General features: G+C 56.9%; 9 protein-coding genes, 4 long non-coding RNA genes and 1 pseudogene across 17 annotated transcripts; 5 read left to right on the forward strand and 9 right to left on the reverse strand.

The window, feature by feature from the left end:
• Nucleotides 1-12,254: 12,254 nt before the first annotated feature.
• Nucleotides 12,255-31,469, reverse strand: LOC125625660 (sialic acid-binding Ig-like lectin 14). 2 transcript variants are annotated; one of them, XM_075122935.1, is made up of 12 exons: nt 31,318-31,469; nt 22,055-22,216; nt 21,306-21,710; nt 20,849-21,169; nt 17,815-17,868; nt 16,426-16,689; nt 16,129-16,194; nt 15,733-15,999; nt 14,849-15,154; nt 14,619-14,712; nt 14,276-14,369; nt 12,255-13,210 (listed from the first exon to the last, which is right to left on the reverse strand). In XM_075122935.1, the coding sequence occupies exons 2-12, from the start codon at nt 22,188-22,190 to the stop codon at nt 13,019-13,021; spliced, it is 2,199 nt and encodes a 732-aa protein (XP_074979036.1). In that variant the 5' UTR covers nt 22,191-22,216; nt 31,318-31,469; the 3' UTR covers nt 12,255-13,018. The 2 variants fall into 2 exon arrangements, with proteins under 2 accessions (XP_074979036.1, XP_074979037.1); XM_075122936.1 differs by lacking the exon at nt 14,276-14,369 and having other exon boundaries at nt 13,052-13,210.
• On the forward strand, nt 31,420-45,199 carry LOC142070022 (uncharacterized). The gene is made up of 3 exons (XR_012665990.1): nt 31,420-31,495; nt 31,875-32,004; nt 45,127-45,199. It is a non-coding gene; the product is annotated as an uncharacterized LOC142070022 (long non-coding RNA).
• Nucleotides 38,773-45,429, reverse strand: LOC142070019 (sialic acid-binding Ig-like lectin 13). 2 transcript variants are annotated; one of them, XM_075122938.1, is made up of 6 exons: nt 45,042-45,429; nt 44,585-44,905; nt 41,606-41,659; nt 40,931-41,194; nt 39,295-39,403; nt 38,773-38,861 (listed from the first exon to the last, which is right to left on the reverse strand). In XM_075122938.1, exons 1-6 carry the CDS (start codon nt 45,385-45,387, stop codon nt 38,780-38,782), a joined length of 1,176 nt encoding a protein of 391 aa, XP_074979039.1. In that variant the 5' UTR covers nt 45,388-45,429; the 3' UTR covers nt 38,773-38,779. The 2 variants fall into 2 exon arrangements, with proteins under 2 accessions (XP_074979039.1, XP_074979038.1); XM_075122937.1 differs by lacking the exons at nt 38,773-38,861; nt 39,295-39,403 and adding exons at nt 39,872-40,505; nt 40,635-40,700.
• A 16,714-nt stretch (nt 45,430-62,143) lies between these two features.
• Nucleotides 62,144-66,409, reverse strand: LOC142070020 (uncharacterized). Its single transcript, XR_012665988.1, has 2 exons — nt 63,876-66,409; nt 62,144-63,484 (listed from the first exon to the last, which is right to left on the reverse strand). It is a non-coding gene; the product is annotated as an uncharacterized LOC142070020 (long non-coding RNA).
• A 1,243-nt stretch (nt 66,410-67,652) lies between these two features.
• On the reverse strand, nt 67,653-119,798 carry LOC125629817 (sialic acid-binding Ig-like lectin 13). Its single transcript, XM_075123049.1, is given in 12 exon segments — nt 67,653-67,765; nt 68,601-68,867; nt 68,997-69,087; nt 70,034-70,290; nt 75,480-75,533; nt 102,871-103,134; nt 104,259-104,312; nt 106,557-106,647; nt 106,649-106,878; nt 107,015-107,419; nt 107,764-107,925; nt 119,656-119,798. Coding segments are annotated over 11 exon segments (1,962 nt in total). The 5' UTR covers nt 107,900-107,925; nt 119,656-119,798.
• On the forward strand, nt 90,056-93,980 carry LOC142070036 (uncharacterized). Its single transcript, XM_075122999.1, has 2 exons — nt 90,056-93,288; nt 93,928-93,980. The coding sequence occupies exons 1-2, from the start codon at nt 90,057-90,059 to the stop codon at nt 93,978-93,980; spliced, it is 3,285 nt and encodes a 1,094-aa protein (XP_074979100.1). The 5' UTR covers nt 90,056.
• On the reverse strand, nt 95,988-100,253 carry LOC142070021 (uncharacterized). The gene is made up of 2 exons (XR_012665989.1): nt 97,720-100,253; nt 95,988-97,328 (listed from the first exon to the last, which is right to left on the reverse strand). It is a non-coding gene; the product is annotated as an uncharacterized LOC142070021 (long non-coding RNA).
• An 11,216-nt stretch (nt 119,799-131,014) lies between the features above and the next one.
• Nucleotides 131,015-143,660, reverse strand: LOC125625658 (sialic acid-binding Ig-like lectin 14). Of its 3 annotated transcripts, XM_048827999.2 has the most exons (12): nt 143,581-143,660; nt 139,710-139,871; nt 138,961-139,365; nt 138,505-138,825; nt 135,525-135,578; nt 134,854-135,117; nt 134,557-134,622; nt 134,161-134,427; nt 133,375-133,680; nt 133,145-133,238; nt 132,774-132,897; nt 131,015-132,035 (listed from the first exon to the last, which is right to left on the reverse strand). In XM_048827999.2, the coding sequence occupies exons 2-12, from the start codon at nt 139,843-139,845 to the stop codon at nt 131,844-131,846; spliced, it is 2,229 nt and encodes a 742-aa protein (XP_048683956.2). In that variant the 5' UTR covers nt 139,846-139,871; nt 143,581-143,660; the 3' UTR covers nt 131,015-131,843. The 3 variants fall into 3 exon arrangements, with proteins under 3 accessions (XP_048683956.2, XP_074979040.1, XP_074979041.1); XM_075122939.1 differs by lacking the exon at nt 139,710-139,871 and having other exon boundaries at nt 143,581-143,655; XM_075122940.1 differs by lacking the exon at nt 133,145-133,238 and having other exon boundaries at nt 131,853-132,035.
• A 78-nt stretch (nt 143,661-143,738) lies between these two features.
• Nucleotides 143,739-155,066, forward strand: LOC142070023 (uncharacterized). The gene is made up of 3 exons (XR_012665991.1): nt 143,739-144,127; nt 151,272-151,460; nt 153,243-155,066. It is a non-coding gene; the product is annotated as an uncharacterized LOC142070023 (long non-coding RNA).
• Nucleotides 155,067-155,667: 601 nt separating this feature from the next.
• Nucleotides 155,668-177,277, reverse strand: LOC125625659 (sialic acid-binding Ig-like lectin 16). Its single transcript, XM_048828000.2, has 12 exons — nt 177,040-177,277; nt 163,813-163,974; nt 162,395-162,793; nt 161,938-162,258; nt 160,557-160,610; nt 159,141-159,404; nt 158,844-158,909; nt 158,448-158,714; nt 157,646-157,951; nt 157,371-157,464; nt 157,008-157,125; nt 155,668-155,922 (listed from the first exon to the last, which is right to left on the reverse strand). Exons 2-12 carry the CDS (start codon nt 163,946-163,948, stop codon nt 155,731-155,733), a joined length of 2,217 nt encoding a protein of 738 aa, XP_048683957.2. The 5' UTR covers nt 163,949-163,974; nt 177,040-177,277; the 3' UTR covers nt 155,668-155,730.
• An 11,620-nt stretch (nt 177,278-188,897) lies between these two features.
• PPP2R1A (protein phosphatase 2 scaffold subunit Aalpha) lies at nt 188,898-203,766 on the forward strand. The gene is made up of 15 exons (XM_048828007.2): nt 188,898-189,042; nt 194,022-194,112; nt 194,572-194,672; nt 194,944-195,176; nt 195,559-195,706; nt 195,818-195,973; nt 196,283-196,397; nt 196,983-197,053; nt 197,443-197,577; nt 198,134-198,307; nt 198,728-198,788; nt 200,685-200,839; nt 201,082-201,224; nt 201,536-201,627; nt 202,123-203,766. The coding sequence occupies exons 1-15, from the start codon at nt 188,965-188,967 to the stop codon at nt 202,137-202,139; spliced, it is 1,770 nt and encodes a 589-aa protein (XP_048683964.1). The 5' UTR covers nt 188,898-188,964; the 3' UTR covers nt 202,140-203,766.
• Nucleotides 203,767-205,432: 1,666 nt separating this feature from the next.
• LOC125625671 (chemerin-like receptor 1) lies at nt 205,433-206,451 on the reverse strand. The gene has a single exon (XM_048828020.2). The coding sequence runs from the start codon at nt 206,449-206,451 to the stop codon at nt 205,513-205,515; it is 939 nt and encodes a 312-aa protein (XP_048683977.1). The 3' UTR covers nt 205,433-205,512.
• Nucleotides 206,452-215,256: 8,805 nt separating this feature from the next.
• LOC125625683 (putative G-protein coupled receptor 33) lies at nt 215,257-216,309 on the reverse strand. Its single transcript, XM_048828033.2, has one exon. It carries the CDS (start codon nt 216,304-216,306, stop codon nt 215,257-215,259), a length of 1,050 nt encoding a protein of 349 aa, XP_048683990.2. The 5' UTR covers nt 216,307-216,309.
• Nucleotides 216,310-218,358: 2,049 nt separating this feature from the next.
• Nucleotides 218,359-220,961, forward strand: LOC142070071 (putative G-protein coupled receptor 33; annotated as a pseudogene).
• Nucleotides 220,962-230,648: the final 9,687 nt, after the last annotated feature.

Below are 230,648 nucleotides of genomic sequence, written 5' to 3' on the forward strand. Positions count from 1 at the left end.
TTCAGCCATTCGGGGCCAATAGAACCTACTACGAATAAGTTCCAGGGTCCTCTCCATCCCTAAATGCCCAAAGTCATCATGCAGGGCCCTCATGGCCAGGGCTCTGTACTTTTTTGGCAGCACTAGTTGTGCTCGTTGTTTTTGTAAAGGGTCAGTGGTCATTCGGTGTAGCACTCCCTGAATCAGTTTTAGTTTGGTCCATTCTCTCAATAGTAGTTTACCCTCCGGGTTAGGTGGGACAACCGCAGCTGGGCTTCGCCCCTCCCTTTTGGCAAGTAGTGTATCACGAATGTCAATATCTTGCCGCTGGGCTTCTTGCCAGTCAGCCGCATTGAGCATGGGCAAAGGAGATTGGTCTAATGCAATATAGTTCACTGAAGCAGAAGGCATGCATTCAGGGGGCAGGCCCAAAGCTTCTCCAACACATCCCTGAAGGCCCTCACGGGCCTTTGGCTCTCAGCGACTCACACTGCAAATAGCTCTCACTCCATCTGTGGGTATCACAGCAACTTCTGGAGCCTGCGGACGCCTGGACAATGCATCTGCATCTACATTGCTTCTCCCTGATCGGTACTGAATGCTGAACTCATAGCTAGCCAAGGCAGCCACCCATCTCTGCCCTGTAGCATCCAGCTTAGCACTTGTTAACACATAAGTCAGTGGATTGTTGTCCGTCCACACCTGGAACTGAGCACCATACAAGTAGTCTCGAAATTTCTCAGTGATGGCCCATTTCAAGGCCAAAAATTCCAGCTGGTGGGTGGGATAGCAAGTTTCACTATCAGACAATCCTCGGCTGGCAAAGGCTACAGGTTTACATTTGCCTTCCACCTCCTGGTACAGGACTGCTCCCAGACCCTCCAACTGGCATCAGTATGCAGGATAAATGGTTTGCTTGGGTCAGCAAAAACTAGGACTGGAGCATGAGTTAGGCAAGTAATGATTTCTCGAAAAGCCCTTTCACATCTCTCATCCCACCGTGGCCCAAATGGTGCAAAGGGGCCATTGTGTCTCTGCACAGGAGGCTTTGGGGACCTCCCCTTATTCTTGGACTTAGCTTTGTTCTTGCTGGACTGATGTCCCCTGGGAAGATCAGTCAGAGGCTTTACAATCGTAGCATAGTTTTTCACAAATCTGCGGTAGTAGCCACTAAATCCAAGAAAGGTCTTGAGTTCTCTGTAGTTACTTGGACGTGGCCATGTAGTGAGTGCTTCTATTTTATCAGGATCAGTACTCACACCTTCTTGGGACACAATGTGACCCACATACTTCACTGAGGTTCTGCAGAACTGGCATTTGTCAATTGAAAGCTTCAGACCATAATCCTCCAATCTATCAAGCACTTTAAGAAGTCTTTCTTCATGCTCCTCTAAGGTTCTTCCAAACACAATCAGGTCATCCAAATAAACTAACACTTGCAGTAAATTCATGTCTCCCACAACTTTCTCCATGAGACGTTGAAAGGTGGCAGGTGCTCCAGAAATCCCTTGGGGCATGCGTTCGAACTGATAAAACCCTAATGGGCAGATAAAGGCTGTCTTCTCCTTATCTTCTTCTCCCAGAGGGATCTGGTAGTATCCACTTCGAAGATCCAACACAGAGAACCACTGGCTTCCCAGCAAACAGTCTAAGGCATCTTGCACTCGAGGCATAGTGTACTGGTCGACCACAGTATGGCTGTTTAGGGTGCGGTAGTCAATACACATCCGGATTTTCCCATTCTTTTTGCGGACTACCACAATGGGTGAGGCGTATGGGCTGCGGGACTCTGTAATGCCATTCGCAGCCAGCTCCTGAAGATGATGTCGCACATCTTCCATCTCAGAGAGAGCAATCTTCCTAGATCTCTCCCTGAAAGGTCGAGAGTCATGTAGTCTGATATTGTGTTCTACTCCTTTTGCACATCCCACATCCCACTCATGCAGTGAGAACACCTTGGATCTTTTACAAAGTTTCTTCCTCAGGCGATCTTTCCAGTCCTCGGACACTGGTGAATCTCCAAAGTCAAACTTTGCTGGGTCTATTGTCGGAACTTGAGTTTCACACTGGGGTTTTACAATCGACTCAGGCTCAAAGAGGTCTGCTATCTTTTGTCCTTGCTTCACAACAACATCACGACTCGTTTCATTAGCAATCAGTATAGTCACCCTTTCCTGGGCTTCAGCAGGTAGGGTTATGACTCCACTGGGGACCAGCACTCCTTCAGGGAGCTCTCCTCCCATCGGCTGCTCTATCCTTGCTAACGTCCCTTTACTGCCTTTCAGACAGGTACTCATGACAAGCACTTCTTGCTCCGTCCTTGCAGGCACTACTAAGGGGGTTGTGCCCGCGTACTTCAGTGCCCCAAGCGGTAGCTCAGATGTGTCCCTTTTAGCGCTCTCAATTTTCCTATAGACTTCAGCACAAAGCGTATGGATCATCAGGGTATTCAGGTATTGGTCCCCAGCCCGCCTTCTGCAGTAATCCGCCAGTACCTTGAAGAGACTGGAGTTGGTCCCTATCAGCACAGACACATCAGAAGTCCCTTTAGGGTCAGGGCATATTAAGGCAGCTGTGTCTACCTCTTCTCTTACCCCAGCAACCTCCTCTGGGAATTCCAGGTGCACTATGACATACCCTTGGTAGGGGTATTCATCCATGCTGAGGCCACACAGGCCAAGGCCAGTCAGTGGCTGTATAGGCAGGTGCCTAAGCATCTGTTGGTAGAATGACTGAAATATAATAGTCACTTGAGATCCAGTGTCAAGCCCTGCTTTACACTCCACCCCTTCGATCCTCACCGTGACCTCTGCTCGAGGCCCTATCAGTCCTGCAGGGATCCCAGCTGGACAGTCTTTTCTGGGGGAATCTTCAAATCCTGTAGACCTGGGGGGTCCCCGTCCCCAGACCCTCTGGCAGCTACCGGATCTCTCCCAACTGATCCTCAGCTTTCCATACACTAAGGAGGGGTTTTCTTCATTATGGCACTTGGCAGCACTGTGTCCATCCTGACCACATCGGTAGCAGAAGAATTGACCTTTCCCCCTTCGCCCGGGTGGGATGGTGGCTCTAAGTGCGGGCTTCTCAATCACCACAGTTTGAGGCTTCTTATTCCTGGAAGTCTTAACTCGGTCAACGGTACTTTGCAGCTCAGCTATCCGTTCCGTCAGGACCTGCATTTGCTGGGCAAGTTCCTCTCTGGTGCTCACCATCAGTACACTGGCCGTTTGCAGTGGTGTTGTGCTGGCTGGCTCCGATGTTTGGGCTTCCCAAAACTCACTGGCAGCCTGCCTTTCTTCCTCCTCTCGGACCTCTTTTATCAGCTGGGAGTAACTTGGGGGATGTTCCCGTCGTTCTCTTAGCTGGAGATGAAGTAGAATCGGGTTCTGATACTGAGTTCCTCTTACAATTTGAGCCAGTCTGGTCTGATCCATCTGCTCAGCAGTCACTGCTCCCCTCATGACAGCTCTCTGAAGCAGTCTCTCCAGTCTCTGTATGTAGGCTGAAGCCTTCTCGCCCTTTTGTTGTCGGGAATTAAGGAACTTACAGTAGCTGTCTTCAGGGCCCTCTACGCTCCCAAAGTTGTGTTCAAGGGCCTCTAGGCAGTCCTTCACACTGACCCCAGGGTCAATGAGCTTCAGGGTGCGAATCACATCTAATGCTGGGCCGCCAAGGCTCTCTATAAGGCATCTTCGCTTTTCTGCATCTGGTACGGCCCACTCTTGCAGCATTTCAGTGGTATGCTCTAACCAGGGTTCAAACTCCTCCTCCCCAGCAAATAATCTTAACTTACGACAAGAGTCTGACTCAGCATGGGGCAGCACAACCTTTTCCAATGTTTGCCCCAGAGCTTTTGTCCAATCATCAGCCGAGGCTGCAGCCTCTGAGCTAGAAGCTGCTGAGCCAGGGCCCAACAAACCTGACATATTAGCCATTATACAAACAGTAATTTCCTCAAAATATAAGCACAAACAAAAAAATATAAATTGTTTCCCAATGTAGTGGATCACTCAACAGGTGCTTGCGAGGGGTACTGACCCAGGCGATCCCGGACAAGCCCCCAACTGCTCCACAATATATCTTCCGGCTCCCCCACTACTTAACACAACACTCAGTGATTTCAGCTCTTAGGTGAATTCAGCTTGTAGTAGGGGAGCCCCAGGGCTGGTGCACTGTCAGCCCAAAGTGAGCTCAGCAACCTATAACTAGACTTCTAATGAAATCAAAATTAACTCTGATATTCCACAGTGGAGAGAGGAGGAAGTGCAATTAGCATGTAAGGCCCTCACCAAGGGGCCCATGCCACCAAGTATTAGTACTTGTCCCCAGCCTCTCTCCATTCACACAGTTTTGGAACCCATGACCCTTGCCTAGCGAGTGCTACTTAGTTGATGGTGAATCCCTCCTTCATAACAAAAGGCCACGTACAGTTCCAAGCACAGTTCCCATAATCAGGGTAATAACAATTTATTCTTCCTGCCCCAATAACAGAGACACTGGGGATCCCACAGCAGCCAAAGTGACCATTTGGGCAGCTATGATCTCATTCTAGGAGTGGTGGGTGTGCCTATGCAAATGAGATCGGCCCCTGAAGTTCTTTTCCACAACTTGCCACACCTCACCACCAGATGTCAGGGTGGAGCTCATCCTGGCTCTGCTTACATATAGGCAAATGCAGAGATTGCATTGCGGAGCCTGGCGCATGAATTCTACGTACAAATATAACTTGTCCATTGAAGAGCCGGGTGGCTGCTTTCTATATGCAGATGTGTCATTCGCATTTCAGGCACCAGGCTTGCATTCTGTAGGCCAGTGTGTGAGGTTCCCCTGGTGCTACCTGGACTGGTGATCTGCTAGATCACTCCCCTCCTCGACTGTGGGAGCCAGCCTCACCCTGCTCTGCTGTGAGAACCCCACTCCCGGGTTGTTCCCCCACGGCCTCTAGCATGTAAACTGCTCCCAGCGCATAAGGGAACACTTGTCGCCAGCCCGCTGCTTGGATTGTGCAACCAAATGACACTAGCCAATATCTCCAGTCCCAGACACAACCCTAGGAACCTCCTGTCACGGAGTCCCCGGGCGATGCTCTGGACCTGCTCCCCATGAAGCCAGGCAGGACTCTGGGGAGTCTGTCTGGGAGCAGCCTGTCTGCAGGACACACAGCTCACACGGCTTCCCCCTTCCTGGGTCTGACCTTGCAGCAGTCAGCCTCTCCGTGCGCTTCCCACAGCGAGTCCGCTCAGGCTGGGCTCCTGGGGAAGCCAGAGGGTCCTGCACCCCAACTCCACAGTCAGACGTGACTCTCAGCCAGCCAGGAAAACAGAAGGTTTACTAGACGACAGGAACATGGACTAAAAGAGAGCTTGCAGGTGCAGAGAACAGGACCCCTGAGCTGGGTCCATTTTGGGGGGCAGTGAGCCAGACAACCACGTCTGCACTTCACTCCATGTCTCCAACCACCCCAAACTGAAACTCTCTCCAGCCCCTCCTCCTCTGGGCTTTGTCCCTGTCCCGGGCCAGGAGGTCACTTGATTCCTTTGTTCTCCAACCCTTTAGCTCTCACCTTGCAGGGGGAAAGGGCCCAGGCCATCAGTGGCCAGGAAACAGGGTGTCGGCCATTCTCTGTGTCCAGACTCCTGCACACACCTGCCCTCTAGGGCTCTGCAATGATCATACACCCTTACCCCACCACCTAGATACTTAAGAACTGCCTAGGGGAAACTGAGGCAACCCCACACTATTCAGAGGACACATTAAGAACAGTCCCACTTGGTCACACCTCTGTCTTGCAGTGTCAAGTTATGCCCGCTCGACGCTGCAAGTTTATATGAGTTCGTCAATGTAACAAAGAAATTGGTATGTACCAGGCTTGTTATCCCAAGGCAAGATGGTTATCCCAAGCCAAGACCACAGGCTAGCTGGTTGCCCTTCAGCCAGGCTCTTCCCTTTGATCAGCGTTTCAGTCACTTGGTTGTGATCTCTGTAGAGGGAGGTGGAAGAGAGAGAGAGCATGGTGAAAGTCTCTCCATTTTATCATGTCCTTTCTTCCCTCTTGGCTTTGCCCCCTCCCCACCCTTCAGAGTCAGGGGAGCATTACCTCATCGCAGTCCCCAACTGTCCAGAGGAAGGGGGGTGACTCACTGGAGAGTCCAACAGATCCTTTGTTGCTGCCTAGGCCAGCGTCCTTTGTTCCTGTGAGGCTGGGCTGGGTTTGTCCCATACATGCCGGGATGAGGTGTGAACTGCCCCTCTGCTCCTGGAGAGTTTTGGCTGGGCCTGTTTTAAGCCCTGAGGACACATTTTCAGCCTTATATCTATATACATGAAATTACAACCGATAACATCACTATAACAACAATGCTCAGTGCATCATGAGCCTTCCGAAGACACCCGACCTGACAAACTGCATTGGACACCACACAATCATATTATAAGGATGAACATGGGGGTGCAGGGTGTTCCCCTGAGGTACAGAGTGTCACAAAATGCATGGGGTGCAGTTCAGAGCCTGCTGCATGCATGTTATAGGCAAATGCATGGGGTGCATTACAGAGCCCAGCACATGCATTTGATATACACATATATCTTGTGCATTGCTGGGGTCTGCTTTCTATGCGCAGATGCATCATTTGCACCTCAGGTGCCAGGCATGCATTCGAGAGGCAAATGCTTTTGCATGCATTGAAGAGCCTGCTGTGTGCACTCTGAAGACAAACGCCTCGTATGCACAGCAGATCTTGCACTTCCCGTTGTAGGCATTAGCTTCCCTACCATCGCAAGAGCATGGACTCCAAACTTCAATGCCGACACTTAGGCAGGGGAGGCAAGAGCTAGAAACACCCCCCACGCATTGCAAGGCCCCTGTCCGTCCCATGCACCTCCCGGAGGGCTGCATTTCATGCTCTGCAGGGGCACTCTCACAACACATGCCCCTCCCTGGTTGCACGAATCGAACGCCTTGCTTGCAAACAGGGATGCGATGCAACCCCAGAGCTGGGGAAGCTGTTTTCTCACCGCCTTCCCATGCTCACCCATCGCCAGCTCCCCCCACTGAACCCGAGCCCTTGTTCCTCCTTCCACTCCGCTGCCCGCTGCATTTCAGCCTCAACCACAGATTTCCTGGCACTCAGTCCTCCAATGACCCCAGAGCTGCTGACTCCGATGTTATCGGGGATTCCCAGTGTTGTGATCAAATAACCCCCAGACTTAATTAGAGATTCACTGTCCCTGGATAACTATCCACCCTCAGCTCCATCCATCCATCCATCCCCCTACACTCCCATCCATCCATCCATCCATCTCCGCATCCCACTTCATCTGTCCCCAGACCCTCTCCAACCACCCTCATCCATCCCCCTCTATCTGGTCACCCCCGTCAGGGTTCCCTCCCCACTCTGAACTCTAGAGTACAGACGTGGGGACCCGCATGAAAGACCCCCTAAGCTAAGTTCTACCAGTTTAGGTTAAAAACTTCCTCAAGGCACAAATTCTTTGCCCTTGGATGGTACGCTGCCACCACCAAGTGATTTAACAAAGAATCAGGGAAGGACCACTTGGAATTCCTCTTTCCCCAGAATATCCCCCCAAGCCCTTACACCCCCTTTCCTGGGGAGGCTTGAGAATAATATCCTAACCAACTGGCTACAAAGTGATCACAGACCCAACCCTCTGGGTCTTAGGACAATAGAGAAATCAGTCAGGTTCTTAAAAGAAGGATTTTATTTAAAAAAAAAGTAAAAATCACCTCTGTAAAATCAGGATGGAAAACAACTTTACAGGGTAACAAAAGATTCAAAAACACAGCCGAACTTCCTCTCGGCTTAGTTTCAAAGTTACAAAAAACAGGAATAAACCTCCTTCCAGCAAAGGAAAAATTCACAAGCAAAACAAAAGATAATCTAACACGCCTTGCCTGGCTTTTACTTACAATTTGTAATATGAGAGTCTTTTAGGATGGATTATAGGAGAAGGAGTTTTCTGAACTGATGCTTCTCTGCTTCCCAAGAGAACACATGAAAAAAAAGGCTTCACCCCCCCCGACTCCGCCCCAGATTTGAAAGTATCTTCTTTCCCCATTGGTCCTTTTGGTCAGGTGCCAACCAGGTTATGTGAGCTTCTTAACCCCTTACAGGTAAGGAGGAATTCTAGGTTACCCTTAGCTGTATGGTTATGACACACCCATACACACTCCGGCATCAATCCATCATATTCACCTCACCGCCCTCCCCCCAGCTCACAAATCTAATTCGTTACCTAGCCAGGCCCAGCTGCCAGCCCTTGGATGCTTCTGTTCTGACCCATTCCTGGTGTACCTGAGAGCCAATAGATGGCACCCACCCCTGGCCCTCGGGTCACCCTGCTGGCCCAGGGTCCATGGGTTCTAACCCAGGGGGGTGGGTCCTGTGCCTCTGACCCCGACATGAGGCCCGTAGCTGGCAGGGCTGGGAGGGTGGATGAGATGTGCTTTGCGGCCGGGAGCCGTCTTACCACCGAGAGTCGTGATGGTCACATCAGGTGCCACATCAGCCATGGACTTATCCTCCCACCCATACAGAAACCAGCCCAGTCGCTGGGTAAACTGAGTCACCTGCCCCGCTGCCTGCAGCACAGCGCCCCCTAGTGCCACCCTGGGGCATCGGGGCAGCCCTGACTGCCAGGGGAGAACCCCCCCCCCCCGGCTCACTGCAGCACAGCGCCCCCGACTGTTCAGAGGGAGGGACTTACTTTTGGAGACCCATGATGTGGGCCATGTGCAGTGCAATGCTAACAGTGCCATAAACTCCCGGGGTGACTCCCTGCACAGCGCTGCCCCCTGCTGGTGGTGCTGGGAAGTATGTCAGAAAGAATCCCTATTAATTGCTTTGTCTCCATGAAGTGGGTCTGCAGTGAGACCCCTTTGCATTTCTGACGTAGTAAATGGATGCTCAGTTATGTCTATGCAATCCCCAGAGCGAGGGAACTAATAGCAAGTAATAACGCTAATAATCTATCACTCAAATAACGGTGTAAGTAATCGATTGCTGAATTGCTACGATAGTTAATGACCTATTGCTAAATTATAATTTAATAATTAATACAATGTTTTTAATATCAATGATCTATCAGTAAATTATAGTATATTAATTAATAATATTCGGATGCTAATTAATAACAATAACCTATTTCTAAATTCTAGTATATTAATAAGGACATTCTGTTGCTAATTAACTATGATGATCTATTGCTAAATTCTAGTCTATGAATATGAATATGTTATTAATTAATTACAATGACCTATTAGTAAATTATGGTTTATTAATAAGAATATTTTGTTTCTAAATTATTCACTAAAGTTATATACTTATTTTTATAATCATGTAATTTAGTAATCTATTGCTAAATTTCTATAATTAGCAATGATCTATCACTAAATTATGTTAAATACTAAGAATAATCTGTTGTGAAATTTCTTACCAATTTTATATTGGTAATTATGTTAATATCAGTAATCTACTGCTAAAGTGCTATAATTAATAATGATCTATCACTAAATTATAATATTAATTACTCAGAAAAATCTGCTGTGAAATTAAACAACAATTATATGCTGATTATTATAACAATGTCAATTAACAGTAATCACTATATTCTGATATTCATTCATATTCCATTGGTAAAATTACTAAATTATTAGTAAGAAAATTATCATTGATAACAAATTGCTATGGTAATTAATACAAATGTACACTACATTCTAAAAATATTCATTAATATTCAATTGCTCAAACCAAAGAATTAATTATTGGTAATCAAATGCCAATTATTAATTTTGATGCATTGTACATTTCTATAATAATTAACAAGAATATCCATTACATTCCAGTACTATTCCTTAGTCGCACTATTCCATGGCTCACATCATGAAGGGAATTATTAGTAATAACGCTTGTTTGCAGTGTTATTGTAGCCGGGCTAGTCTCAGGAGATCAGAGAGACAAGGGAGGTGAGGTAATGGTGAAAGAGACAAGATTTTGAGCTGTCCCGAGCTCTTATTCAGGACCAGAAGAAGAGCTCTGTGCAGCTTGAAAGCGTCTCTTTCACCAACAAAAGTTGGTCCAATCAAAGATATTCCCTCCCCAACCTGGTCTCTCTAGTAATAAAGTTCTCATTACTAATTAATACACTGGCAGCTACACTGCCAAGATGCTGAAACCACTTCAAAATGCCGGCGGTGTCTCAGTGTGTCGCTCCTTTCCACCGGAGCAGTGTAGCCCATGTTCAGGGCCTCACAGACCATTTCCATGCAGCAGAATTTGTAGATCCACGTCAGGTGTTTCTTGGGTACAGTCCTGTTTATCTCCCAAGAATGGAGGCACAGCCGTCTCTCCCTCAACACAGCAGATAACAAACTCCAGGGGGAAGTTTCCTTCCTCAGAAATCCAAGCCTGCTTGCAGACAGTATTCTGCCCAAAAAGATTTCCTCTCAATGCTCCTCTGGCTTGCTGCAGCCTTTTTGGGGGCAGCTTTCTGCTTCCAAGGCACCTAGCTGCAGCCCAATCAATGATCCTGTTTCATTTATCACTAAGCAAAGGAGTGTTTAATTGCTGCCTCATTTAGGCTGGACAGAAGGCTGCTAACACCCCTGAGCTTCAGCGAGGTTCTGTGTTTGTTCCCAGATGAAAGACAAGCTTCCTGGGAATGATCAACACCCTCCAGCACCCAAAACACAACAGGTCTCCCCAGTGGAACACAGGTAAGAGCCATTGTTATGCCCCCTTTCCCCTTGTGTTACACATTCATCATGGTGTGTTTCTCACTGGCTTGTCCCCTTTCCCCTTGTTAGAGTCGAGAGAGATTGTGTGTCTACCAAATCGTTGTGTCTAATTCTTCCGGATGTGACACACTTTTTAATCTGCCTGTCCTCGATTGTTGTGTCTAATTTTCCCTTGGATTTGATCCTCATCAGATTGTGTATCCACCTGTACTAGATCGTTGGGTCTAATTTCTCCATGCATTACACACTCATCGGATTGTGTCTGTTTGTTTTCTAGTCTCTCCATTTCCCCTAGTATCCCCCTCCCCTGCAACCCACTGTCTCTTTCCCAGGCGGTTGTCATTTCACACCCCCAAAACACAATCAGACCCCCCAGCTCCTTGCTCAGCTACCTGTAGGTGGAGCGAGTGGAATCTCTGTGGCCTGGTGCACCAGGTCCCAGCACAGTCAGGAAAGTTGCTCCAAAATAAACGGCCAAAGAAATAAAGCAGTTTTGCCTTATTTCCAGGCCTGGTGGACGTATCACCCACAACCGGCTGGGGAGGGAAGACTATGCATGGAGAAATGGCGTTCCTAGATGCCAAGGCCAGAAAGGTGCATGTGTGCCTCAGTTTCCCTGTGTGCTGCGTGTGTAACGAGGTGGAGGGAGAGGGTTCGTTGTTGCAGAGGGCCCGGTGTGACCTCGCCTGGCAGCCGGGACCCCGGACAACGGCTTGGAGATGGGGAACCCTAACAACTGTTGACCTGGTGACCAGGAGCCCCCCCAGCTTGGAAGGCAGCCAGTTCGGGCCAGTGGAGGACAAAGGGCTGAGGAGAGAGGACCCTGGTGACCTGTTTACTTGGGATGGAGGACAAAGGACACAGAGGACAGGGGAGGAGCTGTGGGGGCCAGTGATATCGGAGGCTCAGCTGGAAGGAGGGGGCTTCTGGGCTGGGGGGAAGAGAGCAGCCAGAGCCTACCTGGATGCGAGAGAGACCCAGATGTCCTGTGCTGAGGGAGGCCAGGCCCGAGGGCCCTGAGAGCCTCCTGGGCTGGGTTCAGACCTTCAATAAACCTCCTGTGTTATGCTGGCTGAGAGTCACTGCGGGGTAGCGATCGGGGGGGTGGAGGACCCTGGGGTGCAGAGCAAGGGGACTCCCTGAAGGGGCCCACGGCAGAGACAGGCCAGCTCAGAGGTGCGGTCCCAGGAGGTGCTGGGGTCAGAGGGTCTAACCCCGGAGAGAGAGTGAACCTTCCCGGGGGGCCGTCACACCAAAGGAGGGTCACTCCCAGGGGCCGTACGGAGCCGAGCGAGAATGAGCCCTGGGTGTCCGTGACAGCTAGGTGCTGCCCAGACCCAGCGAGAGACGGGCCCTGCCCCAGCTGAGATTGGGGCCGTGTTACGCCCGGTCCTGCCCAGAAACCAACTGTGATCGGGGCCTTCCCAGGGGAAAGGCCGAAGTGAAAACTGATTCTTCACTGCACACAAATAAGTCATAGTTGTTATTGGCCCTTTGTTAAAAAAGTAGCAGGGACAAAAAATGACACATGAAAATCTATTTCAAGGAAGAGCTTGTAAAGTCGGAATTTTACAGTCGGATGCTTTTGGCTTTGGAGTGAACATGTTACCTTGAATAGAGCATCGTTATTAAGAATTTATAATCACATGGCACTGATTGACCTAGACAGAGATCAGGGCCCATTGTGCCAGGGGCTGCCCAGACACACAGTCCCTGCCCCGAGGGGTTTAGAACATAACGAGCCCAGGACACCATTATTATCCCAATTTTCAAAGTGAGGAAACTGAGGCCAGACAGATGCAGCAACTGGCCCAACCTCACCGAGAGCATTTTCAGTGGAGCAGGGATGAGAACCCAGGAAACTTGAGTACCAGGCCAGCACCTTAGATACAAGCCCGTCCCTCCACTCTTGCCAGCTGCTGCCCCTGAGATGGAAAATGCTCTCCATCTGTGAAACGACTTGGCGAGGGCTCAGGCCGGGTAGAAGAGAGATGCTGTATGGCTGAGAGATGAGCGGCTCTCTTTCCCCCTGGGGCAGTGGGGTTTGGGAGGGGGCAGGCTTTGGGACCCGGCTGCAGAGGACTCTGGGATACCTCCCCACAATGCAGCGCTCCAGCATCTCGAAGGCCTAGTTGACTCCGCCCTGAGTCCGGGCCGAAGCAGGGATTTGCACCCAGGTTTCCCACAGCCCTGGGCCGACCACTTGTCCCCTTCCCCCCTCACTGTGACACCCCCCCTCACAGGATGGGCCAGAGACGCCCAGCCTGGGCCCATGGCGCGAGGGGGCTATTTCAGCCGGAGCTCAGAATATTCCGTGGCGGGGGCTTCCGGAGGCTCCCCCCGTTTGCGCTGCAGCTTGGAGAAGTCGATGGAGGCGTAGTGCAGCTCCTCCGGCTCCCCGGGGCCTAGCGGGCCCTGAGCTGCTGCAGCCCCGTCCTGGACGCCTTTGGTCCGGCCGGCGGCTGGAGTGTTGTGATCCTGGGTGAGAAGCAAGGCAGAGACACCAGGCAGAGACTTGCATCCACCCTGCTGAGCTGATTGCATGGGCTGCCCCCGGCCTGGTTTCTCACCCTCCATGCAAATGCATTTCCTGCATCGGGCGTGCACTAGCCAGAGGCGGGGGGGATTGGGTGTGTTTCACACGCGCTGCATGCGTGAGCCGATCCCATGCCGGCACCAGCTCGGTTAATGCCTCCCCTATCTCACCCACACAGGCCACGCATTCGCAAGACGCACGGGGCGCGGAGGGGGAGGGTTGCTGCATTTCATGCACTGCACTTGCAGGATTTCATCCCATGCATCTCATTGCAACACAGGTTCAACGAATGTATTCACTGGATTTATGCAATGGGGATGCATGAACTGCGCCCATGCAGCTTGGGCAGCACGGGGTCCCTTAATCCACTGAGTGCATTCGCAAGACGCACGGGGTTCTGTGCATTTCACACATTGCGCGTGCCTGCACCGATCTCCTGCGTCTTGGGGCAGAGCCGGTTACGTTAATACGTTCCCTGCATTGCCTGCACCGGCCACGCATTTGATCCCAGGCATCTCGTGGTCGCAGAGCCCATGCTGATGCGTTCGTTGCTTTTTCTGAAAGGTGCAACAGACTCAGAACAGCCTGCACGCACCGTCCGATCACAAGCACCTGACACCGCAGCTGCAGAAATGCATTTCCTGCCCGGTTGGTGCATCCAGGAGATTGGCAGCATCCCAGCCCCAATCTAGTCCCATGCACGTTGTGAATTCACGTGAATGCATTCGCCGCATGTCCTCCCCTCTGAGCGAGACCCGAGGGATGAGGTGCCTTCTCTGCATGCAGGAGCCGACCCCATGCCGTTCGGGGGGCCCAGGCTGGTGGCAGGGGTGCATATCCTCCACCGAGCACGCATGGGGGGTTGGGTGCCCTGGTGAAAGCCTGACTTATAGTCCTGCATTCATTAAGGGGGTGGGAAACAGTAGGGGAGGGAAGAGGAGAAATGGAGGGGGGAAGAGACAGGAAGGGCAGGTGGGCTTGGTCCCCTGCTCCTCCCAGGTACATACCATGGGGATGGTGGTGACCTTATTGTAGATCAGGCTGGAGTCGTCGGCTGTGTGCTCAGCCTGGGTCCCGGGAGCCGGCTCCCGGCCCCGCAGCCTGTGGGAAGATGGATCAGGACGGACTCATGAGACCCGGGGCGGTGGGGGGGCGGGGGTGGCACACCAGTATGAGAGTCTAGAGGGCAGGGGACTGGGATAGGCCAGGGAGAGAGGTTGGTGGGTCGGGAGGGATCTCACTGGATGAGGGACTAAGGGGCTGGAATAGCCCTGGGGAGATGGCAGGGGATCTCAGTGGGATCTCGGGACGGGGGCAGCTGGGGGTCAGGGCAGGAGGCGTCAGACTCACTTGATCACACAGAGCCCGAGAAGGAAGATGCCGACAGCGACCCCCAGCCCACAGGCCACCCCGATGCCCAGCAGCTTGCCAGGCTCCTCCGCACCTGCAAAAACACACAGCACGGGGCACGGCTGGGAGAGAACCCAGGAGTCCTGGCTGCCAGCTCCCCTGCCTCCAACTCCCAGACCCCACCCTTCTTCCAGGGTGGGGGACAGAACCCAGGAGTCCGAGTGTCTCACCTCTCTGTGGGGGGCTGCGTTCAAAGTGCAGGGCGGCGTAGGTCCCGTGGGGGTTGGAGCCGAGGCAGAAGATCCGGGGGCCCCTGTCCCCGCTCCCCGTCCAGCTCAGGGTGCTGAAAACCTCGTCCCCCTGGGCCCACGAGCTGACGTGCAGGGCCCCCCGCGAGCCGTTCCCAGCCAGGGGCTCCCCGTCCACCTGCCACTGAAGCCGGGGCGGGGGGTGGGAGCGCAGGGAGCAGCTGCAGCTGACGCCGGGCCCCTGGCGCTGGCAGGACGTGTTCAGCCCGGTCCCCGGCCGGGGGCTGTCTGGGGAGCACAGGAGATAAAGGGAGAAATTAATAGTCAGAGAGAGAAACCCAGTGGCAGGGAGTCCCGTGGGTTAACCCTCCTAATACCCAGGGGCAGAGAGTCCCACTGATTAACCTACTAATATCCAGTGTCAGGGAGTCCCGTGGGTTAACCCTTCTAATATTCAGGGGCAGGGAGTTCCATAGATTAACCTGCTAAATATCCAGAGGCAGGGAGTCCCGCGGATTCTTCTGCACTGGGACGTCTCTTCAGCCAGCCCGTGGGTGCTGATCTGGCCCCATCCTCAGCGAGCTGCACATCACACCAACCCACCTGCTTCTCCACCTTCAGCCTCGGCACTCACGGCCCTTCTAGACGGCCCAGAGGTCTGTTCAAGCCTCAGCTGCCCCTCTTGGGGCTGCCCTCGAAGCAGCTAATTAACTATGGCGGGGGAGAGAGGGGGAAGGCGGTTTGCTCTGTCTCCGTTTAAAGGGGCCAGGGACCTGCGACACCAGCTAGAACTCAGTGGCGAGGAGTCCCACGGATTAACACTGCTACTCTCCAGTGTCAGCGTCCCAGGGCTTATCCCCACTCACACTCGACGAGCAGCTGGAACGTCCCCTGGGCAGAGCTCTCCTCGTTCCGGGCCCAGCACCCGTACAGCCCCCCGTCCTCGGCCGTCACGTTGGGCAGTTCCAGCTGCAGCTGATTCTCCCCCGTGGGGCGGGCGCCCTCGACGGCTCGGCCCCCCCTCACCCAGCCCAGCACAGCCGGGGGGTTGCTGGCGACGGAGCAGAGGAACCGCAGGGAGTCGCCCTCCCGGGCTGTGAGTTGTGAGCCGTTCCCCACCGGGGTGCCGGGATCTGGGAACAGGAATAACACAGAGCCACTCGCACCCTGAGCCAGCCAGGCCCTGCCTGGGGGCTGGATCGGGGCCAGCACCCCCTAGAGGGGGAAGGCCGCGTGCCCCTTGCCCTGCCCCCTAGCGATACCTTGGAACAGCTGGGGGTCGCTCCTGTTGGCTCTAGAGACGGTGATTTGCAGAGTCCTCTCTAGAGCTGAAATACCCACGGCAACGTATTAGATTGGAGAGCGCCCCCCACTGACCCTCTGCTCCGCTGCCCAGCACCCCCCACTGATCACCTGCCCCCCTGCAGCCCCGCGCCCCCCATGGATCCCCCGCCCACCCCCTGCACCACAGCCCCCCCTCCTGGCCACCCCCACCCCCTGCAGCCCAGCACCCCCCACTGGGGCCCCTCTGTCTCGCCCAGCACCCCCAAATGCCTTACACTGCACGTGCACACATAGGGCCCGGCTGGCCGACCCAAAGGGATTCTTCGCCCAGCACCGATACTCCCCAGCGTCCCCTCTGCTGAGATTCGGCAGCTCCAGGCGCCCGGCCCCTCCCTGGCCGGGGCTCAGGGACTCGTTCCCCTTGGCCCAGCTCAGGGTGGCCTCAGGTCTGCCCCCAGCCTCACAGTCCAGGCTCAGGGAGTCGCCCTCCTGGGTCTCCAGAGACACGACGTCGCCCTCAGCTCCCCAGGCATCTGGCACTGGAAGAGACGAGCAGGCGGGTTTGGTCCCCCCAGAGATTCCCCACTGTGACGAAGTGGGACTGTTCTTAATGTTTCCTCTGAATATTGTGGGGGTGCCTCAGTTTCCCCTATGTAGTTCTTAAGTATCTAGGGGGTGGGGTAAGGGTGTATGATCATTGCAGAGCCCTAGAGGGCAGGTGTGTGCAGGGGTCTGGACACAGAGAATGGCCGACACCCTGTTTCCTGGCACCTGATGGCCTGGGCCCTTCCCCCCTGCAAGGTGAGAGCTAAGGGGTTGGAGAACAAAGGAATTGGGTGACCTCCTGGCCCCGGGAAAGGGACAAAGCCCAGAGGAGGAGGGGCTGGAGGGAGTTTCAGTTTGGGGCTGGCTGGGACATGGAGTGAAGGGCAGACGTGGTTGTCTGGCTCACTGCCCCCCAAAATGGACCCGGCTGAGGGGTCCGGTTCTCTGCATCTACAAGCTCTGTTTTAGACCATGTTCCTGTCGTCTAATAAACCTTCTGTTTTCCTGGCTGGCTGAGAGTCACGTGTGACTGCGGAGTTGGGGGGCAGGACCCTCTGGCCCCCCCAGGACCCCGCCTGAGTGGACTCGCTGTGGGAAGCGCACGGAGGGGCAGAGGATGCTGAATGCTCCGAGGTCAGACCCAGGAAGGTGGAGCCGGGGCAGCTGTGTGTCCTGCAGACAGGCTGCTCCCCGAGAGGAGACATCCCCAGAGTCCTGCCTGGCTTCGTAGGGAGCAGGTCCAGAGCATCGCCCGGGGACGCCGAGACACCCACCAAGGAGCCAAGACGCAGAGTCACCACTGGGGTGGGGTGGGGGGTCTGGTTATACAGGGACCCCTCGCCCGGCGCTGAGACCTGGCCCCTCTGGGGTGGGCGCACAATCTCGGTGCCTTGCCATGGCAGCAGGTCTCCGTCACAGCGATCGGTCCCTAACCCATCTCCTGCCCGCTGCCCAGTGCCCCCTTAACGCCACCCCGGGCTCTAGAGAGAGGGAACCAGGCCTGCTCCCCCGACCATTGCCCCCCACAGCCCCGCGGTTCCTTGGGCTCTCCGGACCGCGGGCAGAGCGTGACTCGGAGGCGATCGCTGATCCCCGGGGCTTGCAGCGCAGCCTCTCACCGGGGCGTCCGTTCCTGGTCAGGGTCCCGGTGATGTTGGGAGGGCCGGGCAAGTCTGTAACACAAACCAGAGAGGGAGGATCAGGGGGGCTGGATATCACCGAGGGGGCGGGGGCGCTAGTGATCACTGAGCTTAGACAGGGACACTTGTGTGACCAAGTGGGACTGTTCTTAATGTTTCCCCTGAATAGTGTGGGGGTGCCTCAGTTTCCCCTAGGCAGTTCTTAAGTATCTAGGTGGTGGGGTAAGGGTGTATGATCCTTGCAGAGCCCTAGAGGGCAGGGGTGTGCAGGAGTCTGGACACAGACAATGGCCGACACCCTGTTTCCTGGCAACTGATGGCTTGGGCCCTTCCCCCCTGCAAGGTGAGAGCTAAAGGGTTGGAGAACAAAGGAATCAGGTGCCCTAAGGGAAAGGGACAAAGCCCAGAGGAGGAGGGGCTGGGGGAGTTTCAGTTTGGGGCTGGCTGGGACATGGAGTGAAGTGCAGATGTGGTTGTCTGGCTCACTGCCCCCAAAATGGACCCAGCTGAGGGGTCCTGTTCCCTGCACCTACAAGCTCTGTTTTAGACCATGTTCCTGTCGTCTAATAAACCTTCTGTTTTCCTGGCTGGCTGAGAGTCACGTCTGACTGCGGAGTTGGGGGGCAGGACCCTCTGGCTTCCCCAGGACCCCGCCTGGGCGGACTCGCTGTGGGAAGCGCACGGAGGGCAGAGGAGGCTGAATGCTCCGAGGTCAAACGCAGGAAGGTGGAGCCGGGGGAGCTGTGTGTCCTGCAGACAGGCTGCTCCCCGAGAGGAGACTTCCCCAGAGTCCTGCCTGGCTTCATGGGGAGCAGTTCCAGAGCATCGCCCGGGGACCCCGTGTCACCTCGCTGAGAGCTCAGCTGGGGGACGGGAAGGTCCCTGAAGTGACACAAGCTCCGTGGGCAGGGAAGGGAAGCGACAGACCCGACTGGGGGCGACCCAAGAGGCGCCGGACGTAACCCAGGGGCCGGGTTAGGGCCAGGGGGAGCCAGAACCAAGGGACCAAAACCGGTGGGTCAGAATTCAGCTTAATTGGCGGAGGCACTAACGAGGGGCCGGGCTGCTCCGGCCTGGGGACTGGAGCGAGCGTCACCATCTCGCTGCCACCGTCTGCCGGGCACCCGGGTGTTCAGCGTCCTGCTCCCCAAACGTGTCCTCCCGAGGGCGGGACAGAGCCGGGGGTCTAAATAACCCCGGTCTCGCCCCCACGAGGGTCGTCAGACACCCCCCTTGTGGGTCCTTTGCCTTCTCCGCTCGGTTCGTCTCTCCCCAGCCCTCTCCTTTGGCCCCCGGCCAGGCCTGGGTATTTTGAAAGCAACACCCGGAGGAGCCGGACGCTGGTGCCCTCTGGCCAGGCCTGGCAGGGTCCGTCCATGCTGCCCTCAAAGCCCCGCGGCGCCGAGGCCCAGAGCCTGGGTCCGTTGGGTCGGGCTCGCGGGGCTCGGGCTGCGGGTCTGTGATTGCAGCGCGGACGTATCCTCCGAGGCCTGTGTAGACGTTCGGGGTCGGGCTGGGGCCTGGGCTCAGACACGGGGCAGGGCGGGGGGCGAGTTTCCTTCCAAATCTCCCTCCGGCTGATGGGAACAAGGGCCGTCCTTACAGTGACGCCCGATTTGGTCCTTGTGACCAAGTGGGACTGTTCTTAATGTTTCCTCTGAATAGTGTGGGGGTGCCTCAGTTTCCCCTAGGCAGTTCTTAAGTATCTAGGGGGTGGAGTAAGGGTGTCTGATCATTGCAGAGCCCTAGAGGGCAGGTGTGTGCAGGAGTCTGGACACAGAGAATGGCCGACACCCTGTTTCCTGGTAACTGATGGCCTGGGCCCTTCCCCCCCTGCAAGGTGAGAGCTGAAGGGTTGGAGAACAAAGGAATCAGGTGACCACCTGGCCCGGGAAAGGAACAAAGCCCAGAGGAGGAGGGGCTGGAGGGGGTTTTCAGTTTGGGGCTGGCTGGGACATGGAGTGAAGTGCAGACGTGGTTGTCTGGCTCACTGCCCCCCAAAATGGACCCAGCTGAGGGGTCCCGTTCTCTGCACCTGCAAGCTCTGTTTTAGACCATGTTCCTGTCGTCTAATAAACCTTCTGTTTTACTGGCTGGCTGAGAGTCACGTCTGACTGCGAAGTTGGGGTGCAGGACCCTCTGGCTTCCCCAGGAGCCCCGCCTGAGCGGACTCGCTGTGGGAAGCGCACGGAGGGGCAGAGGATGCTGAATGCTCCGAGGTCAGACCCAGGAAGGTGGAAGCTGTGTGAGCTGCGTGTCCTGAAGACAGGCTGCTCACAGAAAGGCGACTGCCCCAGAGTCCTGACTGGCTTCATGGGGAGCAGTTCCAGAGCATCGCCCAGGGACTCTGTGACAGTCCTTCACCTCCCAAAGGTGGCTGCTGATTTGCCCTCTGCTCTGGATCTGCAGCGCAGGGGTCACGGGCCAGTTAATGGGGGTTTGCTCTCAGGTAGGGCGGGCCGAGGTCTCTGGGCACGGACCCTGGAGCGTGTTTAGTGCCGGACAGCGACTGGGTCCCGTTAACACTCTGCCCCATAGAGAGCATCCTCCGATCCCGGCAGAAAGGGGACGGGGTGGAGGAGACGTGGTGGGACAGCCCGGGTGGATCTCGGGGGGAACTGGGGTGTCTGGTGTGAGGGGGGGAATCCCAGCAAGGGGGGACTGGAATAGTGGGTAGATCCCAGCATAGAAGGATTCTGGGGGCAGGGCAGGTCGGGGGTAGAGAGGATCCCAGAGGAGAAGGGCCTGAGGACGGGGCATGTGGATGGGAGGAGGAAGCCATAGCCAACGTGGCAGGAAGGCGTGAAAATCCCAAGAGAGAAGGGGCTGCATGGTGTGGGGGAGAAGGGGTCTGGAGTAGAATTGGCTGAAGGTGCATGGTGGGGGGTGGGGATCCCAGCACAGGGCTGAGATGGGGGAGGGGCTGGAGGGCAGGGCTGGGGAGCCCAGGAGGGTGGGGATGCCAGCAGGGGGGGCTGGGGCCCAGCATGGAGGGGCTGGGGGGGTCACTCACAGCCGACGTGTAGCCGGACGGTTCTGCGGGTGGAAGGTCCCCATGGTGGGCGGTAGGTAATTCTGCAGACGAGCTCTTTGCCGTGGTCCCCCGGGGCGGGTGTGAAGCGCAGCGTGGAGCTGCGGGCCCAGGTGCCGTTCGCCAGCAGGGCTGAGTCGTCCCGGGCTGTGTTGCTGAACGGCCCCGTCCAGGTGACTCGGGGAGGGGGCCCGGAGCAGCGCCCGGGGGCCGTGCAGGTCACAGTCACCGGCTCCCCGGCCAGCAGCGTCCCTGGCAGCCCCCGCGCCGGCGAGATCTGGATCTCTGGCTCCTCCGTCAGCCCTGAGACACGGGGAGAGGGGAGAGAATCACTGGGGGACACGGGGCCTTTCCCCCCAGGGGGCGCCGGCCCCGATCCGGCCCCAGGCCAGGGACTGGCTCAGGGGGGCTGAGGAGCGGTGACTGCGGCTGCTCTTACCTGGAACAGAGATCGCGAGCGTAGGGTGAGCACGATACAGATTGGGGCGGTAACTGTATTTAAAGTTTTCTTTCTCAACCCTAAGGAAATATCTCCCTGCATCCGTCCGTCGGGCATCGCTGATTTGCAGGGAGCAGTCGCCACGTGCCAGATCCCCCACCAGCCGGAACCGGCCCTGGGTCTCTTGAGACACGCTCTCGCTGAGGTCACTGCTGGCCACGGGCGGATCCTGGCCCGCAATTGCGGGCTCCTTGTACCAGTGTCCGTAGAGCCGGGCCCGGGGATTGTCGGTGTCGTACGAGGCTGGGTACGCGAAGGTGCAGGGGACGAGAACGCAGAGACCCATCTGCACCGACACCGACTGTGGCAGCCCCAGGGAATAACCAGACTCCAGGGACAGGGACCCTGCAGGGGACGGAGAGGGATCGAAGTGGGAGCCACAGAGAGCAGAGACCAACCCTGAGCTCCCCCGACACCTCTGCCGGTGCCCTCACTCCCGACCTGCAGCCCCCTGCGAGCCCAGCCCTGGGTCCTCAACCAAACTTCACTCCATTTAGTTTCCATCCCTACCTACGTCGAGCCCCCTGCCCGCTCCCTGTCGCTCGGTGCCCCCTCGCACCGCACGAGGGCATCGGGCTCCCCTCCCCCTCTGGCCAGTCTCCCTTCCGTGGCCTGGGACAGGCCTGGCCCTGCGTAGCGCGGGTTCTGCCCTTCCCCCTGCACTGGGGCTGCAGGGGCTGCTTACTTACCCCTCCAGAGCAGGGCGAGGATCAGGACCCTCAGCGTGGCCGCAGGGGGGGCAGGACCCCCTTCTCTCCAGGGGGGGCCCTGAGCCGGGAGCTCCCATTCTCCGGCATCCTGCTGTGGAAGCAGGGCTCTGCCCATGGCTGGGGTGTCCAGCTGGGATAGACCTAGAGACAGACGGGGAGGGTGGGGTGTGTGAGAGCAGAAGCTGTTTACAGGGGGAAAGATCTGCCTTGGGGACCATCAGTGCTGCTGGGCTCTGCAGAGGGCTGATCTGGGGCTACTGACAGCACAGTGACCCCTCCAAATCCCCAAATCAGGAGACGGTCCCGAGAGATCGTGGGCTAAAAAAATCCTTCAATTAGCGAAAAAGCTAATATCACATTGCCTCTATATAAATCCATGGTACGCCCACAGCTTGAATGCTGCGTGCAGTTCTGGTGGTCCCATCTCAAATTGGAATTGGAAAAAGTTCAGAAAAGGGCAACGAAAATGATGCGGGGTGTGGAACAGCTTCCAGATGAGGAGAGATTAATGAGAGTGGGACTCTAAAGCTTGGAAAAGAGATGACTAAGGGGGGATATGATCGAGGTCTGTAAAATCATGACAGGTGTGGAGATAGTAAATCAGGAAGTGTTCTTCATTCCTTCCCATAACACAGGAACTAGAAGTCCCCAAATGAAATGAATAGGCAGCAGGTTTAAAACGAACAAAAGGAAGTATTTCTTCACACAACACACAGTCAACCTGTGGAACTCCTTGCGAGAGGACGTTGTGAAGGCCAAAACTATAACATGGTTCAAAAAAGAACTGGATAAATTAATGGAGGATAGGTTGTTACCTAGCAGCTCTGTGTTCTTGGGGAAGCATGGCACTGTACCCAGTCTGTCTGTCTCACGAAGACCGTGCCCCCCCCCCCCCCAGCCTCTGCTTGAACCAAATCTACACCAGAAGAATGACTTACGAAAATCAATGAAAAGGCAGTGGGAGACACACCTAAACGCCTGGGATAAGGATGACAGAATTAAGGCAACTCCCCTAGCCTCATTTGCATCGAAGATGGGACAAGGAGGCGTCTCCATTCGCAGACAGAATGGAGAACAGAGATTCCAAGGCAAGAACCGCAGGGAACTCTGGGGCCAGAAAAGCAGGGAAGCACTGCATGATGGGGGATCTCTGCTCCAGATGTTAATGAACCCACGCCTGCACACCCCCAGCTCATTAGTTATCAGACCAATTTGAGTAATAAATCCTTTATTGGGATCCAAAATAATGAAGCCGCCTGACTGCATTGTGAGCTCCCTCCAAGGAACACCACCCAGAGCCAGGAATGATCAGCTCCCATGGTCTAGCCTGATCAAAACAGCTTTGGTATTCTCCCTTGAACCATTGTTGTTTCTCTAGAAAATCCCCGACCCACGCTCAAGTAAGTGTTCTGATGCCTGGATCCAAAATCTGCATCACTTCCATTGGGACTTCATCTTCTCCTGATTGATCATGCTGAGAGCTCTGCCTGTCTCCAGCACTCCAGACCCTCAGCTACCACCAACACCTGGGTCCCCCGATCGATTCCAGCTTCACGGAGTGGTGAGAACCCAGCTCTCGCTCTCTCTCTCTCGAGGTGTAGCCTTCTGACCCTGACTTGTGTGATCAGTTAGAGTGTTGTAAACCTGAGTTTAATAATCAAATTTGAGTTGGATTTAATAGTATCACTGTTTTGTTTGTTTGGCTTCCCTGTGGTTATGACCTGGCAATAGAATTGTAGAATCATAGAATATCAGGGTTGGAAGGGACGTCAGGAGGTATCTAGTCCAACCCCCTGCTCAAAGCAGGACCAATCCCCAACTAAATCATCCCAGCCAGGGCTTTGTCAAGCCTGACCTTAAAAATATCTAAGGAAGGAGATTCCACCACTTCCCTAGGTAACGCATTCCAGTGTTTCACCACCCTCCTAGTGAAAAAGTTTTTCCTAATATCCAACCTAAACCTCCCCCGCTGCAACTTGAGACCATTACTCCTTGTTCTGTCCTCTTCTACCACTGAGAACAGTCTAGATCCATCCTCTTTGGAACCCCCTTTCAGGGAGTTGAAAGCAGCTATCAAATCCCCCCTCATTCTTCTCTTCCGCAGACTAAACAATCCCAGTTCCCTCAGCCTCTTCTCATAAGGCATGTGTCACAGTCCCCTAATCATTTTTGTTGCCCTCCGCTGGAGTCTTTCCAATTTTTCCACCTCCTTCTTGTAGTGTGGGGCCCAAAACTGGACACAGATGAGGCCTCACCAATGTCGAATAGAGGGGAACGATCACGTCCCTCGATCTGCTGGTAATGCCCCTTGTGACGATGTGACGCAGCAGGGAGGGGGGAGTGTTGACCTGGGAATGTGCCCTGGGGATGGTAGATCTGAGAGCCTGTAACCTGAGCCAGGAGGGGGAGGAGGAGGTATCACCTCTGCCCAGGAATGTGAAGACAAGCTGCAGGAGAGAGCCTGGGGGGAAGGGGGGGCGGGGTGGTTAGTTTCCGTTTGGGGCTGGGTGGAGGAACACAGGGAACCCCAGGGCTGGGGTCTAAGCTCCCTGCTCCCCCAGAAGGACTTGACTGAGGAGTCCTGGGTGTACCCACAAACTCTGTTTTGGACTGTGTTCCTGATGTACAATAAACCTTCTGTTTTACTGGCCGGCTGAGAGTCTCAGTGAATCCCTGGAAGAGGGGTGCAGGGCCTGGCCTCCCCCACACTCCGTGACAACTGGTGGTAGCGGTGGGATGTCCTGCACCCCGTGAACGGCGCTTCCTGCAGTAAGTGACTGGGGGACAGTAAAACGAAGGGGGATTGACGGGGACTGGGCGTGCTGAAGATTCAGAGAGAGACGGTTTCAGGGGCCGGTTAACTCCTGGGAATGTGTGACCAGAGAGAAGGACTTTTGCAGTAACAGGGTCCCCCGGGGGATTGCAGCGAGCGGTCCCAGGGGCGGAGGAGTCTGCAGCTCGACCCTGGCAAGGGGGTGGTGACCTCAAGAAGGACTGGCACACTAGGGGCTTTTCCTGGAAACCATAGAAAGCTGCCCGGCCTGCGAGTGGCCAGCAGGGAGATGTACGCTAAACGCCTGAAGAGTGACCTGGTGGAGCTGTGTAGTCCACTGCGCACTGGGAGGTCCACCAAGGAACAACTGATTGCCCAGTTGGAGGAGAGGGATCGCTTGGATGACCTGATCCCTGTCCCGGAGGGAAGCCGCCCGGCAGACGCAGCGTGGGCCCTGGGGCCTGACCGGGTTGGGAGGGGTCAGACTGCTGCCGAGGACATCCCGAGACCCTTCCTACCTAGGCCTGGGGAAGGGGTTGGGGGAAGCCCAGCGAATACCGAGGGCACCCTGACCCCGGCAGCCAGCAGGGGATCCTCCCGGCGGAGCTCCCCATCCCTGGAGCGGATGCGGCTGGAATGGGAGAGGGAGATGAAAATGAGGGAGCTGGAGGATCATGAAAAACAACGTCAACATGAGGAGAAACAATGTCAACATGAGGAGAAACAACGTCAACATGAGCAGGAGGAGAAGGAGAAACAACGTCAACATGAGCAGGAGGAGAAGGAGAGGGAGCGTCAGGAGAAGGAGAGGGAGCGTCAGGAGAAGGAGAAACAAAGACAGCATGAACTGGAGCTGGCCAGGCTGAGGAGCAGTGGGACCCCGGCTGTGGTGAGTGAGGGGGACCCAAGACTGCAAGGAGCTTTGATAAGTGCTTCCTGGCCCAGCGGAAGGAGGGGGAGGACATAGATAGCTTCCTGACGGCCTTTGAGAATGCCTGCAAGCTGCACAGGGTTGACCCTGCAGACAGGCTCCAGTTTCTCACCCCCTTACTGGACCCCAAAGCCGTGAACGTGTACAGCCGGATGACAGGGGCGGAGGCAGGGGACTACGAACTGTTCAAACAGGCCCTGCTCCGTGAGTTTGGGCTGACCCCCGAGATGTACCGGAGAAGGTTCCGGAGTCAGTGTAAAACGCCTGAGGTCACCTACCTACAACTGGTCAACCGGATGTAGGGATATGCCCGCAAGTGGACAGCTGGGGCCCAAGCTAAAGAGGACCTGCTTGACCTAATCGTACTGGAGCAGCTGTATGAACAGTGCCCTTCCGACCTGAGGCTGTGGTTGGTGGACAAAAAGCTCGAGAACCCCCAGCACGCAGGGCAGCTGGCCGACGAGTTTGTGAACAGTCGGTCAGGGGGTAGCCGGGAGGAGTCCCAAAAGAACAGGCCCCCCCCCGATGCAGAGAGAGAGTCACCAGGGGGCCTCCTAGCGGGGAAATAGGGAGAACCCCCTCCAAAGGGGAGCGCCTGGCATCGGGCCCCTCCGACCCGCTCGAGGAGACCAACGTGACCTGAGCTGCTATCACTGTGGCCAGAGAGGCCACATACGGTCCCAGTGCCCTGGGCTCAGGGACAAACTGAGCAGACCCAACCTACCCAGGGTTAACTGGGTAGGGACTCAGCTGGACGAGGGGCAGACGACCCCGGCAAGGGGGGCTACCAGTTTACCACCTGCTCAGGAGGGAAGAGTACCCCAGGCCAGCTCCGCCAGAGGGCTGGAGGCTCTGGACTCAGGGTGCTCGGTTTACAGGGTGGGCGCGGGGCTGTCCCTCCGGAGAGAGTGCCTTGTTCCCCTGGAGGTGGATGGGAGGAAGGTCAATGGACACTGGGATACGGGCGCGGAGGTGACGCTGGTCCGGCCCGAGGTGGTGGCCCCAGATCAGGTGGTGCCCAACACCTACCTGACCCTGACAAGGGTGGGCGGGACCCCATTTAAGGTGCCCGTGGCAAGGGTACACCTGAAATGGGGGGCCAAAGAGGGCCCCAAGGATGTGGAGGTACACCACCATTTGCCCACTAAAGTTTTGATGGGGGGAGACCTAGAGGACTGGCCAAGCAAGCCCCAGACCGCCCTGGTTGTGACCCGTAGCCAGAGCCGGCGAGGGGCACTGCACCCTGATCTTGGGGAGGGTACCGCACCGGAGGCGCAGGACACTACCCTGGTGGGAAGGGAGGGCCGAGGGGCACGGCTCAGAGAGGCTGAGGCCTCAGACCTGGCCACTTGAGGTGGAACCGGTCCCCATCCCTTCCCCAGCCGCTGAGTTCCAGGCCGAGTTGAGGAAAGATCCCTCCTTGCGGAAGCTCAGGGACCTGGCCGACCTCGGTGTGGTACGGACCATGAGGAGAGGTTGCCAGGAGAGGTTCCTGTGGGAGAAGGGGTTCCTGTACCGAGAATGGGCTCCCACAAAGGAAGTAGAGTCCTGTGGGATCAGGAGGCAGCTGGGGGTCCCCCAGAAGTATCGCCGCAGGCTCCTGTACCTGGCCCATGACATCCCCCTCGCAGGGCACCAGGGAATCCGGCGCACCCGGCAGAGGTTGCTACAGAACTTTTACTGGCCCGGGGTCTTTACCACGGTCCGGCAGTATTGCCGATCCTGTGACCCCTGTCAGAGGGTGGGGAAGGCCCGGGACAAGGGGAGAGCGGCTTTGAGATCTTTGCCCATCATAGAGGAGCCTTTCCAGAAGGTGGCCATGGACATCGTGGGGCCTCTCAGCAAGACGACCCGGTCGGGGAAGAAATACATTCTGGTGGTGGTAGATTTTGCCACCCGCTACCCCGAGGCAGTGCCCTTAGCTTCCATTGAAGCCGACACTGTGGCCGACGCTCCTGACCATTTTCAGCCGAGTGGGGTTCCCCAAGGAAGTCTTGACAGACCAAGGCTCCAACTTCATGTCGGCCCTGCTCCGGTGCTTGTGGGAGAAATGTGGGGTCCGGCACGACTGGGCCTCAGCTTATAACCCCCAGTCCAACGGGCTGGTGGAGAGGTTTAACGGGACGCTAAAGATGATGCTGAAAACCTTTATGAACCAGCACCCGCAGGATTGGGACAAGTACTTACCTCACCTGCTGTTCGCGTACAGGGAGGTGCCCCAGGAGTCTACTGGATTTTTGCCTTTCGAACTGTTATATGGAAGGAGGGTGAGGGGCCCCTGGACCTGATGAGAGATGAGTGGGAGGGGAAGGTGTGACGAAGTGGGACTGTTCTTAATGTTTCCTCTGAATAGTGTGGGGGTGCCTCAGTTTCCCCTAGGCAGTTCTTAAGTATCTAGGGGGTGGGGTAAGGGTGTATGATCATTGCAGAGCCCTAGAGGGCAGGTGTGTGCAGGAGTCTGGACACAGAGAATGGCCGACACCCTGTTTCCTGGCAACTGATGGCCTGGGCCCTTCCCCCCTGCAAGGTGAGAGCTAAAGGGTTGGAGAACAAAGGAATCAGGTGACCACCTGGCCCGGGAAAGGAACAAAGCCCAGAGGAGGAGGGGCTGGAGGGGGTTTTCAGTTTGGGGCTGGCTGGGACATGGAGTGAAGTGCAGACGTGGTTGTCTGGCTCACTGCCCCCCAGAATGGACCCAGCTGAGGGGTCCCGTTCTCTGCACCTGCAAGCTCTGTTTTAGACCATGTTCCTGTCGTCTAATAAACCTTCTGTTTTACTGGCTGGCTGAGAGTCACGTCTGACTGCGAAGTTGGGGTGCAGGACCCTCTGGCTTCCCCAGGAGCACCGCCTGAGTGGACTCGCTGTGGGAAGCGCACGGAGGGGCAGAGGATGCTGAATGCTCCGAGGTCAGACCCAGGAAGGTGGAAGCTGTGTGAGCTGTGTGTCCTGAAGACAGGCTGCTCACAGAAAGGCGACTGCCCCAGAGTCCTGACTGGCTTCATGGGGAGCAGTTCCAGAGCATCGCACCCGCCGATAAGATGCTCCCCCTTCCGAGTCACAGGGAAAACTGCTCAGGACCTGGAAAGAGAGGTCCGGGACATGCTGGCTTTCGGGGTGATCCAGCCATCTGGCAGCCCTTGGGCCTCGCCGGTGGTGCTGGTCCCCAAAAAGGACGGGTCGGTCCGGTTCTGTGTGGACTATCAGAAGCTCAATGCCATCACGGTATCTGATGCCTACCCCATGCCCAGGCCGGATGAGCTCCTAGACAAGCTGGGAGGAGCTCGGTACCTCACCACCATGGACCTTGCAAAGGGCTACTGGCAAGTGCCGCTGGATGCAGATGCCCGGCTGAAATCGGCCTTTATCACCCCTCTGGGGCTCTATGAGTTCCTGACCCTGCCTTTCGGCCTCAAGGGAGCGCCGGCCACCTTCCAGCGCCTGGTGGACCAGCTCCTGAGGGGGATGGAGAGTTTTGCCGTGGCGTATATTGATGACATCTGTGTCTTTAGCCAGACCTGGGAGGACCACGTGTCCCAGGTTAGACAAGTGCTGGACCGACTCCAGGGGGCTGGGTTGACCGTAAAAGTGGAGAAGTGCAAGGTGGGGATGGCTGAAGTATCTTACCTGGGCCATCGGGTGGGGGGTGGCTGCCTAAAGCCGGAACCAGCCAAGGTGGAGGTAATCGGAGACTGGCCCGCTCCCCATACCAAAAAGCAGGTCCAGCCTTTATTGGGATGGCAGGATACTACCGAAGATTTGTGCCCCACTTTAGCGCCATAGCCACCCCCATCACTGAGCTATGCAAGAAGGGGAAGCCAGACAAGGTGGTCTGGACCGAGCAGTGCCAGGAGGCTTTCCGGGCGCTGAAGGAGGCTCTGGTCCGTGGCCCAGTTCTGGCAAACCCAGACTTTGACAAGCCCTTTGTGGTGTTCACCGACGCCTCAGACTCGGGACTGGGGGCGGTGTTAATGCAGGAGGATGAAAAGGGGGAGAGACACCCCATCGTGTACCTGAGCAAGAAGTTGCTACCCCGGGAGCAACACTACGCGGCCATCGAGAAGGAGTGCCTGGCCATGGTGTGGGCCCTCAAGAAACTAGAGCCCTATCTCTTCGGGCGGCACTTCACCGTGTACACCGACCACTCGCCCCTGACCTGGCTGCACCAGATGAAAGGAGCCAACGCCAAGCTCCTGAGATGGAGCCTGCTCCTGCAGGATTACGACATGGACGTGGTCCACGTGGAGGGAAGTGCCAACCTGATAGCGGATGCGCTGTCCCGGAGAGGGGGCCCCGAACTTCCCCAGGTCACTGGTCAGAGTGACCCCGCTCCGTTCAGTCTCGAAGGGGGGAGAGATGTGAGGATGGGACGCAGCAGGGTGGGGGGAGTGTTGACCTGGGAATGTGCCCTGGGGATGGGAGACCTGAGAGCCTGTCACCTGAGCCAGGAGGGGGAAGGGGAGGTGACACCTCTGACCAGGAATGTGAAGACAGGCTGCGGAAGAGAGCCTGGGGGGGGGGGGGGGTTGTTTCCGTTTGGGGCTGGGGGGAGGAACACAGGGAACCCCAGGGTTGGGGTCTAAGCTCCCTGCTCCCCCAGAAGGACTTGACTGAGGGGTGCTGGGTGTACCCACAAGCTCCGTTTTGGACTGTGTTCCTGTTGTCCAATAAACCTTCTGTTTTACTGGCTGACTGAGAGTCTCAGTGAATCCCAGGAAGAGGGGTGCAGGGCCTGGACTCCCCCACACTCTGTGACAGGAGCCCAGGGCTGGGATAAGAAGGGGCTGCGGGTCGGGATTGAGGGGCACCCCAGTCTCCACAGACCATCCAGCTCCCTCCCGCACCCTAGTTCCACTCACCCCTAGACCTGCAGAGGGGGGCCCAGGCCTGGCTCTCCCACCCTGCAGCCCGGGTTCCTCACGCTTTGTGACTTGGAGCCCGGGGAAGCGGCATGCATAGGAATGTGAAAGCAGAAGTCAGTGGGGACAGGGATGAAGGGGAGATGATGTCTCAGAAACCCCAGCATCAGCATCCTGCCGACTTCCTCTCCCTCTGGCTGGGGCTGCCTGTGGCTTCCTTGCAACAGAGGCAGGCTGCATCTTGCTTGTGGGGCTTGAAATAGAACCCAGGAGTCCGGGTCTCTGAGCCCTGCTAATCCCCACTCTCCTCCCAGAGCTGGGACACAACCCAGGAGTCGTGACTCCCTGCCTCCACCCCCCACTCTAACCCACTGGACCCAGCTCCCCTCCCAGAGCCAGGGACAGAACCCGGGAGTCGTGGCTCTGAGACCCTCTACACCCCACTCTCCTCCCCGAGCCGTGGATGGAACCCAGGAGTCCTGGCTCTCAGCCGCCCTGATCTGACCACTAGAGCTCACTCCCCTCCCAGAGCAAGGGGTAGAACCCAGGAGTCCTGACTACCTGCCCCCCGTCTCAGCCCTATCCCTTTATTACTGTGTTTTCCAGTCGCGCAATAATATTTGAACGCTAGCAGCTCACACCTCTTATCGTATTGAACATGCTGCAGACACTAATCACTCACCCCGAGCTGAGATGTGTCCGCGTCTGGGGTGGAGCGGCTGGGAACAGCGCACTGGAACCGCAGATGCCCAGTTAGGACGGCTAGCGAATCCCAACTCCAATGGGAAGAGCCGGGTGCGTGCAGAGACCTGCCTGGCAGGGAGCGAGTGCGAGTGTCAGGACGAGGGCTGGGGCGAGAGGTGAGATTTCAAGACAGGAAGGGGAAGTCAGTGTGTGTATCTGGCCCTCGCATGTCTTGCACAAGCTGGTTCCAGTGGCCGGAGATCTCGGGGCCACCGACAGAAGAGGGAGATTGTCACAGATACAGGCCAGCTCCTCCTGGCAGCCGGCTTCCGGCCCCACCGTGGGGGGATTGGCTCGGGGTGGGAGGAATGGGGCATGGGGCCTTTCCCCTCTCGGGAGCGCTGGATGTGATCTGCTGCAGGGTGGGGAACTGGCTGGCTCTGTGGGGTGGGAATGGGACCCGGGGTCCTTCCCCTCTAGTGTCTCTCAGCAGGGGAGAAGCCAGCAGATCGGAGCTGGTCCATTGAGCGCAGATGTTTGTTTTCTGTCTCTCAGGTCCTCAAACGCCCGTTTGAGGTCACTGAGTCTGGGGATTCCCTTGTGATGGGACCCGGGTCATCGGCTGGATCAGGAGAGGCAGCTGGATTCCACGGCCCGCCACAGACTCCGTCCTTCGACTTAAGAGGTGAGATGCAGCTGAATCTGGCCTGGGTCCTGGGGGCTGTATACACAGGGACCTCTCCCCAGCGCTGAGATGTGGCTGCCTCTGGGGTGGGGCTCGGGGGCTGTTTATACAAGGACTCCTTGCCCAGTGTTGAGATACACAAGGGTTTGGGGGAAACCTATAACTAAAAGAAACACAGCACCCCCTAGGGGCATTGGGACCAGCCCCAACGGCCAGGCCCTCGCGAGTCTCCCACCCCAGCCCTGCTCTGCCCCAGGCCAGCGGCACGTCAGCTCTGCCCCCCTGCGTGTGGGCACCGGCGGCTGTGCTGGGAAGCTGGTCGCTGAGCGGATCTTGCACAACAGGAAGTTTCCAGTCGGTGAGTTTGCTCCACCTCCGGCTGGTCGGCCCCAGTTCGGGGCTGAGTGAGAGGCACTGAGAGCAGGTGAGAGGGTCCCATTGAACAGTGGGGCGCAGCTGCTTGGACATAGGTCCCCAGCTAGTGGGGGAAGGAGAGAGCCCGGGGCAGATTCCTGCTGGGACTGTGGCTGCCAGGTCTAGTGGGTTAGAAGTCGCTGCGCTGGATCCATGCGGATCAGGGCAGACCCCTGGTCGCTGGGGTGAGCTCCGGGGCAGGAACCCCGGGGTCTGGGCCGGCCCCGAGTTTGGTGTGTTACATTCTGCCTCTGGTTAATCCCCGTTTGGTTTCTGACTCTTTTTAATGAGCTGCCCGGAGGTTTCCCTCCGTTGCTGTTTAATAGATGCCCCTGTCACGGGGTCCCTGGGCGATGCTCTGGAACTGCTCCCTACGAAGCCGGTCAGGACTCTGGGGATTTCGCCTTTCTGAGAGCAGCCTGTCTGCAGGACACACAGCTCACCCAGCTTCCACCTTCCTGGGTCTGACCTCGGAGCATTCAGCATCCTCTGCCCCTCCGTGCGCTTCCCAGAGCGAGTCCCCCCAGGCGGGGTCCTGGGGAAGCCAGAGGGTCCTGCCCCCCAACTCCGCAGTCAGACGTGACTCTCAGCCAGCCAGGAAAACAGAGGTTTATTAAACGACAGGAACATGGTCTAAAACAGAGCTTGTAGGTGCAGAGAACGGGACCTCTCGGCTGGGTCCATTTTGGGGGGCAGTGAGCCAGACAACCACGTCTGCACTTCACTCCATGTTCCAGCCAGCCCCAAACTGAAACTCCCTCCAGGCCCCCCTCCTCTGGGCTTTGTTCCTTTCCTGGGCCAGGAGGTCACCTGATTCCTTTGTTCTCCAACCCTTTAGCTCTCACCTTGCAGGGGGGATGGGCCCAGGCCATCAGTTGCCAGGAAACAGGGTGTCGGCCATTCTCTGTGTCCAGACCCCTGCACACCTGCCCTGTAGGGCTCTGCAATGATCATACACCCTTATCCCACCACCTAGATACTTAAGAACTGCATAGGGGAAACTGAGGCACCCCCACAATATTCGGAGGAAACATTAAGAACAGTCCCACTTCGTCACATCTCTCCCCCCTTTGAGATCGAACTGAACGGGGTCACTTTACCCGGTGACCTGGGGAAGTTCGAAGCCACCAACGTTCCCATGGATGCCCCAGCATCTCTCCCATTCCTTGGTAGGAGTTACACCAGGCCCTTCCAGTTTCACGCCCTCCCTTAGGTCGGGGGTGGTCGATAGCACTCGCAGGCCGCATGTGGGAAGGTTTCTGCGGCCCTGTCACGGAGTCCCTGGGCGATGCTCTGGAACTGCTCCCCATGAAGCCAGTCAGGACTCTGGGGCAGTCGCCTTTCTGTGAGCAGCCTGTCTTCAGGACACGCAGCTCACACAGGTTCCACCTTCCTGGGTCTGACCTCGGAGCATTCAGCATCCTCTGCCTCTCCGTGCGCTTTCCCCCAGCGAGTCCGCTCAGGCGGGGCTCCTGGGGAAGCCAGAGGGTCCTGCACCCCAACTTCGCAGTCAGACGTGACTCTCAGCCAGCCAGTAAAACAGAAGGTTTATTAGACGACAGGAACATGGTCTAAAACAGAGCTTGCAGGTGCAGAGAACGGGACCCCTCAGCTGGGTCCATTCTGGGGGGCAGTGAGCCAGACAACCACGTCTGCACTTCACTCCATGTCCCAGCCAGCCCCAAACTGAAAACCCCCTCCAGCCCCTCCTCCTCTGGGCTTTGTTCCTTTCCCGGGCCAGGTGGTCACCTGATTCCTTTGTTCTCCAACCCTTCAGCTCTCACCTTGCAGGGGGGAAGGGCCCAGGCCATCAGTTGCCAGGAAACAGGGTGTTGGCCATTCTCTGTGTCCAGACTCCTGCACACACCTGCCCTCTAGGGCTCTGCAATGATCATACACACTTACCCCACCCCCTAGATACTTAAGAACTGCCTAGGGGAAACTGAGGCACCCCCACACTATTCAGAGGAAACATTAAGAACAGTCCCACTTCGTCACAGGCCCGTGCCCTTTGGCCACCCCAAAACCCCAGGGGGTCAAACTGGGATTGGGTCTTCTCCCCAACAAGCTGGCCAAACACAGCCACTTGGTTATAGGACTGTTTAACTTTCTTAACAGCTTTCACTTCATCTGAGACCTTCTCAAAGCTCTCCACACTGGATCTTTCAACAGGACAGTCAGTGGATCCATTTACAACAGAAAATTTCTGGCTGTTAGGAACTGAAACTTTCTTGATGAAATCACTTTCACACCCTTCAGTTGCAGTAAACTGCTTGCAAAGGCTCCATGAGGATTCCTTTCCCTAGGGCTTTTCTATGCAACAATTCACCCCTCCCAGAAATTCTGCCCTTACCCTCTTTCCCTAAGGCTTGCTCTAGAGGAACACTTTCCTGAGCAACAACAGACTCTTTCTGGGTCTCCCTTACATCCAGAATCACCTCTGGCCCATCAGGCAGATTCCTCCACAATCCCCTTTCAGGCAAACTCACAGACTTCCTAGATAAAAGGTTAGAAGCATTCTCCTTCCCTTTGCCACACACAAGTTCAGGAATCTTTTCCTTCTTGCGACAGGTTTCCACACCCTCAGTAGGTAACACAATCACACACCTTCATGCTCTCCTTGTGCCCTGGCTAGGATCTCACCCTGATTAGACAGAGTTGCTCCACCCTTTCCAACAAGAAAAGGAGTACTTGTGGCACCTTAGAGACTAACCAATTTATTTGAGCATGAGCTTTCGTGAGCTACAGCTCACTTCATCAGATGTTTACCGTGGAAACTGCAGCAGACTTTATATACACACAGAGAATATGAAACAATACCTCCTCCCACCCCACTGTCCTGCTGGTAATAGCTTATCTATAAGTGGGGTGGGAGGAGGTATTGTTTCATATTCTCTGTGTGTATATAAAGTCTGCTGCAGTTTCCACGGTATACATCTGATGAAGTGAGCTGTAGCTCACGAAAGCTCATGCTCAAATAAATTGGTTAGTCTCTAAGGTGCCACAAGTCCTCCTTTTCTTTTTGCGAATACAGACTAACACGGCTGTTCCTCTGAAACCTTTCCAACAACACACTAGCAACAGGCAAAATACAAGCACCAGAATTGTCTGGTCTCTGGGATTTTACATAGACCCTAACTGGATGCGACCTAGTTACAGGGCCATTCTCCCGAGCAGACACAAACTTAGGACCCTTCCCTTCCTGGGCTTTAGCTGAATCCAGAACCAACTCTGAGACAACTGCACGACCCTCAACCATCACAGGCTGCAAGGCCCCTTCTGTCTGCTCCACAGACAAGAAGAGCCGGACACACTTTCTCCTTTCCCAGACACCCAGCTTGGGATCCCTTTCCCCTTGTCCCAGCACACAGGGCTGGTCACAGACAACTGCTTGGAGATCGGGGTAGCTCCCTCCCTATGCAAGTCCATACCCCTGACAGACACGGGCACGTTTCCTTCACTGTCCCAATTCTCCACCCAGCTAACAGATAAGGTCCAGGGACACTCATCTTCCACTCTCCTCGCCTTCCCGCCCTGCTGACTAGACACAGCCATCAGCTCACAAGGCTGCCTCGGCTCATCCAAACTTTCCTTACCAAGCACCTGGCCACTCCCCACAGATCCCCTGACCTGCCTGTGTCTCCCCCCACTCAGCTGGGGTCTTATCTACCCCCTTGCTCAGCACTGCCCTTGCTGTCCCAGTGGGGGTAGGCAGCGAGCTCGCTGCTTTCCTCACTGCATCAGAGCCAGCATGAGCCCCCTGAGCCCCCTCTCCAGTGTGCAAGGGGGCGGGGAGCATCTCTCTGTCCCACCCAGCCCCAGGGGGCTGGTTACAGGCAGGCAGGTAGCCTGAGCCTAGCCGCTCCTCCCCCCTGCCAGCCAGGTCATCTGCCTTTTCACTGACCATTTCCCTCTCCGACGATTGGTTCCCTGGATTCAAATTCAAACCCTTGGCAGTTACCGGAGCAAGGCCTGGATCCTGTCCCAAAGAGACACAGTGACCCTACGACAGGGTCTCGCAGCCGATATCCCGGAGAACCCCAACAACCAGCCAGCCCCACCCCTCCTGGGTCTGCACAGGGATCTGGGCCATAGGCAGGGCGAGGGGCTTCAGGAGTGGGGTCAGGAGTGTGGTCAGGAGTGGGAGCCTGTCCACCTCCCCACCCATCTGGCTGACGGAGTCTATGGCCTTGGGACCCAGCAAGGGAGCTAGACACCGGGGCTTTTCTGCAGGGTCCCCCTGGTTCAAATCGCCAGCCTGCTCAAAGGCAGTGAGGTGGCATCCACATGCCCCAATCCCCCGCTCCTTAACCAGGGGCAGCAATTTAGTCTCGAGGTTCCCTGCAGAACTGGCCCCCCGGGGTCTATCCCCACTCACCCCTGGGAGGTCCCCTAGGCCTCTCCGCTCCCCCATCGCCAGTTCATGCTGCTGCTGCTTCTGCAGCTCTTTCTCGGGCTCTCGCTGTCTCTCACAGTCCTCTTGCTCTCTCGGACTCAGCTCCAATCCCGTCCGTCTCGATCCCCCGATGGGGAACCCGATCGTGAAGACCCTCGTCTGGTCGGGGACAGAAGTCTTGGGGGTGCCTGGCTCCCACTCCAGCTGCTCCCAGATCCTGCTATAGCCCCATTTGGGGTCAGGAATCTGTTCCTTAGAGCCGTCATCCTCCTCCAGCTGCACGATGAACTGTGCCTTGGTGAACTTTCCAATGCTCAACCCTGTCTTTCTGCACCGGGTGACAATGTCCTTCTTCGGGAGACGGTGACAGGCCATCACTCCACCCTTCCCAAGTTGTTGTGGGCTCACAGGCCTGTGTGCTCTCAGCTCCCCACGGTTTCCAGGGAGAACCCCTAGTGTGCCAGCCCTTCTCGAGGTCACCCCCTCTTTGCCAGGGTTGAGCTGCAGACTCCTCCGCCCCTGAGACCGCTCGCTGCAATCCCCAGGGGACCCTGTTACTGCAAAAGTCCTTCTCTCTCCCAGGGCCAAGCCGCAGGCTCCTCCACCCCTGAGACTGCTCATCGCAGTCCCCAGGGGCACCCCATTACTGCACATTCCTTCTCGCTGGTCACAAACTCCCAGGGGTTAACTGCCCCCCGAAACCGCTCCTCTCTCAGCCTTCAGCACGCCTGGTCCTCATCAATCCCCCTTCGTTTTACTGCTCCCCAGTCACTTACTGCAGGAAGCGCCATCCATGGGGTGCAGTACATCCCACCGCTGCCACCAGTTGTCACGGAGTCCCTGGGCGATGCTCTGGAACTGCTCCCTACCCCACCCGCTAGATACTTAAGAACTGCATAGGGGAAACTGAGGCACCCCCACAATATTTGGAGGAAACATTAAGAACAGTCCCACTTCGTCACAGCCCCACCTGGAGGTGGCTGCATCTCAGCGCCAGCCGGGATCCTTATATAAACAGCCCCCATTCCCCACCCCAGAGGCGGTCACATCTCAGCGCTGGGCAAGGGCTCTTTGTGCATTGTATTGAGCTCAGTATTGGACACGTGTGTGTTTCCTGGGTCTTGGGAATTACCAGATTCAGATGCAGGAAAAAAATGAAATTCTCTGGGAAACCTTGGACCCACCAGGTCGAGATAGAAACCTGACATGGCTGATAACGCTGGGATCATGGTGACTGCGTCTGTCGGTATGGGAGGGCAAGGGTTAATCATCTATCTATCTATCTATCTATCTATCTATCTATCTATCTAATAATTCAAATGTCTGTTTTTTTCTGTGTCCTGAAGATATTTTAAAGCTGAGGAGGTGTGTGGGGGCGGGGGGGGGGGACGGAGGCAGGACAGATTGAAACATTTGGGATATTTTTGTGAAAAATTCCTAGCTAGTGAATGTTTCCCAGGGATCATTAGTTTTAAGTGGCCCAGATCCCTGTGAAACCTTTCTAAAAACCAAAAAATCCCGTGATTAGTTTTTGGGGCAGGGAACCTTTGCACAAAACTTTTATTTTGAAAAGCACCTGTGACGAAGTGGGGGATTTTGTTAGAGTTTTGCATGAATACTGCGTCTGCCTCAGTTTCCCTGTGTGCTGTGTGCGGAACGAGGTGGTGGGAGAAGGGGATTGCGGTTGTAGAGGGCCAGGTGTGATGTCACCTGGCAGCCGGGACCCTGGACAATGGCCGGGATATTATGGACATTAGCAACCAGTGGCCCAGAGGCCGAGCCCATCTTGGGAGCCAGACGGTTCTGGCAAGTGGGAGGACAATGCAGGGAAGAGAGGGGGCCCAGGTGACCTGTTCTATGTCTGCTTCTACCCCTGGGCTCAGCTGAGGTCTCGTTCTCCTTTTCCTCAATCCTGTGAGATTCCAATTCCTTGTCGACTCTTCGGTGGCTGAGGAACGGCCCGATCTAGACACCGGACTCGGGCACCATGGATTCCCGGGCCCCCGGCCTGTCCTTTCTTCTCCTTCCACGACAGCAGCAGGGTGTCCTGGGAGAGAGATTCTGGGATATGTATGTGGCTGGCAGTGTGGATAGATAGATAGATAGATAGATAGATAGATAGATAGATAGATAGATAGATGGGGTATATGGGGATAGATAGATAGATAGATTGATAGATAGAGGGGTGAATGGGGATAGATAGATAGATTGATAGATAGAGGGGTGAATGGGGATAGATAGATAGATCGATAGAGGGGTGAATGGGGAGAGATAGATAGATCGATAGATAGAGGGTGTGGATAGGGATAGATAGATAGATAGATAGATAGATAGATAGATAGATAGATGGGTGTATGGGGATGAATAGACACAGAGGTTGGTGGGTTGGTACATAGTTGGGTAGGTGGATAGATAGACGGTAGGTAGGTGGGTAGATGGGTGGGTGGGTAGGTTGGTGGGTGGGTCAGTGGCTGAGTTACCGTCCATAATAGAGCAGGGTGAGGTAATAGGCCAGGAAGAATCCAGTCGCCATGAAGACGAGTTTGCAGCTGATTTCAATAAATGCCCGAGTGAGGCCACCTGTGGGAGCTGGAACAAGCCGAGAGTCTGGGATAGATGCCTGCAACCCCTACCCCAAGCCAGCCAGGCCCAGCCCTGGGACCAGGTCGGAGCCAGTGGCCCCTAGAGAGGAAATTCCCCATTCCCTGAGCCAGCCAACCCTACCTTGGGGTCAGGTCGGAGCCAGCACCCCCTAGAGGGGAAATTCCCTATCCCCTGAGCCAGCCAACCCCGCCCTGGGGTCAGATAGGAGCTGGCATCTCCTTCATGGGAAAGGTCCCGTGGCCCAATCCCCGCCCCACACCAAGCCAGCCAATCCCCCGCCGGGGTCAGATCAGAGCCAGCGCCCCATAGAGGGGAAGGGCTCCCACCTGTTTCTAGTGGGCTCAGCAGGACAGTGTAGATCCCATGGGGGTTGGAGCCGAGGCAGAAGAGAAACTTAGTGGCAGGGAGTCCCATGGGTTAACACTTCTACCACCCAGGAGAAGGGAGTCCCATAGATTAAACTGTTAATATCCAGTGGGAGGGAGTCCCACAGGTTCTTCTGCCCTTGTTTGTCAATTTTGGCTTGCCCCAAGGTGCTGATCCAGCCCCATCCTTGGCCAGCTGCGCTTCACACCAACCCACCTGTTTCTTCACCCTTAGCCTGGGTGCTCACGGCCCTTTTATGCAGCCTCAGCTGCCCCTCTTGGGGCTACCCCGAAGCAGCTAATTAACTATGGCATGGGGGTGGGGGGGTTGGCTGATTTGCCATTTAAAAGAGCCAGGCACCCTGCGACACCAGCTAGAACTCAGTGGCGGGGAGTCCCACGGATTAACACTGCTACTCTCCAGTGTCAGCGTCCCAGGGCTTATCCCCACTCACACTCGACGAGCAGCTGGAACGTCCCCTGGGCAGAGCTCTCCTCGTTCCGGGCCCAGCACCTGTACAGCCCCCCGTCCTCGGCCGTCACATTGGGCAGTTCCAGCTGCAGCTGATTCTCCCCCGTGGGGCGGGCGCCCTCGACGGCTCGGCCCCCCCTCACCCAGCCCAGCACAGCCGGGGGGTTGCTGGCGACGGAGCAGAGGAACCGCAGGGAGTCGCCCTCCCGGGCTGTGAGTTGTGAGCCGTTCGCCACCGGGGTGCCGGGATCTGGGAACAGGAATAACACAGAGCCACTCGCACCCTGAGCCAGCCAGGGCCTGCCTGGGGGCTGGATCGGGGCCAGCACCCCCTAGAGGGGGAAGGCCACGTGCCCCTTGCCCTGCCCCCTAGCGATACCTTGGAATAGCTGGGGGTCGCTCCTGTTGGCTCTGGAGACGGTGATTTGCAGATTCCCCACTGGAGCTGAAATACCCACGGCAACGTATTAGATTGGAGAGCGCCCCCCACTGACCCCCTGCTCCGCTGCCCAGGGCCCCGCACTGACCACCTGCCCCCCTGCAGCCCCGCGCCCCCCATGGATCCCCCGCCCACCCCCTGCACCACAGCCCCCCCTCCTGACCACCCCCACGCCCTGCAGCCCAGCACCCCCACTGGGGCCCCTCTGTCTCGCCCAGCACCCACAAATGCCTTACACTGCACGTGCACACACAGGGCCCGGCTGGCCGACCCAAAGGGATTCTTCGCCCAGCACCGATACTCCCCAGCGTCCCCTCTGCTGAGATTCGGCAGCTCCAGGCGCCCGGCCCCTCCCTGGCCGGGGCTCAGGGACTCGTTCCCCTTGGCCCAGCTCAGGGTGGCCTCGGGTCTGCCCCCAGCCTCACAGCCCAGGCTCAGGGAGTCGCCCTCCTGGGTCTCCAGAGACACGACGTCGCCCTCAGCTCCCCAGGCATCTGGCACTAGAAGAGACGAGCAGGCGGGTTTGGTCCCCCCAGAGATTCCCCACCAAGGAGCCAAGACGCGGAGTCACCACTGGGGTGGGGCTGGGGGGGCTGGTTATACAGGGACCCCTCGCCCGGCGCTGAGACCTGGCCCCTCTGGGGTGGGCGCACAATCTCGGTGCCTTGCCATGGCAGCAGGTCTCCGTCGCAGCGATCGGTCCCTAACCCATCTCCTGCCCGCTGCCCAGCGCCCCCTTAACGCCACCCCGGGCTCTAGAGAGAGGGAACCATGCCTACTCACCCCACCACTGCCCCCCACAGCCCCGCGGTTCCTCGGGCTCTCCCCTCCGGGCACGGAGCAGCCTGGCCCGGCTGAGCGTGACTCGGAGGCGCTCACTGATCCCCGGGGCTCGCAGCGCGGCCTCTCACCGGGGCGTCCGTTCCTGGTCAGGGTCCCAGTGATGCTGAGGGGGCCGGGCAGGTCTGTAACACAAACCAGAGAGGGGGGATCAGGGGGACTGGACAGCACCGGGGCGGGGGGTCGCTAGTGATCCCTGAGCCTAGACAGGGACCCTCGCTGTGAGCTCAGCTGGGGGACGGGAAGGTCCCTGAAGTGACACAAGCCCCGTGGGCAGGGAAGGGAAGCGACAGACCCGACTGGGCGCGACCCAAGAGGCGCCGGACGTAACCCAGGGGCCGGGTTAGGGCCAGGGGGAGCCAGAACCAAGGGACCAAAACCGGTGGGTCAGAATTCAGCTTAATTGGCGGAGGCACTAACGAGGGGCCGGGCTGCTCCGGCCTGGGGACTGGAGCGAGCGTCACCATCTCGCTGCCACCGTCCGCCGGGCGCCCGGGTGTTCAATGTCCTGTCCAAACGTGTCTCCCCCAGGGCGGGACAGAGCCAGGGGCCTAAATAACCCCGCTCCCACTCCCGCCCCAGTCCCAGCCACCAGGGTCATCAGACACCCCCCTTGTGAGTCCTTTGCCTTCCCCCCTCGGTTCGTCTCTCCCCAGCCCTCTCCTTTGGCCCCCGGGCTTGGCTGGCCAGGCCTGGGTATTTTGCAGCCCGGTTGTGCCCAGAGGGGCGGCTGTGACGAAGTGGGACTGTTCTTAATGTTTCCTCTGAACAGTGTGGGGGTGCCTCAGTTTCCCCTACGCAGTTCTTAAGTATCTAGGTGGTGGGATAAGGGTGTATGGTCATTGCAGAGCCCTAGAGGGCCGGTGTGTGCAGGGGACTGGACACAGACAATGGGCGACACCCTGTTTCCTGGCAACTGATGGCCTGGGCCCTTCCCTCCTGCAAGGTGAGAGCTAAAGGGTTGGAGAACAAAGGAATCCGGTGACCTCCTGGCCCGGGAAAGGGACAAAGCCCAGAGGAGGAGGGGCTGGAGGGAGTTTCAGTTTGGGGCTGGCTGGGACACGGAGTGAAGTGCAGACGGGGTTGTCTGGCTCGCTGCCCCCAAAATGGACCCAGCTGAGGGGTCCGGTTCTCTGCACCTACAAGCTCTGTGTTAGACCATGTTCCTGTCGTCTAATAAACCTCTGTTTTACTGGCTGGCTGAGAGCCACATCTGACTGAGGAGTTGGGGGGCAGGACCCTCTGGCTTCCCCAGGAGCCCGCCTGAGTGGACTCGCTGTGGGAAGTGCACGGAGCGGCAGAGGAGGCTGAATGCTCCGAGGTCAGACCCAGGAAGGTGGAGCCGGGTGAGCTGTGTGTCCTGCAGACAGGCTGCTCCCAGAGAGGAGACTCCCCAGAGTCCTGACTGGCTTCATGGGGAGCAGTTCCAGAGCATCGCCCAGGGACTCCGTGACACCTGGTGGCAGCGGTGGGATGTACTGCACCCCGCGGACGGCGCTTCCAGCAGTAAGTGACCGGGGAGCAGTAAAACTAAGGGGGATTGACGGGGACCAGCCATGCTGAAGATGCAGAGAGAGACGGTTTCAGGGGGCGGTTAACCCCTGGGAGTGTGTGACGAGAGAGAAGAACTTTTGCAGTAACAGGGTTCCCCTGGGGATTGCAGCGAGCGGTCCCAGGGGCGGAGGAGTCTGCAGCTCGACCCTGGCAAAGAGGCGGTGACCTCGAGAAGGGCTGGCACACTAGGGGTTCTCCCTGGAAACCGTGGGGAGCTGAGAGCACACAGGCCTGTGAGTCCACAACAACTTGGGAAGAGCGGAGTGACGGCCTGTCACCGTCTCCTTAAGAAGGACATTGTAACCCTGTGCAGAAAGAGAGGGTTGCACTGGGCGGACTCGCTGTGGGAAGCGCACGGAGGGGCAGAGGATGCTGAATGCTCCGAGGTCAGACCCAGGAAGGTGGAGCCGGGTGAGCTGTGTGTCCTGCAGACAGGCTGCTCCCAGAGAGGAGACTGCCCCAGAGTCCTGACTGGCTTCGTAGGGAGCCGTTCCAGAGCATCGCCCGGGGACGCCGTGACAGTGGCTGAAAGCAGCATCCGGAGGAGCCGGACACTGGTGCCGTCTGGCCAGGCCTGGCAGGGTCCGTCCAGGCTGCCCTCAAAGGCCCGCGGCGCTGAGGCCCAGAGCCTGGGTCCGTTGGGTCGGGCTCACGGGGCTCGGGCTGCTGGTCTTTGATTGCAGCGCGGACGTTTCCTCTGAGGGCTGTGTAGGCGTTCGGGGTCGGGCTGGGGCCTGAGCTCAGACAGGGGGCGGGGCGGGGGGCGGGGGGCGAATTTCTTTCTAAATCTCCCTCCGGCTGATGGGAACAAGGGTCGTCCTTACAGTGACGCCCGATTTGGTCCTTCACCTCGCAAAGGCGGCTGCTGATTTTCCTTCTGCCCTGGATCTGCAGCGCGGGGGTCGCAGGCCAGTTAATGGGGTTTGCTCTCGGGTAGAGCGGGTCGAGGACTCTGGGCACTGACTGCGGAGCGTGTTTAGTGCCAGACAGCGACTGGGTCCCGTTAACACTCTGCCCCATAGAGAGCATCCACCGATCCCGGCAGAAAGGGGACGGGGTGGAGGAGACGTGGTGGGACAGCCTGGGTGGATCTCGGGGGGAACTGGGGTGTCTGGTGTGAGGGGGGGAATCCCAGCAAGGGGGAACTGGAATAGTGGGTGGATCCCAGCATAGAAGGATTCTGGGGGTAGGGCAGGTCGTGGGTAGAGAGGATCCCAGAAGAGAAGGGCCTGAGGACGGGGCATGTAGATGGGAGGGTGAAGCCATAGCCAACGTGGCAGGAAGGGGTGAAATTCCCAAGAGAGAAGGGGCTGCAAGGTGTGGAGGGGAAGGGGTCTGGAGTAGAATTGGCTGAGGGTGTATGGTGGGGGTGGGGATCCCAGCACAGGGCTGAGTTGGGGGAGGGCCTGGAGGGCAGAGCTGGGGAGCCCAGGAGGGTGTGGATCCCAGCAGGGGGAACTGGGAGCCGGCATGGAGGGGCTGGGGGGGTCACTCACAGCCGATGTGTAGCCGGACGGTTCTGCGGGTGGAAGGTCCCCATGGTGGGTGGTAGGTGACTGTGCAGACGAGCTCTTTGCCGTGGTCCCCCGGGGCGGGTGTGAAGCGCAGCGTGGAGCTGCGGGCCCAGGTGCCGTTCGCCAGCAGGGCTGAGTCGTCCCGGGCTGTGTTGCTGAACGGCCCCGTCCAGGTGACTCGGGGAGGGGGCCCGGAGCAGCGCCCGGGGGCCGTGCAGGTCACAGTCACCGGCTCCCCGGCCAGCAGCATCCCTGGCAGCCCCCGCGCCGGCGAGATCTGGATCTCTGGCTCCTCCGTCAGCCCTGAGACACGGGGAGAGGGGAGAGAATCACTCGGGGACACGGGGCCTTTCCCCCCTGGGGGCGCCGGCCCCGATCCGGCTCGAAGGCAGGGACTGGCTCAGGGGGGCTGAGGAGCGGTGACTGCGGCTGCTCTTACCTGGAACAGAGATCGCGAGCGTAGGGTGAGCGCGATTGTCATTGGAGACGTAACTGTATTTAAAGTTTCCTTTCTCAACTCTAAGGAAATATCTCCCTGCATCCGTCCATCGGGCGTCGCTGATTTGCAGGGAGCAGTCGCCACGTGCCAGATCCCCCGCCAGCCGGAACCGGCCCTGGGTCTCTTGAGACACGCTCTCGCTGGGGTCACTGCTGGCCACGGGCGGATCCTGGCCCGCAGTTGCGGGCTCCTTGTACCAGTGTCCGTAGAGCCGGGCCCGGGGATTGTCGGTGTCGTACGAGGCTGGGTACGCGAAGGTGCAGGGGACGAGAACGCAGAGACCCATCTGCACCGACACCGACTGTGGCAGCCCCAGGGAATAACCAGACTCCAGGAACAGGGACCCTGCAGGGGACGGAGAGGGATCGAAGTGGGAGCCACAGAGAGCAGAGACCAACCGTGAGCTCCCCCGACACCTCTGCCGGTGCCCTCACTCCCGACCTGCAGCCCCCTGCGAGCCCAGCCCTGGGTCCTCAACCAAACCTCACTCCATTTAGTTTCCATCCCTCCCTACGTCGAGCCCCCTTCCCGCTCCCTGTCGCTCGGTGCCCCCTAGCACCGCACGAGGGCATCGGGCTCCCCTCCCCCTCTGGCCAGTCTCCCTTCCGTGGCCTGGGACAGGCCTGGCCCTGCGTAGCGCCGGTTCTGCCCTTCCCCCTGCACTGGGGCTGCAGGGGCTGCTTACTTACCCCTCCAGAGCAGGGCGAGGATCAGGACCCTCAGCGTGGCCGCAGGGGGGGCAGGACCCCCTTCTCTCCAGGGGGGGCCCTGAGCCGGGAGCTCCCATTCTCCGGCATCCTGCTGTGGAAGCAGGGCTCTGCCCATGGCTGGGGTGTCCAGCTGGGATAGACCTAGAGACAGACGGGGAGGGTGGGGTGTGTGAGAGCAGAAGCTGTTTACAGGGGGAAAGATCTGCCTTGGGGACCATCAGTGCTGCTGGGCTCTGCAGAGGGCTGATCTGGGGCTACTGACAGCACAGTGACCCCTCCAAATCCCCAAATCAGGAGACGGTCCCGAGAGATCGTGGGCTAAAAAAATCCTTCAATTAGCGAAAAAGCTAATATCACATTGCCTCTATATAAATCCATGGTACGCCCACAGCTTGAATGCTGCGTGCAGTTCTGGTGGTCCCATCTCAAATTGGAATTGGAAAAAGTTCAGAAAAGGGCAACGAAAATGATGCGGGGTGTGGAACAGCTTCCAGATGAGGAGAGATTAATAAGAGTGGGACTCTAAAGCTTGGAAAAGAGATGACTAAGGGGGCATATGATCGAGGTCTGTAAAATCATGACAGGTGTGGAGATAGTAAATCAGGAAGTGTTCTTCATTCCTTCCCATAACACAGGAACTAGAAGTCCCCAAATGAAATGAATAGGCAGCAGGTTTAAAACAAACAAAAGGAAGTATTTCTTCACACAACACACAGTCAACCTGTGGAACTCCTTGCGAGAGGACGTTGTGAAGGCCAAAACTATAACATGGTTCAAAAAAGAACTGGATAAATTAATGGAGGATAGGTTGTTACCTAGCAGCTCTGTGTTCTTGGGGAAGCATGGCACTGTACCCAGTCTGTCTGTCTCACGAAGACCGTGCCCCCCCCCCCCCCCAGCCTCTGCTTGAACCAAATCTACACCAGAAGAATGACTTACGAAAATCAATGAAAAGGCAGTGGGAGACACTCCTAAACCCCTGGGATAAGGATGACAGAATTAAGGCAACTCCCCTAGCCTCATTTGCATCGAAGATGGGACAAGGAGGCGTCTCCATTCGCAGACAGAATGGAGAACAGAGATTCCAAGGCAAGAACCGCAGGGAACTCTGGGGCCAGAAAAGCAGGGAAGCACTGCATGATGGGGGATCTCTGCTCCAGATGTTAATGAACCCACGCCTGCACACCCCCAGCTCATTAGTTATCAGACCAATTTGAGTAATAAATCCTTTATTGGGATCCAAAATAATGAAGCCGCCTGACTGCATTGTGAGCTCCCTCCAAGGAACACCACCCAGAGCCAGGAATGATCAGCTCCCATGGTCTAGCCTGATCAAAACAGCTTTGGTATTCTCCCTTGTTTACACATCAACAAATCTCGAGTTCTCCCTTGAACCATTGTTGTTTCTCTAGAAAATCCCCGACCCACGCTCAAGTAAGTGTTCTGATGCCTGGATCCAACATCTGCATCACTTCCATTGGGACTTCATCTTCTCCTGATTGATCATGCTGAGAGCTCTGCCTGTCTCCAGCACTCCAGACCCTCAGCTACCACCAACACCTGGGTCCCCCGATCGATTCCAGCTTCACGGAGTGGTGAGAACCCAGCTCTCGCTCTCTCTCTCTCGAGGTGTAGCCTTCTGACCCTGACTTGTGTGATCAGTTAGAGTGTTGTAAACCTGAGTTTAATAATCAAATTTGAGTTGGATTTAATAGTATCACTGTTTTGTTTGTTTGGCTTCCCTGTGGTTATGACCTGGCTATAGAATTGTAGAATCATAGAATATCAGGGTTGGAAGGGACGTCAGGAGGTATCTAGTCCAACCCCCTGCTCAAAGCAGGACCAATCCCCAACTAAATCATCCCAGCCAGGGCTTTGTCAAGCCTGACCTTAAAAATATCTAAGGAAGGAGATTCCCCCACCTCCCTAGGGAACCCAGTCCAGTGTTTCACCACCCTCCTAGTGAAAAAGTTTTTCCTAATATCCAACCTAAACCTCCCCCGCTGCAACTTGAGACCATTACTCCTTGTTCTGTCCTCTTCTACCACTGAGAACAGTCTAGATCCATCCTCTTTGGAACCCCCTTTCAGGGAGTTGAAAGCAGCTATCAAATCCCCCCTCATTCTTCTCTTCCGCAGACTAAACAATCCCAGTTCCCTCAGCCTCTTCTCATAAGGCATGTGTCACAGTCCCCTAATCATTTTTGTTGCCCTCCGCTGGAGTCTTTCCAATTTTTCCACCTCCTTCTTGTAGTGTGGGGCCCAAAACTGGACACAGATGAGGCCTCACCAATGTCGAATAGAGGGGAACGATCACGTCCCTCGATCTGCTGGTAATGCCCCTTGTGACGATGTGACGCAGCAGGGAGGGGGGAGTGTTGACCTGGGAATGTGCCCTGGGGATGGTAGATCTGAGAGCCTGTAACCTGAGCCAGGAGGGGGAGGAGGAGGTATCACCTCTGCCCAGGAATGTGAAGACAAGTTGCAGGAGAGAGCCTGGGGGGAGGGGGGGCGGGGTGGTTAGTTTCCGTTTGGGGCTGGGTGGAGGAACACAGGGAACCCCAGGGCTGGGGTCTAAGCTCCCTGCTCCCCCAGAAGGACTTGACTGAGGAGTCCTGGGTGTACCCACAAACTCTGTTTTGGACTGTGTTCCTGATGTACAATAAACCTTCTGTTTTACTGGCCGGCTGAGAGTCTCAGTGAATCCCTGGAAGAGGGGTGCAGGGCCTGGCCTCCCCCACACTCCGTGACAACTGGTGGCAGCGGTGGGATGTCCTGCACCCCGTGAACGGCGCTTCCTGCAGTAAGTGACTGGGGGACAGTAAAACGAAGGGGGATTGACGGGGACTGGGCGTGCTGAAGATTCAGAGAGAGACGGTTTCAGGGGCCGGTTAACTCCTGGGAATGTGTGACCAGAGAGAAGGACTTTTGCAGTAACAGGGTCCCCCGGGGGATTGCAGCGAGCGGTCCCAGGGGCGGAGGAGTCTGCAGCTCGACCCTGGCAAGGGGGTGGTGACCTCAAGAAGGACTGGCACACTAGGGGCTTTTCCTGGAAACCATAGAAAGCTGCCCGGCCTGCGAGTGGCCAGCAGGGAGATGTACGCTAAACGCCTGAAGAGTGACCTGGTGGAGCTGTGTAGTCCACTGCGCACTGGGAGGTCCACCAAGGAACAGCTGATTGCCCAGTTGGAGGAGAGGGATCGCTTGGATGACCTGATCCCTGTCCCGGAGGGAAGCCGCCCGGCAGACGCAGCGTGGGCCCTGGGGCCTGACCGGGTTGGGAGGGGTCAGACTGCTGCCGAGGACATCCCGAGACCCTTCCTACCTAGGCCTGGGGAAGGGGTTGGGGGAAGCCCAGCGAATACCGAGGGCACCCTGACCCCGGCAGCCAGCAGGGGATCCTCCCGGCGGAGCTCCCCATCCCTGGAGCGGATGCGGCTGGAATGGGAGAGGGAGATGAAAATGAGGGAGCTGGAGGATCATGAAAAACAACGTCAACATGAGGAGAAACAATGTCAACATGAGGAGAAACAACGTCAACATGAGCAGGAGGAGAAGGAGAAACAACGTCAACATGAGCAGGAGGAGAAGGAGAGGGAGCGTCAGGAGAAGGAGAGGGAGCGTCAGGAGAAGGAGAAACAAAGACAGCATGAACTGGAGCTGGCCAGGCTGAGGAGCAGTGGGACCCCGGCTGTGGTGAGTGAGGGGGGACCCAAGACTGCAAGGAGCTTTGATAAGTGCTTCCTGGCCCAGCGGAAGGAGGGGGAGGACATAGATAGCTTCCTGACGGCCTTTGAGAATGCCTGCAAGCTGCACAGGGTTGACCCTGCAGACAGGCTCCAGTTTCTCACCCCCTTACTGGACCCCAAAGCCGTGAACGTGTACAGCCGAATGACAGGGCCGGAGGCAGGGGACTACGAACTGTTCAAACAGGCCCTGCTCCGTGAGTTTGGGCTGACCCCCGAGATGTACCGGAGAAGGTTCCGGAGTCAGTGTAAAACGCCTGAGGTCACCTACCTACAACTGGTCAACCGGATGCAGGGATATGCCCGCAAGTGGACAGCTGGGGCCCAAGCTAAAGAGGACCTGCTTGACCTAATCGTACTGGAGCAACTGTATGAACAGTGCCCTTCCGACCTGAGGCTGTGGCTGGTGGACAAAAAGCTCGAGAACCCCCAGGACGCAGGGCAGCTGGCCGACGAGTTTGTGAAGAGTCGGTCAGGGGGTAGCCGGGAGGAGTCCCAAAAGAACAGGCCCCCCCCCGATGCAGAGAGAGAGTCACAGGGGGCCTCCTAGCGGGGAAATAGGGAGAACCCCCTCCAAAGGGGAACGCCTGGCATCGGGCCCCTCCGACCCGCTCGAGGAGACCAACGTGACCTGAGCTGCTATCACTGTGGCCAGAGAGGCCACGTACGGACCCAGTGCCCCGGGCTCAGGGACAAACTGAGCAGACCCAACCTACCCAGGGTTAACTGGGTAGGGACTCAGCTGGACGAGGGGCAGACGACCCCGGCAAGGGGGGCTACCAGTTTACCACCTGCTCAGGAGGGAAGAGTACCCCAGGCCAGCTCCGCCAGAGGGCTGGAGGCTCTGGACTCAGGGTGCTCGGTTTACAGGGTGGGCGCGGGGCTGTCCCTCCGGAGAGAGTGCCTTGTTCCCCTGGAGGTGGATGGGAGGAAGGTCAATGGACACTGGGATACGGGCGCGGAGGTGACGCTGGTCCGGCCCGAGGTGGTGGCCCCAGATCAGGTGGTGCCCAACACCTACCTGACCCTGACAAGGGTGGGCGGGACCCCATTTAAGGGTGCCCGTGGCAAGGGTACAACTGAAATGGGGGGCCAAAGAGGGCCCCAAGGATGTGGGGGTACACCACCATTTGCCCACTAAAGTTTTGATGGGGGGAGACCTAGAGGACTGGCCAAGCAAGCCCCAGACCGCCCTGGTTGTGACCCGTAGCCAGAGCCGGCGAGGGGCCCTGCGCCCTGACCTCGGGGAGGGTACCGCACCGGAGGCGCAGGACACTACCCTGGGGGGGAGGGAGCGCCGAGGGGCACGGCTCAGAGAGGCTGAGGCCTCAGACCTGGCCACTGAGGGGGAACCGGTCCCCATCCCTTCCCCAGCTGCTGAGTTCCAGGCCGAGTTGAGGAAAGATCCCTCCTTGCGGAAGCTCAGGGACCTGGCCGACCTCAGGGTGGTACGGACCATGAGGAGAGGCTGCCAGGAGAGGTTCCTGTGGGAGAAGGGGTTCCTATACCGAGAATGGGCTCCCACAAGGGAAGTGGAGTCCTGTGGGATCAGGAGGCAGCTGGGGGTCCCCCAGAAGTATCGCCGCAAGCTCCTGTACCTGGCCCATGACATCCCCCTCGCAGGGCACCAGGGAATCCGGCGCACCCGGCAGAGGTTGCTACAGAACTTTTACTGGCCCGGGGTCTTTACCACGGTCCGGCAGTATTGCCGATCCTGTGACCCCTGTCAGAGGGTGGGGAAGGCCCGGGACAAGGGGAGAGCGGCTTTGAGATCTTTGCCCATCATAGAGGAGCCTTTCCAGAAGGTGGCCATGGACATCGTGGGGCCTCTCAGCAAGACGACCCGGTCGGGGAAGAAATACATTCTGGTGGTGGTAGATTTTGCCACCCGCTACCCTGAGGCAGTGCCCTTAGCTTCCATTGAAGCCGACACCGTGGCCGACGCTCCTGACCATTTTCAGCCGAGTGGGGTTCCCCAAGGAAGTCTTGACAGACCAAGGCTCCAACTTCATGTCGGCCCTGCTCCGGTGCTTGTGGGAGAAATGTGGGGTCCGGCACGACTGGGCCTCAGCTTATAACCCCCAGTCCAACGGGCTGGTGGAGAGGTTTAACGGGACGCTAAAGATGATGCTGAAAACCTTTATGAACCAGCACCCGCAGGATTGGGACAAGTACTTACCTCACCTACTGTTCGCGTACAGGGAGGTGCCCCAGGAGTCTACTGGATTTTTGCCTTTCGAACTGTTATATGGAAGGAGGGTGAGGGGCCCCTGGACCTGATGAGAGATGAGTGGGAGGGGAAGGTGTGACGAAGTGGGACTGTTCTTAATGTTTCCTCTGAATAGTGTGGGGGTGCCTCAGTTTCCCCTAGGCAGTTCTTAAGTATCTAGGGGGTGGGGTAAGGGTGTATGATCATTGCAGAGCCCTAGAGGGCAGGTGTGTGCAGGAGTCTGGACACAGAGAATGGCCAACACCCTGTTTCCTGGCAACTGATGGCCTGGGCCCTTCCCCCCTGCAAGGTGAGAGCTAAAGGGTTGGAGAACAAAGGAATCAGGTGACCACCTGGCCCGGGAAAGGAACAAAGCCCAGAGGAGGAGGGGCTGGAGGGGGTTTTCAGTTTGGGGCTGGCTGGGACATGGAGTGAAGTGCAGACGTGGTTGTCTGGCTCACTGCCCCCCAGAATGGACCCAGCTGAGGGGTCCCGTTCTCTGCACCTGCAAGCTCTGTTTTAGACCATGTTCCTGTAGTCTAATAAACCTTCTGTTTTACTGGCTGGCTGAGAGTCACGTCTGACTGCGAAGTTGGGGTGCAGGACCCTCTGGCTTCCCCAGGAGCACCGCCTGAGTGGACTCGCTGTGGGAAGCGCACGGAGGGGCAGAGGATGCTGAATGCTCCGAGGTCAGACCCAGGAAGGTGGAAGCTGTGTGAGCTGTGTGTCCTGAAGACAGGCTGCTCACAGAAAGGCGACTGCCCCAGAGTCCTGACTGGCTTCATGGGGAGCAGTTCCAGAGCATCGCCCAGGGACTCCGTGACAACTGGTGGCAGCGGTGGGATGTACTGCACCCTGTGGATGGTGCTTCCTGCAGTAAGTGACTGGGGAGCAGTAACACGAAGGGGGATTGCCGAGGACTAGGCCTGCTGAAGGCTCAGAGAGGAGCGGTTTCGGGGGGCGGTTAACCCCTGGGAGTGTGTGACCAGCGAGAAGGACTGTGCAGTAGCAGGGTTCCCCTGGGGATTGCAGCAAGCAGTCCAAGGGGCGGAGGAGTCTGCAGCTCGACCCTGGCAAAGAGGTGGTGACCTCGAGAAGGGCTGGCACACTAGGGGTTCTCCCTGGAAACCGTGGGGAGCTGAGAGCACACGGGCCTGTGAGTCCACAACAACTTGGGAGGAGTGGAGTGATGGCCTGTCACCGTCTCCTTAAGAAGGACATTGTCACCCTGTGCAAAAAGAGAGGGTTGAGCGTTGGAAAGTTCACCAAAGCAGAGTTAATCGTGCAGCTGGAGGAGGATGACCGCTCTAAGGAACAGATTCCTGACCCCAACTGGGGCTATAGCAGGATCTGGGAGCAGCTGGAGTGGGAGCCAGGCATCGCCAAGACTCCTGTCCCCGACCAGACGGGGGTCTTCACGATCGGGTTCCCCATCAGGGGATCGAGACGGACGGGATTGGAGCTGAGTCTGAGAGAGCAAGAGGACCCTGGGAGACAGCGAGAGCCCGAGAAAGAGCTGCAGAAGCAGCAGCAGCATGAACTGGCGGTGGTGGGGCGGAGAGGCCTAGGGGACCTCCCAGGGGTGAGTGGGGATAGATCCCGGGGGGCCAGTTCCGCAGGGAACCTCGAGACTAAATTGCTGCCCCTGGTTAAGGAGGGGGGGGTGTGGATGCCCACCTCACTGCCTTTGAGCAGGCTGGCGATTTGAACCAAGGGGACCCTGCGGAAAAGCCCCGGTGTCTAGCTCCCTTGCTGGGTCCCAAGGCCATAGACTCCGTCAGCCAGACGGTTGGGGATGTGGACAGGCTCCCACTCCTGACCCCAACCTATATGTCTGTGTGGAGTTTCCTGGGGCCAGGCCCCTCGGACCTCCAGTGGGAGCAGAAGGTGATGGTCAATGGGGAGACATTCTTGGGGTGGCCAAAGGGCATGTGTGACGAAGTGACTCAGCAGGGAGGGGGGGAGTGTTGACCTGGGAATGTGCCCTGGGGATGGGAGACCTGAGAGCCTGTCACCTGAGCCAGGAGGGGGAGGGGGAGGTAACACCTCTGCCCAGGAATGTGAACAGAGGCTGCAGCAGGGAACCTGGTGGGTGAGTTTAGTTGGGAGTTTGGGAGGCTGGGGGAGGAACACAGGGAACCCCAGGGCTGGGGTCTAAGCTCCCTGCTCCCCCAGAAGGACGTGATTGAGGGGTCCTGGTTGTACCCACAAGCTCTGTTGTGGACTGTGTTCCTGTTGTCCAATAAACCTTCTGTTTTACTGGCTGGCTGAGAGTCTCAGTGGATCCCAGGAAGAGGGGTGCAGGGCCTGGACTCCCCCACACTCCGCGACAACTGGTGGCAGCGGTGGGATCTACTGCACCCCGTGAACGGCGCTTCCTGCAGTAAGTGACTGGGGAACAGTAAAACGAAGGGGAATTGACGGGGACCAGGCGTGCTGAAGATTCAGAGAGAGACGGTTTCAGGGGGCGGCTAACCCCTGGGAATGTGTGACCAGAGAGAAAGACTTTTGCAGTAACAGGGTCCCCCGGGGGATTGCAGCGAGCGGTCCCAGGGGCGGAGGAGTCTGCAGCTCGACCCTGGCAAAGAGGTGGTGACCTCAAGAAGGACTGGCACACTAAGGGCTTTTCCTGGAAACCGTGGGAAGCTGCCCGGCCTGCGAGTGGCCAGCAGGGAGATGTACGCTAAACGCCTTAAGAGTGACCTGGTGGAGCTGTGCAGGCAGAGGGGGCTGCGCATCGGGAGGTCCACCAAGGAACAACTGATTGCCCAGTTGGAGGAGAGGGATCGCTTGAAGGACCCGATCCCTGTCCCTGAGGGGAGCCGCCCGGCAGACGCAGCGTGGGCCCCGGGGCCTGACCGGGCTGGGAGGGGTCAGACTGCTGCCGAGGACATCCCGAGACCCTTCCTACCTATGCCTGGGGGAGGGGTTGGGGGAAGCCCAGCGAATACCGAGGGCACCCTGACCCCAGCACCCAGCAGGGGATCCTCCCGGCGGAGCTCCCCATCCCTGGAGCGGAGGCGGCTGGAATGGGAGAGGGAGATGAAAATGAGGGAGCTGGAGGATCATGAAAAACAACGTCAACATGAGCAGAAACAACGTCAACATGAGCAGGAGGAGAGGGAGAGGGAGCGTCAGGAGAAGGAGAGGGAGCGTCAGGAGAAGGAGAGGGAACGTCAGGAGAAGGAGAAACAAAGACAGCATGAACTGGAGCTGGCCAGGCTGAAGAGCAGTGGGGCCCCGGCTGTGGTGAGTGAGGGGGGACCCAAGACTGCAAGGAACTTTGATAAGTGCTTCCTGGCCCAGCGTAAGGAGGGGGAGGACATAGATAGCTTCCTGACGGCCTTTGAGAATGCCTGTGAGCTGCACAGGGTTGACCCTGCAGACAGGCTCCAGTTTCTCACCCCCTTACTGGACCCCAAAGCCGTGGAGGTGTACAGCCGGATGACAGGGCCGGAGGCAGGGGACTATGAACTGTTCAAACAGGCCCTGCTCCGTGAGTTTGGGCTGACCCCCGAGATGTACCGGAGAAGGTTCCGGAGTCAGCGTAAAACGCCTGAGGTCACCTACCTACAACTGGCCAACCGGATGCAGGGGTATGCCCGCAAGTGGACAGCTGGGGCCCGAGCTAAAGAGGACCTGCTTGACCTAATCGTACTGGAGCAGCTGTATGAACAGTGCCCTTCCGACCTGAGGCTGTGGTTGGTGGACAAAAAGCTCGAGAACCCCCAGGACGCAGGGCAGCTGGCCGACGAGTTTGTGAACAGTCGGTCAGGGGGTAGCCGGGAGGAGTCCCAAAAGAACAGGCCCCCCCCGATGCAGAGAGAGAGTCACCAGGGGGCCTCCCAGCGGGGAAATAGGGAGAACCCCCTCCCAAGGGGAACGCCTGGCGTCGGGCCCCTCCGACCCGCTCGAGGGGACCAACGTGACCTGAGCTGCTATCACTGTGGCCAGAGAGGCCACATACGGTCCCAGTGCCCTGGGCTCAGGGACAAACTGAGCAGACCCAACCTACCCAGGGTTAATTGGGTAGGGACCCAGCTGGACGAGGGGCAGACGACCCAGGAAAGGGGGCCTACCAGTTTACCACCTGCTCAGGAGTGAAGAGTACCCCAGGCCAGCTCCACCAGAGGGCTGGAGGCTCTGGACTCAGGGCGCTCAGTTTACAGGGTGGGCGCGGGGCTGTCCCTCCGGAGAGAGTGCCTTGTTCCCCTGGAGGTGGATGGGAGGAAGGTCAATGGATACTGGGATACGGGCGCGGAGGTGACGCTGGCCCGGCCCGAGGTGGTGGCCCCAGATCGGGTGGTGCCCAACACCTACCTGACCCTGACAGGGGTGGGCGGGACCCCATTTAAGGTGCCCGTGGCAAGGGTACACCTGAAATGGGGGGCCAAGGAGGGCCCCAAGGATGTGGGGGTACACCACCATTTGCCCACTGAAGTTTTGATGGGGGGAGACCTAGAGGACTGGCCAAGCAAGCCCCAGACCGCCCTGGTTGTGACCCGTAGCCAGAGCCGGCGAGGGCCACTGCTCCCTGACCTCGGGGAGGGTACCGCACCGGAGGCGCAGGACCCTACCCTGGTGGGAAGGGAGGGCCGAGGGGCACGGCTCAGAGAGGCTGAGGCCTCAGACCTGGCCACTGAGGGGGAACCGGTCCCCATCCCTTCCCCAGCCGCTGAGTTCCAGGCCGAGTTGAGGAAAGATCCCTCCTTGCGGAAGCTCAGGGACCTGGCCGACCTCAGGGTGGTACGGACCATGAGGAGAGGCTGCCAGGAGAGGTTCCTGTGGGAGAAGGGGTTCCTGTACCGAGAATGGGCTCCCACAAGGGAAGTGGAGTCCTGTGGGATCAGGAGGCAGCTGCTGGTCCCCCAGAAGTATCGCCGCAGGCTCCTGTACCTGGCCCATGACATCCCCCTCGCAGGGCACCAGGGAATCCGGCGCACCCGGCAGAGGTTGCTACAGAACTTTTACTGGCCCGGGGTCTTTACCACGGTCCGGCAGTATTGCCGATCCTGTGACCCCTGTCAGAGGGTGGGGAAGGCCCGGGACAAGGGGAAAGCGGCTTTGAGACCTTTGCCCATCATAGAGGAGCCTTTCCAGAAGGTGGCCATGGACATCGTGGGGCCTCTCAGCAAGACGACCCGGTCGGGGAAGAAATACATTCTGGTGGTGGTAGATTTTGCCACCCGCTACCCCGAGGCAGTGCCCTTAGCTTCCATTGAAGCAGACACCGTGGCCGATGCGCTCCTGACCATTTTCAGCCGAGTGGGGTTCCCCAAGGAAGTCTTGACAGACCAAGGCTCCAACTTCATGTCGGCCCTGCTCCGGTGCTTGTGGGAGAAATGTGGGGTCCGGCACGACTGGGCCTCAGCTTATCACCCCCAGTCCAACGGGCTGGTGGAGAGGTTTAACGGGACGCTAAAGATGATGCTGAAAACCTTTATGAACCAGCACCCGCAGGATTGGGACAAGTACTTACCTCACCTGCTGTTCGCGTACAGGGAGGTGCCCCAGGAGTCTACCGGATTTTCGCCTTTCGAACTGTTATATGGAAGGAGGGTGAGGGGCCCCCTGGACCTGATGAGAGACGAGTGGGAGGGGAAGGCCACTCCCGATGGAGAGTCAGTGGTGGAGTATGTCCTGATCTTCCGAGAGAGACTGGCTGAACTCATGGGCCTGGCCAGGGAGAATCTGGCCAGAGCCCAGAAGAAGCAGAAGGTCTGGTATGACCGCACGGCAAGGGCCCGTGCCTACGCCACCGGGGATCCGGTGATGGTTCTCATCCCAGTGAGAAAGAACAAACTACAGGCCGCCTGGGAGGTCCCTTTCAGGGTCGTCAAGCAGCTCAATGAGGTAAACTATGTGGTGGAGCTGTCGAACCGGGCGCACCACCGCCGGGTGTACCATGTGAATATGATGAAGCCATACTATGCCAGGGGGAATGAGGTGTTGGCCGTGTGTGGACAGTGGGAGGAGCAGGGAGATGACCCTTTAGTAGATCTATTCCCTGGGACCAGAGCTGGTTCCCCGCTGGAAACAATTCCCCTCTCGGATCAGCTAACCCCTGCCCAGCAAGCTGAGGTCAGGGGGGTGCTGCATCCGTACCGACAGCTGTTTTCCAACCAGCCTGGACGCACTAATCTGACTGTCCACCGGGTGCAGACAGGGTCGCACCCGCCGATAAGATGCTCCCCCTTCCGAGTCACAGGGAAAACTGCTCAGGACCTGGAAAGAGAGGTCCGGGACATGCTGGCTTTCGGGGTGATCCAGCCATCTGGCAGCCCTTGGGCCTCGCCGGTGGTGCTGGTCCCCAAAAAGGACGGGTCGGTCCGGTTCTGTGTGGACTATCAGAAGCTCAATGCCATCACTGTATCTGATGCCTACCCCATGCCCAGGCCGGATGAGCTCCTAGACAAGCTGGGAGGAGCTCGGTACCTTACCACCATGGACCTTACAAAGGGCTACTGGCAAGTGCCGCTGGATGCAGATGCCCGGCTGAAATCGGCCTTTATCACCCCTCTGGGGCTCTATGAGTTCCTGACCCTGCCTTTCGGCCTCAAGGGAGCGCCGGCCACCTTCCAGCGCCTGGTGGGCCAGCTCCTGAGGGGGATGGAGAGTTTTGCCGTGGCGTATATTGATGACATCTGTGTCTTTAGCCAGACCTGGGAGGACCACGTGTCCCAGGTTAGACAAGTGCTGGACCGACTCCAGGGGGCTGGGTTGACCGTAAAAGTGGAGAAGTGCAAGGTGGGGATGGCTGAAGTATCTTACCTGGGCCATCGGGTGGGGGGTGGCTGCCTAAAGCCGGAACCAGCCAAGGTGGAGGTAATCGGAGACTGGCCCGCTCCCCATACCAAAAAGCAGGTCCAAGCCTTTATTGGGATGGCAGGATACTACCGAAGATTTGTGCCCCACTTTAGCGCCATAGCCACCCCCATCACTGAGCTATGCAAGAAGGGGAAGCCAGACAAGGTGGTCTGGACCGAGCAGTGCCAGGAGGCTTTCCGGGCGCTGAAGGAGGCTCTGGTCCGTGGCCCAGTTCTGGCAAACCCAGACTTTGACAAGCCCTTTGTGGTGTTCACCGACGCCTCAGACTCGGGACTGGGGGCGGTGTTAATGCAGGAGGATGAAAAGGGGGAGAGACACCCCATCGTGTACCTGAGCAAGAAGTTGCTACCCCGGGAGCAACACTACGCGGCCATCGAGAAGGAGTGCCTGGCCATGGTGTGGGCCCTCAAGAAACTAGAGCCCTATCTCTTCGGGCGACACTTCACCGTCTACACCGACCACTCTCCCCTGACCTGGCTGCACCAGATGAAAGGAGCCAACGCCAAGCTCCTGAGATGGAGCCTGCTCCTGCAGGATTACGACATGGACGTGGTCCACGTGGAGGGAAGTGCCAACCTGATAGCGGATGCGCTGTCCCGGAGAGGGGGCCCCGAACTTCCCCAGGTCACTGGTCAGAGTGACCCCGCTCCGTTCAGTCTCGAAGGGGGGAGAGATGTGAGGATGGGACGCAGCAGGGTGGGGGGAGTGTTGACCTGGGAATGTGCCCTGGGGATGGGAGACCTGAGAGCCTGTCACCTGAGCCAGGAGGGGGAAGGGGAGGTGACACCTCTGACCAGGAATGTGAAGACAGGCTGCGGAAGAGAGCCTGGGGGGGGGGGGGGGTTGTTTCCGTTTGGGGCTGGGGGGAGGAACACAGGGAACCCCAGGGCTGGGCTCTAAGCTCCCTGCTCCCCCAGAAGGACTTGACTGAGGGGTGCTGGGTGTACCCACAAGCTCCGTTTTGGACTGTGTTCCTGTTGTCCAATAAACCTTCTGTTTTACTGGCTGACTGAGAGTCTCAGTGAATCCCAGGAAGAGGGGTGCAGGGCCTGGACTCCCCCACACTCTGTGACAGGAGCCCAGGGCTGGGATAAGAAGGGGCTGCGGGTCGGGATTGAGGGGCACCCCAGTCTCCACAGACCATCCAGCTCCCTCCCGCACCCTAGTTCCACTCACCCCTAGACCTGCAGAGGGGGGCCCAGGCCTGGCTCTCCCACCCTGCAGCCCGGGTTCCTCACGCTTTGTGACTTGGAGCCCGGGGAAGCGGCATGCATAGGAATGTGAAAGCAGAAGTCAGTGGGGACAGGGATGAAGGGGAGATGATGTCTCAGAAACCCCAGCATCAGCATCCTGCCGACTTCCTCTCCCTCTGGCTGGGGCTGCCTGTGGCTTCCTTGCAACAGAGGCAGGCTGCATCTTGCTTGTGGGGCTTGAAATAGAACCCAGGAGTCCGGGTCTCTGAGCCCTGCTAATCCCCACTCTCCTCCCAGAGCTGGGACACAACCCAGGAGTCGTGACTCGCTGCCTCCACCCCCTACTCTAACCCACTGGACCCAGCTCCCCTCCCAGAGCCAGGGACAGAACCCGGGAGTCGTGGCTCTGAGACCCTCTACACCCCACTCTCCTCCCAGAGCCGTGGATGGAACCCAGGAGTCCTGGCTCTCAGCCGCCCTGATCTGACCACTAGAGCTCACTCCCCTCCCAGAGCAAGGGGTAGAACCCAGGAGTCCTGACTACCTGCCCCCCGTCTCAGCCCTATCCCTTTATTACTGTGTTTTCCAGTCGCGCAATAATATTTGAACGCTAGCAGCTCACACCTCTTATCGTATTGAACACGCTGCAGACACTAATCACTCACCCCGAGCTGAGATGTGTCCGCGTCTGGGGTGGAGCGGCTGGGAACAGCGCACTGGAACCGCAGATGCCCAGTTAGGACGGCTAGCGAATCCCAACTCCAATGGGAAGAGCCGGGTGCGTGCAGAGACCTGCCTGGCAGGGAGCGAGTGCGAGTGTCAGGACGAGGGCTGGGGCGAGAGGTGAGATTTCAAGACAGGAAGGGGAAGTCAGTGTGTGTATCTGGCCCTCGCATGTCTTGCACAAGCTGGTTCCAGTGGCCGGAGATCTCGGGGCCACCGACAGAAGAGGGAGATTGTCACAGATACAGGCCAGCTCCTCCTGGCAGCCGGCTTCCGGCCCCACCGTGGGGGGATTGGCTCGGGGTGGGAGGAATGGGGCATGGGGCCTTTCCCCTCTCGGGAGCGCTGGATGTGATCTGCTGCAGGGTGGGGAACTGGCTGGCTCTGTGGGGTGGGAATGGGACCCGGGGTCCTTCCCCTCTAGTGTCTCTCAGCAGGGGAGAAGCCAGCAGATCGGAGCTGGTCCATTGAGCGCAGATGTTTGTTTTCTGTCTCTCAGGTCCTCAAACGCCCGTTTGAGGTCACTGAGTCTGGGGATTCCCTTGTGATGGGACCCGGGTCATCGGCTGGATCAGGAGAGGCAGCTGGATTCCACGGCCCGCCACAGACTCCGTCCTTCGACTTAAGAGGTGAGATGCAGCTGAATCTGGCCTGGGTCCTGGGGGCTGTTTACACAGGGACCTCTCCCCAGCGCTGAGATGTGGCTGCCTCTGGGGTGGGGCTTGGGGGCTGTTTATACAAGGACTCCTTGCCCAGTGTTGAGATACACAAGGGTTTGGGGGAAACCTATAACTAAAAGAAACACAGCACCCCCTAGGGGCATTGGGACCAGCCCCAACGGCCAGGCCCTCGCGAGTCTCCCACCCCAGCCCTGCTCTGCCCCAGGCCAGCGGCACGTCAGCTCTGCCCCCCTGCGTGTGGGCACCGGCGGCTGTGCTGGGAAGCTGGTCGCTGAGCGGATCTTGCACAACAGGAAGTTTCCAGTCGGTGAGTTTGCTCCACCTCCGGCTGGTCGGCCCCAGTTCGGGGCTGAGTGAGAGGCACTGAGAGCAGGTGAGAGGGTCCCATTGAACAGTGGGGCGCAGCTGCTTGGACATAGGTCCCCAGCTAGTGGGGGAAGGAGAGAGCCCGGGGCAGATTCCTGCTGGGACTGTGGCTGCCAGGTCTAGTGGGTTAGAAGTCGCTGCGCTGGATCCATGCGGATCAGGGCAGACCCCTGGTCGCTGGGGTGAGCTCCGGGGCAGGAACCCCGGGGTCTGGGCCGGCCCCGAGTTTGGTGTGTTACATTCTGCCTCTGGTTAATCCCCGTTTGGTTTCTGACTCTTTTTAATGAGCTGCCCGGAGGTTTCCCTCCGTTGCTGTTTAATAGATGCCCCTGTCACGGGGTCCCTGGGCGATGCTCTGGAACTGCTCCCTACGAAGCCGGTCAGGACTCTGGGGATTTCGCCTTTCTGAGAGCAGCCTGTCTGCAGGACACACAGCTCACCCAGCTTCCACCTTCCTGGGTCTGACCTCGGAGCATTCAGCATCCTCTGCCCCTCCGTGCGCTTCCCAGAGCGAGTCCCCCCAGGCGGGGTCCTGGGGAAGCCAGAGGGTCCTGCCCCCCAACTCCGCAGTCAGACGTGACTCTCAGCCAGCCAGGAAAACGGAGGTTTATTAAACGACAGGAACATGGTCTAAAACAGAGCTTGTAGGTGCAGAGAACGGGACCTCTCGGCTGGGTCCATTTTGGGGGGCAGTGAGCCAGACAACCACGTCTGCACTTCACTCCATGTTCCAGCCAGCCCCAAACTGAAACTCCCTCCAGGCCCCCCTCCTCTGGGCTTTGTTCCTTTCCTGGGCCAGGAGGTCACCTGATTCCTTTGTTCTCCAACCCTTTAGCTCTCACCTTGCAGGGGGGAAGGGCCCAGGCCATCAGTTGCCAGGAAACAGGGTGTCGGCCATTCTCTGTGTCCAGACCCCTGCACACCTGCCCTGTAGGGCTCTGCAATGATCATACACCCTTATCCCACCACCTAGATACTTAAGAACTGCATAGGGGAAACTGAGGCACCCCCACAATATTCGGAGGAAACATTAAGAACAGTCCCACTTCGTCACATCTCTCCCCCCTTTGAGATCGAACTGAACGGGGTCACTTTACCCGGTGACCTGGGGAAGTTCGAAGCCACCAACGTTCCCATGGATGCCCCAGCATCTCTCCCATTCCTTGGTAGGAGTTACACCAGGCCCTTCCAGTTTCACGCCCTCCCTTAGGTCGGGGGTGGTCGATAGCACTCGCAGGCCGCATGTGGGAAGGTTTCTGCGGCCCGTGCCCTTTGGCCACCCCAAAACCCCAGGGGGTCAAACTGGGATTGGGTCTTCTCCCCAACAAGCTGGCCAAACACAGCCACTTGGTTATAGGACTGTTTAACTTTCTTAACAGCTTTCACTTCATCTGAGACCTTCTCAAAGCTCTCCACACTGGATCTTTCAACAGGACAGTCAGTGGATCCATTTACAACAGAAAATTTCTGGCTGTTAGGAACTGAAACTTTCTTGATGAAATCACTTTCACACCCTTCAGTTGCAGTAAACTGCTTGCAAAGGCTCCATGAGGATTCCTTTCCCTAGGGCTTTTCTATGCAACAATTCACCCCTCCCAGAAATTCTGCCCTTACCCTCTTTCCCTAAGGCTTGCTCTAGAGGAACACTTTCCTGAGCAACAACAGACTCTTTCTGGGTCTCCCTTACATCCAGAATCACCTCTGGCCCATCAGGCGGATTCCTCCACAATCCCCTTTCAGGCAAACTCACAGACTTCCTAGATAAAAGGTTAGAAGCATTCTCCTTCCCTTTGCCACACACAAGTTCAGGAATCTTTTCCTTCTTGCGACAGGTTTCCACACCCTCAGTAGGTAACACAATCACACACCTTCATGCTCTCCTTGTGCCCTGGCTAGGATCTCACCCTGATTAGACAGAGTTGCTCCACCCTTTCCAACAAGAAAAGGAGTACTTGTGGCACCTTAGAGACTAACCAATTTATTTGAGCATGAGCTTTCGTGAGCTACAGCTCACTTCATCAGATGTATACCGTGGAAACTGCAGCAGACTTTATATACACACAGAGAATATGAAACAATACCTCCTCCCACCCCACTGTCCTGCTGGTAATAGCTTATCTATAAGTGGGGTGGGAGGAGGTATTGTTTCATATTCTCTGTGTGTATATAAAGTCTGCTGCAGTTTCCACGGTATACATCTGATGAAGTGAGCTGTAGCTCACGAAAGCTCATGCTCAAATAAATTGGTTAGTCTCTAAGGTGCCACAAGTCCTCCTTTTCTTTTTGCGAATACAGACTAACACGGCTGTTCCTCTGAAACCTTTCCAACAACACACTAGCAACAGGCAAAATACAAGCACCAGAATTGTCTGGTCTCTGGGATTTTACATAGACCCTAACTGGATGCGACCTAGTTACAGGGCCATTCTCCCGAGCAGACACAAACTTAGGACCCTTCCCTTCCTGGGCTTTAGCTGAATCCAGAACCAACTCTGAGACAACTGCACGACCCTCAACCATCACAGGCTGAAAGGCCCCTTCTGTCTGCTCCACAGACCAAGAAGAGCTGGACACACTTTCTCCTTTACCAGACACACAGGTTGGGATCTCATTCCCTTTGTCCCAGCACACAAGGCTGGTCAGAGACAACTGCTTGGAGACCGGGGTAGCTCCCTCCATAGGCAAGTCAATACCCCAGACAGACACAGGCACATTTCCTTCACTGTCACAATTCTCCACCCAGCTAACAGATAAGGTCCAGGGACTCTCATCTTCCACTCTCCTCGACTTCCCACCCTGCTGACTGGACACAGCCATCAGATCACAAGGCTGCCTAGGCTCATCCAGACTTTCCTTACCCAGCACCTTGCCACTCCCCACAGATCCCCTGCCCGGCCTGTGTCTCCCCCCACTCAGCTGGGGTCTCAGCTCCCACTGTGCTCAGCACTGCCCTTGCTGTCCCAGTGGGGGTAGGCAGCGAGCTCGCTGCTTTCCTCACTGCATCAGAGCCAGCGTGAGCCCCCTCTCCGGTGTGCAAGGGGGCGGGGAGCATCTCTCTGTCCCACCCAGCCCCAGGGGGCTGGTTACAGGCAGGCAGGTAGCCTGAGCCTAGCCGCTCCTCCCCCCTGCCAGCCAGGTCATCTGCCTTTTCACTGACCATTTCCCTCTCCGACGATTGGTTCCCTGGATTCAAATTCAAACCCTTGGCAGTTACCGGAGCAAGGCCTGGATCCTGTCCCAAAGAGACACAGTGACCCTACGACAGGGTCTCGCAGCCGATATCCCGGAGAACCCCAACAACCAGCCAGCCCCACCCCTCCTGGGTCTGCACAGGGATCTGGGCCATAGGCAGGGCGAGGGGCTTCAGGAGTGGGGTCAGGAGTGTGGTCAGGAGTGGGAGCCTGTCCACCTCCCCACCCATCTGGCTGACGGAGTCTATGGCCTTGGGACCCAGCAAGGGAGCTAGACACCGGGGCTTTTCTGCAGGGTCCCCCTGGTTCAAATAGCCAGCCTGCTCAAAAGCAGTGAGGTGGCATCCACATGCCCCAATCCCCCGCTCCTTAACCAGGGGCAGCAATTTAGTCTCGAGGTTCCCTGCAGAACTGGCCCCCCGGGGTCTATCCCCACTCACCCCTGGGAGGTCCCCTAGGCCTCTCCGCTCCCCCATCGCCAGTTCATGCTGCTGCTGCTTCTGCAGCTCTTTCTCGGGCTCTCGCTGTCTCTCACAGTCCTCTTGCTCTCTCGGACTCAGCTCCAATCCCGTCCGTCTCGATCCCCCGATGGGGAACCCGATCGTGAAGACCCTCGTCTGGTCGGGGACAGAAGTCTTGGGGGTGCCTGGCTCCCACTCCAGCTGCTCCCAGATCCTGCTATAGCCCCAGTTGGGGTCAGGAATCTGTTCCTTAGAGCCGTCATCCTCCTCCAGCTGCACGATGAACTGTGCCTTGGTGAACTTTCCAATGCTCAACCCTGTCTTTCTGCACCGGGTGACAATGTCCTTCTTCGGGAGACGGTGACAGGCCATCACTCCGCCCTTCCCAAGTTGTTGTGGACTCACAGGCCTGTGTGCTCTCAGCTCCCCACGGTTTCCAGGGAGAACCCCTAGTGTGCCAGCCCTTCTCGAGGTCACCCCCTCTTTGCCAGGGTTGAGCTGCAGACTCCTCCGCCCCTGAGACCGCTCGCTGCAATCCCCAGGGGACCCTGTTACTGCAAAAGTCCTTCTCTCTCCCAGGGCCAAGCCGCAGGCTCCTCCACCCCTGAGACTGCTCATCGCAGTCCCCAGGGGCACCCCATTACTGCACATTCCTTCTCGCTGGTCACAAACTCCCAGGGGTTAACTGCCCCCCGAAACCGCTCCTCTCTCAGCCTTCAGCACGCCTGGTCCTCATCAATCCCCCTTCGTTTTACTGCTCCCCAGTCACTTACTGCAGGAAGCGCCATCCATGGGGTGCAGTACATCCCACCGCTGCCACCAGTTGTCACGGAGTCCCTGGGCGATGCTCTGGAACTGCTCCCTACCCCACCCGCTAGATACTTAAGAACTGCATAGGGGAAACTGAGGCACCCCCACAATATTGGGAGGAAACATTAAGAACAGTCCCACTTCGTCACAGCCCCACCTGGAGGTGGCTGCATCTCAGCGCCAGCCGGGATCCTTATATAAACAGCCCCCATTCCCCACCCCAGAGGCGGTCACATCTCAGCGCTGGGCAAGGGCTCTTTGTGCATTGTATTGAGCTCAGTATTGGACACGTGTGTGTTTCCTGGGTCTTGGGAATTACCAGATTCAGATGCAGGAAAAAAATGAAATTCTCTGGGAAACCTTGGACCCACCAGGTCGAGATAGAAACCTGACATGGCTGATAACACTGGGATCATGGTGACTGCGTCTGTCGGTATGGGAGGGCAAGGGTTAATCATCTATCTATCTATCTATCTATCTATCTATCTATCTATCTAATAATTCAAATGTCTGTTTTTTTCTGTGTCCTGAAGATATTTTAAAGCTGAGGAGGTGTGTGGGGGCGGGGGGGGGGGGGGGGGACGGAGGCAGGACAGATTGAAACATTTGGGATATTTTTGTGAAAAATTCCTAGCTAGTGAATGTTTCCCAGGGATCATTAGTTTTAAGTGGCCCAGATCCCTGTGAAACCTTTCTAAAAACCAAAAAATCCCGTGATTAGTTTTTGGGGCAGGGAACCTTTGCACAAAACTTTTATTTTGAAAAGCACCTGTGACGAAGTGGGGGATTTTGTTAGAGTTTTGCATGAATACTGCGTCTGCCTCAGTTTCCCTGTGTGCTGTGTGCGGAACGAGGTGGTGGGAGAGGGGGATGGTGGTTGCAGAGGGCCAGGTGTGATGTCACCTGGCAGCCGGGACCCTGGACAATGGCCGGGATATTATGGACATTAGCAACCAGTGGCCCAGAGGCCGAGCCCATCTTGGGAGCCAGACGGTTCTGGCAAGTGGGAGGACAATGCAGGGAAGAGAGGGGGCCCAGGTGACCTGTTCTATGTCTGCTTCTACCCCTGGGCTCAGCTGAGGTCTCGTTCTCCTTTTCCTCAATCCTGTGAGATTCCAATTCCTTGTCGGCTCTTCGGTGGCTGAGGAACGGCCCGATCTAGACACCGGACTCGGGCACCATGGATTCCCGGGCCCCCGGCCTGTCCTTTCTTCTCCTTCCACGACAGCAGCAGGGTGTCCTGGGAGAGAGATTCTGGGATATGTATGTGGCTGGCAGTGTGGATAGATAGATAGATAGATAGATAGATAGATAGATAGATAGATAGATAGATAGATGGGGTATATGGGGATAGATAGATAGATAGATTGATAGATAGAGGGGTGAATGGGGATAGATAGATAGATCGATAGAGGGGTGAATGGGGATAGATAGATAGATCGATAGATAGAGGGTGTGGATAGGGATAGATAGATAGATAGATAGATAGATAGATAGATAGATAGATGGGTGTATGGGGATGAATAGACACAGAGGTTGGTGGGTTGGTACATAGTTGGGTAGGTGGATAGATAGACGGTAGGTAGGTGGGTAGATGGGTGGGTGGGTAGGTTGGTGGGTGGGTCAGTGGCTGAGTTACCGTCCATAATAGAGCAGGGTGAGGTAATAGGCCAGGAAGAATCCAGTCGCCATGAAGACGAGTTTGCAGCTGATTTCAATAAATGCCCGAGTGAGGCCACCTGTGGGAGCTGGAACAAGCCGAGAGTCTGGGATAGATGCCTGCAACCCCTACCCCAAGCCAGCCAGGCCCAGCCCTGGGACCAGGTCGGAGCCAGTGGCCCCTAGAGAGGAAATTCCCCATTCCCTGAGCCAGCCAACCCTACCTTGGGGTCAGGTCGGAGCCAGCACCCCCTAGAGGGGAAATTCCCTATCCCCTGAGCCAGCCAACCCCGCCCTGGGGTCAGATAGGAGCTGGCATCTCCTTCATGGGAAAGGTCCCGTGGCCCAATCCCCGCCCCACACCAAGCCAGCCAATCCCCCGCCGGGGTCAGATCAGAGCCAGCGCCCCATAGAGGGGAAGGGCTCCCACCTGTTTCTAGTGGGCTCAGCAGGACAGTGTAGATCCCATGGGGGTTGGAGCCGAGGCAGAAGAGAAACTTAGTGGCAGGGAGTCCCATGGGTTAACACTTCTACCACCCAGGAGAAGGGAGTCCCATAGATTAAACTGTTAATATCCAGTGGGAGGGAGTCCCACAGGTTCTTCTGCCCTTGTTTGTCAATTTTGGCTTGCCCCAAGGTGCTGATCCAGCCCCATCCTTGGCCAGCTGCGCTTCACACCAACCCACCTGTTTCTTCACCCTTAGCCTGGGTGCTCACGGCCCTTTTATGCAGCCTCAGCTGCCCCTCTTGGGGCTACCCCGAAGCAGCTAATTAACTATGGCATGGGGGTGGGGGGGTTGGCTGATTTGCCATTTAAAAGAGCCAGGCACCCTGCGACACCAGCTAGAACTCAGTGGCGGGGAGTCCCACGGATTAACACTGCTACTCTCCAGTGTCAGCGTCCCAGGGCTTATCCCCACTCACACTCGACGAGCAGCTGGAACGTCCCCTGGGCAGAGCTCTCCTCGTTCCGGGCCCAGCACCCGTACAGCCCCCCGTCCTCGGCCGTCACGTTGGGCAGTTCCAGCTGCAGCTGATTCTCCCCCGTGGGGCGGGCGCCCTCGACGGCTCGGCCCCCCCTCACCCAGCCCAGCACAGCCGGGGGGTTGCTGGCGACGGAGCAGAGGAACCGCAGGGAGTCGCCCTCCCGGGCTGTGAGTTGTGAGCCGTTCGCCACCGGGGTGCCGGGATCTGGGAACAGGAATAACACAGAGCCACTCGCACCCTGAGCCAGCCAGGGCCTGCCTGGGGGCTGGATCGGGGCCAGCACCCCCTAGAGGGGGAAGGCCACGTGCCCCTTGCCCTGCCCCCTAGCGATACCTTGGAATAGCTGGGGGTCGCTCCTGTTGGCTCTGGAGACGGTGATTTGCAGATTCCCCATGTCACGGAGTCCCTGGGCGATGATCTGGAACTGCTCCCCATGAAGCCAGTCAGGACTCTGGGGCAGTCGCCTTTCTGTGAGCAGCCTGTCTTCAGGACACGCAGCTCACTCAGCTTCCACCTTCCTGGGTCTGACCTCGGAGCATTCAGCATCCTCTGCCCCTCCGTGCGCTTCCCACAGCGAGTCCGCTCAGGCGGGGCTCCTGGGGAAGCCAGAGGGTCCTGCACCCCAACTTCGCAGTCAGACGTGACTCTCACCCAGCCAGTAAAACAGAAGGTTTATTAGACGACAGGAACATGGTCTAAAACAGAGCTTGCAGGTGCAGAGAACGGGACCCCTCAGCTGGGTCCATTCTGGGGGGCAGTGAGCCAGACAACCACGTCTGCCCTTCACTCCATGTCCCAGCCAGCCCCAAACTGAAACCCCCTCCAGCCCCTCCTCCTCTGGGCTTTGTTCCTTTCCCGGGCCAGGAGGTCACCTGATTCCTTTGTTCTCCAACCCTTCAGCTCTCACCTTGCAGGGGGGAAGGGCCCAGGCCATCAGTTGCCAGGAAACAGGGTGTCGCCCATTCTCTGTGTCCAGACCCCTTCACACACCTGCCCTCTAGGGCTCTGCAATGATCATACACCCTTACCCCACCCCCTAGATACTTAAGAACTGCCTAGGGGAAACTGAGGCACCCCCACACTATTCAGAGGAAACATTAAGAACAGTCCCACTTCGTCACACCCCACTGGAGCTGAAATACCCACGGCAACGTATTAGATTGGAGAGCGCCCCCCACTGACCCCCTGCTCCGCTGCCCAGGGCCCCGCACTGACCACCTGCCCCCCTGCAGCCCCGCGCCCCCCATGGATCCCCCGCCCACCCCCTGCACCACAGCCCCCCCTCCTGACCACCCCCACGCCCTGCAGCCCAGCACCCCCACTGGGGCCCCTCTGTCTCGCCCAGCACCCACAAATGCCTTACACTGCACGTGCACACACAGGGCCCGGCTGGCCGACCCAAAGGGATTCTTCGCCCAGCACCGATACTCCCCAGCGTCCCCTCTGCTGAGATTCGGCAGCTCCAGGCGCCCGGCCCCTCCCTGGCCGGGGCTCAGGGACTCGTTCCCCTTGGCCCAGCTCAGGGTGGCCTCGGGTCTGCCCCCAGCCTCACAGCCCAGGCTCAGGGAGTCGCCCTCCTGGGTCTCCAGAGACACGACGTCGCCCTCAGCTCCCCAGGCATCTGGCACTAGAAGAGACGAGCAGGCGGGTTTGGTCCCCCCAGAGATTCCCCACCAAGGAGCCAAGACGCGGAGTCACCACTGGGGTGGGGCTGGGGGGGCTGGTTATACAGGGACCCCTCGCCCGGCGCTGAGACCTGGCCCCTCTGGGGTGGGCGCACAATCTCGGTGCCTTGCCATGGCAGCAGGTCTCCGTCGCAGCGATCGGTCCCTAACCCATCTCCTGCCCGCTGCCCAGCGCCCCCTGTGACGAAGTGGGCCTGTTCTTAATGTTTCCTCTGAATAGTGTGGGGGTGCCTCAGTTTCCCCTATGCAGTTCTTAAGTATCTAGGTGGTGGGGTAAGGGTGTATGATCATTGCAGAGCCCTAGAGGGCAGGTGTGTGCAGGGATCTGGACACAGAGAATGGCCGACACCCTGTTTCCTGGCAACTGATGGCCTGGGCCCTTCCCCCCCTGCAAGGTGAGAGCTGAAGGGTTGGAGAACAAAGGAATCAGGTGACCACCTGGCCCGGGAAAGGAACAAAGCCCAGAGGAGGAGGGGCTGGAGGAGTTTCAGTTTGGGGCTGGCTGGGACATGGAGTGAAGTGCAGACGTGGTTGTCTGGCTCACTGCCCCCCCAAAATGGACCCAGCTGAGGGGTCCCGTTCTCTGCGCCTGCAAGCTCTGTTTTAGACCATGTTCCTGTCGTCTAATAAACCTTCTGTTTTACTGGCTGGCTGAGAGTCACGTCTGACTGCGGAGTTGGGGTGCAGGACCCTCTGGCTTCCCCAGGAGCCCCGCCTGAGCGGACTCGCTGGGGGAAGCGCACGGAGGGGCAGAGGATGCTGAATGCTCCGAGGTCAGACCCAGGAAGGTGGAAGCTGTGTGAGCTGTGTGTCCTGCAGACAGGCTGCTCACAGAAAGGCGACTGCCCCAGAGTCCTGACTGGCTTCATGGGGAGCAGTTCCAGAGCATCGCCCAGGGACTCCGTGACAACTGGTGTCAGCGGTGGGATGTACTGTACCCCGTGGACGGCGCTTCCTGCAGTAAGTGACTGGGGAGCAGTAACACGCAGGGGGATTGACGAGGACCAGACGTGCTGAAGGCTCAGAGAGGAGCGGTTTCGGGGGGCGGTTAACCCCTGGGAGTGTGTGACCAGCGAGAAGGACTGTGCAGTAATGGGGTCCCCCTGGGGACTGCAGTGAGCAGTCTCAGGGGCGGAGGAGCCTGCAGCTTGGCCCGGGGAGAGAGAAGGACTTTTGCAGTAACAGGGTTCCCCTGGGGATTGCAGCGAGCAGTCCAAGGGGCGGAGGAGTCTGCAGCTCGACCCTGGCAAAGAGGTGGTGACCTTGAGAAGGGCTGGCACACTAGGGGTTCTCCCTGGAAACCGTGGGGAGCTGAGAACACACGGGCCTGTGAGTCCACAACAACTTGGGAAGAGCGGAGTGATGGCCTGTCACCGTCTCCTTAAGAAGGACATTGTAACCCTGTGCAGAAAGAGAGGGTTGACTTTGGAAAGTTCACCAAAGCAGAGTTAATCGTGCAGCTGGAGGAGGATGACCGCTCTAAGGAACAGATTCCTGACCCCAACTGGGGCTATAGCAGGATCTGGGAGCAGCTGGAGTGGGAGCCAGGCATCCCCAAGACTCCTGTCCCTGACCAGACGAGGGTCTTCACGATCGGGTTCCCCATCGGGGGATCGAGAGGGACGGGATTGGAGCGGAGTCTGAGAGAGCAAGAGGACCGTGGGAGACAGCGAGAGCCCGAGAAAGAGCTGCAGAAGCAGCAGCAGCATGAACTGGCGGTGGTGGGGCGGAGAGGCCGAGGGGACCTCCCCAGGGTGAGTGGGGATAGACCCCGGGGGGCCAGTTCCGCAGGGAACCTCGAGACTAAATTGCTGCCCCTAGTTAAGGAGGGGGGGTGTGTGGATGCCCACCTCACTGCCTTTGAGCAGGCTGGCGATTTGAACCAGGGGGACCCTGCGGAAAAGCCCCGGTGTCTAGCTCCCTTGCTGGGTCCCAAGGCCACAGACTCCATCAGCCAGATGGGTGGGGAGGTGGACACGCTCCCACTCCTGACCTATATGTCTGTGTGGAGTTTCCTGGGGCCAGGCCCCTCGGACCCCCAGTGGGAGCGGAAGGGGATGGTCAATGGGGAGACATTCCTGGGGTGGCGAGATCCTGGGACAGAGAGAACTGGTGTCAGGCCCCGGGTGGTGCAGCCTCAGATGCTGAGGGGCTGTGTGAGCTGGGTGAGGGTCCCAGGGACGAAGCCCCTCGCCCTGCCTATGGCCCAGATCCCCGTGCAGACCCAGGAGGGGTGGGGCTGGCTGGCCGTTGGGGTGCCCCAGGACACCAGCTGCGAGACCCTGTTGTGGGGTGACTGTGTCTCTTTGGGACAGGATCCAGGCCCTGCTCCTGTAACTGCCAAGGGTTTGAATTTGAATCCAGGGAACCAATCGGCGGAGAGGGAAATGGTCAGTGAAAATGCAGATGACCTGGCTGGCAGCAGGGAGGAGCCGCTAGGCTCAGGCTACCTGCCTGCCTGTAACCAGACCCCTGGGACTCAGTGCGACAGAGAGATGCTCCCTGCCCCCTTGCACACCAGACTGGGGACTCTCGCTGGCTCTGATGCAGTGAGGAAAGCAGTGGCCTGCCCCCACTGGGACAGCAAGGGCAGTGCTGAGCACAGTGGGAGCTGAGACCCCAGCTGAGTGGGGGGAGACACAGGCAGGGCAGGGGATCTGTGGGGAGTGGCAAGGTGCTTGGTAAGGGAAGTTTGGATGAGCCTAGGCAGCCTTGTGAGCTGATGGCTGTGTCCAGTCAGCAGGGTGGGAAGGCGAGGAGAGTGGAAGATGAGAGTCCCTGGACCTTACCTGTTAGCTGGGTGGAGAATTGGGACAGTGAAGGAAATGGGTCTCTGTCTGTCAGGGGTATTGACTTGCCTATGGAGGGAGCTACCCTGATCTCCAAGCAGTTGTCTGTGACCAGCCTTGTGTGCTGGGACAAAGGGAATGAGATCCCAACCTGTGTGTCTGGTAAAGGAGAAAGTGTGTCCGGCTCTTCTTGGTCTGTGGAGCAGACAGAAGGGGCCTTTCAGCCTGTGATGGTTGAGGGTCATGCAGTTGTCTCAGAGCTGGTTCTGGATTCAGCTAAAGCCCAGGAAGGGAAGGGTCCTAAGTTTCTGTCTGCTCGGGAGAATGGCCCTGTAACTAGGTCGCATCCAGTTAGGGTCTATGTAAAATCCCAGAGACCAGACAATTCTGGTGCTTGTATTTTGCCTGTTGCTAGTGTGTTGTTGGAAAGGGTGTAGCAACTCTGTCTAATCAGGGTGAGATCCTAGCCAGGGCACAAGGAGAGCAGGAAGGTGATGTGATTGTGGAACCTACTGAGGGTGTGGAAACCTGTAGCAAGAAGGAAAAGATTCCTGAACTTGTGTGTGGCAATGGGAAGGAGAATGCTTCTAACCTTTTATCTAGGAAGTCTGTAAGTTTGCATGAAAGGGGATTGTGTAGGAATCCGCCTGATGGGCCAGAGGTGATTCTGGATGTAAGGGAGACCCAGAAAGAGTCTGTAGTTGCTCAGGAAAGTGTTCCCCTAGAGCAAGCCCTAGGTAAAGAGGGTAAGAGCAGAATTTCTGGGAGGGGGTGAATTGTTGCATAGAAAAGCCCTCGGGAAAGGAATCCTCATGGAGTCTTTGCAAGCAGTTTACTGCCACTGAAGGGTGTGAAAGTGATTTAATCAAGAAAGTTTCAGTTCCTAACAGCCAGAAATTTTCTGTTGTGAATGGATCCACTGACTTTCCTGTTGAAAGATCCAGTGTGGAGAGCTTTGAGAAGGTCTCAGATGGAGTGAAAGCTATTAAGAAAGGTATACCGTCCTATAACCAAGTGGCTGTGTTTGGCCAGCTTGTTGGGGAGACAAGGTTGTTGGGAAAGGGATGTCTCCATGCTAGTTCTGTAAGTGAACAGTATGTGGCCCAGGTCAAGATGGGGGCCCTTAACCAAGAGAGCCCGAATTGCAGCCCTCCAGACTGGAGCTCTGGGAGAAAACCCAATCCCAGTTTGACCCCCTGGGGTTTTGGGGTGGCCAAAGGGCATGGGCTGCAGAAACCTTCCCACATGCAGCCTGCTAGTGCTATCGACCACCCCCGACCTAAGGGAGGGCGTGAAACTGGAAGGGCCTGGTGTAACTCCTACCAAGGAACGGGAGAGATGCTGGGGCATCCATGGGAACATTGGTGGCTTCAAACTTCCCCAGGTCACCGGGTAAAGTGACCCCGCTCAGTTCGATCTCGAAGGGGGGAGAGATGTGACGAAGTGGGCCTGTTCTTAATGTTTCCTCTGAATAGTGTGGGGGTGCCTCAGTTTCCCCTATGCAGTTCTTAAGTATCTAGGTGGTGGGGTAAGGGTGTATGATCATTGCAGAGCCCTAGAGGGCAGGTGTGTGCAGGGATCTGGACACAGAGAATGGCCGACACCCTGTTTCCTGGCAACTGATGGCCTGGGCCCTTCCCCCCCTGCAAGGTGAGAGCTGAAGGGTTGGAGAACAAAGGAATCAGGTGACCACCTGGCCCGGGAAAGGAACAAAGCCCAGAGGAGGAGGGGCTGGAGGAGTTTCAGTTTGGGGCTGGCTGGGACATGGAGTGAAGTGCAGACGTGGTTGTCTGGCTCACTGCCCCCCAAAATGGACCCAGCTGAGGGGTCCCGTTCTCTGCGCCTGCAAGCTCTGTTTTAGACCATGTTCCTGTCGTCTAATAAACCTTCTGTTTTACTGGCTGGCTGAGAGTCACGTCTGACTGCGGAGTTGGGGTGCAGGACCCTCTGGCTTCCCCAGGAGCCCCGCCTGAGCGGACTCGCTGGGGGAAGCGCACGGAGGGGCAGAGGATGCTGAATGCTCCGAGGTCAGACCCAGGAAGGTGGAAGCTGTGTGAGCTGTGTGTCCTGCAGACAGGCTGCTCACAGAAAGGCGACTGCCCCAGAGTCCTGACTGGCTTCATGGGGAGCAGTTCCAGAGCATCGCCCAGGGACTCCGTGACACCCCCTTAACGCCACCCCGGGCTCTAGAGAGAGGGAACCATGCCTACTCACCCCACCACTGCCCCCCACAGCCCCGCGGTTCCTCGGGCTCTCCCCTCCGGGCACGGAGCAGCCTGGCCCGGCTGAGCGTGACTCGGAGGCGCTCACTGATCCCCGGGGCTCGCAGCGCGGCCTCTCACCGGGGCGTCCGTTCCTGGTCAGGGTCCCAGTGATGCTGAGGGGGCCGGGCAGGTCTGTAACACAAACCAGAGAGGGGGGATCAGGGGGACTGGACAGCACCGGGGCGGGGGGTCGCTAGTGATCCCTGAGCCTAGACAGGGACCCTCGCTGTGAGCTCAGCTGGGGGACGGGAAGGTCCCTGAAGTGACACAAGCCCCGTGGGCAGGGAAGGGAAGCGACAGACCCGACTGGGCGCGACCCAAGAGGCGCCGGACGTAACCCAGGGGCCGGGTTAGGGCCAGGGGGAGCCAGAACCAAGGGACCAAAACCGGTGGGTCAGAATTCAGCTTAATTGGCGGAGGCACTAACGAGGGGCCGGGCTGCTCCGGCCTGGGGACTGGAGCGAGCGTCACCATCTCGCTGCCACCGTCCGCCGGGCGCCCGGGTGTTCAATGTCCTGCTCCCCAAACGTGTCTCCCCCAGGGCGGGACAGAGCCAGGGGCCTAAATAACCCCGCTCCCACTCCCGCCCCAGTCCCAGCCACCAGGGTCATCAGACACCCCCCTTGTGGGTCCTTTGCCTTCCCCCCTCGGTTCGTCTCTCCCCAGCCCTCTCCTTTGGCCCCCGGGCTTGGCTGGCCAGGCCTGGGTATTTTGCAGCCCGGTTGTGCCCAGAGGGGCGGCTGTGACGAAGTGGGACTGTTCTTAATGTTTCCTCTGAACAGTGTGGGGGTGCCTCAGTTTCCCCTACGCAGTTCTTAAGTATCTAGGTGGTGGGATAAGGGTGTATGGTCATTGCAGAGCCCTAGAGGGCCGGTGTGTGCAGGGGACTGGACACAGACAATGGGCGACACCCTGTTTCCTGGCAACTGATGGCCTGGGCCCTTCCCTCCTGCAAGGTGAGAGCTAAAGGGTTGGAGAACAAAGGAATCCGGTGACCTCCTGGCCCGGGAAAGGGACAAAGCCCAGAGGAGGAGGGGCTGGAGGGAGTTTCAGTTTGGGGCTGGCTGGGACACGGAGTGAAGTGCAGACGGGGTTGTCTGGCTCGCTGCCCCCAAAATGGACCCAGCTGAGGGGTCCGGTTCTCTGCACCTACAAGCTCTGTGTTAGACCATGTTCCTGTCGTCTAATAAACCTCTGTTTTACTGGCTGGCTGAGAGCCACATCTGACTGAGGAGTTGGGGGGCAGGACCCTCTGGCTTCCCCAGGAGCCCGCCTGAGTGGACTCGCTGTGGGAAGTGCACGGAGCGGCAGAGGAGGCTGAATGCTCCGAGGTCAGACCCAGGAAGGTGGAGCCGGGTGAGCTATGTGTCCTGCAGACAGGCTGCTCCCAGAGAGGAGACTCCCCACAGTCCTGACTGGCTTCATGGGGAGCAGTTCCAGAGCATCGCCCAGGGACTCCGTGACACCTGGTGGCAGCGGTGGGATGTACTGCACCCCGCGGACGGCGCTTCCAGCAGTAAGTGACCGGGGAGCAGTAAAACTAAGGGGGATTGACGGGGACCAGCCATGCTGAAGATGCAGAGAGAGACGGTTTCAGGGGGCGGTTAACCCCTGGGAGTGTGTGACGAGAGAGAAGAACTTTTGCAGTAACAGGGTTCCCCTGGGGATTGCAGCGAGCGGTCCCAGGGGCGGAGGAGTCTGCAGCTCGACCCTGGCAAAGAGGCGGTGACCTCGAGAAGGGCTGGCACACTAGGGGTTCTCCCTGGAAACCGTGGGGAGCTGAGAGCACACAGGCCTGTGAGTCCACAACAACTTGGGAAGAGCGGAGTGACGGCCTGTCACCGTCTCCTTAAGAAGGACATTGTAACCCTGTGCAGAAAGAGAGGGTTGCACTGGGCGGACTCGCTGTGGGAAGCGCACAGAGGGGCAGAGGAGGCTGAATGCTCCGAGGTCAGACCCAGGAAGGTGGAGCCGGGTGAGCTGTGTGTCCTGCAGACAGGCTGCTCCCAGAGAGGAGACTGCCCCAGAGTCCTGACTGGCTTCGTAGGGAGCCGTTCCAGAGCATCGCCCGGGGACGCCGTGACAGTGGCTGAAAGCAGCATCCGGAGGAGCCGGACACTGGTGCCGTCTGGCCAGGCCTGGCAGGGTCCGTCCATGCTGCCCTCAAAGGCCCGCGGCGCTGAGGCCCAGAGCCTGGGTCCGTTGGGTCGGGCTCACGGGGCTCGGGCTGCTGGTCTTTGATTGCAGCGCGGACGTTTCCTCTGAGGGCTGTGTAGGCGTTCGGGGTCGGGCTGGGGCCTGAGCTCAGACAGGGGGCGGGGCGGGGGGCGGGGGGCGAATTTCTTTCTAAATCTCCCTCCGGCTGATGGGAACAAGGGTCGTCCTTACAGTGACGCCCGATTTGGTCCTTCACCTCGCAAAGGCGGCTGCTGATTTTCCTTCTGCCCTGGATCTGCAGCGCGGGGGTCGCAGGCCAGTTAATGGGGTTTGCTCTCGGGTAGAGCGGGTCGAGGACTCTGGGCACTGACTGCGGAGCGTGTTTAGTGCCAGACAGCGACTGGGTCCCGTTAACACTCTGCCCCATAGAGAGCATCCACCGATCCCGGCAGAAAGGGGACGGGGTGGAGGAGACGTGGTGGGACAGCCTGGGTGGATCTCGGGGGGAACTGGGGTGTCTGGTGTGAGGGGGGGAATCCCAGCAAGGGGGAACTGGAATAGTGGGTGGATCCCAGCATAGAAGGATTCTGGGGGTAGGGCAGGTCGTGGGTAGAGAGGATCCCAGAAGAGAAGGGCCTGAGGACGGGGCATGTAGATGGGAGGGTGAAGCCATAGCCAACGTGGCAGGAAGGGGTGAAATTCCCAAGAGAGAAGGGGCTGCAAGGTGTGGAGGGGAAGGGGTCTGGAGTAGAATTGGCTGAGGGTGTATGGTGGGGGTGGGGATCCCAGCACAGGGCTGAGTTGGGGGAGGGCCTGGAGGGCAGAGCTGGGGAGCCCAGGAGGGTGTGGATCCCAGCAGGGGGAACTGGGAGCCGGCATGGAGGGGCTGGGGGGGTCACTCACAGCCGATGTGTAGCCGGACGGTTCTGCGGGTGGAAGGTCCCCATGGTGGGTGGTAGGTGACTGTGCAGACGAGCTCTTTGCCGTGGTCCCCCGGGGCGGGTGTGAAGCGCAGCGTGGAGCTGCGGGCCCAGGTGCCGTTCGCCAGCAGGGCTGAGTCGTCCCGGGCTGTGTTGCTGAACGGCCCCGTCCAGGTGACTCGGGGAGGGGGCCCGGAGCAGCGCCCGGGGGCCGTGCAGGTCACAGTCACCGGCTCCCCGGCCAGCAGCATCCCTGGCAGCCCCCGCGCCGGCGAGATCTGGATCTCTGGCTCCTCCGTCAGCCCTGAGACACGGGGAGAGGGGAGAGAATCACTCGGGGACACGGGGCCTTTCCCCCCTGGGGGCGCCGGCCCCGATCCGGCTCGAAGGCAGGGACTGGCTCAGGGGGGCTGAGGAGCGGTGACTGCGGCTGCTCTTACCTGGAACAGAGATCGCGAGCGTAGGGTGAGCGCGATTGTCATTGGAGACGTAACTGTATTTAAAGTTTCCTTTCTCAACTCTAAGGAAATATCTCCCTGCATCCGTCCATCGGGCGTCGCTGATTTGCAGGGAGCAGTCGCCACGTGCCAGATCCCCCGCCAGCCGGAACCGGCCCTGGGTCTCTTGAGACACGCTCTCGCTGGGGTCACTGCTGGCCACGGGCGGATCCTGGCCCGCAGTTGCGGGCTCCTTGTACCAGTGTCCGTAGAGCCGGGCCCGGGGATTGTCGGTGTCGTACGAGGCTGGGTACGCGAAGGTGCAGGGGACGAGAACGCAGAGACCCATCTGCACCGACACCGACTGTGGCAGCCCCAGGGAATAACCAGACTCCAGGAACAGGGACCCTGCAGGGGACGGAGAGGGATCGAAGTGGGAGCCACAGAGAGCAGAGACCAACCGTGAGCTCCCCCGACACCTCTGCCGGTGCCCTCACTCCCGACCTGCAGCCCCCTGCGAGCCCAGCCCTGGGTCCTCAACCAAACCTCACTCCATTTAGTTTCCATCCCTCCCTACGTCGAGCCCCCTTCCCGCTCCCTGTCGCTCGGTGCCCCCTAGCACCGCACGAGGGCATCGGGCTCCCCTCCCCCTCTGGCCAGTCTCCCTTCCGTGGCCTGGGACAGGCCTGGCCCTGCGTAGCGCGGGTTCTGCCCTTCCCCCTGCACTGGGGCTGCAGGGGCTGCTTACTTACCCCTCCAGAGCAGGGCGAGGATCAGGACCCTCAGCGTGGCCGCAGGGGGGGCAGGACCCCCTTCTCTCCAGGGGGGGCCCTGAGCCGGGAGCTCCCATTCTCCGGCATCCTGCTGTGGAAGCAGGGCTCTGCCCATGGCTGGGGTGTCCAGCTGGGATAGACCTAGAGACAGACGGGGAGGGTGGGGTGTGTGAGAGCAGAAGCTGTTTACAGGGGGAAAGATCTGCCTTGGGGACCATCAGTGCTGCTGGGCTCTGCAGAGGGCTGATCTGGGGCTACTGACAGCACAGTGACCCCTCCAAATCCCCAAATCAGGAGACGGTCCCGAGAGATCGTGGGCTAAAAAAATCCTTCAATTAGCGAAAAAGCTAATATCACATTGCCTCTATATAAATCCATGGTACGCCCACAGCTTGAATGCTGCGTGCAGTTCTGGTGGTCCCATCTCAAATTGGAATTGGAAAAAGTTCAGAAAAGGGCAACGAAAATGATGCGGGGTGTGGAACAGCTTCCAGATGAGGAGAGATTAATAAGAGTGGGACTCTAAAGCTTGGAAAAGAGATGACTAAGGGGGCATATGATCGAGGTCTGTAAAATCATGACAGGTGTGGAGATAGTAAATCAGGAAGTGTTCTTCATTCCTTCCCATAACACAGGAACTAGAAGTCCCCAAATGAAATGAATAGGCAGCAGGTTTAAAACAAACAAAAGGAAGTATTTCTTCACACAACACACAGTCAACCTGTGGAACTCCTTGCGAGAGGACGTTGTGAAGGCCAAAACTATAACATGGTTCAAAAAAGAACTGGATAAATTAATGGAGGATAGGTTGTTACCTAGCAGCTCTGTGTTCTTGGGGAAGCATGGCACTGTACCCAGTCTGTCTGTCTCACGAAGACCGTGCCCCCCCCCCCCCCCCCAGCCTCTGCTTGAACCAAATCTACACCAGAAGAATGACTTACGAAAATCAATGAAAAGGCAGTGGGAGACACTCCTAAACCCCTGGGATAAGGATGACAGAATTAAGGCAACTCCCCTAGCCTCATTTGCATCGAAGATGGGACAAGGAGGCGTCTCCATTCGCAGACAGAATGGAGAACAGAGATTCCAAGGCAAGAACCGCAGGGAACTCTGGGGCCAGAAAAGCAGGGAAGCACTGCATGATGGGGGATCTCTGCTCCAGATGTTAATGAACCCACGCCTGCACACCCCCAGCTCATTAGTTATCAGACCAATTTGAGTAATAAATCCTTTATTGGGATCCAAAATAATGAAGCCGCCTGACTGCATTGTGAGCTCCCTCCAAGGAACACCACCCAGAGCCAGGAATGATCAGCTCCCATGGTCTAGCCTGATCAAAACAGCTTTGGTATTCTCCCTTGAACCATTGTTGTTTCTCTAGAAAATCCCCGACCCACGCTCAAGTAAGTGTTCTGATGCCTGGATCCAACATCTGCATCACTTCCATTGGGACTTCATCTTCTCCTGATTGATCATGCTGAGAGCTCTGCCTGTCTCCAGCACTCCAGACCCTCAGCTACCACCAACACCTGGGTCCCCCGATCGATTCCAGCTTCACGGAGTGGTGAGAACCCAGCTCTCGCTCTCTCTCTCTCGAGGTGTAGCCTTCTGACCCTGACTTGTGTGATCAGTTAGAGTGTTGTAAACCTGAGTTTAATAATCAAATTTGAGTTGGATTTAATAGTATCACTGTTTTGTTTGTTTGGCTTCCCTGTGGTTATGACCTGGCTATAGAATTGTAGAATCATAGAATATCAGGGTTGGAAGGGACGTCAGGAGGTATCTAGTCCAACCCCCTGCTCAAAGCAGGACCAATCCCCAACTAAATCATCCCAGCCAGGGCTTTGTCAAGCCTGACCTTAAAAATATCTAAGGAAGGAGATTCCCCCACCTCCCTAGGGAACCCAGTCCAGTGTTTCACCACCCTCCTAGTGAAAAAGTTTTTCCTAATATCCAACCTAAACCTCCCCCGCTGCAACTTGAGACCATTACTCCTTGTTCTGTCCTCTTCTACCACTGAGAACAGTCTAGATCCATCCTCTTTGGAACCCCCTTTCAGGGAGTTGAAAGCAGCTATCAAATCCCCCCTCATTCTTCTCTTCCGCAGACTAAACAATCCCAGTTCCCTCAGCCTCTTCTCATAAGGCATGTGTCACAGTCCCCTAATCATTTTTGTTGCCCTCCGCTGGAGTCTTTCCAATTTTTCCACCTCCTTCTTGTAGTGTGGGGCCCAAAACTGGACACAGATGAGGCCTCACCAATGTCGAATAGAGGGGAACGATCACGTCCCTCGATCTGCTGGTAATGCCCCTTGTGACGATGTGACGCAGCAGGGAGGGGGGAGTGTTGACCTGGGAATGTGCCCTGGGGATGGTAGATCTGAGAGCCTGTAACCTGAGCCAGGAGGGGGAGGAGGAGGTATCACCTCTGCCCAGGAATGTGAAGACAAGTTGCAGGAGAGAGCCTGGGGGGAGGGGGGGCGGGGTGGTTAGTTTCCGTTTGGGGCTGGGTGGAGGAACACAGGGAACCCCAGGGCTGGGGTCTAAGCTCCCTGCTCCCCCAGAAGGACTTGACTGAGGAGTCCTGGGTGTACCCACAAACTCTGTTTTGGACTGTGTTCCTGATGTACAATAAACCTTCTGTTTTACTGGCCGGCTGAGAGTCTCAGTGAATCCCTGGAAGAGGGGTGCAGGGCCTGGCCTCCCCCACACTCCGTGACAACTGGTGGCAGCGGTGGGATGTCCTGCACCCCGTGAACGGCGCTTCCTGCAGTAAGTGACTGGGGGACAGTAAAACGAAGGGGGATTGACGGGGACTGGGCGTGCTGAAGATTCAGAGAGAGACGGTTTCAGGGGCCGGTTAACTCCTGGGAATGTGTGACCAGAGAGAAGGACTTTTGCAGTAACAGGGTCCCCCGGGGGATTGCAGCGAGCGGTCCCAGGGGCGGAGGAGTCTGCAGCTCGACCCTGGCAAGGGGGTGGTGACCTCAAGAAGGACTGGCACACTAGGGGCTTTTCCTGGAAACCATAGAAAGCTGCCCGGCCTGCGAGTGGCCAGCAGGGAGATGTACGCTAAACGCCTGAAGAGTGACCTGGTGGAGCTGTGTAGTCCACTGCGCACTGGGAGGTCCACCAAGGAACAGCTGATTGCCCAGTTGGAGGAGAGGGATCGCTTGGATGACCTGATCCCTGTCCCGGAGGGAAGCCGCCCGGCAGACGCAGCGTGGGCCCTGGGGCCTGACCGGGTTGGGAGGGGTCAGACTGCTGCCGAGGACATCCCGAGACCCTTCCTACCTAGGCCTGGGGAAGGGGTTGGGGGAAGCCCAGCGAATACCGAGGGCACCCTGACCCCGGCAGCCAGCAGGGGATCCTCCCGGCGGAGCTCCCCATCCCTGGAGCGGATGCGGCTGGAATGGGAGAGGGAGATGAAAATGAGGGAGCTGGAGGATCATGAAAAACAACGTCAACATGAGGAGAAACAATGTCAACATGAGGAGAAACAACGTCAACATGAGCAGGAGGAGAAGGAGAAACAACGTCAACATGAGCAGGAGGAGAAGGAGAGGGAGCGTCAGGAGAAGGAGAGGGAGCGTCAGGAGAAGGAGAAACAAAGACAGCATGAACTGGAGCTGGCCAGGCTGAGGAGCAGTGGGACCCCGGCTGTGGTGAGTGAGGGGGACCCAAGACTGCAAGGAGCTTTGATAAGTGCTTCCTGGCCCAGCGGAAGGAGGGGGAGGACATAGATAGCTTCCTGACGGCCTTTGAGAATGCCTGCAAGCTGCACAGGGTTGACCCTGCAGACAGGCTCCAGTTTCTCACCCCCTTACTGGACCCCAAAGCCGTGAACGTGTACAGCCGAATGACAGGGCCGGAGGCAGGGGACTACGAACTGTTCAAACAGGCCCTGCTCCGTGAGTTTGGGCTGACCCCCGAGATGTACCGGAGAAGGTTCCGGAGTCAGTGTAAAACGCCTGAGGTCACCTACCTACAACTGGTCAACCGGATGCAGGGATATGCCCGCAAGTGGACAGCTGGGGCCCAAGCTAAAGAGGACCTGCTTGACCTAATCGTACTGGAGCAACTGTATGAACAGTGCCCTTCCGACCTGAGGCTGTGGCTGGTGGACAAAAAGCTCGAGAACCCCCAGGACGCAGGGCAGCTGGCCGACGAGTTTGTGAAGAGTCGGTCAGGGGGTAGCCGGGAGGAGTCCCAAAAGAACAGGCCCCCCCCCGATGCAGAGAGAGAGTCACAGGGGGCCTCCTAGCGGGGAAATAGGGAGAACCCCCTCCAAAGGGGAACGCCTGGCATCGGGCCCCTCCGACCCGCTCGAGGAGACCAACGTGACCTGAGCTGCTATCACTGTGGCCAGAGAGGCCACGTACGGACCCAGTGCCCCGGGCTCAGGGACAAACTGAGCAGACCCAACCTACCCAGGGTTAACTGGGTAGGGACTCAGCTGGACGAGGGGCAGACGACCCCGGCAAGGGGGGCTACCAGTTTACCACCTGCTCAGGAGGGAAGAGTACCCCAGGCCAGCTCCGCCAGAGGGCTGGAGGCTCTGGACTCAGGGTGCTCGGTTTACAGGGTGGGCGCGGGGCTGTCCCTCCGGAGAGAGTGCCTTGTTCCCCTGGAGGTGGATGGGAGGAAGGTCAATGGACACTGGGATACGGGCGCGGAGGTGACGCTGGTCCGGCCCGAGGTGGTGGCCCCAGATCAGGTGGTGCCCAACACCTACCTGACCCTGACAAGGGTGGGCGGGACCCCATTTAAGGGTGCCCGTGGCAAGGGTACAACTGAAATGGGGGGCCAAAGAGGGCCCCAAGGATGTGGGGGTACACCACCATTTGCCCACTAAAGTTTTGATGGGGGGAGACCTAGAGGACTGGCCAAGCAAGCCCCAGACCGCCCTGGTTGTGACCCGTAGCCAGAGCCGGCGAGGGGCCCTGCGCCCTGACCTCGGGGAGGGTACCGCACCGGAGGCGCAGGACACTACCCTGGGGGGGAGGGAGCGCCGAGGGGCACGGCTCAGAGAGGCTGAGGCCTCAGACCTGGCCACTGAGGGGGAACCGGTCCCCATCCCTTCCCCAGCTGCTGAGTTCCAGGCCGAGTTGAGGAAAGATCCCTCCTTGCGGAAGCTCAGGGACCTGGCCGACCTCAGGGTGGTACGGACCATGAGGAGAGGCTGCCAGGAGAGGTTCCTGTGGGAGAAGGGGTTCCTATACCGAGAATGGGCTCCCACAAGGGAAGTGGAGTCCTGTGGGATCAGGAGGCAGCTGGGGGTCCCCCAGAAGTATCGCCGCAAGCTCCTGTACCTGGCCCATGACATCCCCCTCGCAGGGCACCAGGGAATCCGGCGCACCCGGCAGAGGTTGCTACAGAACTTTTACTGGCCCGGGGTCTTTACCACGGTCCGGCAGTATTGCCGATCCTGTGACCCCTGTCAGAGGGTGGGGAAGGCCCGGGACAAGGGGAGAGCGGCTTTGAGATCTTTGCCCATCATAGAGGAGCCTTTCCAGAAGGTGGCCATGGACATCGTGGGGCCTCTCAGCAAGACGACCCGGTCGGGGAAGAAATACATTCTGGTGGTGGTAGATTTTGCCACCCGCTACCCTGAGGCAGTGCCCTTAGCTTCCATTGAAGCCGACACCGTGGCCGACGCTCCTGACCATTTTCAGCCGAGTGGGGTTCCCCAAGGAAGTCTTGACAGACCAAGGCTCCAACTTCATGTCGGCCCTGCTCCGGTGCTTGTGGGAGAAATGTGGGGTCCGGCACGACTGGGCCTCAGCTTATCACCCCCAGTCCAACGGGCTGGTGGAGAGGTTTAACGGGACGCTAAAGATGATGCTGAAAACCTTTATGAACCAGCACCCGCAGGATTGGGACAAGTACTTACCTCACCTACTGTTCGCGTACAGGGAGGTGCCCCAGGAGTCTACTGGATTTTTGCCTTTCGAACTGTTATATGGAAGGAGGGTGAGGGGCCCCTGGACCTGATGAGAGATGAGTGGGAGGGGAAGGTGTGACGAAGTGGGACTGTTCTTAATGTTTCCTCTGAATAGTGTGGGGGTGCCTCAGTTTCCCCTAGGCAGTTCTTAAGTATCTAGGGGGTGGGGTAAGGGTGTATGATCATTGCAGAGCCCTAGAGGGCAGGTGTGTGCAGGAGTCTGGACACAGAGAATGGCCAACACCCTGTTTCCTGGCAACTGATGGCCTGGGCCCTTCCCCCCTGCAAGGTGAGAGCTAAAGGGTTGGAGAACAAAGGAATCAGGTGACCACCTGGCCCGGGAAAGGAACAAAGCCCAGAGGAGGAGGGGCTGGAGGGGGTTTTCAGTTTGGGGCTGGCTGGGACATGGAGTGAAGTGCAGACGTGGTTGTCTGGCTCACTGCCCCCCAGAATGGACCCAGCTGAGGGGTCCCGTTCTCTGCACCTGCAAGCTCTGTTTTAGACCATGTTCCTGTAGTCTAATAAACCTTCTGTTTTACTGGCTGGCTGAGAGTCACGTCTGACTGCGAAGTTGGGGTGCAGGACCCTCTGGCTTCCCCAGGAGCACCGCCTGAGTGGACTCGCTGTGGGAAGCGCACGGAGGGGCAGAGGATGCTGAATGCTCCGAGGTCAGACCCAGGAAGGTGGAAGCTGTGTGAGCTGTGTGTCCTGAAGACAGGCTGCTCACAGAAAGGCGACTGCCCCAGAGTCCTGACTGGCTTCATGGGGAGCAGTTCCAGAGCATCGCCCAGGGACTCCGTGACAACTGGTGGCAGCGGTGGGATGTACTGCACCCTGTGGATGGTGCTTCCTGCAGTAAGTGACTGGGGAGCAGTAACACGAAGGGGGATTGCCGAGGACTAGGCCTGCTGAAGGCTCAGAGAGGAGCGGTTTCGGGGGGCGGTTAACCCCTGGGAGTGTGTGACCAGCGAGAAGGACTGTGCAGTAGCAGGGTTCCCCTGGGGATTGCAGCAAGCAGTCCAAGGGGCGGAGGAGTCTGCAGCTCGACCCTGGCAAAGAGGTGGTGACCTCGAGAAGGGCTGGCACACTAGGGGTTCTCCCTGGAAACCGTGGGGAGCTGAGAGCACACGGGCCTGTGAGTCCACAACAACTTGGGAGGAGTGGAGTGATGGCCTGTCACCGTCTCCTTAAGAAGGACATTGTCACCCTGTGCAAAAAGAGAGGGTTGAGCGTTGGAAAGTTCACCAAAGCAGAGTTAATCGTGCAGCTGGAGGAGGATGACCGCTCTAAGGAACAGATTCCTGACCCCAACTGGGGCTATAGCAGGATCTGGGAGCAGCTGGAGTGGGAGCCAGGCATCGCCAAGACTCCTGTCCCCGACCAGACGGGGGTCTTCACGATCGGGTTCCCCATCAGGGGATCGAGACGGACGGGATTGGAGCTGAGTCTGAGAGAGCAAGAGGACCCTGGGAGACAGCGAGAGCCCGAGAAAGAGCTGCAGAAGCAGCAGCAGCATGAACTGGCGGTGGTGGGGCGGAGAGGCCTAGGGGACCTCCCAGGGGTGAGTGGGGATAGATCCCGGGGGGCCAGTTCCGCAGGGAACCTCGAGACTAAATTGCTGCCCCTGGTTAAGGAGGGGGGGGTGTGGATGCCCACCTCACTGCCTTTGAGCAGGCTGGCGATTTGAACCAAGGGGACCCTGCGGAAAAGCCCCGGTGTCTAGCTCCCTTGCTGGGTCCCAAGGCCATAGACTCCGTCAGCCAGACGGTTGGGGATGTGGACAGGCTCCCACTCCTGACCCCAACCTATATGTCTGTGTGGAGTTTCCTGGGGCCAGGCCCCTCGGACCTCCAGTGGGAGCAGAAGGTGATGGTCAATGGGGAGACATTCTTGGGGTGGCCAAAGGGCATGTGTGACGAAGTGACTCAGCAGGGAGGGGGGGAGTGTTGACCTGGGAATGTGCCCTGGGGATGGGAGACCTGAGAGCCTGTCACCTGAGCCAGGAGGGGGAGGGGGAGGTAACACCTCTGCCCAGGAATGTGAACAGAGGCTGCAGCAGGGAACCTGGTGGGTGAGTTTAGTTGGGAGTTTGGGAGGCTGGGGGAGGAACACAGGGAACCCCAGGGCTGGGGTCTAAGCTCCCTGCTCCCCCAGAAGGACGTGATTGAGGGGTCCTGGTTGTACCCACAAGCTCTGTTGTGGACTGTGTTCCTGTTGTCCAATAAACCTTCTGTTTTACTGGCTGGCTGAGAGTCTCAGTGGATCCCAGGAAGAGGGGTGCAGGGCCTGGACTCCCCCACACTCCGCGACAACTGGTGGCAGCGGTGGGATCTACTGCACCCCGTGAACGGCGCTTCCTGCAGTAAGTGACTGGGGAACAGTAAAACGAAGGGGAATTGACGGGGACCAGGCGTGCTGAAGATTCAGAGAGAGACGGTTTCAGGGGGCGGCTAACCCCTGGGAATGTGTGACCAGAGAGAAAGACTTTTGCAGTAACAGGGTCCCCCGGGGGATTGCAGCGAGCGGTCCCAGGGGCGGAGGAGTCTGCAGCTCGACCCTGGCAAAGAGGTGGTGACCTCAAGAAGGACTGGCACACTAAGGGCTTTTCCTGGAAACCGTGGGAAGCTGCCCGGCCTGCGAGTGGCCAGCAGGGAGATGTACGCTAAACGCCTTAAGAGTGACCTGGTGGAGCTGTGCAGGCAGAGGGGGCTGCGCATCGGGAGGTCCACCAAGGAACAACTGATTGCCCAGTTGGAGGAGAGGGATCGCTTGAAGGACCCGATCCCTGTCCCTGAGGGGAGCCGCCCGGCAGACGCAGCGTGGGCCCCGGGGCCTGACCGGGCTGGGAGGGGTCAGACTGCTGCCGAGGACATCCCGAGACCCTTCCTACCTATGCCTGGGGGAGGGGTTGGGGGAAGCCCAGCGAATACCGAGGGCACCCTGACCCCAGCACCCAGCAGGGGATCCTCCCGGCGGAGCTCCCCATCCCTGGAGCGGAGGCGGCTGGAATGGGAGAGGGAGATGAAAATGAGGGAGCTGGAGGATCATGAAAAACAACGTCAACATGAGCAGAAACAACGTCAACATGAGCAGGAGGAGAGGGAGAGGGAGCGTCAGGAGAAGGAGAGGGAGCGTCAGGAGAAGGAGAGGGAACGTCAGGAGAAGGAGAAACAAAGACAGCATGAACTGGAGCTGGCCAGGCTGAAGAGCAGTGGGGCCCCGGCTGTGGTGAGTGAGGGGGGACCCAAGACTGCAAGGAACTTTGATAAGTGCTTCCTGGCCCAGCGTAAGGAGGGGGAGGACATAGATAGCTTCCTGACGGCCTTTGAGAATGCCTGTGAGCTGCACAGGGTTGACCCTGCAGACAGGCTCCAGTTTCTCACCCCCTTACTGGACCCCAAAGCCGTGGAGGTGTACAGCCGGATGACAGGGCCGGAGGCAGGGGACTATGAACTGTTCAAACAGGCCCTGCTCCGTGAGTTTGGGCTGACCCCCGAGATGTACCGGAGAAGGTTCCGGAGTCAGCGTAAAACGCCTGAGGTCACCTACCTACAACTGGCCAACCGGATGCAGGGGTATGCCCGCAAGTGGACAGCTGGGGCCCGAGCTAAAGAGGACCTGCTTGACCTAATCGTACTGGAGCAGCTGTATGAACAGTGCCCTTCCGACCTGAGGCTGTGGTTGGTGGACAAAAAGCTCGAGAACCCCCAGGACGCAGGGCAGCTGGCCGACGAGTTTGTGAACAGTCGGTCAGGGGGTAGCCGGGAGGAGTCCCAAAAGAACAGGCCCCCCCCGATGCAGAGAGAGAGTCACCAGGGGGCCTCCCAGCGGGGAAATAGGGAGAACCCCCTCCCAAGGGGAACGCCTGGCGTCGGGCCCCTCCGACCCGCTCGAGGGGACCAACGTGACCTGAGCTGCTATCACTGTGGCCAGAGAGGCCACATACGGTCCCAGTGCCCTGGGCTCAGGGACAAACTGAGCAGACCCAACCTACCCAGGGTTAATTGGGTAGGGACCCAGCTGGACGAGGGGCAGACGACCCAGGAAAGGGGGCCTACCAGTTTACCACCTGCTCAGGAGTGAAGAGTACCCCAGGCCAGCTCCACCAGAGGGCTGGAGGCTCTGGACTCAGGGCGCTCAGTTTACAGGGTGGGCGCGGGGCTGTCCCTCCGGAGAGAGTGCCTTGTTCCCCTGGAGGTGGATGGGAGGAAGGTCAATGGATACTGGGATACGGGCGCGGAGGTGACGCTGGCCCGGCCCGAGGTGGTGGCCCCAGATCGGGTGGTGCCCAACACCTACCTGACCCTGACAGGGGTGGGCGGGACCCCATTTAAGGTGCCCGTGGCAAGGGTACACCTGAAATGGGGGGCCAAGGAGGGCCCCAAGGATGTGGGGGTACACCACCATTTGCCCACTGAAGTTTTGATGGGGGGAGACCTAGAGGACTGGCCAAGCAAGCCCCAGACCGCCCTGGTTGTGACCCGTAGCCAGAGCCGGCGAGGGCCACTGCTCCCTGACCTCGGGGAGGGTACCGCACCGGAGGCGCAGGACCCTACCCTGGTGGGAAGGGAGGGCCGAGGGGCACGGCTCAGAGAGGCTGAGGCCTCAGACCTGGCCACTGAGGGGGAACCGGTCCCCATCCCTTCCCCAGCCGCTGAGTTCCAGGCCGAGTTGAGGAAAGATCCCTCCTTGCGGAAGCTCAGGGACCTGGCCGACCTCAGGGTGGTACGGACCATGAGGAGAGGCTGCCAGGAGAGGTTCCTGTGGGAGAAGGGGTTCCTGTACCGAGAATGGGCTCCCACAAGGGAAGTGGAGTCCTGTGGGATCAGGAGGCAGCTGCTGGTCCCCCAGAAGTATCGCCGCAGGCTCCTGTACCTGGCCCATGACATCCCCCTCGCAGGGCACCAGGGAATCCGGCGCACCCGGCAGAGGTTGCTACAGAACTTTTACTGGCCCGGGGTCTTTACCACGGTCCGGCAGTATTGCCGATCCTGTGACCCCTGTCAGAGGGTGGGGAAGGCCCGGGACAAGGGGAAAGCGGCTTTGAGACCTTTGCCCATCATAGAGGAGCCTTTCCAGAAGGTGGCCATGGACATCGTGGGGCCTCTCAGCAAGACGACCCGGTCGGGGAAGAAATACATTCTGGTGGTGGTAGATTTTGCCACCCGCTACCCCGAGGCAGTGCCCTTAGCTTCCATTGAAGCAGACACCGTGGCCGATGCGCTCCTGACCATTTTCAGCCGAGTGGGGTTCCCCAAGGAAGTCTTGACAGACCAAGGCTCCAACTTCATGTCGGCCCTGCTCCGGTGCTTGTGGGAGAAATGTGGGGTCCGGCACGACTGGGCCTCAGCTTATCACCCCCAGTCCAACGGGCTGGTGGAGAGGTTTAACGGGACGCTAAAGATGATGCTGAAAACCTTTATGAACCAGCACCCGCAGGATTGGGACAAGTACTTACCTCACCTGCTGTTCGCGTACAGGGAGGTGCCCCAGGAGTCTACCGGATTTTCGCCTTTCGAACTGTTATATGGAAGGAGGGTGAGGGGCCCCCTGGACCTGATGAGAGACGAGTGGGAGGGGAAGGCCACTCCCGATGGAGAGTCAGTGGTGGAGTATGTCCTGATCTTCCGAGAGAGACTGGCTGAACTCATGGGCCTGGCCAGGGAGAATCTGGCCAGAGCCCAGAAGAAGCAGAAGGTCTGGTATGACCGCACGGCAAGGGCCCGTGCCTACGCCACCGGGGATCCGGTGATGGTTCTCATCCCAGTGAGAAAGAACAAACTACAGGCCGCCTGGGAGGTCCCTTTCAGGGTCGTCAAGCAGCTCAATGAGGTAAACTATGTGGTGGAGCTGTCGAACCGGGCGCACCACCGCCGGGTGTACCATGTGAATATGATGAAGCCATACTATGCCAGGGGGAATGAGGTGTTGGCCGTGTGTGGACAGTGGGAGGAGCAGGGAGATGACCCTTTAGTAGATCTATTCCCTGGGACCAGAGCTGGTTCCCCGCTGGAAACAATTCCCCTCTCGGATCAGCTAACCCCTGCCCAGCAAGCTGAGGTCAGGGGGGTGCTGCATCCGTACCGACAGCTGTTTTCCAACCAGCCTGGACGCACTAATCTGACTGTCCACCGGGTGCAGACAGGGTCGCACCCGCCGATAAGATGCTCCCCCTTCCGAGTCACAGGGAAAACTGCTCAGGACCTGGAAAGAGAGGTCCGGGACATGCTGGCTTTCGGGGTGATCCAGCCATCTGGCAGCCCTTGGGCCTCGCCGGTGGTGCTGGTCCCCAAAAAGGACGGGTCGGTCCGGTTCTGTGTGGACTATCAGAAGCTCAATGCCATCACTGTATCTGATGCCTACCCCATGCCCAGGCCGGATGAGCTCCTAGACAAGCTGGGAGGAGCTCGGTACCTCACCACCATGGACCTTACAAAGGGCTACTGGCAAGTGCCGCTGGATGCAGATGCCCGGCTGAAATCGGCCTTTATCACCCCTCTGGGGCTCTATGAGTTCCTGACCCTGCCTTTCGGCCTCAAGGGAGCGCCGGCCACCTTCCAGCGCCTGGTGGGCCAGCTCCTGAGGGGGATGGAGAGTTTTGCCGTGGCGTATATTGATGACATCTGTGTCTTTAGCCAGACCTGGGAGGACCACGTGTCCCAGGTTAGACAAGTGCTGGACCGACTCCAGGGGGCTGGGTTGACCGTAAAAGTGGAGAAGTGCAAGGTGGGGATGGCTGAAGTATCTTACCTGGGCCATCGGGTGGGGGGTGGCTGCCTAAAGCCGGAACCAGCCAAGGTGGAGGTAATCGGAGACTGGCCCGCTCCCCATACCAAAAAGCAGGTCCAAGCCTTTATTGGGATGGCAGGATACTACCGAAGATTTGTGCCCCACTTTAGCGCCATAGCCACCCCCATCACTGAGCTATGCAAGAAGGGGAAGCCAGACAAGGTGGTCTGGACCGAGCAGTGCCAGGAGGCTTTCCGGGCGCTGAAGGAGGCTCTGGTCCGTGGCCCAGTTCTGGCAAACCCAGACTTTGACAAGCCCTTTGTGGTGTTCACCGACGCCTCAGACTCGGGACTGGGGGCGGTGTTAATGCAGGAGGATGAAAAGGGGGAGAGACACCCCATCGTGTACCTGAGCAAGAAGTTGCTACCCCGGGAGCAACACTACGCGGCCATCGAGAAGGAGTGCCTGGCCATGGTGTGGGCCCTCAAGAAACTAGAGCCCTATCTCTTCGGGCGACACTTCACCGTCTACACCGACCACTCTCCCCTGACCTGGCTGCACCAGATGAAAGGAGCCAACGCCAAGCTCCTGAGATGGAGCCTGCTCCTGCAGGATTACGACATGGACGTGGTCCACGTGGAGGGAAGTGCCAACCTGATAGCGGATGCGCTGTCCCGGAGAGGGGGCCCCGAACTTCCCCAGGTCACTGGTCAGAGTGACCCCGCTCCGTTCAGTCTCGAAGGGGGGAGAGATGTGAGGATGGGACGCAGCAGGGTGGGGGGAGTGTTGACCTGGGAATGTGCCCTGGGGATGGGAGACCTGAGAGCCTGTCACCTGAGCCAGGAGGGGGAAGGGGAGGTGACACCTCTGACCAGGAATGTGAAGACAGGCTGCGGAAGAGAGCCTGGGGGGGGGGGGGGTTGTTTCCGTTTGGGGCTGGGGGGAGGAACACAGGGAACCCCAGGGCTGGGCTCTAAGCTCCCTGCTCCCCCAGAAGGACTTGACTGAGGGGTGCTGGGTGTACCCACAAGCTCCGTTTAGGACTGTGTTCCTGTTGTCCAATAAACCTTCTGTTTTACTGGCTGACTGAGAGTCTCAGTGAATCCCAGGAAGAGGGGTGCAGGGCCTGGACTCCCCCACACTCTGTGACAGGAGCCCAGGGCTGGGATAAGAAGGGGCTGCGGGTCGGGATTGAGGGGCACCCCAGTCTCCACAGACCATCCAGCTCCCTCCCGCACCCTAGTTCCACTCACCCCTAGACCTGCAGAGGGGGGCCCAGGCCTGGCTCTCCCACCCTGCAGCCCGGGTTCCTCACGCTTTGTGACTTGGAGCCCGGGGAAGCGGCATGCATAGGAATGTGAAAGCAGAAGTCAGTGGGGACAGGGATGAAGGGGAGATGATGTCTCAGAAACCCCAGCATCAGCATCCTGCCGACTTCCTCTCCCTCTGGCTGGGGCTGCCTGTGGCTTCCTTGCAACAGAGGCAGGCTGCATCTTGCTTGTGGGGCTTGAAATAGAACCCAGGAGTCCGGGTCTCTGAGCCCTGCTAATCCCCACTCTCCTCCCAGAGCTGGGACACAACCCAGGAGTCGTGACTCGCTGCCTCCACCCCCTACTCTAACCCACTGGACCCAGCTCCCCTCCCAGAGCCAGGGACAGAACCCGGGAGTCGTGGCTCTGAGACCCTCTACACCCCACTCTCCTCCCAGAGCCGTGGATGGAACCCAGGAGTCCTGGCTCTCAGCCGCCCTGATCTGACCACTAGAGCTCACTCCCCTCCCAGAGCAAGGGGTAGAACCCAGGAGTCCTGACTACCTGCCCCCCGTCTCAGCCCTATCCCTTTATTACTGTGTTTTCCAGTCGCGCAATAATATTTGAACGCTAGCAGCTCACACCTCTTATCGTATTGAACACGCTGCAGACACTAATCACTCACCCCGAGCTGAGATGTGTCCGCGTCTGGGGTGGAGCGGCTGGGAACAGCGCACTGGAACCGCAGATGCCCAGTTAGGACGGCTAGCGAATCCCAACTCCAATGGGAAGAGCCGGGTGCGTGCAGAGACCTGCCTGGCAGGGAGCGAGTGCGAGTGTCAGGACGAGGGCTGGGGCGAGAGGTGAGATTTCAAGACAGGAAGGGGAAGTCAGTGTGTGTATCTGGCCCTCGCATGTCTTGCACAAGCTGGTTCCAGTGGCCGGAGATCTCGGGGCCACCGACAGAAGAGGGAGATTGTCACAGATACAGGCCAGCTCCTCCTGGCAGCCGGCTTCCGGCCCCACCGTGGGGGGATTGGCTCGGGGTGGGAGGAATGGGGCATGGGGCCTTTCCCCTCTCGGGAGCGCTGGATGTGATCTGCTGCAGGGTGGGGAACTGGCTGGCTCTGTGGGGTGGGAATGGGACCCGGGGTCCTTCCCCTCTAGTGTCTCTCAGCAGGGGAGAAGCCAGCAGATCGGAGCTGGTCCATTGAGCGCAGATGTTTGTTTTCTGTCTCTCAGGTCCTCAAACGCCCGTTTGAGGTCACTGAGTCTGGGGATTCCCTTGTGATGGGACCCGGGTCATCGGCTGGATCAGGAGAGGCAGCTGGATTCCACGGCCCGCCACAGACTCCGTCCTTCGACTTAAGAGGTGAGATGCAGCTGAATCTGGCCTGGGTCCTGGGGGCTGTTTACACAGGGACCTCTCCCCAGCGCTGAGATGTGGCTGCCTCTGGGGTGGGGCTTGGGGGCTGTTTATACAAGGACTCCTTGCCCAGTGTTGAGATACACAAGGGTTTGGGGGAAACCTATAACTAAAAGAAACACAGCACCCCCTAGGGGCATTGGGACCAGCCCCAACGGCCAGGCCCTCGCGAGTCTCCCACCCCAGCCCTGCTCTGCCCCAGGCCAGCGGCACGTCAGCTCTGCCCCCCTGCGTGTGGGCACCGGCGGCTGTGCTGGGAAGCTGGTCGCTGAGCGGATCTTGCACAACAGGAAGTTTCCAGTCGGTGAGTTTGCTCCACCTCCGGCTGGTCGGCCCCAGTTCGGGGCTGAGTGAGAGGCACTGAGAGCAGGTGAGAGGGTCCCATTGAACAGTGGGGCGCAGCTGCTTGGACATAGGTCCCCAGCTAGTGGGGGAAGGAGAGAGCCCGGGGCAGATTCCTGCTGGGACTGTGGCTGCCAGGTCTAGTGGGTTAGAAGTCGCTGCGCTGGATCCATGCGGATCAGGGCAGACCCCTGGTCGCTGGGGTGAGCTCCGGGGCAGGAACCCCGGGGTCTGGGCCGGCCCCGAGTTTGGTGTGTTACATTCTGCCTCTGGTTAATCCCCGTTTGGTTTCTGACTCTTTTTAATGAGCTGCCCGGAGGTTTCCCTCCGTTGCTGTTTAATAGATGCCCCTGTCACGGGGTCCCTGGGCGATGCTCTGGAACTGCTCCCTACGAAGCCGGTCAGGACTCTGGGGATTTCGCCTTTCTGAGAGCAGCCTGTCTGCAGGACACACAGCTCACCCAGCTTCCACCTTCCTGGGTCTGACCTCGGAGCATTCAGCATCCTCTGCCCCTCCGTGCGCTTCCCAGAGCGAGTCCCCCCAGGCGGGGTCCTGGGGAAGCCAGAGGGTCCTGCCCCCCAACTCCGCAGTCAGACGTGACTCTCAGCCAGCCAGGAAAACGGAGGTTTATTAAACGACAGGAACATGGTCTAAAACAGAGCTTGTAGGTGCAGAGAACGGGACCTCTCGGCTGGGTCCATTTTGGGGGGCAGTGAGCCAGACAACCACGTCTGCACTTCACTCCATGTTCCAGCCAGCCCCAAACTGAAACTCCCTCCAGGCCCCCCTCCTCTGGGCTTTGTTCCTTTCCTGGGCCAGGAGGTCACCTGATTCCTTTGTTCTCCAACCCTTTAGCTCTCACCTTGCAGGGGGGAAGGGCCCAGGCCATCAGTTGCCAGGAAACAGGGTGTCGGCCATTCTCTGTGTCCAGACCCCTGCACACCTGCCCTGTAGGGCTCTGCAATGATCATACACCCTTATCCCACCACCTAGATACTTAAGAACTGCATAGGGGAAACTGAGGCACCCCCACAATATTCGGAGGAAACATTAAGAACAGTCCCACTTCGTCACATCTCTCCCCCCTTTGAGATCGAACTGAACGGGGTCACTTTACCCGGTGACCTGGGGAAGTTCGAAGCCACCAACGTTCCCATGGATGCCCCAGCATCTCTCCCATTCCTTGGTAGGAGTTACACCAGGCCCTTCCAGTTTCACGCCCTCCCTTAGGTCGGGGGTGGTCGATAGCACTCGCAGGCCGCATGTGGGAAGGTTTCTGCGGCCCGTGCCCTTTGGCCACCCCAAAACCCCAGGGGGTCAAACTGGGATTGGGTCTTCTCCCCAACAAGCTGGCCAAACACAGCCACTTGGTTATAGGACTGTTTAACTTTCTTAACAGCTTTCACTTCATCTGAGACCTTCTCAAAGCTCTCCACACTGGATCTTTCAACAGGACAGTCAGTGGATCCATTTACAACAGAAAATTTCTGGCTGTTAGGAACTGAAACTTTCTTGATGAAATCACTTTCACACCCTTCAGTTGCAGTAAACTGCTTGCAAAGGCTCCATGAGGATTCCTTTCCCTAGGGCTTTTCTATGCAACAATTCACCCCTCCCAGAAATTCTGCCCTTACCCTCTTTCCCTAAGGCTTGCTCTAGAGGAACACTTTCCTGAGCAACAACAGACTCTTTCTGGGTCTCCCTTACATCCAGAATCACCTCTGGCCCATCAGGCGGATTCCTCCACAATCCCCTTTCAGGCAAACTCACAGACTTCCTAGATAAAAGGTTAGAAGCATTCTCCTTCCCTTTGCCACACACAAGTTCAGGAATCTTTTCCTTCTTGCGACAGGTTTCCACACCCTCAGTAGGTAACACAATCACACACCTTCATGCTCTCCTTGTGCCCTGGCTAGGATCTCACCCTGATTAGACAGAGTTGCTCCACCCTTTCCAACAAGAAAAGGAGTACTTGTGGCACCTTAGAGACTAACCAATTTATTTGAGCATGAGCTTTCGTGAGCTACAGCTCACTTCATCAGATGTATACCGTGGAAACTGCAGCAGACTTTATATACACACAGAGAATATGAAACAATACCTCCTCCCACCCCACTGTCCTGCTGGTAATAGCTTATCTATAAGTGGGGTGGGAGGAGGTATTGTTTCATATTCTCTGTGTGTATATAAAGTCTGCTGCAGTTTCCACGGTATACATCTGATGAAGTGAGCTGTAGCTCACGAAAGCTCATGCTCAAATAAATTGGTTAGTCTCTAAGGTGCCACAAGTCCTCCTTTTCTTTTTGCGAATACAGACTAACACGGCTGTTCCTCTGAAACCTTTCCAACAACACACTAGCAACAGGCAAAATACAAGCACCAGAATTGTCTGGTCTCTGGGATTTTACATAGACCCTAACTGGATGCGACCTAGTTACAGGGCCATTCTCCCGAGCAGACACAAACTTAGGACCCTTCCCTTCCTGGGCTTTAGCTGAATCCAGAACCAACTCTGAGACAACTGCACGACCCTCAACCATCACAGGCTGAAAGGCCCCTTCTGTCTGCTCCACAGACCAAGAAGAGCTGGACACACTTTCTCCTTTACCAGACACACAGGTTGGGATCTCATTCCCTTTGTCCCAGCACACAAGGCTGGTCAGAGACAACTGCTTGGAGACCGGGGTAGCTCCCTCCATAGGCAAGTCAATACCCCAGACAGACACAGGCACATTTCCTTCACTGTCACAATTCTCCACCCAGCTAACAGATAAGGTCCAGGGACTCTCATCTTCCACTCTCCTCGACTTCCCACCCTGCTGACTGGACACAGCCATCAGATCACAAGGCTGCCTAGGCTCATCCAGACTTTCCTTACCCAGCACCTTGCCACTCCCCACAGATCCCCTGCCCGGCCTGTGTCTCCCCCCACTCAGCTGGGGTCTCAGCTCCCACTGTGCTCAGCACTGCCCTTGCTGTCCCAGTGGGGGTAGGCAGCGAGCTCGCTGCTTTCCTCACTGCATCAGAGCCAGCGTGAGCCCCCTCTCCGGTGTGCAAGGGGGCGGGGAGCATCTCTCTGTCCCACCCAGCCCCAGGGGGCTGGTTACAGGCAGGCAGGTAGCCTGAGCCTAGCCGCTCCTCCCCCCTGCCAGCCAGGTCATCTGCCTTTTCACTGACCATTTCCCTCTCCGACGATTGGTTCCCTGGATTCAAATTCAAACCCTTGGCAGTTACCGGAGCAAGGCCTGGATCCTGTCCCAAAGAGACACAGTGACCCTACGACAGGGTCTCGCAGCCGATATCCCGGAGAACCCCAACAACCAGCCAGCCCCACCCCTCCTGGGTCTGCACAGGGATCTGGGCCATAGGCAGGGCGAGGGGCTTCAGGAGTGGGGTCAGGAGTGTGGTCAGGAGTGGGAGCCTGTCCACCTCCCCACCCATCTGGCTGACGGAGTCTATGGCCTTGGGACCCAGCAAGGGAGCTAGACACCGGGGCTTTTCTGCAGGGTCCCCCTGGTTCAAATAGCCAGCCTGCTCAAAAGCAGTGAGGTGGCATCCACATGCCCCAATCCCCCGCTCCTTAACCAGGGGCAGCAATTTAGTCTCGAGGTTCCCTGCAGAACTGGCCCCCCGGGGTCTATCCCCACTCACCCCTGGGAGGTCCCCTAGGCCTCTCCGCTCCCCCATCGCCAGTTCATGCTGCTGCTGCTTCTGCAGCTCTTTCTCGGGCTCTCGCTGTCTCTCACAGTCCTCTTGCTCTCTCGGACTCAGCTCCAATCCCGTCCGTCTCGATCCCCCGATGGGGAACCCGATCGTGAAGACCCTCGTCTGGTCGGGGACAGAAGTCTTGGGGGTGCCTGGCTCCCACTCCAGCTGCTCCCAGATCCTGCTATAGCCCCAGTTGGGGTCAGGAATCTGTTCCTTAGAGCCGTCATCCTCCTCCAGCTGCACGATGAACTGTGCCTTGGTGAACTTTCCAATGCTCAACCCTGTCTTTCTGCACCGGGTGACAATGTCCTTCTTCGGGAGACGGTGACAGGCCATCACTCCGCCCTTCCCAAGTTGTTGTGGACTCACAGGCCTGTGTGCTCTCAGCTCCCCACGGTTTCCAGGGAGAACCCCTAGTGTGCCAGCCCTTCTCGAGGTCACCCCCTCTTTGCCAGGGTTGAGCTGCAGACTCCTCCGCCCCTGAGACCGCTCGCTGCAATCCCCAGGGGACCCTGTTACTGCAAAAGTCCTTCTCTCTCCCAGGGCCAAGCCGCAGGCTCCTCCACCCCTGAGACTGCTCATCGCAGTCCCCAGGGGCACCCCATTACTGCACATTCCTTCTCGCTGGTCACAAACTCCCAGGGGTTAACTGCCCCCCGAAACCGCTCCTCTCTCAGCCTTCAGCACGCCTGGTCCTCATCAATCCCCCTTCGTTTTACTGCTCCCCAGTCACTTACTGCAGGAAGCGCCATCCATGGGGTGCAGTACATCCCACCGCTGCCACCAGTTGTCACGGAGTCCCTGGGCGATGCTCTGGAACTGCTCCCTACCCCACCCGCTAGATACTTAAGAACTGCATAGGGGAAACTGAGGCACCCCCACAATATTGGGAGGAAACATTAAGAACAGTCCCACTTCGTCACAGCCCCACCTGGAGGTGGCTGCATCTCAGCGCCAGCCGGGATCCTTATATAAACAGCCCCCATTCCCCACCCCAGAGGCGGTCACATCTCAGCGCTGGGCAAGGGCTCTTTGTGCATTGTATTGAGCTCAGTATTGGACACGTGTGTGTTTCCTGGGTCTTGGGAATTACCAGATTCAGATGCAGGAAAAAAATGAAATTCTCTGGGAAACCTTGGACCCACCAGGTCGAGATAGAAACCTGACATGGCTGATAACACTGGGATCATGGTGACTGCGTCTGTCGGTATGGGAGGGCAAGGGTTAATCATCTATCTATCTATCTATCTATCTATCTATCTATCTATCTAATAATTCAAATGTCTGTTTTTTTCTGTGTCCTGAAGATATTTTAAAGCTGAGGAGGTGTGTGGGGGCGGGGGGGGGGGGGGGACGGAGGCAGGACAGATTGAAACATTTGGGATATTTTTGTGAAAAATTCCTAGCTAGTGAATGTTTCCCAGGGATCATTAGTTTTAAGTGGCCCAGATCCCTGTGAAACCTTTCTAAAAACCAAAAAATCCCGTGATTAGTTTTTGGGGCAGGGAACCTTTGCACAAAACTTTTATTTTGAAAAGCACCTGTGACGAAGTGGGGGATTTTGTTAGAGTTTTGCATGAATACTGCGTCTGCCTCAGTTTCCCTGTGTGCTGTGTGCGGAACGAGGTGGTGGGAGAGGGGGATGGTGGTTGCAGAGGGCCAGGTGTGATGTCACCTGGCAGCCGGGACCCTGGACAATGGCCGGGATATTATGGACATTAGCAACCAGTGGCCCAGAGGCCGAGCCCATCTTGGGAGCCAGACGGTTCTGGCAAGTGGGAGGACAATGCAGGGAAGAGAGGGGGCCCAGGTGACCTGTTCTATGTCTGCTTCTACCCCTGGGCTCAGCTGAGGTCTCGTTCTCCTTTTCCTCAATCCTGTGAGATTCCAATTCCTTGTCGGCTCTTCGGTGGCTGAGGAACGGCCCGATCTAGACACCGGACTCGGGCACCATGGATTCCCGGGCCCCCGGCCTGTCCTTTCTTCTCCTTCCACGACAGCAGCAGGGTGTCCTGGGAGAGAGATTCTGGGATATGTATGTGGCTGGCAGTGTGGATAGATAGATAGATAGATAGATAGATAGATAGATAGATAGATAGATGGGGTATATGGGGATAGATAGATAGATAGATTGATAGATAGAGGGGTGAATGGGGATAGATAGATAGATCGATAGAGGGGTGAATGGGGATAGATAGATAGATCGATAGATAGAGGGTGTGGATAGGGATAGATAGATAGATAGATAGATAGATAGATAGATAGATAGATAGATAGATAGATGGGTGTATGGGGATGAATAGACACAGAGGTTGGTGGGTTGGTACATAGTTGGGTAGGTGGATAGATAGACGGTAGGTAGGTGGGTAGATGGGTGGGTGGGTAGGTTGGTGGGTGGGTCAGTGGCTGAGTTACCGTCCATAATAGAGCAGGGTGAGGTAATAGGCCAGGAAGAATCCAGTCGCCATGAAGACGAGTTTGCAGCTGATTTCAATAAATGCCCGAGTGAGGCCACCTGTGGGAGCTGGAACAAGCCGAGAGTCTGGGATAGATGCCTGCAACCCCTACCCCAAGCCAGCCAGGCCCAGCCCTGGGACCAGGTCGGAGCCAGTGGCCCCTAGAGAGGAAATTCCCCATTCCCTGAGCCAGCCAACCCTACCTTGGGGTCAGGTCGGAGCCAGCACCCCCTAGAGGGGAAATTCCCTATCCCCTGAGCCAGCCAACCCCGCCCTGGGGTCAGATAGGAGCTGGCATCTCCTTCATGGGAAAGGTCCCGTGGCCCAATCCCCGCCCCACACCAAGCCAGCCAATCCCCCGCCGGGGTCAGATCAGAGCCAGCGCCCCATAGAGGGGAAGGGCTCCCACCTGTTTCTAGTGGGCTCAGCAGGACAGTGTAGATCCCATGGGGGTTGGAGCCGAGGCAGAAGAGAAACTTAGTGGCAGGGAGTCCCATGGGTTAACACTTCTACCACCCAGGAGAAGGGAGTCCCATAGATTAAACTGTTAATATCCAGTGGGAGGGAGTCCCACAGGTTCTTCTGCCCTTGTTTGTCAATTTTGGCTTGCCCCAAGGTGCTGATCCAGCCCCATCCTTGGCCAGCTGCGCTTCACACCAACCCACCTGTTTCTTCACCCTTAGCCTGGGTGCTCACGGCCCTTTTATGCAGCCTCAGCTGCCCCTCTTGGGGCTACCCCGAAGCAGCTAATTAACTATGGCATGGGGGTGGGGGGGTTGGCTGATTTGCCATTTAAAAGAGCCAGGCACCCTGCGACACCAGCTAGAACTCAGTGGCGGGGAGTCCCACGGATTAACACTGCTACTCTCCAGTGTCAGCGTCCCAGGGCTTATCCCCACTCACACTCGACGAGCAGCTGGAAGGTCCCCTGGGCAGAGCTCTCCTTGTTCCGGGCCCAGCACCCGTACAGCCCCCCGTCCTCGGCCGTCACGTTGGGCAGTTCCAGCTGCAGCTGATTCTCCCCCGTGGGGCGGGCGCCCTCGACGGCTCGGCCCCCCCTCACCCAGCCCAGCACAGCCGGGGGGTTGCTGGCGACGGAGCAGAGGAACCGCAGGGAGTCGCCCTCCCGGGCTGTGAGTTGTGACCCCCTGCTCCGCTGCCCAGCGCCCCCCACTGACCACCTGCCCCCCTGCAGCCCCGCGCCCCCCATGGATCCCCCGCCCACCCCCTGCACCACAGCCCCCCCTCCTGACCACCCCTACCCCCTGCAGCCCAGCACCCCCCACTGGGACCCCTCTGTCTCGCCCAGCACCCCCAAATGCCTTACACTGCACGTGCACACACAGGGCCCGGCTGGCCGACCCAAAGGGATTCTTCGCCCAGCACCGATACTCCCCAGCGTCCCCTCTGCTGAGATTCGGCAGCTCCAGGCGCCCGGCCCCTCCCTGGCCGGGGCTCAGGGACTCGTTCCCCTTGGCCCAGCTCAGGGTGGCCTCGGGTCTGCTCCCAGCCTCACAGCCCAGGCTCAGGGAGTCGCCCTCCTGGGTCTCCAGAGACACGACGTCGCCCTCAGCTCCCCAGGCATCTGGCACTGGAAGAGACGAGCACGCGGGTTTGGTCCCCCCAGAGATTCCCCACTGTGACGAAGTGGGACTGTTCTTAATGTTTCCTCTGAATAGTGTGGGGGTGCCTCAGTTTCTCCTATGCAGTTCTTAAGTATCTAGGGGGTGGGATAAGGGTGTATGATCCTTGCAGAGCCCTAGAGGGCAGGTGTGTGCAGGGGTCTGGACACAGAGACTGGCCGACACCCTGTTTCCTGGCACCTGATGGCCTGGGCCCTTCCCCCCTGCAAGGTGAGAGCTAAGGGGTTGGAGAACAAAGGAATCGGGTGACCTCCTGGCCCCGGGAAAGGGACAAAGCCCAGAGGAGGAGGGGCTGGAGGGAGTTTCAGTTTGGGGCTGGCTGGGACATGGAGTGAAGGGCAGACGTGGTTGTCTGGCTCACTGCCCCCCAAAATGGACCCGGCTGAGGGGTCCGGTTCTCTGCATCTACAAGCTCTCTTTTAGACCATGTTCCTGTCGTCTAATAAACCTTCTGTTTTCCTGGCTGGCTGAGAGTCACGTCTGACTGCGGAGTTGGGGGGCAGGACCCTCTGGCCCCCCCAGGACCCCGCCTGAGTGGACTCGCTGTGGGAAGCGCACGGAGGGGCAGAGGAGGCTGAATGCTCCGAGGTCAGACCCAGGAAGGTGGAGCCGGGGCAGCTGTGTGTCCTGCAGACAGGCTGCTCCCCGAGAGGAGACATCCCCAGAGTCCTGCCTGGCTTCGTAGGGAGCAGGTCCAGAGCATCGCCCGGGGACGCCGTGACACCCACCAAGGAGCCAAGACGCAGAGTCACCACTGGGGTGGGGTGGGGGTCTGGTTATACAGGGACCCCTCGCCCGGCGCTGAGACCTGGCCCCTCTGGGGTGGGCGCACAATCTCGGTGCCTTGCCATGGCAGCAGGTCTCCGTCGCAGCGATCGGTCCCTAACCCATCTCCTGCCCGCTGCCCAGTGCCCCCTTAACGCCACCCCGGGCTCTAGAGAGAGGGAACCAGGCCTGCTCCCCCGACCATTGCCCCCCACAGCCCCGCGGTTCCTTGGGCTCTCCGGACCGCGGGCAGAGCGTGACTCGGAGGCGATCGCTGATCCCCGGGGCTTGCAGCGCAGCCTCTCACCGGAGCGTCCGTTCCTGGTCAGGGTCCCGGTGATGTTGGGAGGGCCGGGCAAGTCTGTAACACAAACCAGAGAGGGAGGATCAGGGGGGCTGGATATCACCGAGGGGGCGGGGGCGCTAGTGATCACTGAGCTTAGACAGGGACACTTGTGTGACCAAGTGGGACTGTTCTTAATGTTTCCCCTGAATAGTGTCGGGGTGCCTCAGTTACCCCTAGGCAGTTCTTAAGTATCTAGGTGGTGGGGTAAGGGTGTATGATCCTTGCAGAGCCCTAGAGGGCAGGGGTGTGCAGGAGTCTGGACACAGACAATGGCCGACACCCTGTTTCCTGGCAACTGATGGCCTGGGCCCTTCCCCCCTGCAAGGTGAGAGCTAAAGGGTTGGAGAACAAAGGAATCAGGTGCCCTAAGGGAAAGGGACAAAGCCCAGAGGAGGAGGGGCTGGGGGAGTTTCAGTTTGGGGCTGGCTGGGACATGGAGTGAAGTGCAGACGTGGTTGTCTGGCTCACTGCCCCCAAAATGGACCCAGCTGAGGGGTCCTGTTCCCTGCACCTGCAAGCTCTGTTTTAGACCATGTTCCTGTCGTCTAATAAACCTTCTGTTTTCCTGGCTGGCTGAGAGTCACGTCTGACTGCGGAGTTGGGGGGCAGGACCCTCTGGCTTCCCCAGGACCCCGCCTGGGCGGACTCGCTGTGGGAAGCGCACGGAGGGCAGAGGAGGCTGAATGCTCCGAGGTCAAACGCAGGAAGGTGGAGCCGGGGGAGCTGTGTGTCCTGCAGACAGGCTGCTCCCCGAGAGGAGACTTCCCCAGAGTCCTGCCTGGCTTCATGGGGAGCAGTTCCAGAGCATCGCCCGGGGACCCCGTGTCACCTCGCTGAGAGCTCAGCTGGGGGACGGGAAGGTCCCTGAAGTGACACAAGCTCCGTGGGCAGGGAAGGGAAGCGACAGACCCGACTGGGGGCGACCCAAGAGGCGCCGGACGTAACCCAGGGGCCGGGTTAGGGCCAGGGGGAGCCAGAACCAAGGGACCAAAACCGGTGGGTCAGAATTCAGCTTAATTGGCGGAGGCACTAACGAGGGGCCGGGCTGCTCCGGCCTGGGGACTGGAGCGAGCGTCACCATCTCGCTGCCACCGTCTGCCGGGCACCCGGGTGTTCAGCGTCCTGCTCCCCAAACGTGTCCTCCCGAGGGCGGGACAGAGCCGGGGGTCTAAATAACCCCGGTCTCGCCCCCACGAGGGTCGTCAGACACCCCCCTTGTGGGTCCTTTGCCTTCTCCGCTCGGTTCGTCTCTCCCCAGCCCTCTCCTTTGGCCCCCGGCCAGGCCTGGGTATTTTGAAAGCAACACCCGGAGGAGCCGGACGCTGGTGCCCTCTGGCCAGGCCTGGCAGGGTCCGTCCATGCTGCCCTCAAAGCCCCGCGGCGCCGAGGCCCAGAGCCTGGGTCCGTTGGGTCGGGCTCGCGGGGCTCGGGCTGCGGGTCTGTGATTGCAGCGCGGACGTATCCTCCGAGGCCTGTGTAGACGTTCGGGGTCGGGCTGGGGCCTGGGCTCAGACACGGGGCAGGGCGGGGGGCGAGTTTCCTTCCAAATCTCCCTCCGGCTGATGGGAACAAGGGCCGTCCTTACAGTGACGCCCGATTTGGTCCTTCACCTCCCAAAGGCGGCTGCTGATTTGCCCTCTGCCCTGGATCTGCAGCGCAGGGGTCACGGGCCAGTTAATGGGGGTTTGCTCTCAGGTAGGGCGGGCCGAGGTCTCTGGGCACGGACCCTGGAGCGTGTTTAGTGCCGGACAGCGACTGGGTCCCGTTAACACTCTGCCCCATAGAGAGCATCCTCCGATCCCGGCAGAAAGGGGACGGGGTGGAGGAGACGTGGTGGGACAGCCCGGGTGGATCTCGGGGGGAACTGGGGTGTCTGCTGTGAGGGGGGGAATCCCAGCAAGGGGGGACTGGAATAGTGGGTGGATCCCAGCATAGAAGGATTCTGGGGGCAGGGCAGGTCGGGGGTAGAGAGGATCCCAGAGGAGAAGGGCCTGAGGACGGGGCATGTGGATGGGAGGAGGAAGCCATAGCCAACGTGGCAGGAAGGCGTGAAAATCCCAAGAGAGAAGGGGCTGCATGGTGTGGGGGGGAAGGGGTCTGGAGTAGAATTGGCTGAAGGTGCATGGTGGGGGGTGGGGATCCCAGCACAGGGCTGAGATGGGGGAGGGGCTGGAGGGCAGGGCTGGGGAGCCCAGGAGGGTGGGGATCCCAGCAGGGGGGGCTGGGGCCCAGCATGGAGGGGCTGGGGGGGTCACTCACGGCCGACGTGTAGCCGGACGGTTCTGCGGGTGGAAGGTCCCCGTGGTGGGCGGTAGGTAATTCTGCAGACGAGCTCTTTGCCGTGGTCCCCCTAGGCCGGGTGTGAAGCGCAGCGTGGAGCTGCGGGCCCAGGTGCCGTTCGCCAGCAGGGCTGAGTCGTCCCGGGCTGTGTTGCTGAACGGCCCCGTCCAGGTGACTCGGGGAGGGGGCCCGGAGCAGCGCCCGGGGGCCGTGCAGGTCACAGTCACCGGCTCCCCGGCCAGCAGCGTCCCTGGCAGCCCCCGCGCCGGCGAGATCTGGATCTCTGGCTCCTCCGTCAGCCCTGAGACACGGGGAGAGGGGAGAGAATCACTGGGGGACACGGGGCCTTTCCCCCCAGGGGGCGCCGGCCCCGATCCGGCCCCAGGCCAGGGACTGGCTCAGGGGGGCTGAGGAGCGGTGACTGCGGCTGCTCTTACCTGGAACAGAGATCGCGAGCGTAGGGTGAGCACGATACAGATTGGGGCGGTAACTGTATTTAAAGTTTTCTTTCTCAACCCTAAGGAAATATCTCCCTGCATCCGTCCGTCAGGCATCGCTGATTTGCAGGGAGCAGTCGCCACGTGCCAGATCCCCCACCAGCCGGAACCGGCCCTGGGTCTCTTGAGACACGCTCTCGCTGGGGTCACTGCTGGCCACGGGCGGATCCTGGCCCGCAGTTGCGGGCTCCTTGTACCAGTGTCCGTAGAGCCGGGCCCGGGGATTGTCGGTGTCGTACGAGGCTGGGTACGCGAAGGTGCAGGGGACGAGAACGCAGAGACCCATCTGCACCGACACCGACTGCGGCAGCCCCAGGGAATAACCAGACTCCAGGGACAGGGACCCTGCAGGGGACGGAGAGGGATCGAAGTGGGAGCCACAGAGAGCAGAGACCAACCCTGAGCTCCCCCGACACCTCTGCCGGTGCCCTCACTCCCGACCTGCAGCCCCCTGCGAGCCCAGCCCTGGGTCCTCAACCAAACTTCACTCCATTTAGTTTCCATCCCTACCTACGTCGAGCCCCCTGCCCGCTCCCTGTCGCTCGGTGCCCCCTCGCACCGCACGAGGGCATCGGGCTCCCCTCCCCCTCTGGCCAGTCTCCCTTCCGTGGCCTGGGACAGGCCTGGCCCTGCGTAGCGCGGGTTCTGCCCTTCCCCCTGCACTGGGGCTGCAGGGGCTGCTTACTTACCCCTCCAGAGCAGGGCGAGGATCAGGACCCTCAGCGTGGCCGCAGGGGGGGCAGGACCCCCTTCTCTCCAGGGGGGGCCCTGAGCCGGGAGCTCCCATTCTCCGGCATCCTGCTGTGGAAGCAGGGCTCTGCCCATGGCTGGGGTGTCCAGCTGGGATAGACCTAGAGACAGACGGGGAGGGTGGGGTGTGTGAGAGCAGAAGCTGTTTACAGGGGGAAAGATCTGCCTTGGGGACCATCAGTGCTGCTGGGCTCTGCAGAGGGCTGATCTGGGGCTACTGACAGCACAGTGACCCCTCCAAATCCCCAAATCAGGAGACGGTCCCGAGAGATCGTGGGCTAAAAAAATCCTTCAATTAGCGAAAAAGCTAATATCACATTGCCTCTATATAAATCCATGGTACGCCCACAGCTTGAATGCTGCGTGCAGTTCTGGTGGTCCCATCTCAAATTGGAATTGGAAAAAGTTCAGAAAAGGGCAACGAAAATGATGCGGGGTGTGGAACAGCTTCCAGATGAGGAGAGATTAATGAGAGTGGGACTCTAAAGCTTGGAAAAGAGATGACTAAGGGGGGATATGATCGAGGTCTGTAAAATCATGACAGGTGTGGAGATAGTAAATCAGGAAGTGTTCTTCATTCCTTCCCATAACACAGGAACTAGAAGTCCCCAAATGAAATGAATAGGCAGCAGGTTTAAAACGAACAAAAGGAAGTATTTCTTCACACAACACACAGTCAACCTGTGGAACTCCTTGCGAGAGGACGTTGTGAAGGCCAAAACTATAACATGGTTCAAAAAAGAACTGGATAAATTAATGGAGGATAGGTTGTTACCTAGCAGCTCTGTGTTCTTGGGGAAGCATGGCACTGTACCCAGTCTGTCTGTCTCACGAAGACCGTGCCCCCCCCCCCCCCAGCCTCTGCTTGAACCAAATCTACACCAGAAGAATGACTTACGAAAATCAATGAAAAGGCAGTGGGAGACACACCTAAACGCCTGGGATAAGGATGACAGAATTAAGGCAACTCCCCTAGCCTCATTTGCATCGAAGATGGGACAAGGAGGCGTCTCCATTCGCAGACAGAATGGAGAACAGAGATTCCAAGGCAAGAACCGCAGGGAACTCTGGGGCCAGAAAAGCAGGGAAGCACTGCATGATGGGGGATCTCTGCTCCAGATGTTAATGAACCCACGCCTGCACACCCCCAGCTCATTAGTTATCAGACCAATTTGAGTAATAAATCCTTTATTGGGATCCAAAATAATGAAGCCGCCTGACTGCATTGTGAGCTCCCTCCAAGGAACACCACCCAGAGCCAGGAATGATCAGCTCCCATGGTCTAGCCTGATCAAAACAGCTTTGGTATTCTCCCTTGAACCATTGTTGTTTCTCTAGAAAATCCCCGACCCACGCTCAAGTAAGTGTTCTGATGCCTGGATCCAAAATCTGCATCACTTCCATTGGGACTTCATCTTCTCCTGATTGATCATGCTGAGAGCTCTGCCTGTCTCCAGCACTCCAGACCCTCAGCTACCACCAACACCTGGGTCCCCCGATCGATTCCAGCTTCACGGAGTGGTGAGAACCCAGCTCTCGCTCTCTCTCTCTCGAGGTGTAGCCTTCTGACCCTGACTTGTGTGATCAGTTAGAGTGTTGTAAACCTGAGTTTAATAATCAAATTTGAGTTGGATTTAATAGTATCACTGTTTTGTTTGTTTGGCTTCCCTGTGGTTATGACCTGGCAATAGAATTGTAGAATCATAGAATATCAGGGTTGGAAGGGACGTCAGGAGGTATCTAGTCCAACCCCCTGCTCAAAGCAGGACCAATCCCCAACTAAATCATCCCAGCCAGGGCTTTGTCAAGCCTGACCTTAAAAATATCTAAGGAAGGAGATTCCACCACTTCCCTAGGTAACGCATTCCAGTGTTTCACCACCCTCCTAGTGAAAAAGTTTTTCCTAATATCCAACCTAAACCTCCCCCGCTGCAACTTGAGACCATTACTCCTTGTTCTGTCCTCTTCTACCACTGAGAACAGTCTAGATCCATCCTCTTTGGAACCCCCTTTCAGGGAGTTGAAAGCAGCTATCAAATCCCCCCTCATTCTTCTCTTCCGCAGACTAAACAATCCCAGTTCCCTCAGCCTCTTCTCATAAGGCATGTGTCACAGTCCCCTAATCATTTTTGTTGCCCTCCGCTGGAGTCTTTCCAATTTTTCCACCTCCTTCTTGTAGTGTGGGGCCCAAAACTGGACACAGATGAGGCCTCACCAATGTCGAATAGAGGGGAACGATCACGTCCCTCGATCTGCTGGTAATGCCCCTTGTGACGATGTGACGCAGCAGGGAGGGGGGAGTGTTGACCTGGGAATGTGCCCTGGGGATGGTAGATCTGAGAGCCTGTAACCTGAGCCAGGAGGGGGAGGAGGAGGTATCACCTCTGCCCAGGAATGTGAAGACAAGTTGCAGGAGAGAGCCTGGGGGGAGGGGGGGCGGGGTGGTTAGTTTCCGTTTGGGGCTGGGTGGAGGAACACAGGGAACCCCAGGGCTGGGGTCTAAGCTCCCTGCTCCCCCAGAAGGACTTGACTGAGGAGTCCTGGGTGTACCCACAAACTCTGTTTTGGACTGTGTTCCTGATGTACAATAAACCTTCTGTTTTACTGGCCGGCTGAGAGTCTCAGTGAATCCCTGGAAGAGGGGTGCAGGGCCTGGCCTCCCCCACACTCCGTGACAACTGGTGGCAGCGGTGGGATGTCCTGCACCCCGTGAACGGCGCTTCCTGCAGTAAGTGACTGGGGGACAGTAAAACGAAGGGGGATTGACGGGGACTGGGCGTGCTGAAGATTCAGAGAGAGACGGTTTCAGGGGCCGGTTAACTCCTGGGAATGTGTGACCAGAGAGAAGGACTTTTGCAGTAACAGGGTCCCCCGGGGGATTGCAGCGAGCGGTCCCAGGGGCGGAGGAGTCTGCAGCTCGACCCTGGCAAGGGGGTGGTGACCTCAAGAAGGACTGGCACACTAGGGGCTTTTCCTGGAAACCATAGAAAGCTGCCCGGCCTGCGAGTGGCCAGCAGGGAGATGTACGCTAAACGCCTGAAGAGTGACCTGGTGGAGCTGTGTAGTCCACTGCGCACTGGGAGGTCCACCAAGGAACAGCTGATTGCCCAGTTGGAGGAGAGGGATCGCTTGGATGACCTGATCCCTGTCCCGGAGGGAAGCCGCCCGGCAGACGCAGCGTGGGCCCTGGGGCCTGACCGGGTTGGGAGGGGTCAGACTGCTGCCGAGGACATCCCGAGACCCTTCCTACCTAGGCCTGGGGAAGGGGTTGGGGGAAGCCCAGCGAATACCGAGGGCACCCTGACCCCGGCAGCCAGCAGGGGATCCTCCCGGCGGAGCTCCCCATCCCTGGAGCGGATGCGGCTGGAATGGGAGAGGGAGATGAAAATGAGGGAGCTGGAGGATCATGAAAAACAACGTCAACATGAGGAGAAACAATGTCAACATGAGGAGAAACAACGTCAACATGAGCAGGAGGAGAAGGAGAAACAACGTCAACATGAGCAGGAGGAGAAGGAGAGGGAGCGTCAGGAGAAGGAGAGGGAGCGTCAGGAGAAGGAGAAACAAAGACAGCATGAACTGGAGCTGGCCAGGCTGAGGAGCAGTGGGACCCCGGCTGTGGTGAGTGAGGGGGACCCAAGACTGCAAGGAGCTTTGATAAGTGCTTCCTGGCCCAGCGGAAGGAGGGGGAGGACATAGATAGCTTCCTGACGGCCTTTGAGAATGCCTGCAAGCTGCACAGGGTTGACCCTGCAGACAGGCTCCAGTTTCTCACCCCCTTACTGGACCCCAAAGCCGTGAACGTGTACAGCCGGATGACAGGGGCGGAGGCAGGGGACTACGAACTGTTCAAACAGGCCCTGCTCCGTGAGTTTGGGCTGACCCCCGAGATGTACCGGAGAAGGTTCCGGAGTCAGTGTAAAACGCCTGAGGTCACCTACCTACAACTGGTCAACCGGATGCAGGGATATGCCCGCAAGTGGACAGCTGGGGCCCAAGCTAAAGAGGACCTGCTTGACCTAATCGTACTGGAGCAACTGTATGAACAGTGCCCTTCCGACCTGAGGCTGTGGCTGGTGGACAAAAAGCTCGAGAACCCCCAGGACGCAGGGCAGCTGGCCGACGAGTTTGTGAAGAGTCGGTCAGGGGGTAGCCGGGAGGAGTCCCAAAAGAACAGGCCCCCCCCGATGCAGAGAGAGAGTCACAGGGGGCCTCCTAGCGGGGAAATAGGGAGAACCCCCTCCAAAGGGGAACGCCTGGCATCGGGCCCCTCCGACCCGCTCGAGGAGACCAACGTGACCTGAGCTGCTATCACTGTGGCCAGAGAGGCCACGTACGGACCCAGTGCCCCGGGCTCAGGGACAAACTGAGCAGACCCAACCTACCCAGGGTTAACTGGGTAGGGACTCAGCTGGACGAGGGGCAGACGACCCCGGCAAGGGGGGCTACCAGTTTACCACCTGCTCAGGAGGGAAGAGTACCCCAGGCCAGCTCCGCCAGAGGGCTGGAGGCTCTGGACTCAGGGTGCTCGGTTTACAGGGTGGGCGCGGGGCTGTCCCTCCGGAGAGAGTGCCTTGTTCCCCTGGAGGTGGATGGGAGGAAGGTCAATGGACACTGGGATACGGGCGCGGAGGTGACGCTGGTCCGGCCCGAGGTGGTGGCCCCAGATCAGGTGGTGCCCAACACCTACCTGACCCTGACAAGGGTGGGCGGGACCCCATTTAAGGGTGCCCGTGGCAAGGGTACAACTGAAATGGGGGGCCAAAGAGGGCCCCAAGGATGTGGGGGTACACCACCATTTGCCCACTAAAGTTTTGATGGGGGGAGACCTAGAGGACTGGCCAAGCAAGCCCCAGACCGCCCTGGTTGTGACCCGTAGCCAGAGCCGGCGAGGGGCCCTGCGCCCTGACCTCGGGGAGGGTACCGCACCGGAGGCGCAGGACACTACCCTGGGGGGGAGGGAGCGCCGAGGGGCACGGCTCAGAGAGGCTGAGGCCTCAGACCCGGCCAGTGAGGGGGAACCGGTCCCCATCCCTTCCCCAGCCGCTGAGTTCCAGGCCGAGTTGAGGAAAGATCCCTCCTTGCGGAAGCTCAGGGACCTGGCCGACCTCAGGGTGGTACGGACCATGAGGAGAGGCTGCCAGGAGAGGTTCCTGTGGGAGAAGGGGTTCCTATACCGAGAATGGGCTCCCACAAGGGAAGTAGAGTCCTGTGGGATCAGGAGGCAGCTGGTGGTCCCCCAGAAGTATCGCCGCAAGCTCCTGTCCCTGGCCCATGACATCCCCCTCGCAGGGCACCAGGGAATCCGGCGCACCCGGCAGAGGTTGCTACAGAACTTTTACTGGCCCGGGGTCTTTACCACGGTCCGGCAGTATTGCCGATCCTGTGACCCCTGTCAGAGGGTGGGGAAGGCCCGGGACAAGGGGAGAGCGGCTTTGAGACCTTTGCCCATCATAGAGGAGCCTTTCCAGAAGGTGGCCATGGACATCGTGGGGCCTCTCAGCAAGACGACCCGGTCGGGGAAGAAATACATTCTGGTGGTGGTAGATTTTGCCACCCGCTACCCCGAGGCAGTGCCCTTAGCTTCCATCGAAGCAGACACCGTGGCCGATGCGCTCCTGACCATTTTCAGCCGAGTGGGGTTCCCCAAGGAAGTCTTGACAGACCAAGGCTCCAACTTCATGTCGGCCCTGCTCCGGTGCTTGTGGGAGAAATGTGGGGTCCGGCACGACTGGGCCTCAGCTTATCACCCCCAGTCCAACGGGCTGGTGGAGAGGTTTAACGGGACGCTAAAGATGATGCTGAAAACCTTTATGAACCAGCACCCGCAGGATTGGGACAAGTACTTACCTCACCTACTGTTCGCCTACAGGGAGGTGCCCCAGGAGTCTACTGGATTTTTGCCTTTCGAACTGTTATATGGAAGGAGGGTGAGGGGCCCCTGGACCTGATGAGAGATGAGTGGGAGGGGAAGGCCACTCCCGATGGAGAGTCAGTGGTGGAGTATGTCTTGATCTTCCGAGAGAGACTGGCTGAACTCATGGGGCTGGCCAGGGAGAATCTGGCCAGAGCCCAGAGGAAGCAGAAGGTCTGGTATGACCGCACGGCGCGGGCCCGTGCCTACGCCACCGGGGATCCGGTGATGGTTTGTGACGAAGTGGGACTGTTCTTAATGTTTCCTCTGAATAGTGTGGGGGTGCCTCAGTTTCCCCTAGGCAGTTCTTAAGTATCTAGGGGGTGGGGTAAGGGTGTATGATCATTGCAGAGCCCTAGAGGGCATGTGTGTGCAGGAGTCTGGACACAGAGAATGGCCGACACCCTGTTTCCTGGCAACTAATGGCCTGGGCCCTTCCCCCCCTGCAAGGTGAGAGCTGAAGGGTTGGAGAACAAAGGAATCAGGTGACCACCTGGCCCGGGAAAGGAACAAAGCCCAGAGGAGGAGGGGCTGGAGGGGGTTTTCAGTTTGGGGCTGGCTGGGACATGGAGTGAAGTGCAGACGTGGTTATCTGGCTCACTGCCCCCCAGAATGGACCCAGCTGAGGGGTCCCGTTCTCTGCACCTGCAAGCTCTGTTTTAGACCATGTTCCTGTCGTCTAATAAACCTTCTGTTTTACTGGCTGGCTGAGAGTCACGTCTGACTGCGAAGTTGGGGTGCAGGACCCTCTGGCTTCCCCAGGAGCACCGCCTGAGCGGACTCGCTGGGGGAAGCACACGGAGAGGCAGAGGATGCTGAATGCTCCGAGGTCAGACCCAGGAAGGTGGAAGCTGTGTGAGCTGTGTGTCCTGAAGACAGTCTGCTCACAGAAAGGCGACTACCCCAGAGTCCTGACTGGCTTCATGGGGAGCAGTTCCAGAGCATCGCCCAGGGACTCCGTGACAACTGGTGGCAGCGGTGGGATGTACTGCACCCCGTGGATGGCGCTTCCTGCAGTAAGTGACTGGGGAGCAGTAACACGAAGGGGGATTGCCGAGGACCAGGCCTGCTGAAGGCTCAGAGAGGAGCGGTTTCGGGGGGCGGTTAACCCCTGGGAGTGTGTGACCAGCGAGAAGGACTGTGCAGTAACAGGGTTCCCCTGGGGATTGCAGCGAGCAGTCCAAGGGGCGGAGGAGTCTGCAGCTCGACCCTGGCAAAGAGGTGGTAACCTCGAGAAGGGCTGGCACACTAGGGGTTCTCCCTGGAAACCGTGGGGAGCTGAGAACACACGGGCCTGTGAGTCCACAACAACTTGGGAGGAGCGGAGTGATGGCCTGTCACCGTCTCCTTAAGAAGGACATTGTAACCCTGTGCAAAAAGAGAGGGTTGAGCATTGGAAAGTTCACCAAAGCAGAGTTAATCGTGCAGCTGGAGGAGGATGACCGCTCTAAGGAACAGATTCCTGACCCCAACTGGGGCTATAGCAGGATCTGGGAGCAGCTGAAGCGGGAGCCAGGCATCGCCAAGACTCCTGTCCCCGACCAGACGGTCTTCACGATCGGGTTCCCCATCGGGGGATCGAGACGGACGGGATTGGAGCTGAGTCTGAGAGAGCAAGAGGACCGTGGGAGACAGCGAGAGCCCGAGAAAGAGCTGCAGAAGCAGCAGCAGCATGAACTGGCGGTGGGGGAGCGGAGAGGCCTAGGGGACCTCCCCGGGGTAAGTGGGGATAGACCCCGGGGGGCCAGTTCTGCAGGGAACCTCAAGACTAAATTGCTGCCCCTGGTTAAGGAGGGGGGGTGTGGATGCCCACCTCACTGCCTTTGAGCAGGCTGGCGATTTGAACCAAGGGGACCCTGCGGAAAAGCCCCGGTGTCTAGCTCCCTTGCTGGGTCCCAAGGCCACAGACTCCGTCAGCCAGATGGTTGGGGATGTGGACAGGCTCCCACTCCTGACCCCAACCTATATGTCTGTGTGGAGTTTCCTGGGGCCAGGCCCCTCGGACCTCCAGTGGGAGCAGAAGGTGATGGTCAATGGGGAGACATTCTTGGGGTGGCCAAAGGGCATGGGCTGCATAAACCTTCCCACATGCGGCCTGCGAGTGCTATTGACCACCCCTGACCTAAGGGAGGGCGTGAAACTGGAAGGGCCTGGTGTAACTCCTACCAAGGAATGGGAGAGATGCTGGGGCATCCATGGGAACGTTGGTGGCTTCAAACTTCCCCAGGTCACCGGCTAAAGTGACCCCGCTCAGTTCGATCTCGAAGGGGGGAGAGATGTGACGAAGTGGGACTGTTCTTAATGTTTCCTCTGAATAGTGTGGGGGTGCCTCAGTTTCCCCTAGGCAGTTCTTAAGTATCTAGGGGGTGGGGTAAGGGTGTATGATCATTGCAGAGCCCTAGAGGGCATGTGTGTGCAGGAGTCTGGACACAGAGAATGGCCGACACCCTGTTTCCTGGCAACTAATGGCCTGGGCCCTTCCCCCCCTGCAAGGTGAGAGCTGAAGGGTTGGAGAACAAAGGAATCAGGTGACCACCTGGCCCGGGAAAGGAACAAAGCCCAGAGGAGGAGGGGCTGGAGGGGGTTTTCAGTTTGGGGCTGGCTGGGACATGGAGTGAAGTGCAGACGTGGTTATCTGGCTCACTGCCCCCCAGAATGGACCCAGCTGAGGGGTCCCGTTCTCTGCACCTGCAAGCTCTGTTTTAGACCATGTTCCTGTCGTCTAATAAACCTTCTGTTTTACTGGCTGGCTGAGAGTCACGTCTGACTGCGAAGTTGGGGTGCAGGACCCTCTGGCTTCCCCAGGAGCACCGCCTGAGCGGACTCGCTGGGGGAAGCACACGGAGAGGCAGAGGATGCTGAATGCTCCGAGGTCAGACCCAGGAAGGTGGAAGCTGTGTGAGCTGTGTGTCCTGAAGACAGTCTGCTCACAGAAAGGCGACTACCCCAGAGTCCTGACTGGCTTCATGGGGAGCAGTTCCAGAGCATCGCCCAGGGACTCCGTGACATGGTTCTCATCCCAGTGAGAAAGAACAAACTACAGGCCGCCTGGGAGGTCCCTTTCAAGGTCGTCAAGCAGCTCAATGAGGTAAACTATGTGGTGGAGCTGTCGAACCGGGCGCACCACCGCCGGGTGTACCATGTGAATATGATGAAGCCATACTATGCCAGGGGGAATGAGGTGTTGGCCGTGTGTGGACAGTGGGAGGAGCAGGGAGATGACCCTTTAGTAGATCTACTCCCTGGACCAGAGCTGGTTCCCCCCTGGAAAGAATTCCCCTCTCGGATCAGCTAACCCCTGCCCAGCAAGCTGCGGTCAGGGGGGTGCTGCATCCGTACCGACAGCTGTTTTCCAACCAGCCTGGACGCACTAATCTGACTGTCCACCGGGTGCAGACCGGGTCGCACCCGCCGATAAGATGCTCCCCCTTCCGAGTCACAGGGAAAACTGCTCAGGACCTGGAAAGAGAGGTCCGGGACATGCTGGCTTTGGGGGTGATCCAGCCATCTGCCAGCCCTTGGGCCTCGCCGGTGGTGCTGGTCCCCAAAAAGGACGGGTCGGTCCGGTTCTGCGTGGACTATCGGAAGCTCAATGCCATCACTGTATCTGATGCCTACCCCATGCCCAGGCCTGATGAGCTCCTAGACAAGCTGGGAGGAGCTCGGTACCTCACCACCATGGACCTTGCAAAGGGCTACTGGCAAGTGCCGCTGGATGCAGATGCCCGGCTGAAATTGGCCTTTATCACCCCTCTGGGGCTCTATGAGTTCCTGACCCTGCCTTTCGGCCTCAAGGGAGCGCCGGCCACCTTCCAGCGCCTGGTGGACCAGCTCCTGAGGGGGATGGAGAGTTTTGCCGTGGCGTATATTGATGACATCTGTGTCTTTAGCCAGACCTGGGAGGACCACGTGTCCCAGGTTAGACAAGTGCTGGACCGACTCCAGGGGGCTGGGTTGACCGTAAAAGCGGAGAAGTGCAAGGTGGGGATGGCTGAAGTATCTTACCTGGGCCATCGGGTGGGGGGTGGCTGCCTAAAGCCGGAACCAGCCAAGGTGGAGGTAATCGGAGACTGGCCCGCTCCCCACACCAAAAAGCAGGTCCAAGCCTTTATTGGGATGGCAGGATACTACCGAAGATTTGTGCCTCACTTTAGCGCCATAGCCACCCCCATCACTGAGCTATGCAAGAAGGGGAAGCCAGACAAGGTGGTCTGGACCGAGCAGGGCCAGGAGGCTTTCCGGGCGCTGAAGGAGGCTCTGGTCTGTGGCCCAGTTCTGGCAAACCCAGACTTTGACAAGCCCTTTGTGGTGTTCACCGACGCCTCAGACTCGGGACTGGGGGCGGTGTTAATGCAGGAGGATGAAAAGGGGGAGAGACACCCCATCGTGTACCTGAGCAAGAAGTTGCTACCCCGGGAGCAACACTACGCGGCCATCGAGAAGGAGTGCCTGGCCATGGTGTGGGCCCTCAAGAAACTAGAGCCCTATCTCTTCGGGCGACACTTCACCGTCTACACCGACCACTCTCCCCTGACCTGGCTGCACCAGATGAAAGGAGCCAACGCCAAGCTCCTGAGATGGAGCCTGCTCCTGCAGGATTACGACATGGACGTGGTCCACGTGAAGGGAAGTGCCAACCTGATAGCGGATGCGCTGTCCCGGAGAGGGGGCCCCGAACTTCCCCAGGTCACTGGTCAGAGTGACCCCGCTCCGTTCAGTCTCGAAGGGGGGAGAGATGTGAGGATGGGACGCAGCAGGGAGGGGGGAGTGTTGACCTGGGAATGTGCCCTGGGGATGGGAGACCTGAGAGCCTGTCACCTGAGCCAGGAGGGGGAGGGGGAGGTAACACCTCTGACCAGGAATGTGAAGACAGGCTGCGGAAGAGAGCCTGGGGGGGGGGGGTTGTTTCCGTTTGGGGCTGGGGGGAGGAACGCAGGGAACCACAGGGCTGGGGTCTAAGCTCCCTGCTCCCCCAGAAGGACTTGACTGAGGGGTGCTGGGTGTACCCACAAGCTCCGTTTTGGACTGTGTTCCTGTTGTCCAATAAACCTTCTGTTTCACTGGCTGGCTGAGAGTCTCAGTGAATCCCAGGAAGAGGGGTGCAGGGCCTGGACTCCCCCACACTCTGTGACAGGAGCCCAGGGCTGGGATAAGAAGGGGCTGCGGGTCGGGATTGAGGGGCACCCCAGTCTCCACAGACCATCCAGCTCCCTCCCGCACCCTAGTTCCACTCACCCCTAGACCTGCAGAGGGGGGCCCAGGCCTGGCTCTCCCACCCTGCAGCCCGGGTTCCTCACGCTTTGTGACTTGGAGCCCGGGGAAGCGGCATGCATAGGAATGTGAAAGCAGAAGTCAGTGGGGACAGGGATGAAGGGGAGATGATGTCTCAGAAACCCCAGCATCAGCATCCTGCCGACTTCCTCTCCCTCTGGCTGGGGCTGCCTGTGGCTTCCTTGCAACAGAGGCAGGCTGCATCTTGCTTGTGGGGCTTGAAATAGAACCCAGGAGTCCGGGTCTCTGAGCCCTGCTAATCCCCACTCTCCTCCCAGAGCTGGGACACAACCCAGGAGTCGTGACTCCCTGCCTCCACCCCCCACTCTAACCCACTGGACCCAGCTCCCCTCCCAGAGCCAGGGACAGAACCCGGGAGTCGTGGCTCTGAGACCCTCTACACCCCACTCTCCTCCCCGAGCTGTGGATGGAACCCAGGAGTCCTGGCTCCCAGCCGCCCTGATCTGACCACTAGAGCTCACTCCCCTCCCAGAGCAAGGGGTAGAACCCAGGAGTCCTGACTACCTGCCCCCCGTCTCAGCCCTATCCCTTTATTACTGCGTTTTCCAGTCGCGCAATAATATTTGAACGCTAGCAGCTCACACCTCTTATCGTATTGAACACGCTGCAGACACTAATCACTCACCCCGAGCTGAGATGTGTCCGCGTCTGGGGTGGAGCGGCTGGGAACAGCGCACTGGAACCGCAGATGCCCAGTTAGGACGGCTAGCGAATCCCAACTCCAATGGGAAGAGCCGGGTGCGTGCAGAGACCTGCCTGGCAGGGAGCGAGTGCGAGTGTCAAGGCGAGGGCTGGGGCGAGATGTGAGATTTCAAGACAGGAAGGGGAAGTCAGTGTGTGAATCTGGCCTTAGAACTTCTTGCACAAGCCGGTTCCAGTGGCTGGAGATCTCGGTGCCATCGACAGAAGGCAGGAGAGATTGAAACATGTGGGATATTTTTGTGAAACATTCCTAGCTAGTGAATGTTTCCCAGGGATCATTAGTTTTAGGTGGCCCAGATCTCTGTGAAACCTTTCTGAAATCAATAAAATCCTGTGATTAGTTTTTGGGACAGGGAACCTTTGCACAAAACTTTTATTTTGAAAAGCACCTATGACGAAGTGGGGGATTTTGTTAGAGTTTTGCATGAATACTGTGTCTGCCTCAGTTTCCCTGTGTGCTGTGTGCGGAACGAGGTGGTGGGAGAAGGGGATTGCGGTTGTAGAGGGCCAGGTGTGATGTCACCTGGCAGCCGGGACCCTGGACAATGGCCGGGACATTATGGACGTTAGCAACCAGTGGACAAGCCCATCTCGGGAGCCAGACGGTTCTGGCAAGTGGGAGGACGAAGGGGGGAAGAGAGGGGGCCCAGGTGACCTGTTCACCTGGGACCGAAGACAAAGGATGGAGGAGGGGCTGAGACTGGCCAGGCCCGAGGGCCCTGAGAACTGCCTGTGGGGGGTTCAGACGTTCGATAAACTTTCTGTGTTACGCTGGCGGAGAGTCACTGAGGGGCAGAGATCGGGGGGCGTTGCTCCCTCTGGGGGTGGGCGCAGAGCGAGGGGACTCCCTGAGGGGGCCCACGGCAGACCCAGGCTGCAGAAGGCTCAGAGGTGGGGTCCTAGGAGGCGGCGGGGCCAAGGCGTAACCCCGCATGGGGAGTGCACCCCCGAGACGGGCTGCCAACCTGCAGGGGCAGTACGGAGCCGAGAGATCCCCGGCCTGGGAGTCCGGGTCAGCCTGGGTTCCCTGCCCCGGTGGTCTGGAATTGGGGTGCACAGCGAAGGAGCTGGAACCCACCGAGGCATCGCAGGGGTCGGGCTCAGGGAAACCCGGAGGTGTCGGAGAGGCCGAGGGGGCAGGACGTCTCCAGGGGGCGAGAGCCCGGAGATGTGGTCGCTGCAGGCACAGAGGGCCGGGGTGCAGGGCCCAGGGACACAGGAAATCTTGGCCCAGGAGAACCTCAAAGGGTTAACGTGGCGGAGGGGAGACAGCGGGAAACAGGCTCACAGAGCGAGCTGTGTCTAGCCCGGGGGAGGAAGCAGCCACCCACCAGCCCCTGGGGCAGAGCTGGCCAGGGGAGGGAGGGTGCAGACGGGTCCCCTCCGAGCCCAGCCGCTATGTCTGCTTCTACCCCTGGGCTCAGGCCCCTCTGACCCCCAGTGGGAGCGGACGGGGGTGGTCAGTGGGGAGACATTCGGGTGGTGGAGAGATTCTGGGAGCGACAGACTCTTGTCGGGGTGGGGCGACCCCCCCAGATGCTGAGGGGCTGCGTGACTGGGGGGAAGGCCCCCGAACTGGGGCCATTCCCCTGCGCATGGCTCAGATCCCTGGGCAGACACAGGAAGCACGAGGGAAGAGCCGCTCAGCTCGGGGTCCCTGCCTGTCTGTAGCCAGACCCCTTGAGCTGAGCGGGGCGAGGGGGGAGGCTCCCACATGGGGGAGGTGGCTCACGCTGGCTCTGGTGCTGAGAGCAAAGCTGCGGGCTCGCTGCCTGCCCTCACGGGGACAGCGCAGACAGACGGGAGCCCAGAGGGGCTGGGACCCCAGCTGAGCGTGGGCAGAACCGGCAGGGCAGGACGGCTGCTGGGGATCAGGAGCAGGGTTGCCAGGTGTCCGGTTTTCGACCTGAATGCCCCGTCAAAGAGGGACCCTGGCGGCTCCAGTCAGCACCACTGAGCGGGCCGTTAACAGTCTGTCAGCTGCGCAGGGGGCTAAGGCAGGCTCCCTACCTGTCCTGACCACGCGTGGCTCCCGGAAACAGGGGCATGTCCCCCTCCGGCTCCTATGTGTAGGGTCAGCCAGGAGGCTCCGCATGCTGCCCCTGCCCCAAGCGCCGGCTCTGCAGCTCCCCTTTGGCCACATAGGAGCCGTAGGGGGGACATGCCGCTGCTTCCGGGAGCTGCTTGAGGTAAGTGTGGGCCGGAGCCAGCACTCCTCACCCCCTGGTGTGCCCCAACCCCCCTTCCCCAGCCCTGATCCCCCTACTGCCCTCCGAACCCCTCAGTTCCAACCCAGAGCACCTTCCTACACCCCAATCCTCTCATCCCACATCACACACCCAGAGTCTGCACCCCCAGCCGGATCCCTCAGCCACCCTGCACCCCAACCCCATGCCCCACTCCAGAGCCCCTCCTGCACCCTGAACCCCTCATTTCTGGTCAGACCTTGAAAGCTGCACCCCCAGCTCAGAGTCTGCACCCCCTCCCACACCACAACCCCCGCCTCAGCCAAGAGCCCCCTCCCATACTCCGAACCCCTCGGCTCTACCCCCCAGTCTGGAGCCCCCTCCTGCACCCAAAACCCCTCAACCCTGGTCTGAGCCCAAAGACTGCACCCCCAGCCAGAGCCCTCACCCCCTCCCGCAGCCCAGCCCACTGTCTCAGCCCGGAGCCCCCTCCCGCACCTGAACCCCTCATTTATAGCCCCACCCCAAAGTCTGCACCCGCACCCGGAGCCCTCACCCCCTTCCGCACCCCAACCCCCTGAGCCAGTCCAGTGAAAATGAGCGAGTGAGGGGGCACGGGGGGGTGGGGGCAGATGGAGTGAGCCTGGGATGGGCCGCGTGAAGTCATCAACCAGCTGAATGTGCCGGAGCTGCCCAGTGGGGCTCACAGCCAGCAAGGGGCCATGTCCACATGACGGAGCCGGACGGTGACAGGGAGACATTCAGGCGACGAAAGAAATTCCAGGTGGAAGTGACGAATCTGTCACTTCCGGGACTGCCACGAGGCACCCCAAAGCACGGAGCCCGGTGCAGTCTCATGCCCCTGGGAGCCCTCCAGACCACCTGGGAGATTTAAAAGGGCCTGGGGCTCCCTTTTAAATCGCCCGGGCCCCTAGGCAATTGTCCCCTTTGCCCCCCGCTGTTGGCAGGCCTGGAGACATTGGTGCGGCCACGTTTGTGGGCAGGGGGAGGAGAGGGGGAAAATCCCTGGTGGGTCTCTCCCCAGAGACCGGGGCCAGCCCCTCGCTGGAATCCCCTCTCTGACCAGCCAACCCCTTCCCGGCAGGCAGAGATCAGAGGCCCTTCGTCCTCACTAGAAGCTGTTCTCCAGCCGGCCTGGGCTGACTAACCGAGCTGTCCACGGTGGAAGGGGGGATGGAAAATAACCCTCCCATAAGCTGTTCCCCGTTCACAGACACGGGGAAAACAGCCGGCCCTGGAGAGGGAGCTCAGAGACATGCTGGCACTAGGGGTGAGCCAGCCGACCACCAGCCCTCGGCGTCTCCCGTGGGCTTGGTCCCCAAGAAAGACGGATCGATCCGATTCTGTGCGGACTGTCAGAAGCTCAGCGCCATCGACTTGTCAAATGCCTGCCCCATGCCTCGGCCTGATGAGACCCTAGACCAGTTGTGGGGTGCCCGGTACCTTACTACTACGGATCTCACCAGGGGCTACTGGCTGGTGCCTTTGGACCCAGATGCCAGGTTGAAATCTGCTCCCATCACCCCTGTGGGGCTCTGTGAGTTCCTGGTCCTGCCTTTCAGCCTCTAGGGGGCGCCGGCCACCTTCCAGCACCGGTGGGTCAGTTACTGTGGGGGGTGGACGACTTTGCCCTGGGGGGCATTGATGAATGGTAAGACCCATTGTTCCATGTTCTCTGTGTATATAAAATCTCCCCGCTGTATTTTCCACTGCATGCATCCGATGAAGTGGGCTGTAGCTCACGAAAGCTTATGCTCAAATCAATGTGTTAGTTTCGAAGGTGCCACAAGTCCTCCTGTTCTTTTTATTGCTGGTATCTGTGTCTTTAGCCAGACCTGGGGAGGGAGGCTGTGTCCCAGGGGGCGAGGGGGCTGGGCTGTCTCCGGGAGGCAGGACTGACGGTCAAAGCTGGAAAGGGAAAGGTGGGGATGGCAGAGGTGTCGTACCTGGGCCACAAGGTGGGAAGCGGTTGCCTAAAGCCCCAGCCGGCCTTGGTGGAGGCGATCGGAGATTGGCCCGTTCCCCAGACCAAGAAACAGGCCCAGGCCGTGACGGGGACCGCAGGGCACTGGCGGAGGTTTGTGTCCCGCCGTCATCTCCCTCGCAGCTCCCATCATGGAGCTGTGTACGAAGGGCGAGCCGGACACAGTGATCTGGACCGAGCCATGCTGGGGGGTTCTCTGTGCGTGGAAGGAGGACTTGGGCCAACCCTTTCTGGTGCTCACAGACCCATCAGACACAGGGCTGGGCAGGTGGCTGATGCAGGCCGATGCAAAGGGGCAGAGACACCCCGTCGTGTACCTGGGCAGGAAGCTGCTGCCAGGGAGCGGAAGTATGCGGCTGTGGGGGGGACCCTTTGAAACCTGCAGCCGTAAGTATTTGGGCAGCGCTTGACTGTGTACACCGACCACTCGCCCCGACGGGCTGCACCAAATGAAAGGGACTAATGCCCAGCTTGTGAGATGGAGTCTGAGCCTCCAGGATTACGAGATGGAGGTGGGCCTTGGGATGGTGTGACGAAGTGGGACTATTCTTAATGTTTCCTCTGAATAGTGTGGGGGTGCCTCAGTTTCCCCTAGGCAGTTCTTAAGTATCTAGGGGGTGGGGTAAGGGTGTATGATCATTGCAGAGCCCTAGAGGGCATGTGTGTGCAGGAGTCTGGACACAGAGAATGGCCGACACCCTGTTTCCTGGCAACTGATGGCCTGGGCCCTTCCCCCCTGCAAGGTGAGAGCTAAAGGGTTGGAGAACAAAGGAATCAGGTGACCACCTGGCCCGGGAAAGGAACAAAGCCCAGAGGAGGAGGGGCTGGAGGGGAGTTTCAGTTTGGGGCTGGCTGGGACATGGAGTGAAGTGCAGACGTGGTTGTCTGGCTCACTGCCCCCCAAAATGGACCCAGCTGAGGGGTCCCGTTCTCTGCACCTGCAAGCTCTGTTTTAGACCATGTTCCTGTCATCTAATAAACCTTCTGTGTTACTGGCTGGCTGAGAGTCACGTCTGACTGCGAAGTTGGGGTGCAGGACCCTCTGGCTTCCCCAGGAGCCCGCCTGGGCGGACTCGCTGGGGGAAGCGCACGGAGGGGCAGAGGATGCTGAATGCTCCGAGGTCAGACCCAGGAAGGTGGAAGCTGTGTGAGCTGCGTGTCCTGAAGACAGGCTGCTCACAGAAAGGCGACTGCCCCAGAGTCCTGACTGGCTTCATGGGGAGCAGTTCCAGAGCATCGCTCAGGGACTCCGTGACAGATGGGGGTGCAAATGTTCTAGCTTAGGCTTTGTCCCGGAGAGGGGTACCTGAAATTCCCCGGGTCACTGGCTGAAATGACCCCGCTCAGTCCAGACTCGAAGGGGGAAGAGAAGGGACAAAGTGGGAGATTCCGTTACTGTTTTGCATGAATCCTGCGGGTGCCTCAGTTTCCCTGTGTGCTGTGTGTGTAACGAGGTGGGGGGAGAGTGGGATTGTGGTTGCAGAGGGCCAGGTGTGACCTTGCCTGGCAGCCTGGACCCCGGACACCAGCCTGGACACTGTGGAACTTCGCAACCAGTGACCGGGAGGCCCAGCCCATGTTGGGAGCCAGCTGGTTGTGGCCCGTGGGAGGACAAAGGGCGGAGGAGAGCAGGCCCTGGAAGGCAGCTGGTTCTGGCCATTCGGGGAACAAGGGATGGAAGAGAGGGGGCCCAGGTGACCTTTTTGACCAGGAAGAAAGACAAAGGGCGGAGGAGGGGCTGGTGGGGGAGGGGATGTAGGGGGCTCAGCTGGAGGGAGGTCGCTTCTGGCCTGGGGACATAGAGGGGTGTGAGCTACCTGGACAGGGACAGGCCCACCTGGAGTGTGCTGAGCCTGGCCAGGCCCGAGGGCCCTGAGAACGGCCTGGGCTGGGTTCAGACGTTCAATAAACCCTTCTGTGTTACGCTGGCAGTCACTGCGGGGTAGAGATCAGGGCGGGGGCGTAACTGCCTCTGAGTGGGGAGGCTCCCGGGGTGCAGAGCAAGGGGGCTCCCTGCGGGGGCTGATGGTGAGAGACAGGTGTCACGGAGTCCCTGGGCGATGCTCTGGACGGCTCCCCATGAAGCCAGGCAGGACTCTGGGGTAGTCGCCTTTCTGTGAGCAGCCTGTCTGCAGGACACACAGCTCACACAGCTTCCACCTTCCTGGGTCTGACCTCGGAGCATTCAGCCTCCTCTGCCCCTCCGTGTGCTTCCCACAGCGAGTCCGCCCGGGCGGGGCTCCTGGGGGGGCCAGAGCGTCCTGCCCCCCAACTCCGCAGTCAGACGTGACTCTCAACCAGCCAGTAAAACAGAAGGTTTATTAGACGACAGGGACATGGTCTAACACAGAGCTTGTAGGTGCAGAGAACAGGACCCCTCAGCTGGGTCCATTTTGGGGGGCAGTGAGCCAGACAACCACGTCTGCCCTTCACTCCATGTCCCAGCCAGCCCCAAACTCCGTCCCCCTCCAGCCCCTCCTCCTCTGGGCTTTGTCCCTTTCCCGGGCCAGGAGGTCACCGGATTCCTTTGTTCTCCAACCCTTTAGCTCTCACCTTGCAGGGGGGGGGAAGGGCCCAGGCCATCGGTGGACAGGAAACAGGGTGTCGGCCATTCTCTGTGTCCAGACCCCTGCACACACCTGCCCTCTAGGGCTCTGCAAGGATCATACACCCTTACTCCACCCCCTAGATACTTAAGAACTGCATAGGGGAAACTGAGGCACCCCCACACTATTCAGAGGAAACATTAAGAACAGTCCTGCTTCGTCACATCTCTCCCCCCTTCAAGGCCGAACTGAGTGGGGTCACATTAGCCGGTGACCTGGGGAAGTTCGAAGCCATCAATGTTCCCATGGATGCCCCAGCATCTCTCCCGTTTCTTGGTAGGAGTTACACCAGGCCCTTCCAGTTTCAAGCCCTCCCTTAGGTCGGGGGTGGTCGATAGCACTCGCACGCCGCATGTGGGAAGGTTTATGTGGCCCATGCCCTTTGGCCACCCCAAAAGCCCCGGGGGTCAAACTGGGATCGGGTCTTCTCCCAGCTCTCCAGTCTGGAGGGCTGCAATTAGGGCTGTCTTGGTTAAGAGCCCCCATCTTGACCTGGGCTACATACTGTTCACTTACAGAATTAGCATGGAGACATCCCTTTCTCCACAATCTTGTCTCCCCAACAAGCTGGCCAAACACAGCCACTTGGTTATAGGACTGTTCAACTTTCTTATCAGCTTTCACTCCATCTGAGACCTTCTCAAAGCTCTTCACACTGGATCTTTCAACAGGAAAGTCAGTGGATCCATTCACAACAGAAAATTTCTGGCTGTTAGGAAATAGAACTTTCTTGATGAAATCACTTTCACACCCTTCAGTTGCAGTAAACTGCTTGCAAAGACTCCATGAGGATTCCTTTCCCTAGGGCTTTTCTATGCAACAATTCACCCCTCCCAGAAATTCTGCCCTTACCCTCTTCACCGAGGGCTTGCTCTAGAGGAACACTTTCCTGAGCAACTACAGACTCTTTCTGGGTCTCCCTTGCATCCAGAATTACCTCTGGCCCATCAGGCGGATTCCTCCACAATCCCCTTTCAGGCAAACTTACAGACTTCCTAGAGAAAAGGTCAGAAGCATTCTCCTTCCCTTTGCCACATACAAGCTCAGGAATCTTTTCCTTCTTGCGACAGGTTTCCTGGATTCAAATTCAAACCCTTGGCCATTACAGGAGCAGGGCCTGGATTCTGTCCCAAAGAGACACATTCACTCCCCAACAGGGTTTTGCAGCTGATATCCTGGAGAACCCCAACGACCAGCCAGCCCCACCCCTCCTGTGTCTGCACAGGGATCTGGGCCATAGGCAGGGCGAGGGGCTTCGTCCCTGGGACCCTCTCCCAGCTCACACAGCCCCTCAGCCTCTGAGGCTGCACCACCCAGGGCCTGACACCAGTTCTCTCTGTCCCAGGATCTCGCCACCCCAGGAATGTCTCCCCATTGACCATCCCCTTCCGCTCCCACTGCGGGTCCGAGGGGCCTGGCCCCAGGGAACTCCACACAGACAGATAGGTTGGGGTCAGGAGTGGGAGCCTGTCCACCTCCCCACCCATCTGGCTGATGGAGTCTATGGCCTTGGGACCCAGCAAGGGAGCTAGACACCGGGGCTTTTCCGCAGGGTTCCCCTGGTTCAAAACTCCAGCCTGCTCAAAGGCAGTGAGGTGGCATCCACATGCCCCAACCCCCCGCTCCTTAACCAGGGGCAGCAATTTAGTCTCGAGGTTCCCTGCAGAACTGGCCCCCCGGGGTCTATCCCCACTCGCCCCTGGGAGGTCCCCTAGGCCTCTCCGCTCCCCCATCGCCAGTTCATGCTGCTGCTTCTGCAGCTCTTTCTCGGGCTCTCGCTGGCTCTCACAGTCCTCTTGCTCTCTCGGACTCAGCTCCAATCCCGTCCGTCTCCGATCCCCCGATGGGGAACCCGATTGTGAAGACCCTCGTCTGGTCGGGGACAGAAGTCTTGGGGATGCCTGGCTACTACTCCAGCTGCTCCCAGATCCTGCTATAGCCCCATTTGGGGTCAGGAATCTGTTCCTTAGAGCCGTCATCCTCCTCCAGCTGCACGATGAACTGTGCCTTGGTGAACTTCCCAATGCTCAACCCTCTCTTTCTGCACAGGGTTACAATGTCCTTCTTCGGGAGACGGTGACAGGCCATCACTCCGCTCCTCCCAAGTTGTTGTGGACTCACAGGCCTGTGTGCTCTCAGCTCCCCACGGTTTCCAGGGAGAACCCCTAGTGTGCCAGCCCTTCTCGAGGTCACCGCCTCTTTGCCAGGGTCGAGCGGCAGACTCCTCCCCCCTGGGACTGCTCGCTGCAATCCCCAGGGGAACCCTGTTACTGCAAAAGTCCTTCTCTCTCCCAGGGCCAAGACGCAGGCTCCTCTGCCCCTGAAACTGCTCACCACAGTCCCCAGGGGGACCCCATTACTGCACAGTCCTTCTCGCTGGTCACATACTCCCAGGGGTTAACTGCCCCCCGAAATCACTCCTCTCTGAGCCTTCAGCACGCCTGGTCCTCGTCAGTCCCCCTTCGTTTTACTGCTCCCCAGTCACTTACTGCAGGAAGCGCCACCCACCCACGGGGTGCAGTACATCCCACCGCTCCCACCAGTTGTCTCCTTTCTGTGAGCAGCCTGTCTCCAGGGCACACAACTCACACAGCTTTCACCTTTCTGGGTCTGACCTCGGAGCATTCAGCATCCTCTGCCCCTTTGTGCGCTTCCCACAGCGAGTCCACCCAGGCGGGGTCCTGGGGAAGCCAGAGGGTCCTGAACCCGAACTTCGCAGTGAGATGTGACTCTCAGCCAGCCAGTAAAACAGAAAGTTTATTAGATGACAGGAACATGGTCTAAAACAGAGCTTGTAGGTGCAGAGAACAGGACCCCTCAGCCGGGTCCATTTTGGGGGGCAGTGAGCCAGACAACCACGTCTGCCCTTCACTCCATGTCTCCAGCCAGCCCCAAACTGAAACCCCCTCCAGCCCCTCTTCCTTTGGGCTTTGTCCCTTTCCCGGGCCAGGAGGTCACCGGATTCCTTTGTTCTCCAGCCCTTTAGCTCTCACCTGGCAGGGGGGATGGGCCAGGCCATCAGTTGCCAGGAAACAGGGTGTCGGCCATTCTCTGTGTCCAGACCTCTGCACACACCTGCCCTCTAGGGCTCTGCAACGATCATACACCCTTATCCCACCCCCTAGATACTTAAGAACTGCATAGGGGAAACTGAGGCACCCCCACAATATTCAGAGGAAACATTAAGAACAGTCCTGCTTCGTCACACAGGGTAGCGATCGGGGGGGGGGGGGCGTTGCTCCCTCTGGGGGTGGAGGACCCTGGGGTGCAGAGTGAGGGGACTCCCTAAGGGGGCCCAAGGCAGAGACAGGCCAGCTCAGAGGTGTGGTCCCAGGAGGTGCTGGGGCCAGAGGGCCTAGCCCCGGAGAGAGAGTGAACCTTCCCAGGAGGCTGTCACGCCGAAGAAGGGTCACTCCCAAGGGCCATATAGAGCCGAGCGAGAGTGAGCCCTGGGAGTCCGTGACAGCTGGGTGCTGTCCAGACACAGCGAGAGACGGGCCCTGCCCAACTGAGATCAGGGCCCCGTGTGCCAGGCACTGCCCACACATACAGCGAGAGCTAGTCCCTGTCCTAGCTGAGATCAGGGCTGTGTTATGCCCAGCCCTGCTGTCATAAATATAAAGGGAAGGGTAAACACCTTTAAAATCCCTCCTGGCCAGAGGAAAAATCCTCTCACCTGTAAAGGGTTAAGAAGCTAGGGTAACCTCGCTGGCCCCTGACCACAATGACCAATGAGGAGACAAGATACTTTCAAAAGCTGGGGGGAGGGAGAAACAAAGCCTCTCTCTCTCGGTCTGTGGGATGCTTTTGCCGGGGAAAGAACAGGAATGGAGTCTGAGAACTTAGTCAGTAATCTAGCTCGAGATGCGTTCGATTCTGATTCCTTTAAATAGCTGATAAAATAAGCTGTGCTGAATGGAATGGATATTCCTGTTTTTGTGTCTTTTTGTAATTTAAGGTTTTGCCTAGAGGGATTCTCTCTGTTTTGAATCTGATTACCCTGTAAGGTATTTACCATCCTGATTTTACAGAGGTAATTCTTTTTACTTTTTCTTCTATTAAAATTCTTTTTAAGAACCTGATTGTTTTTCATTGTTCTTAAGATCCAAGGGTTTGGTCTGTGTTCACCTATGCAAATTGGTGAGGATTTTTATCAAACCTTCCCCAAGAAAAGGGGTGTAAGATTTGGGAGGATTTTGCGGGGAAAGACATTTCCAAATGGGCTCTTTCCCAATTATATCCCTGTTAGACGTTTGGTGGTGGCAGCGAAAGTCCAAGGGCAAAAGGTAAAATAGTTTGTACCTTGGGGAAATTTTAACCTGAGCTGGTAAAAATAAGCTTAGGAGTTTTTCATGCAGGTCCCCACATCTGTACCCTAGAGTTCAGAGTGGGGAAGGAACCTTGACACCTGCCCAGAAACCAACCGCGATCGGGGCCTTCCCAGGGGAAAGGCAGAAGTGAAAACTGATTCTTCACTGCACACAATTAAGTCATAGTTGTTATTGGCCCTTTGTTAAAAAAGTAGCAGGGACAAAAAAGACACATGAAAATCTATTTCAAGGAACAGCTTGTAAAGCGGGAATTTTACAGTCAGATGCTTTTGGCTTTGGAGTGAACATGTTACCTTGAATAGAGCATCGTTATTAAGAATTTATAATCACATGGCACTGATTGACCTAGACAGAGATCAGGGCCCATTGTGCCAGGGGCTGCCCAGACACACAGTCCCTGCCCCGAGGGGTTTAGAACATAACTAGCCCAGGACACCATTATTATCCCAATTTTCAAAGTGAGGAAACTGAGGCCAGACAGATGCAGCAACTGGCCCAACCTCACCCACAGCATTTTCAGTGGAGCAGGGACGAGAACCCCTGAAACTTGAGTACCAGGCCAGCACCTTAGACACAAGCCCGTCCCTCCACTCTTGCCAGCTGCTGCCCCTGAGATGGAAAATGCTCTCCATCTGTGAAACGAGTTGGTGGGGGCTCAGGCAGGGTAGAAGAGAGATGCTCTATGGCTGTGAGGTGAGCGGCTCTCTTTCCCCCTGGGGCAGTGGGGTTTGGGAGGGGGCAGGCTTTGGGACCCGGCTGCAGAGGACTCTGGGATACCTCCCCACAATGCAGCGCTCCAGCATCTCGAAGGCCTAGTTGACTCCACTCTGAGTCCGGAGCAGGGAGCAGGAGGAGCAGGGATTTGGACACAGGTTTCCCATGTCCAGGGTCCAGCCCTGGGCTGACCCCTTCCCTCCTTGTTGTGACTGCCCCCGCACTGGACAGGCCGGAGACGCCCAGCCTGGGCCCATGGCGCGAGGGGGCTATTTCAATCGGATCTCGGAATATTCCGTGGTGGGGGCTTCCGGAGGCTCCCCCCCTTTGCGCTGCAGCTTGGAGAAGTCGATGGAGGCGTAGTGCAGCTCCTCCGGCTCCCCGGGGCCTAGCGGGCCCTGAGCTGCTGCAGCCCCGTCCTGGACGCCTTTGGTCCGGCCGGCGGCTGGAGTGTTGTGATCCTGGGTGAGAAGCAAGGCAGAGACACCAGGCAGAGGCTTGCATCCACCCTGCTGAGCTGATTGCATGGGCTGCCCCCGGCCTGGTTTCCCCCACCCTCCATGCAAATGCATTTCCTGCTTCGGGCGTGCACTAGCCAGAGGCGGGGGGGGATTGGGTGTGTTTCACACGCGCTGCATGCGTGAGCCGATCCCATGCCGGCACCAGCTCAGTTAATGCCTCCCCTGCCTCACCCACACAGGCCACGCATTGGCAAGACGCATGGGGCACGGGGGGGGGGGGGGGGGGAGTTGCATTTTACACATAGTGCATGCATGCACCGATATCTCCTGCGTCTTGGGGCAGCGCCGGTTAAATTAACGCACTCATTGCATTGCCTGCACCAGCCACGCATAAGCCAGAGGTTGGGGTGGTGTGCATTTTATACCTTGTGCATGCGTGATTTGATCCCAGGCGTCTTGTGGTTGCCCAGCCCATACTGATGCATTCATTGCATTTTCTGAAAGGTGCAACAGACACAGAACACCCTGCAGGCACTGTCAGGGGGCCCAAGCTAGTGGCAGGGGTGCGTTTCTTGCACTGGGCACGCATGGGGCGTTGGGTGCCCTGGTAAAAGCCTGGCTTATAGTCCTGCATTCATGCAGGGGGTGGGAGGGAGGAGAAGAACTGGAGGGGGGCAGAGACGGGGTGGGGAGGGAAGGGCAGGTGGGCTTGGTCCCCTGCTCCTCCCAGATACATACCATGGGGATGGTGGTGACGTTACCATAGATCCGGCTGGCATCATCTGCCTTGTGCTTGGCCAGGCTCCCATTAGCTGCCTCCCCGGCCTCGGCGCTGGGGGCCACCAGCCCCTGGCCCCGCAGCCTGTGGGGAGACAGATCAGGACGGACTCATGAGACCAGGGCAGGGGTGTATAATAGCCCCATGGGGAGGGAGAAAAGGGGGGCACCATTATGGGAGGCTAGAGCGCAGGGGACTGGGATAGGCCAGGGAGACGGGGTGGCAGGGATCTCACAGGGGGGCTGGAATAGCCCTGGGGAGATGGCAGGGGATCTCAGTGGGATCTCAGGGCGGGGCAGCTGGGGGTCAGGTCGGGAGGCGTCAGACTCACTTGATCACACAGAGCCCGAGAAGGAAGATGCCGACGGCGACCCCCAGCCCACAGGCCACCCCGATGCCCAGCAGCTTGCCAGGCTCCTCCGCACCTGCAACAACACACAGCACGGGGCACGGCTGGGAGAGAACCCAGGAGTCCTGGCTGCCAATTCCCCTGTCTCCAACTCCCCGACCACACCCTTCTTCCAGGGTGGGGGACAGAACCCAGGAGTCCGAGTGTCTCACCTCTCTGCGGGGGGCTGAGTTCAAAGTGCAGGGCGGCGTAGGTCCCGTGGGGGTTGGAGCCGAGGCAGAAGATCCGGGGGCCCCTGTCCCCGCTCCCCGTCCAGCTCAGGGTGCTGACGGCCTCGTCCCCCTGGGCCCACGAGCTGACCTGCAGGGCCCCCCGCGATCCATTCCCAGCCAGGGGCTCCCCGTCCACCTGCCACTGAAGCCGGGGCGGGGGGTGGGAGCGCAGGGAGCAGCTGCAGCTGACGCCGGGCCCCTGGCGCTGGCAGGACGCGTTCAGCCCGGTCCCCGGCCGGGGGCTGTCTGGGGAGCACAGGAGATAAAGGGAGAAATTAATAGTCAGAGAGAGAAACCCAGTGGCAGGGAGTCCTCTGGATTAACCCTACTAATACCCAGGGGCAGGGAGTCCCATAGGTTAACCTTCTAATATCCAGTACCAGGGAGTCCCGTGGGTTCTTCTGCCCTGGGACGTCTTTTCAGATGGCTCCTGGGAACTGATCTGGCTCCATCCTCAGCCAGCTGCGCTTCACACCAACCCACCTGCTTCTCCAACCTCAGCCTGGGTGCTCATGGCCCGGTTCAAGCCCCAGCTGCCCCCCTTGGGGCTGCCCTCGAAGCAGCTAATTAACTATGGCGGGGGAGAGAGGGGGAAGGCGGTTGGCTCTGTCTCCGTTTAAAGGGGCCAGGGACCTGTGACACCTGCTAGAACTCAGTGGCGAGGAGTCCCACGGATTAACACTGCTATTCTCCAGTGTCAGCGTCCCAGGGCTTATCCCCACTCACACTCGACGAGCAGCTGGAACGTCCCCTGGGCAGAGCTCTCCTCGTTCCGGGCCCAGCACCCGTACAGCCCCCCGTCCTCGGCCGTCACGTTGGGCAGTTCCAGCTGCAGCTGATTCTCCCCCGTGGGGCGGGCGCCCTCGACGGCTCGGCCCCCCCTCACCCAGCCCAGCACAGCCGGGGGGTTGCTGGCGACGGAGCAGAGGAACCGCAGGGAGTCGCCCTCCCGGGCTGTGAGTTGTGAGCCGTTCCCCACCGGGGTGCCGGGATCTGGGAACAGGAATAACACAGAGCCACTCGCACCCTGAGCCAGCCAGGCCCTGCCTGGGGGCTGGATCGGGGCCAGCACCCCCTAGAGGGGGAAGGCCGCATGCCCCTTGCCCTGCCCCCTAGCGATACCTTGGAACAGCTGGGGGTCGCTCCTGTTGGCTCTGGAGACGGTGATTTGCAGATTCCCCACTGGAGCTGAAATACCCACGGCAACGTATTAGATTGGAGAGCGCCCCCCACTGACCCCCTGCTCCGCTGCCCAGCACCCCCCACTGCCCTCCTGCCCCCCTGTAGCCCCGCGCCCCCAATGGATCCTCCGCCCACCCCCTGCACCACAGCCCCCCCTCCTGACCACCCCCACCCCCTGCAGCCCAGCACCCCCCACTGGGGCCCCTCTGTCTCGCCCAGCACCCCCAAATGCCTTACACTGCACGTGCACACACAGGGCCCGGCTGGCCGACCCAAAGGGATTCTTCGCCCAGCACCGATACTCCCCAGCGTCCCCTCTGCTGAGATTCGGCAGCTCCAGGCGCCCGGCCCCTCCCTGGCCGGGGCTCAGGGACTCGTTCCCCTTGGCCCAGCTCAGGGTGGCCTCGGGTCTGCCCCCAGCCTCACAGCCCAGGCTCAGGGAGTCGCCCTCCTGGGTCTCCAGAGACAGGACGTCGCCCTCAGCTCCCCAGGCATCTGGCACTGGAAGAGAGGAGCAGGCGGGTTTGGTCCCCCCAGAGATTCCCCACCAAGGAGCCAAGACGCGGAGTCACCACTGGGGTGGGGTGGGGGGGGTTATACAGGGACCCCTCGCCCGGCGCTGAGACCTGGCCCCTCTGGGGTGGGCGCACAATCTCGGTGCCTTGCCATGGCAGCAGGTCTCCGTCGCAGCGATCGGTCCCTAACCCATCTCCTGCCCGCTGCCCAGCGCCCCCTTAACGCCACCCCGGGCTCTAGAGAGAGGGAACCAGGCCTGCTCCCCCCACCACTGCCCCCCACAGCCCCGCGGTTCCTCGGGCTCTCCCCTCCGGGCACGGAGCAGCCTGGCCCGGCTGAGCGTGACTCGGAGGCGCTCACTGATCCCCGGGGCTCGCAGCGCGGCCTCTCACCGGGGCGTCCGTTCCTGGTCAGGGTCCCAGTGATGCTGAGGGGGCCGGGCAGGTCTGTAACACAAACCAGAGAGGGGGGATCAGGGGGACTGGACAGCACCGGGGCGGGGGGTCGCTAGTGATCCCTGAGCCTAGACAGGGACCCTCGCTGTGAGCTCAGCTGGGGGACGGGAAGGTCCCTGAAGTGACACAAGCCCCGTGGGCAGGGAAGGGAAGCGACAGACCCGACTGGGCGCGACCCAAGAGGCGCCGGACGTAACCCAGGGGCCGGGTTAGGGCCAGGGGGAGCCAGAACCAAGGGACCAAAACCGGTGGGTCAGAATTTAGCTTAATTGGCGGAGGCACTAACGAGGGGCCGGGCTGCTCCGGCCTGGGGACTGGAGCGAGCGTCACCATCTCGCTGCCACCGTCGCCGGGCGCCCGGGTGTTCAATGTCCTGTCCAAACGTGTCCTCCCCAGGGCGGGACAGAGCCAGGGGCCTAAATAACCCCGCTCCCGCTCCCGCCCCAGTCGCAGCCACCAGGGTCATCAGACACCCCCCTTGTGGGTCCTTTGCCTTCCCCCCTCGGTTCGTCTCTCCCCAGCCCTCTCCTTTGGCCCCCGGGCTTGGCTGGCCAGGCCTGGGTATTTTGCAGCCCGGCTGTGCCCAGAGGGGCGGCTGTGACGAAGTGGGACTGTTCTTAATGTTTCCTCTGAACAGTGTGGGGGTGCCTCAGTTTCCCCTACGCAGTTCTTAAGTATCTAGGGGGTGGGATAAGGGTGTATGGTCATTGCATAGCCCTACAGGGCCGGTGTGTGCAGGGGACTGGACACAGACAATGGGCGACACCCTGTTTCCTGGCAACTGGTGGCCTGGGCCCTTCCCTCCTGCAAGGTGAGAGCTAAAGGGTTGGAGAACAAAGGAATCCGGTGAGCTCCTGGCCTGGGAAAGGGACAAAGCCCAGAGGAGGGGGGGCTGGAGGGAGTTTCAGTTTGGGGCTGGCTGGGACATGGAGTGAAGGACAGACGGGGTTGTCTGGCTCACTGCCCCCCAAAATGGACCCGGCTGAGGGGTCCTGTTCTCTGCATCTACAAGCTCTGTTTTAGACCATGTTCCTGTCGTCTAATAAACCTTCTGTTTTACTGGCTGGCTGAGAGTCACATCTGACTGAGGAGTTGCGGGGCAGGACCCTCTGGCTTCCCCAGGAGCCCGCCTGAGTGGACTCGCTGTGGGAAGCGCACGGAGGGGCAGAGGAGGCTGAATGCTCCGAGGTCAAACGCAGGAAGGTGGAGCCGGGTGAGCTATGTGTCCTGCAGACAGGCTGCTCCCAGAGAGGAGACTCCCCACAGTCCTGACTGGCTTCATGGGGAGCAGTTCCAGAGCATCGCCCGGGGACTCCGTGACAACTGGTGGCAGCGGTGGGATGTACTGCACCCTGCGGACGGCGCTTCCAGCAGTAAGTGACCGGGGAGCAGTAAAACTAAGGGGGATTGACGGGGACCAGCCGTGCTGAAGATGCAGAGAGAGACGGTTTCAGGGGGCGGTTAACCCCTGGGAGTGTGTGACGAGAGAGAAGAACTTTTGCAGTAACAGGGTTCCCCTGGGGATTGCAGCGAGCGGTCCCAGGGGCAGAGGAGTCTGCAGCTCGACCCTGGCAAAGAGGCGGTGACCTCGAGAAGGGCTGGCACACTAGGGGTTCTCCCTGGAAACCGTGGGGAGCTGAGAGCACACAGGCCTGTGAGTCCACAACAACTTGGGAAGAGCGGTGTGACGGCCTGTCACCGTCTCCTTAAGAAGGACATTGTAACCCTGTGCAGAAAGAGAGGGTTGCACTGAGCGGACTCGCTGTGGGAAGCGCACAGAGAGGCAGAGGATGCTGAATGCTCCGAGGTCAGACCCAGGAAGGTGGAGCTGGGTGAGCTGTGTGTCCTGCAGACAGGCTGCTCCCAGAGAGGAGACTCCCCCAGAGTCCTGACTGGCTTCGTAGGGAGCCGTTCCAGAGCATCGCCCGGGGACGCCGTGACAGTGGCTGAAAGCAGCATCCGGAGGAGCCGGACACTGGTGCCGTCTGGCCAGGCCTGGCAGGGTCCGTCCACGCTGCCCTCAAAGGCCCGCGGCGCTGAGGCCCAGAGCCTGGGTCCGTTGGGACAGGCTCACGGGGCTCGGGCTGCTGGTCTTTGATTGCAGCGCGGACGTTTCCTCTGAGGGCTGTGTAGGCGTTCGGGGTCGGGCTGGGGCCTGAGCTCAGACAGGGGGCGGGGCGGGGGGCGGGGGGCGAATTTCTTTCTAAATCTCCCTCCGGCTGATGGGAACAAGGGTCGTCCTTACAGTGACGCCCGATTTGGTCCTTCACCTCGCAAAGGCGGCTGCTGATTTTCCTTCTGCCCTGGATCTGCAGCGCGGGGGTCACGGGCCAGTTAATGGGGTTTGCTCTCGGGTAGGGCGGGTCGAGGACTCTGGGCACTGACTGCGGAGCGTGTTTAGTGCCAGACAGCGACTGGGTCCCGTTAACACTCTGCCCCATAGAGAGCATCCTCCGATCCCGGCAGAAAGGGGACGGGGTGGAGGAGACGTGGTGGGACAGCCCAGGTGGATCTCGGGGGGAACTGGGGTGTCTGGTGTGAGGGGGGGAATCCCAGCAAGGGGGAACTGGAATAGTGGGTGGATCCCAGCATAGAAGGATTCTGGGGGCAGGGCAGGTCGTGGGTAGAGAGGATCCCAGAAGAGAAGGGCCTGAGGACGGGGCATGTAGATGGGAGGGTGAAGCCATAGCCAACGTGGCAGGAAGGCGTGAAAATCCCAAGAGAGAAGGGGCTGCAAGGTGTGGGGGGGAAGGGGTCTGGAGTAGAATTGGCTGAGGGTGTATGGTGGGGGTGGGGATCCCAGCACAGGGCTGAGTTGGGGGAGGGCCTGGAGGGCAGAGCTGGGGAGCCCAGGAGGGTGGGGATCCCAGCAGGGGGAACTGGGGGCCGGCATGGAGGGGCTGGGGGGGTCACTCACAGCCGATGTGTAGCCGGATGGTTCTGCGGGTGGAAGGTCCCCATGGTGGGTGGTAGGTGACTGTGCAGACGAGCTCTTTGCCGTGGTCCCCCGGGGCGGGTGTGAAGCGCAGCGTGGAGCTGCGGGCCCAGGTGCCGTTCGCCAGCAGGGCTGAGTCGTCCTGGGCTGTGTAGCTGAACGGCCCCGTCCAGGTGACTCGGGGAGGGGGCCCGGAGCAGCGCCCGGGGGCCGTGCAGGTCACAGTCACCGGCTCCCCAGCCAGCAGCGTCCCTGGCAGCCCCCGCGCCGGCGAGATCTGGATCTCTGGCTCCTCCGTCAGCCCTGAGACACGGGGAGAGGGGAGAGAATTACTCGGGGACACGGGGCCTTTCCCCCCAGGGGCGCTGGCCCCGATCCGGCTCGAAGGCAGGGACTGGCTCAGGGGGGCTGAGGAGCGGTGACTGCAGCTGCTCTTACCTGGAACAGAGATCGCAAGCGGAGGGTGAGCGCGATTGTCATTGGAGACGTAACTGTATTTAAAGTTTCCTTTCTCAACTCTAAGGAAATATCTCCCTGCATCCATCCATCGGGCGTCATTGATTTGCAGGGAGCAGTCGCCACGTGCCAGATCCCCCACCAGCCGGAACCGGCCCTGGGTCTCTTGAGACACGCTCTCGCTGGGGTCACTGCTGGCCACGGGCGGATCCTGGCCCGCAGTTGCGGGCTCCTTGTACCAGTGTCCGTAGAGCCGGGCCCAGGGATTGTCGGTGTCGTACGAGGCTGGGTACGCGAAGGTGCAGGGGACGAGAACGCAGAGACCCATCTGCACCGACACCGACTGCGGCAGCCCCAGGGAATAACCAGACTCCAAGGACAGGGACCCTGCAGGGGACGGAGAGGGATCGAAGTGGGAGCCACAGAGAGCAGAGACCAACCCTGAGCTCCCCCGACACCTCTGCCGGTGCCCTCACTCCCGACCTGCAGCCCCCTGCGAGCCCAGCCCTGGGTCCTCAACCAAACCTCACTCCATTTAGTTTCCATCCCTCCCTACGTCGAGCCCCCTGCCCGCTCCCTGTCGCTCGGTGCCCCCTCGCACCGCACGAGGGCATCGGGCTCCCCTCCCCCTCTGGCCAGTCTCCCTTCCGTGGCCTGGGACAGGCCTGGCCCTGCGTAGCGCGGGTTCTGCCCTTCCCCCTGCACTGGGGCTGCAGGGGCTGCTTACTTACCCCTCCAGAGCAGGGCGAGGATCAGGACCCTCAGCGTGGCCATATGGAGGGCAGGACGCCCTTCTCTCCATGGGGGGCCCTGAGCCGGGAGCTCCCATTCTCCGGCATCCTGCTGTGGAAGCAGGGCTCTGCCCATGGCTGGGGCATCCAGCTGGGACAGACCTAGAGACAGACGGCGGGGTGGGGGGGTGGGAAGTGAGAGAGCAGAGGCTGTTGTGGGGGGACAGATCTGCCTGGGGGACCATTAGTGCTGCTGGGCTCTGCAGGGGGCTGATCTGGGGCTGCTGGCAGTGCAGTGACCCCCCCAAATCAGCAGATGGTCCCGAGAGATCGTGGGCTAAAAAAATCCTTAGTTTGGTGACAAAACCTGAGATTTTTTCACTAAGAATCATGAGATCGGCCAGAAAATTCCGAGCTGGTGAGAGAAGATGGTGGGAAGGCAGCGCTGCTCAGAGCCTGCTCTGCTTCCATCTTCCCACAAACACCAACACGTCAGCGGGCGGCCAGCGAAGTTACCACGGACGTCAGAGGGGAAGGGCGTCAGACCGGGAGAAGGAAAGAACCCGTCAGAGATGTTCTGACCAATTTGAATGAATTCAAATCAGTGGGGCAGGACGCATGGATGCCAGGAGAGGTCACAGAAGATGGGAAAAGGGCTAACGGGGTGGCCATCTTTAAAAGGGGGAAAAGAAGGAGCCGGGGAATTATAGACCAGTCAGCCTGACCCCGACACCTGGAACGCTATTAGAGCAATGTATAAAACCTTCAATTTGTGAAGGACGAAGGGGTGATCACCAGCATGGATTTGCCAAGAACGAATCCTGCCAAACCAGCTTGATTTCCTTCTTTCACAAGGTAACTGGTTGGTGGCCGGGGGAAAGTGGTGGATATAATACCCCTGGACTTCATCAAGGCTTTTGACACCGTCGCACGTGGCATTCTCATAAGTAAGCTGGAGAAGACTTCTGAAGGAACTCAAATGTGAAACTGCAGAACAACTAACTGTTATTTGAGCTATCATTTAAATCAGCTTCTGTACCGCCATTCTTATGGAGAAATGTGGGCTCGGTGGAACTACCATTAAGTGGATACGTAACTGGTTAAAAAACCACAAACAAGGAGTAAAGACATGGGATTGGAGGGAGGTCCCATGTGGGGCTGCAGAGGGATCTGTTCTGGTTCCTGTGTTGTTTAACATCTTTATCAATGACCTGGATGTCAGACTAGGGAGCAGACTGATCACATCTGCAGATGACACAAAGCTGGGGGGAGTTGCCAACGCTTTGGAGGATGGAGCTAAAATTCTGAGGGACCGTGATAAATTGGAGAACTGGGCTGTAGAAGAGACAATGAAATTCGTCACGGACAAATGGAAGTTGCTCCCCTTGGGGAAAAAAAAAACAACTGCACAAATATAGGATGGAGAAGAACTGGCCGGGCAGCAGCACCACTGAGAAGGAGCTGGGAGTTGGGGTGGATCACAACCTCGACAGGAGTCAGCAATGTGATGCTGTTGCAAAAAAAAATGCATTTTTGGGTCGCATTACCAGAGGCAGAGCATGCCAGTCCCGGGAGGTGCCAGTCCCACTCTATTCGGCGCTGGCTAGGCCTCAGCTGGAGGACTGTGTCCAGTTTCGGTCACCAATGTGTAGAAAAGATGCAGAGAAACTGGAAAGGATCCAGAGGTGAGGGAGAAAGATGATCAAAGGGATGGAACGCGAGCCCGAGGGGCACAGCCTGAAGGAACTGGGTGTGGTTAGTTTGGAAAAGAGATTGGGGGAGGGGGACATGATCGTGGTTTTCAAATACTGGAAAGGCTGCCAGAAAGAAGCTGGAGAAAAGTTGTTTTCTCTGGCCCCAGAGGACAGGACAAGGAGCAACAGGTTCAAACTACTGCAGAGTTGATTTTTATTAAATCTCAGGGAAAACTCCCCAGCTGTGAGAGCAGTCAGACAATGGACCAGACACCCAAGGAGGTCGTGGAAGCTCCTTCACTGAAGGGTTTCGGGAGGAGGCTGGACAGCATCTGTCTGGGATGGGTTAGACCCAACAAATCCTGCATCTTGGCAGGGGTTGGACTAGGTGACCCCTGCAGTCCCTTCTTACGCTGTGGGTCTGTGATTCTAGGATTCGCTAATAAATCCCGAGATTTAATATGAACGTCATGACAACCCCCCTCCCCGAAATTCGCTAATAAATCCAGAGGTTTGCTTTACAATTCCTGCAATTGGCTAAAAATTGAGATTTTTTCTAAGAACCCTGAGACTGGCTTTCAAAATCCACAGATTTGTGCTTTCTCTTTGCACACCCTCTTTTCTGCAGCCCGTTGGCTCTTCCCCCCACCACAGTGCTGGTGTCACCCCCGCACGGTGAATGGCTTGCTTTTGCAGGGACCCCGTGGAGCCAGGTGGCCTGGATGCGCGTAAAGCATCCCCGGAGGGTGGGGGGAGAGTGCAGAGAGCTGACGGCTCCCCCCTCTGCAGCCAGGGCGGGGCACTAATGCTGCCCCCCGTGCCCCACAGCTGTCTCCCCCGCTGCTCCTCCTGCAGCTGGGACTCTCCTCCCCCACTCTTCGGAGAATGGGAGGGGCCCCTCCCCCCACCCCGCCACACTCTTGTGGGAACAGTTTGGGCCACTCCCGCCCTCCCACCACTCACCTGTGAAAATGGTATTGGCCACTCACCCCTTCCCCCCTCCTCACCTGTTAATGTGTTTTGGGCCGCTCCCTCTCACCCCTCCTTTCCTTTTAAAATGGTATAAGCCACTCTCCTCCTCCCCCTTCCCTTTCTGTGCAAATGGCAATGGCCCCTCGCACCCCCATGAAAATGGTACAGGCCACTTCCCCCTTTGCCTCCCCACCTAAAAACTCCTCTCAGCTCCTGAGGGAGGAGCTGTCTCCCTCCTGTAGCAGCTCTGATTGGCTGCCCTTCTTCAGGAGGCGGGGCAAGTGGGCAGGGCAGCCAATCAGAGGGAGGTTCCCCTTCTGCGCAAAGCGGGAGGTCTGCAGCTTTGGGGACGGTCACTGGTGCAGTGAGCTGGGCGGGTCTCAGCCTGGATTCCCCCATGGCCCATGAACCATCCTCTGCCAGAGCAGGGTGGGATGGGCCCTGTTACCCAGGGCTGGAGGGGCAGGCAGGGGCTGTCCCCGAGAGATCCAGCCACCATCCCCTTCTCTGGGGCAGGAGCCTGCTCGGGCTTGAGGGGCACTGGCAGAGCTGTGGGGGCAGGGAGCCCGGGGCTGGGATAACAAGGGGCTGCGGGTCGAGATTGAGGGGCACCCCAGTCTCCACAGAGCATCCAGCTCCCTCCCCCACCCTAGTTCCACGCACCCCTAGGCTTGCAGAGGAGGGCCCAGTGCCTGGCTCTCCCACCCTGCAGCCCGGGTTCCCCAGGGTTTGTGACTCAGAGCCTGGGGAAGCGGCGTGCACAGGAACATGAAAGCAGAAGTGGGTGCGGATGAGGAAGCAGGGGAGCTGCTCTCTCAGAAACCCCAGCACCAGCATCCTGCCAACTTCCCCTCCCTCTCGCTGGGGCTGCCCGCGGCTTCCCTGCAACAGGGGCAGGCTGCATCTTGCTTGTGGGGTTGGAAATAGAACCCAGGAGTCCGGGCTCTGAGCTCCTCTACATCCCACTCTCCTCCCAGAGCCGTGGATGGAACCCAGGAGTCCTGGCTCCCAGCACCCCCTCCTCTGAGCATTAGACCCCACTCCCCTCCCAGAGCCAGGGATAGAACCCAGGAGTCCTGGTTACCTGCCCCCCATCCCAGCCCTATCCCTTTATTACTGCTGTTTCCAGTCCCACAATAATATTTGAACGCTAGCAGCTCACACCTCTTATCCTACTGAACACGCTGCAGACACTAAACACTCACCTGGAGCTGAGATGCGTCCGCCTCTGGGGTGGGGCGGCTGGGAACAGCGCACTGGAACTGCAGATGCCCAGTTAGGACGGCTAGCCAATCCCGACTACAATGGAAAGAGCCGGGTGCGTGTGGAGACCTGCCTGGCAGGGAGTGGGTGCGAGTGTCAGAGTGAGGGATGGGGCAAGATGTGAGATTTGAAGACAGGAAGGGGAAGTCAGTGTGTGAACCTGGCCCTAGAACGTCTTGCACAAGCCAGTTCCAGTGATTGGAAATCTCAGTGCCATCAAGGGGCACTGGCTGGGGGTGGGAGGTGACAATGGGACCCGGGGTCCTTCCTCTCTAGGGTCTCTCAGCAGGGGAGACGCCAGCAGATTGGATCCCCCCCCCCATTGAGCACAGATGTTTGTTTTCTGTCTCTTGGTTCCTCAAATGCCTCCCAGGTCCCGGATCACTGAGTCTGGGGATTCTCTTGTGATGGGACCCGGGTCATCGGCTGGATCAGGAGAGGCAGCTGGATTCCACGGCCCGCCACAGACTCCGTCCTTCGACTTAAGAGGTGAGATGCAGCTGAATCTGGCCTGGGGGCTGTTTACACAGGGACCTCTCCCCAGCGCTGAGATGTGGCTGCCTCTGGGGTGGGGCTCGGGGGCTGTTTACACAAGGACTCCTTGCCCGGTGTTGAGATACACAAGGGTTTGGGGGAAACCTATAACTAAAAGAAACACAGCACCCCCTAGGGGCATTGGGACCAGCCCCAACGGCCAGGCCCTCGTGAGTCTCCCACCCCAGCCAGACCTTGGCCTGCTCTGCCCCAGGCCAGTGGCACGTCAGCTCTGCCCCCCTGCGTGTGGGCACCGGCGGCTGTGCTGGGAAGCTGGTCGCTGAGCGGATCTTGCACAACAGGAAGTTTCCAGTCGGTGAGTTTGCTCCACCTCCGGCCGGTCGGCCCCAGTTCTGGGCTGAGTGAGATCCATTGGACCTAGTTTGGTGGGTTACATTCTGCCTCTGGTTAATCCCCATTTGGTTTCCGACTTTTTTTAATTAGCTGCCTGGGAGGTTTCCCTCGGTTGCTGTTAAATAGATGCCCCACCTGGAGGTGGCTGCATCTCAGCGCCAGCCGGGCAAGGGATCTTTATATAAACAGCCCCCACCCCAGAGGTGGCCACATCTCAGCGCTGGCTGAGGGGCCCTGTATAAACAGTCCCCACACCCGATCCCAGAGGTGGCTGCATCTCAGCGCTGGCCAAGGGATCCTTGTATAAACAGCCCCCACACCCTGCCCCAGAGGTGGCCGCATCTCAGTGCTGGGCAAGGGATCGTTGTTCATTGCATTGAGCTCAATATTTGATGCGTGTGCTTTTCCTGGGTCTTGGGAATTACCAGGTTCAGAGGCAGGAAAAAAAGAAATTCTCTGGGAAACCTCGAATACGCCAGGTCGAAATCGAAACTTGACATAGCTGATAACATGGAGATCATGGTGGCTGGGGTCCGTTCTTTTACTGATATTGGAGGCAAAGGGTTAATTACCAGTTGGTATCTATCTATCTAAATAATTCAAATGTATGTTTTTTTCTGTGTCCTGAAGATATTTCAAAACATGGGATGGGTGTATCTCTGTGTGTGTGTGTGTGTGTGTTAGGGGGATTGAAAAATGTGGGATATTTTTTGTGAAAAATACCTAGCCAGTGAATTTTTACCCCAGGAATCATTAGTTTTAAATAGCCAAGATCTCTGTGAAACCTTTCTAAAAAACAAAAAATCCTGTGATTAGTTTTTAGGAAAGGGAACATTTGCGCAAAACTTTTATTTTAAAAACAATCTCTTATGCAGTGGGGGATTTTGTTTGTGTTTTCCATGAATACTTTGTGTGCCTCAGTTTCCCCGTGTGCTGTGTGTGTAATGAGGTGGTGGGAGAAAGGGATTGTGGTTCCAGAGGGCCAGGTGTGATGTCACCTGGCAGCCGGGACCCTGGACAATGGCCTGGATATTATGGACGTTAGCAACCAGTGATCTGGAGGCCCAACCCATCTTGGGAGCCAGCCGGTCTTGGCCAGTGGGAGGATAAAGGCCAGAGGAGAGAGAGCCCCAGTGACCTGACCAGCCGGTTCTGGCCAGTGGGAACAAAGGTCAGAAGAGAGGGGGCCCGGGTGCCCTGTTCGCCTGGGACCCAAATTTTGGAATATCCTACAACATCCCAAATATACTGCTGTGTTCCTTGAGCTCCATGAAATGTTCTTCAGCTGACTGTATTGCACAATCTAGCACCTGGTTAAAGAATTCAACTTTGAATTGCTGTTTGGGTCTCTTATGGGATTATCCCGTGCCTCGTAATCAAAAAACTTTGCTTTGTCCAGTTGTTCCATTGCTCCAGATATATCAAGGTCAGCACCTTGCAGTCTCTTGCTTACAATATTTATTTCAAACAGTATGTCAGGCCACAACTGTAAGCCACACAGAAATTTGAAGTTATGTATGTTTCTGGTGATTCCATTTCCCTCTGCCACTGTTCTCCCACAAACAGTTCCTGTCATAGCCTTATCCTCCATAATGGCAACTATGGCATCATCTATCTTCCCAATTTGGTGTCTGATAGGCTTTATCGCCTCCACACTCAGTGGTTTCAGTGTCAGAGAGGATGTTCCCAGATGTTGCTTCAAAATTTGCCATCCATGAGTTGATGCAGAGAAAATACACAGATGCTCTGAATTACATTAAAAAATTCAGCAGCCTCTCTAGAAGCTGATGCTGCATCACTGACCACCAAGGTCAATGAATGAGAGCTGCATGGGACAAAAAAAGCTCGAGGGTTTAACTCTCGGATCCGTGTCTGCACTCCTCTCTTCTTTCCTCTCATGTTGGCACCATTATCGTAGCCCTGACCTCTCCTGTCAGCTATCGCAATTCCCGTCTCTTCCAGCTTTTTAAGAAGCACATTTGTCATACCAGCTCCTGGTATCAATAAATTGTAGAAAATGCTCTCTGACAGTCACCATTGCAGGGACATTGTCACTAGGTTCTGTGGTTGTTACAAAACCCACCATTAAAGTCATTTGTTCCGTATGGCTGATGTCAGGTGTGCAGTCCACAATAACAGAGGAATATCTTGCTGACTTCAGAGCTGCCACAATCTTCTGTTTGACTTCTGTTGCCAGTAACTGGATGATCTCATTTGGAATTGTTTTTCCAAGGTAGTGGTGTGTGTACATTTCTTGGGTGGTGACTCTTCTTAGATGCTCCTGGAGAACAGCATCAAACTCAGCCCTCAGCTCCACAATTTTAAGGAAGTTTCCATTGTTTGGCACATGCAGCTGATCTGCAGTGCCATGCAGGGCTAGGGTTTGGGTCGCAAGCATTCTCACCATGGCCGTGAGCCTTTTCAGAACATTTTGCCAGTAAAGAGACTCTGATGCGGTCTTCTCTTGATGCTCATCATCTCTGGTGGCCTTTATCCTTACTCTCATCTCGAGCTCTTTCCACCTATGGAATGCTCTCTGGTGATTTGCTGCCTTCTCATGGCATGCTAGATTTCTAGCCTGATTTTTCCAGTCCTTTGTTCCTGTAGAACCCAGTGTGGCTGGAACATTAGACTGGAAGAGTTGGCAACAAAAACAGTATGGAGCATTCTGGGGTTTTGAGTACATAAGCCATGGCCTCTCCACTTTGTCACCATTGGGATTTCACGCCAGTAATGTGTTGGATGGAAACTTCTATTTCCATTGTCTTTGGGGAACATGACGTTTTTCACTTGCTGTGGCCCGTGCAGTACAAGGAAGTCCCTCAGGCTACTGCTCAAGTGGGTCCACAGTCCTGGATCCTCTAGACTCAAGGAACTAAACTCAGCAGCAGCTGTTTCTTGCGTCTCCACCCCACTCTTCTCTGACCTACACTTTTCTTCAGGACTGTGCATGGTTACATCCATTTGAGATGGAGATATGGATGCTGCAGTAGCTGCCAGGTCACCCGCACTCTGACTTAACTGGAAGATCAGGCCTCTCCTCACCACTCCCATCCTCTGTGGGGCCGGAAGGCTCACCGTGAGCATTTGTGTCTATGTCTCTCAGGAGAGCTGCTTCCTGCTTAGATAGAAAAGCTTCCTTTGCGTGCTTTCTTTTTCTGAATGCTGCCCCAGAAGGGTGTTTTCTTCTTTCACTCATGGCGGCTGTTCTGGGCCAGCTAGAGTGGCTCTCAACACTCAGTTGAAGGGGGCAATTAAGCAGGCTGGTAGCAGGGCCTGAGTGAGGGAAGATATCAGCGTCTTAAGGGCCTAATGACAGGTTTCAGAGGAGCAGCCGTGTTAGTCTGTATCCGCAGAAAGAAAAGGAGTACTTGTGGCACCTTAGAGACTAACCAATTTATTTGAGCATGAGCTTTCGTGAACAGCAGCTCACTTCATCGGATGCATCACGTAAGCTTATGCTCAAATAAATTGGTTAGTCTTTTTAAGGGCCTAACTGGCTCCTACAACTTCAGCTGAAGGCCTGTTCTCCTCAAGTGGGTCCAGGGAAGCAGCAGGGAACAGGAAGCTCCCTGAGAAGCTGGGGTTAATCAGTCCAGGCTCCGGGGCGTGCTCGAGAGGTCCATAAGAGGCTCCTTCTCTCTCTCCCCTGATGCTTTCTGTTATTCCCTCTCCCCTTTTCTCCGGCCTGCCTGTTCTGTCTCTTGTGCCCTCCTCCCTCCAGCCCAGCGCTCCCCCATCTCTGTGCATCTCCAGCAGAGAGAATACAGATGCACCAGCAGCAGACACAATTTTCTACACTCTGGGTCCTAGTGCCCCCGCCCCACAGCCTGGCACCTGAGGCGGCTGCCTCAGTTTGCCTGATGGTAAGGCCAGCCCTGAGGGCAGGGGAGGCCCTCAGAAGAAACTGTGGCAATTGTAGGGGCAAAGAGGGGAGACAGAGTTAACCCTGAGGCGGGGACAGATCAAAGGAATGTGGGGGGAAAGGGGAATTATGTGGGGCTGTAAGAATCTGCTTCATCTGTCGGGGGCACTGTTCCCCCTCAGCTGTGGGCGTGTGCGCACGCCCACCGACCCTAAGCCCCGCGCACATGGCGAATCACCGCGCGCACGGAAAGGTGCACAGAAGCACAACGCTTCGCACAGAAGAAATTTGTTGCACGCACGGCCTGTCAAAAATTAGAGGGAACCTTGGTTGGGGGCAGGAGATTTACACAAACTGGGACTTGTAGTGGATTTAGCCAATTGGGTGCGTTTACTGGGAGAGACGCAGGACGGGCAGGGCTGTACCATCCCTACGGGGATAGCCACTCGGACCATTAAAGAAGCACATGCCCTCCCACCACCCCCGGCCGGGTGGGAACACATCCCTGTGTGGACGAAGGATAACCTGGATTGTGGGAGGGGCCGCATGGAGGTACTGCTGGAGGGAGGGGATCCTCCCTCACAGAAACAGTATCCTATTCCTCGGGAGGCCTTGGCAGAGGTGGGGACAACGATTGGGGAATCGGAACAGCGGGGACTGATTCGAGCGGTTGCATCCCCTTGCAATGCTGCTGTGCGGCCCGTGAGGAAGCCAAACGGTGCCTGGCGCCTCACTGTGGATTACGGGCACTAAACGCTCTGGCCAATTGGCCAGCCTCCGTGGTGGCAGCGTACCCTGAAAAGCTCGCTCGTACTGGACCCCAATCCCAAATGTTTACCGTTTTGGACATGTAAGCGGAGCCAGGATGAGCTCCACCCTGACACCTGGTGGTGAGGTGTGGCAAGTTGTGGAAAAGAACTTCAGGGGCTGATCTCATTTGCATAGGCACACCCACCCTGCCTGGAATGAGGCCATAGCTGCCCAAATGGTCACTTTGGCTGCTGTGGGATCCCCCGTGTCTCTGTTATTGGGGCAGGAAGAATAAATTGTTATTACCCTGATTATGGGAATTGTGCTTGGAACTGTACTTGGCCTTTTGTTATGATGGAGGGACTCACCGTCACCTAAGGAGCACTCGCTAGGCAAGGGTCATGGGTTCCAAAACTCTGTGAATGGAGAGAGGTTGGGGACAAGTATTAATACTTGGTGGTGTGGGTCCCTTGGTGGGGGCCTTACATGCTAATTGCACTTTCTCCTCTCTCTACTGTGGAGTATCAGAGCTAATTTTGATTCCATTAGGAGTCTAGTTACAGGTCACTGAATTCCCTTTGGGTTAATGGTGCACCAGCCCTGAGGCTCCCCTACTACAAGCTGAATTCACCAAAGAGCTGAAATCAAATGAGTGTTGTGTGGAGTAGTGGGGGAGCCTGAAGATATATGGTGGAGCAGTTGGCGGGATGGCTTGAGCTGCTTGTGGGATGTGGAGCGGAGCAGTTTGTGGGGCGGTCAGCTTCAGATCATGTAAGGTGCCCCTTACCTACCCCCCTTCCCCCCCCCCCATCTCCACCCAGGTTGGGAGGTAAAGCTCTGCAGATGAACTTTCAAACTCTGGGGCTGCTCTGACCAGGGACAGAGACTTTGGGGTCATTGGACTTTTGGGACTTTGGGTGATTTGGGGTTGCTGGACTCAAGAACCAAAGGGAAAGGGGCATGCCCCAATTTGCTTGGGGTGGGTTTTTTGCTCATGGGTTGTGTTATGAATCCTGTTGGTGGTGTTTCCCCAACATAATGCCACATTGTTTCTCTCTGTTATTAAAAGGCTTTTTGCAACACTCAGACTAGGTGCTTGCGAGAGGGGAAGTATTGCCCTTTGGAGGCGCCCAGCGGGGGTGGGATAGATTTGTCCCAGGTCACTGGGTGGGGGCTCGAGCCGGTTTTGCATTGTGTTATTGGAACGGATCCCCTAGATATTGAACCCGGCCCTTGTTGCTGCCAACTCTGGCGGGCAGAAGGGTTACAGACATAGTGAATGGGGTTTGGTCTCTGCCACTAGCTACCTCGTGTCAGTATAAAACTGCATTCACATGGGAGGGCAGACAATTCTGCTGGACAGTCCTACCCCAGGGATATGGGGACTCCCCTGCAATTTTTTACAGATACATGCTCTGGAGGGGGTGGATTCAGCAAGGTGCACACAATATGTAGAGGACCTGTTGCTAATGTCAGGGACAGAGGAGGAAGAGAGGGGACTAACCGAGCAGGTCCTGCAAGCTTTGGCAAGAGCAGGGTTGACAGGCAATGGGAAAAAGGCTCAGATGGGACAGACAAGAGTGACTTACTTAGGAGTGGAAGTGTCCCAGATGGGAAGGGAAATCGATAAGGGATGGGTGCCACTGATCCAGTCCCTGCCACTGTCTAGGGATGTTAAAAGCTTGCAAAGTTTTCTGGGTCTAACTGGATTTTGCAGGGATTTTGTAGCCAATTATGCAGAAATAGCCCGGCCTCTATTCGACCTAACCCGAGCCTCAACTTGGGAGTGGTCAGAAGAGTGTCGTGAGGCAGTGAGAGTGAGAAAGGAAAACCTGGCCAGTGCTCCAGGGCTGGCCTCCCCGGATGGGGAGAAATTCTTTTATCTGTGCCCTTTGGTATCGGACACTACCAGGTTGTGTGTTAACGCAGGCGTATGGAGCAAAGGACCGACCTGTGGCCTTTGCCTCTCGACTTTTGAGTGTTGTGGAACTGAAGTAGGGATGGTGTGAAAAGGTCTTGTGCACCTACTGGGGGGCAGGGAAATTCAAATACCTCCCGGGAATGCAGAAAGTCATAGTCCGATCTCATCCTGACGCCCTGCGGCTGTTAAACATGCACACTGTCTTACAGGGACCAGTGAGTGGGCAGCGTGTTGCCCAATGGTGGCTGGCTCTACAGGCAGAAAACATTACAGCAGAAGTGTGAACGGAACCCGTAGTCTGGGTAGCCGGATTACCTCTGGCCGGCACCCCACACCAATGTGAAGCCAGCCCAGGTAAAACCCAACGTCAGGTGTTCCGGGCGGCTAACCCCAACCAGGTAAAGGAGGGGACACGGGTGTGGTTTTTGGATGGAAGTTGCGGGTATCAAGGGGGACGGAAACCTGCAGGCTTAGCTGTTGTGGGAATCCGAGGCAATGAGACAGCCAGCGCCACTGGTTTCTCGCCGGAAGCGAGGTCAGCTCAGGAGGCAGAACTGGCAGCCTTGCGAACAGCTTTAAATGAAGTGGATCCCAAATTTGAGCCAGAATGTTGGGTGGTGGTAGATTCAGATGACGTATTTTGTGGGTCCACATTGATGCTGAGATGGTGGGCGGATAATCAGTTCAGGGGAACAGACGGCTCCGCAATCAAGCATGCTACCTGGTGGACGCGAGTGGAGGGGCTGAGTCACTGTTTTACACGGATCAGTGTGGCAAAGGTAAAGGCACCCAAGGAAACCGGACCCCAAGCAAAGGGAATAACCTGGCCGACGCAGAGGCCAAGCGGGATACAAGACAGCAGCACCCCCATGGCCCTGGCAGCCAGAAGAAAGTCTGTCTGTAGCCGCGCTAACAAGAAGCGGGGTGGATACAGATCGGGGAGGGCAAATTCGAGAGTTGCAAGAATCTGACCCAGGACTGGAAGGCATCAGGAAACTTGGGGACAGGCATGTGCCAAGGGTGGAACTAATGGAAGGGATTTGGTGTCATAACCGCTGAGGGACCAGTCATGCTGTGTCCCCAGGGACACCGGGCGGCTTTCTTAAGCTGGGTGCATGGGAGCTTGGCAGGGGGACACCCGGGTTTGAGGAGGCACTGGGAACTTTTGAACGGTTGTACTGGGGGCCAGGAACGGCAGCTGAGTTAAAATCATGCCTGGAACGTTGTTTGGACTGTGCCAGGCACAGCCCACCTCACAAGGTGCGAAGGGGAGAATTAATGAGACAAGCCCCAAGGGGACCGTGGGAAAGGATACAAATTTCCTACACAGGACCCCTACCACCAAATCACAGGGAAAACCGATTCATGTTGGTGGTAGTGGATGCTTTCAGCCGGTGGGTGGAAGCTTTCCCCACAAAGTATCAAACTGCCCGGGTAACTGCTGAAATGCTGGTAAATGAGGGATTCACTCGCTGGGGGGTCCCAAAGGTGACTGACTCAGACCAAGGAGCTGCTTTCCGGTCAGATCTGTTAGGGGAGCTCTCGGCCCTCCCTGGGATCACACAGTTGTTCCATATTGCTTATCACCCCCAGGCTGCGGGGCAGGTGGGATGCATGAACCGCACCATTAAAAGCAAGCTAAGCAAGGGAGTGGCAATGGGAGGAAAAAACTGGTCACGGTTACTGCCCTTTGTCTTAATGAGAATAAGGACCCGAGAATCAAAGGGCACAGGATTTTCTCCATACGAAGCTCTCATGGGAAGGCCCATGGCACGGTGGGAAAATCTACTTACCCCAGTACGTGGGGAAGTCACTACACATGGCCTAACACAAGAATGGATTTTAACTCTAATCGACCATGTGAAACAGGTACAGCAGGCGGTGGCCTGGCGAGACGAGCCAGGAGCAGCACGAGTCAAAGCATGGTGTGACCTGCCCGGGGAGCATGATCTGCCCACGGTGGGAGATCTAGTGATGTACAAGACTCCAGGTCAACACCATCCATTCCCAGCTCCTCAGTGGAAGGGCCCCTATCTTGTCTTTGACCAGTTAGGGCCCAGTCTGCTATTACTGGGTACAGAGAATGGAGGACGGGAGTGGGTCCACTGCATGCAAATAAAAAGGTACAAACAGGGGATTGGGAAAGGGGATGTGTAAATTTTGTTATGTCTGTATTACAGGTTAATTCAAAAAGGAGACAAGGATGAAAATTCCCTGGCCCTGGATGGAACAATTCCTAGTGCTAATCACAATTGTCACATTTACAAATTCTATTCAGATCCCCCGATGTAAAGTGTCAAAAGGAGGAAACACATGGACGGCCACACATGCAACCTGTGGTAATAAAGCTAATGAAGACTGTGAGAATCTCCCCATAGAAAGATGTACCACTAATACTCCAACAGGAATTTGGCAGTGTCGGTATATGGTTTATGGATTAGATGGGGGAATCCCAACCTGGTGGAGAATATCAAATTTATCAGGAAATATCGCATGGTACTCCCTGGGTGCTGCCATGATTAATGATCGTGGAAAACACAGTTACCCAGCTATGTGGTTTGTTACAGGGGGTCCAAAGACTATAACCCTCTGCTCTCCTGGAGCAAATGAACCCTCTTGGGAAAATAGGGCCCCACATTTAGGGTGTGATGTTACCGTATGCAACGCCAAGGGTACTTCCACGGAAGATAATCCCCGAAGGTGTGATTGTTATGTACATATTACATTGGGCGTAAAATCCCCTTTGGGACGCTGGGTGTCTGATGCGTTAACCATTTTACAGACTGTAACCCTACAGGCGATGTGGATGCCAAGTTGGAAGAATCCAAATTTCAAGTGGCCACAGCTTGGAGCCGAGAATATTCTCCAGCGAGGAAATGTGCGGGAGCCTTTGTGGGAGCGGGTGCAGCCAGCATTGTGTAACATGCCCTTTCACTCTATTCCAGGGGTGGGACGCCCCAAGGCATGGTGGGTGGACCAAATTCATCTTAATTGTAGTATGTACATCAAAGGACTGAAACAACAATTCAATGGGTGGGTGAGGGGACACACCTGGAATCGTCCTCGGAAAAGGGGATTGTGGGCAGCGGGGAACACTACGCTGGGTACATGGAATCTGGGGGACGAGTGGGTAACCGAACAATTAGTGAGCCAACTTGTGAGATTTCACCAACAAATGAATGAATGGATGGCACAGCACAGGGTGGATGACAGCACGGCTGTAGAGGTGAACTTGCAGTTAACTCATGGGGCAGCTGGTGTATTATTACCGGTATTTGTGTTACATTGCATACGGAAATGATCAAGGGGGGCACAACCCCCTAGAGAACAGCCACTAATTATAAGCTATAAGTAATGTAGTAAGCCCTCCCACGCAGTTTACAAGACAACCCGGACCCAACCTTCTCGGGCCCGCTATACTGGGGAAGTCTGGAACACTAATCGGAATAGGTGTGCTATGCCCCTAGGAGAGAAGGTGGAGGGCACGGTACTACACAAGGGACAGGGGGACAGATGGAGGATCGACACCTTCCACCTTGATGCCTGGCCCTATCAGGAAGAGTGTCGCCATATGTCCTATGCTGAAGAGTGAACCTTCCCGGGGGGCCGTCACGCCGAAGGAGGGTCACTCCCAGGGGCCGTACGGAGCCGAGCGAGAATGAGCCCTGGGTGTCCGTGACAGCTGGGTGCTGCCCAGACCCAGCGAGAGACGGGCCCTGCCCCAGCTGAGATTGGGGCCGTGTTACGCCCGGTCCTGCCCAGAAACCAACCGTGATCGGGGCCTTCCCAGGGGAAAGGCCGAAGTGAAAACTGATTCTTCACTGCACACAAAGAAGTCATAGTTGTTATTGGCCCTTTGTTAAAAAAGTAGCAGGGACAAAAAATGACACATGAAAATCTATTTCAAGGAAGAGCTTGTAAAGTCGGAATTTTACAGTCGGATGCTTTTGGCTTTGGAGTGAACATGTTACCTTGAATAGAGCATCGTTATTAAGAATTTATAATCACATGGCACTGATTGACCTAGACAGAGATCAGGGCCCATTGTGCCAGGGGCTGCCCAGACACACAGTCCCTGCCCCGAGGGGTTTAGAACATAACGAGCCCAGGACACCATTATTATCCCAATTTTCAAAGTGAGGAAACTGAGGCCAGACAGATGCAGCAACTGGCCCAACCTCCACCCACAGCATTTTCAGTGGAGCAGGGACGAGAACCCAGGAAGCCTAAGTACCAGGCCAGCACCTTAGCCACAAGCCTGTCCCTCTACTCTGCCTAGCTGCTGCCCCTAAGCTTGAAAATCCTGTCCACCTGTGAAACGAGTTGGTGAGGGCTCAGGCAGGGTAGAAGAGAGATGCTCTATGGCTGAGAGGTGAGCGGCTCTCTTTCCCCCTGGGGCAGTGGGGTTTGGGAGGGGGCAGGCTTTGGGACCCGGCTGCAGAGGACTCTGGGATACCTCCCCACAATGCAGTGCTCCAGCATCTCGAAGACCTAGTTGAGTCCGGGGCAGAGCAGGGATTTGCACCCAAGTTTCCCACATCCCAGGTCCAGCCCTTGGCCGACCGCTTGCCCCTTTCCCCCCTTCCCCCCTCACTGACACCCCTCTCCCCCCCACCGCTGCACTGGACGGGCCGGAGACGCCCAGCCAGGGCCCATGGCGCGAGGGGGCTATTTCAGCCGGACCTCAGAATATTCCGTGGTGGGGCCCTCGGGAGGCTCCCCCCGTTTGCGCTGCAGCTTGGAGAAGTCGATGGAGGCGTAGTGCAGCTCCTCCGGCTCCCCGGGGCCTAGCGGGCCCTGAGCTGCTGCAGACCCGTCCTGGACGCCTTTGGTCCGGCCGGCGGCTGGAGTGTTGTGATCCTGGGTGAGAAGCAAGGCAGAGACACCAGGCAGAGACTTGCATCCACCCTGCTGAGCTGATTGCATGGGCTGCCCCCGGCCTGGTTTCCCCCACCCTCCATGCAAATGCATTTCCTGCATCGGGCGTGCACTAGCCAGAGGCGGGGGGGATTGGGTGTGTTTCACACGCGCTGCATGCGTGAGCCGATCCCATGCCGGCACCAGCTCGGTTAATGCCTCCCCTACCTCACCCACACAGGCCACGCATTGGCAAGACGCACGGGGCGTGGGGGGGCGGGGGGGGAGGGTTGCTGCATTTCATGCACTGCACTTGCAGGATTTCATCCCATGCATCTCATTGCAACACAGGTTCAACGAATGTATTCACTGGATTTATGCAATGGGGATGCATGAACTGCGCCCATGCAGCTTGGGCAGCACGGGGTCCCTTAATCCACTGAGTGCATTCGCAAGACGCACGGGGTTCTGTGCATTTCACACATTGCGCGTGCCTGCACCGATCTCCTGCGTCTTGGGGCAGAGCCGGTTACGTTAATACGTTCCCTGCATTGCCTGCACCGGCCACGCATTTGATCCCAGGCATCTCGTGGTCGCAGAGCCCATGCTGATGCGTTCGTTGCTTTTTCTGAAAGGTGCAACAGACTCAGAACAGCCTGCACGCACCGTCCGATCACAAGCACCTGACACCGCAGCTGCAGAAATGCATTTCCTGCCCGGTTGGTGCATCCAGGAGATTGGCAGCATCCCAGCCCCAATCTAGTCCCATGCACGTTGTGAATTCACGTGAATGCATTCGCCGCATGTCCTCCCCTCTGAGCGAGACCCGAGGGATGAGGTGCCTTCTCTGCATGCAGGAGCCGACCCCATGCCGTTCGGGGGGCCCAGGCTGGTGGCAGGGGTGCATATCCTCCACCGAGCACGCATGGGGGGTTGGGTGCCCTGGTGAAAGCCTGACTTATAGTCCTGCATTCATTAAGGGGGTGGGAAAGCAGTAGGGGAGGGAGGAGAAGAACTGGAGGGGGGCAGAGACGGCGTGGGGTGGGAAGGGCAGGTGGGCTTGGTCCCCCGCTCCCCCAGGTACATACCACAGGGATGGTGGTGACGTTACTATAGATCAGGTTGGCGTCGTCGGCCGTGTTCTCCGCCAGGCTCCCGTTAGCCGCCTCCCCGGCCTCAGCGCTGGGGGGCACCAGTTCACGCAGCCTGGGGGGAGACAGATCAGGACACACTCATGAGACCGGGGGTGGTGGTAGAATATCCCGTGGGGAGGGAGGGGGTGGCACACCAGTATGAGAGGCTAGAGCGCAGGGGACTGGGAGAGGTCAGGGAGAGGGGGTGGCGGGGATCTCACGGGGGGGCTGGAATACCGCAGGGGAGATGGCAGGGGATCTCAGCGGGATCTCGGGGCGGGGGTAGCTGGGGGTCAGGGCGGGAGGCGTCAGACTCACTTGATCACACAGAGCCCGAGAAGGAAGAAGCCGACGGCGACCCCCAGCCCACAGGCCACCCCGATGCCCAGCAGGTTGCCAGGCTCCTCCGCACCTGCAACAACACACAGCACGGGGCACGGCTGGGAGAGAACCCAGGAGTCCTGGCTGCCAACTCCCCTGCCTCCAACTCCCCGACCCCACCCTTCTTCCAGGGCGGGGGACAGAGCCCAGAAGTCCTGGCTCCCTCCCCCTCCCTGAGTTGGGGACAGAACCCAGGAGTCCGAGTGTCTCACCTCTCTGCGGGGGGCTGAGTTCAAAGTGCAGGGCGGCGTAGGTCCCGTGGGGGTTGGAGCCGAGGCAGAAGACCCTGGAGCCCCTGTCCCTGCTCCCCGTCCAGCTCAGGGTGCTGAAAACCTCGTCCCCCTGGGCCCACGAGCTGACCTGCAGGGCCCCCCGCGATCCGTTCCCAGCCAGGGGCTCCCCGTCCACCTGCCACTGAAGCCGGGGCGGGGGGTGGGAGCGCAGGGAGCAGCTGCAGCTGACGCCGGGCCCCTGGTGCTGACAGGACGTGTTCAGCCCGGTCCCCGGCCGGGGGCTGTCTGGGGAGCACAGGAGATAAAGGGAGAAATTAATAGAGAGAGAAACCTCGTGTCAGGGAGTCCTGTGGGTTAACCCTCCTAATACCCAGGGGCAGAGAGTACCATAGATTAACCTGCTGATATCCAGTGGCAGGGAGTCCTGTGGGTTCTTTTGCTCTGGGATGTTTCTTCAGCCAGCCCGTGGGCACTGATCCGGCCCCAACCTCAGTGAGCTGCGCTTCACACCAACCCACCTGCTTGTCCGCCCTCAGCCTCGGCGCTCACGGCCCTTGTAGACGGCCCAGAAGTCGGTTCAAGCCTCAGCTGCCCCCCTTGGGGCTGCCCTCGAAGCAGCTAATTAACTATGGCGGGGGAGAGAGGGGGAAGGCGGTTTGCTCTGTCTCCGTTTAAAGGGGCCAGGGACCTGTGACACCTGCTAGAACTCAGTGGCGAGGAGTCCCACGGATTAACACTGCTACTCTCCAGTGTCAGCGTCCCAGGGCTTATCCCCACTCACACTCGACGAGCAGCTGGAACGTCCCCTGGGCAGAGCTCTCCTCGTTCCGGGCCCAGCACCCGTACAGCCCCCCGTCCTCGGCCGTCACGTTGGGCAGTTCCAGCTGCAGCTGATTCTCCCCCGTGGGGCGGGCGCCCTCGACGGCTCGGCCCCCCCTCACCCAGCCCAGCACAGCCGGGGGGTTGCTGGCGACGGAGCAGAGGAACCGCAGGGAGTCGCCCTCCCGGGCTGTGAGTTGTGAGCCGTTCCCCACCGGGGTGCCGGGATCTGGGAACAGGAATAACACAGAGCCACTCGCACCCTGAGCCAGCCAGGCCCTGCCTGGGGGCTGGATCGGGGCCAGCACCCCCTAGAGGGGGAAGGCCGCGTGCCCCTTGCCCTGCCCCCTAGCGATACCTTGGAATAGCTGGGGGTCGCTCCTGTTGGCTCTGGAGACGGTGATTTGCAGAGTCCTCTCTAGAGCTGAAATACCCACGGCAACGTATTAGATTGGAGAGCGCCCCCCACGGACCCTCTGCTCCGCTGCCCAGCGCCCCCCACTGATCACCTGCCCCCCTGCAGCCCCGCGCCCCCCATGGATCCCCCGCCCACCCCCTGCACCACAGCCCCCCCTCCTGACCACCCCCACCCCCTGCAGCCCAGCACCCCCCACTGGGGCCCCTCTGTCTCGCCCAGCACCCCCAAATGCCTTACACTGCACGTGCACACACAGGGCCCGGTTGGCCGACCCAAAGGGATTCTTCGCCCAGCACCGATACTCCCCAGCGTCCCCTCTGCTGAGATTCGGCAGCTCCAGGCGCCCGGCCCCTCCCTGGCCGGGGCTCAGGGACTCGTTCCCCTTGGCCCAGCTCAGGGTGGCCTCGGGTCTGCCCCCAGCCTCACAGTCCAGGTTCAGGGAGTCGCCCTCCTGGGTCTCCAGAGACACGACGTCGCCCTCAGCTCCCCAGGCATCTGGCACTGGAAGAGAGGAGCAGGCGGGTTTGGTCCCCCCAGAGATTCCCCACCAAGGAGCCAAGACGAAGAGGGACTGTTCTTAATGTTTCCTCTGAATAGTGTGGGGGTGCCTCAGTTTCCCCTACGCAGTTCTTAAGTATCTAGGGGGTGGGGTAAGGGTGTATGATCATTGCAGAGCCCTAGAGGGCAGGTGTGTGCAGGGGTCTGGACACAGAGACTGGCCGACACCCTGTTTCCTGGCCACTGATGGCCTGGGCCCTTCCCCCCCTGTGAGGTGAGAGCTAAAGGGTTGGAGAACAAAGGAATCTGGTGACCTCCTGCCCCGGGAAAAGGACAAAGCCCAGAGGAGGGGGGGCTGGAGGGAGTTTCAGTTTGGGGCTGGCTGGGACATGGAGTGAAGGGCAGACGTGGTTGTCTGGCTCACTGCCCCCCAAAATGGACGCAGCTGAGGGGTCCTGTTCCCTGCACCTACAAGCTCTGTGTTAGACCATGTTCCTGTCGTCTAATAAACCTTCTGTTTTCCTGGCTGGCTGAGAGTCACGTCTGACTGCGGAGTTGGGGGGCAGGACCCTCTGGCTTCCCCAGGAGCCCCGCCTGAGCGGACTCGCTGTGGGAAGGGCACGGAGGGGCAGAGGAGGCTGAATGCTCCGAGGTCAGACCCAGGAAGGTGGAGCCGGGGGAGCTGTGTGTCCTGCAGACAGGCTGCTCCCCGAGAGGAGACTGCCCCAGAGTCCTGCCTGGCTTCACGGGGAGCAGGTCCAGAGCATCGCCCGGGGACCCCGTGACACCCACCAAGGAGCCAAGACGCAGAGTCACCACTGGGGTGGGGTGGGGGGGCTGGTTATACAGGGACCCCTCGCCTGGCGCTGAGACCTGGCCCCTCTGGGGTGGGCGCACAATCTCGGTGCCTTGCCATGGCAGCAGGTCTCCGTCGCAGCGATCGGTCCCTAACCCATCTCCTGCCCGCTGCCCAGCGCCCCCTTAACGCCACCCTGGGCTCTAGAGAGAGGGAACCAGGCCTGCTCCCCCGACCATTGCCCCCCACAGCCCCGTGGTTCCTCGGGCTCTCCCCTCCGGGCACGGAGCAGCCTGGCCCGGCTGAGCGTGACTCGGAGGCGCTCGCTGATCCCCGGGGCTCGCAGTGCGGCCTCTCACCGGGGCGTCCGTTCCTGGTCAGGGTCCCGGTGACATTGGGGGGGCCGGACGGGTCTGTAACACAAACCAGAGAGGGGGGATCAGGGGGGCTGGACAGCACCGGGGGGGGGCGGGGTCTCTAGTGATCCCTGAGCCTAGACAGGGACCCTCGCTGTGAGCTCAGCTGGGGGACGGGAAGGTCCCTGAAGTGACACAAGCCCCGTGGGCAGGGAAGGGAAGCGACAGACCCGACTGGGCGCGACCCAAGAGGCGCCGGACGTAACCCAGGGGCCGGGTTAGGGCCAGGGGGAGCCAGAACCAAGGGACCAAAACTGGTGGGTCGGAATTCAGCTTAATTGGCGGAGGCACTAACGAGGGGCCGGGCTGCTCCGGCCTGGGGACTAGAGCGAGCGTCACCATCTCGCTGCCACCGTCCGCCGGGCGCCCGGGTGTTCAGCGTCCTGCTCCCCAAACGTGTCCTCCCGAGGGCGGGACAGAGCCGGGGGTCTAAATAACCCCGCTCCCAGCCCAGCCACCACCAGGGTCGTCAGATACCCCCCTTGTGGTCCTTTGCCTTCCCCCTTCGGTTCGTCTCTCCCGAGCCCTCTCCTTTGGCCCCTGGGCCTGGCCGGCCAGGCCTGGGTATTTTGCAGCCTGGCTGCACCCAGAGGGGCGGCTGAAAGCAGCACCCGGAGGAGCCGGACGCTGGTGCCCTCTGGCCAGGCCTGGCAGGGTCCGTCCACGCTGCCCTCAAAGGCGCGCGGCGCCGAGGCCCAGAGCCTGGGTCCGTTGGGTTGGGCTCGCGGGATCGGGCCATTTAATGGGGGTTTGCCCTGGGGCAGGGCGGGTCGAGGACTCTGGGCACCGACTGCGGAGCGTGTTTAGTGCCAGACAGCGACTGGGTCCCGTTAACACTCTGCCCCATAGAGAGCATCCTCCGATCCCGGCAGAAAGGGGACGGGGTGGAGGAGACGTGGTGGGACAGCCCGGGTGGATCTCGGGGGGAACTGGGGTGTCTGGTGTGAGGGGGGGAATCCCAGCAAGGGGGGACTGGAATAGTGGGTGGATCCCAGCATAGAAGGATTCTGGGGGCAGGGCAGGTCGCGGGTAGAGAGGATCCCAGAGGAGAAGGGCCTGAGGACGGGGCATGTGGATGGGAGGAGGAAGCCATAGCCAACGTGGCAGGAAGGCGTGAAAATCCCAAGAGAGAAGGGGCTGCATGGTGTGGGGGGGAAGGGGTCTGGAGTAGAATTGGCTGAAGGTGCATGGTGGGGGGTGGGGATCCCAGCACAGGGCTGAGATGGGGGAGGGGCTGGAGGGCAGGGCTGGGGAGCCCAGGAGGGTGGGGATCCCAGCAGGGGGGGCTGGGGCCCAGCATGGAGGGGCTGGGGGGGTCACTCACAGCCGATGTGTAGCCGGATGGTTCTGCGGGTGGAAGGTCCCCATGGTGGGCGGTAGGTAATTCTGCAGACGAGCTCTTTGCCGTGGTCCCCCGGGGCGGGTGTGAAGCGCAGCGTGGAGCTGCGGGCCCAGGTGCCGTTCGCCAGCAGGGCTGAGTCGTCCCGGGCTGTGTTGCTGAACGGCCCCGTCCAGGTGACTCGGGGAGGGGGCCCGGAGCAGCGCCCGGGGGCCGTGCAGGTCACAGTCACCGGCTCCCCGGCCAGCAGCATCCCTGGCAGCCCCCGCGCCGGCGAGATCTGGATCTCTGGCTCCTCCGTCAGCCCTGAGACACGGGGAGAGGGGAGAGAATCACTCGGGGACACGGGGCCTTTCCCCCCTGGGGGCGCCGGCCCCGATCCGGCTCGAAGGCAGGGACTGGCTCAGGGGGGCTGAGGAGCGGTGACTGCGGCTGCTCTTACCTGGCACGGAGAGTATAAGATCAGTGCCATCGGAATTGAAGAGATAATTGTATTTCAGTTTTCCTTTCTCGACCCTAAGGAAATATCTCCCTGCATCCGTCCCTTGGGCGTCATTGATTTGCAGGGAGCAGTCGCCACGTGTCAGATCCCCCGCCAGCCGGAATCGGCCCTGGGTCTCCTGCGACACCCACCGGCTGGGGTCACTGCTGGCCACGGGCGGATCCTGGCCCGCAGTTGCGGGCTCCTTGTACCAGTGTCCGTAGAGCCGGGCCCGGGGATTGTCGGTGTCGTACCAGGCTGGGTACGCGAAGGTGCAGGGGACGAGAACGCAGAGACCCATCTGCACCGACACCGACTGCCGCACCGTCAGGGTAAATCCGGGCTGCTGGCACAGGGACCCTGCAGGGGACGGAGAGGGATCGAAGTGGGACTGTCGGGGGGGTCGACACCCGCTCCTGCCCTGAGGGGCTGAGAACAGCCCAGGAGAGCCTGTGGGTGGGGCAAGCAGCCCAGGCTGAGTGGGGCAGTAGGCCCCAATTCGGGCTCCGCTGGCCTTAGAAGCAGGCGGTGAGGAAGGAGCAGACTCTCTCTCGCTCGCTCGCCTTTGGCGAGGGAGGGACCTGGCTGCAGGGAGCAGAGCGTACCTAGCATGGAGCAGGGCTGGGGAGCGGCCAAGGGGGCTGGGGAGCTCCAGCCGGGAAAATCCCAGGCTGCGGGTGTAGCAGGAGGCCAGGCAGGTACTAGGGTTGCACAGGGGCAGCCCATGGGGAGGCCAGGGCAGCCGATCCAAGCCCCTCCTTGCCAGTGATGAGTGGCTTTTACACCGCAGTCTGACCCCTCTACAAGGGGCTCGTTGGTGACTGGCAGTAGCCTTACACTGCAGCAAGGTGGGGATAGTGGGTGGGGGGGTTCCCCTGGAGGGGGGGGACCCTGAGAGACAGCGGGTGTACTGCCAGGGAGCAGCCATCCAGGAGACCAAGGGGCAATGGGTCCGGGAGGGATGCGGGGCCAGCAGTAAGGCGGATCATCGGCCTGCAGAGGGCGTCCTGGAGCCTGGTGATCTAATTCCCGACGAAGACCAGCAGGAGGCACCGCAGGGGTGAGTCTGCTCGCGTCCAGGCACCCACAGAGAGCAGAGGCCAACTCTGAGCTCCCCCCCAGCTCTGCCGGTGCTCCTCACTCCCGACCTGCAGCCCCCTGCGAGCCCAGCCCTGGATCCTCGACAAAATCTACTTCCATTTAGTTTCCAGCCTTCCCTACATGGAGCCTCCTGCCCTCTCCCGAGCACCACACTGGGCCATTGGGCTCCCCTCCCCATCTGGCCAGTCTCCCTTCCAAGACCTGGGACAGACCTGGCTTCGCTTAGCGCGGGTTCGGCTCTTCCCCCTGCACTGGGGCTGCAGGGGCTGCTTACTTACCCCTCCAGAGCAGGGCGAGGATCAGGACCCTCAGCGTGGCTGCAGGGGGGGCAGGACCCCCTTCTCTCCAGGGGGGGCTCTGAGCCGGGAGCTCCTGTTCCCTGGCATCCTGCTGTGGAAGCAGGGCTCTGCCCATGGCTGGGGCGTCCGGCTGGGACAGACCTAGAGACAGACGGCGGGGAAAAGCGTGAGAGCGGAGGCTGTTTTGGGGGATACAGATCTGCCTTGGGGACCATCAGTGCTGCTGGGCTCTGCAGGGGGCTGATCTGGGGCTGCTGGCAGTGCAGTGACCCACCCCCCGCCCCCACCACCAGACGGTCCTGAGACATCATGGGCTAAAAAAATCCTTAATTTGGTGACAAAACCTGAGATTTTTTTTCACTAAGAATCATGAGATCGGCCAGAAAATCCCGAGCTGGTGAGAGAAGATGGTGGGAAGGCAGCGCTGCTCAGAGCCTGCTCTGCTTCCATCTTCCCACAAACACCAACACGTCAGCAGGCGGCCAGCGAAGTTACCACGGACGGCAGAGGGGAAGGGCGTCAGACCGGGAGAAGGAAAGAACCCGTCAGAGATGTTCTGACCAATTTGAATGAATTCAAATCAGTGGGGCCGGACGCTGTTCAACCTAGGGTGCTGAAGGCATTAGTTGAAGAAATCTTGGAGTCACTGGCAATAATATTTGCAAACTCATGGATGCCAGGAGAGGTCCGAGAAGACGAGAGAAGGGCTAACGGGGTGGCCATCTTTAAAAGGGGGAAAAGGAGGAGCCGGGGAATTATAGACCAGTCAGCCTGAACTCGACACCTGGAAAGCTGCTAGAGCAATGTATAAAACCTTCAATTTGTGAGGATGAAGGGGTGTTCACCAGCATGGATTTATCAAGTTCAAATCCTGCCAAACCAGCTTGATTTCCTTCTTTGACGATGTAACTGGTTGGTGGCAGGGGGAAAGTGGTGGACATAATATCCCTGGACTTCATCAAGGCTTTTGACACAGTCCCACAGGACATTCTCATAAGTAAGCTGGAGAAGACTTCTGAAGGAACTCAAATGTGAAACTGCAGAACTATGCAGCGAACAGCAGAGAGGCTAACAGAGGGAGTTTGCCTGGGATCTGCCTGAGAGGAGGTACGCTAAGGGCTGCATTAAGGAGGCTGTGTTGGTGAGTATCTGAGTGTCTGTTGTGGGGACAGTTTGACAGTTTGACCGTGTGCTTGATTGGTGGTTTGAAAAGTGTGAATTGGGAGTGCTTTGTTCCAGGTGAGCCTTGAGGGGGCCTGACTGTTATAAAAAGCCAGTCAGCTGCGAACCAGCTGAGTGGCGAACAGCAGAGAGGCTAACAGAGGGAATTTGCCTGGGGAGAGCCCACTGAGGCTTACATCTTGCCGGCTTCTCTGAGTAATTACTACAACTCCTGAGGAAGCTCGTAGAAGCAAGGTAATATGGATGGGGAGCGTTCAGCTGTTGTGACCTGCACTGGATGTGCCATGTTTGTCTTTCTTCCACAGGACAGAAGCGACTTTGTCTGTACAAAGTGCAAGCTGGTCTCCATATTGGAAGAGAAGGTTCAAGATCTGGAGCAACAGGTATCGACCCTGCGTTGCATAAGAGAAACTGAAGATTTCCTGGACAGACATCAGGATATGCTTCTATGGGCACAATGTTCTGAAGATTCAGAGCAGGCTGCACTGCGGGGACAGGAGGACGGTGAAGAAATTTGCAGCATGTGACCTCCAGAAAAAGAAAGGGGAGTGTCCATGTACCAGCAACACAGATACAGGTAAGTAACCGTTTTCATGTTCTCTCCACAGGTACCATTGCGGGGAGTGGCCCAGATGATACGTCTGGGGGAAGGGAGCAGAAGGAGACTCCGCCAGTTGAAAGGCATGAGATGCACTGTCCTAGGGATGGGGGTTCCACGACCACCGCTCCCAAGAGAAGGAGGCGGGTGGTGGTGGTCGGGGACTCTCTCCTCCGGGGGACTGAGTCATCTATCTGCCGCCCTGACCGGGAAAACCGAGAAGTCTGCTGCTTGCCAGGAGCTAGGATTCACGATGTGATGGAGACACTGCCGAGACTCATCAAGCCCTCAGATCGCTACCCCTTCCTGCTTCTCCACGTGGGCACCAATGATACTGCCAAGAATGACCCTCAGCGGATCACTGCGGACTACATGGCTCTGGGAAGAAGGATAAAAGAGTTTGAGGTGCCAAGTGGTGTTCTCGTCCATCCTCCCCGTGGAAGGAAAAGGCCGGGGCAGGGACTGTCGAATCGTGGAAGTCAACGAATGGCAACGCAGGTGGTGTCGGAGAGAAGGCTTTGGATTCTTTTACCATGGGATGGTGTTCTAAGAAGGAGGAGTGCTAGGCAGAGATGGGCTCCACCTAACGAAGAAAGGGAAGAGCATCTTCGCGAGCAGGCTGGCTAACCTAGTGAGGAGGGCTTTAAACTAGGTTCACCAGGGGAAGGAGACCAAAGCCCTGAGGTAAGTGGGGACGTGGGATACCGGGAGGAAGCACGAGCAGGAATGCGCGAGAGGGCAGGGCTCCTGCCTCATACTGAGAAAGAGGGACGATCAGCGAGTTATCTCAAGTGTCTATACACAAATGCAAGAAGCCTGGGAAACAAGCAGGGAGAACTGGAAGTCCTGGCACAGTCAAGGAATTATGATGTGATTGAAATAACAGAGACTTGGTGGGATAACTCACATGACTGCAGTACTGTCATGGATGGATATAAACTGTTCAGGAAGGACAGGCAGGGCAGAAAAGGTGGGGGAGTTGCACTATATGTAAGGGAGCAGTGTTGGATCATATTAAAGAAGTTCTGTATAGAGCTGGCTGTATTTTAAAGAATCCTTATTGAGGTTACAGGGACAAACCATCCTGATGTGCAGAAAGAATAGTAAATATGGCAGGCGACCAGCTTGGCTTAACAGTGAAATCCTTGCTGATCTTAAACACAAAAAAGAAGCTTACAAGAAGTGGAAGATTGGACAAATGACCAGGGAAGAGTATAAAAATATTGCTCGGGCATGCAGGAGTGAAATCAGGCAGGCCAAATCACACCTGGAGTTGCAGCTAGCAAGAGATGTTAAGAGTAACAAGAAGGGTTTATTCAGGTATGTTAGCAACAAGAAGAAAGTCAAGGAAAGTGTGGGCCTCTTACAGAATGAGGGAGGCAACCTAGTGACAGAGGATGTGGAAAAAGCTAATGTACTCAATGCTTTTTTTGCCTCTGTCTTCACGAACAAGGTCAGCTCCCAGACTGCTGCACTGGGCAGCACAGCATGGGGAGGAGGTGACCAGCCCTCGGTGGAGAAAGAAGTGGTTCGGCTCTATTTAGAAAAGCTGGACGTGCACAAGTCCATGGGGCTGGATACTTGCATCCGAGAGTGCTAAAGGAGTTGGCGGCTGTGATTGCAGAGCCATTGGCCATTATCTTTGAAAACTCATGGTGATTGGTGGAAGTCCCGGATGACTGGAAAAAGGCTAATGTAGTGCCCATCTTTAAAAAAGGGAAGAAGGAGAACCCTGGGAACTACAGGACAGTCAACCTTGCCTCAATCCCTGGAAAAATCATGGAGCAGGTCCTCAAGGAATCAATTCTGAAGCACTTAGAGGAGAGGAAAGTGATCAGGAACAGTCAGCATGGATTCACCAAGGGCAAGTCATGCCTGACTAATCTAATTGCCTTCTATGACACGATAACTGACTCTGTGGATGAGGGGAAAGCAGTGGACATGTTGTTTCTTGACTTTAGCAAAGCTTTTGACACGGTCTCCCACAGTATTCTTGTCAGCAAGTTAAAGAAGTATGGGCTGGATGAATGGACTATAAGGTGGATAGAAAGTTGGCTAGATTGTCGGGCTCAACGGGTAGTGATCAATGGCTCCATGTCTAGTTGGCAGCTGGTATCAAGTGGAGTGCCCCAAGGGTCGGTTCTGGGGCTGGTTTTGTTCAATATCTTCATAAATGATCTGGAGGATGGCGTGGATTGCACCCTCAGGAAGTTTGCAGATGACACTAAACTGGGAGGAGAGGTAAATACACTGGAGGGTAGGGATAGGATACAGAGGGCCCTAGACAAATTAGAGGATTGGACCAAAAGAAATCTGATGAGGTTCAACAAGGAGAAGTGCAGAGTCCTGCACTTAGGACAGAAGAATCCCATGCACCGCTACAGACTAGGGACCGAATGGCTCGGCAGCAGTTCTGCAGAAAGGGACCTAGGGGTTACAGTGGATGAGAAGCTGGATATGAGTCAGCAGTGTGCCCTTGTTGCCAAGAAGGCCAATGGCATTTTGGGCTATATAAGTAGGGGCATTGTCAGCAGATCGAGGGACAGGATTGTACCCCTCTATTCGACATTGGTGAGGCCTCATCTGGAGTACTGTGTCCAGTTATGGGCCCCACACTACAAGAAGGATGTGGATAAATTGGAAAGAGTCCAGCGGAGGGCAACAAAAATGATTAGGGGACTGGAACACATGACTTATGAGAAGAGGCTGAGGGAACTGGGATTGTTTAGTCTGCAGAAGAGAAGAATGAGGGGGGATTTGATAGCTGCTTTCAACTACCTGAAAGGGGGTTCCAAAGAGGATGGCTCTAGACTGTTCTCAGTGGTAGCTGATGACAGAACAAGGAGTAATGGTCTCAAGTTGCAGCGGGGGAGGTTTAGGTTGGATATTAGGAAAAACTTTTTTCACTAGGAGGGTGGTGAGGCACTGGAATGCGTTCGCTAGGGAAGTGGTGGAATCTCCTTCCTTAGATATTTTTAAGCTCAGGCTTGACAAAGCCCTGGCTGGGATGATTTAGTTAGGGATTGGTCCTGCTTTGAGCAGGGGGTTGGACTAGATGACCTCCTGAGGTCCCTTCCAACCCTGATATTCTATGATTCCATGAACTACTAACTGTGTTATGTAACCTATCATTTAAATCCCCCTCTGTACCAGATGACTGGAGGATAGTTTATGTGACACCAACTTTTTAAAAAGGCTCTAGAGGTGATCCCACCAATTAGAGGCCACTAAGCGTAACTTCAGTACTAGGCAAACTGGAGAGAGGTAAATAGCAGTGTTCCACAAGGGTCTGTACTGGGACCAATGCTGTTCAACATATTCATAAATGATCTGGAGAAAGGGGTGAACAGTGAGGTGGCAAAATTTACAGATGATACAAAACTACTCAAGATAATTACGTTCAAAGCTGACTGCGAAGCTCTACAAAGGGATCTTACAAAACTAGGTGACTGGGTAACAAAATGACAGATGAAATTCAATGTTAATAAATGCGAAGTAATGTACATGGGAAACCCTAATCCCAGCTGTAATATAAAATGATGGGGTCTAAATTAGTTGTTACCACTCAAGAAAGATTTTGGAGTCAGTGTGGACAGTTCTCAGAAAACATCCACTCAATGTGCAGCGGAAGTTGAAAAAGCGAACAGAATCTTGGTTATCATTAAGAAAGGAATAGATAATAAAACTGAAAATATCATATTGCCTTTCTATTAATCGATGGTACACCCACATCTTGAACGCTGCGTGCAGTTCTTGTGGCCCCATCTCGAACTGGAATTGGAAAAGTTTCAGAAAAGGGCAACAAAAATTATTAGGGGTGTGGAACAGCTGCCATCTGAAAACGAATAGTGCGGTGTCACCATACACCATGGAACAGCTTCCCTATGAGGAGAGATTAATAAGACTGGGACTGTTCAGCTTGGAAAAGAGACGACTGAGGGGGGATAGGATTGAGGTCTATAAAATCCTGACGGGTGTGAAGAAAGTAAATAACACAAGAACTAGGAGTCCCCAAATAAAAGTAACAGGCAGCAGGTTTAAAACAAACAAAAGGAAGTATTTCTTCACACAACGCACAGTCTACCTTGGAAGGTACTCTTTGCCAGAGGATATTGTGAAGGCCAGGACTATAACAGGGTTCAAAAAGAACTGGATAAATTCAGGGAGGATCGGTCCATCAATGGCTATTAGCCAGGATAGGCAGGGATGGTGTCCCTAGCCTCTGTTCGCCAGAAGCTGGGAATGGGCAACAGGGGATGGGTCACTTGATGATTCCCTGTTCTGTTCATTCCCTCTGGGGCACCTGGCACTGGCCACTGTTGGAAGACAGGATACTGGGCTGGATGGACCTTTGGTCTGACCCAGTCTGGCCGTTCTTATGGAGAAATGGGGGCTATTTGGAACTACAAATAAGCGGATACATAATTGGTTAAACAACTGCAAACAATGAGTGACTGTTAATGGAGAGACATTGGATTGGAGGGAGGTCCCAAGTGGGGCTCCAGAGGGATCTGTTCTGGGTCCCGTGTTGTTTAACATCTTTATCAATAACCTGGATGTAGGACTAGGGAGCAGACTGATCACATCTGCAGATGACACAAAGCTGGGGGGAGTTGCCAACGCTTTGGAGGATGGAGCTAAAATTCTGAGGGATCTTGATAAATTGGAGAACTGGGCTGTAGACGAGACAATGAAATTCATCAAGGACAAATGGAAGTTGCTTCACGTAGGGAAGAAAACCAAATACAGGATGGGGAACAACTGGCCAGGCAGCAGCACCGCTGAGAAGGAGCTGGGAGTTGGGGTGGATCACAACTCGACAGGAGTCAGCAATGCGATGCTGTTGCAAAAAAAAATAATGCATTTTTAGGTTGCATTACCAGAGGCAGAACATGCCAGTCACGGGAGGTGCCAGTCCCTCTCTACTCGGTGCTGGCTAGGCCTCAGCTGGAGGACTGTGTCCAGTTTCGGTCACCAATGTGTAGAAAGGATGCAGAGAAACTGGAAAGGATCCGGAGGCAAGGGAGAAAGATGATCAAAGGGATGGAACGCAAGCCCGAGGGGCACAGCCTGAAGGAACCTGAGTGTGGTTAGCTTGGAAAAGAGACTGGGGGAGGGGGACATGATCGCGGTTTTCAAATACTTGAAAGGCTGCCAGAAAGAAGCTGGAGAAAAGTCATTCTCTCTGGCCCCAGAGGGCAGGACAAGGGGCAACGGGTTCAGACTGCAGCAGAATCGATCGAGATTAAATCTCAGGAAAAACTCCCCAGCTGTGAGAGCAGTCCGACAATGGACCAGACGCCCAGGGAGGTCTTGGAAGCTCCTTCACTGGAGGGTTTTGAGAGGAGGCTGGACAGCATCTGTCTGGGATGGGTTAGACCCCACAAATCCTGCATCTTGGCAGGGGTTGCACTAGGTGACCCCTGCGGTCCCTTCTCACCCTGTGGGTCTGTGATTCCAGGATTCGCTAAAACATCCTGAGATTTAATGTGAACATCATGACAACCCTCTGTCCCTGAAATTCGCTAATCAATCCGAGATTTGCTCTAAGGATCTGAGATTGGCTTTTAAAATCCACAGATTTGTGCTTTGTCTCCGCACACCCTGTTTGCGGCCCATTGGGTCATTCCTCCCCCTCCCACACCCCCCCACCCTCCCCTACTTAAAATCTCCTCTCAGCTCCTGAGGGGGGAGCTGCTTCCCTCCTGCAGCACCCCTGATTGGCTGCCCTTCTCCAGAAGGCGGGCAAGGAGGCAGGGTAGCCAATCAGAGGGTGGTTCCCCCTCTGGGCAAGGCTGGAGTTCTGCACCCTTGGGGCTGGTCACTGGCGCAGTGAGCTGGGCAGGTCTCAGCCTGGATCCCCCGTAGCCCATGCATGCCCCGCCCCGCCAGAGCAAGGTGGCATGGGCCCTGCTCCCCAGGGCTGGAGGGGCAGAGGCCGGCCCCAAGAGATGCAGCCTCCATCCTCATCCATGGGGGGCTGCCCTGTCCTCATGCAGTGTCTAAAAGCCCCAGTGGTCTGTTGTCCACAGAGCTCCACGGGGGGCGGGGGCCATGGAGTGAGCACAGCTGGAGAATGGGAGAGAAGTTTGCACATATGTGCTCCCTCTCATAGAATCATAGAATATCAGGGTTGGAAGGGACCTCAGGAGGTCATCTAGTCCAACCCCCTGCTCAAAGCAGGACCGATCCCCAGTTAAATCATCCCAGCCAGGGCTTTGTCAAGTCTGACCTTAAAAACTTCTAAGGAAGGAGATTCCACCACCTCCCTAGGTAACGCATTCCAGTGTTTCACCACCCTCCTAGTGAAAAAGTTTTTCCTAATATCCAATCTAAACCTCCCCCACTGCAACTTGAGACCATTCCTCCTTGTTCTGTCATCAGCTACCACTGAGAACAGTCTAGAGCCATCCTCTTTGGAACCCCCTTTCAGGTAGTTGAAAGCAGCTATCAAATCCCCCCTCATTCTTCTCCTCCGCAGACTAAACAATCCCAGTTCCCTCAGTCTCTCCTGGACGGATTAGGGGACTCATGTGTTCCAGTCCCCTAATCATTTTTGTTGCCCTCCGCTGGACTCTTTCCAATTTTTCCACATCCTTCTTGTGGTGTGGGGCCCAAAACTGGACACAGTACTCCAGATGAGGCCTCACCAGTGTCGAATAGAGGCGAACGATCACGTCCCTCGATCTGCTGGCAATGCCCCTACTTATACAGCCCAAAATGCCATTGGCCTTCTTGGCAACAAGGGCACACTGTTGACTCATATCCAGCTTCTTGTCCACTGTAACCCCTAGGTCCTTTTCTGCAGAACTGCTGCCGAGCCATTCGGTCCCTAGTCTGTAGCGGTGCATGGGATTCTTCCGTCCTAAGTGCAGGACTCTGCACTTGTCCTTGTTGAACCTCATCAGATTTCTTTTGGCCCAATCCTCCAATTTGTCTAGGTCCCTCTGTGTCCTATCCCTACCCTCCAGCGTATCTACCTCTCCTCCCAGTTTACCCTCTGGGGTATCTATAACTGCCCTGTCTGCAATGCCTGCCCACCCTGCCCCCCAAACCTGCCCTGTGGAGAAGGGGAAACCCCCTGGGGTATCTGTAACTGTAGTAGCAGGATTTTATGTCTGTAGTTTGTATAATTTAGAATGAAGGATAAAGAATAATAATACAGCATGTATGATTTGACCATATTCTGCCAGCCACTGTTTCTGAAAGCAGGAAGGAATGGCCTAGTGGGCCATTGGTAAAGATGCATCAGCCAGAATCTTTTGTCTGAAGCTGATTTCAAGGCAGTAATAGATCTGTAGGGTCACCACTTTGTTGTAGGTTTAAAATGAGCATTTTGAAGTAAGTAGAAGTATGCAATGATTGTTTTCTCCTGCATTGCAATTTGATGTTCCTGTTCAAATGTTCTGTGTAAATCAATCCTGTTTTGCATGTGAATGAGGAATGTGTGCGTTAGAAAAGCGTGAAGGCCGTCACCAGACCAGATGTTCTAGGGAGGAACTGAGGATAGACGTAAAGGTGCCAGAAGATTGCAACACGCCCCTATTGAGATGTCAGAGGAGGGCAGATTGATGACTCTAAAAGATGGGGCAGGAACTTGTTAATGGGGACAAGATAGTTGTGATCAAACCCAGCATGGGGTAACTCCCTGAGAGACGGGTGAAGGAACAAGATAAAGGATGAGGAGAACAATTTAAGAAAATAAGCACTCGTCAAACGGCGATTGATCACAGCATGACGGTGCAAAACTCATTGGTCCCAATGAAGGAGAATCACTATATAAACAGGGGGCCTTGCCATGAAACTTTGGGTTCGTCCTGCCAAGACTTCCCCGGAGCATCGTGTCGCAACCGACAGAACCCGGCTCCTCCCTCTCCTTGATCAACCTAGCTGGCCACTAGATTGGTCCATACTTTGGACTGGTAACTATGACTTTAACTATAACATCGACTGGTGGGACAGTTTGGGTGTGGGAGGGGGTATGTTTGATTAAAAGCATATGCTAATTGTTGTATGTCCAATAAATGCAGCGTGTTGCCTTTTCCCCTGAAAAAGATTCTATGTGCTTCTTATAAGCAAAACATAACTGCCCCCTCTGCAATGCCTGCCCTCCTTTCACTCCAAAATGGCCCCCATGGGGAAGGGGAAAGTTCCATTTCCCACCATCCCTCTGCTGCCCTCAGGTGCTCTTGGGAAGGAGGCTGAGAGATGAGAGCTGGGGAACCCACTGCTGTATGTGGCCCCCTGAGCCGACGCCTCCAGTGTTGTGCCCAGGGTGGGGAAGACCTGGGGTGGGACGCTGCTTGGGCTTGAGGGGCACCGGCAGAGCTGTGGGGGCGGGGAGCCCAGGGCTGGGATAATAAAGGGCTGCGTGTCAAGATTAAGGGGCATCCCAGTCTCCACAGACCATCCAGCTCCCTCCCGCACCCTAGTTCCACTCACCCCTACACCTGCAGAGTGGGGGCCCAGCACCAGGCTCTCCTACCGTGCAGCCCGGGTTCCTCACGGTTTGTGACTCGGAGCCTCGGGAAGCGGCATGCATAGGAATGTGAGCGCAGAAGTAACCGCTAGTAGGGGCTGTTGCGGGGAGATGCTGTCTCAGAAACCCCAGCACCAGCATCCTGCCGACTTCCTCTCCCTCTGGCTGGGGCTGCCTGTGGCTTCCTTGCAACAGAGGCAGGCTGCATCTTGCTTGTGGGGCTGGAAATAGAACCCAGGAGTCCGGGTCTCTGAACCCTTTTACAGCTCACTCTCCTCCCAGAGCTGGGATAGAGCCCAGGAGTCGTGATTACCTGCCTCCAGCCCCCACTCTAATGCACTAGACCCTGCTGCCTACCCAGAGCCAGGGACAGAACCCAGGAGTTCTGGTGTGACATTGCACTCCATATGTTTATGGAAATATGCTTATGAGTGTGAATATAATGTAACTGGAATACGCTTTATGCAAAAGGTCTCTTGTAAGGTATCATTACAAAGTTTATAATCTGCTGAGTGTGGTTATCCTATTTGTATGAATGTGTCATTCTTGTATCTGAAGCTAGAAATAGGAAGTTTTACTCTGAAGTCCTATTGTAATTATGCAAAATGTGGGCCATTAATGGTGGTTTAGAATCTTGATGGCTCCCACTGACCAGGAAACTTGGTTGTAAATGGCTCTGTTTACCTGTAAGCCTTCCTGTGAGTCAGACCAGAAAGAATGGAGGCTTGGGGGTCTCACAGGACATGTGACCCTGTCACCTGGTACTCGAATCCATCTTAAACCTGGTGCCTTTCCATTTAGAAGGAGGGGTGGGGACCCAGAGAGAAAAAGGTTCCTGCCTTGTTCCAAAACCATAAGAGGGGGCGGAACAGAACAAAGGGGGCTGCAATCATGAGAACTACTACTTACCACCTGAGCTGGAACTAACAAGGACTGTACCAGGGGAGAGGATTAGGCCTAGACTAGGAAGGAGTCTGGTCTGTGAAAGAAGCTCCTTGGAACGTCTCTGAGGGTGAGATTTACCTGTATTCAGTTTCTTAAATGTATTAGGCTTAGACTTATGTGTTTTGTTTTATTTTGCTTGGTGACTTACTTTGTTCTGTCTGTTATTTCTTGAAAGCACTTAAATCCTACTTTTTATACTTAATAAAATCACTTTTATTAATTAACCCAGAGCAAGTGATTAATACCTCGGGGAGCAAACAGCTGTGCATATCTCTCTATCAGTGTTACAGAGGATGGACAATTTATGAGTTTACCCTGTCTAAGCTTTGTACACAGTAAAAAGGATTTATTTGGGGTTTGGATCCCATTGGGAGCTGGGTGTCTGGGTGCTGGAGATAGGTGACCTATGGAGTAGTTTTTGGTTAAAAGCTGCAGCTTTGGGGGCGTGGCCCAGACCTGGGTCAGGGTTGCAGCAGGCTGGTGTGTCTGGCACAACAAGACAGGGTTCTGGAGTCCCAGACAGTCAGTGGATAACAGGCTCAGAGGTTCAACAGGCTCAAATTCAGCACATCAGGTGACAGTCTCAAGGGGGTCTCTGTGACGGAACCCGTCACAGTGGTGAAGTCGAACAGGCTATGTGCACAGCTGATTGCTTTGACACAATGGTAAGGATTTTAAGTGAGTTTTAAGTGTGTTGGCTGGAGAACAGACAAAGCGGTTACCAGTTTATTTTCTGTTTGCTTATTTTGGGTAAGGGAAATAGGGACAGAAAAGTAAGAGTGAAACTCAGAAGAAGCTAGAACTGCACCAGTTGCAAGTTGTTAGGAAGGAAAGAGAGAGCCAGCAAGTCCTTGAGTTCAAAGACAAAGAACTTGAGGCCCAGAAACAGAGCCAAATCAAAGTACAAAAAGCTGCCCACCAGCTAGATCTGGAGTTAAAAGACAGAGAAATACAGGCCCAAATTGAGACCCAGAAGCATGAACTGGCTGTAATGGAGTGGAAGAGGTGCACAGAGACCTGTATCTCAGTCATAAATATAGAGGGAAGAGTAGCCTAAAATCCCTCCTTGGCAGCTGTACTAAATTACCTTACCTGTAAGGGGATAAACAGTTCCATAACCTAGTTAGCACCTGACCAAAAGGACCAATGAGGAAAGAAGATACTCTCAAATCGGGGGAGGTGGGGGCAGGGAGAAGGATTTGTGTGTGGCTTTCTTTTTGGTTCCCTCTCAGGACAGACAGAGAAGCCAAGCAGGGGCAACATCTCCTGAAAATATACCTGGAATTTACTATGTAAAATTACAGCAATTGTAAGTAAGGCAAGGAAATGCATTAGGTTATCTTTTCTTTTAGCTTGTGAATTTTCCTATGCTACAAAGGTAGTTTTATTCCTGTTTTTGTAACTGAAACTGAGCCAGAGGGGAATCCTTTATGTTTAAATCTTTTTATTACCCTGTAAAGTTACCTTCCATCCTGATTTTGTGGTGTGATTCTTTTACTTTTTCTTTATAAATAAAGTTCTTCTTTTAAGAACCTGATTGATTTCAGTGTCCTGAAGACAAAGGGTCTGGTCTGTGCTCACATTGGGAACTGGGTGCTGGAGACAGGTGACTTGCTGAGTTGTTTTTGTTTAAAGTCTGCAGCTTTGGGGGTGTGGAGCAGACCCGGATCTGTGTTGCAGCAGGCTAGCGTGTCTGGCTCAACAAGGCAGGGTTCTGGAGTCCCAAGCTGGCAGGGAAAACAGGCTCAGAGGTAACTTCAGCACCTCAGGCGACAGTACCAAGGGGATCTCTGTGACCGAACCTGTCACACCTGGCTCTGAGACCCTCTACACCCCAGTCTCCTCCCAGAGCTGTGGATGGAACCCAGGAATCCTGGCTACCTGCCCCCGATCCCAGCTCTATCCCTTTATTACTGCTTTTTGCAGTCCTACAATAATATTTGAACGCTAGCAGCTCACACCTCTTATTGTATTGAACACGCTGCAGACACTAATCACTCACCTCGAGCTGAGAGGCAGCCGCCTCCGGGGTGGGGCAGCTGGGGAACAGCCGCACAGCGACACTGTCCAGGGGTTGCTCACCTGGAGCTGAGATGCATCCACCTCTGGGGTGGAGCAGCTGGGAACAGCGCACTGGAACAGCAGATGCCTGGTTAGGACGGCGAGCGAATCCCAACTCCAATGGGAAGAGCCGGGTGCGTGCGGAGACCTGCCTGGCAGGGAGAAGGTGCAAGTGTCAGGGCGAGGGCTGGGGCGAGATGTGAGATTTCAAGACAGGAAGGGGAAGTCAGTTTGTGAATCTGGCCCTAGCCCGTCTTGCACGAGCTGGTTCCAGTGGCTGGAGATCTCGGTGCCATCGATGCAAGACGGAGATTGTCACAGACACAGGCCAGCTCCCACCGACAGCTGGCTTCCAGCCCCCACGTGGGAAGACTGGCTGGGGGTGGGAGGAATGGGGCATGGGGCCTTTCCCCTCTAGGGGGCGCTGGCTCCGATCTGCCCCAGGGTGGGACACTAGCTGGCTCCACAGTGTGGGAATGGGATTCGGGGTCCTTTCCCGCTACGGTCTCTCAGCAGGGGACACACCAGCAGATCGGAGCCGGTCCACTGAGCGCAGATGTTTGCTTTCTGTCTCTCGGTTCCTCAAACGCTTCACGGGTCACTGAGTCTGGGGATTCCCTTGTGAATTCCCGGCTGGATCAGGAGAGGCAGCTGGATTCCGCGGCCCGCCACAGACTCCGTCCTTCGACTTAAGAGGTGAGACACAGCTCTGAATCTGGCCTGGGTCCTGGGGGCTGTTTACACAGGGACCTCTCCCCGGCGCTGAGATGTGGCTGCCTCTGGGGTGGGGCTCGGGGGGCTGTTTATACAAGGACTCCTTGCCCGGTGTTGAGATACACAAGGGTTTGGGAGAAACCGATAACTAAAAGAAACACAGGAACCCCTAGGGGCATTGGGACCAGCCCCAGCGGCTGGGCCCTTTCGAGTCTCCCACCCCAGCCAGACCCTGGCCCACTCTGCCCCAGGCCAGCGGCACGTCAGCTCTGCCCCCCTGCGTGTGGGCACCGGCGGCTGTGCTGGGAAGCTGGTTGCTGAGCGGATCTTGCACAACAGGAAGTTTCCAATGGGTGAGTTGGCTTCATCGGCGAGAGCCGCAAGTGTGACAAGGCGGGGTGTTTTGTTTTGTTTTTTCAATGGCTTGCATGCAGAGGGTGTGGGACTCAGTTTCCCTGGGTGTTACTGGTTTAACGAGGTGGTGGGAGAGGGAGTTTGTTGGTACAGAGGGCCCAATGGCCTGGAGAATGGATACCCCAGCGACTGGTGACCTGATAAGTGGGAGGCCGAGCTCGGGAGTCACAGCTGGTTCTGGCCAGCGGGAGGACAATGGGCTGCGGGGAGAGGACCCCGGTGACCTGACCAGCTGGTTCCAGACAGAGGGGAAACAAAGGATGGATGAGAGGAGAGGCTGGGAGAAGAGGGGCCCAGGCAGCCTGTCTACCTGGGACAGAAGACACAGGACAGAGGTGGGGCTTGGATGATGGTGATGTCAGATGCCCAGCTGGAAGGAGGGGGTCTCTGGGCTAGGAGGAGAGAGCAGCCAGAGCCCACCTGGAGGTGGGACAGATCTAGATGTACGGTGCTGAAGGAGGCCAGGCCTGAGGCCCTGAGAGTTTCCTGTGCTGGGTTCAGATGCTCAATAAACCCCCCTGTGTTACGCTGGCTGAGAGTTGCTCCAGGCTAGAGAACAGGGCGACATTATTCCCTCGGGGAGTGGAGGTCCCGGGGGTCCAGAGCGAGTGGACTCCCTGAGTGGGTCCATGGCGAGAGACAGGCATGCTGAAGCTCAGAGAGGTGCGGTTCCAGGACGTGGAGTGGCTTGACCCCCGAGAAGGGCTGTCGCACTGAAGGGGTTTCCTCCCAGGGACCGTACGGAGCCGACAGAGAGCTCGAGTCCTGTGAGTCCGTGACAACTGGTCCCATTGAACAGTGGGGTGCAGCTGCTTGGACATAGGTCCCCAGCCAGTGGGGGAAGGAGAGAGCCCAGGGCAGATTCCTGCTGGGACTGTGGCTGCCAGGTCTAGTGGGTTAGAACTTGCTGCGCTGGATTCATGCGGATCAGGGCAGACCCCTGGTCGCTGGGGTAAGCTCCGGGGCAGGAACCCCGGGGTCCGGGCCAGCCCCTAGTTTGGTGTGTTACATTCTGCCTGTGGTTAATCACTATTTGGTTTCCGACTCTTTTTAGTTAGCTGCCTGGCAGGTTTCCCTCCGTTGCTGTTAAATAGATGCCCACCTGGAGGTGGCCGCATCTCAGTGCCAGCTGGGCAAGGGATCCCTATATAAACAGCCCCCACTCCCCATCCCAGAGGTGGCCGCATCTCAGCGCTTGGCGATGGATCCTTGTTCATTGTACTGAGCTCAGTATTTGACTCGTCTTTTTCCTGGGTCTTGGGACTTACCAGGTTCAATCAGACTCCAGAAAAAAGAGATTCACTCGGAAATCATAGAATCATAGAATATCAGGGTTGGAAGGGACCCCTGAAGGTCATCTAGGCCAACCCCCTGCTCGAAGCAGGACCAATTCCCAGTTAAATCATCCCAGCCAGGGCTTTGTCAAGCCTGACCTTAAAAACCTCTAAGGAAGGAGATTCTACCACCTCCCTAGGTAACGCATTCCAGTGTTTCACCACCCTCTTAGTGAAAAAGTTTTTCCTAATATCCAATCTAAACCTCCCCCACTGCAACTTGAGACCATTACTCCTCGTTCTGTCATCTGCTACCATTGAGAACAGTCTAGAGCCATCCTCTTTGGAACCCCCTTTCAGGTAGTTGAAAGCAGCTATCAAATCCCCCCTCATTCTTCTCTTCTGCAGGCTAAACAATCCCAGCTCCCTCAGCCTCTCCTCATAACTCATGTGTTCCAGACCCCTAATCATTTTTGTTGCCCTTCGCTGGACTCTCTCCAATTTATCCACATCCTTCTTGTAGTGTGGGGCCCAAAACTGGACACAGTACTCCAGATGAGGCCTCACCAATGTCGAATAGAGGGGAACGATCACGTCCCTCGATCTGCTCGCTATGCCCCTACTTATACATCCCAAAATGCCATTGGCCTTCTTGGCAACAAGGGCACACTGCTGACTCATATCCAGCTTCTCGTCCACTGTCACCCCTAGGTCCTTTTCCGCAGAACTGCTGCCGTGCCAGTCGGTCCCTAGTCTGTAGCTGTGCATTGGGTTCTTCCATCCTAAGTGCAGGACCCTGCACTTCTCCTTGTTGAACCTCATCAGATTTATTTTGGCCCAATCCTCTAATTTGTCTAGGGCCCTCTGTATCCTATCCCTCCCCTCCAGCGTATCTACCACTCCTCCCAGTTTAGTATCATCCACAAATTTGCTGAGAGTGCAATCCACACCATCCTCCAGATCATTTATGAAGATATTGAACAAAACCGGCCCCAGGACTGACCCTTGGGGCACTCCACTTGATACTGGCTGCCAACTAGACATGGAGCCATTGATCACTACCCGTTTAGCCCGACAATCTAGCCAGCTTTCTACCCACCTTATAGTGCATTCATCCAGCCCATACTTCCTTAGCTTGCTGAGAAGAATATTGTGGGAGACTGTGTCAAAAGCTTTGCTAAAGTCAAGAAACAATACATCCACTGCTTTCCCTTCATCCACAGAACCAGTAATCTCATCATAGAAGGCGATTAGATTAGTCAGGCATGACCTTCCCTTGGTGAATCCATGCTGGCTGTTCCTGATCACTTTCCTCTCATGCAAGTGCTTCAGGATTGATTCTTTGAGGACCTGCTCCATGATTTTTCCAGGGACTGAGGTGAGGCTGACTGGCCTGTAGTTCCCGGGATCCTCCTTCTTCCCTTTTTTAAAGATTGGCACTACATTAGCCTTTTTCCAGTCTTGGAGCCCCAAAGTTGCGATCGAAACCTGACATGACCGGTAACATGAGGATCCTGGTAACCGGGGTCCGTCTCTTATTGCTATGCTCTTTGAGGGTAAGTGTTAATTGCCGTCATTATCTGTCTGTCTATCCCTATACACCCCCTCTATCTATCGATCGATCTCTGTTAATAATTCAAATGTCCATTTTTTTCTTTACCCTGAAGATATTTTAAATCATGGGAGGTGGGCCTGGTAATTGAAAAATTTGGGATTTTGTTGTGTGAAAAATTCTTAGCCAATGAATTTTTTCCAGTGACCATTTGTTTTAAACGGCCGACGTCTCTGTGAAACATTTGGAAAACCCCAAAGTCTCGCGGTGATTATTTTTTAAGAAACAGAGAGATTTCCACAAAACATTTATTTTAAAAAACAACCAAAATTTTGTGCAGTAATTTTAATACGAACAAAACATAATTAACATTATTATATAAAATAGATCACGTATATACTCTCTCTCTCTCTCTCTCTCTCTCTCTATATTAACATAAAAGTCGGCATAATTAGATACTCTCTATATCAGGGGTGGCCAACTTGTGGTTCCGGAGCCACATGCAGCTCTTCAGACGTTAAGATGCGGCTCCTTGTACAGGCACTGACTCCGGGGCTGGAGCGACAGGTGCCAACTTTCCAATGTGCCAGGGGGTGCTCCCTGCTCAGCCCCTGGCTCTGCCACAGGCCCCGCCCCCTCCCCTGAGCCTGCCGTGCCCTTGCTTCTCCCCCCGAGCCTCCTGCATGCCCCAAAACAGTGATCGGGAGGTGCAGGGAGGGAGCGGGAGGCGCTGGGGGCTGGAGCGGGTGAGCTGATGGGGGGCTGCTGGCGTATTACTGTGGCTCTTTGGCAATGTACATTGGTAAATTCTGGCTCCTTCTCAGGCTCAGGTTGGCCACCCCTGCCCTATATACTGTGTATGTGTATGTATATACAATAACATTATAGTATAATACATATATTCAGATATAGAGATTGAGGTATATATCTACATAAAATAATGAACATAATTGATTAGCATTTCTCCAAAGACTGAACACTTGCTCACGTGCTAAGACCTTGTATGACTTTGTGTAATTGCGCCTTCCGGTGGATCCCTCCAGAACAGCCTATTCCTCCTGCCCCATCTCTCCCATGCAGGATTCCTCCACGTTCAGGCCGCAAACCACCCCTGGATTGGAGAGGGGATCTGTCTTGATCCATGGAGCAAGCGGACGTCTTCTGGGGGAAAACCATTGCTGCCACCATCCTCTACAGGGAGTTGTTGGAGGAGGCGTGGGGCCACTTCTGGTTGCTGGGGGACCTGGAGAAGGTGGGCTGCTAGCTGGGCATCGAGGATGTGACAGATGGGGACAGGGGCTGCAATTATCTGCACATCACCAGGGCGAAATCATTCCAGCACAGCTAGGGAGCAACACAGCCTGCACTCATCATCACGGGTATCCCACCGCTGCCACCTGAGCCAACCAGTCCCCTGCCCTGCGGCAGATTGGAGCCGGCACCCGTAGAGGGGAAAGGCCCCGTGTTCCATTTCCCACCTCCCTGAGTCAGCCAGACCCCTACTCCGGGGCTGAATTGGAGCTGGCGCCCCCTAGGAGTGAAAACCAAAGGCCTCATCTCCCAAGCGAACACCCATCCTCTCCTTGGTCTCGCAGAGCTGACGGAGCAGCTGGTGCTGGGGGTTCCCGAGGTGCTGCTGCCCGGCAGCCGATGAACATAACCTGCCAGGCTCCAGGGAACTGCTCCGGGACCCCTCCCCAGATCACCTGGATGAGAGGGTTCAGCTCCAGAGACAGGGATCTCTCAGTCTCCCTGGCGAACAGCAGCATCTCCTACAGCTCTGTGATAAATGAGGTAGCTTTCCTTCATGGACAGCCAGCCAGTTAGCTGTAATATCCCTCTTGGTAGCTGTTCTCTGCTTGCTTTACCTGTAAAGAGTTAAAAAAGTCCCCCAGGTAAAGAAAAGGACACCAGACCAAAAGAGCCAATGGGAAGGCGAGACCTTTTTAAAATAGGGAAGGAAGCTTTCCCTTTGTGGCTGTGGTTGCTCTTCTCTGGGGTAGAAGGAATGCTGTGTAAAGTTTGAACCAGACATAAAAATCATCAGATCGTATCTAGAACTACTTTTTAACAACCCAAATATGTAAGTAAGTTAGGAATGTTTGGAAAGACGCAATTAGGTTTATTTCTGTTTATTTTTTAAGGCTTGTGGACTCCTCTGTGCTAAACCCCAGATGCTTTTGTTAGCTTGTAACCTTTAAGGTGAACCCCCAAGAAAGCTAGTTTGGGTGCTTGATTTTTGGAATTGCTCTTTTAAAATCTAGCAAAAGCCTAAACTCCAGATGTATTTTCTTTCTTTTCATTTTTAATAAAATTTAAGTTTTTTTAAAAAAACAGGATTTGGATTGTTGTGTCCGAAGTGGTTTGGGTCTACGCTGTTTGATTAGCTGGTGGCAACAGCTAATTTCCTTTGTTTTCTTCTCAGCTCTTCCCCGGAGGGTGGGTAAAAGGGCTTGAGGGTATCCCACAGGGAGGAACTCCCAAGTGCTCTTTCCTGGATCCAAAGGTGTTTTTTTTTTGCATTTGGGTGCTGGGAGTGTTTACCAAGCCAAGTCAGAGAAAAGCTGTATTAAACTCCCAAGGTTATAAGCCTAGAGTGGCAAGTATTTTTTAAAATCCTTGCGGGCCCCCACCTTCTGTACTCGACGTGTCACGGTGGGGATTCAGCTTTCACAAGCTCCGTGCTCAGCTTCACCCTAGCCCCAGGGGACCAGAGCAAAGAGCTCGTCACGTGCCCCACAGTCGGGGTCTCCACCCGTAGAAACCTCTGGCTCCAGGTTGGCTGTCAGTGACCCCCCCATCCAGCTCCAGGAGGGGAGTGTATTCTAGTGATTAGACTGGGGGGGCTGGGAGCCAGGACTCCTGGGTTCTAGCCTTGGCTCTGGGAGGGGAGTGGGGTCTAAAGGTGAAAGCAGGGGGAAGGAAACGCTTTGGCATCTGCAGTACAGCACCCAGCTCCAGCAACAAACGGGAAACAGGTTTCAGAGTAACAGCCGTGTTAGTCTGTATTCGCAAAAAGAAAAGGAGTACTTGTGGCACCTTAGAGACTAACCAATTTATTTGAGCATGAGCTTTCGTGAGCTACAGCTCACTTCATCAGATGCATACCGTGGAAACTGTAGCAGACTTTATATATACACAGAGAATATGAAACAATACCTCCTCCCACCCCACTGTCCTGCTGGTAATAGCTTATCTAAAGTGATCATCAGGTGGGCCATTTCCAGCACAAATCCAGGTTTTCTCACCCTCCACCCCCCCACACAAATTCACTCTCCTGCTGGTGCTAGCCCATCCAAAGTGACAACTCTTTACATAATCAAGTTGGGCTATTTCCTGCACAAATCCAGGTTTTCTCACATCCCCCCCACCCCCATACACACACAAACTCACTCTCCTGCTGGTAATAGCTCATCTAAACTGACCACGGGAAACAGCAAATCAAGCAAGAGTCACTTCCAAGCCCCGAGCTGCTAACTGGCTCCCCCCTCACTGAAGCCAGGCTCCCGGCCCCGGCCCAGGCTCTGCAGCTGCCACCTGTCATCACATGGGTCTGCAAGGGGGCGTTATGGCCGCTGGATTCCTCCTGGCATATCGCCAGGTGTTCCCATGGGTGAGTGCCCACCCGTCTGTGCCACACAGACCATTAGCTACGTTGTGGAGGCCTTGGCTGGGACCAGCTTGCGGGGGGCCCTGCAGGTCAGCTCCTGAGCCCAGGGGGAGGAGGCCATCAGCACCCTGAGCTGAGTGAGGACGGGGGCCCCTGGATTATCTGCCTCGGCTCCAACCCCCATGGGTTGTACGCTGTACTGCTGAGCCCACCGGAAACAGGTGAGAGCCCCTCCCCCCTAGGGGCACAGGCTCTGACCTGGCCCAAGGGTGGGGACTGGCTGGCTCAGGGGGTGGGGAATGGGGCATGGGGCCTTTCCCCTCTAGGGGGAGCAGCTCCAACCCAGCCCCAGGGCAGGGGCTAGCTGGCTCGGGCAGGGGTTGCAGGGATCTATCCCAGGTTCTCAGAGTTTTCCTGCTCCCACAGGTGGCCTCACTCGGGCATTTATCGAAATCAGCAGCAAACTTGTCTATTACCTGACCCTGCTCTATTACAGACGGTAACTCAGCTACCGACCCACCTACCAACCCGCTTAGCTGCCTACTAACCTACTTAACATCCTACTCACCCATCCACCTACCGACGTACCTCCCTACCAACCTACTCATCCACCCACCTACATACCCACCAGCCTATCTACCTATTAGCTACTTTTCTACTTATCAACCTATCTACTTAACAAACTACCTACCTACCTATCTGCCTAGCCAGCTGGCTGGCCTTTCATCCATCCTCTCTCTCTCTCTCTTAGGATACCCAGCTGCTGTTGTGGAAGCAGAAGGAAGGACAGACCTGGTGCCAGGAAATCTGTGGTTACCAACTCAGGCATATAGATGGGGCTGTTCCTCTGCTGCCGGAAAAGCTGAGCTAAAAACCGACTCTCACTGGAAAGGGGAAATGAGAAATGAGACTTCACCTGGGGGACGGCCACCCTGCCTCAGACTCATCTAGCCCAGTATCCAGCCCCCTCCCTGCTGACCCAGATCTGTCCCATAAGCCTGGAAGCACATGGAAGCTGCTTGTAATATTTTTATGACTATTATATATTGTCTGTTTTCCCAATAGTTATTATGCTGTTTTTCCTATGTCTATGATGGCTGATAGGAGCTCAGATACTCCAGTGATGAACGTGGTAAAAGGACACAGAGAGAATTGAACGGGATAGAATAGAATACCCATATTTACTGATCCTCACAAGAGAATGCAGAAACCAACGACTGTGAAGATTGTTCCCAACTAGAAACTTTGTTCTGGTGAAAAATGCAGATTCAGTCACACCAAAACTTTTGTGAATTTTTGTGTTGATTTTGTTGAATTTTTCCTGTTGGGGCGGCGGGGGGGGGGGGGAACCTCCCCAAATTCTGAACAGAATCAAAATGTTCCATTTCGACATTTGCCAAAAGAGAAGTTTAGATGTTTCTGTGCGAATCCTGGTTTTGTTTAGAAATGTGGTTTAATTTTTCTTAAAGGCATGAAAAAAATATTTTGCAAAGTGCTCAAAATTGAAATGGAATATTTCTTTCGAGCCAGAATTTTCCCCCCAACTTTTTGGGGTCCACAAATTTCAAAACCAAGTTTTTTTGGCTCAGTCTGAAATGAAAAGTAATAAAACCTTTGGTTTTGGTTTGACCCAAAATGACCCCCCCCAGATTTTCAGTATGCTGAAAAATTCAACAAATTTTAGTTTTTGTTTCAGTTGAACCAATTTTTTGTTTGTTGACTTTACGGTTTGTGGAAAATTTTGAAAAAATCCTTTTTCTTTCAGATCAAAATTAATTTATTTTTTAAATTTGGTTTGCCAAAAATGTAGAAAGTTTTTGGTTTTGGTTTGACCCAAAATGAATGATTTCCCCCTGACTTTTTTGGGATTCCCAGTGAACTAAAATTTTTGCTCTTCTTCCGTCTGTATCCTGGCCCTCTGCAGAGCCGGCCAAAGCGGTCAGACCAGGCTGAAAGGGAAGAGAGGACGATGAAGGATGTGGTTGATTCATAAATGGGATAGTCAGAGAGACAGAGTCTGCTGGGGCACAGACAGAGCCCCCAGTCCCAGTGGGACGTGGGGGTAATCTGGGATAAGATGGGCCAACTGAACTGTAGCTCAGAGAGCAATAGCTGTATCTCTTTCCTTGTTGTGCTGACTCCTGCAGTTCAGATTAAACGACACTTCGTTTGGAAAAGGCGGCTGCTTCCTGTCCCCGGGTCCACGCCCTGGTGTTGGCTCCCCAGGGGAAAGCGGGTGGGTCTTGAAACCCGTCGGAGCTGGCTGAGCAATCACGGCTGGTGTCCACAGGCTGCAGCTGGCACCCGCTCTGACAGGGAGAAATGGGGCGATTCCAGCCCCAGCAGGTGCAGGCTGGAGAATTAAAGCCTGGAAGGGAGCACTTGGATAGAGCTGCTGAAGGGGGCAGGGGTGCAGCCAGCCCTGGGCTGTGACAGGGCCCATCTAGCCTGGTATCCCGCCCCCTAACTGGCGCCCCAGAGCAGCCCCTTGGGACAATCTAGCCCGGTACCCCACCGTCTCCCTGCTGCTCCAGATTAGCCCTATGGGCCCATCTAGCCTGCATCCCGCTGTGACAACTTTCTAATCACACAAAACCAAACCCCCTTGCCCTGCCCCCTGTCCTGCCCCTTCCCTGAGGCATGCCCCGCCCCTTCTTTGAGGCCCTGCCTCCCACTCACTCCCATCCCCCTTCCCTCCGTTGCTTGCTCTCCCTGACCCTCGCTCACTTCCACTGGGCTGGGGCAGGAGGTTGGGGTGCGGAAGGGGCTGAGGGTGTGAGCTCTGGGGTGGGGCTGGGGATGCGTTTGGGATGCAGGAGGGGACTAGGAATGTAAATGCGGTTAAAAAAGTTAACTGGTTAAACTTTTAAAATTATATCGTTTAACCGGTTAACCATTACCTGAGGTCCGTCAGGCGGGCTGGTGCGGGGCAGCTGGGGCTGGGGTCCTGCCGTCTTGGCATGGCTGGAGCTGGCCGTCTCCAGCCTGCCTGGCCCACCTGCCGGGGCTGGGGTCCCGCCGGCCCAGCTGAGGATGAGGTCCCTCTGGTCCGCCAGCCTGACATGGCTCCAGCCGGCTGGCCCAGTGTGGCCAGCTGGCTGCCGGGGAAACGGTTAAAGTCTGGTTAATGGTAAACCTAATACTTAAAGGAGGGATTTAGGGTGTGGGAGGGTATTCTGACCTGGGGCAGGGGGTTGGGGTGCAAGTGGGGGAGTGCGGGGTCTGGGATGGAGTTAGGGTGCAGGACAGGGTTCTGACCTGGGGCAGGGGGGTTGGGGTGCCGGTGGGGGGTGTGGGGTCTGGGAGGGAGTTAGGGTGCAGGCAGGGGTTCTGACCTGGGGCAGGGGGTGCAGGGTCTGGGAGTGAGGGTGGGGGAGGGGATTCTGACTTGGGGCAGGGGGGTTGGGGTGCAGGTGGGGGAGCAGGTGGGGGACCTAGGGCAGGGGGTTCGGGGTGCGGGTTTGGCATGAGACATTATATGAGAGGCCGTCGTGCGGTGACATCACGGTGTCTTATGACATCATCAGAAGCTGTGTGACATTGTGGGTCGGGTCTTATGACGGGGCAGGTGGATGACCTCATCACTGGGCTAGCACTGTGAGTGCCGTTGCCATGGGGACGGAGTCACGTTGGCCAACGTCACGGTTGCTCGGGGCAACGCGGATGCGCTCCGCCCTCAGGGTCCCGCCCGCACCACCAAATTTAGTTGCCCCACACCCCATTCACCGCGAAGGGTCACTGCGGGGCGGGATTTGATGCATGTCACTCGAGGAAAGCAACAAATAGGCTGGGAGATTTGGCGAGAGGACTGGAGGTCGTAGCCAATAGTCTGAGAGAGGAGGCGGGTTTAAGAGATTGTATCCAATCGGCTTAAGAAGAAGGCTGGACGGACAGTGACACAGTATCCAATGGGATGGGAGAGAAGGCGGCTCTGGGCATTATTCAGCGAGTTGGATATTAATGAAGGTGGGATCATGTCGGGGAATTAGCCAATGGGATTATGGAGGAGACGGGGATAGCGCACCGAGAACCAATGGGTGTAGAAAATGGGCGGGATGAAGGTGTGGCATTAGCCAATAATAATTCAGATGATTGGTTAAACTCTCAGCCAATGGGATTTCAGTCCAGTTTCGGGTGCCAGCCAATGGCGTGACAGAAAGGGCGAGGCTGGTGCTGAATCAGCCAATGAACTGCGACAGTAGGCGGGACTACAGTCGCCGCCAGCCAATGAGCGCGGAGCCGCCCCTGCAAGGCGGCCGAGGCCACCCCGTGTTTTCCTTAGTGCCGGAGCCGGGAGCTAAGATGGCGGCCGCCGACGGAGATGACTCGCTCTACCCTATCGCGGTGCTGATCGACGAGCTGCGCAACGAGGACGTCCAGGTGCCGGCCGGGGCTGGGGAGGCCGAGCCGCGGCCGGGGGAGGCGGCCGGGCAGGGCTGCGGGGAACCGCACGGCGAGCGGAGACCGGGGTCCGGCGTCCAATCGCAGGCCGCCTCTCATCCCTAAAGCCGCGCTGCGGGCGTGAGAGGAGACGCCTGATTGGATGGGCGCGCCGCCTTGGGCTGAATGGGAGTCTGGGGGCCAATGAGTGTGTGTGGGGGGGAGTCTGATTCCCCCCCCCCGACCCTGTGGGTCAGATGAGAGACGGCCGCTGATTGGCTGAGCGTCTCCCCCATTCATTCCAGTGGGGCCTCTCTTGCCCTGCGTGGAGGCTCGTCTCGTTCGCCCTGGGGTCAGTGAGCCCTGGGCCCTGATTGGCTACGGGGTGCCCGTAGAGCCAATCGTGGGGCTCGGCTCACGTGACCTGGGGGTGCCTGACTGGCTGCTTCCCAGGCGTATGCCCCGTAGCCAATCACAGGCCGTGGCTGAGGGTAGGGCGGATGGCAGGAGGCTGCTGACTGGCCAGGCGGGGGGGGGCATGGTATCCTGGGGAGTCAGCAAGCCAGTCACAGAGGCTCTTAACAGAGTCTCCTGCGGGCGATACCCTGGTCTTGCCCTGAGCCCAGCTCCCTGTGGGCCTGGCCAAAGGCGGCTCCCCGGGGTTCTCTTGGGTGGGGGGTGAGGCCTGTGAGCGCCAGTCCTTAGGCGCGCTCCCTCTCTGATTGGCTGGGGGAAGTCTCCGTGGTGGGGAGCGGGGTCCGTGGGAGCCTCTCCCTGCCACTGGCCTGGGGTATATCTGCAAGTGACCTCTGGCCGCCCATCCTGGGCGTCCCCTAGGAGATGGTGAAGGTGGCTGGCTGTGGCACGTCCCAGGAGAGCGGGGCTTACCGCAGCCAATCCTAGGGCTTCCTTGACCCGAGTGCCTTGCGGTTGGTCCTTGCTAGACTCTTCCATGACCAATGCTGGCCAAAGCTTGTAAAAACCAATCTCCGGGCTCCCCTCAATGAGCTGCGGCATGCAGGAGGTGGCTGGGAAAGGTGGTGGTGTGGTGGGGGCATGCCCCCCAGGGGACCAATACTGGGATTAGCCTGGGAAGCAGCTGTGTGCTTGGTTGGAAAAGTTCCTGCCATATAACCATGGTATATACGGAGAAAGAGCACAATTCTCTGATCTCTTCCTTTTGTGGGAAGAGGGGGCTTGGGCTTGGTTCAAGGGGTGCCCAGGTAGCTTATGAACCCAGGCTAAGGATGAAGGTGGTGGGGGATGGAGAATATGGGAGCTGAGGTGAGGGGATTGCCTATGGGGTGAGAAGGGCTGGGGGGGGCGGTAATTAGATCAACATATGGCATCTTTGGACCGCCAGGGCGGGCAAACTTTTTGGCCCAAGGGCCACATCTTGGTATGGAAATTGTATGGTGGGCCATGAATGCTCATGAAATTGGGGGTTGGGGTGTAGGAGGGGGTGAGGGCTCCGGCTGGCAGTGTGGGCTCTGGGGTTGGGCCAGAAACAAGGAGTTCAGGGTGTGGGAGGGAGCTCTGGACTGGGGCAGGAGGTTGGGGAGCCAGGGGGCTTGGGTGAGGGCTCTGGCTGGGGATAAGGGGATGGGGGTGCAGAAGGGTGTTCCAGGCTGGGACCAAGGGGTTCGGAGGACGGGAGTGGGATCAGGGCTGGGGCAAAGGGTTGGGACATGGGAGAGGATCAGGGGTGCAGGCTCCTGGCGGCACTTACCTCAAGCAGTTCCCAGAAGCTCTTATGTGGAAGCATGGCCAGGCAGCTCTGCAAACTGTCCTGTTCGCAGGCACTGCTTCTTCAGCTCCCATTGGCCGTGGTTCCCGGCCAATGGGAGCTGCGGAGATGGTGTTTGGGGCAGGGGCAGCATGTGGAGCCCATGGCTGCCCCTATGTGTAGGAGCCAGAGGGGGGACATGCTGCTACTTCCAGGAACTGTGCAGAGTGGGGCAAGCCCTGGACCCCACTTCCTGGTGGGAGCTTGAGGACCAAATTAAAATGTCTAGAGGGCTGAATGCTGCTCCCGGGCCATAGTTTGCCCACCCCTGCTCTAAGCACAAACCTGTGGGGACATACTAGGGGGTGGGGAGTGTGTTTTATGACAGGGCCTTTTCTACCTGGCTATCTGTAGGGTGTGGCTCCCAGGGTGGGTATATCAGGAAGAGTAGGATTGCCCAGACAGGATGCCCCAGTGGTGACACAGCGGAAGGGGTGTGGGAGTAGACCTTGCGAGGGGGAGGGACTCTGGGCTGCATGTGGGGGGAAGTGTGATCTAGGGGTTAGAGCAGAGGGAGGCCCGAGAGACAGGATTTCTGGGTTCTCTCCCTGGCTCTGGAAGGGGAGCGGGGTCTAGTACATTAGAGGGATTGCCTGGATTAGTTAGAAGGGTGTTAAACTATTAATGAAAGGGGAGGATAAAAAGAGGGATGATACAAGCCCTGAGCACAGAATTGAGATGTTGGGAACAAAATTAATCAGGAACGGAAGGGCGTGAAGAGAAGAAATTCTTGACTTACTTTTACTCCAATGCTAGGCACCTGGGTTACAAACCAAAGGAATTGGAATTACTCGTTTATGAGCATAAGCACAATCAAGGTGGTATTACTGTATCCTGGCAGGATGATTTGCACAACTGGAATGTTAATATCAATGGTCATAAACCAGTGGTTTTCAGCCTGTGGTCCACAGATCCCTGAGGGTCCGCAGACTGTGTTAAGGGGTCTGCGAAAGGTTGTTGTTACCATAGAACAATGGTTTTCAACCTGTGGCCTGTGGTTCCCTGGGGGCCTGCAGACTGTCTTAAGATTTCCAAAGGAGTCCGTACCTCCATTTGAAATTTTTTAGGGGTCCACAAATGAAAAAAGATTGAAACCCCCTGTTATAAACTATTTAGGAAGGATCGAGTGGGCAGGATGGGAGGGGCACTGTCAAAATGGCATCACCTGTTTCTGAGTCACTGGTAACTCCGAAGAAGAAGATCTTGACTGCTTATGGATAAATATCCTAACAGAGGAAGCACAAGATGCTGTGTTAGTTGGGGTTTACTAGAGACCACACTGAGGAACAGGAGGACAGATCTATAATGTGAAGGGGGAAAAAGTGTGAGATCCTGAGAGGCTTCTGTTTGACTATGCTGGAGCTCTCAGGCTACCAGTACTAAAACATCCTTGGAATTTGTAAGTGTTAAAGGACAATTTCCTAACTCAAAAAGGGTTGCATCCAACGCGGGGGAATTCGATATTAGCCCTTGTCTTATCAGTAAAGGGGAGCTGATCACAGACCTAAAAACTAATGGTAACTCAGGTGCGAGTGATTATGACTTGATCACATTTATAATGTACAAACAGAATGAAGTCCAGATCAGTGAGAGAGAGATTTTATTTGGTGCTTTAAAAGGGCCAGTTTCACAAAGCCAAAAACAACTGAGCCAAATCAACTGGGAGGAAGAATTTAATTAGGAAATGTGACTGATAATGGAGCATTGTTTATGATGGATACCTGAGAAGCCCCAATCAAGGGAGAAAGCCATGTTGGCTTAAAAAAAAAAATGATGTGGTTTAGAAGGAAAGTGAAGGCAGCTACAAAAAATGAAAAAAAATATAGCAGCAGAAGAAAGGGGAACGGTAGAAAATTGATAAGGGAAGCAAAGGGACACAAGAAAAAATGTGTGTTTAGAAGTATCATCGTTGCCCTTTGATGGTCTCTTGCATGTCATGAGTTGGTGGGTTCTCAGTGCTTTTCCCAGCAGGGCAGAGACCAATAGCAAAAGTTGCCCTCAGGAGGGAGGTCTGAGGTTGCTGCCGTCAGAGGTCAAGAGCTGAAATGAATTCCTGTCCCAGCAGCGATGCTCACGTAGCTATAGGGTGGATAGAGTGATGTTTTTTCATTTAAATCAGGTTTTGATTTTGTTTAAATTAGAATATTTTTTTTCAAATAAACTTACTTAAAATGGAATCTGAGTTTTATATGTTTAATATGTTCAGGCCTGAACTTAGGAGTCTCTTAAAACTTTTAAATAAAAAACAAACGCTGAATCTGTGAGTCTGTTGCAAACTTTGGCTGAAAGGCTGCTTTTCTATATAAAGAAAGAATCGGGGGAAAAACATCTAACTTTTGAGGTTAAGCTCTGTAAATATGCCTCAGTAGGTCATCTACTGTGTTAAGGACTTGCTTCTGTGGGGGACCGAGGACTTGCACTTCTGTGTGAGAGATTATTTAATACAAATAAATTGTACATGCTGTTTTGTGTGTAATTAAATTCCAGTCGCCGTCCTAATGCAGCTCCACATAAATCACGAGGAAGAAGTGAATTAGCTTCTGAACGAGCCACAGATCAGTCACATTTTCTAACATATTACAAATGTCATTAATAAGTATCTGAAAATACTGTGGTCTAGAATTGCTTAAATCAATGTATATAGTTAAAAGAAAAGGAGGACTTGTGGCACCTTTGAGACTAACCAATTTATTTGAGTTTATTTATGCTCAAATAAATTGGTTAGTCTCAAAGGTGCCACAAGTCCTCCTTTTCTTTTTGCGAATACAGACTAACACGGCTGCTACTCTGAAACCTGTATATAGTTAGTGTCCCCTCCTAAGCAGCAAAAAGATGTACCAAGTCTACGCTGAAGGCTCCATTTAGCTGTAATGGACATGTTTTAATGCTCCCATCAACCAGGGAGAATGTGCCTTTCTTTAAAACATCACTGTAGCCCAAATGGAAAAGTTGATTAAACTTGGTGACTGAAATCAAGGCTTCCCACCTGGCGATTTAAATCACAATTTAAAGCGGGGCAATTGAAATCACCCAGTGGAAAGCCTCCATTGCAAATTGCCTTGCTTTAAATTGCCAAGTGGGAAGCCTCGATTTCAGTGACGATTCAGATCGCTGGGGTCTGACCTAGGTTTTCATCCAGCATGTCCCCTCCCCCGGTTGCCTGGTTCTCACCCACTCTCCCCTCTCCACACAGCTACGTCTCAACAGCATCAAGAAACTCTCCACCATTGCCTTGGCCCTCGGTGTGGAGAGGACCCGCAGCGAGCTCCTGCCTTTCCTCACAGGTAACCAGAGGGCTCCAAACTGGCCTCCAGGACTCCTGAGTTCTCTCCCCTTGTCTGGGAGGGCAGTCGGGCTAGAGGGTTAGAGTGGGGGGCCCTGGGAGTCAGGACTCCTTGGTTCCACCCCCACTTTGATCTTGGGTAAACTACCTCCGATCTCTGTGCTCTTAAATGGTGGATAGCAACAGCCAGCACTGGTGGCGGAGGGCAGGGCTGTTGGTGTGTGTGGGGGCAGGGGCTTTGCAGGACTGGACTGGGGGCTGTAGGCTTTCCACCCCCCTTCAGGGCAGGAGAGTGCTCTGGAATGCTACTGATGAAACCGTGTCCAAGTGAGTCGGGGAGACAGTGCCCTGTGTTCAGTCAGCTAGCGGCTCTTGATTCCCCTCTGAACTCACATGTCTGGTCTTTCCAAGGCATCAGCCGCCTCTTCCTCTCCCTGCTCACCCGCCACTTCTCTTGCAGACACGATTTACGATGAGGACGAGGTGCTGCTGGCTCTGGCTGAACAGCTGGGGACCTTCACCGCTCTGGTCGGGGGACCTGAATATGTGCACTGCTTACTGGTAGGTCAGACCCCTGCCATCTAGGGCATGGAGCCGCCTCATATGGGCACTGGGGGGGGTCAGGACACCTGGGTTCTATCCCCAGCTCTGGGAGGGCAATGGGGTCTAGTGGGCTAGAGAGAGGGGATTGGGAGTCGGGACGCCTGGGTGTTCTCCCCAGCTGTGAGTGGGGTGTTGTGGATGGAGGGGTGGGGGGCTGTACTCCTGGGTTCTCTCCACACCCCAAGCAGGGGTGGAATCAATCCAGCCCCCATCTCACTACCCCTCGCAGCCCCCCCTGGAGAGTCTGGCGACAGTGGAGGAGACAGTGGTGCGAGACAAGGCGGTGGAGTCGCTGCGTGCTATCTCCCACGAGCACTCTCCCTCGGACCTGGAGGGACACTTCGTGCCCCTGGTGAAGCGCCTGGCAGGGGGTGACTGGTTCACCTCCCGCACCTCGGCCTGTGGCCTCTTCAGCGTCTGCTATCCTCGCGTGTCCAGCTCGGTCAAGGCAGAGCTCCGGCAGTGAGTGAAGCCCCTATGGGGCCGATTGCGCAGCTGGGGGAAGACCCTCGCAGGGCTGAATGTGGGGCTGGGTGAGAGCCCCTGGGTCAGTGGGAGCCCCCGTGGGGCTGATCATGCAGCTGGAAGGAACCCTGGGTCAGTGGGACAAGTCCCTGTTATATCTCATAATCCCCTTCATAAATGGGATCAGTCTCCATCTCTCTCTCTCACTCACACACTCACTCACTCTCCCCCCTTCCACTCCGATTGGAGGCAGTTGAGGTTCACCCTCCTTTGCCTTGTCTGATCCGGGGTGGGATACCAGGCTAGATGAACCCAGAGGGCTGAATCGGGGCGACAAGGAGGAGCTGTTACACGCGTCTCACTCCCCCATCCCCGGCAGGTACTTCCGGAACCTATGCTCCGATGACACCCCCATGGTGAGGCGGGCGGCGGCTTCCAAGCTGGGCGAGTTCGCAAAGGTCCTGGAGCTGGAGCATGTGAAGGGCGAGATTATTCCCATGTTCTCCAACCTGGCCTCCGACGAGCAGGTGAGAGCCGCGCAGGGGAGGGGGCTGGGAGCCAGGACTCCTGGGTTCTCTCCCTGGCTCTGGGAGGGGAGTGGGATCTGGCGTTAACCCATTCCTGCCTCTCTCCCACAGGACTCTGTGCGCTTGCTGGCTGTGGAGGCTTGTGTCAATATCGCTCAGCTCCTGCCCCAGGAGGACCTGGAGTCCTTGGTGATGCCCACGCTACGGCAAGCGGCAGAGGACAAATCATGGCGGGTCCGGTACATGGTGGCTGATAAGTTCACAGAGGTGCGTGCTGCTTCCCTCCTCGCTCCAGTGATCTGTGGTGACCTAATGCTGCATGGACTAGCAGGGGGCTGTGGGTTGGGAGTGAGGGGCACTGGCAGAGCTTTGGGGGTGTGGGGGAGCCCAGGGCAGGGATCGCAGGGCACTGCCGATGGGGATTGAGATCTGTGCATAGTGTTGATGCTTGTCAGTTTCCCCTGTGCTGAAATTGGTGGGCTGTTGATCTGGTGACTCTCCATCTGTCTGGGGCCTGGATCCCTGGAGCGCTCTGACCTATGGACCCCCTGCTGACCCACTGCCCTCCCCCCACAGCTCCAGAAAGCCGTTGGGCCTGAAATCACCAAGACCGACCTGGTGCCGGCTTTCCAGAACCTTATGAAGGACTGCGAGGCCGAGGTGCGGGCTGCTGCCTCCCACAAGGTCAAAGGTCAGCCTTGGTGCCCCCTCTGTCCATGTGAGAGGTTGGGATCACCCTCTGGAAGGACCAGAACAATCTCTACAGCCCGAGGGGATTGTTGGGGGGAGGAATCTTTGGGTGGGAGGCTGGATGGGGGTTGTGGGGGAGGCTGAGTGTGTGGGATATAGTCTCCCCCCAGGGACTGGCTGGGAACCCCATGGCCAAAGCCCTGGGTAATTGGCTGGAGCTGGGATGGTCATGCTGGTCTTACGAACTGGATAGACAGGAGGGGGTGATCCTGCCCTTCTGGGTGGGGCGGTGTTGATCTCAGCTGATCCTGGCCCCTTGGCCAGAGTCTTAAGGGGAGGGGAATGGATGGTGGGTATGATCCTGGCTCTTTTCCCTGTTGGGGGGGAGATTTGAGAGAGAACAAATAGACTTGGGGAGAGAGAAAATGGGGTGTGTGTGTGTGTGTGGGGGGGGGTCAGGTTGCTTGCTGCATGTCTGAACTCTGGTCCCCTGTGCTGGGCTCCTGAAGCAGCTGGCCCCACCCCCCATGGGAGCTGCTCCACCCCTTGTTAACCCCTCACCCCATTCACCATCTGCCCTCCCCAGAGTTCTGTGAGAACCTGTCAGCTGACTGCCGCGAGAACGTCATCATGACCCAGATACTGCCCTGCATCAAGGTAAGGGGCGGGGCTCAGCCGATCCCCTTGCTGCTGGCATCCCCCCCTGCAGGGGGAGGGTGGATGGGTAGCAGGGGAATGTAGGGGGAAGCATGGTGTGAGGGGAGGAGGGTGTGAGAATGGGGGGCACAGGATGCGGTGGAAGGGCAGGGGAGCATGGGGGGAGGGATGTAGAAGGGGGTAGGGGCATAAGGGGATGTGGGGGTCGGGGTGCCACCAAGGACAGGAGTGTGAAGGGGTAGTGGTGGAGTAGGGGGCTTTGGGGGTGGAGGAGGCATGGGAGGTTTAAGGGGGGTACTTGGGGTTGTGGGGGGGCAGCCCCAGCAGCTCAGTGCCATGAGGCTGGCGGCGGCCTGTCTGCATTAACCCTCCCTTCTCCCCCCGAGCAGGAGCTGGTGTCGGACGCCAATCAGCACGTCAAGTCAGCGCTGGCCTCCGTCATCATGGGGCTCTCACCCATCCTGGGCAAGGACAACACCATCGAGCACCTGCTGCCGCTCTTCCTGGCCCAGCTCAAGGATGAGGTGAGCGCCCCGCCCCAGAGGTGGCTGCATCTCGGGGCTGCTGTGCTGTGCTCCTGTCTCATTGGTAGTCATTTTTCCCTTTGGGAAGAGATCTCAGTGGGATTTAGTGGTTAGAGCAAGGGGAGCTGGGAGCCAGGACTCCTGGGTTGAATTTCTGGCTCTGGGAGGGGAGTGGGGCCTATTTGTGTGTGTGTGGGGGGGAGAGAGCCCAGGACTCCTGGGTTCTGGCTCTGGGGCGGGGGGAGGGATAGCTCAGTGGTTTGAGCATTGGACTGCTAAACCCAGGGTTGTGAGTTCAATCCTTGAGTGGGCCATTTAGGGATCTGGGGCAAAAATTGGGGATTGGTACTGCTTTGAGCAGGGGATTGGGCTAGGTGACCTCCTTAGGTCCCTTCCAACCTTGATAGTCTGAGTCTGAGAGCCCAGGACTCCTGGGTTCTGGCCCTGGGAGGGGAGTGGGTCCTAGTGGTTACAGCATGGGGGAGCTGGGAGCCAGGACTCCTGGCTCCCATCTTGTGTGGAAAGCCTTTGCTCTGAGCTCTGTTCCTCCCTCCAGTGCCCTGAGGTTCGGCTCAACATCATCTCGAACCTGGATTGTGTCAATGAGGTGATCGGCATCCGGCAGCTCTCGCAGTCGCTGCTGCCGGCCATCGTGGAGCTGGCCGAGGATGCCAAATGGCGTGTCAGGCTGGCCATCATCGAGTACATGCCCCTGCTGGCCGGGCAGCTGGTAAGGAGGCTGTGGGGAGCATGGGGGCTTTGGGATGAAAGGCCTGGAAGGGTCAGGCCCGGCTGGTGGTGTCCTGTCTCTTGCTAAACAGGGAAATGCTTGGTCAGGATATGGATGAGAGGGTCCAAGCTTCCCGCTTGGTCAGGGCTGGCCCCGGTGCCCCAGCGTAGCGCCTGGGTGCCTCGTGCAGCACGGTGCCGGGTGGGGGCTCTCCCCTGAAGTCAGGGCTGGCTCCAGTGCCCTAGGGGGCGCAAGTCATCAGTCCTGGGGTTGCTGGGAGCCAGGACTCCTGGGTTCTCTCCACCAGCAGCACCTCATCTATGAAATCAGAACAGTGCCTGTTTTCCAGGGGCCCCGTCTCTCCCACAAGGTCCTGGGTCTGGCCTGGAGTTCTGGGACTAACAGTCTCTTCCTTTCCAGGGGGTGGAGTTCTTTGACGAGAAGCTGAATTCCCTGTGCATGGCTTGGCTGGTGGATCATGGTGAGTGTCGCTCAGGGGAGCCGGCCCTCAGGGCTGCCCCATGGCCAGTGCTGGCTCCAGGGCCCTTGGTTTGAGTGGGAACTTAACCGCTGCGGGGTGGAGCCCCACGACTCGGACCGAGCTATGGTGCATCATGGGAGATGACCTCTAAGGTCATAGGAGGTGAAGGCTGGTCTTGAGGTTTATGCAGAGGGCTGGGTGCCAGGACTCCTGGGCTCTGTTCCTGGCTGTGCCACACACTGGGTGTAACCTCCAGCAGGTCGTGGATGTGCTTAGAAATCGGGGCTCTGACTCCTTCCTTTGTTCGTGTAGACTGCGCTCTTCGGGGCCAGAGCTGTCTCTGGCTGTGTCTGAGCAGCGCCTGCATCCTACTCGAATACAAACAAATTAACCTTCACTGACTGAGTAATTGCCCTTTGATCTGTTGACTTATAAGGGCTCCCAGATCCTCTGCTTGGGCTTTTATAGCCCCATTCACTTGGTCCTAGCTGTCACAGCCATGTGACACTGACAAGATCTAGGTCACTCCTCCCCCCCCCCCCCCCCAAATCCAATTAACAAGAGTCTGGTCAGTTTCAGGACAGCTTTGCAGTTGACTAGGCTCTTCAGCTGTGTGTCTCAGCTCAATGCTATGGGGTGAGCAAGACCTACTCAGTTTCACTTGGCCACTGCTCTGGAAGGGGATGAGGGGCCTCCACAGTGGGAAACCACTCCTGAAAGGGGTTATGTGGGGGGAGGTGAGAATTCCCCTCAGCTGCAGGGCAGGGGGTGGGAAAGAGGGCTGGAGATGTAGCATCCTAGGACTTTGCCTCTTGTACCCTACACTTCCCCCCCTCCAGTGGTGGTTTCCAGTCCTGGCTGGGGTCTTCTCCCAACTCCATCTCTGGGGAGTTGGTGGCTCAGGTCTCCACCTGTCACTTCACTCCGCTTCTGGGATAGCAAAAGGTCCTGCTTAAAGCCCAACACAAGTGCCCAGATTAATAGTTCAGCCCCTCTTGGGCTCTGCTGAAATCCTCTGCTGCATTACCTGGCCCAGCGTGTCTCGCCCTGCGTCTTCCACAGTAGCGTTCGCCCGCTGCTGCCCTTCGCCAGCGACTCCTGCAGTTCATCTCTTCCTGGTCCGGGTGGGCCTTGTCTCAGGGCTTCTCCCCCTCCCTCCCGCCCCCCGAGCCTGCTCCGCTTCCTGGGGGTGGCTCAGCCTCGCTTCCTCAGGCTCTTCTCAGAGGGGAACCACCTTGTCCCCACCAGATAAATTCATGTGAGAAGTAAGGCCCAGATCCAGAGTGGAGGCCTCTCTGGAAGATGCTCTTCGCCAAACACAAGTCGTGCGGCTCAACCCAGGGGGAGCTGGGGGAAGTGGAGTGGTCTGTGCTATGTGCAGATGACACCGGATGACCTAATTGGGCCCTTCTGGACTTCGATCATGCAAAAATCCCAGCTCTTGTTTAAAATGAACGGCCAATTCTTAGCCCTCTTGGCCGTGGGAAACCCTGACCTCTGGGGCTGGTGGGGCTTTCTCATAGTGTCTGATGGGGATAATTATGGACAATCGGCAGCTCTTGCACAGCAGGGAAAGCTGAAGCGGAAGGTGCCTGTGTTTTAAATGAGAATTCCCAAAAGCAACAAGAGAACCTCGACACGTACTGTGTTTTCCTCCCAATGTTTTGCGGGGCTGCTGACAAGCACTACTGAAAACGGGGAACCTGGTGAATGTGGGCTGGTGCCGGCTGGGTGAATTGTAACCCCTGAAGACTCAAAATCCAGAGGGTGACTCCTCCTAGCCCAGGTCTCCAGGTGGAGGGATCGGGGTTAGCGTGCCGGTGTTGCTAGCCAGCTGCCAGGATTGGCGCAGAGCCCCAGCCCCCCCCGGTGACGTGTTTTCCCCTCCCTTCCCAGTTTACGCCATCCGGGAGGCAGCCACCAGCAACCTGAAGAAACTGGTGGAAAAGTTCGGCAAAGACTGGGCCCATGCCACCATCATCCCCAAAGTGCTGGCCATGTCTAACGACCCCAACTACCTTCACCGCATGACCACGCTCTTCTGCATCAATGTGAGTGCCCCTCTGGGGGCAGGGGGAGCCCAGACACCTGGGGTGGGGCGGGCTAGGGGTTAGAGCAGGGGGGCTGGGAACCAGGACTCCCGGGTTCTCTCCCCAGCTCTGGGAGGGAAGTGGGGTCTAGGGGTTAGCGCAGGGAGACTGGGAGCCAGGACTCTCCTGGGTTCTACTGGTTTGCGCGACGGGCACCGATTCAGTGCTGGTGTAACGCTCCTCTCTCCCTCCCCACCCCCCAGGTGCTTTCGGAGGTGTGCGGACAGGAGATCACCACCAAACACATGTTGCCCACTGTACTGCGCATGGCGGGCGATGCTGTGGCCAACGTCCGCTTCAACGTGGCCAAGTCCCTGCAGAAAATAGGACCAATCCTGGACAACAGGTACAGCCAAGGGGCCGGGCCGGGGGCTGTGGCACTGGGCAGGGTTGGATGGGGTTGGGGAGGGGAGGTTGGAATCTGCTAGGGGAGTGGGGATGGGGGAGGGTATGGGGGCAGGGCGGTACTGAGGCAGGGCTGGGGGGCACCAGGAGGAGGGGCAGAGGGAGGCAGGACTCTCAGCCGCCATTCACCTCCACCCAAGTAGCTGTGATGGGAAGGGGGGGTGGGTTTCCCCTGGGCCAGGGTTCCGGTCTGCTCTGCCCCCCATGTCTCTTGCTCTGTGGGTCCCTCTAACTGCCCCCTGCACCCCACAGCACCCTGCAGAACGAGGTGAAGCCGGTGCTGGAGAAGCTCACGCAGGACCAGGATGTTGACGTCAAATATTTCGCACAGGAGGCCCTGACCGGTATGGGGTGGGGTTGGGACCGGGCTGCAGGCTCAGCCCCTGGGGGCCTCCCCGCTGTAGGGAGCGGGGTGTTGCTGGGCCCTGCCCAGCTGATCCAGCCTTGTGGGGCCCTGTGTGGTGTTGGGGTGGTGGGTGCTAGGCGAGGTCTGTAGTGATTACCTCCCATCACCAATCCCCCACCTGCTGGGAGCATGGGGTTTGGGGGTGTCTTTGTCGAAGGCCCCTTCTCTGCCCCCATGTCATATCAGGGCCCGCATTATATGATTAGGGCTGTGTTGGGGTGGGGCTTCTGGGTTCCCCCTCTCTGACCCAAGTCGGGGGGGGTGCCTTGGGGATACCCCATCTGGCTTCTGGGATTCTCCAGTGTGTGGGGATGGGTCTTCAGGGAGAACCAACCCCCCACCCCCCCACACACACATCCAGAAGGTGGGGGAGGGTCTCTGGGGCTGAGAGCCATGGCCCTGTGATCTGACCCCCTCTCTCTCCTCCCCACAGTGCTGGCGCTGGCCTGACCTAGAGGATGTGCCCTGTCGTCTCCCTGACCTCCAGCCGCCGTCGGACCCTCACTCCCTGGCCCCTCCCCAAGCCTCTGTGCATGTGTATGAACCCCTGTTGGGTGGGGGTGCCCGACGGCCCAATACAGGACCCCCCCATTCCGATCAGCCCCTTCCCCCTCCGACAGTTCATCTCCCATCTGGACACTCACCGGGGCGCAGCACTCGGCCCCCCAGTATTCCACCCCCCCACTCAAACACTGCAGCTTGGGGGGCGGCTCATTGCTCCCGGAGTCCCCCATCCCTGTGCTGCCTACCCCTCTGGACGGCTCGTCGCATCCCTCCTCAGCAGCTTCGCCCCCCCCCAATCCCAACCCACCGCGGGACGGGTGCAGGAGGAGATTGGGGTGGGGGGGAAGGGGCGGCACTGATTTCAGCTGGTCTTAGGAAAGGCTCTGTCCCTCCCTGGCCCCCGGCTGTTCTGTACCACGTCCCCGCTCTCCTCCTTCTCTTCCTTCATCCATCTGCTTTTCTCACTCCTCTCTGCTGAAATCTGCCTCCTCTCCTCTTCCCCTGCAGCATTAAACTCCCCCCAGACTCAGCATTGCCATCCTAGGCCCTCGTCCTTCCCAGAGAGCCCCCCCATAGCTCCCCAAAATCAAAACTCATCCCAATGCCCCCCCCCCGGGGGGCGGGGGGGGCAAGTTTTAAGCAGAGAAGAGACCAAATCTCCCCCTGGTAACAGGGTTTCTTTAATGTGAATTTCGGCGCTGGTCAGTTTCATGCTGGGCTGGAGGGGTCTCCCTTGTCAGTTTCACCTTTGGGCTCTGGGCAGGTTCATGCTGGCAGGCGCCCGCCTGATGCCAGCCTCAGGGAGGCTGCAAATGCTTCTCAGCCATGGGGCAAAGGGCTTTCAGATCCAAACGCTGGAGCCTGGAACCCCCCGGGGCGATCTCTCCAGGGTGTGAGACGCTGATTAGAACATGGGGGGGCCCCTTGTGGCAGCCGGTCAGCTGACCTTCTCAAATCCTCTCTGCCAATCAACCCACACAAGGGTCTGAGCTCCCCGTGGGGGCTGGGGAAGGGGGCTGGGATTTTACAGGCAACGCTTGGGGTGTGGGGTCATGACCTTGAGCTGGGTCATGGGGGTAAAATCTGCTCTGAGTTCACCCCACAGCCTCTCAGCTGTGGTAAGGAAAAGCCCCCACCCTTCAGGTGCTGCTGACTGGGCAGGAATTAGATCAGGATTTCCTCTGGGTTCTAGCCCCATGGCCGTCAATCCTGCTGCGGGCCCCTGCTTTCGGTTCTCTGGGGTTGTGCCCCTCACCTGGAAGGAGCGGGGCATCACTGAGGCCATCCCCATTAGATGGCTCTAAGTCAAGGGGCATTTAACCACTCAGTCCTGCCCTTACCATGCAAACGCCTGTGCCCCAGCGTGACCCTTCCCTTTGCTGCTGCCCTGGTGTCATGCACTGAGCAAATACAGGGTGATCCCTAACCCCCCGCACCCTTTAACACAAGCCCCCCCGTCCCCCTCCTCCTCCACACTGTTAGTGAAATGTCACTTTAAAGCCAATGTGTTTCTTTGTGAAAACTTGTTTTTATTTTTTTTTCTTCTCCATGATTAATAAAATGCTCGACCGTTCCTGCGTGACTGTGGTGTGGACAGAACTGAGCGGTTCTTGGGGGCGGAGTGGAGGGTGGAACAAAAGGATCTTAGTGCTGAAGCAACTTTGGGTGCCGGTGGGGTGCAGGGGCTGTTTATACAGCGATCCCTCACCTCCTACTGCGATGCAGCCACCTCTGGGGTGGGGTAGCTGTTTATCCAGCTCCAGCGCAAGGCAGCTGCAGTGGCTGAGACATTCCGTAATGGAAAATCCTGTGTCCCCATGAAACCCCCCGGGGGGACATGTGGGCGGTGGAAGGGATTTGGGCTGGGGCTGGCAAGTCAAGGGCCGCAGGCCAAGCACCGAGGGGGTTTGTGACCCTTTCCCTGGAATTTCAGTCTCCTTCCAGACAAGCGCTGCAGTAGCTGGGGATCCTAGGACCATCCCTGCCCTCTGAGCCATCCAATCCCCTGGCCTGGGGCTGTGCCCCCTATAAGGGAAAGGGCCTATGTGCTGTTCCCTGTCCCCCGTAACCAGTCAGTCCCCCAGCCTGGCGTTGGGTCTGCCTGTTCCCTGCCCCCCTCAGCCAGCCAGGCCCCCAGCCTGGGGCTGTGCCCCTTAGAGGGGAAAGGCCCCTCCACAATCACCTGGAGATCAGCCTGTCCGGGTTAACAAATCCCTTCCTTCTCTCCCTGTAAGTACTGTGACTGTTGGGGGGCAGAGATGGGTCTGTCACCCCTTGTGGGGCTCTTCGTACCCCCCAGCGGAGGCCGGCCCCTCCAGGAGAGCTGGCTGAGGTTTTCCAAAGGGCAGAGCCTGTGTCAGAAAACGTGGCTTGATTGAAATAGACAAGCTGGGGAAGGCAAGTGTTGAGAGGCAGTTCCCTGCCGGGGGAGGCCGGTTCAAAGCGGGCGTTCGAACGGAATGGACTGAGCTGAGTTTTTTTCATTTCAAAATGACCCTTTCTTGGGTTTCCGGGTGGATTTGATGATTTTGGTGTTTCTAAGACTGGAATCAAAGCAGCGGCTGACCTGGGTTGATTGTGCGCTGGAGGAAATGGAAAGTCCCAAATGGGGTATATTGTGTTTCTGTAATACATAAAAAGGACAACCAGTCCCCATTTTTGTATTATTTTTTGGGTGCGGGGTGGGGTGGGGGTGGGTCATGTTTTGGCCAATAGCCTATTTTTATATGGTAAACAATTAATTGGTATTTTATCAATTGTATTTAAAAAGTCCCGAGGGCATCAAACTCTTTCAATGCACCCAAACCAACCTTAGGGGTCCCCTCCTCCCCCCGAAACGTTGGGGCGAGTTTCACAATCTGGTATCTTTAGATACATCTCTTTCATTTCCATTTTGAAACGAAGTTGGGGGGGTTTCCTTCCAAACCACACTTGCTCTTCCTGGCCTGAGCTCCCACCTGAGGCTGGTAGAGATAAGGCGGGACGTGGAGCTTGAGCTCTCGGTTCTAGCCACGTCTTTGCCCCCAGCCTAAGAGGAAAGGACTCAGGGTAGGTGACATAGGAAAATGTCCACATCCCCGGCAGTGACTCTGGTTCACAATAGGGAGAGCACCCCCCCACCCCAGCTCACTCCCTGCAGCACAGGGCCCCCCAGCACCACATTGGGGCACCAGGGCCAGTCCTGACTGCCAGGGGAGAGCCCCCACCGTGTCCCCTGTAGCACAGCGCCCCCTAGTGCCATGCTGGGGCATTGGGACCAGCCCTGACTGCCAGGGGAGAGCTCCCCCAGCCGGCTCCCTGCAGTGCGGCGTCTCCCCCTTCACACATGGGTTGGTGGTGCCTCCTCAAAGGCTGCCTTGAAGGCCTGCACCAGGGGCCTCCGCACGGCGTCCTGGAACTCCCTCCCGGCAAAGACGTAGAGCAGGGGGTTGATGCAGCTGTTGAACATGGCCAGGCACTTGGAGAGAGGGATGGCCACCAGGCGCACGGCGCTGGGCACGTGGGCTGTGGAGATCCTGGCCAAGGCCAAGGCATGGTAGGGCAACCAGCAGAGGAAGAAGCAGAAGATGACTCTGGTGACCACCAAGAGGGGCTTGCTGGACTTGGCCAGCCTCTTCCGCCTCATGGCCACCACCAGGACAGAGTAGGACACGGAGATGACCACCAAGGGCAGGAGGAACTGGGAGAGGAAGATGAACACGGTCAAGATCTCGGCCTCTTGGCGCCTCCAGTCTTGGAAGACGTCCAGGTTGCTGCAGGAGCTCCGGTTCCTCTCGAAGGAGAGCTCGGAGAAGAGGAAGGAGCTGGGCACGAAGGTGGCCAGCGACAGGGCCCAGATGGCAGCACAGGCCACCCAGCTGAGCCGTGGCGTGCGGTGATTGCGGCACCAGACCGGGGCCACCACCACCACGCACCGGTCCACGCTGATGGCACTGAGCAGCAGGACCCCGCTGCAGAGGCTCAAGCCGAAGAGGCAGTTGGCCAGTTTGCAGGCCACGGAGCCGAAGGGCCAGTCCAGATCCAGGGCCAGGTACAGGACGGTGACCAGGATCAGAGAGGTGGAGGCCACGTCGGCCACAGCCAGGTTGAAGAACCACACGGTGTTGGGGGTCCAGCGCAGCTTCCAGCCCGTGACCCACAGCACCGCCCCGTTCCCGGCCGCCCCCGCCAAGAAGATGAAGCCGAAGGCCACGGCCGTGGTGACCTTCATGGCCTGGCGCAGTGGGGCCTCCCCGGATGTGGCGTTGACGGGCAGCATCGCCCTGCCGAAGAGACAGGGTAGGTTGTGAAAGGCCCTACGCTTGGGTTCTCTCCCATGGCGTCGGATGTGGGGCTGGGAGCCAGGACTCCTGGGTTCTATCCCTGACTCTGGGAAGGGAATGGGGTCTGGTAGGTTAGAGCAGGCAGGGGCTGGGAGCCAGGACTCATTAACTGGGCCACCATTGAGATCCCAGACTCAGTTGAATGCTGGGATGATCCGGACCTCCACCCCCACCGTTACCCATGTGCTAACTAAACTAATGGTTGTGGACAGTGTGTGTGTACACGCCTGTGTGTGTCTCTGCTGGAAGGAATGAGTGTGTGTGTGTGTGTGTGACGGCTCCCCCCACCCCCGTCCCTCGCTCTGAGCCCTGCTCACTTAGTGATGCTAATAGGCACAGTTGCATTGACCGCAGGCCCCCCTCCCTGCTTTGTTCCCAAACAACCAGCTGGGCCCAACGCTTCCATCCTAATGCGTCAATTTCCCAGCCCCGTGGGGGTGAGAGCTCAGCTGGGTGCTGTGCCGGCGGGGGGCCCGGGAGGGCCGGCGTCGCTCGGCACTGGGCGAGGAGCCAGCTCCCAGGTCCCCTACCCCCGTGGGGGGTGGTTAGGGCTTGAGCACGGCTGCTGGGGCCCAGACCCCTGTGCCAGCTGGAGTTGGGGGCAGAGTGAGGAAGGGGAGGGGATTTGGGGGGGAGGAAGTGGGATGGGAGAATTGGAGTCAGGACTCCTGGGTTCTTATCCCCAGCTCTGGGAGGGGAGTGGGGTCTAGTGGTTAGAGCAGAGTGGGGGGGAGGGCGGGAGCCAGAAGCAGGACTGCTGGATTCTCTCCTTGGGTCTGGGAGGGGAGTGGGGTCTATTGGTTAGAGGGTGGGGGGCTGAGAGGCAGGACTCCTGGTTTCTATCCCCAGCTCTGGGAGGGGAGTAGGGTCTAGTGGTCAGAACGAGGGGGGTTGGGAGCCAGGATTCCTGGTTTCTATCCCCAGCTCTGGGAGGGGAGTAGGGTCTAGTGGTCAGAACGAGGGGGGTTGGGAGCCAGGATTCCTGGTTTCTATCCCTAGCTCTGGGTGGGTTTAAGGTTGCCAACATCATATTTCAAAAACAAGGGACTATTTTCTTAGCGACCCCCCCGCCCCCGATATTGTTGTTATGATTATCATTAATAACAACCCTCAGCAGGACTCACCTACATTCGCCAGGGGGTTTTTTTTGCTGCTTTTTGCAGAACTCAGTGAGTCCCGAGCTTCTTGCAGGGAGATGGAAAACCAAGGGACGCTCCTTGTAATAAAGGACGGTTGGCAGCCCTGCCAGTGGGTCAGAGCAGGGGGGCCCTGGGAGCCAGGACTCCTGGGTTCTCTTCTTGCTTCTGCGACTGATTCGCTGGAGGAGTGCCTGTCGCTCCTTCCTCGGCTCTTGCATTTACACCTCTCTATAAATACTGTCCCCCAGCCCCCCCCCGCAACCACTAGATCCCGCTCCCTGCCCAGAACAGTGGAGGGAACCCAGGAGTCCTGGCTCCTGCCTCCCCCCCCCAACCACTAGACCCCACTCCGCTCCCACAGCTGGGGCTAGAACCCAGGTGTCCTGGCTCCAAGCCCCCTCCTCCCAGCCCTAGAGCCCCCTCCTCCCGGCCAGGAACAGAACGTACCTTCCCTCCCCTGCCAGTTGCCACCGCCCCCTGGCAGGACCCGTTCACCTGTCCCCCCCCCCCCCCCCCGGCAATGTTCCCAGACACACTGTACAGCTGTAGCCAGAGCAACGGCATCCATCCTCAAGGTCTCAGCTACAGAGAAGGCGGGGAAGGGGGGGGGGAAGAGCCCAGCCCTGGCTGTGAATAGAACCCAGGAGTCCAGACTACTCTCCCCCCACCCTCTACCCACTAGACCCTACTTGTCTCCCAGGAGCCCTGCCTCCCAGCCCCCACATCTAACCACTAGATACCACTCCCCTCCCAGAGCCGGGGGTGGAAGGAACCCAGGAGTCCTGGCTTCCAGCCCCCCTGCTCTAACCCATTAAATCCCAGCTCCCACAGCAAAAGCAAAATCACTCACCTGAGGAGGAACGATTCTCCAGGGGTTAGAGTTGGCGAGGGGGGTGGGCTGGGAGCCAGGACTCCTGGGTTCTATCCCTGGCCATGGGAGGGGAGTGGGGTCTAGTGGGTTGAAGTGGGAGGGGCTGGGAGCCAGGACTCCTGGGTTCTACTCCTGGCCCTTAGAGGAGAGTGGGGTCTAGAGGTTAGAACAAAGGACGGGCTGGGAGCCAGGACTCTTGCTTTTCCCGTGCCTCAGTTTCCCCACCTGTCTGAGTCGGGTAGCGCTGGTTTCCCGGGGGGTGGGGGCATAGGTGCTGGAACTGGGGGTACTGGGGGGGGGGGGGCTGCGGCACCCTCTGGCTTGAAGCGGTTTCCATTATATACAGAGTTTGCAGTTTGGGTCAAGGGCTCCCAGCCCCTCCCATACAGATTGTTCCACCAGCCGGAGGGGCGGGGGGTTCACCCCGTCTGGTAGGAGCCCAGAGGCCGCGGGGATGGGGGCCAGGCTGCCCGGCCCCTGGGCAGGGAGCGGGGCGCGACTCACCTGGCTGCCGCCAGGTCCCGGGGGGCCGCCGGGCGGGGGCGGGTCCGGGTCCGGGTCCGGGTCCGCTGCGCAGGGAGCCGGGCCGGGCGTGTGTGGCTGGAGGGAGGGAGGGAGAGTGTGTGTGTGTGTCTGCTGCCCCCTGCTGGAGGGGATCCGCCCCACAGTGTGTGTGTCACAGCCTCTCTTCCCCAGCCTTTCTAACTCCAGCTTGTGGAACTTTTCAGCTTTTCAGCCCCCCCCAGGCAGCGTGCAGGGGTAGGAAGGGGTCACCTCTGGTGCCAGGCCTCCCCCCGTGGGCACTCCCAATCAGTGTGTGAAAGCACACACAGGTATCACAGCAAGGCTCAGCAGGGACACACGCACACACAGAGCAGGGCTCACCCCCTCAAGCAGGGGACAGCAAGGTCACACACGCAAATACAAATACAAATATCATCGTTAGATGAGGAAACTGAGTCACAGAGAGGGGACAGAACCCAGGAGTTCTGCCCTCCCCCTCTAGCCCCCTGGCCTCGCCTCCCCTCCCCTTCCCGAATCAGAAATAGAACCCAGGGTCCTGGCCCAGAACACACAAGACTGTGGAGCAGGGAATAGGACACGGGTCCTTTCCACTCTGGGGGGCGCCGGCTCTGGTCTGGCCCTAGGGCAGGGGACTGCCTGGCTCGGCGGGAGGGGGCTCGGAATGGTGCTGTGTTGACTCCAAGTGCACAGAAAACCCAGTGGAACTCCCTGCTACAGGACAGAGTAACTCACCTTCCTCCCACTGCCGGAGGTACTCAGCTGCCTGTCGCAGGAACTGCTGCTACACCCTGACTCGAGAGAGCGTGCAGGGTCCTTCTCACCTCATTGTAACACAGGAAGCCTCAAGCCACGGAGCCGCTTCTCAGCCCCATGGCCTTGCTGACAGCCCTGCACTAGGGTCCTCGGGGTATTGGCTCTGTCTGGGACTGCGCCTCCCGCGACTTGTTCGCGTGGAGTCCTCTGTGCTCTGCAGACTGGCCTAATGGTTAGAGCAGGGTGTGGGGGCTAGCCAGGACTCCTGGGTTCTATCCCCAGCTCTTGGAGGGGTGTGGTGGATTAGCGCAGGAAAATAGGAAGTCAGGACTCCTGGGTTCTAGCTCTTGCTCTGGGAGGAGAGTGGGCTGTAGTGGGTTAAAGCAGGGGGATGGGAAGTCAAGACTCCTGGGTTCTAACCCCAGTTCTGGGAGGGAGGGAGTTCAAGCATCATAAAGTGGGAATTTCACATCTGATTGACTTGAAACAAGACCGAGAAATTCACTGTCTGTCAGAGACAGCGCATAATTATATCTCTCTGCATTGAGTCCCACAGGTTAACCCCATTAATACTCTGTGGCAGGGAGTCCTGCAGATGCACAGAAATGTGGGGTCCAGTGGTACCCCCTGGGCAAATATCAACACCACCCGTCGCCCCTCAGAGGGAGCCGCCTGTCCAAAGGGACTAGAGCTTCAACGGGGCTCTCAAAGAGGCCCGTGCCCCAGAGACGCGGCTGTGGTGTCTGGCATGAGTGCGGCCGGGCTGGCGGCCCGGGGTTGGACGTGAGTGTGCAGAGAGCAAAGGGCTGTTGGATTCAGGGGGCCGCTTGCAACCAGGTGCTGCAGATGCTGAGCTGAGAACTGCCCAAGGCCTGGGAGCCCGAGTCCTCCCACAGCAGATCTGCTCAGGGCACTCCTGCCGTCGGGCCTGCAGAGAAACCTCTTCCTGTCAGACCCGGCGAGCCCAAGTGCTCTGAAATCCACCCGCCCGCTCGGCTTGGCCTGAAATTGGCCGTCTCTGAGCAAGGCCCGGGGCGGAGTGAGTGGGGCAGGTTCAGAGGGTCGTGATCCGGGGCCCTCAGCTAAAGCCGCATGAAAAGGAGCCGTTCTTAAATTCTTCACACCGCTCTGAAAACCAGTTGCAGACTCGCATTGACTTGGAAAGTGGCACCAAGCCGCAGGGGCTCTGCTGGAGTCTGCGGGGGTAAAGGGCGGTCTTTTGATTGGGGGCATCAGGAGATGCAGCCCCCTGAAGATGAGCTGCTGTTAATACTCACAAATTGCACTGATGCCCCCCATGCGGCGGGCAACTGCCTTGAAAACCAGCACTTAGCAACGGAGGCGGGAGTGATGCAAATTTGGGGTCCTTTGGTAGAGGGGTTCCTGCGATACAGGCCCCCTCCTACTCCCCTGCACATCCTGATTGAACATGTTCAGATGGTTATAATGTTCTTGGTGAAAGCAAAGAGGCCAAATTTCAGGAAACAACAAGCCCAGACAGACCCTGAGCTCAGCTATGCAACAGGAGCAAGGCTGGTGCAGCCATACTGCAAAAGTGAGTCCGCTCCTCAAGCTGTTCACACCTGTGTTTAATAGCAGTTCACATCTCTGCGAGTTACGGCTTCCGGAAATTGAGGGTGAGTAACACCCACGCTGAGCTGACACGTGGGGGCCTAGAGAGACGGCCACTGCTATTTCGATCTCAACATGGAGATGTTTGAGTTCCCGTCCCTATTATCAGCTTTGACCTGGTGTTTTCAGCCACAATGGGGCTGAATTGGGACCACAGATGGCATGTAAGTCCTGTGATAATAACCAATTCTTTGGGTCTCTGGTTATTCCGGAAATTTTTTTTTTTGGGGGGGGAGGCACTTATTTGGAGATGATCCCAAATGATTTTTTTGGCAAATGAAAAGGCGGGGGTGGGAGAGGGTTTCTTTCAGTCAGAAAAAAATGGGTTTTTTTGTGAGCTTGGATTTTACACATTTTAAATAAAAATAAAATAAAATTGAAGCACATTTCAAGACAAAGCCATTTTGAAAAAGAAAATCAAAATGTTTCATATTGAAACATGTTTCAGATTTTTGGTGGTTGAGCGAAACAATTTGGCAAACTTGATACTAATTCACTAAATGTTTTGATGTTACTAAGTTTGCTCTAACTTAGAGATCACTGCCCTCCCAGAGCTGGGGATTGAACCAAGGAGTCCTTGCTCCTAGTCCCCGCACTCTACCCTGCTAGACCCTGCTCCCCTCCCAGAGGCAGGAGAAGAACCCGAGAACTCTGACGTGAAGTCAACAGAGCGACACTGATTTACACTGGCCGAGGATCTGGCCTGTTCACTCCATGCCCTACTGCCTTACAGGCTTAATATTCCAAAATAACTGGTGATTATTTGTTATGCTTCTATTTTTGAAGGGTTTCCCAGATGAACACCATTAAAGAGGCCTGATCTTCCAGAAGGAGCTGAACCCTTTGTGAACATCAGGCCTGTTGCAAGGTTTCTCAGGTCAGTATGTGCTTCCATGGACTTCGCCTGCAAAGCGGAGAATGTTCTCAATTCCAGAGACGCCACCCTGAGGGGTCTTGTTTGTAAAAGGCTCTAGGTTCCATAATTTTTTAAAAAACCGCGGTGACTTGGAACCCAGGAGGTTCGAGAACTAGCCACATATCTAGAATTCACGGCATCCTATTGTGTTTTCAAACATATAGGTGCTTGGAGCCCTTGAATACTAGACCATGTCACATCCGATTGCGTTTCAAGACATTGTCACACCTAGAACTGAAGAAGTTTAAGAACTCACCAAATATCTAGAACTCATGTGACACTACTGAGTGTGTATTTACTTACACACACACACACACACACACACACATTATATATATAAAAATCCAATCGTACCCCATGAGTTCTAGACATTTGAGTGGTTCTTGAACCTCTTGAGATCTAGGTCTGCCAAGTTTTTTAAAACCCAAACTGCTCCTCTTTGGTCTAGGATGTCATATATGAGCTTGGAAACTAGGATGTTCTAGACTACATAGGAGCTATTTGGGTTTTAAAATCTTGGCAAACCTAGAAACCAAAAAGAAAAGGAGTACTTGTGGCACCTTAGAGACTAACCAATTTATTTGAGCATGAGCTTTCGTGAGCTACAGCTCACTTCATCAGATGTTTACCGTGGAAACTGCAGCAGACTTTATATACACACAGAAATCATGAAACAATACCTCCTCCCACCCCACTGTCCTGCTGGTAATAGCTTATCTAAAGTGATCAACAGGTGGGCCATTTCCAGCACAAATCCAGGTTTTCTCACCCTCCACCCCCCCACACAAATTCACTCTCCTGCTGGTGCTAGCTTTGGATGGGCTAGCACCAGCAGGAGAGTGAATTTGTGTGGGGGGGTGGAGGGTGAGAAAACCTGGATTTGTGCTGGAAATGGCCCACCTGTTGATCACTTTAGATAAGCTATTACCAGCAGGACAGTGGGGTGGGAGGAGGTATTGTTTCATGATTTCTGTGTGTATATAAAGTCTTCTGCAGTTTCCACGGTAAACATCTGATGAAGTGAGCTGTAGCTCACGAAAGCTCATGCTCAAATAAATTGGTTAGTCTCTAAGGTGCCACAAGTACTCCTTTTCTTTTTGCGAATACAGACTAACACGGCTGTTCCTCTGAAACCTAGAAACCAAAGGTTCAAGAACCAGCCAAATATCTAGAACTCGTAGGATCTTTGCTTTTGAAACATACAGGGGCCTGGAAAACATGATGTCTAAATCTAGCCCACATCAGACCAGATCACATTCAAAACACTGACAGAGCTGGGACCCAAAAGGTTAACTATCGGCCAGGACTCCTAGAATCCATGAGATCCTATTGAATATTGAATCAGCGAAAGGTGGTATCTGTCATGGTTGTCAAGTCTTGTTTCATCTGAACAGTAAAATGCACGTCTAACTTCCCTACAGCCTCCACTGCGGGCTGGTGGCCTATGCAGGCCTGGCTTCCTCAGACAACCCCGTGGGCTCTAGGTGACAACTGGTGGAGCACCCCAACCGCATCTGCCTCACCTCTGGCTAGAATCAGAGATTCCAAGGCCAGATGGAGCATGGTGGTCCCCTACTCTGACTTCCTGCAGAACATCCCTGAATTAGTCCCTGATTGAACTAGAGCCAGACCTCTTTGAAAAGCACCCAATCCTGCCTTAAAAATTGCTGGAGATGGAGAATCCACCAGGAGGGGTCTTCTGAAGTCTTTATTGTCCTTTTCATCTGCTAGCCCTGAGCCTTGGCCAAGGTTTTCTAACTTGGCTAGAGCTGGCAGGTGGGATCTTCTTGGTTACTTGGACATTACCTCTTCACCACCCTGAAGTGTTTATGGGCAGGTGGTTTCTCTGGAGTCGCTCTTTGTTGTGCCAGCTTGTTTTCCTTACTGGCCGCTCTTAAACTAATCCAGAGCCTCCACACACTAAATATCCCAGTGATTGGGTCACACAGTGGTTATAAAGTATTTCAGAGGCATCACACAAGTCTTACAGAATCTATGTAGTTCAAGGAAAGCCTGGGAAAGGTTATTCCTTATTATATTTTATTTCAGGTAGTTCTCGGAGCCCCAGTCCTGGCCCAAGGCCCCACTGTGCTAGGTGCTGTACAAACACAGAACAAAAAGACAGGTGGTGTCCCAGAGAGCCACAGTCTAAGGAAATGCAATGGATAGAGACCTGGGCTCGGACGCAGGAGACCTGGGTTGTTCCCGGTTCGGCCACTGGCCAGACTGAAGGTTCGACTGGGTGACCTTGGCCAAGTCACTGCCCCACACCGTGCCTCAGTTTCTCCATTTGTAAAAACTGGAAGACTGCTACTGACCTCCTTGGTAAAGTTCTTTGAGATCTACTGATGACAAGCACTAGAGAAGAGCTAGATATCTCTATTATAATACATGGACTCTTCTATAATATACTACATCGAATGGATTTTAAACCATTTGGAAATCTAGGACCATGATGAAACTTTTAGCAAGCAATCTGGAACCTGTTGGATTCTATGTGGTTTGCAAACACTCCAGAATCCAGTGATGTCCCAGGCCCAGTCAGGAATCTAGAACCCATGGACTTTGAGTACCAACCCACCAAGAGGCTTACAATAAATGAGATTCCAGAGCCTGCTAGTGATGCAGAATCAGTCAGGTGAGAGTCACTCAGGTGAGAACACATTGAGAGATCAAAACCAGACAAGATTCTGGAGCTGACTACTGGTTTGGTGCCATTGACAGCCCATTGAGTACGAAAAAATTGAGAGACCTAGAACGTATGGGATTCTGGAGAGAGCAGGGAATCTAGAATTCAGGGACACTGCAGGGTTTATAAACAGTGACCCATCAGGTTTTAGAACCATGAGGAATCTAGAAAGAAATGGGATACCAAATGTTCAACTCTCCCTAAACCTGGGCATCTTCAGGCCATCTCCTGTTTTGTGTTCTCAACTTCAGACCCTTGTCTTCCGCTATACTTGGGGGCACTGCTGCCGAGATCATCAACAAAAGCCGCTTTGACCAGAGTGAGAAGAGACATCCTGAAGACCTGCCAGAACTTCTCCCCCACAAAGAGGTAGAGGATGGGGGTGAAGCAGGCATTGAAGCAGGACGTGAAGGTGTAAATGACCAAGAGGGTGCCTGTCACTGACTCTGGCACCTCCTTCTTGTAGAGATTCAAGCTCTGGTAGAGGTGGTAGGGCAGCCACCCGAGAAAGAAGGAAACCACCGCGGCCACCATGACTTTGAAGGGCTTCCCAGCCCACGCCAGCTTCTTCTCCTTCATCTTCAGCGCCACCCGGCTATAGCATCCCACGATGGTGCAGAAGGGCAGAAGGAAGCCTAGCAAGAACCGGACCATGAAGATGGCCAGGTGGACCCGTCTCCCCAGCTCCTGTGGCTCGGCTCCATTCCAGTCTCTGGAGAGGGCGTAATTGTTAACGCAGATGATCCTGCCCCCGTCCAACACCTGGGTCTCCCGGAAAGCCAGGTAGGGAGTGCTGAGACCGAAGGAGACCAGCCACACGCCCACAACCAGCTTCCGAGCTCGGTGCACATTGCGGTGATGCCGGCACCAGATGGGGTGGTGAGAGAGGGTGTAGCGGTCCAGGCTGATGAGGGTGAGAAGGAAGACAGAGGTGAACATGCCCAGAGAGATGCAGGTGTTGAGGAATTTGCACATAACCATGCCGAAGACCCAGTGGAAACCCAGGAGAACGTAGACAATGAAGAAGGGGATCAGCAGGGTGAAGAGAAGGTAGCAGGAGACCAGGTGGAGGAACCAGAGCGTGGTCACTGTCATCCTCATCTTCAGCCCCAGCACCCACAGGTACAGCCCGTTCCCCACCACACCCACCAGGAAGGTGGTGAAGAGCAACACGGCCGCAGCCAGGTGAGTGGCGCTCACAGCTGCTGGGGTCCGGCTGGAATTCACCCCTGTGGTTGGTGGGAGAGTCATGTTGCCTTGGTCCATGGTGCCCTGGGGAGAGAGAGAAGATGGGTTAGAAGGGATGACAGAGGAGAGGAAAAGGGGGAGGGGAAGAAGAGGAAGGGAGAAATGAGGGGTTTAGGAAGGCACCATTGGAGAGGATCTCTCTGGGTGTCCTCTGTTCCTCTAGAATATCCAGGCTAGATATTGTCAGCAACTGGGCTATAGCTGGTGAAACTCCTTGCTACAGGGTAGAACTATGGGCAGAGGGAAAAAGGGATAGTAGATGTGGGAGGAGTGGGGACGGAGACAGTTTAGCAGGTCAAATAGACACCTATGCTGATCTGGAGAACGGGCTGGCTCAGAGGGGTGGGGAATGGAGATGGGGCCTTCCCCACCAGGAGCTGCTGGTTCCGATCTGGCTCCAGGGCAGTGACTGGGTGGCTCAGGGAGGTGGGGGTCGGTCCTGTTGAGCTGGTGCCGGTGGCACTCACTGCTACAAGGTGGAAAAAGCCACCCGTCCCCTACCCCGTCTCTTGTACTTATCTGTCTGCCACGGGAATTGCTGCTTCACCCTGACTCGAGAGAGCGTGCAGGGTCCTTCTTACTCTCATTGTAACACAGGAAGCCTCAAGCCACCGAGCTGCTGCTCTGTCCCCCAGCCGGGCTGCCAGCCCTGCAGCCGGGTCCTCTGGGCGATTGCCTCTGGCAGGGACTGCATCCCTTACGGCCTTGTTAGCACGGTGTCCGCTGTGCTCTGCAGCCTGGCCTAATGGTTAGAGAAGGGCAGGCTGGGAGCCAGGACTCCTGGGTTCTACGCCCAGCTCTGGGAGTGGGGTGGGGGTCAGAACTCCTGGGTTGTGGGAGGAAAGGGGGGTCTTGTGGCTTAGAGCAGAGGCTCTCAGCCAGGGGTGGGTGTACGCAGAGATCTGTCGGGGGTACATCAACTCACCTAGGTATTTGCCTCATTTTACCCCAACCTCCATAAAAAGAACCCGCGTGGTCAGTACAAACTAACATTTCATACTGTGACTTGCTGAGACTGCTCTGTGTAAACGGGGAGCAACTCGTCTGACTCACCTGAAAGAAGTGGGAAATGTTCCCCCATGTCACAGACCTCACCTACTACCTCTGTCTATTGAGTGCCCCATGTGGACCCCACTGATACCCAGGGGCAAGGAGTCTCCCAGGCTAACCTCACTCTCACTCAGTGGCAGTGAGTTTCATAGGCTAACCCCACTGATACCCAGTGGCAGGGAGTCCCACTAGTTTGCCTTTACAAGAGCAAATTTTGTGGCTTCTTGGGGGCCTTAGCAAGGAAATTCCCCTTTAGACCCAACACAGAGCCCTCTGCCCATTGTCTTGACTCACCTGGGGAGCGGGTGGTGGAAACAGACCCAGCGCAGAGAGAGCCTCAGATGCTGTGTGTTTGGTCAGCAAAGCGTCCGTGTGTCTGTCCCCTGCACCCCGGAGACCTCCCCTGTGTGTTGAGTTCACTCCCCTTAACTCTGTGTCTTCTACATGCTCCACCCCTCACCTGCTATCTGAGATCCACAAGCTGCAAACCATGAACGGAAATGATCATCGGATACTGTCTTAGCAAATAAACCACCTAAGCAACAGCCACTGCTTTAAAATTAGCCCCTCTCCCTCCCAGAGCCTGGCATAGAACCCAGGAGTCCTGGCTCCCAGCCCCCCGACTCTAATGCACTAGATGCTTGGCCAGTAGCTCATCTACTGAGGTGTGCCCCTGTGAAGAGGAAGGGGCTGTATTTTGCAGAAGTCCTTTCCTGAGAGGGGGCTGCACCATGATCCAGAGATAACCACCCAGCCCCGTTAGCTCACAATAAAATCTGAGTCACAAATGATGCAACTCCCAGCCAAGGAGTGGGGGGGTCTTGGGGGTTAGAGCAGGAGGGCTGGGAGCCAGGACTCCTGGGTTCTGTCCCTGCTTCTGGGAGATGAGTGGGATCTCATGGGCTAGTGCAGGGGGCAGATGGGAGTAAGGACCCTGGGTTCTGTCCCCAGCTCTCGGAGGGGGGTGGGGTCTAGTGGTTAGAGCAGGTCAATAGTTGTGAGGGGTCCTGTGTTATCTACATGTTGTGGGTACGTCCCTGCGTGAGACAACTCCTGTGAAATGCGGCCCCTTCCTATTCTAGATAAAATCTCAGTCACACCCAGCCCTCCCCAGAAGTGTGGGCCATTAATAGTGGTTTGGAATCTTGATGGCTCAGCCAGGACAACTGACTGTGGATGGCTCTGTTTGCTTGCAGGCCTTCCTGTGAGTCAGGCTGGGAGGAATGGAGGCTTGGGGGTCTCACAGGACATGTGACCATGTCACCTGGTCCTAGAATCCATCTTAAACCCGATCTATAAGGGGGGTGGAACAGAACAAAGGGGGCTGCAAACAGAAATCCCCTAGCTACCACCTGAGCTGGAACAAGGGCTGTACCAGGGGAAACGATTGGGCCCAGACTAGGAAGGTGTCCAGTCTGTGATAGAAACTTATTGAAACATCTGAGGGTGCGATTTATCTGTATTCAGTTTTCTTATTGTATTAGACTTAGACTTGTGGTTGTTATTTTATTTTGCTTGGTAATTCACTTTGTTCTGTCTGTTATTACTTGGAACCACTTAAATCCTACTTTTTGTATTTAACATCACTTTTTACTGATTAATTAACCCAGAGTATGTATTAATACGGGCGGGGGGGGGGGGCGGGGGGTTGGGCAAACAGCTGTGCATATCGCTCTATCAGTGTTCTAGAGGGCGAACAAATTCTGAGTTTATCTTGTATAGGCTTTATACAGAGTAACACAGATTTATTTGGGGTTTGGGCCCCATTGGGCGCTGGGTATCTGAGTGTTGGAGACAGGAACCCTACTGAAGGGGGTTTCTGTGGTCCAACCCATCACACGGCCCCTCACGGCCCCCCTGCCTTCCCAGGCCAGGCCAGCCCCTCACTGCACCTCCGCCTTATCAGCCAGCCCGGCAGCCAATGGGAGCAACCCCCACCTGGTCGGGAAGGGAAGTCAAGTGGCAGCTGCATGTGGCATCCCCTGCTGGGGGTGACTGGCTGTGGGCTCTGCCTGTGGGTTCTGGGGCCGAGGATGATGGTGACCTCCCTCTTCTCCTTCCATCTGGTGCTCCCCTACCTGCTCACGTCCTGCTTTATAACTCTGTTCGCGTCTAGAATATAGAATCTCAGGGTTGGAAGGGACCCCTGAAGGTCATCTAGTCCCACCCCCGGCTCGAAGCAGGACCAAATCCCAGTTAAATCATCCCAGCCAGGGCTTTGTCAAGCCTGACCTTAAAAACCTCTAAGGAAGGAGATTCTACCACCTCCCTAGGTAACGCATTCCAGTGTTTCACCACCCTCTTAGTGAAAAAGTTTTTCCTAATATCCAATCTAAACCTCCCCCACTGCAACTTGAGACCATTACTCCTCGTTCTGTCATCTGCTACCATTGAGAACAGTCTAGAGCCATCCTCTTTGGAACCCCCTTTCAGGTAGTTGAAAGCAGCTATCAAATCCCCCCTCATTCTTCTCTTCTGCAGGCTAAACAATCCCAGCTCCCTCAGCCTCTCCTCATAACTCATGTGTTCCAGACCCCTAATCATTTTTGTTGCCCTTCTCTGGACTCTCTCCAATTTATCCACATCCTTCTTGAAGTGTGGGGCCCAAAACTGGACACAGTACTCCAGATGAGGCCTCACCAATGTCGAATAGAGGGGAACGATCACGTCCCTCGATCTGCTCGCTATGCCCCTACTTATACATCCCAAAATGCCATTGGCCTTCTTGGCAACAAGGGCACACTGCTGACTCATATCCAGCTTCTCGTCCATTGTCACCCCTAGGTCCTTTTCCGCAGAACTGCTGCCTAGCCATTCGGTCCCTAGTCTGTAGCGGTGCATGGGATTCTTCCGTCCTAAGTGCAGGACCCTGCACTTATCCTTATTGAACCTCATCAGATTTCTTTTGGCCCAATCCTCCAATTTGTCTAGGTCTTTCTGTATCCTATCCCTCCCCTCCAGCGTATCTACCACTCCTCCCAGTTTAGAGTCTACCTCTGCCTGGGTTTCCACTGGGTCTTTGGCACGGCCATGTGCGAGCTCCTCAACGCCTGCCTCTCCCTGGGCATGTTCTCTGTCATCTTCCTCCTCAACCTCACCAGCCTGGACCACTGCACTCTCCCCTGCCCTCCATCTGGTTCTGGCGTCACCGCACCATGGCTCGGGCTAGGAAGCTGGTCGCGGTTGTATAGCTGGTTTCTTTCGCCCGCAGTGCTCCCTAACTGGGCTTCCAGGAACTCCTGGAGATGGAGGGGTCAGGGTCACGTGCACCAATAGTTACACTTTCTCTGGGGGATGGAGCCGTGATGCAGGCCTGGAGGAGACGTCTCCATCCAGTCCTGTTTAGGGTGCTGTTTCTGCTGGGCTTCCCGTCGGCCCTCTGCACCAGCGTGGGATGCTGGGGCTGGACAGGTCTGGAGATGAAGAAGAAGGGGTTGGTGAGGAGCGGGAAGCCTTTCAAAGTCATGGTGACTGTGGTGGTTTCCTTCTTTGTCTGCTGGCTGCTCTACCATGGCTTGCTGATCGACAAGGATGAGGTGCTGGTGTTGGTCACGAGCGCCCAAAAGAGCCAGGAGTCAGAGAGCATTGGAAACTTGTCATCCCACGTGTTCCTTCATCCCTGATGGTTCTGAAACCTGATGGGTTCTAGGTATCTCAATGTTTACAAACCGAGCAGTGTCCTTGAGATTCCAGATTCCTTGTTATCTGCAGAATCCCATGTGTTCTAGGTCTCTCAATTTTTTCAAAGTCAATGGACGTTAAGGGTTCTGGAGCACTAGCCAGCCCCAGAGTCTCATTTGTTTTTGGTCTCACAACATTATGAAACTCAATGGGTGTTTAAGGGTTCCAGATCTCTAGCTGGGTCCAGAGTCAATGTATTCTAACCTAACTGATTCTCATGGGTTCTGTGTCATTGGTTGGCTCTGGAATATTCGTTTTAAGTCTCTCGAAGTGTTCACACTCAATAGGGTCCATGGGTTCTAGATTCCTGACTGGTGCTAGGACCGCAGTGGATTCTAGAGTGTTTTAAAACCATATAGACTCCAACAGGTTCCAGCTTCTTTGCTTGATCTAAAAATGTCATGGGGGATCTAGATTTCCAAATGGTTTAAAATCCATTGGGTGTGGTGTATTATAGGAGAGTCTGTGTATTATAAGAGCAATAGCTAGTTCTTCTCTCGTGCTTGTCCTCAGTAGATCTAAAAGAACATTGCCAAGGAGCAGTCCCCCAGTTTTTACAAATGGGGAAACTGAGGCACTGAGGGACAGCGGGGCTTGAGGCCATGACTCCACCTCCCACTGGGCTCCAGCCCCGGCTGTGAGAGGGGAGTGGGAGCTAGTTCTAAAGCAATGGCTGTTTCTTAGGTGGTTGCTCTGCTAAGACAGTATCCGAATGATCATTTCCATTTCTGGTTTGCAGCTTTTGACCTGAAAGAGCAGGTGGGGGTGGAGCATGTAGAAGACACAGAGTTAAGGGGAGTGAACTCAACACACAGGGAAGTACTGAGGAAGGGACAGACACGCAGACGCTTTGCTGGGCAAACACATGTCATCTGAGTCTCTCTGCTGGGTCCGTGTTTCCACCACCTGCTGCCCAGGTGAGTCAAAACAATGGGAAGAGGGCCCAGCATTGGGTCTAAAGGGGAATTTCCTTGCTAAGGCCACCTAGGAGCCACAAAAATTTGCTCTTGTAAAGGGAAACCAGTGGGACTCCCTGCCACTGGGTATCAGTGGGGTTCTCCTGTAAATCTCCCTGCCACTGGTATCAGAAGGGTTAGCCTGTAAAAGTCCCTGCCACCGATAGCCCTGGGGTTAACACAGGGCACACAATAGACAGAGGTAGCAGGGGATGTCTGTGACGTGGGTGAATTTTTCTGTTTTGTTTCATGTTAATCAGATGAGGTGTTCCTCCTTTGGGGAGTCTAAGCAACAGGATCCCACGTCCCCCCAGAGCCCAGGAGTCTTGGCTCCCAGCCCCTCCCGCATTCTCTAACCAGTAGGCCATTCTCCAGAGCAGACAGGACTCCATGCTAATAAGGCTGTGAAGGAGGCAATCCCAGACAGAGGCAAAATCCCCGAGGTCCCTGCTGCAGGGCTGCCAGCCTGGCTGGGGGGCAGAGAAGCAGCTCGGTGGATTGAGGCTTCCTGTGTTACAATGAGGGTGAGAAGGACCCTGCACCCTCTCACGAGTCAGGGTGGAGCAGCAGTTCCTGTGACTGGCAGATGAGCACAAGAGATGGGGTGGGGGAGGGGTGGCTTTTTCTTCCTTGCAGCAGTGAGTTCCACTGGCACCAGCTCCTGCATGCTAAGAGTCAAGAGCACCGATCCCCCCCTAACTGAGTAGGCATGATCCCCTGCCCTGGGGCCAGATTAGAGCTGGCCACCTGAGAGGGGAAAGGACCCATGGCCCATTCCCTGCTCCTCTGAGCCAGCCAGATCACAGCTACATGATATTCTCTGCATAGCTGTATATTTGATCTCCTATACTGTCCCCTTCCCCACTTCTCCCATATCTTCTATCCCCCTTGTCCTCCCCTACTGCTCACAGCTCTATCCTGTAGCAGTGAGTTCCACCGGCTATAGCCCAGTTTCTGGGAATATCCAGTCTGGATATTCTGGAGGACCAAAGGGTGCCCAGCGAGATCCCCTCCAATCTGGGTGACACCCCCAGTCACACTGGCATCTGCACTATCCAGCCTGTTGGATGGCCCATCCAGGGCAATCAGCTGTACAATGAGCCCGTTGGGAGAAGCCAGGGGACACGCCTATGAGTCAGCAGGACATGTAGGGAGATGCCTGTGGACTCCAAGTGCTTTTCCATGTGCATATGGTGGGAGCTTGTGTTTGGGACAGAGGATGTACAAGCCACGTGGCAAACATAAAAGGCAGCTGCATCTTCTCCATTTTGTCTTCAACCCAGCTTCTCACTCTGGAGCAACTTCTCTGCACACTGCAGCTCTCAACGAAGATCTGACAGGCCCATCCAAGCTTTGGGCGTGTTCCAGAAGAACTTTACAAGCCAGCAAACTCGCCAGTACTGCGAGGAACCTGATCTATGGACTCAGAAATCATATGTACGTATCTGATTGCTTTCACCCTTTAACAACTCTCTTCTCTTTCTTTTCTTTTAGTTAATAATAAAACCTTTAGTTTTTAGATACGAAAGGATTGGCTGGCAGCATGGCATTTTGAGTAAGATCCAAACTAGTATTGAACTGGGAATGTGGTTGGCCCTTTGAGGACCAGAATATTTTGTATAGTGAACAGAATTTAAGTAACTTCTCACTTTACTGGAGTTATTTGCTGACTGGGAGCCTGTGACTGGAATGCAATACAGGGGTCTGTGTGATTTCTTTCTTTTTCTTTTGGCTTCTCAATAACCTGTGTTGTGGACCAGGAACATGGTGTGTGACTGGTTGGTGAATCTAACTACCGTGTTAACCACCAGTTTTAAGAGAATCTGCTCTCCTTTTTTCCAGCCCACCCTCACCTTGGCATTTTCAGTTTGGGGTACCACAAACACTGGGTCACAAGTCACAGTTCAATGTCTACTTTAATGATCTGGATGATGGGATGGATTGCACCCTCTGCAAGTTCGCAGATGACACTAAGCTGGGGGGTGAGGTAGATATGCCAGAGAGTAGGGATAGGATCCAAAGTGACCTAGACGAATTGGAGGATTGGGCCAAAAGAAATCTGATGAGGTTCAACAAGGACAAGTGCAGAGTCCTGCTCTTAGGACCGAAGAATCCCATGCACCGCTACAGACTAGGGACCGAATGGCTAAGCAGCAGTTCTGCAGAAAAGGAACTGGGGATTACAGTGGACGAGATGCTGGATATGAGTCAACAGTGTGCCCTTGTTGCCAAGAAGGCTAACGGCATATTGGGCTGCATTAATAGGAGCGTTGCCAGCAGATGGAGGGACGTGATTCTTCCCCTCTCTTCGGCACTGGTGAGGCCACATCTGGGGTACTGTGTCCAGTTTTGGGCCCCCCACTACAGAAAGGATGTGGTCAAACTGGAGAGAGTCCAGCGGAGGGCAACGAAAATGATCAGGGGGCTGGGGCACATGACTTACGAGGAGAGGCTGAGGGAGCTGGGATTGTTTAGTCTGCAGAAGAGAAGGGTGAGGGGGGATTTGATAGCAGCCTTCAACCACCTGAAAGGGGGTTCCAAAGAGGATGGAGCTCGGCTGTTCTCACTGATGGCAGATGACAGAACAAGGAGCAATGGTCTCAAGTTGCAGTGGGGGAGGTCTAGGTTGGATATTAGGAAAAACTGTTTCACTTGGAGGGTGGTGAAGCACTGGACTGGGTTCCCTAGGGAGGTGGTGAAATTTCCATCCTTAGAGGTTTTTAAGGTCCGGCTTGACAAAGCCCTGGCTGGGATGATTTAGTTGGGGTTGGTCCTGCTTTGAACAGGGAGTTGGATTAGATGACCTCCTGAGGTCTCTTCCAACCCTAATCTTTTCTGATTCTATGATCATGTTTTCCAAGTCCCTGTTTGTTTCAAAAGCCTATAGGATCCTATGCATTCTAGATATTTGGCTGGTTCTTGAACCTCTTGGGGTCTAGGTCTGTCAAAATTTTAAAACCCAAACAGGTCCTATGTAGTCTCGTTTCCAACCTCCTATATGACATCCTAGACCACAGAGGACCAGTTTGGGTTTTAAAAAACCTTTTTCAGACCTAGGACTGAAGAGGTTGAAGAACCACTCCAATGTCTAGAACTGATAGGATACGATTGGGTTTTTAAATACCTGTTTTAGTGCGTATCTCTGTGTGTATGTATATGGGTATATATAGTTATACATACATACACGTGTGGCCAGGCTGATGCCCCAGGGTTGGATGAGAGCATTCAGAGAGGAAAGGGCTGTTGGATTCAGGGGGCCACGTGCAACTGGGTGCTGCCGACGCTAAGCTCGAAACTGCCCATGGTCCGGGACTCCCAGAGCAGATCTGCTAAGGGCGCTCCTGCATCTGCGCCTGTGGAGAAAACTTTTCCTGTCAGAACCGACGAGTCAAAATGCTCTGAAATCCACGCACCTGCTTGGTTTGGCTTGAATCTGGCTGTCTCTGAGGAAGGCGGTGATGGAGTGAATAGGGCAGATTTGGGGGTTTGGGATCCAGGGCCCTCAGTTAAAGCCATATGCAAAGGAGCCGCTCTTCATTTTTTCACAGCGCTCTGAAAACCAGTTGCAGACTCGCATCGACTTGGGTAACCCTTCTGCCAGGTGGAGCCAGCGGCAACAAGGGCCGGGTTCAGTATCTAGCATTTCCTTTTCAACAGTACAACACAAAACCGGCTCGAGCCCCCACCCAGTGACCTGGGACAATTACTCACCACCCCCTGGGCGCCTCTCAGAGGCAATACTTCCCCTCTTGCAAGCAGAGTCTGAGTGTAGCAAAAACTTTGAATAAAAGGAGGGAAGTATTTCAGCATTAATTTGGGAAAACACCACAACTAGGGTTCATAAACACAAACCATGAGTAAAAGACCCACCCCCAAGTAGGTCCCCTCAGGGTCTTAAGTCCAGCAACCCCCAATGTCCCTTTAACGTGCCCATCCCTTCTCTGTACCCCACTCACAGTTGCTGTCCTTGGCCAGTGCAGCCCCAGACTTCAGAGGTTCATCCACAGAGGTCACCTCTCACCCTGGGTGGAAGGCGGGAGGGGGGCAAGGAGGCACCTTACACATGGCACTGCTCGGGCACTCGTCACCCCAACAGCCAATTGCCGGGCCTCTGCAGGGCTCTGCTCTGGCCCTCTTCACCAGCTTCGCTGCTGGCCACTTGCTACGCCGCTCCACCAGCCACCCTGCTGGCCTCATGTCTCTGCTAGTGACGTGCCGCCCCTCTCCACCAGCCTCCCGGCTTGCCGCGCCTCTCCACCAGGCACCTTGCTAGCCACTTGCCAAGATGTCTTCAGGCGCCCCCCCCCCCACTTAACAGAGCTGTGAGTGATCTCAGCTGTTAGGGGGAGAGACTTACTAGTGGTGCACACTGGGCAGTCTCTTGCAATAGAGACTCTGTCCCAAATATTAGACCTAGGCGTCAGGGGGTTCAGCTCTGTAGCCTGTAAGAAGACTTTCAATTGAATCTACATTAGCTCTTTTATTATACCATGGAGAGAGAAAAGGTCCAATGGTGTCTATGACCCTAAACCAGCACCCAGATGCAAGTACCTGTCCCCACCCTGTCTCCGCCCATTGGGCGTTGGAACCCATGGCCCCGGCCTAGCGATTGCTGGTGAGTTGAGGGCGTGCAAGATACAGTTCTACTGCCCTTGGGTCACACAACAAGGATGCGAACGCTTTCTTACTCCTGCCCCAATAACAAGGAGACTGGGCATCCAACACCAGCCGCAAGTGATCATTTGGGCAAGCAGTCCCACCGTGCTGAGCACCTCGGCAGGGCGGGTGTGTCCATTCAAACGAGATCAGCTTCCGAAGACTTTTTCCACAGCTCAGCACTAGATGCCAGAGGAGAGCTCATCCAGACTCGGCTTACACCTGGCACCAAGCTGCAGGGGCTCTGCTGGAGTCTGCTGGAGCAAAGGGTGGTCGTTTACTTGGGGATTTCATGCGATGCAGCGCCCTGATGACGAGCTGCTGTTAATATTCACAAATTGCACTGACGCCCCCGTGCCTGGGGAAACTGCCTTGAAAAACGGCTCTCTGGAATGGAGGCGGGGGTGGGGTTTTTAATGCAAATTTGGGGTCATTTGGCTCCCGCGATACCGGCTCCCCCTCCACCCCCGCACGTGCTGGTTGAACATTTTCAGATGGTTCTAATGTTCTCGGTGCAGAGCGAGGGGAAGTAGCAAAGAGGCAGAATTTCAGGAAACCTCGAACCTGGATGGCCCCTGAGATCAGCTACGCGACAGGACCGGGGGCCAATGCAGCCATACTGCAAAAGTGAGTCCGCTCCTCAAGCTGCTTTGCACCTGTGCTTAATAGCAGTTCACACCTGTCAAGGTTCCTCCCCCACTCTGAACTCTAGGGTACAGATGTGGGGACCTGCATGAAAAAACCCCCTAAGCTTATCTTTACCAGCTTAGGTCAAAACTTCCCCAAGGTACAAAATATTACACCCGTTATCCTTGGAATGGCCGCTACCACCACCAAAGTAATACTGGTTACTGGGGAAGAGCTGTTTGGACGCGTCTTTCCCCCCAAAATACTTCCCCAAAACCTTGCACCCCACTTCCTGGACAAGGTTTGGTAAAAAGCCTCACCAATTTGCCTAGGTGACTACAGACCCAGACCCTTGGATCTTAAGAACAATGAACAATCCTCCCAACACTTGCACCCCCCCCCCCTCTCCTGGGAAATGTTGGATAAAAAGCCTCACCAATTTGCATAGGTGACCACAGACCCAAACCCTTGGATCTGAGAACAATGAAAAAACATTCAGTTTTTACAAGAAGACTTTTAATAAAAAATAGAAGTAAATAGAAATAAAGAAATCCCCCCTGTAAAATCAGGATGGTAGATATCTTACAGGGTAATTAGATTCAAAAACATAGAGAACCCCTCTAGGCAAAACCTTAAGTTACAAAAAAAGTACACAGACAGAAATAGTTATTCTATTCAGCACAATTCTTTTCTCAGCCATTTAAAGAAATCATAATCTAACACATACCTAGCTAGATTACTTACTAAAAGTTCTAAGACTCCATTCCTGTTCTGTCCCTGGCAAGAGCAGCACACAGACCCTCTGTTCCTCTCCCTCCTCCCAGCTTTTGAAAGTATCTTGTCTCCTCATTGGTCATTTTGGTCAGGTGCCAGCGAGGTTACCTTTAGCTTCTTAACCCTTTACAGGTGAGAGGAGCTTTCCCCTGGCCAGGAGGGATTTCAAAGGGGTTTACCCTTCCCTTTATATTTATGACAACACCTCTGCGAGGTACGGCTTCTACCAGAAATTGAGGGTGAGTAACACCCACACTGAGCTGACACAAGGGGGCTTAGCGACACACACGGTCACCGCTATTTTGATCTAGAAAGGGAGATGTTTGTGTTCTCATCTCTATTATCACCTTTGACCTGGTGTCTTCAGCCACAATGGGGCTGAACTGGGACCACAGATGGCGTGTAAGTCCTGTGCTAATAACTGATTTTTCGGGTCTCCAATTATTCCAAAAAATTGGGAGAGGGGCACTTATTTGGAGATGACCCCAAATGAATTTTTTTGACAAATGAAAAGTGATTGTTTCAGTCTGAAGAAAATGGTTTTCTTTGTGAGCTTAGATTTTACACATTTTAAATAAAATTGAAGCACATTTCAAGACAAAGCCATTTTGAAAAAGAAAATCAAAATGTTTCATTTGAAAATGTCCGATTTTTGATGATTGAACGAAACAATTTGGCGTACTTGATACTAATTCACTAAACGTTTTGGTGTTACGAAGTTTGCTCTAACTGCTAGAGACCACTGCCCTCCCAGAGCTGGGGATTGAACCAAGGAGTCCTTGCTCCTAGTCCCCGCACTCTACCCTGCTAGACCCTGCTCCCCTCCCAGAGGCAGGAGAAGAACCCGAGAACTCTGAAGTGAAGTCAATAGAGCGACACTGATTTACACTGGCCGAGGACCTGGCCTGTCCACTCCATGCCCTATTGCCTTACAGGCTTAATATTCCAAAATAATTGGTGATTATTTGTTATGCTTCTCTTTCTGGGGGGGTTCCCAGATGAACACTGTGACGGGGCGCGACTCACCACTGCGGTGCCTCCTGCTGGCTGTCCAGGGAATTAGCGCTGTGCCCTTTTCTGGTGGTGTCTTGCCTGCTGACACCTCTGTTCCTGGACCCACATCACTCCCAGGACCACGGCGTCCTCCTACAGTGACACTGTCCCCTGGCTGCGCCACACTCTGTCCCCCCCTTCCGGGGGGACCTGTAGTCTACTGTCCGGCCACTCCCTTCAGTGGCAAACTGCAGTCCATGGTCCAGCCACTTCCTTCAGTGGCTCCAGCACCCTCTTTGCCCGTGTGTCAGGGCCTCAGTCTGCAGATCCCTGCAGCCTGCCAGGAGCTGCCTTTAGCTTCCTGGGTCTCTGCCTGCAGCACTGCTCTGCCCAGGGGGCTTGCTGCCCTCCTCCTGCAAGGCAGCCAGTCCTCCTCCCTTCTCCAGCTCCAGGGAGTGACTCCCACTGCTCTGTTCTGCAGCCCTCCATGCACGTGTGATTCCATGGACCTCGCCCTCAAAGCGGAGAATGTTCTCAGTTCCAGATATGCTGCCCCGAGGGGTCTTGCTTGTAAAAGGCTCGAGCTTCCATAGTTTTTTTAAAATGGATTGACTTGTAACCCTGGAGTTTCTAGAACTAACTGCACATCTAGAATTCACAGGATCCGATTGCTATTTCAGACATATAGGTGTTTGGAGCCCTTGAAGAACTAGACCATAGAATCATAGAATATCAGGTTTGGAAGGGACCTCAGGAGGTATCTAGTCCAACCCCCTGCTCAAAAAAGGACCAATCCGCAACTAAATCATCCCAGCCAGGGCTTTGTCAAGCCTGACCTTAAAAACCTCTCAGGATGGAGGTTCCACCACCTTCCTAGGTAACGCATTCCAGTGCTTCACCAGCCTCCTAGTGAACTTTTTTCCCCTAATAGCCAACCTCAACCTCCCGCTCTGCAACTTGAGACCATTACTCCTCGTTCTGTCATCTGCTACCCCTGAGAACAGTCTAGATCCATCCTCTTTGGAACCCCTTTCAGGTAGTTGAAAGCAGCTATCAAATCCCCCCTCATTCTTCTCTTCCGCAGATTAAACAATCCCAGTTCCCTCAGCCTCTCCTCATAAATCATGTGTTCCAGTCTCCTAATAATTTTTGTTGCCCTCCGCTGGACTCTTTCCAATTTTTCCACATCCTTCTTGTAGTGTGGGGCCCAAAACTGGACACAGTACTCCAGATGAGGCCTCACCAGTGTCGAATAGAGGGGAACGATCACGTCCCTCCATCTGCTGGCAACGCCCCTACTTATACAGCCCAAAATGCCATTGGCCTTCTTGGCAACAAGGGCACACTGTTGACTCATATCCAGCTTCTCGTCCACTGTCACCCCTAGGTCCTTTTCTGCAGAACTGCAGCCGAGCCATTCAGTTCCCAGTCTGTAGCGGTGCATGGGATTCTTCCGTCCTAAGTGCAGGACTCTGCACTTGTCTTTGTTGAACCTCATCAGATTTCTTTTGGCCCAATCCTCTAATTTGTCTAGGGCCCTCTGTATCCTATCCCTACCCTCTAGCGTATCTACCTCTCCTCCCAGTTTAGTGTCATCTGCAAACTTACTGAGGGTGCAATCCA

The sequence above is a fragment of the Caretta caretta genome, chromosome 24, assembly GCF_965140235.1.
Source record: "Caretta caretta isolate rCarCar2 chromosome 24, rCarCar1.hap1, whole genome shotgun sequence".
Classification (NCBI taxonomy): Eukaryota; Metazoa; Chordata; order Testudines; family Cheloniidae; genus Caretta; species Caretta caretta.

Coding starts and splice junctions, on each gene's coding strand:
- LOC125625671 (XM_048828020.2), bottom strand. CDS start 206,451: ATGCTGCCCGTCAACGCCACATCCGGGGAGGCCCCACTGCGCCAGGCC.
- LOC142070036 (XM_075122999.1), top strand. CDS start 90,057: ATGGGGGGAGACCTAGAGGACTGGCCAAGCAAGCCCCAGACCGCCCTG. Junction 93,289..93,927: donor GGGGGGGGGGGGTTGTTTCC/GTTTGGGGCTGG, acceptor CTCTCCTCCCAG/AGCTGGGACACAACCCAGGA.
- LOC125625659 (XM_048828000.2), bottom strand. CDS start 163,948: ATGGGCAGAGCCCTGCTTCCACAGCAGGATGCCAGGGAACAGGAGCTC. Junction 162,794..163,812: donor CCTCGCCCTGCTCTGGAGGG/GTAAGTAAGCAG, acceptor CGTCCCCTGCAG/GGTCCCTGTGCCAGCAGCCC. Junction 160,611..161,937: donor CATCCGGCTACACATCGGCT/GTGAGTGACCCC, acceptor TTTGTGTTACAG/ACCCGTCCGGCCCCCCCAAT.
- LOC125625683 (XM_048828033.2), bottom strand. CDS start 216,306: ATGGACCAAGGCAACATGACTCTCCCACCAACCACAGGGGTGAATTCC.
- LOC125625658 (XM_048827999.2), bottom strand. CDS start 139,845: ATGGGCAGAGCCCTGCTTCCACAGCAGGATGCCGGAGAATGGGAGCTC. Junction 135,579..138,504: donor CATCCGGCTACACATCGGCT/GTGAGTGACCCC, acceptor TTTGTGTTACAG/ACCTGCCCGGCCCCCTCAGC. Junction 133,239..133,374: donor ACTCAGCCCCCCGCAGAGAG/GTGAGACACTCG, acceptor GTGTTGTTGCAG/GTGCGGAGGAGCCTGGCAAG.
- LOC142070019 (XM_075122937.1), bottom strand. CDS start 45,387: ATGGGTCTCTGCGTTCTCGTCCCCTGCACCTTCGCGTACCCAGCCTCG. Junction 44,906..45,041: donor GCTCGCGATCTCTGTTCCAG/GTAAGAGCAGCC, acceptor CCCGTGTCTCAG/GGCTGACGGAGGAGCCAGAG. Junction 41,195..41,605: donor GACCAGGAACGGACGCCCCG/GTGAGAGGCCGC, acceptor CGTCTCTTCTAG/TGCCAGATGCCTGGGGAGCT.
- PPP2R1A (XM_048828007.2), top strand. CDS start 188,965: ATGGCGGCCGCCGACGGAGATGACTCGCTCTACCCTATCGCGGTGCTG. Junction 194,113..194,571: donor GCTCCTGCCTTTCCTCACAG/GTAACCAGAGGG, acceptor CTTCTCTTGCAG/ACACGATTTACGATGAGGAC. Junction 197,578..198,133: donor TGGCCCAGCTCAAGGATGAG/GTGAGCGCCCCG, acceptor TCCTCCCTCCAG/TGCCCTGAGGTTCGGCTCAA.
- LOC125625660 (XM_075122935.1), bottom strand. CDS start 22,190: ATGGGCAGAGCCCTGCTTCCACAGCAGGATGCCGGAGAATGGGAGCTC. Junction 17,869..20,848: donor CGTCCGGCTACACGTCGGCT/GTGAGTGACCCC, acceptor TTTGTGTTACAG/ACTTGCCCGGCCCTCCCAAC. Junction 13,211..14,275: donor AGGTCACCACCATCCCCATG/GTATGTACCTGG, acceptor CTTCTCACCCAG/GATCACAACACTCCAGCCGC.